Here is a 238,223-nt window from a genome sequence, read left to right on the forward strand (position 1 = left end):
TGCCTCCGTCAGAGCTTTTACTGGGGGCAGCACAAGAGGGATGTGGAGGACTTTTGCCGCCACTGTGACAACTGCACAGCGAGTAAGGGCCCTTCAGGCCGCTCTCATGCTTTAGATAGCCCTCATGTTTCCCCGGGGCCGGAGTATGCCCGGTGACTCCAGGACTTCCTGGAGACAGCCCACACCTTCGGCAGAGAGCAGCTGGTGAATGCAGGTGTGCGGCAGAAGAGAACCTATGATGTGCACACCCGGGGAAGGCACTTTGTGGCTGGGGAGCTGGTCTGGGTCTACAGCCCCCTAAGAAAGAAAGGCAGATGCCCGATGTTGGACAGCTGCTGGGTGGGGCCCTGCAGCGTTCTGGAGAGGGTAGGGTTGGTTGTTTACCTGGTGCAGCTTCCTCCCAAGGGAAGAAAAGTGGCACTGCACCGGGACAGGTTAACCCCATACAGATGGGCCTCTTCTCCCCAAATCCCAGGGACCCCCACAATTCCCCTCTCTAGCAATGCCATTCTCCAGGCACCCACCCCCGGGTCCTGCAGACAAGGCTCCAGACAGCCCACTCCCCCAGCCCCTCCCTGTGTCACTGTGTGGTTCCCCGGAGCCACGGACTGTAATTCCCCATTCTCGCATCCTTGTCCCCCATATCCATGACTTTATACCCTGAGCCCCAGAGGGGCAGCCCTCTGCCACGGACTGAGCGCCCTGATTCATATCTGGTCACTCTGCCACCATCACGGCCACGCAGGCAAAGGAGACCTCCGGGTTGCTTCAGAGACTATGTTTGTTCCCTTTGTGGTGGGAGGGCTGTGTGTTATGTGTTATGCTATTAGTTGGTTGTGTTGTACTTACCAGTACCCAGTGTTCGCGGGGTCCAACATGCCAATCAACCTGCTATCTGCCAATCACGGGAATGCCTGGAATGTTCTGATGCCGGGCGTCATGGTGGTTGGTGGAGTGGCATATGTGGGGTGGAGCATTGCAAGTTAAGACAATGTTTATCCATTGTTCTGTCTCTTACATCCGGTCTCCACAAGACAAGGTCACAGTTGTTTTATAGGGTGTCTTTCATTTATTTGGCGTGGGCTACGGCCAAACCGTAGCCTGTGTGGAGTTGGGTTAGAACTTCCCATCCCGGATCCGGGAGAATTGTCATTAACTACACTAATTAGCATAGCGCAACGGTCAAAAAATATTACTAGAAAATATTAATATTCATGAAATCACAAGTGAAATATAGTGAAACACAGCTTAGCCTTTTGTTAATCACCCTGTCATCTCAGATTTTGAAATGATGCTTTACAGCCAGAGCAAGACAAGCGTTTGTGTAAGTTTATCGATAGCCTAGCATAGCATTATGTCCAGCTAGCAGCAGGAAGCTTGGTCACGAAAATCAGAAAAGCAATCAAATGAACCGGTTACCTTTGATGATCTTAGGATGTTTTCACTGATGAGACTTCCAGTTAGACAGAAAAGGTTCCTTTTATTCCATAAAGATTATTTTTATACCCAAAATTCCTCCGTTTGTTTGTCAAGTTGTGTTGAGAAATCCACCGGAAATAGCGGTCACGACAACGCCCCCCAGAAATTCAAATTATATCCATAATATCGACAGAAACATAGCAAACGTTTTTTATAATCAATCCTCAAGGTGTTTTTCAAATATCTATTCGATAATATATCAACCGGGACAATTAGCTTTTCAGTAGGAGCGAGAGGAAAAATGACTACCTCTGTCTTTTACGCAAGAATCTCTCTGAGAGCCCTCAGCTGGCCACTTACGCAATGTAGTCGTCTACGCTCATTCTTCAAAATAAAGGCATGAAACTACTCACAATGCTGTAGACACCTTAGGGAATAGTAGAAAAAGGAATCTGGTTGATATCCCTTTCAGTGGCCAATAGGGGTGCAAATGAATCATCAATTCAGAGGGCTCGAACAGTTCTCACCGTTACCTGGTGCATGCTTGTCACCAATTGGCATGAATCCTTTTACATCTGTATTCACTTCCTCATACACATCACACCAACATACACCTTATACAAAAAGTCCTGAGAACATTTTGTATAAGTATGATCTCTTATAAATGACTTTGGACCCAAACTTCAGCTTTCCTTGATATTGCCACATTGTTATGGTCACTACAGCCAATGGGAATTGATATTGTTTCAGAGAAAGGCTCTATAGTATTCTTTACCTTTATTTATTTAACTAGGCAAGTCAGTTAAGAACAAATTCTTATTTTCAATGACAGCCTAGGAACAGTGGGTTAACTGCCTGTTCAGGGGCAGAACGACAGGTTGTACCTTGTCAGCTCGGGGATTTGAATATGAAACCTTTCAGTTACTAGTCCAACGCTCTAACCACTAGGCTACCCTGCCGCCCATATGAGTGATCAATACAAGTAGATGGCACAAATCCAACACTATTGGAATCCACTCTAGTTGGTTGAGAGATAATCTGGGTCATATTACAGCCATTAGTCACAGTTAGAAGCTTCATCTTCAGACGACAGTTGCTAATCAGTCAATGTTCAGGTCACCCAGAAAATAGACCTTTCTGTTAACATCACACACTATTAAGCATTTCACACACATTATCTAGATACTGACTTGTTAGCACTTGCTGGCCTATAGCAACACCCTAAAATAATAGGCTTAGATGAGGCAGGTGTACAGTCGTGGCCAAAAGTTTTGAGAATGACACAAATATTAATTTTCACAAAGTCTGCTGCCTCAGTTTGTATGATGGCAATTTGCATATACTCCAGAATGTTATGAAGCGTGATCAGATGAATTGCAATTAATTGCAAAGTCCCTCTTTGCCATGCAAATTAACTGAATCCCCAAAAAACATTTCCACTACATTTCAGCCCTGCCACAAAAGGACCAGCTGACATCATGTCAGATATTCCCTCATTAACACAGGTGTGAGTGTTGAGGAGGACAAGGCTGGAGATCACTCTGTCATGCTGATTGAGGGTGGGGCTTGGAATCATTGTTCTTCCTCTGTCAATCATGGTTACCTGCATGGAAACACGTGCCGTCACCATTGCTTTGCACAAAAAGGGCTTCACAGGCAAGGATATTGCTGCCCGTATGATTTGACCTAAATCAACCATTTATCGGATCATCAAGAACTTCAAGGAGAGCGGTTCAATTGTTGTGAAGAAGGCTTCAAGGCGCCCAAGAAAGTCCAGCAAGCGCCAGGACCTGCTGCGGGATCGGGGCACCACCAGTACAGAGCTTGCTCAGGAATGGCAGCAGGCAAGTGTGAGTGCATCTGCACGCACAGTGAGGCAAAGACTTTTGGAGGATGGCCTGGTGTCAAGAAGGGCAGCAAGAAGCCACTTCTCTCCAGGAAAAAAATCAGGGGCAGACTGATATTCTGCAAAAGTTACAGGGATTGGACTGCTAAGGACGGGGGTAAAGTCATTTTCTATGATGAATCCCCTTTCTGTTTGTTATTACATCTGGAAAAAGCTTGTCCAGAGAAGACACGATGAGCGCTACCATCAGTCCTGTGTCATGCCAACAGTAAAGCATCCTGAGACCATTCATGTCTGGGGTTGCTTCTCAGCCAAGGGAGTGGGCTCACTCTCAATTTTGCCCAAGAACACAGCCATGAATAAAGAATGGTGCCAACACATCCTCTGAGAGCAACTTCTCCCAACCATCCAGGAAAAGTTTGGTGACGAACAATGCCTTTTCCAGCATAATGGAGCACCTTGCCATAAGGCAAAAGTGATAACTAAGTGGCTCGGGCAACAAAACATTGATATTTTGGGTCCATGGCCAGGAAACTCCCCAGACCTTAATCCCATTGAGAACTTGTTGTCAATCCTGAAGAGGCAATTCATCAGGTGTCAAAAGCGTTTCACAGGGATACTGGCCCATGTTGACTACAATGCTTCCCACAGTTGTGCAGTAGTGGTGCAGTGGGTAAAATCACTGGAGAAGCTGAGCCTGGGAAAAAAGGCCATATTACAACCTACACTATATACAGTGCATTCAGAAAGTATTCAGATACCTTGACTTTTTCCACATTTTGTTACATTACAGCCTTATTCTAAAACTGATTAAATCGGTTTTACACATTACCACATAATGACAAAGCAAAAGCATATTTTTTTTGCATTATTATTTAAAACGAAAATATCATATTTACATAAGTATTCAGACCCTTAACTCTGTACTTTGTTGAAGCACCTTTGGCAACGATTACAGCCTTGAGTCTTCTTGGGTACGACGCTACAAGCTTGGCACACCTGTATTTGGGGAGTTTCTCCTATTATTCTCTGCAGATCCTCTCAAGCTCCGTTAAGTTGGATGGGCAGCGTTGCTGCGGCTCTGGCTGGCAACTCAAGGACATTCAGAGACCACTCCTGCATTGTCTTTGCTGTGTGCTTAGGGTCTTTGTCCTGTTGGAAGGTGAACTTTTGTCTGAGGTCCTGAGCGCTCTGGAGCAGGTTTTTATAAAGGATCTCTCAGTACTTTGCTCCATTCATCTTTCCCTCGATCCTGACTAGTCTCCCAGTCACTGCTGCTGAAAAACATCCCTACAGTATGATGCTGCCACCACCATCCTTCACCGTAGGGATGGTGCCAGGTTTCCTCCAGATGTGACGCTTGGCATTCATGCCAAATAGTTCAATCTTGGTTTCATCAGACCAGAGAATCTTGTTTCTCATGGTCAGAGTCCTTTAGGTGCATTTTGGCAAACTCCAAACAGGCTGTCATGTGCCTTTTATTGAGGAGTAGCTTCCATCTGGCCACTACCATAAAGGCCTGATTGGTGGAGTGCTGCAGAGATGGTTGTCTTTCTGGAAGGTTCTCCCATCTCCACAGAGGAACTTTGGAGCTCTGTCAGAGTGGCCTTCAGGTTCTTGGTCACCTTCCTGAGTGTGCAAAGCTGTCATCAAGGCGAAGGGTGGCTACTTTAAAGAATCTCAAATATAAAATATATTTGTATTTCTTTAACACTTTTTTGGTTACTACATGATTCCATATGTTATTTCGTAATTTTGAAGTCTTCACTATTATTCTACAATGTAGAAAATAGTAAAAATAAAGAAAAACCATGGAATGAGTAGGTGTGTTCAAACTTTTGACTGGTACTGTACATTTGCAAAAATCTCTAAAAACCTGTTTTTGCTTTGTCATTATGGGGTGTTGTGTGTAGATTGATGAGGATTATTTTTGTAATCCATTTTAGAATAAGGCTGTAACGTAACAAAATGTGTAAAAGGTCAAGGGGTCTGAATACTTTTCAAATGCACTGTATACAAAAGCATGTGGACACCCCTTCAAATTAGTGGATTTGTCTATTTCAGCCACACACGTTGCTGACAGGTGTATAAAATTGAGCACACTGACATGCAATCTCCATAGACAAACATTGGTTGTAGAATGGCCTTACTGAAGAGCTCAGTGACTTTCAAAGTGGCACCGTTATAGAATGGCACCTTTCTAACAACTGTTTGTCAAATGTATGCCCTGCTAGTAAGTGCTATTATTGTGAAGTGGAAACATCTAGGAGCAACAGTGGCTCGGCCGTGAAGTGGTAGGCCACACAAGCTCACAGAATGGGACTGCGGTCCTCGGTTGCAACACTCACTGCCAAGTTCTGGAAGCAACATCAGCACAAGAACCGTTCGTCGGGAGCTTCATGAAATGGGTTTCCATGGCCGAGCAGACGCACACAAGACTAAGATCACCATGTGCAACACCAAGCATCATAAGATGCTGGAGTGGTGTAAAGCTTGGCGCCATTGGACTCTGGAGCAGTGGAAACGCATTCTCTGGAGTGATGAATACGCTTCAATATCTGGCAGTCTGACAGACGAATCTGGGTTTGTTGGATGCCAGGAGATGCATAGTGCCAATTGTAAAGTTTGGTGGAGGAGGAATAATGGTCTGGGGCTGTTTTCCATGGTTCAGGCTCCTTAGTTCCAGTGAAGGGAAATCTTAACGCTACAGCATACAATGACATTCCAGACGATTCTGAGCTTCCAACTTTGTGGCAACAGTTTCAGCATGACAATGCCTTCGTGCACAATGCAATGTCCATACAGAAATGGTTTGTCGAGATCGGGGTGGAAGAATTTGACTGGCCTAAACAGAGCCCTGACCATAACCCCATTGAACACCTTTGGGAGGAATTGGAACGCCGACTGTGAGCGAGGCCTAATCGTCCAACACCAGTGGCCTCACCTCACTAATACTATTGTGGCTAAATGGAAGCAAGTCCCGCAGCAATGTTAGAGGGGGGGGGGTATGTGTTGTATGTGTTGTGATAATTGCATTGTTTGCTCTGCTCTATAACCTGTTATTTCATATGCCTACCGACCATGGTATATAAGCCTGAGGCCGGGACAATAAGAAGACACAGTGGCAGAATATATTCCACCACACCTTGGTTTTATCACAAAACCCTGAGAGCAACCTCCGTCCGGTGGAGTCCACAAAACATATTGAATGTAGCAAACAGTTACATGACCTACAGCATGGTCAAGCAAGTTAATGTTTCATACATTTTTGGACTACTAAATAAATATTGATTTAGAACAGTAGAGAGTCGTAAAGAAAACAGGAGCTGCCTCCACCATTCCTGCACCATTTCAACTTCAACATCATCAAATCACCGATGCTTACTTTTTTTGCCTTTACCTCCCTTATCTCACCTCATTTGCTCACATCGTATATAGACTTGTTTATACTGTATTATTGACTGTATGTTTGTTTTACTCCATGTGTAACTCTGTGTCGTTGTATGTGTCGAACTGCTTTGCTTTATCTTGGCCAGGTCGCAATTGTAAATGAGAACTGCAAGGGAAGCCATTCTCACTGGCTTCCCTTGCATTCAATGCTACGGGCGGCAACAGTGTCATTCTCTTTTTGAGCAGACAACACCAGGCTTACACATACAGAGACAGAGGGGTACTGTTTTGCTCGTTCGGATGCTTTCTCCAGTGAGATACGTTCAGCCTCTTGCAAATTGTAGGGAAATTATGAAACACAGAGAAACAAAAGATACATTATTTTTATGTTTTTTAAATATTTTTTATTGGTAAATATTTTGGGGAAGCCTGGCTTCCCTCGGCATCCATGAATACACGCCACTGCAGTTGTGTCAAGTTGCCTGGATGTCCTTTGGGTGGTGGACCGTTCTTGATACACACGGAAAACTGTTGAGCGTGGAAAAACCCAGCAGCGTTGCAGTTCTTCACACAAACCGGTGCGCCTGGCACCTTCTACCATACCGCGTTCAAAGGCACTTAAATCTTTTGACTTGCCCATTCAACCTTTGAATGGCACACATACACTATCCACGTCTCAATTGTCTCAAGACTTTAATTTTTTTGACCTGTCTCCTCCCCTCTACACTGATTGAAGTGGATATAACAAGTGCCATCAATAAGGAATCATAGCTTTTACCTGGATTCGTCAGTCTATGTCATGGAAAGAGCTAGTGTTTTTATTGTTTTGTACACTCAGTGAAGTATTATGGGCTATGTTTTAGCCCTTTCCTGAGTAGCTTTAGCTTATCAGAGATAGACATAACATGAAAAAGAACAAACAAAGCAAGAGAGAAAAAAAACATTCATCAGTCCATCAACCAGTTGGTGCGGATATGCCCCAGTATCTGAGACTTCTCTTGACAGATGAAAATAGATAATGATTATGGCATTGAATCAAAGTCACGTGGCATCTTTCCTCACTACCACACACTGTTTGATGTATTTGGAGTAAACCGTCTCATCCACCTTGCGTTTGGTTGCTGGACGATAGAAAGGCTCATTGTTGTTGTTGAGAGCTTCACATACAGAGTCCAGCTTCAGTGGCATTTTACAGACCAACCCTCCATGTCCTTTATGGCCTCTGTGGTACTTATAGGATATTACAATAGATCCATCCTGCAGCAGAACCTCCCCCCAGCAGATAGAGAAGAGAGAGAATTTTAAAAACGCAGCATAGCTTAGGTAGCTCTTAGGTAGCTGACACAACATACAGGGCTGGGGGAAATGGAGGACATCTGATGGTAAATTCAAAGGGTTGTACAGAGAAGAAGCTGAATTGTGTGTTTTGAAGAGGTTTGCAGGGGGTGTTGAGACAGGATTAAAGGAGGCAGAGGGGAATAGAGAGTGACACACCTGAAAGGGTGTCCTTGGGAGATAGGCCTACTTAATCCCTGCGGCTCCCCTGGGTTGGTGGGATAGCAATGAATTAACACACACACACACACACACACACACACACACACACACACACACACACACACAGTCTCCTTTAAAGGGAATAGGGTGCCATTTTGGATGCAACTCAAGTTATGCATCTCAAGTACACATGTAACTCACCCATCAACCTGCAATCTGAAATGTCATCTCCCCAAGCTCCTCAAAAGGCTTCAAAATCAGACCTCAAATCTCTTCCTAAAGATGGAGAAAGACAGATGTCTAACATGAAGAAATGTCTTTATCAGTTTGGTTGATTGAATATGACTTGAAAGCGGGGGAGGGAAAGGTTTCAAATAGAAAAAACATGTTTCAAGCAAAAAAGCTTCAAGCAAAACCTTTTTTCCCCCCAAGGATTTTAAAAACGTGTCAATCTTTCCGTCTCGAACCTTTCCACAGATCAGCTTGTAACACGGCCGGTGTTACAAGCTGCCACATTCTAAACATCCATCTGTAGCCTGTCAGCTTTCTTCTTAAAGATGAAAGACCCATCCCTCTTTTTTTCTTTTCTTTTTTATTCACAACCCTCTCCTTTTCTTGTCTTTCTTCACTCATCACTTTCTTTGATCTGAACCAACAGGGCTCGGAGGGATGGGGCCACCGTCATGTTCATTTTGGGGTCCTTGGCCTGTCAAGTCAGTAACCTTACGTTTCACAGCTATAAAAGGGAATCTAAAATGTCACTATCTGGAACAAGAGCGGTCAATAAAATGTTCAGAAATGTCACCACGACAAAAAAAGCAATTGTTTTATTTCTGCAGAGCTTTGTCTTCAAAAGCGAAATATGTTTTATTTAATTGCATAGCTTGAAGTCCTTAATAAAGATGCTCTTCTCTTTAACCAGGACTGTAAGTAACAACAGTGAACTTTTTTTCTTTAAATGTTTTCAATTTTTCTTTTAAATGGAATATACCATTTTTTGTTGTTCATTGAATGTGAATTTTCTTTGATTATGGTACAAAAGTGTCTTGAACCAAAATGGATTCCAATCAGCACACCCTAGCGGAACACTAATTGCAGTCCAATCAGAGTTCTCGATGGGGGTGAGGCAGGAAACTCTCCTCTGCTGTTACCTAGCAACAAAGAGGGCCTCCCAGATTGTTGATAGGTGTGGTGGTGATTGTGGTGTAGGCTACCTTTGGCTACTGCCTCCCTATGAGAGAAAATATCATCAGCTTACCGTCTTTCTCTTTTATAATCACTAATTTTAGAGAACATGATGGGTGAAAGCAATATGGTGGAGACCTATCCAAGTTAGTAGCCTAGGTGAGATACAGCCTTCGTCTATATTTGTTTAGCTCAAAGACACAAAGGATTTTCAAACTGACTGTACTCTATGAGTGTGCTTTTACTAGAAAACCTTTCACTACTACAAAACAAAAGTTGCAAACCATTTAACAAACGATCATTTATTTTTCCTATAATGTGCTCTTTTCTCTTGCTCTCTCTCTCTTCCACTCTCTCCCTCTTTCTCTCTCCCTCGCTCTCTCTCGATCTTTCTCCCTCTCCACTCTCTTCCTCTCTCTCTCCCTCTCTCTTCCACTCTCTCCCTCTTTTTTCTCCACTCTCTCACCCTCTCTCTCCCTCTCTCCCTCTTCCACTCTCTCCCTCTCTCTCCCTTTCTGCTCCATCTCTCTCTCCTCCCCAGTGTATTATAGTGAAAGCCTGCTGAATCCCCTACTTTTATTCTTATTTATGGTGGAGGGTTTATAATGAATTACTAATTAATAGCTTCAGAGCCGGGTTGCAGTGCGCTCTTTTACACGTCTCTCCAGTTCCATGATTAATGATCCCCATTGATGATGTAACCTAACGAGCCTATAGGCACCTCACCTCCACGATTAACAGATCACCGTAAGACCCCCTCTCCTCTCCGTTCGGCCTGACCGCTCGGTAAAACACATCCCCTGTAAGATTTATGACAGATGGGGGGGAAGACATTAATACATTGATAAGTTCATTTTAAAGCCTTAGTTAAAGCAGAGGCGTTTCACCAGAGGGGAGCCATTAACATTTGATTGTATCTTAAGGAGAGATAATGAATGTCTCTGGACCAGATTAGACCACCACTAAACTATCCTGACAGAATGAGCTGATTAGAAACATGGAAGTAATAATGTCTAATGGATTGTGGTTTGGTCTTTAGTTAAAACAGCAAATGTTTGGAAGACGTGGAGGAACAGTTCTTCAGAAGTAAATACACACTATTCTCTCTCTCTCTCTCTCTCTCTTCCCCCTGTCCTTTCTCTGATGGGCCATCTACTTTCTCCACATTATTACTTTGAATCACTTGGGACTCCAGACCTTAATCCCCTTTCCATCTCCAGCAGGTCTGGTAACAATATACACACACACACACACACACACACACACACACACACACACACACACACACACACACACACACACACACACACACACACACACACACACACACACACACACATACACACATACACACATAGACTTCGTCCCCACAATGACCGTACGTACATACCCCAACCAGAAACCATGGATTACAGGCAGCATCCGCACTGAGCTAAAGGCTAGAGCTGCCGCTTTCAAGGAGCGGGACTCTTAACCCAGAAGCTTATAAGAAATCCCGCTATGCCCTCCGACGAACCATTAAACAGGCAAAGCGTCAATTCAGGACTGAGATCGAGTCGTACTACACCGGCTATGACGCTCTCAGATGTGGCAGGGCTTGCAAACCATTACAGACTACAAAGGGAAGCACAGTCGAGAGCTACCCAGTGACACAAGCCTACCGGACGAGCTAAACTACTTCTTTGCTCGCTTCGAGGCAAATATGAAAACATGCATGAGAGCACCAGCTGTACCGGAAGACTGTGTGATCACGCTCTCCGTAGCCAATGTGGTGGCGGATGGTCTCCTGAGGGATCTCCTCCCAGACCTGGACTAAAGCATCCGCCAACTCCTGGACAGTCTGTGGTGCAATGGAGCGAGACATGATGTCCCAGATGTGCTCAATTGGATTCAGGTCTGGGGAACGGGCGGGCCAGTCCATAGCATCAATGCCTTCCTCTTGCAGGAACTGCTGACACACTCCAGCCACATGAGGTCTAGCATTGTCTTGCATTAGGAGGAACCCAGGGCCAACCGCACCAGCATATGGTCTCACAAGGTGTCTGAGGATCTCATCTCGGTACCTAATGGCAGTCAGGCTACCTCTGGCGAGCACATGGAGGGCTGTGCGGCCCCCCAAAGAAATGCCACCCCACACCATGACTGACCCACCGCCAAACCGGTCATGCTGGAGGATGTTGCAGGCAGCAGAACGTTCTCCACGGCGTCTCCAGACTGTCAAGTCTGTCACATGTGCTCAGTGTGAACCTGCTTTCATCTGTGAAGAGCACAGGGCGCCAGTGGCGAATTTGCCAATCTTGGTGTTCTCTGGCAAATGCCAAACATCCTGCACGGTGTTGGGCTGTAAGCACAACCCCCACCTGTGGACGTCGGGCCCTCATACCACCCTCATGGAGTCTGTTTCTGACCGTTTGAGCAGACACATGCACATTTGTGGCCTGCTGGAGGTGATTTTGCAGGGCTCTGGCAGTGCTCCTCCTGCTCCTCCTTGCACAAAGGCGGAAGTAGCGGTCCTGCTGCTGGGTTGTTGCCCTCCTACGGCCTCCTCCACGTCTCCTGATGTACTGGCCTGTCTCCTGGTAGCGCATCCATGCTCTGGACACTACGCTGACAGACACAGCAAACCTTCTTGCCACAGCTCGCATTGATGTGCCATCCTGCACTACCTGAGCCACTCTGTCTGTCTGTCTGTCTGTATATTATTTTGCTGCTCTATGGATATAATTAATAATAATAATATTCAGCACCATGATATACACACACAGTGCTATATTCAGTACTGTGATATACACACACAGTGATATATTCAGTACCGTGATATACACACACAGTGACACTGTGCACACAGAGATATACACACACAGTGATATATTCAGAACTGTGATTTTTACACACAGTGATATATTCAGTACCATGATATACACACACAGTGACACTGTGCACACAGAGATATACACACACAGTAATATATTCAGCACTGTGATATACACACACAGTGATATATTCAGCACTGTGATATACACACACAGTGACACTGTGCACACAGAGATATACAGAGCCACTGTCACACTGACTGGTGTAAATTCACTCTAATCCTTGTGACCTCTTTACCTTGTCCTTTAGAATAGATCAATCCCGGACTTTCTCTTTGTGGGTGTCTCTCTCACTTTCTCTCTCTCTCTCTTTCTCTTTCTTTATCTCTGTCTCACTCACTCACTCACTCACTCACTCACTCACTCACTCACTCACTCACTCACTCACTCACTCACTCACTCACACACACACACACACACACACACACACACACACACAAACCTAAGGCTTAATGTCTCAGCTTTTACTTTTCATTCTGCAAAACAAGCTCTCTCCTCTCTCCTCTCTCCTCTCTCCTCTCCTTTATCCTCTCCTCCCTTTCTTTCCTCGCTTCCTCTCCTCCGCTATTCAAAGTCACTGAGCCACCTCCAGCCAAGTCATTATAATATACTATATACACATTTACCAAAGATTGCTTTTATCTCAGCTGAAAATGGCTTCTGCGAGACAGAGGAATGTGTGTGTGTGTGTGTGTACAGCGGCCACAGCTCGACAACGCCATCCCACAGAATCCAATTTGTGAAGTCAATGAGGGGTGTGACACATAATGTATACTAATTCAGCGCCAGGCAAGGCACTGTAGGGTTCAGGCATCCGTCATGTACATATCATGCATATGTTAATGTCTCCTGCATACCAGACAACAGGAATGAACCACACACGCATGTAGCTACTGTATGAGGTTCAGTCTGGCTAATGATCTCTTGTATATGTATGTTCTCGCAGCTTGAATATGAATGGGTCGTTCTTGAGTGCGTCCCTTGCCTTTGCAACCATGAAAAACACTTTAAAATGACAAAATAGCTGCACATCGTATATGTTTTTCTTTATATTGAACTGTTTATCAATGATTAAACATAATGCAAAAAGTTTATTCTGCAACACTTTATGTTTATGCATGGTTTAAAGCACGTAGGGTATGCAAATTGGCTTGTCTCGGTAGTAATGTGTAGAGTTGTAGTGACATGTTTTGGGGATTTTTTGAATGCTAGAAAGTGAACAAAAATAATTAATTTGTATGGATTATTAAACAAAAAGAAGGATATTAAAACACCTATTTTTTTGCGAGTATAATGTATGTCCCTCAGTTTTATGGAATTGGTGTTACCTCCTTAAATCCTTCAGTACAAAGATATCAAATTTTATTTTGTGTTATTGACTGTACTTTTGTTTATGTGTAACTCTGTGTTGTTGTTTTTGTCACACTGCTTTGCTTTATCTTGGCCAGGTCGCAGTTGTAAATGAGAACTTGTTCTCAACTTGCCGACCTGGTTAAATAAAGGTGAAATAAATCAACTTTTTTATTTTTATTTAAAGGACCTTGAGCATTCTCTCCAGTGGCAAACTGTCCTCGTGGGAGGTGTGTATATTAAAATAAATGATTAGGTAATCCCACCCTTTTTAGTATGTCATGCATTTTAGGATTCTATTGATACTTTGGTGTGTCTCAATCCAATGTGTCAATTGGTGTCACACAATTTAAATGAAGGGAAATAACACTGTGAGCAAAATAATGAATCATATCACTTTAGTAAATTATTTTAAAGGATGGATGACCTTAGCATTTGTGGCCTCCATTTCAGTAAAATCCTAATTTACCTAACATGTCTCATTCGTTATACCATTGCTGGTGTTACTAGTCCTAGTGATGTCAAAATGTATTGGTATATTGGTAAAAAATGATTAAAGTCATTAAGCTACCATATTAGTTGATTTGGAATGGAAAGATGTACCCAGATACATTTATAATTATTTTTTATCTACAAAAATGAAGTTCTTTTTTTTTCAAAAGGCCATGCCCAAATGCCACCAGAATTCAAGAATGACCCAAATATCTGTTTCTCGCCCTCTTGTACACACAAACGTTGGCTCGTGCTTCATGCACACCCGCACACACACAAGGATGAAGGGTGGAGAGAGAGGAACAGATTGAGAGAGAGAGAGGGAGAGAAGTAGCGACCGAGGGAAAAGAGAGTGAAAACGAGAGAGAGTGAGAAGTTATACAGTGTAAAGAAAGAGAGTGATCGTTTAAGACCATTGTGTACTGTGCATGTCCAGATGGGGAACATGCATGAGTCACCTGCAACCAGAAATAATTACACTCATTTAGCAGAGGCATTTATAGGCTGCATCTGACCCAGTCACCAGCCAACAACCACACACACACACACACACACACACACACACACACACACACACACACACACACACACACACACACACACACACACACACACACACACACACACACACACACACACACACACACACACACACACACACTTTGCATTCCAATGAACTCACAAGACTGACACAATGACCCACCAGCAAACCTTGAGTAAAGCCAGTGTCTAGGTACCCTGATGAATCAACACTATACACGTCAGCTACCACAGCGAGGGAAATCACTGCAATGCTTAACAAAGAGCTGCAGTCAGTTTTAGAATGGGTGGCTAGAAATAAGCTAGTCCTAAATATATATATATATATATATATATATATATATATATATATATAATATATATATATATATATATATATAAACTGTAAGCTTTGTATTTGGGACAAATCATTCGCCAAAGGAAGAAAGGGAGGAAGTTGAAGAGACTAAACTGCTTGGTGGAACCCTGGATTGTAAACTGAAATGGTCAAGACATACTGATGCAACGGTAGCTAAGACGGAAAGAGGTCTGTCCGTGATAAAGCGCTGCTCTGCTTTCTTGACACACAAATCGACCGAACAAGTCCTCCAGGTTTTATTACACCTGGACTACTGCCCAGTTATATGGTCAAGTGCCATAAAGAAGGACATAGGCAAATTACAGTTGGCCCAGAACAGAGCAGCACAGCTGGCCTTTAAGTCCCATCTCTCCTGGCTCAAAGTAGCGAAGAGATTGACTGCATCACTACTTGTCTTTGTGAGAGGGATTAAACGGGTTGAAAGCGCCAAACTGTCTGTACAAACAGCTCATATACAGGTCAAACGCCCGCACATACCCCACTAGACATGACACCGCTGTGTGTTTTTCCAGAACATACTCTGGGGAAACACACAGTGCTACATAGAGCCATGACTACATGAAACTCGCTTCCACGTCAAGTAACTCGAGCGAGCAGTAAAATCAGATTTCAAAAACAGGTAAAGCAACACCTCAAGGCACAACGCGGACTGTGAAGAGACACTCACACACACTGTAACACACACACACACACACACACACACACACACACACACACACACACACACACACACACACACACACACACACACACACACACACACACACACACACACACACACACATTGTAATATTGTAAATGTAAATAATAATGTAATAATGTCTTGTGTGGTGTATTGTGTATTGTTTTATTTATGATGTAGGCTGCTGTTTTATTGTGATGTACTAGTTTTAATCCTGTTTGAACCCCAGGAAGGGTAGCGGCTGTCTTAGCAGAGGGATCCTTAAAAATACTCTACTGAACAAAGATATAAACACAACATGTAAAGTGCTGGCTCCATGTGTTATGAGCTGAAATAAAATAACCTCTAAATGTTCTTTCAAATTTTGTGCACACATTTCTTTACATCCCTGTTGGTGAGCATTTCTCCTTTGCCAAGATAATCCATCCACCTCCACAGTTGTGGCATATCAAGTAGCTGATTAAACAGCATGGCCATTACACAGGTGCACCTTGTGCTGGGGGACAATTAAAGGCCCCTCTAAAATGTGCAGTTTTGTCACACAACACAATGCAATAGATGTCTCAAATTTTGAGGGAGTGTGCAAATGGCATGCTGACTGCAGGAATGTCAACCAGAGTTGTTGCCAGATAATTGAATGTTAATTTCTCTACCATAAGTCACCTCCAACGTCGTTTAGAAAATTTGCCAGCACCTCAGACCACGTGTAACCATGCCAGACCAAGACCTCCACATCCGGCTTCTTCACCTGCGGGATTGTCTGAGACTAGCCACCTGGGCAGCTAATGAAACAGGAGTATTTTTGTCTGTAATAAAACCCTTTTGTGGGGAAAAACTAATTATGTTTAGCTGGGCCTGGCTCCCAAGTGGGTGGGCCTATGCCCTTCCAGGCCAACCCATTGCTGCGCCCCTGCCAGTCATGTGAAATCCATAGATTAGGTCCTAATGAATTTATTTCAATTGACTGATTTCCTTATATGAACTGTAACTCAGTAAAATCATTGAAATTGTTACATGTCGCATTTATATTTTTGTTCAGTTCAAATGCTAAAGGCCCTAAAACGACCCTCTTACTGCCTGCTTATTAAATCTGCCTGCCTAGGCAACTCTTACCCTGTACCACATAGAGAGGGAGGGTGGGAGAGAGAGAGAGTGAGAGTGATGCAGAGATAGGCGCTGTGGCATTGTGACTAATAAAAGAGATGGGATTGCTTTTTCAAAATCTCTCTCTCGTTCTCTCTCCCACTCACTCACTCCGTCCCTCGAACAATATCTCTGGGTGTTGATGGATGTGTTCTGTAAGGGTCCATTTCTTAACAGCTATAACTGACTTCTACCTGCTGGGCTAGCCAATTAAAGGAAAACTCCACCCAAAAACGATGTTTTGGTAATTGTTTAATTTGTCCCAAAAGGTTTTGCTTGTCAGCAATCCCGTTTTATATATTGCAAAGGGGGATGATTTCTGTATTTTGAAAGCTACATATCTTGAAAACTTGATTGCTGACAAGCAAAACCTTTTGGGAGTAAGTACCAGGGAGAGACAGAAACCAGCAGGACTGCAGAACTAGAGGGTCTGAGGTCTATAACTCTTCTTCATATGAATATCCACCGGTCGAGAGGAACAAAATGTATTGATGAAATCCATCACGACAATAGAACAATCCCAGAAGAACAGATGTAGTATTGACTAAATGATAAGTCTCCATTTTGGCCCTGTCACTGCCTTTGCAGGCCTACTGGATGTTCGTTTCCTGTTATAACCACTGGTGTTGTAACCTGGGTCTGTGTGGGATTTAGATTAGTCCTCTGATTATTGTTGCCTTTGACAATATGCAGAGAGTCGTCTGTAGATCGTCCGTCGCTCACTAACCTTTAGAAGCATCTTGAGAAGCCCACGTAAATATCACTGTAGGACTTCCTAACATCAACATCGAGTGTGAACCATAAGGACACAACAACATGAACAGGATTGTGTACATAGGATCCTGCCAGTCCTCCACTTCCTCTCAAATGTCATTGTGTGGGTGGGGAATGAGAAAAGGTGAATGCACGCACACTCGCACACACACACTCAGTGTTAAAAATGTATGGGGTTACTCCTGTGCTGGCTGTACGTGTCTGCGTGGCATTTCTCAGCCTCCCTCAGAGACGCGGCAGTAAACACACGCCCCCCCCCACACACACACACACACACGCACACACACACACAGACAGCGTCCTCAGAGAGGTGGCATTGACAAACCTCCAGACGGTAATTGGGTCATTATGAGTCCCTGGGATGGTATTGATCGTGTGTTTTAGGCCCTGGCTGGTAATAGACATCTAGACACACTACGGTTCATACTGTAGCAATGGCCAGTATGTTGTTATGTTGTGTGTGTGTGTGTGTGTGTGTGTGTGTGTGTGTGTGTGTGTGTGTGTGTGTGTGTGTGTGTGTGTGTGTGTGTGTGTGTGTGTGTGTGTGTGTGTGTGTGTGTGTGTGTGTGTGTGTGTGTGTGTGTGTGTGTGTGTGTACACTCTTGATGCTGTTATTGTAATTGAGGTTTGTTGCATCTCAGCCTATTTCAAGACTGGACCCCTCTTTGTCCTCATTTAACACCACTTCACCACTTAGAGCAGCCACAGTGCCAAAAATATGGGGGAAAGAAAGGAGAAAAGAGAGGAGAGGAAGCTAATCACAACCTTGGCTTCAATCCAAATCAAAGATGGCGGATGGGTGCTGGGTTTCCATGACAACCGCGCTGCCTGCCCCAGCCAGCGATTACATTTCGGGGGGGTTTGCTGAGCTGAGCCTGGGCCCAAACGTGACCAGAATAGATGAACACAGAGTGAACAGCACGTCACACACCTTTTCACCTACAGAGTGGATCCCCCGGGAGACTGGAGACTGAGAGGAGGTTGTGCTGTGGCAACACATACAGTACATATGGAAGACAATAGCACATTGATTTTCTCTAAGATCATCGGTTTCTGCATGAAGTAGCATATTGTGGCAATTTCTCCAACAGGATTTATATGAACGCCTACGTAATACCTGGTAACATACTGTTGCTTTTGTTTACCTAGTGAATCACCAGAAAACTCTAAATGGTAGATACCTCTGGTAGCCTTTCTGTATTAAAAAGAAAACTTTGAATCATTTAAAAACGCTGGCAGTTAGCAATATCTTAAAGCTGTCCTCTTACAACCCTTCCCATGCCAAGCTGTCATTTAGAATAAAAGCCAGAACATTCTCTGTGTCCTGTAAACTTAACTTTAACAGGTCTCTTCCTTCCACTTAAAATGATAAATCATTTAGAAGGGGAAACTTTCATGCCAACTGTGGAGTCTATTTGGTTCAAAGACATTTGTTCAGTCAGAGATTCCTTATATTTTCTCAATCGAGATCCTCAGTAGAATAAAATCCATCTCTCCTCCCTATCTCTAATATCCATATTGGGTAGTGCTGTCAGGGTGAAACACACATGTTAATTCCTACTAGCACACTGCCCTTGGCTCTATTCACTGTGTCAGTCTTCTGCCATCTTATCAACCATGGAGCTCCGTGTGTGGTGAATTCGAGAATAAGTGGGACACTTTTGTCCTTTCCGTCTTCTGTAACCTCTTTCAACATCTATCCAACATATTAGCCCAACACAGGATACATTTCTGAAAACCTTAAATATGTTTCCTAATCCAAAATAATAATGAAAAATTAATCATATTCATAGGAGGCATGACACATCCATTTCTGCACACTGTGTCAAAACCATATTTTCAGTTTGAATTTGGTGGACTGGGGCAGCAGGTTAGATAAACAGGGACACCATTATTACAGTCCTAATTGTACCCAGTGACAATTGAATTCAAATGTGTGGGATTAGGAAACATCTGAGGATTTCAGAAAAGGATCACCTGCCAGGCTAAGATGTTGGATAGATGTCTGAAGAGGTTACAGAAGACGGAGATGCTAAAAGTGTCCCACTCTTTCCGAGTTCACTCTAATAACAGTACTAATAACAGTACAACAATAAATAATGAACACAAGAACCAGAGACCTGTATAACCTAAGTACAGGATGTCTTTCCTCCATTGAAAATCCTATAAGACTGACCCACTATAGCTACTCCATGCCGTCCTACTTTAGCTAGCTATGGTTGATAAAGCGAGACAACAAAAAATGACTGAATTTCAACATTTCAGCATAATATTGGGGACGTTGTTTAATTTATTTTGATGCACCAGCATATAGTATGCACATTTACATGAGAATTTGGCACAGTGCATTATTTCTGACAGTTTTATAACCTTATAAGCTTTGCGAGGTGAGCTTCCTGTCTGAAGCTTGCTCTGCCCCCCTCTATGATGTTGCCCCATTGACTTGTTGTGATTTTGTGGCTTCTCTGCAAGAGCTTTGTAACAATACTTTTGATTTTCTCTTGTCAGAACAAGAAATAAACACTTCAGGATTAAGCTGTCACAGTTTATATGATGTTCCACCGTTTTCCGAATTTACCTTACATGTAAAATCAAATAGCCAAATACAACAGGTGTAGACCTTACAGTGAAATGCTTACTTACAAAGCCCTTAACCAACAATGCTTTAAGAAGTTTTAAGAAAAAAAAGTGTTAAGTACAAAATTTACTTTCAGGGCCTTCCTCTGACACCGAGGTCTTGAATGGCAGGAAGCTTGACCCCAAGTGATGTACTGGGCCGTACACTACCCTCTGTAGTGCCTTGCGGTCGGAGGCCGAGCAGTTGTCATACCAGGCAGTGATGCAACCATGCTCTCGATGGTGCAGCTGTAGAACCTTTTGAGGATCTGAGGACCCATGACAAATCTTTTCAGTCTCTTGAGGGGGAATAGGCTTTGTCGTGCCCTCTTCATGACAGTCTTAGTGTGTTTGGGCCATGATTGTTTTTTGGTGATGTGGACACCAAGGAACTTGAAGCTCTCAACCTCGTCGATGAGAATGGGAACGTCCTCCTTTTCCTGTAGTCCACAATCATCTCCTTTGTCTTGATTACATTGAGTGAGAGGTTGTTGTCCTGGCATAACACGGCCAGGTCTCTGACCTCCTCCCTATATGCTATCTTGTCTTTGTTGGTGATCAGGCCTACCACTGTTGTGTCATCGGCAAACTTGATGATGGTGTTGGAGTCGTGCCTGGCCATGCAGTCATTAGTGCACAGGGAGTACAGGAGGGGTCTAAGCACACACCCCTCTGGGGCCCCTGTGTTAAGGGTCAGCGTGGCGGAGGTGATGTTGCCTATCCTTACCACCTGGGGTCAGCCCGTCAGGAAGTCCAGGATCCAGTTGCAGAGGGAGGTGTTTAGTCCCAGGGTCCTTGGCTTAGTGATGAGCTTTGAGGGCACTATGGTGTTGAACACTGAGCTGTAGTCAATGAATAGTATACTCACATGTTTATTTTGTCCAGGTGGGAAAGGGCAGTGTTGAGTGCAGTAAAGATTGCATCATCTGTGGATCTGTTGGGGAGGTATGCAAATTGGAGTGGGTCTAGGGTTTCTGGGATAATGGTGTTGATATGAGCCATGACCAGCCTTTCAAAGCACTTCATGGCTACGGACGTGAGTGCTACTGGTTGGTAGTCATTTGGGCAGGTTACCTTAGTGTTCATGGGCACAGGGACTATGGTGGTCTGCTTGAAACATGCTGGTATTACATATGGGAGAGATTCCCTGAATTTCCATACAAACTAGCACATAATTAGAATGATATTTTTCGGCATTCTACACAGTTGGGAAGAGATGGGTGGATTCATAGAATTAGGGTGGTCAGGGTAGATTGGTATTCCGCTCTCTTTACTCTGCTGAGGAGATGAATGGGGGGACGGCTGTATGACAGGAGATAGATGGATCTCATTTAATATCTGTGCATATTCACAGCGGACTGGGCAAGAGTTAGACAGATGGGGTAGGCAGAGAGGGCAGGAGGGAGGGAATGAGGGAGAGAGAGACAGAGAGACACTGAAAATAAACTTGAGTTAAAATAGCTTGTCTATAGCCTACCCGAGGAAAGGAGGGTTTTCTGTTGTGCAACCATATCTAGTCTAGCGTTGCCTGGAATTGAACATTTCAGTGCCAACTGACAAGCCATTGGCAGCAGATTGAAAACCCTGATCACTTGGCGCACAATTAAATTCAACTGTTTTCTCACCATATGGTGATGCGTATACATCTGTGGTCAGCACTTTATCAGATGGCATAAAGTGCCCTTCTCTAGTGTAGAAACCCTTTGAGGAGCTATGTGCATGTCTGTATGTGTGCGTGAGTGAGTGTGTGCATGGGGGGAATGAGTGCATCAGTGTTGTTCAGTCAGTGTGGTTAGGAGCATCCTCTATAGGTCATGCACTGCAACTGCAGGAAGCCAGTAGCACCCTATGGTTGAGTGCCCTTCTTCAATTCCTGGTCGTGCTGAGAGGAGAGGAGCTGGTTGGTTATTAATTACAGTAGGCAGCCATCTTTAATCTGGGTATAGGTGATTCATGGGTAAATATTTTCTGACTCCGAGGACAAGGCCCTGAGAAGCCCATCAGTCATAAAAAAATCCACATACCTCAAAGAAAGAGACAGACAGGACATGGGTTAAAGGCTCTCTGTGTCTGGACATACTTTCGAAGATCATCGTTTAACAAGTGCAGGCGTATCATTTTTTTCATCAACACCTCCCATAGACCTCATTTTGGATACGCTGTTGTCTCTCTTCTCCCCACATCATTATTTTATTCATGTATTTTCATACCCAGCGCAATAGTTTTTTAGTTCAGTGTTTTTTTAAATCATGACTTGTCTTAGGAGTGTAACTTTATTTGAGTCCTGATTCTTATGCTGCGCACAGAGCTGTGGGACGTGTGCGAAGTTGTTTATGCAAGCACAGGTTCTTCCACACTCCAGTAGGGAGGCTTCTCTCAGTGTTGTGTAGGTTTGTGGCGACCAACCGCACTTGAAAAGAGAATTAATTATTCCTCAGTGACTGATCTGCACTTTGATTTCTTCTTAATCGGTCTGACGTTTGCTGTGCTAAAGTTTCCGAACACAACAACAACATAAATCTTTCATAACGGCAGATCATGCGAATGCTGTTTGGAGTAAGATGGTGGTGACATTTTTTGCGCTTAATACACCATGCATATTTCATCAAGAAAGCCGTCATCTCCCCAGCAGCTTTGTCGACGCATGTTCTCAGAGGATCCAGGAGAGATCAAGAAATGTTCTCCCACTGTAAGCTGTGAGCTTGCTCATCTGCGGAGACCATTTACTACAGCACGGTATACTTTGGCCCACTTGTTATGTAGGCCTGCTGCGTCGCAAAAAAAAGAGAGGAAAGTAGTGTTTCCCAAGAGAAAAGTATCCTTTAGTTAAACAGTCCCTAGACCAATAGACCAAAAGGTCAAATCTGAAACCTGGTTGGAAACCCTTTCATAGGCTGACTGAACACAATATAATTTCTTCATCCCACTTATACTTTCATAAGCTGTTTGTGGTGGTATAGAATGAATTTTTTATAATTACCTTAATACATGTTCCTGTATCTATTAAATGTTGATTCGTGTGGCAATATCTCTGAATGACAAAGCCTATCTAATAATAATAGCATTCACACTACGGACATAATTTCATTCCTCCTCCTCTTTTCCCTGTCATCCACAGCAGGTTGTCCGCATCACATCATTGATTTCTATTGTGACAGCTCTGTGCTCCACTGATAGAGAATCAGATGGATTCTGAGCGTGGCCCCACGTGACAAACTGAATGGCACCCCCGTTTGGTGAGATATACATTTTCAAGTAAAATTGACAAAGAAATGTAATCTGGGTCCAGGGGATGGCTCACGCGTCGTCAGAGGAGAAAATGAATTGCTACCCTCATGTTGAGAGTGTGTGACAGATCTCGAAGAGTTCAGATAATTATCATGGAAACATGAAGCGGCCATACTGAAATAAATGACAAGAAGCAGCTATGCAGAGCGAGCATGATGAACACAGAAGCCCACTGGATGAAAGATAAAGGATGTTTGCGAAAGTATTCACCCCCTTTGGCATTTTTCCTATTTTGTTGCCTTACAACCTGGAATTTAAATTATTTTTAGGGGGTTTGAATCATTTGAGTTACACAACATGCCTACCACTTTGAAGATGCCAAATATTTTTTCATTGTGAAACAAACAAGAAATAACAAAACAAAAAACAGAAAACTTGAGCGTGCATAACTATTCACCACCCCAAAGTCAATACTGTAACGGCTTTCATCGAAGAAGAGGAATCGTCAGACTAAAATGCAGCGGGATACGTGTTCATTTTTATTTTAAGGAACTGAAAACTGAATGCAAAAATAACAAAAGGAAAAACCGAAACAGTCCTGCTAGGTGAAACAAACACTAAACAGAAATACAACTACCCACCTCTAAAAGTGAACAGGCTACCTAAGTATGATTCCCAATCAGAGACAACGATAGACAGCTGCCCCTGATTAAGAACCATACCCGGCCGAAACAAAGAAATACAAAAACATAGAATGCCCACCCAAATCACACCCTGACCAAACAAAAATAGAAACATACAAAGCAATCTACGGTCAGGGTTTGACAAATACTTTGTAGAGCCACATTTTGCAGCAATTACTGCTGCAAGTCTCTTGGGGTAGGTCTCTATAAGCTTGGCACATTTAGCCATTGGGATTTTTGACCATTCTTCAAGGCAAAACTGCTCCAGCTCCTTCAAGTTGGATGGGTTCCGCTTGTGTACAGCAACCTTTAAGTCATACCACAGATTCTCAATTGGATTGAGGTCTGGGATTTGACTAGGCCATTCCAAGACATTTAAATGTTTCCCCTTAAACCACTTGAGTGTTGCTTTAGCAGTATGCTTAGGGTCAATGTCCTGCTGGAAGGTGAACCTCCGTCCCAGTTTCAAATCTCTGGAAGACTGAAACAGGTTTCCCTCTAGAATTTCCCTGTATTTAGCGCCATCCATCGATCCTTCAATTCTGACCAGTTTCCCAGTCCCTGCCGATGAAAAACATCACCAACAGCATGATGCTGCCACCACCATGCTTCACTGGGGATGGTGTTCTCAGGGTGATGTGAGGTTTGCGCCATACATAACTTTTGGCCAAAAAGCTCAATTTTAGACTCATCTGACCAGAGTACCTTCTTCCATATGTTTAGGGAGTCTCCCTCATGCCTTTTGGCAAACACCAAATGTGTTTGATAATTTTTTTCTTTAAGCAATGGCTTTTTTTCTGGCCATTCTTCCATAAAGCCCAGCTCTGTGGAGTGTATGGCTTAAAGTGGTCCTATGGACAGATACTCCAATCTTCGCTGTGGAGCTTTGCAGCTCCTTCAGGGTTATCTTTGGTCTCTTTGTTTCCTCTCTGATTAATACCCTCCTTGCCTGGTCCGTGAGTTTTGGTGGGCGGCCCTCTCTTGGCAGGTTTGTTGTGGTGCCATATTCTTTCCATTTTTTAATAATGGATTTAATGGTGCGCCGTGGGATGTTCAAAGCTTCTGATTTTTTTTATAACCCAACCCTGATTGGTACTTCTCCACAACTTTGTCCCTGACATGTTTGTTGGTGGTGGTGTTGCAGACTCTGTGGCCTTTCAGAACAGGTGTATATATACTGAGATCATGTGACACTTAGATTGCATACAGGTGAACTTTATTTAACTAATTATGTGGCTTCTGAAGGTAAATGGTTGCACCAGATCTTATTTAGGGGCTTCATAGCAAAGGGGGTGAATACATATGCACGCACCAGTTTATCGTTTTATATATATATATTTTTTTTTAAACAAGTAATTTTTTTCATTTCACCTCACCAATTTGGACTATTTTGCGTATGTCCATTACATGAAATCCAAATAAAAATCTATTTTAAATTACAGGTTGTAATGCAACAAAATAGGAAAAACGCCAAGGTGGATGAGTACTTTTGCAAGGTACTGTATGTTGCCTCAGAAAGAAATCTATGGAAACACATCGAAAAACACAAGTAACTTCAACTGACAAGATATACATTTTCCATTGATAGAAGTCACTTTTGTGGCAGAGAGAGATAGAGAGAGAGAGAATGAGAGAGATGGAGACCACTGTTTATAATCTATGTAGTTGATAGGGGATATGTGGAAGGTCTGGCTGCGCGCACAACTCAAAGAGGGGGATAAAGGGGGCTTTGCCCCCTAAGTTAATACTTGTGCCCTGCTAGTTTTAAGTCCCTATATACAAATAAGAAATAAGTCCAAATGTTTGAGGGACAGGTTGGCGCAAAATCTGTATCTGCGCTGCATCAGCACAATGGACACAGCGCTCCAAGGTGTGTGTAGGGGGGCTATGGTAATCACCCCAGTGGCTTTCTCTCTCTCACGCCTTTGGGTTCCCATAAAAAGTGGGAAAAAACGCTTCTCATCAGTAGTAGACTAAGTGAATAACACGATACGCCTCAGCCTATAATATTTTATTTCGATTTACAAATGTGTCATTGAAGCTGTTTCACTCAACTCTTCCTTACGCCCCACCACTAAAGAGTTTCGTTAGTTTCTTACCTAGCTGTAAAAAGCGTTATCGTTATTAGCCTTAGCCTACTTAGGTAGGTCGAAGCAGGTAATCTGCCCATGCCATGATGGATATCAGAAATTGGCTTCGCCAAAGTACCCAAACAAAGCCAAAGAGAAGGAGAGCGATGACCAGCAGCATCAAACCACAGAGGCCACCGCCAAGCCCAGCAGCGATGATGCTGTCGAGTTCCAGCTATTTCCACGTGTGGAGCCTACCCACCCTTCCACCAAGATAATGGCTTCACAGCCCCCTCCACCTCCTACTGTTCCTGACGATCTTGGAACAGAGGAGCGAGGCAAGGTTAGCCTAGAATCCTACCAGGTTTCATGTCAAAAACGTTATTTTAATAGCAACTAGTTCATAGAAAGAGAGTGGCTGGAATACTAGGTTACTGTAGATGCAGCATTTTGTTTCCCATGTCAAAAGTTCTGTGTTGGATCCAATACTGACGCAGACAAGGCTTTCACCCAAGCAGGGTATAGCTTGATATAAGCAGAATTCAATATACAGTGCATTCGGAAAGTATTCAGGACCCTTGATTTTTTCCACATTTTGTTACGTTACAGCCTTTTTCTAAAATTGATTAAATAAATGTGTTTCTTCATCAATCTACACACATTACCCCATAATGACAAAGCAAAAACAGTTATTTTTTAATTTTTTAGAAAATGTATATATAAAAAAACAGAAATACCTTCTTTACATACAAGATCAGTCAAAAGTGTGGACACACCAACTCATTCCAAGGATTTTCCTTATTTGTACTATTTTCTACATTGTAGAATAATATTGAAGACATCACAACTATGAATTAACAGATATGGAATCATGTAGTAACCAAGAAAGTGTTAAACAAATCTAAATATGTAATATTTGAGATTCTTCAAAGTAGCCACCCTTTGCCATGAGGACAGCTTTGCTGAACTCTTTGGCCAGAATGCTAAGCGCCACATCTGGAGAAAACCTGGCACCATCCCTACAGTTAAGCATGGTGGTGGCAGCATAATGCTGTGGGGATGTTTTTCAGCGGCAGGGACTGGGAGACTAGTCAGCATCGAGGGAAAGATGAATGGCGCAAATTACAGAGAGACGCTTGATGAAAACCTGCTCCAGAGCGCTCAGGATCTCAGACGGGGGCGAAAGTTCACCTTCAAATAAGACAGCGACCCTAAGCACACAGGCAAGACAATGCAGGAGTGGCTTTGGGACAAGTCTCTGAATGTCCTGAGATGGCCCAGCCAGAGCCTGGACTTGAACCCGATTGAACATCTCTGGAGAGACCTGAAAATAGCTGTGCAGCGACGCTCCCCATCCAACCAGACACAGCTTGAGAGGATATGCAGAGAAGAATGGGAAAAACTCCTCAAATACAGCTGTGACAAGCTTGTAGCGTCATACCCAAGAAGACTCAAGGCTGTAATTGCTGCCCCAAAAGGGGCTTCAACAAAGTACTGAGTAAAGGGTCTGAATACTTATGTAAATGTTTAACAATTTTATCAATTTTAGAATAAGGCTGTAACGTAACAAAACGTGGAAAAGGTCAAGGCGTCTGAATAATATCCGAATGTAATTCCAATGCAAAAACCCAAATGATGTATTGCTACATATCGGTATGTTTCATCATAGACACATTGCTTTGTGCATGTCATGTAGAAACGGGAAAGGGCCATCCCCAAACTGTTGCCACAAAGTTGGAAGCTCAGAATCATCTAGAATGTCATTGTATGCTGCTGCGTTAATATTTACTTTCACTAGAACTAATAGAGCTAGCCCGAACCATGAAAAATATCCCCAGACCATTATTTCTCCTCCACCAAACTTTACAGTTGACAATATGCATTGTGCCAGGTAGCTTTTTCCTGGCATCCGCTAAACCCAGATTTGTCCGTCGGACTGCCAGATGGCGAAGTGTGATTCATCACTCCAGAGAATGCATTACCACTGCTCCAGAGTTCAATGGTGGCGAGCTTTACACCACTCCAGCCGAAGCTTGGCATTGTGCATGGTGATCTTAGGCTTGTGTGTGGCTGGTTGGCCATCTTAACCCATTTCATGAAGCTCCTGACAAAACAATTATTGTGCTGACATTACTACTGAGTTCCAAACTGCCTCTGGAAGCGAGTGTTGCAACCGAGGACAGATGAAATATCCCAGAAATGGTCCATGTGTAAAAAAGCTTATCCCTCTCAAATGTTGTGCACACATTTGTTTACATCTGTGTTAGTGACCATTTCTCCTTTGCCAGGATAATCTATCCACCGAACAGGTGGAATATCAAGAAGCTGATTAAACAGCATGGCCACTCTAAAATGTGCAGTTTTGTCACACAACACAATGCCACAGATGTCTCAAGTTTTGAGGGAGCTTGCAATTGGCATGTTGACTGCAGGAATGTCCATCAGAGCTGTTGCCGTAGAATTGAATGTTAATTTCTCTACCAAAAGCTGCCTCCAACATTGTTCTAGAGAATTTGTCAGTATGTCCAACTGGCCTCACAACCGCAGACCACGTCTAACCACGCCAGGCCAGGACCTCCACATCCAGCTTCTTCACCTGCTGGATCGTCTGAGAACAGCCTCCCGGACAGCTGATGAAACTGTGGGTTTGCACAACCAAAGTATTTCTGCCCAAACTGTCAGAAACCGTCTCAGGGAAGCTCATCTGCATACTCGTCTTCCTCACCAGAGTCTCACTTTCAATGGCCACTGGCACGCTTGAGAAGTGTGCTCTTCACAGATGAATCCCTGTTTCAACTGTACCGGGGCAGATGGCGTTGTGTGGGCATGCAGTTTGCTGATGTCAACGTTGTGAACAGAGTGCCTCATATGGTGGCAGTGGGGTTATGGTATGGGCAGGCATAATCTACAGACAACGAACACAGTTGCATTTTATCAATGGCAATTTGAATGCACAGAGATACCCTGAAGAGATCCTGAGGCCCATTGTCATGCCAATCATCCACTGTTACTACTGACTACTAGGCAGGTAGCCTAGTGGTTAGAGCATTGGACTAGTAACTGAAAGGTTACTAGATCGAATCCCTGAGCTGACAAGGTAAAAATCTGTCATTCTGTTCAGTTAACCCACTGTTCCTAGCCCATCATTGAAAATAAGAATTTGGAGGATCTGTAAATAAGGATCTGTAAACAATTCCTGGAAGATCAAAATGGCCTAGTCCTTCCATGGCCTGCATACTCCCCAGACATGTCACCAATTGAGCATGTTTGGGATGCTCTGGATCAATGTGTACAACAGTGTGTTCCAGTTCCCGTCAATATCCAGCAACTTCACAGAGCCATTTAAGAGGGGTGGAACAACATTCCACAGGCCATATTCAACAGCCTGATCAACTCTATGCGAAGGAGATGTGTTGCGCTGCATGAGGCAAATGGTGGTCACACCAGATACTGACTGGTTTTCTGATCCACGCCCCTACCTTTTTTTAAAAGGTATCTGTGACAAACAGATGCATGTCTGTATTCCCAGTCATGTGAAATCCATAGATTAGGGCCTAATGAATTTATTTCAATTTACTGATTTCCTCATATGAACTGTAACTCAGTAAGATTTTCGAAATTGTCACATGTTGCGTTCATATTTTTGTTCTGTGTAGATTGTGTCATACCTTTATTGATCTGATATTTTGTTTACGTTGCTTACCTGGTACCGCTGTTTTGTTCTGTTCACATTCATTTGTTCGCATTCACAGTTGTGTCAGTATTCTAAGTCATATTGCTATTCAGTATTTTTTCCCCCATTCATGAATAACTAGGCTACTACTTTCAGCATTTAGTTTGCATTATTTTGGTAAGACAGCTGTTTGTAATAGGTGAATTACCCTATCTATCTTGTAGCCTATATTCATTACCAAAACGGCCTTGCTTTAGTGTGTAGGCCACTGTCCATTCTGCTGATACAAGCATATCAGAGACAGGCTACAGATTTCATGCTAACCTGTCACTTCAAAAGCACTCAATCAGTGGTCTCAGAATCTCAACATTTAAACTTTATGTTTATTGTGGTATAGCATGATATAAGCATAATTCAATATAATTCCAATGCAAGAACCCTCCAAAATTGTTTCCCCTCGCCGATTTCAACAGCCCCCTTAGTCACTTTATCCTGGCGCCGGGGTCTGTCTGGCTGTATTGGATTTCTGTTCCACTCCTATCTTGAGAGCTAGTTTAGATACAGTAGCTTCTGTTTGAGGTCATGTATTGGATCATTATAGAGCTCAAGGAGATAATCTAAAATGTAGTTCATGTCGGGCATACCGATCCCGAGCTAACTTGAATGATTCTCATTTCTCTACTGACTATATTCAAAATAAGGAGAGCACCATAACCATAGACAGCCTCTCTGACTGACACAACTAGGCCTCATACAGTCATTATGAGGCAAAGGAGCATCTGCTTATTGTCATTATAAAGAGTTAGAATTGCATTTGCCATAAATTTGAGGAAAATGTAACAAGCGTCTTCTCATCTTCACAACCGTAAACAAACCCTCGGACTGACACAACTAGGCCTCACACGGTCGTTAGGAAGCCAAGGATTATCTGCTTATTATCATTATAAAGAGTTTGACTTAAAATACATCTTTATTGCCATTAACATGAGGAAATCATGACGAGCGTGAAAATAATTCAAGAAATAGGGAAGTGTCGTCTGTCAAACCCAATTCATAGACATATGTTTGGATGGACAGGGAGAAGAAGCATACATAAATCTCAGGCTATAAGGTCATTCATGGATTGAATAGGCAATATGTTATTGTCCTTAATGACTAGTAAACTTAGTCAAGAGTATCAGTATAACAACAATATCAAACCCTATTAAAGAGTGGATTTGATAATGGTAGCTCCAATCTGAAAAAAAAACTGTAGACAAGAAAAGTCTATTTCTGCCACTCTCCTATAGTATCCCCTTTAGATTGGATTCTCCTGGACCTTTAGATTTCACACAGGCCTCAGGAAGGACAGCCTATGAAAACATAATGAGAAAACATCATAGTGGTGGGAGAAGCTCTCCTAGAATGCACTTCAAAGTCATGCACCCTGTCTCGAGAGGTCTCCTCACCCGTCTCCCCTTTCATCCACCACCTCCTTTCCTCTTCCCCTCCTCCTCTCTCCTCCTCCCTCTCACGTTTCACTCTTATTCCTCCTTTTCCCATCCTCTTTATGCCTCGGGAGCGTTCTAATAGACTCCTAACCCTAAACTTAGCTTCATGTCCACACCCCAGCTCAACCCTAACCCTTGCCAAAACCCTAGCCCTAGCTTCATGTCAACACCCCAACACAGCCCTAACCCTATCAAAAACCCTTACCCTAAACTTTGCCCAAGGCAAGACATGAATACTGAAAACATACAGTACCAGTCAAAAGTTTAGACACACCTACTCATTCAAGGGTTTTTTCTTTATTTGAACTATTTTGTACACTGTAGAATAATAGTGAAGTCATCAAAACTATGAAATAACAAATATGGAATCATGTAGTAACCAAATAATTGTTAAATAAATCAAAATATATGTTATGTTTCAGATTCTCTCTTGGCATTTCACTCATCCAGCATAATGAGGAATGCTTTACCAACAGTCTCGAAATTTTTCCCACATATGCTGAGCACTTGTTGGCTGCTTTTCCTTCATTCTGCAGTCCAACTCATCTCAAACCATTTTAATTGGGTTGAGGTCAGGTGATTTTGGATGCATCATCTGATGCAGCACTCCATCACTCTCCTTAGTCAAATATCCCTTACACAGCCTGAAGGTGTGTTTTGGGTCATTGTCCTGTTGAAAGATCATCCTTTCAACTACTCTGCGTCTCACAAAGACACAGCGGTTAAAAGGCAGATTTCCACTTGTCTAATGCCTATTGCTTGTGTTTCTTGGCCCAAGCAAGTCTCTTCTTATTATTGGCATCCTTTAGTAGTGGTTTCTTTGCAGCAATTTGACCATGTAGGCCTGATTCACACAGTCTCCTCTGAATGGTTGATGTTGACATGTGTCTGTTACTTGAACTCTGTGAAACATTTATTTGGGCTGCAATTTCTGAGGTGTTGTTAACTCTAATGAACTTATCCTCTGCAGCATAGGTAACTCTGTGTATTCCTTTCTTGTGGCGGTCCTCATGAGAGCCAGTTTCATCATAGTGCTTGATGCTTTTTGCGACTGCACTTGAAGAAACTTTCAAAGTTGTTGACATTTTCCGGATTGACTGACCTACATGTCTTAAAGTAATGATGGACTGTCGTTTCTCTTTGCTTATTTGAGCTGTTCTTGCCATAATATGGACTTGGTCTTTCACCAAATAGGGCTATGTTCTGTATACCACCCCTACCTTGTCACAACACAAGTGATTGGCTCAAACACCATTAAGCAAAGAAATTCCGCAAATTAACTTTTAACAAGGCACACCTGTTAATTGAAACGCATTCCAGGTGACTTCCTCATGAAGCTGGTTGAGAGAATGCCAAGAGTGTGCAAAGTTGTCATCAAAGCAAAGGGTGACTACTTTGAAAAATCTCATATATGAAATGTAGAAAAGAGTAAAAATAAAGAAAAACCCTGGAATTAGTAAGTGTGTCCAAACTTTTAACTGGTACTGTATAAATACCCATTTAGAACCTCAGATTACTAACCATTATCTACCATCTATTCTGAAAAGTTGACTCTACACAGTATAAATTGTTTGGTTGAAAAGACATTTCCTTTTAAAAAGATGGATGCGTATAGGATATGTGGGGATATAGAGGATATGTAGCCTAGATTTAAGAGTACATGAGATAACGACATGCATAAATAAATGTCTTTAATGACATGTATAACAAAGGGAGAGGAGGGATAGAGTGATATAAAATAGAGGACAGATAGCACTAACAGCCAGTGTATCCCTAGGGGGGATGTTGCAGCTCCAGTGAACAGTACTAAGGGCACATCTCTGCCAGAAACCATTAGACACCGAATCTGTTCCCCTGCCTCTGCTCCCCACATAGAACTACAATTACCAGAATGGACATTCCCATTATAATCAAGGTTCTGTGGTGTGTACGTACATGCATTCTAGTTATTATATTTCTATGGCTCCCACTGTCCACTAAGAACAAAATGGAACTCTGGTCAGAATGCTCCTCCCTCCTGACTATTCTGTCCAGCTCAGATCTACAGTCATGACAATTGTAATTAGCACGGGATGTCTGCCATGTCACAGCACACACACACCGAGGAAGCCATTCTCGGGTCATCTTGGTGCCAGTTAACTGCATGTCCAGACAGTGGAATGGTACGTATGGCAGGTCTCTCTACAGTAACAACCGGGTTGAAAAGCAGGCTCTAAGGAAACTAACAATGAGGTATCATTCGTGCTATGCAGGCCTGATATACCTTAATTTAGATGGGCCTTCTGGGAGAGCATTGCTGAGACTTGTGTGAGAGAGTACACACTCAGTCCTGGATGCACAGTGGAAAAGTCTATTGTCACTTGTGTACATTTCATATACATGCCAGAGTTACTGACCATACATTTACATAATTTAGCAGATGCTAAACCCACAACCTTGCTGTTAGAAGCACCATGCTCTACCAACAGAGCCACTTGGGACCTGACTTAGACTAAGACATGACTGCAGCCCTGGATGGAGCCTAAGAGCAAGGCAGTTAACCCACTGTTCCTAGGCCGTCATTGAAAAAAAAAGTGTTCTTAACTGACTTGCCTAGTATAAAGGTAAAATAAAAAAATAAAAATAAAAATAAAGAGCGAGGCTATTACAGCCTGAGAGTGAGGCTTGTGCTGTTCAAGTGGAGAGTAGAGAGGAGGCTGGTTGAGGGGGAATTGAGCAATCTCCAAATCCTTCTCAGACCCCCTTCAAGGGATCTCCATATGCACTGTCTGCTTGCATCACAAATGATCCATGACTGCAAAATAGAGACTCCCAGCGATCCCTCCCTGCAGTACATGAAATATTGGTATGTACAATAATGTGAATGATCTCCAAATTACCTATGCATGGCAGGATGCTGTGAGCTGATGGGCTTACAGCTTACAGATGGGTCTTACAGCCCAACTGACGAATCAACTTGGGGAACAGTGATGATAATGTCATGAATATGACTTGGTACCAATGGTGTATTTGTTAAGTACTTCCTTTGATCATAAGGAAATTCATGTCCATTTATGATATTGTACACCCACTCACTTTACACACACACACACACACACACACACACACACACACACACACACACACACACACACACACACACACACACACACACACACACACACACACACACACACACACACACACACACACATCCCTCCTATAAACACACAAAGAACAATCATCAAACACCATTAAGCTGTACTGTGTCCTCATTGGTCCTATGGGATCCAAAGCAAACAGACAGAAAGTAGTCCCTCACTGCTGACAGCGAGGGACCTGGTTGCTGGGGAAACAGATAGGCCAGACCACGTTGGCCGACACCTTGGGGAATGGATGTGCCCTCTGGACTGACGGGCAGAGGGAGAGAGAGAGGCAGGGTGTGTGTGTGTATTTGAGAGAGAGAGAGAGAGAGAGAGAGAGAGAGAGAGAGAGAGAGAGAGAGAGAGGGGAGAGAGAGAGAGAGACAGAGAGAGGGGGGCAGCTTAATTAATCTTTTGGAAAGGATGGTGGTTCTGTCCGTGTAGAAGTGACAGCTGCCGCTCAGGGCTGGTTATAGGAGGGACTGTGTTACTGCTGCTTGCTTCCCTAACAGATGTCTTATTTATATATATAAAATATATTGTCACATACACCAGATAAATGTTTTGTTTTACAGGGTCAGGAGCAAATTAGGGTTAAGTGCCTTGCTCAAGCGTACATACTGTAGACAGATGTGTTCATCTGGTTGGCTCAGGTATTTGAACCAGACCCATTCAGTTACTGTCCCAACACTCTAACCGCTAGGCTGGGAGTCACTGTAAATGCACCATCATCATCCACAGAGTGACTAACAGTGTGTTCGGTTGTGGCTGTTTGGCCTATATTAATGAGTGGTATTAGATTTACAACAGCTCAAAACTATCCAGCAACTCACCAAACTATAGTTTTCTTCAGCAACAAAAAGTGAAACGTGAAATACAACATGTGAAATACAAGTAATGGACCTGTTTATATACTTTCAAAATGCATCCCCCTGTTCTCACTTTCTGGGCGGAATCTCCCAATCAGATACAGTGTATGTGAGAATAGGATGCATTTGTAAACTATTTAAACATGACCCAGGAGAGAGATGGCTCCTAGATGGCCCTCTGCTGCTGTGGTGTGGTCCAACGTGGGAATGACATGATCTGACTGCACTGCTCACAAAAACCCTGCACATACTTTATAGTAGCCCCATTCAACTTTCTCTTTTGTTGATCTTAACTTGATGAAAATAAGTATAGGTAATTATCCATTCCAACAGTCAATGTGAAAAGAGTTTAACTGTCGGTGGAAAACAACTTGATCTAGAAAAAATAGCTGTTTTTACGAAAATGTTGACTAGCCTGTGCAGCCGCTAGTGGCCGCTATGGATCTCCACTATCGTCAGGGCTTAAATTACCCTGCCGGTAACATACTCATGTCCCCCGATGACCGGTTTGTAATAAAAACATCCTCCATTCAGGCTTCAAAGGCATGGTGGCTAATGCTATTTCCTAATGCTACTTCCCGATGTTGCGCCCCATGTTTAGCCAGGGGTAAACAACCTGCTGATGTAACCTGATTGGCTGGACGCGGTGTGCAACATCCGGAAGTTGTGTGAAAATCCGAGAATGTCGTTGGAAAATTGTTTTTATTAAAACAGTACGCATATTTCCCCTGTTTTATTTTCGGCGGCACGCCATTAAAGCTAGATATGGAGGACACCGATGTCTTTGCAGCCTGAATTGAGGATGTGTTTGTACAGACCGGTCGAATGTAACGTTATATTACCAGCTGGTCACATTATGCCCAGATGATAGTGGAGATTCATTGCGTCCACTATAGCGGCTGAGCAGGCTACTTAATAACGACAGTTGTGGTATTGTTTTTTGTTGCTTACGCTACAATGTGATTCTTTGTAGCCCCTCATACGGAAAAACAATGGTGCATTCTGAGACCATGTGTGTAATGATGACTGCATCACTGATTGAGATGCAGACACATTGTTCCTCCCATGCAGCTGTTGCGAGGCACACAATATGGATCTAAAATACATATTTTCCAGACATTGACGTTAGATTCATTGTAGGTTCTGAATGAAAGGTGAAAAGACATCATTTATACAGGTGTTGAAAATACGTCTTGTTTTGGTAATTGATTCTATGGCCAAATTTCAACTGCACATACATTCTCAATGAAGTACGCATTGTGTCACACTAATATATATATATTTTTATCCATTTAATATAGGAAAGAGGGGCCAAGTAAAGATTGCAAAATATAATATTTATTATTGCTGTTATCTGTCACATACACTTATGTTAGCTTTTTCAAAAGAGCTTCAAAACTAGCAGCGATGATGTTCAAAGTAGTCCAACCCACAGAATAAACCAACAGACCACTTCAACTACAATAATGTTCTCAGTAACGGTTACAGAAATGTTTCACAAGTTTGAGCAGCACAGTACGGCACAGTTCAGTACAGTACAGTACGGTACAGGACAGTAGAGTTTTATTCACTAGAGTAGAGTACAGTAGTGTACATTACAGTACAGTTTAATTCAGTACTATACAGTATAGTTTAATTCAGTAGGGTACAGTACAATTTAGTTCAGTAGAGTACATTATACTGTACTGAACTATACTTTACTTTTGTCTACTGTGCTCTACTGCATTGTGCTGTACTATAGTATATTTGTGTATTCTTTACTGGACTGTAATGTAATCTACTATACTGCGATGACTAGCCTGGGCAGCCGGCTAGCCTGTACTGTGCTGTCAAAACTTGTGAAACATAGATGTCTATGATTGGTTCCTGTCTGGACCAATAATCAACATCCATGGATGTTGAAATCAAGGCCGATCCGGACTGCACCAAAAAAATACGTTGTGTCGGTCCGTGTTCAGTGGGTTTTCTGGATTTGGTTTTCAGAACAATAAAGTGCTGGTGAACAGAAGAGGAGATTAAAGGCCCAGTGCAGTAAAAAATATGTTTCCTGTGTTTTATATCATATTGTACAACAGCTGATGAAACGAACACTGTAAACGTGTGAACATGTTTTATCAATGCCCTTTCCTGACAGTTGCTGCTTGAAAATACAATCTACAATCTTGATGGTTAAAAATACAATTTTCTAATCAGCAGGCTTGCATGGGTGGGAGTTTCGGCTTTCTATGGTGACATCACCAGGCGGTAAATTGGTTAATAGACCAATACAAAGAGAGTTCTAAACCTCTCTGCCAATAACAGCTAGTTTTCAGTTTTACCCTCCCAACTCAGACTACTCCCAGACAGTCTTAGCAAAAGTCTTGCTTAATGGAAATATATTACAGTAAGGTACTTAATTATCACCTAGAAATGATTTGATACAGATTTTTTTTTTAAACGGCTGCATTGGGCCTTTAACATTTAAATCAAAACAGAGCATTCAACCATGTGTTAACATTTCTTTTTTTATGTATGAATTATTATCATATTTATGAATACATATAATAATTATTCGAATTATAAACATTTATAATAAAACATGTTATACTTATCGACTATTACTCAATCATTGGTTACACATCGTGAATTAAACACATTTATAGAATTAGTCCCGATAAGCCTCTTATTTTGCAATGAACACATTTAAGCATGCTGCTTTTTCACCCAATGGCACATCAGCAGAAAATCGCATAAATATAGCAAGTGTAGCTAGCTAGAAGACTAAGCAAAAATAAAATCCAACTCGCTTCTTGGATGCGTCTCCACTCTGATGGAGCGAGGTAGTCTATGCGCATGCGCACTGCTTCCTTCTATCCTCCTGACCTCCTCCCGGTTTCTCTTTTCTGCGGCGCGACTTGGTCCCCCTCCAATTAAACAAATACACACCCCATACTACAGCCATACACACACATGAGGGATGGCTGTCGCTGTCTTCGGAAAGATCCTCATCGGCATTTACGTGGAAATCAAAAGGAGTGATGGTAAGACAGAGAGATATCTCTCTCCTGCTCGTCCGCTAGCTAGCTAGATAAAGATGCATTTTTCATTGAGGCGCTGTCGCGTTAGCTACATCATCTTTGTTGCTTCAAGGCAGCGCCTAGCCAGTCAGGCAGGGTGCTGAGTTGGATACCTAGCCTATCAATGGCATAGAGATCTGTGCTCGGTACTAGACCCATTCTCATCCTACTGTCATGCTCCCTGTCTGACACAGCGGCAGTCAGTCAAATCGGTTATTATTACCTTGAATGGCGTAGCTATAGCCAGCTAGTTGTAGCCTTTACTCAATTACTGGGTGAAGCTAGCCGGCTGGCTAACAGGGATTAATGATTTATATTGGCAGGGATGCATCCACCTGTTCGGTTAAAGGCCGTGCTGGTTGCCTGGTAATGATACTGGATTCAGCCGTATATATCGTTTAGCGAACTGTCTGTGGGAATAGTCACAGAAGACCGTTTCTGAATCTGGGTTTACAGGAAACGTTGAATATGGCGATTCTCCTTTAAGCCTAGTCCTTAATCATGGCTCTGAGTTACATTATGTTACACGTACTACAGTGCCTTCAGAAAGTATTCATACTCCTTCATTTTTCCACATTTTGAAGCATTACAAAGTGGGATTAAAATTGATTTAATTAAGATTTTTTTGTCAACAATCTACAAAGGATACTCTGTAATGTCAACGTGGAATAAAAATTCTAACATTTGTGAAAAAATATGAAAACAATTGGTTGTTGATCATTGCTAGACAACCATTTTCAGTTCTTAGACTTTCAGGCCATAGATTTTAAGCTGATTTAAGTGAAGACTGTAACTCTGCCACTCAGGAACATTTACTGTCTTCATGGTAAGCAACTCCAGTTCAGATTTGGCCTTGAGTTTTTGTTTATTGTCCTGTTGAAAGATCTCCCAGTGTCTGGTGGAAAGCAGACTGAACCAGGGTTTCCTCTAGAATTTTCCATGTGCTTAGCTACATTCTGTTTGTTTTTTTAATCCTGAAAAACTCCCCAGTCCTTAACAATTTCAAGCATACCCATAACATGTTGCAGCCACCACTATGCTTGAAAATATGGAGAGTGGTACTCAGTAATGTGTTGTATTGGATTTGCCCAAAATATAACACTTTGTCTTCAGGACAAAAAGTGTATTGCTTTGCCACATTTCCTGCAGTAATTACTTTGGTGCTTTGTTGCAAACAGGATGCATGTTTTGGAATATTTTTATTCTGTACAGGGTTCCTTCTTTTCACTCTGTCAATTACGTTAGTATTGTTGAGTAACTACAATGTTGTTAATCCGTTATCAGTTTTCCCCCATTTCCTGTCATGTGTAATTGCGGGCTATTCTTTGGGTGCTGAAATCCATAGTTTTGGATAAAAACATATTTTTATGTGACATCGGAAGTCCAGTTCTCCCACACTAGTCGCCGCTTAACCCCATCGTAAATTGTTGAGTTTTAGTCGGCTAGCCACTGACTAACAATAGCCTACTAGCTACTTCTTTACATAGTAGTCCTTGCTAGTCTAAAGTGAGTAGTGTTCAGTTGCTATTTATTTAATCTCGTCTGCTCTATCTCCAGGGAAGGACTAGCAAAAGACACACGCTTAGTGATTCTGTAGCAATGAAACTGTCTTGTTTGATTTAATTAAATTATCTGCTCAACCAACTGTGTGACTGTATTTTTTTAATGTTTGTAGTAATTTGGGCTCATCCATAAGAGAAGAGCTTTAGCTATTTAGAATGAGACCCGACACATGACACTAGAAACATTATGGAAACAAACCATTTTGCATGTACGGTAACATAACAAAATGCCCTGAAGCAGTCAAATGTTGACATGCATGTGAAGCTTTTTTAAATGTCAACCAATCAGATCCAGGGTTATTGACACATCTGTTACTGAAGGCCTCTGCCCATACTGGCCGATTTTGCCTGGTCTCATCACCACCCTCTTTGGTCAGTGTGATGTAGTGAGTCGTGGTCATTGGCTGAATTTCAATAGCCAGAGTGTATGACCGTTATATTGAGGGACTAATATGGAGGGTTTGAGTCTATAACAGTCTACAACTGTTTTCTCCCATCTATGGCAGCCAGGACAAATCCATCATGTCATGTGGTCACAAATCCATCATGTCATGGTTCTCTAACCTGCAGGAGTCTACACTGAAGCTGGTATATGTTTATAACATGTTTCTTGCAGGTCGAATCCACCAGGCAATGGTCACATCACTGAATGAAGACAACGAGAGTGTCACGGTGGAATGGATAGAGAATGGAGATACGAAAGGGAAAGAGGTACTGTGTGTGTGTGTGTTTATGTGTGTTAATCAGTCATGTCTGACCCCCTATCAGCTTGTACCAGATGGAGCGGTGAAAGTTTTAGGACACAAAGCAAATCAGCTTGACTACGGATGCCTTTAAGTAGTTTGTGTGTGTGTGTGTGTGTGTTTGTTTGTGCGTGCGTGCCCTCCTTTCGGATTACACGTTTTAACATGGTAGCCTATTTCACTCTTAAATGTCACTGGTAAATTGTTAATCAATCTCACTGCACATGTGTGACATTCTTGTCTTTTCCTGAGTTAAGAGATTACTTTATTATTCCATATGAGATGTTCATTTGTCTTTGTTTTTTTTTTTCACCCAACCCCTCCGATATACACTGAGCGGACAAATCATTAGGAACACCTGCACTTTCGATGACATAGACTGACCAGGTGAATCCAGGGGAACGCTATGATCCCTTATTGATGTTACCTGTTAAATCCACTTGATCCGGTGTAGATGAAGGGGAGGAGACCGGTTAAAGGGGGGGTGAATGGCACACCTTTGAACATGTTATGGTAGTAGGTGCCAGGCACATTGGTTTGAGTGTGGGAAGAACTGCAACGCTGCTGGGTTTTTCACATTCAACAGTTTCCTGAGTGTAATAAGAATGGTCCACCATTCAAAGTACATCCAGCCAACTTGACACAAATGTGGGAAGCATTGGAGTCAACATGGGCCAGCATCTCTGTGGAACTCTTTCGACACCTTGTAGAGTCCTTGCCCCGAAGAATTTAGGCTGTTCTGAGGGTAAAAGGGGATGTAAACTCAATATTAGGAAGGTGTTCCTAATGTTTTGTACACTCAGTGTATATACATACACACATTAGGTTGGAGAGGCTGGAACAGAGTTTTAACATGTATGTTGCACCCTCTTCCCATGCAGATTGACCTGGAGAGCATATTTGCTCTGAACCCAGATGTGGCCCCTGAAGAGGAGGCAGTACAGAGTCCTGAGACCCCCCCTCCTGCCACCTCTATCGCCTCTGCTGCCAAACAAATCAAGCCACCCAAGGTCATTCTCTTATGGTGTACTGTGCTGTGGCCAAAAGCCATACGTCTGTACAGTATACTTTAATCATAGGAAAGTGTTGGCTATTTTCATGTGTCCCATTTGCTTCTTTACGTTCATATGGTATTCTTTTGTCTCTTGTAGAACCGACGAACAATAGCACCCCCCAAGACTGAAACCCCAGCAAGAGAAAACAGAGGCAAGGCAGCTTCAACAGAACTTTGATCTCCAAGTCTCCTCACGTTCCTGAGCAAAGACAAGACTTTTGAAGTCTGTCAACGCGAGACTACATCAGTGTCCCAAATGGCACCCTATTCCCTTTATGGTGCACTGCATTTCAACAGGGCCCATAGGGCTATGGTCAACTGCAGTGCACTATGCATGGAATAGGGTGCCATGTTGGGTGTACACTTGGTTTAACCAGGCTTGCTACATAACATCCTACTGACCCACTGTACCACGAGAGTAATAGATCTCTATTTCTGTTTCAATAGAAGCAACAGGTGTGCCATCTGTGAATACGTGGTGAAAATACCCCTCGGACACTGATATCTGGAGGGAGAGAGACAGAGAGATCAGTAGAGAGATAAAGAGAGACGAGAGAGGAAGAGCGAGACCTTGGTATCTGTAGAGAGAGAGAGAGAGATCTGTAGCAACAGTCGAAAATAGATAAATACACAGGTGGAAAGGAGAGAGAGGGTCTGGGGAGAGATAGCATATTCATGTCAAGATCATTTACTGACAAATCACCTGAGGGTGACCGATATGGGACTGTCATTACTCCTGTTCTGAATTTAAAAAGCCATCAATAAGAAGATGAGATGCCCAAAGACAATATGTCATGTACTAAATGTAAATGTACTAAACAAAATGTACATGTGTGACTAAAATGTCCTGTATGTTGTGTCTTTCCAGCTGCAGCGGTGGGGACTACGCGGGCCAGACCCAGTCAGATACAGCACCAGCAGAGCCAACCAGAACCACCCCCACCTGCAGCACTCACAGTCCTACAGACACAGCAAATGACACTACAACAGCAGCAGAACGGTAATACACACAGACACACTGCAGCTTTGTGTGGCTAAATAGTCCTGGTTATTGTGAAATACATGTGCCATGTTAACAACTAGTCGTTTTTGTTTGTTTGTTGTTGTTGTAAATCTCCGATTGGAGCTCTCTGCCGCGATGAGATGTGATGTTGAGTCTGGTGGGTTATGATGATGTGACACATGACCAGTGATCTAATGCGCCCAGGCAGACAGACAGGCCTATTAGCCCAGCTGTACTGCTGAGAGAACAGAGAGGCAGCCGGAGAATAGCTCTTTCACTGAGCTGCGCTCTATTCCGGCCGGCCGGGGGGATTTATTATGAGCTTATTGAATGTGTAGCTTAGCGCTCATGGTTTTTATCTTTTTGTGTGTATTTGCCTCTGAAGAGCTTTGAAGTATATTGAAATAGGGACAGTAGAAATGAAAATGGACCACTATTATACATTTATGCTAGATTCTTTTTTGATAATTGTGTTTTCCTACCCTGTACGGGTTCAGCGCGGCGGAAATCCAACTGTGTGAAGGAGGTGGAGAAACTGCAGGAGAAGCGAGAGAGAAGAAGGCTGCAACAACAGGAGCTGAGAGAGAAGAAGGCACAGGTAGGGTCACAGTTTTCTCACCCACAACCGCCCGACTACTGAATATGTGATAAAGTATAAATCTGATGCCTGCACCCAACCCTAACCCGCTAATATAGAAAATGCCTGTAGGCTACAGTCAGCAGAGACAGTGGAACAATCTTTTGACATGGGGTGAAGGATTTTCTTTTGCCTGATTGACAGTGTCTTGCAAAAGTATTCATCCCCCTTGGCGTTTTTCCTATTTTGTTGAAAAAATTATACAAAACGCCCCCCGGAAAAGTGATGCGTGCATATGTATTCACCCCCTTTCCTATGAAGCCCCTAAATAAGATCTGGTGCAACCAATTACCTTCAAAAGTCACATAATTAGTTAGATTGCACACAGGTAGACTTTATTTAAGTGTCATATGATCTGTCACATGATCTCAGTATATATACGCCTGTTCTGAAAGGCCCCAGAGTCTGCAACACCACTAAGCAAGGGGCACCACCAAGCAAGTGGCACCATGAAGACCAAGGAGCTCTCCAAACAGGTCAGGGACAAAGTAGTGGAGAAGTACAGATCAGGGTTGGGTTATAAAAAAATATCTGAAACTTTGAACATCCCACGGAGCACCATTAAATTCGTTATTCAAAAATGGAAAGAATATGGCACCACAACAAACCTGCCAAGAGAGGGCCGCTCACCAAAATTCACGGACCAGACAAGGAGAGCATTAATCAGAGAGGCAACAAAGAGACCAAAGATAACCCTGAATGAGCTGCAAAGCTCCACAGCGGAGATTGGAGTATCTGTTCATATGACCACTTTAAGCCGTACACTCCACAGAGCTGGCCTTTATGGAAGAATGGCCAGAAAAAAGCCATTGCTTAAAGAGAAAAATAAGCAAACACGTTTGGTGTTCGCCAAAAGGCATGAGGGAGACTTCCCAAACATATGGAAGAAGGTACTCTGGTCAGATGAGACTAAAATTGAGCTTTTTGACCATCAAGGAAAACGCAATGTCTAGCGCAAACTCAAAACCCCTCATCAACCTGAGAACATCATCCCCACAGTGAAGCATGGTGGTGGCAGCATCATGCCGTGGGGATGTTTTTCATCGGTAGGGACTGGGAAACTGGTCAGAATTGAAGGAACGATGGATGGTGCTAAATACAGGGAACTTCCAGGGGGAAACCTGTTTCAGTCTTCCAGAGATTTGAGACTGGGACAGAGGTTCACGTTCCAGCAGGACAATGACCCTAAGCATACTGCTAAAGCAACACTCAAGTGGTTTAAGGGGAAACATTTAAATGTCTTGGAATGGCCTAGTCAAAGCCCAGACTTCAATCCAATTGAGAATCTGTGGTATGACTTAAAGATTGCTGTACACAAGCGGAACCCATCCAATTTGAAGGAGCTGGAGCAGTTTTGCCTTGAAGAATGAGCAAAAATCCCAGTGGCTAGATGTGCCAAGCTTATTGAGACATACCCCAAGAGACTTACAGCTGTAATTGCTGTAAAAGGTGGCTCTACAAAGTATTGCCTTTGGGGGGATGAATAGTTATGCATGCTGAAGTTTTCTGTTTTTTTGTGTTATCGTTTGTTTCACAATAAAAAATATTTTGCATCTTCAAAGTAGTATGCATGTTGTGTAAATCAAATGATACAAACCCCCTCAAAATCCATTTTAATTCCAGGTTGTAAGACATCAAATTAGGAAAAATGCCAAGGGGGTGAATACTCGATTTTAAACACCTATCAGCAACAGGTGTGGTTTTGTAAATATTGTGTATGTTTCTGCTTATAATTTCTGACAATTTGGTAGGTTATTTGTTAGTTGACTCTTCTGTCAATATGTGTTGCCCTAGAAGACTAAATTTACCCTTGCTCACTAGAATAATGTCATAGATCGATAGAATGAATGCTTCAATCTAGTTGACACCGGTAACATTTTCTGTCTTTTCGGATTCTTTCGTGGAGCAAAGACGTTTAGGGACCGGGATAAAATGCAAAAAAAATAAAAACCGGTTTCCAAATGACATGTTTCATGTTTCTGATAAGATTTCAGTTTGACTTGGATGCATATTTTATGTGGTTGAAATACAATTATTATGTTATGCTAATAAAGATAGATACCGCCTGTAGAGGTGCTAACTGCACATTTGCATTCTCTCAAAATTTGTCTTACATTTGGTGTATCATTTTACTGCAAGAAATGCTTGATTCTGAAGGAGTTGATATTAAGGCTATGTGAGAGGTTATAGACCTACAGTCAGTGTCCAGATTTCACTTTCCATTTAACCCATCTGAACAGTAGGCTAAGTTCCCTTGACGTGCCACAGGCCCATTTTGAAGACCCCGTCTTGTGACTCTGGCGCCTCACAATCATCACTGCTGTCATCCTCTGTTACCACGTCACCAAATCTTTCCCAAACATGACTTTTCTGGCCCTCCCTTCGCTTTATTTTCATCTCTCCATTTCATAGCCTTTCTCTTATTGAATTAAAGTCCTACAGTGTCCTTTCTCCTCCGTAGATGACGTTAACTTTTTCTGTGCGTTCCCAAAAGCATTTTGTTTTTGGAGTGTAGTCTATTTGGCGCCTGTACAGTTAGGCCCTAAAGCTAAGGCTTGTGCACCAATGCCAGATAGCCTAAAATAATTCAAGAAAATCCTCAATGTAGCTTATAAGGTATAAATTGCACAAGAATGATACATTTATGGATTTTTTTATGCATTGTTTTTTCTTTATTCAACCTGCCCTTCCTCCACACAATATATCCGCGGGGACTGCGGTAACCCACGCATCATTAACACACACACACACACACACATACACACTGTTGACTGTGCCGTTCTCTCCCAGGAGGTAGATGTCACTGTGCCTAACTATGAGATCATGTGTATGATCAGAGACTTCAGAGCCAGTCTGGACTACAGGCCTCTAACCACCGCTGATCTGGTACGTTTTATATCTATATCTGTCTGCTAAAACTGCTTAGGCGCAGGTCTATTTTCATAGAGTGGTGACACGTCTTTGTTGGCCACTAACTAAATCATGTCTTGTATGACATTGTTTCAACTTTCAGATCGATGAGGAGCACAGGATATGTGTGTGTGTACGAGCACGGCCCCTCAATAAAAAAGGTACACATTTCATCAATCTAACGCAGGCACACCAACTTTCGGGTTACATGGTCTTTTACATGCAGAGGTTTAGCAGCAGCATAAGCATCGCACTCCTCACACATTCTCGTGGAAACATGATTCCCCCCCCCTCCAGAGTTGACTATGAAGGACCTGGATGTGATCACCATCCCCAGTAAGGACGTGGTGATGGTCCATGAGCCCAAGCAGAAGGTGGACTTGACCAGGTACCTGGAAAACCAGACCTTCCGCTTCGATTACACCTTTGACGACAGCGCAGACAACGACATGGTCTACCGGTAAGTTTCCCTTCTCAACTCCCAAGAGGTGATAGCGTCTGGTGCTGAGGTACGTTTTTCAAGAACACAAATGATCACGTGTACTGGGACGAATTCTAACTGGAGATGTGTGTCTGTGTCAACACTCCCGTTGACATAACACAGTTTATTTGAAAGTGTGAGTTGAAAGTATAATATTGTAATTTAGAGTATCTTTACTGTGATTTTGGGTGAACTATCTTTTCAAGTCAACCGTTCATTCCCCATGTCCCCAGGTTCACCGCCCGACCACTGGTGGAGACCATCTTTGAGAGGGGAATGGCCACCTGCTTCGCCTATGGACAGACAGGAAGTGGGAAAACGCATGTGAGTGGCACCGATGATGATCACTTCCCGCGCGTGTCGGCTAACACTTGACCGCTAACTTGATAATGCTGTAACCTAGCAACCTGTATCTAGCAATCCTAGATAAGCTCACTGCTTTCCCTTTCAGACAATGGGAGGAGACTTCTCTGGGAAGAACCAAGACTGTTCTAAAGGGATCTACGCACTGGCTGGTACGAACACTACACCGTATCTCTCTTTCTCTCTTTAGTTCAAAACATGCTCCTTCTGCGTGTTTGCGTGAAGCTGTGTCTCTTCAGTGAAACCCTTTCTCTCTTTGCAGCGAGAGACGTGTTTCTCATGCTGAAGAAGCCAAACTACAAGAAGTTGGACCTCAATGTCTATGCCACCTTCTTTGAGATCTACAGTGGGAAGGCAAGTGGAGTCACCACAATAAATGCATCTTCAAACCCCCTATATTGAACCGTGAAGCCTGGAGGGTGGCGACTGTGTTTATGTGACCGTGGTTGTGGTTGTGGCTCTGTACGTGTTTGTGTTGCGCTTCTCTAGGTGTTTGACCTGCTGAACCGGAAAGCCAAGCTGAGGGTTCTGGAGGATGGGAAGCAGCAGGTGCAGGTGGTGGGGCTGCAGGAGAGAGATGTCAAATGTACTGAAGACGTCCTCAAACTCATAGAGGTTGGAAACAGCTGCAGGTAAAACCACAGAGGGCGAGTAGGAGGGAGGGGTGAAGTGGGATGGTTTAATTGACTGGCGTTAACTTATTTTAAAGATCTGATATGGATGTTAATCCTGCCAGTCATTTCCTGCTGCTTTACTCTCCCTCCCTCCCCTCTCTATCATCTCTCGCTCATCCTCCTCTTCCACCCACCATCTCTCGCTCTTTCCCAGGACGTCAGGTCAGACCTCGGCCAACGCCCACTCGTCCCGTAGCCACGCTGTGTTCCAGATCATTCTGAGGCGGCGAGGGAAGATGCATGGCAAGTTCTCGCTGATCGACCTGGCGGGGAACGAGAGGGGGGCCGACACGTCCAGCGCTGACCGCCAGACTCGCCTGGAGGGAGCCGAGATCAACAAGAGCCTGCTGGCGCTCAAGGAGTGTATCAGAGCCCTGGGTCGGAACAAGCCCCACACCCCGTTCAGAGCCAGCAAGCTGACCCAGGTTCTCAGAGACTCCTTCATCGGGGAGAATTCCAGGACCTGCATGGTGAGATAATACTGTACATACATCTCCTTTAAAGTGACGATCAGCAGTTGAAACAATAACAATGGCGTTTTCTCCGCCCCGTTTCGCTAAAAAGCTGAGGGGTGGGGCTGGAGAAATGTAACCATTCTCAAATTCATAGACAGATCTGTGGATGCAAGGACTGACCATCCATGATATCAAAATGAGAGTTTAAACCATGTTTTGAGGTTATACAGTGTTTGTTTACATTTACTTTGTTTAGAGTAAAACAAGCTTATATTTTGGGTTCTGATGGGGTACTAAACTTGTGAAGTTATATTATTCATAATTATATATATAATTAATGTATAAGTCCAAAAATGGATGTAGCTACAGCAGATTGTCCCTTCAACACTTCCTGGTCTTCAGAACTGCCTGGTTCAATGTTTATTTATCAAGCACCAACGATTATGATGATTTTCTAACGATGTAGTAACTGTTATTTCCCCCCACAGATTGCCACTATATCTCCTGGAATGGCTTCCTGTGAAAACACTCTAAACACTCTGAGATACGCCAACAGGTGAGACCACGCTGACTGACTGTCTACATCTCACCAACAACTAATTACTAAGACTGTTGGTTGATAAGGGAGAAGTTTAATTCAAGTTGTCATTGCAGAATAACCTTCCCCCCCCTCTATCACGTCTCACTCCCTTTTCTTGATACGAGACAAATCATTTACCCTCTAATGTATGATCAGACCTTATCCTGACGGGATCTTCTCGGTCGCTTTGTGTGTGTGTCTCTCTCTCCCCCTCTCCAGAGTGAAGGAGTTTGGGATCAGCCCATCAGACATCCCCTTCTCCCAGCAGCAGGGTGGTGGAGGGGGGAGTCGTGCTGAGCTCTCCCCCACTAATACCTACGAGTACGATGATTTTCCCACCTCTCCCACCAGGTCTCTCCTCTCTACTAATCTCTTACCTACCGTACTTACTTCATCTTCTTTCGTTCCTATGTTTGTGATCTCCACTAGCTCACATACAAACCCATCCTCTGCCTGTCATTTGACTCCAGTGAGAGGTTACTCCTAACCGCAGATCTACGATCGGATGAACTGTAACCTTATAATAACTATAAGGCCAGTCAGGCCATAAAGAAAATATCGCTCTGATCCTGGACCAGGGGTTAGGGGTAACTTTTACCTACGCCTTTATTTTTTACTCCTAAGTACCCCTTTCATTGACTTAAGTGTTGCTGGCTACAAACCTGCACGGCCAAAGAGTTTTTCAGCTTGTTTCCGGTTTTTTCTTCTTCATTTATATAATTTATTTAAAAGGTCCCGAACAGTCATTCTGATTCCCATGTAAAATAGCCTTTTGAGTGACTAAAATATCACCCATAATATTTGTTTTGAATAGAAATGCTTCAAATTGTAGAACATTTTATTTTTTTCTCGTGGCTAACTACCAGGAAGTTTGAAAAGACAGGCTAAGTGGACGGGGAGCTAATATTCATGAGCTCGCCTTGACTGACAGCTCTTTGAAGCACCTCTGTTAAGCAACTTGGATGCAGTGAGCAGTTTAGCAGTAAAATCATCTCAAGAATATTTGGTGATACACAAAGCAGCTCAAACGACATTGAATTTGCATCAATTATTTAATCATTGCATCAATGATTTTTATACATCTCCTGTTTGGCATGTATCTTGTGATATGGTTCACAGCAGCACTGACGGATGTGTTAAAATGACAACTGCGTCAGCGTTTTGAACGACCCCCCTTTTGTTCCATGCTGGCCGAATACCTAGCTAGCCAGTAACTAGCTAACACCAGACATATAAGTATCTTTGCCATAGATTAATAGGTTAAACTCTTAATTATGTTTGCTGACAACCTACAGATTTTGACACCAGTTGAGTAGTTATCTAGCTATATAAATCACGCCTCTCTTAAAATACGCCTTCTCCGATGTTGGTTACAAGGCAGTACTTATTTAAATTAAATAAGAGAATATCATGTTACCATTGGTGTATTAAAATGAGAGAGTAAGGGTGATGTCACCCTAAACCCTTATTAATCCCGCCGCCTGAATCCAAGTGTTTGACATGGTGGAGGGGACCAGTAACTTTATGATCAAACTTTATCAATGTAGAAGCGACAGTCATTTTTCACACTTTGATCTGATTTTATTCAAATATCATGCATTTCATGAAAAACATGATTTTGACTGTTCATGACCTTTAACCTTCAGTTTCAGTGTCATTGCTGAATTGTGGCATGCTTATATGTTTAACTCTTTCATACATTAATTTCAGAAGCAGTTTTTTGGTTTTTCATGTTTTTCTTTCCCAGCTTGTCCTTCACACTCCTGCCTAAGAATGACTCCATTCGTTCCCATTGTTTCATTGACTGTTTTAACCAATCAAAAGGTCAGATCATGCGGTCAGGGAAAACTACTAATGTGTGTGCTTGCGTTTGTGTGCGCGTACATGTGTGCTCTTGTGTGTCTGTGTGTGGTGTTTGTGTGCATCGACAGGGTGAAGGAGCTGACGGTGGACCCAGGGGTGATGATGGAGGGGCGGGGAGGACACAGCGTCACCCAGCTAGAGGTCCTGGAGGCTCAGTGGGGGGTCGGCAGCTCCCCTCAGAGGGATGACCTCAAACTGCTCTGTGAACAAAACGTAAGAAAACACACACACATACACCTACTGTCCAGTTACCCCTGTATAGTGCCCTCCACTAATATTGGCACCCTTGGCAAATATTAGCAAAACGGCCTGTGAAAAAAAAGGTATTTGCTGTTTATCCTCTTGGTCTTTCATTTTAAATATTTTTCTCAGAAACATATGTGCCACAATTATTGGCACCCCTAGAAATTCTCATGAGTAAAATCTAACTGAAGTATATTCCCATTCAAATGTTATGTTTTTAAGTTCACCTGAGTGATTAGGAACACGTAAGTGGTAAGCCATGACTTCCTGTTTCAATGGGGTATAAATATGAGGTGACACACAGGCCAAGTTCCCATAGTCATCCATCACTATGGGAAAGACCTGAGAATACAGTAATGATGTGCGACAAAAGGTTGTTAGCTGCACAAATCAGGAAATGGCTATAAGAAAATACCTTAAAACGGTTGAAACGCCCATTTCCACGATCAGGGCAATAATTAAGACGTTTAAAGCAGCTGGAGATGTTAACAATCGGCCTGGAAGAGGACGTGTGTCTATATTGACCCCACACACATTGAGGAGGATGGTTAAAGTGGCCCAAAAAAACTCCCAAGCATCACAGCTGGAGAATTTTTTTCATAGCCCGTTTTGCTCATATTTACCAAGGTTTAGTGGAGGGCACTACATACTGGCTTATACACTGATTTGACTGTCAAATAAAAAGGGTGTGGTTCTTCAGAGTATTCTTTTCTCTGTTCTCTTTTTTTTCTCTCCATCTCTCTTTCTTCTCTTTCTTTCTCTTTATCCTTCTCTCTCACCCCTCCCTCCATTGGCGTCTCTCTCTCTCCCCCTCTCCTCTCCAGGAAGAGGAGGTGTCCCCCCAGCTCTTTACCTTTCATGAGGCTGTGTCTCAGCTGGTGGAGATGGAGGAACAGGTGCTGGAAGACCACCGAGCTGTGTTTCAGGTACACACACACACATATAGTTCAGAGTAGGGCTGCACAATTAATCAAATTGCCATCGAAATTGCAATTTTAACATGTGCAAAATCCATATGGCAAGGGATCCATATTGCATACAATATGTTGAAATGCCATTCAGCTGCGTAATGTCCGTGTTTATAGTTTATTCCGTTTGTTGTCTCCTTTCTGCTCTTGTGGCTGCTTACCACACACAACAAGCCTTGCAACATGTCACTTGATCAGCACAGTTCCTTCTCCTTGCTGTTAGATTCACTAAGTTTTCATGCTGTTTTAGGTCAAATGCAGACAACAGATTGTTCCAAACAAGAACAATGCTTCTTTGCACTTTGCTTCTTAATAAACTCAGCAAAAAAAGAAACGTCCTCTCACTGTCAACTGCGTTTATTTTCAGCAAACTTAACATGTGCAAATATTTGAATGAACATAACAAGATTCAACAACTGGGACATAAACTGAACAAGTTCCACAGACATGTGACTAACAGAAATTGAATAATGTGTCCCTGAACAAAGGGGGGGTCAAAAGTAACAGTATCTGCTGTGGCCACCAGCTGCGTTAGGTACTGCAGTGCATCTCCTCCTCATGGACTGCAGCAGATTTGCCAGTTCTTGCTGTGAGATGTTAGCCCACTCTTCCACCAAGGCACCTGCAAGTTACCGAACATTTCTGGGGGGAATGGCCCTAGCCCTCACCCACAGATCCAACAGGTCCCAGACATGCTCAATGGGATTGAGATCCGGGCTCTTCGCTGGCCATGACAGAACACTGACATTCCTGTCTTGCAGGAAATCACGCACAGAACGAGCAGTATGGCTGTTGGCATTGTCATGCTGGAGGGTCATGTTAGGATGAGCCTGCAGGAAGGTTACCACATGAGGGGGGAGGATGTCTTCCCTGTAAAGCACAGCATTGAGATTGCAATGACGACAAGCTCAGTCCGATGATGCTGTGACCCTCCAAATCGATCCCGCTCCAGAGTACAGGCCTCGGTGTAACGATCATTCCTTTGACGATAAACGCAAATCCGACCATCACCCCTGGTGAGACAAAACCGCAACTTGTCAGTGAAGAGCACTTTTTGCCAGTCTTGCCTGGTCCAGCGACGCTGGGTTTGTGCCCATAGGCAACGTTGTTTCTGGTGAGGACCTACCTTACAACAGGCCTTACAAGCCCTCAGTCCAGCCTCTCTCAGCCTATTGCGGACAGTCTGAGCGCTGATGGAGGGATTGTGCTGTTCCTGGTGTAACTCAAGCAGTTGTTGTTGCCATCCTGTACCTATCCCGCAGGTGTGATATTCGGATGTACCGATCCTGTGCAGGTGTTGTTACACGTGGTCTGCCACTGCGAGGACGATCAGCTGTCCGTCCTATCTCCCTGTAGCGCTGTCTTAGGCGTCTCACAGTACGGACATTGCAATTTATTACCCTGGCCACATCTGCAGTCCACATGCCTCCTTGCAGCATGCCTAAGGCACATCCACGCAGATGAGCAGGGACCCTGGTCATCTCTCTTTGGTGTTTTTCAGAGTCAGTAGAAAGGCCTCTTTAGTGTGCTACGTTTTCATAACTGGGACCTTAATTGCCTATCGTTTGTAAGCTGTTTGTGTCTTAAGGACCGTTCCACAGGTGCATGTTCATTAATTGTTTATGGTTCATTGAACAAGCATGGGAAACAGTGTTTAAACCCTTTACAATGAAGATCTGTGAAGTTATTTGGATTTTCACAAATTATCTTTGAAAGACAGGGTCCTGAAAAAGGGACGTTTTCTTTTTTTGCTGAGTTTATAAATTAGTTCAGAGTAGGAGTTTCATTCTCTGTGTGTGTTCCCGTCTGTGTCCGGTGCAGGAGTCTATCCGCTGGCTGGAGGATGAGAAGGTTCTGTTGGAGATGACAGAGGAAGTGGACTATGACGTAGACTCCTACGCCACGCAGCTAGAACAGATCCTGGATCAGAAGATAGACATCCTCATTGAGCTCAGAGGTAATGTGGGATTCTAATAACCGATTCTAGATCAGAACTAAGCAATCATTAAATGAATTGTGATTCATGTCATGTTATTTGGAAGTAAGAAACAAGATGACATTTCATAGCATATGTTACTGATTATATCTAAGCCTCTACCTTCTCTTCCTTTCCATCCTCCCTCCTTTCCTCCCATCTCCCCTATTTCCCCCTCCTTTCCTCCCCTCTCTCCCCCTCCTTTCCTCCCCCTCCCTCTCCTCCACTCTCTCCCCCTCCTCTCTTCCCTCCTTTACGCCCCTCTCTCCTCCCATCTCTCTTCCCTTCTTTCTTTCCCTCTCCCTTCCTCTCTCAGACAAAGTGAAGGGTTTCCGTTCTACGCTCCAGGAAGAGGAGCAGGCGAGCAAACAGATCAACCCCAAGAGGCCTCGCGCTCTTTAGACACACACATTCAAACACACACGTGTACGTACACACGTCACTAATCTCAACACTTAACTGGAACCCTCTGACATTAAGGCTACTTGAGACTGTCATAAGCATGACATAACTGATGTCCTTAGCCATGGTCTCTAAAAGATGGTCGGGGCCCATTGCGGTACTGGGTTTTGGATATCTAAATGTGGGTTGTGGCCTAAAGCATTGTTTCATTTGTCCAGAGAGGCATATTGACATTTAAAGGCATTAAAAGAAATAGGAGGTCACAGCACAAAACATCTGGAAACAACTGTACAAGCAAATTATTTAGTAATTTGTTTAGACCTAAATAAGATCCATGCTATGATGTATTTTATGATTGAAGGATCATGAGGTGTTGCCCTATTCTCTATGTACAGGCTCTCATTGCTGCTTGTAAATATCCTCCATCCATCCATTTATCCATCTGTTAAACCGAGGACAGATTCTCTCTTATTTCCATGTATGTACATGGGTAATGTATCTATGTGGTGAAACAACTATTGACAGATTTTCATTTAAACAAAGATGCACCTTTTTATAAGACAAACTGTAAGATATGATCGATTTTACCTCCAGCCAATTTTAAGAATCAAAACAACGTATTTATTTAGTAACTTAACTACCGTCCGTATTCAATCATGCTCCTGGAGAGCTTTAGTGTGTGCAGGCTTTCTTTCCAGCACGAACACACCTGACTCAACAAATCAACAAGACCGTGATCAGCTGAATTAGATGTGTTAGTGCTAGGTTGGGGCAAAAGCCTGCACACACTGTATTCAACTCTCCAGGACCAAGAGCAACAAACACTGATTTAGTAGGAAATATATTTCTGACCACCTGTTCTGATCATGTAGCCTATATAGGTTGAGGAAGTGATAATGTGTTGGTCTGGGAGCCAACCAGATGCATGCATGCACAAACCAGCTGTGATTGTACTTTATTGGAGTTGTTGAATACTCATTTCTGTTTGGCTTGAAGGGCATTCTAGAGCGTGCATTATTTCCCCATAACACACGGTGTATCTGCACGGTAAAATTCAATGGCTATAGTTCATTCTTACGTGTTCTATGTTTGAGCTGCTTTTGGAAGCAAAAGTCGAATTGAAAACATTATTGGCATTGTTGAATTGGATTTTCATAACTGTAAGCTAGGACTGATGGTTTGTTGTGCTAAACTAGCGAGTATGTTTGTTTGGTTACCAAGGCAACTACTGCAGCTCTCTAGTAAAACTTGCTAGCTACTTCAGTGGATGTTGAACACATTTCCAGCGTCAAATTTGTTAAATTATAACCATTGTATGAAAGGGATAATAAACTCGAGCTCTATGCGTTCTCTGGAAAATAATGCAACTCCGTGGAAGGTCAGTTCCACTCCGCTAGCGCGTTATTTTCCACAGAACGCATAGCCCCTTGTTGATTATCTCTTACATAAACCTACTGCACACTCGTGTGCTACTGTACATAAATGCACTACTCTTTACGACCTTCTCCAACAGTGTTTTCCCAACCATTTCTTAGGCAAGGTGTGCCACCCTTCACGTCTAAAAAGACTGGTTGAAATGTTCAGTGGCTTCAACCTTCTGATGTTTTTGAGGGACATTGTGCCCCTCCTAAGAATATTGGGGAAACACTGTCGTACAAATGCTTCTAATGACTAGCTTGTATAAAACTGCTCTGTGTTACTTGCTAGGATAAATATTTATATGTACCAACCTGCCTCTTAACAAGCCCAGTCGCAGTTGTATCTGTCCGTTCTGTTTACAAGGCAATCAATGTGCTATTAACTGAAGAAATACCCTCGTACTATGAATCTTGTAAAAAAGTATCTTTTCTCCCCCCATCCCATTTTAAAGTTGTTTATAAAAGGGAATATAGAGGTGCAGATGTATAGTGATGAAAAGGACTGAGTTTGGACCTAGCTGCTGCAGTGTAACTAGAACTTGACTACGGTACCTTAAGATAATTGATGTGTGCATCAGATGTAACTGCCTGGCTTAAAGAATAAAGAACCACCTGACTGACTGCACCTTCTGCTGTATGTGTTCTGACAAGAATTATTCAGACGTTGACATCCTTACAGACCACAATCTCCAGTCACAACAATTGTATGTATTTTTTTTGGGGTGGTAGGCTAACTTTATTTTAACATATACAGTGCCTATAGAATGTCTACACCTTGGAACTTTTTTCACATTTTGGTGGTTTACAAAGTGGGATTGAAATTAATTTAATTGCATTTTTTTCCCATTGATCTACATAATACTCCATAATGTCAAAGGAACATAAAAAAAAACAGTTTTACAAATGAAATAACTAAAATATAGTGGTTGCATTAAGTATTCACCCCCTTTGTTTAGACAAGCCTAAATTAGTTCAGAAGTAAAATAACAACAAAAAGTTATATGGTCTCACTCTGTAAAATAATAGGGGTTGACATGATTTCTGAATGACTTCATCTGTCCCCCATACATAAACTCAGCAAAAAAACAAATGTCCTCTCACTGTCAACTGCGTTTATTTTCAGCAAACTTAACGTGTAAATATTTGTATGAACATAACAAGATTCAACAACTGAGACAAGTTCCACAGACATGTGACTAACAGCAATTGAATGTGTCCTTGAACAAAGGGACGTTTCTTTTTTTTGCTAAGTTGACAATATAAACTCAGCAAAAAAAGAAACGTCCCTTTGTCAGGACCCTGTCTTTCAAAGATAATTCGTAAAAATCCAAATAACTTCACAGATCTTCATTGTAAAGGGTAGAAACACCAAAAGAAAGATGCCCAGTGTCCCTGATCATTTGCGTGAATGTGCCTTAGGCATGCTGCAAAGAAGCATGAGGACTGCAGATGTGGCCAGGGCAATAAATTGCAATGTCCATACTGTGAGACGCCTAAGAAAGCAGCGCTACAGGGAAACAGGACGGACAGCCCTTGCAGTGGCAGACCACGTGTAACAACACATGCACAGAATTGGTACATCCAAAACATCACACCTGTGGGACAGGTACAGGATGGCAACAACAACTGGAATGCACAATCCCTCCATCAGCGCTCAGACTGTCCGCAATAGGCTGAGAGAGGCTGGACTGAGGGCTTGTAGGCCTGTTGTAAGGCAGGTCCTCACCAGAAACAACGTTGCCTATGGGCACAAACCCAGCGCCGCTGGACCAGACCGTACTGGCAAAAAGTGCTTTTCTGGCAAAAAGTGCTTTTCACTGACGAGTCGCGGTTTTGCCTCAACAGGGGTGATAGTCGGATTCCTGTTTATCGTCGAAGGAATGAGCGTTACACAGAGGCCTGTATTCTGGAGTGGGATCGATTTGGAGGTGGAGGGTCCATCATGGTCTGGGGCAGTGTGTCACAGCATCATCGGACTGAGCTTGTTGTCATTGCAGGCAATTTCAACGCTGTGCGTTACAGGGAAGACATCCTCCTCCCTCATGTGGTACCCTTCCTGCAGGCTCATCCTGACATGACCCTCCAGCATGACAATGCCACCAGCCATACTGCTCGTTCTGTGTGTGATTTCCTGCAAGACAGGAATGTCAGTGTTCTGCCATGGCCAGCGAAGAGTCCAGATCTCAATCCCATTGAGCATGTCTGGGACCTGTTGGATCGGAGGGTGAGGGCTAGGGCCATTCCCCCCAGAAATGTCCGGGAACTTGCAGGTGCCTTGGTGGAAGAGTGGGGTAACATCTCACAGAAAGAACTGGCAAATCTGGTGCAGTCCATGAGGAGGAGATGCACTGCAGTACTTAATGCAGCTGGTGGCCACACCAGATACTGACTGTTACTTTTGATTTTGACCCCCCCTTTGTTCAGGGACACATTATTCCATTGATTTTAGTCACGTCTGTGGAACTTGTTCAGTTTATGTCTCAGTTGTTGAATCTTGTTTTGTTCATACAAATATTTACATGTTAAATTTGCTGAAAATAAACACAGTTGACAGTGAGAGAACGTTTCCTGAGTTTGTGTCATGACAGTGTTATGCCAAATTGTTAACTGTTGCGACATATTATGACATAGTTACAGTATAACTTTAGACCATCCCCTCGCCCCGAGCGCGAACCAGGGACCCTCTGCACACATCAACAACAGTCACCCACGAAGCATCGTTACCCATCGCTCCACAAAAGCTGCGGCCCTTGCAGAGCAGGGGGAACTACTACTTCAAAGGTCTCAGAGCAAGTGACGTCACCGATTGAAACGCTATTTAGCGCGCACCGCTAACTAAACTAGCCGTTTCACATCCGTTACAGTTACAACCATGGGTGGGTTGCACCAACATGGTTTAAATTAATCTAGGATTAGAGCTAATCTCGGTTTTGTAATTCAAGGTTTATAATTCAGATGTGTTGCCCCACTTAATTTAAAATCTGGATCAGTAAATCTATGATTAACGGTTTAAAACGATTAGTTACATGTTACCAATATATGAGGTATTTCGTGAGTTGAAACGAAGTAGCTTGCCTACTTGACAAATGAGGCAACAAAGTTGCTGTTCCTTGATAAAATATTAACAATGTAATGTTAGAACTACTGCAACTCCATCGTGAAAGGTTCTCATGGGTTGGCTGATTTGAAATCAAATCTGTTATTTACCAGTACTATACTAGACAGAAAACGAATTCGTTAGCTAATGTTAGCTACTGTAGCTAGCTAGTTTATAAAGTAAGATAGCTCACATAGAATATTATGTATTATTGGCATTACTTAATGCTATTTAGCCATGTATTATTTGTCCGCTAGCCACCTGATCATGGCACGTCAAAGAAGTTCAAATTTCTCAGTTTATGAAAAAAAAACAATTGTCGGAGCTGATGGAGGAATTTGGTAACGTACTGAAGGATAAAAAGACAGACAACACCACTGTCAAAAAGAAGACACCTGGGCCATTTTATGCGACAAGTGTAATGGATCGACACGGATTAAAGAGAAGAGGGACCCACATCGAATGAAAGTGTGCTGGAAAAAAATTAAAACCAAAAAGGATGCTGCAGATGAGAGGCGGGTGCTATTTCAGACCGGAGCCGGAGGGGGGCCTCCGTCCAAGGGAATTGATCCTACAGTATGACCCAGAAGATATGCGAGATGATTCCTCAGCAGTTTGCCCCTCTCCATAACCCCTATGTTGACAAAGGACAACTTGACTCACCGATATTTAGTAAGCATAAATAACTGGTAAATATCAATGCCTATAATGCAAGTTAAAACGAACGTTAGTGCTACTTCACGACAGTGTTTCCGTTATCAGGCCCCTTACAGCATGTTGCATTACATTATCATTCGTACCAAGGCTGAGCATATCATAAACCCCAATTCAATTGTTGTACAAAATGGGCACGTAAATAGCCTACTAAATAATGAGTTAAAACTCAACAGGATTCAACCGGTCTCTAATTATTCTCTGAGGAACTCGTTCTGGTCTCTCCACAGTAGATATGCTACCATTTTATCAGTTAAACCACCTAAAGTGTCAGTTTAGAATTCATCTTTAATCTAAGTTTATATTTTTTAATTCATTGAGCTACAGGCTTAACATTTATCTAGGTTTAAAGTGAAAACTACTTATATTAGAGGAAGGATTTAATTTAACTAGATTTAATTTCAAACTAGGTTTAAAATTTGGTGCAACAAGATTAATAGATACACCTTGATTTAACCCAGTTTAAGAGTTAATGCATGTTGGTCCAACCCAAAGGTACTAGGTGTCAAGTAAAGTGTTACCCGTTTTTCAAGCTTTGCATCCCATATGCAACAATAATTGTCATTACAGAAATGTTTATGGAAGTACATACTAACACTTTGCAAAATAATGTTTTAAATGGTTCAAAAAAGTATTTATAGTCAGCCACCAATTGTGCAAGTTCTCCCACTTAAAAAGATGAGAGAGGCCTGTAATTTTCATCATAGGTACACTTCAACTATGACAGACAAAATAAGAAAAAAAATCCAGAAAATCACATTGTAGGATTTTTAATGAATTTATTTGCAAATTATGGTAGAAAATATGTATTTGGTCAATACTTTGTTATATACCCTTTGTTGGCAATGACAGAGGTCAAACGTTTTCTGTAAGTCTTCACAAGGTTTTCACACACTGTTGCTGGTATTTTGGACCATTCCTCCATGCAGATCTCCTCTAGAGCAGTGATGTTTGGGGGCTGTTGCTGGGCAACCCAGACTTTCTACTCCCTCCAAAGATTTTCTATGGGGTTGAGATCTGGAGACTGGCTAGGCCACTCCAGGACCTTGAAATGCTTCTTACGAAGCCACTCCTTCATTGCCCGGGCGGTGTGTTTGGGATCATTGTCATGCTGAAAGACCCAGCCACATTTCATCTTCAATGCCCTTGCTGATGGAAGGAGGTTTTCACTCAAAATCTCACGATACATGGCCCCATTCATTCTTTCCTTTACATGGATCAGTCGTCCTGGTCCCTTTGCAGAAAAACAGCCCCAAAGCATGATGTTTCCACCCCCATTCTTCACAGTAGATATGGTGTTCTTTGGATGCAACTCAGCATTCTTTGTCCTCCAAACACGACGAGTTGAGTTTTTACCAAAAAGTTATATTTTGGTTTCATCTGACCATATGACATTCTCCCAATCTTCTGGATCATCCAAATGCTCTCTAGCAAACTTCAGACGGGCCTGGACATGTACTGGCTTAAGCAGCAGGATTTCAGGATTTCAGGATTTCAGTCCCTGGCGGGGTAGTGTGTTACTGATGGTAGGCTTTGTTACTTTGGTCCCAGCTCTCTGCAGGTCATTCACTAGGTCCCCCCGTGTGGTTCTGGGATTTTTGCTCACCGTTCTTGTGATCATTTTGACCCCACAGGGTGAGATCTTGCGTGGAGCCCCAGATCGAGGGAGATTATCAGTGGTCTTGTATGTCTTCCATTTCCTAATAATTGCTCCCACAGATGATTTCTTCAATCCAAGCTGCTTACCTATTGCAGATTCAGTCTTCCCATTTCTGCAGGTCTACAATTTTGTTTCTGGTGTCCTTTGACAGCTCTTTGGTCTTGGCCATAGTGGAGTTTGGAGTGTGACTGTTTGAGGTTGTGGACAGGTGTCTTTTATACTGATAACAAGTTCAAACAGGTGCCATTAATACAGGTAACGAGTGGAGGACAGAGGAGCCTCTTAAAGAAGAAGTTACAGGTCTGTGAGAGCCAGAAATCTTGCTTGTTTGTAGGTGACCAAATACTTATTTTCCACCATAACTTGCAAATAAATTCATAAAAAATCCTACAAGGTGATTTTCTGGATTTTTTTTCTCATTTTGTCTGTCATGGTTAAAGTGTACCTATGATGAAAATTACAGGCCTCTCTCATCTTTTTAAGTGTGAGAACTTGCACAATTGGTGGCTGACTAAATACATTTTTGCCCCACTGTATACATATATATGTATTGTTGTAAGTGTTACATTGTAGATAAACAACAAAAACACAGACGTACTGAAAATTGATCAAGGCTTTATTTATTAGAATGTCTTGCTTTGTTTACTTTCTAACTTTTCAAAAGCTTCTCTTCAGATTTATAGCTCATGCCTACCTACAGTATGTACATATAGACCTATAGATTATGCCATAAACTGAAACAATCTGAAAAAAGTATCATTGTATTTTAAGAAGCCAACAAAAGTCTCAATCCCCTGGGTGGAAATAAGGAATATTGACTTTGTGACTCATAACTTCAACACAGAAGGTGTCTAAACAATGTAATTATCTTAGGCAGCCGTTTGCCTGCAGATACAAGGCCGGGATTCGATCCAATCAGCGGTAGATCTGCGTTATAGCTCGCTTGACATTTAAAGGTAATTTCCAATTGAGGTGACATATGCAGTGATGACCATGAATGTGTTATACTCTCTATGAGCACAGGAACATTGCTTTTAATGTGCATAACCAATGAAGTGTGATCAGACTGAATATAGGCCTTGAAGATGTAACAGAGACACTACTAGCTAGTTTAGCCTACTCAAACACCCTGCTCAAACAGAGGGATGCTATGTTAGCTAGCTGGGTATGACTATTCAACACACCACTGGAACTCTTTGAAGTCAAGGTAAGATTTTGGTTTTACTCATTTATAGGAACCGGGGCACATTGATGTAACTGCTAAACTGCTTACTGACTGTACACTGTAATGTTACCGCATGATTGTAGCAGGTTTACTAACACATTAGTTATATTAGCTATGTTGACTATGACTTTACTTTAGCTAATATGGTGACACCGATGTAGGCAGTGTGTAGTGTTTATGATATGGTTTGGCTTGGAAAGGTTCTCGCCTGGTCTTCTACAGCTGATGTGTTGTGCATTGAAGTCCACAAACGAAGGGAAAAGGTGAGAGGAGGAGAGCGCATAGATGCGAGAAGGAATACAACGTGGCTGCTATGAAAGTGAACTGTGTTTACGCGATTCACCTCATCATATTGAGGAGTCTGGAGCCCTGGATGCTTTTTTTGACTGAAGACAGGCACTCCTCCACCGCCTTTTTTCTTTGAGTAGATATATTTTTTTAATAGCCTGGATGTTTTTAAAGCTGTCATAATCTGATATTGCAGAGTTAGTTTCTTTATAATTCTCTTTTTTGACAGAGTCGCAGCACAGCTGCAGGCACACTATTGTTTTCATAGGTATCACTTTACATAAATGTTGCTCTTATTACCATTACTATACACTGGATAACAGTATAAACATGTTACATATTAATTATTAATTCAATAATTAATTAAAAGTGTTTATTACATTCTTAGAGAAAAAAGTGCTCTCTGGAACCTAAAAGGGTTCTTCCCTGTCCATAGGAGAACCCTTTGAAGAACCTTTTTAGTTCCAGGTCAGACCCCAGTGTACTGGAACACAGACTGATCTTTACCTTATTCCACATTATGATTTCAAATCAAATGTTATTTGTCACATGCACCGAACACAACATGTGTAGACATTATCGTGAAATGCTTACATACGAGCCCTTAACCAACAGTGCAGAGTTAAACAAACAAACAAAAAATTGCTAAATAAACTAATGGAAAAATAGTAACACAATAAAATAACGACGCTATATACAAGAGGTACCGGTACAGAGTCACTGTGCAGGGGTACGGTTAGTCGAGGTAATATGTACATGTAGGTAGAGGTAAAGTGACTATGCATAGATAATAGACAGAGTAGCAGCAGCGTATGTGAAGAGTGTGAAGGAATGTGAATGTATATATATGTGTGTGTGTGTGTGTGTGTTAGACTGTCAGTGTAGTATGTATGAGTGTGTGATTAGAGTCCAGTGAGTGTACATCCAGATCGTGCAAGAGACTCAGTACAAAACATAAGAATAAATAATAATAAAATAAAAGGGGGTCAATGTAAATATTCAGGGTAGCAATTTTATTAACTGTTCAGCAGTATTATGACTTGGGGGTGGAAGCTGTTAAGGAGCCTTTTGGTCCCAAACATGGCGATTCAGTACTGGAGTGGCTGGAGTCTTTGACCATTTTTAGGGCCTTCCTCTGACACCTCCTGGTATTGAAGTCCTGGATGGCAGGAAGCTTGACCCCAGTGATGTACTGAGCAGTACGCACTACTCTCTGTAGCGGCTTGCGGTCAGATGCCGAGCAGTTGCTATACCAAGCAGTGATGCTACCAGTCAGGATGCTCTCGATGGTGCAGCAGTAGAACTTTTTGAGGATCTGAGGTCCCGTGCCAAATATTTTCAGCCTACTAAGGGCTTTGTATAGCCCTCTTCACGTCTGTCTTGGTCTGTTTGGTACATGATAGGTCCTTAGTAATGTGGACACCAAGGAACTTGAAGCTCTCGAACCGCTCAACTACAGTCCCGTCGATGTGAATGGAGGCATGCTTGGCCCTCCTTTTCCTGTAGTTCACGATCATCTCCTTTGTATTTCCCACGTTGATGGAGAGGTTGTTGTCCTGGCAGTGTCTCTGACCTCCTCCCTATAGGCGGTCTCATCGTAGTCGGTGATCAGGCCTATCACCCATCGTGTCATCTGCAAACTTAATGATTGTCTTGGAGTTGTGCATGACCACGCAGTCGTGGGTGAACAGGGAGTACTGAAGGGGACTAAACACGCTGTTTCCAGTTTCAGAGATTGTTGTAGTTCACGACTGTCTTGGTCTGTTTGGTACATCGAAAAGCATGTAAAATTCATGGCCATTTAGCTAGCTTGCTAGCTAGTTGTTGCTAGCTAATTTGTCCTGTGAGATAAACATTGGGTTGTTATTTTACCTGAAATGCACAAGGTCCTCTACTCCGTCAATTAATCCGCATATTCTTGTAATCTCTCCTCCTTCAGTCTTCTTTTTTGTCTTCTTCTTCGGACTTTATATGATGTGTAACGATCTGAGTGTAGTGGGTGAGGAGTCAAGCGCAGGAAGCAGAGAGTTCAGGTGAGTGCTATTTTAATGCACCGACAAACGGCGAACATAAGCCAACCCTCACGAACACACAGGGCGTAATGAACAAACAAATGCCCCCAAACAGGGGGACTTAAAACGGTCCAGGGAAAACCCTCAAAATGGGAAAAACACAAAACCCATAGACGTGCACACAAGTACACTAAACAGATGGTCACAATAATTAATCCCGCACAAGGAACTCTGCGGGCCGACTGACTAATAAAGCCTACTACCTAATTCAAAACAGGTGCACTCAATCAACACATAAGGAGGGGGAGGAAATAATCAGTAGCAGCTAGTAGGCCGGCGACGACGACCGCCGAGCGCCACCCGAACGGGAAGGGGAGTGTCCTTCGGTCGGAGTCGTGACAGTACCCCCCCCCTGACGCGTGGCTCCCACAGCGCGCCGACACCGGCCTCGAGGTCGACCCGGAGGACGAGGCGCAGGGCGATCTGGATGGAGGCGATGGAAATCCCTCAACATTGACGGATCCAAAATGTCCCTGGTGGGTACCCAGCACCTCTCCTCCGGACCGTACCCCTCCCAGTCCACGAGGTACTGCAGGCCCCTCACCCGGCGTCTCGAGTCCAGAATGGCCCGTATCGTATACGCCGGGGACCCCTCGATGTCCAGAGGGGGAGGAGGGACCTCCAGTACCTCACCGTCCTGTAGGGGACCAGCTACCACCGGCCTGAGGAGAGACACATGAAACGAGGGGTTAATACGATAATAGGAAGGGAGTTGTTATCGATAACACACCTCGTTTATTCTCCTCAGGACTTTGAACGGCCCTACACACTGCGGCCCAAGCTTCCGGCAGGGCACGCGGAGGGGTAGGTTTCGGGTCGAGAGCCAGACCCTGTCCCCTGGTACAAACACGGGGGCCTCACTGCGGTGGCGGTCAGCACTCCTTTTCTGCCATCCACTAGCCTGTTGAAGGGATTCCCGGACGGCCCTCCAGGTCTCTTTGGAGCGCTGCACCCATTCCTCCACCGCAGGAGCCTCGGTCTGGCTCGGATGCCACGGTGCCAAGACCGGCTGGTACCCCAACACACACTGAAAGGGGGACACATTAGTAGAGGAGTGGCGTAGTGAGTTCTGGGCCATTTCAGCCCAGGGGATGTATCTCGCCCACTCCCCTGGCCGATCCTGGCAGTACGACCGCAGAAACCTACCCACCTCCTGGTTTACTCTCTCCACCTGCCCATTACTTTCTGGGTGATAACCGGAGGTCAGGCTGACCGAGACCCCCAGACGCTCCATGAACGCCCTCCATACTCGGGACGTGAACTGGGGGCCCCGATCAGAAACGATGTCCTCCGGCACCCCGTAGTGCCGGAAGACGTGGGTGAATAATGCCTCCGCAGTCTGTAGGGCTGTTGGGATACCGGGCAACGGGAGGAGACGGCAGGACTTAGAGAACCGATCCACAATCACCAGAACTGTGGTGTTGCCCTGAGACGGGGGAAGGTCGGTCAGGAAATCTACGGATAGATGTGACCATGGCCGTTGTGGTACGGGGAGGGGTTGTAACTTCCCTCTAGGAAGGTGCCTAGGAGCCTTACTCTGGGCGCATACCGAACAGGAGGAGACATAAACCTTAACGTCCCTAGCCAAGGCGGACCTATCCTCTGTGTCGTAAAGGCGGGACAGTGCGTCTGCCTTCACGTTCTGGGAGCCCGGTCTATATGATAAAGTGAACCGGAATCGAGTGAAAAACATGGCCCACCTTGCCTGCCGCGGGTTCAGTCTCCTAGCTGCCCGAATATACTCCAGATTTTGGTGGTCGGTCCAGATGAGAAAGGGGTGCTTAGCCCCCTCAAGCCAGTGTCTCCACACCTTCAGAGCCCTGATCACCGCTAACAACTCCCGGTCCCCCACATCATAGTTACGTTCCGCTGGGCTGAGCTTACTCGAGAAGAAAGCGCAGGGGCGGAGTTTTGGTGGCGTACCCGAGCGCTGTGATAGCACGGCACCCACCCCAGCCTCGGACGCGTCCACCTCCACTATGAATGCTAGAGAGGGGTCCGGATGCACCAACACGGGTGCATCCGCGAACAGCGCCCTCAACCTGTTGAAAGCTCTGTCCGCCTCTGCTGACCATCGCAACCGCACCGGGCCCCCCTTTAGCAGTGAGGTAATTGGAGCCGCTACCTGGCCAAAACCCCGGATAAACCTCCGGTAGTAGTTGGCAAAACCCAAAAACCGCTGCACCTCTTTTACCGTGGTTGGAGTCGGCCAATTACGCACGGCCTTACTGCGGTCACCCTCCATCTCCACCCCCGAGGTGGAAATGCGATAACCCAGAAAGGAGACGGCTCGTTTGGAGGACACACACTTCTCAGCCTTGACCTATAGGTCATGCTCCAGCAGTCTACCAAGCACCTTGCGTACCAGAGACACATGCGTGGCGTGAGTGGCTGAGTAGATCAGAATGTCATCGATATAAACAACCACTCCCTGCCCGTGCAGGTCCCTGAGAATATCGTCTACAAAGGATTGAAAAATGGCTGGAGCATTTTTTAACCCATACGGCATGACGCAGTACTCATAGTGGCCCGATGTGGTACTAAATGTGGTTTTCCACTAGTCTCCCTTCCGAATACGCACCAGGCTATACGCGCTCCTGAGATCCAATTTTGTGAAGAACTGCGCTCCCTGAAAGGATTCCACTGCCGTAGCAATGAGAGGTAGTGGGTAGCTGAACCCCACTGTGATGGCATTTAGACCTCTATAATCAATACACGGACGCAATCCTCCCTCCTTCTTCTTCACAAAAAATAAACTCGAGGAGACGGGTGAAATGGAGGACCGAATGTACCCCTGTCCCAGAGACTCCGTGATATATGTCTCCATAGCCAACGTCTCCTCTTGGGACAATGGGTACACGTGACTCTTGGGAAGCGCAGCGTTACCCTGGAGATCTATCGCACAATCCCTTCCCGGTCGATGTGGTGGTAATTTAGTCGCCTTCTTTTTACTAAAAGCGATTGCCAAATCGGCATACTCGGGGGGGGAATGCACACTGTGGGACCCTGGTCTGGACTTTCCACCGAGGTGGCACCGACGGAAACTCCCAGACACCTTCCAGAACACTCCTCTGACCACCCCTGGAGAACCCCCTGTCTCCACAAAATTTTAGGATTGTGCCGGGCCAGCCAGGGAATCCCTAACACCACTGGAAACGCAGGCGAATCAATAATATAGAGACTGATACGCTCCCTATGATTCCCCTGCGTTACCATGTCCAGTGGGATCGTGGTCTCCCTGACCCTAATGGCCGGCTATCTAGGGAGTGCACGGGAAAGGGAGAATCTATCGGCACAAGCGGAACACCTAATTTAATAGCAAGTCCGCGATCCATAAAGTTCCCAGCTGCGCCTGAATCGACTAGCGCCCTATGCTGGGAAGAGGGAAAAAATTTAAGAAAAAAAATCAAGACAAACATGTGACCAACAGGGGGTTCTGGGTGAGTTTGGTGCTGACTCACCTGGGGTGATCGAGAAATGTTCCGCCTGCCATCTCGACTCCCAGACGGACCCCCCTAGCACCGATCGGCCGTGTGTCCTCTCCGACCACAGTTGGTGCAGAGGGAGCCTCCTCCTCCGGTACCCCTCGGCAAAGCCCCTCCCAACTCCATCGGAACAGGAGTGGAGGTGCTGGGTGGTGGAACACACAGGACCCTCTCCGAACGCCCGCGGGCAGCCAGCAGATTGTCCAGTCGGATGGACATGTCAATTAGCTCATCCAAGGAAAGAGCGGTGTCCCGACACGCTAGCTCCCTGCGGACGTCCTCCCGGAGACTACACCTGTAGTGGTTGATAAGGGCCCTGTCGTTCCACCCGGATCCTGCTGCCAAGGTACGGAACTCCAACGCGTAATCCTGGGCGCTCTCCTCTTCTCCTGCCGGAGATGGAATAGTCGTTCTCCCGCCGCTCGGCCATCTGGAGGATGGTCAAACACGGCGCGGAAGCGGCGAGAAAACTCGGGGTAGTGCTCCTTAGCTGAGTCTGGGCCATTCCAAACTGCATTTGCCCACTCCAGAGCACGACCCGTGAGGCAGGAGATGAGGACATTCACCCTCTCCGCTCCCGAGGGAGTAGGTCTGACGGTGGCCAGGTACAGTTCTAACTGGAGTAAGAACCCCTGGCACCCTGCTGCCGCTCCATCATAGACCCTCGGGAGCGTAAGACGGAGGGTGCTGGAGTCGGGAGATGGGGAGTCCTGAGGAGGGGGGGCCGAAGGTGGAGAGGGGAGACCGCTTCTCTCCCATCGGTCCATTCTCTCCATCACCAGATCCATCGCCGTTCCGATCCGATGGAGAACGGTGGTGTGATGTAGAACCCTCTCTTCCATCGATGGGAGGGGAGTGGCTGTTGCTCCTGCTGACTCCATTCCTCAGTGGTGCGGGATTCTGTAACGATCTGAGTGTAGTGGGTGAGGAGTCAAGCGCAGGAAGCAGAGAGTTCAGGTGAGTGCTATTTTAATGCACCGACAAATGGCGAACATAAGCCGACCCTCACGAACACACAGGGCGTAATGAACAAACAAATGCCCCCAAACAGGGGGACTTAAAACGGTCCAGGGAAAACCCTCAAAATGGGAAAAACACAAAACCCATAGACGTGCACACAAGTACACTAAACAGATGGTCACAATAATTAATCCCGCACAAGGAACGCTGCGGGCCGACTGACTAATAAAGCCTACTACCTAATTCAAAACAGGTGCACTCAATCAACACATAAGGAGGGGGAGGAAATAATCAGTAGCAGCTAGTAGGCCGGCGACGACGACCGCCGAGCGCCACCCGAACGGGAAGGGGAGTGTCCTTCGGTCGGAGTCGTGACATGATGGTTGGCAACCAACTTTAAGGTGCATTACCACCACCAACTGGACTGTGGACCTCTGTTTAGCTTTCAATCACCCACATGGGTATATGCTCCTAAAAACCAATGAGGAGATTGGAAGCGGGACTTGCAGAGAGTCAAGTGTCAAATATAGAACCAAGTTCTATTTTAGAGTTTTGCTATGTAGACGTTCGCAGTTTGAATGAAGTGATTGAATAACATGTATGCTTTGCTTTATCTTGGCCAGGTTGCAGTTGTAAATGAGAACTTGTTCTCAACTAGCTTAACAGGTTAAATAAAGGTGAAAAAATGTGTAAATGTATTTAGCAACGCTCGCACAGGCAATGTGGGCGGTGTGGTCAGCATGTTAGCGATCAACGCACCAGCTGTTGTTGACAAGGAGTCTTGCCGATAAACAGAAAACCCAGCTAACTGTACAATGTATGATCCAGCAACAACTCGTGAAACAGGATATTACAGTTTTTAATGTCCCGTTGATAGGATAGTCTCGAACAGAGCTCATCCAGCTTATTCTAACTTTGAACCTTGATCTTTGAACTTTATTAACCCTTAAATTAAATAAAGGATTATCTTCAATGTCATTATCTTTACAGTTTGTACACTTAACATTTTCCAATATTAAATTGAAATAGTAGGTTCAAAGTCAAACTAATAATCTGTCATATAATCTGATGATATAGTATTTATCTCCTTGAAGAAAAACACTTACCTATGAAGAAAATATTGCAGACTTTAGTAGCGAGCTTTCACGGTTGCATGAATAATTCACTTGACTGTCATCTAGAAAACAATTAAATAGGTATTACCAAACGACTTATATAGGAGAGATGCGGAAGAAAACTTAAGAGACAGATCACAATCGAAGGGTGGTGTCGTTTGCGATGATGATGATGACCATATTGTTATTTGGAGGACCTATGGAAGGTGTGCGTTTGTTCACATCTAGGTCCCTATTAAATCAAATCCGGTTTATACACTTAATTTTTGGCAAGCATGTTAAACATTGTTGTTCAATGTGAGCAAAGCATTCAACTCTTAACTGCCTAGATGTTACAGGTTAAAAAGTGGTTCTACAAAAGGACTACAATAATCCCATTCAATTTCACCCAATTTCATCATATAATCTACTATTGCTATGTAATTTAAAATGTATTGAAAACACAAAGTACAAGTGCAGATATGTTATTGTCCAATTGTATTTATTCCACAGTACAGACAATAATACATTGAGCGCTCACCCAGGAAGGGTAAAATGACCTATGAACCAGAGAGAGAGCGAGAGCGAGAGAGATAGAGATGAGTGAGGGAACTACAGTGCCTTCAGAAAGTATTCACACCCTTTGACTTTTTCCACATTTTGTTGTGTTACAACCTGAATTTAAAATGGATTAAATTGAGATGTTTTGGAGCTGGCCTGCACACAATACCCCATAATGCCAAAGTGGAATGATGTTTTTCAATTTTTTTTTTTTACAAATTCATAAAAAATTGAAAGCTGAAATGTCTTGAGTCAATAAGTATTCAAAACCTTTGTTATGGCAAGCCTAAATAAGTTCAGGAGTAAACATTTACTTAACAAGTCACCCTGTGTGCAATAATAGTCTTTAACATGATTGTTGAATGACTACCTCATCTCTGTACCTCACACATTCAATTATCTGTCAAGTCAAGCAGTGAATTTAAAACACAGGTTCAACCACAAAGACCAGGGAGGTTTTCCAATGTCTCTCAAAGAAAGGCACCTATTGGTAGATGGGGGAAAAATAAACCGACATTGAACATTCCTTTGCGCATGGTGAAGTTATTAACTATACCTTGGATGGTGTATCAATACACCCAATCACTACAAAGATACAGGTGTCCTTCCTAACTCAGTTGCCGGAGAGAAAGGAAACCGCTCAGGGGGCCAATGGTGACTTTAAAAAAGTTAGAGTTTAACGGCTATGATAGGAGACAACTGAGGATGAATCAACAACCTTGTAGTTACTCCACAATACTTACCTAATTGACAGACTGAAAAAAAGGAAGCCTGTACAGAATAATCCAAAACATGCATCCTGTTTGCAACAAGGCACTAAAGTAATAATGCAAAAAAATTTAGCAAAGCAATTCACTTTTTGTCCTGAATACAAAAGTGTTATGTTTAGGGCAAATCCAATACAACACATTACTGAGTACCACTTTACATATTTCCAAGAATAGTGGTGGCTGCATCATGTTATGGTTATGCTTGTAATCATTAAGGACTGGGGAGTTTTTCAGGATAAAAAAATTTATGGAATGGAGCTAAGCACCAGGAAAATCCTAGAGGAAAACCTGGTTCAGTCTGCTTTCCAACAGACACGGGGAAATGAATTCACCTTTCAGTAAGACAATAACCTAAAACACAAGGCCAAATCTACACTTGAGTTGCTTACCAAGAAGACAGTGAATGTTCCTGAGCGGCTGAGTTACAGTTGGACTTAAAGCCACTTGAAAATATTATGGCAAGACCTGAAAATGGTGGTCGAGCAACGATCAACAACCAATTTGACAGTGCTTAAAGAATAATGGGCAAATGTTGCACAATCCAGGTGTGTAAATCTCTTAGAGACTTAACCAGCATGACTGTAATCACTGCCAAAGGTGATTCAAACATGTATTGACTCAGGAGGGTGAATACTTATCTAATTGAGAAATATTAGTGTTTTTCTTTTTTACAAGTTTGAATTTTTCTTTCACTTTGACAGAGTATTTTGTGTAGATCGTTGACAAAAAAAAGACATTTAAATCAATTTTAATATCACTTTGTAACACAGCAACATTTTGAAAAAGTCAAAAGGAACTGTTCATACATAACTAAACATTGTACCCACTCCTTGTTTTGAAAACTAAACTTGGTATCAAAACCACCCAAAGAAGCAATTCTGATGTTGGTGGTGTTTTGAATAAGAGTGCCACATCAATTACATAACTATACTTCCTACAGACTTCTTTAATAATGCCTATTTGAAATCCAGACCTGCTACAAACTACAAAGGGAAATGGGTGAGATTGTAAGAGGTACAAAACACTATTTAATTTATGTACATGCCTGCAAATTCAAATATTCATTATATGATTATGCACTTATGTCAAATAAACTGCATATACTCAAAATGTACTTAAATTATTGCCACCTCGAACAATATATGTTACCATATATATATATACACATACATACATACCACACACACAGTGCATTTGGAAAGTATTCAGACCCCTTGACTTTTTTCACATTTTGCAAATTTATGAAAAATAACAAACATAAATACCTTCGCTATGAGACTTGAAATTGAGCTCAGGTGCATCCTGTTTCCATTGATCACCCTTGAGATGTTTCTACAACTTGATTGGAGTCCAACTGTGGTAAATTCAATTGATTGGACATTATTTTGAAAAGCACACACCTGTTTATATAAGGTCCCACAGTTGAAAGTGCATGTCAGAGCAAAAAAAAAAACATGAGGCATGAGGTCAAACGAATTGTCCGAGAAATTGTCAGAGACAGGATTGGGTTGAAGGGAAGGGTACCAAACAGTTTCTGCAGCATTGAAAGTCCCCAAGAACACAGTGGCCTCCATCATTCTTAAATGGAAGAAGTTTGGAAGCACCAAGACTGTTCCTAGAGCTGGCTGCCCAGGCAAACTGAGCAATCGGGGGAGAAGGGCCTTGGTCAGGGAGGTGACCAAGAACCCGATGGTCACTCTGACAGAGCTCCAGAGTTCCTCTGTGGAGATGGGAGAACCTTCCAGAAGGACAACCTTCTCTGCAGCACTCCATAAATCAGGCCTTTATGGTAGAGTGGCCAGACGGAAGCCACTCCTCAGTAAAAGGCACAAGACAGCCCACTTGGAATTTGCCAAAAGGCACCTAAAGACTCTCAAGACGATGAGAAACAAGATTCTCTGGTCTGATTAAACCAAGATTGAACTCTTTGGCTTGAATGCCAAGAGTCACGTCTGGAGGAAACCAGGCACCGCTCATCACCTGGTCGATACCATCCCTACGTTTAAGCATGGTGGTGGCAGCATCATGCTGTGGGGATGTTTTTCAGCGGCAGGGACTGGGAGACTAGTCAGGATCGAGGGAAAGATGAACGAAGCAAAGTACAGAGAGATCTTTAATTAAAACCTACTCCAGAGTGCTCAGGACCTCAGACAACGACCCTAAGCACACCCTAAGCACACAGCCAAGTCAACGCAGGAGAGGCTTTGGGACAAGTCTCTGATGTCCTTGAGTGGTCCAACCAGAGCCCAGACTTGAACCCGATCAAACATCTCTGGAGAGATCTGAAAATAGCTGTGCAGTGACGCTCCCCATCCAACCTGACAGAGCTTAAGAGGATCTCCAGAGAAGAATGGGAGAAACTCCCCAAATACAGTTGTGTACCCAATGAAGACTCGAGCTGTTATCGCTCTCAAAGGTGCTTCAACAAAGTACTGCGTAAAGGGTCTGAATACTTTTGTACATTTTATATTTCAGTTGTTTTTAAAAATGTTAATACATTTGCAACAATTTCTATTGTGTGTAGACTGATTTTAGATCCTTTTTAGAACAAGGCTGTAACATAACAAAATGTGGAAAAAAATACTTCCCGAATGCGCTGTATATGTATATTTACAGTGCTATGATAATCATAACGGCATTGTACTAATACAAAACATTTCCAATCTGTTCATGGAAATAATCAAGTAAAGCTTGTGTACATTTTATATTACTAATGCTTGAGTAAATGACATACATTTTATGTATACTGTATGTAGCTAAATATATTGGTCCCACTTTACAGTATATTAACAAAATGTTCAGAAATCTATGTATTTACATGGCAGCTACATAAGCAGGTACAGTGTTAATTACACCGTGGGTACACATTGTCAGCCTGAAATGCAGTCTGTTTGTGCATTACACTCGTTGCCACATCCATGGCATTTCAAACATAAAAAAATGGTTGGCATGACAAGGAGTTAGCACAGAACCGACTGAACACATTGTTATATAGTTCTCGTTATACCTGTTTATACTCCTAGTCGGTATTAGATAGAACGTCGCGGCCCCGACCGCCTAGGGGGAAACTAATCCAACCATCACCTTGGTTACGCCATTGGCTCAAAGCAAAAACGTGACCTTTTTCGAACACAATTTTGTCTTTGTCTACTTGTTTTTGTCAATTACAAAACTACAGTTAAGAAAAGTACAGCATGCCTAAAGATTACTTTTCAAAAATGAATGCTCCCAAGTATTTTCACTACTTAGAAAAGTGTAATATTGTAGGGCTTCCCTCATGCCCCTTTTCATAACAGCGCTAACAGCCACACGAGTAGTGTGCTAGCTAGCTAGATACCGACCGGAACATTAAGCTAGCGAAGACCAACAACACAAACAAACGGACTATACAGCTATAAGTAGTGAGTGGAGTTACAAACGGACTGTACTAAATGTCTTACCTGTGATTAAATGTTTTCCGTTTGTTTATGTTGTTGGTCTTGGCTAGCTTAATGTTCCGGTCGGTAGCTAGCTAGCACTCAGTCATCGCCTCCTAGCACCGTCATGAAAAGGCGCATGAGGGAAGCCTTACAATATTACGTATTTCTAAGTAGAGAATGCTAGGGAGCAGGCGATGTTGAAAAGCAATCTATAGGCATGTTGTACTTTTCTCAAATGTAGTTTTATAATCGACTTAACAAGCAGCCAACAATAATTGAATACGACTTAATACCGACTGGGACTTATCCATGGCGTTGTTGAATACTTGTTTCTGAATGGCTTGAAGGGCATTCTAGAGCATGCATTATTTCCCTATAACACAGGGTATATCAGCACAGTAGAATTCATTGGCTATAGTTCATTCTTACATGCTCTATGTTTGAGCTGCTTTTGAAAGCAAAAGTCGAATTGAAAACATTATTGGCATTGTTGAATTACATTTTCATAATAGCAAGCTAGGACTGATGGTTTGGTTAGCTAAACTAGCGAGTCTGTTTGTTTACCAAGGCAACTGTTGTAGCTATCCAGTAAACAAATTAACACATTCTTAGTGCCAAATGTGTTCAGTTATAGCCATGGTATGAAAAGGATAATCAACTCGGGGCTCTATGCGTTCTCTGGAAACATCTTCAATATTTTCCATAGAACACATAGCCCTTTGTTGATTATTTATCCTTGACATATCTACAAGGCATTGAACTATAATAACTATTCAGTCACACACGTGGCCCCATAAAGTAGAACATGTTCTGTACCGAGTGTAAAACTGGCATCTAATAGTACAGTACATGCAAGACTGCTACTAAAGTGGCAATAATTCTAATATTCTCAAATATAAACAATAGTTCTTTCTGGAATACATTTCAATTTCAAGACATACTATAAGGGTTAGTGGTTAACATAATTTATATATAACTACTGTATACAATATTGATGGCTAACCCAGTCTGAATTATTTTGAACACCACATATTACAGGTAAAATAGAAGGTTCATCAGGATGGAATTTCACATGACAAGTTCACAATCAAACATTTCTTCATTCTGAAGGGGGGAAAAAACTGCCTTCACAGAAGATAGGAAGCAATACAGTATTTTGTCAAGGCTTTGTAAAATGGTCCAGTTTGAAAAATAGTTTTGTTTTCACTATAAAATAATTGAACCTTTAACGGTTAACCTTTGTAAAGGGACAGCAGAAGTGTGAAGGGGTGGGACAGTGGATAAGTGGATGTTGTTAATGTTGTCTATACTCGTGCATGTTCGATAGATTGTCTCTGTCTGTGCCTTGTTGTGGTCATGCTACCCTGCGACTGAAACAATAATATTGGCAAAGAAAATACACACCTTCCACTGATTGTTGGTCCTCATCATAAACAAAACGCTACATATTCAAATATTGTTCACCTGAAAGATCCATAATAGAAATTAAACTCATGTTGCGTAAATAAATACCTCTCAACCATTATATTCTTACATATACAGTATCCTTTTTTACAGTATCTACACTGACAGACAGACAGACATATCCATGGATCATGTAGTCTGGGCTCTCCAAGCCTATAGCAGGAAGACATTCAGCTCATCATCACCAGACCACAGGGCAGAGGGGAAACAGTATGGCTGTATCCAATACCTTCCCTAGTGCCTTCCAGATCGTCACCTACAGCTCCAGTCTACATCCTTCATTAAAGTCGTAGTTCACTGAAAGATCAAAGTTTGTACGACTTGGTCAAACCTCAAAAGGGACCTTATGCAGCTGGATCTACACAACCAATGGTGTGGGACAGAGACTTGAAGTTACAACCTTTTTTATTTTATTTTTTAAATATATATAGGTCTGATCAATGTCTGACAAAAAAGAAGTTTATTTTGAAGTGAACTATTGCTTTAACTAACAATCATCACCTATGCTACTGCGCTTTAGCGGTGTCATAACAGGTTGCAATAAATGCAAGTTGGCAATAGTAGCATGTCCCTAGAATCAAAACAATATGCTAGAGCTTCCAAGCTCTCAAGTTATAAGTAAAAGTACAACCATAACCACATCCTATACAGCTAGCCATTATGTCCCTTAGATGTGGACAACATATTGGATTAAAAAAGATCTGCAAATCAGAAGTAATCTGATTGACATAGTTAAAATACAGTATAGAACACGTGCCTTTTCAACTAAAGCCACGCCGTCATGCTCTCAATGCAAGCCCCGACTCTTCTCACTCTACAAAGAAACGGTGGGGTACAGCCTGGCACATTAGCTTCCCACACCCAACAACTGTTTCGTTTTTTTGGCACGTTATTCTACATTATTCAGTAATCCTGACATTGAATAAATGTACACGAGTGTGTGTACTACTGCAGCACATATACCCTGCAATAATGAATCGTTTTTATGTCATGCACTACAAAAAGGTAACAATATGTAGCGACATGAGACGGTAACACGATTCTCCAACATAAACGAGTGCAAAAAACAACAACAACGAGGTTGAACAGGTTGAGATACTACAGCCGCTAGAAAGAGAGATTGTTGGCTTTGTGTGATTAGTAATGGGGATATAATTGAAGACGATGATAATACCTAACCATACAGTAGGGGCCAGGTATTAGATAACAGGTAGTATGAGAGTTAGGTGTTCATCTAAAATTCTCTGTACAGGTTGCCATAGCTTTAGTGAAAGCATTAGTAACCCTTTATTTTATAGTCCGATACCAGCTGGTATTTGCTAAGTAATAACATGGTATATTCTCTGGTACTTCAGATAACGAATCACAATTGGAAACAACTTGGTATCTGGTGGTGGTTATTATTAGGTAAAAAACAGGTAAAAAAGAAAACAGGATAGGGGAACTGTGAAATAAAGTGGAATCAAAGCATGTCTTCCTGCCTCTGAGGATGTCTGGCCATCCTGTCTGCTCTCAGAATGTTTACAACCCTTCTTCCTGTGACCTCATCGCCTGTCCTCGTCTGTTTGTTAGGAATCATGAAACGTCCCGCTTCTGTCCTTTGAATAGTGAGGGTTCGCTGAAAAGCTTAAATCACTGTGAAAAGCCTAGATCACTTTTAGTATCCAGACTGAAATGTAGTCATGTCCAATGAATAGCATTCATCACATCACTCAAGGAGGAAAGAGCTCTGAGCATCATAGGGAAGTCCACTGGAGTGTCACTGAATGGTGTGTAATGACAAAGGTTGATAGCTAAGAGGCACCGCAGGATGAACTGAAATGAATACCAACAGCATCATGCTTTTGGAAAACAGAGAGAGACACTGCTCCCCCACTGGTGGCTCAGAGGTATTGCAAGCAGATGGTCTGGTAAAGGGATTGCTGCTGTGTTCCGTTTGTTCAGCGTTTAAAAAGTGTCACTAATGTCTACTGTTATGACAAGCCTTGTCTAGCTCAGTCCTGGGATCCTTAGAGTCTGACGTTATAAATGTGTCATTGGGGTTTAAGGCCTGGAATGGCCCACAGGCCATGCTGAAAGACGTGGTACAGTACAGTAGCTACTCTGTTACGGAGTGAAAAGGACTGGAGCTGAGGTCAACGGTAGAAATCGCTGTGTAGTACCACACTGATAAAAGTAGAGAAATGACCCAGGAATAGACTAGAGGAAATTGTACATGTCATCCATAACCTTTCCCCTCCCTCCCTTTTGTCTTGCATCTCTCTCTGTATCCACCCTCTTTCCTTCCAGCCCTCTTCCTCTTGCTTTTCCTCTTCCCTCTCTCTTTCTATAGGGTAGTGGTGCTTCTCTCCTGGCAGTGTGAGGGGACTCGTTTTCTTATTGCCAGACACAACGGGGTTAGCGGGAAGGAAGGAAGGAGGTGTATCTCAGCGGATAGAGGGATAAAAACACATGAAGTTGTTGACTTGTTGCCATGGCTACAGACTGACCTCCAGATCACCATTTGAGTCTTATTTTTGTGGCTCCACTGTCCGGGCCTGTCCTGAGCTGGGGTGTTTGTATGTGTGCGAATTCCCATTGTCCTCTAGGTAGAGAGAGTACATTCAACCATTACTCAGACAAGGGTAGGCACTCCAGGCCCTCAGGGGGTGACGATTAAGGCTTACGATCGTTTGTTTTTAGTTTTAATTTATTTTATTTTCCAGTTATTCTCTTTTAGTGGCCAAGGTAGGTAATATAAAAGTCTTGACTGAGACTCTAATGCTACAGTATAAATGTAATTTGATCTTTACAGCAAAGTCAGAGCACCTCCCATGTTTCTGGCTTTACTTTTCACTCAACCAATCTCTTCTCTCTCTATTCCTTTCGTATCTATTTCCCAAGAGACCCTGCTTCTTCCTCTTGCTCACCCTCTTTGTCCCTTTTCCCTCCCTCTCCTTTCACTTCCTCCCTCTCACTTTCCGCCCCTCAGTAAACCTTATCCCACTTTCATCCCATTCTTTCCTTTCGCTCTCTCTCTTAAACATACTTCTTCCTATCTCCATCCATCCTCTCTCCTTGTCTCTCTCGGGGCCAGTCCAAAGATCATGGTGCTCCAGGTAGAGTCAGGCAGGGTCCCCTCCCCCCTGTAGCCCAGTCTGGTGAGTCCTATTTTGGGCTGAGTAATCCTCCTGACCCCTCCTTGGTGCTCCCGGTGCGGCCCCAACACCCAGCGGCTATACTCATACTCCTCTGGGTCCCCGCTCCTGCTCTCTCCCTCTCTACCTCGCATTGGCTCAGCGTGCGTTCCGTGCGTCCTGGTTGGCCAGGGGAGCAAGAGCCCGCCCCCCCAGTTGAGTTGATGGAGCGCAGGATGTGGTTGCGCTTGCGAAGGTAGTCCCCCCCGGCGGCACCCAGTCCAAAGCTTCCCTTACGGAGAACAATACGGGCGCTGGCGGTCTTGGCAGGACGAGACCTCTGACTGTACTCCAGCTGGGACAGATGGGACGCATAGCCGTCTGGGATGAACTGACAGAGAGGAGGGGGAGATCGAGAGAGGGAGAAAGAGGAAAAAGAGAGGGGGTAGGAATGGAGACGAGATCAGCTCAACCCCTCATCTACTAAACTATTCATCTATAGGAACACATTTGCGCATTCTATCTATTTATGAGTTGAAGTTGGAAGTTAAGCATTTCAACACTTTAATTGCTAACTTTTTGTTGGCGACAGTGCACTTTCTACCAGCTAGTTTGGTACCTGACACTGGCTGGACATCTTCTTGGTGGGCCGTCCCACTATGTAGATGTGTGATGGGGGCAGGCCTAAGGAGGAGTACACTGTGATATCCTTAGTAGAGCCGTACGCGGCAAATATCTTCATATGGGCCTGCACACACACACACAGAGAGAGGAATGGACTGTTAGAAACATTGTTGTTGTTACACTATATATATATATATATGACGGTGCCACGTTGAGTCACTGAGGGGTGTCCACATACTTTTGTGTGTGTGTATATATATATATATATATATATATATATATATATATATACACACACAAAAGTATGTGGACACCCCTCAGTGACTCAACGTGGCACCGTCATAGGATGGCACCTTTCCAACAAGTCAGTTCGTCAAATTTCTGCCCTGCTAAAGCTGCACCGGTCAACTGTAAGTGCTGTTATTGTGACGTGAAAACGTCCAGGAGCAACAATGGCTCAGCCGCGAAGTGGTAGGTCACAGCGTGTACAAATCGTCTGCGTTGCGAGTACAAATCGTCTGTCCTCGGTTGCAACATTCATTACCGAGATCTAAACTGCCTCTGGAAGCAACATCAGCACAAGAACTGTTCGCCGGGAGCTTCATGAAATGGGTTTCCATGGCAGAGCAGCCGCAAAGAAGCCTAAGATCACCATGCGCAATGCCAAGCGACAGCTGGAGTGGTGTAAATCTTGCCGCCATTGTACTCTGGAGCAGTGAAAAGCATTCTCTGGAGTGATGAATCACTCTTCACCATCTGGAAGTTCGACGGACGAATCTGGGTTTGGGGGATGCCAGGAGAACACTACCTGAACCAATGCATAGTGCCAATTGTAAAGTTTGGTGGAACAGGAATAATGGTCTGGGGCTGTTTTTCATAGTTCAGACTCCTTAGTTCTAGTGAAGGGAAATCTTCAAGCTACAGCATACAATGACATTCTAGACGATTATGTTCTTCCAACTTTTTGGCAACAGTTTGGGAATGCCCCCGTGCACAAAGCGAGGTCCATCCAGAAATGGTTTGTCGAGATCGGTGTGGAAGAACTTGACTGGCCTGCACAGAGCCCTGACTTCAACCCCATCGAACACCTTGGTATGAATTTGGAACGCCGACTGCAACCAGGCCTAATCGCCCAACATCAGTGCCCGACCTCACTAATGCTCGTGGCTGAATAGATGCAAGTCCCGCAGAAATGTTCCAACATCTAGTGGAAAGCCTTCCCAGAAGAGTGGAGGCTGTTATAGCAGAAAAGGGGGGTCCAACTCCATATTAATGCCCATGATTTTAGAATGAGATGTTCGACGAGCAATGTAGTGTATTTGTGACAGTAGAAACCTAACTTAAAAACACTAAGTCCCCTTACCCCAACCCACCCCGAACAACACACTTACCCGACCACAACCCAACCCAAGCCATACCCTAACCCCTACACCCTCATCTCTACCCCCCCCCCCTCCCTGCCCCTCTTACCTCACAGATGAGGGACTTGAGGAAGTTGGCCTTGTGTCTGAGGGGGTCGTGGACCAGGCCATCACAGAAGGACACGATTCCATGGGGGAAGTTATGCTGAGACAGCCAGGCCACCACACGCTGCTTCTGCATGTCTGGACGACCCGTCACATACACTATCAGATAGCCCAGGTCCTGCCAGTGTCTGAAGGGAGAGAGAGAGAGTTAGAACAGGCTGTGGGTGAGCAGGTGACATCCCAAAGAGTCTGGTGTATTATCTATCTATTAAGTTATTCATTTGCTGATTCACAACTTGTACTCCACATTAGGTAGTGTGACTCCTGGTCAGGAACATAACAGTACATCAAATACAAATCATGATAGAATAAGACCCATCGTGTTCCTACCTGACCACGTCCACAGCTCCAGCCCTGACCTTGGGGTCGCTGCCCATGATGGACACGCTGGCAGCAAACGAGCCGTCGATACTGAACACTACAAAGTCTGTTCCCCGCGGCAACACCGTCAGGTAGCTGTCCGCAAACGTATGGTCACCCCTGAGAGAGGGAGGAGAAACGGGGGAGGGGAAGGGAGAATGTGTGGCAAGGTGGGAACACATAATTCAACACTTGTTCTCACACTCAAAAACACCCACCGAAAACAAGCAAATCAGGTATTTCAAGGGTTTCAACCCATAACCTACCTGACGACCAGCTTGACAGGATAAACTCCAATGCCCAGCCTTTTGCTCTCTGGGATGACATAAGAGATGCGTCCGCTGCTATTGGTCAGCTCGGTGTCAAAGTACACCCACTCTCCTGAGGGGGGCTGGGTCATGATGTGGATGTCAATCTGGGGGGCAACAAGAGGAGGTTACACATAACAGTAATCACACCACGTCTGTATATTACATCAAATAATGACTGACTTGTCCATGTGTTCCATTGACAAACAATACATTATGCTCAAATATTGAGTTGGATGCAAGTGTCTCTCAGTTGCAGAACTGACGTTTGTTCCACAAGACAAGTTGGCATCAATGAGTACGGCTTTACCTTCTCCCCAGTGAGGGTGACCATGTCCAGAGGTCCGTACATGAAGCGTCCCATCACCAGCTGTGTTCCGTCCTCAGAGAACACCGCATCGTTCACGCGGTGGTTGGCCGTCACGTTCTACACACACACACACACACACACACACACACACACACACACACACACAGACGTTTACCGCGGTCAATACCTCTGCAACTTGTCGACAGAAAGCCTAAAAAAAGGGGGGTTAAGGAAGTGGTCTGTCCTCACCCTGATCTTGACGTGGGTCCTCTTGCGGATCCACTTCTCTCTGGGTTTAGAGGGCTTGAACTCGGTCACCTCTTTACCGTCCAGCTCCAGAATACTCGAGTTCTCATGCCTCATCACCTGGAGGAACAGACAGGGATGATTACATAGGCATTCATATAGCGTTCACCAGCCCAATAGGAGGCTATGCCATGATATTTGGCGACCTATATTCATATGGTCTTACCTCTCTGAGTAGGAAGGAGACATTGTGAGTGTACTTCCAATATGATGTATGGAAGAGGTCTATGAACATTCATAAGCATTCGCATGAAATTCATAAGCAGTTCTCTAGTTCTCTCTCTGTCTCATCCTATATTCAGGAAGGGCCTTTTCCCCTTTATTCAGATCACACCTGCTCACTTTCGGTTGTTTGAAAAGGAAATCATCTCCAAAATATCTTTATTTTTTAAACAAGCCTTAGAAAGTTGGTTGCAATTTCAGTTTAATTCACCTGAAAGGACGGAACAAATAGTACAACAAATATTGTGGTTAAATTCAAATATACTAATTGATTAAAAAAACTGTATTTATCGAAGAAATGTTTAAAAAAGGTATAAATTTAGTGAATGACATCATAAATAGGACTGGTGGAGTTGTCACACATGTAGCTAACACAGACATATGGAAATGTCTGCTCTGCCCAAAATTACAACCAATTATTTGCAGCTTTACCACAAAAATGGAAGAGGCAAGTAGAAGGGGAAAAAAGTAAGGAACTTGTATGTCAGCCCTGTATTAAAGAACATAAATGGTTAAAGAAAAGTGTGATAAATAAAAACATATACCAATTTCATTTAAGGACCAAAGAACTGACCGCTGTGACATATAAATTGCAAAATAGTTGGGAAGAGATTTTCGATGTACCCATTCTATGGCACATGGTTTATGAATTGATACGCAAAACAACGCCGGTTTCAAAACTTCAAATTTTTCAATATAAATTACTATACAAAATTCTTGCAACTAATAGAATGTTATATATATGGGGGATACGATCTTCCCAGCTCTGCAGATTCTGCTGTGAGGAGGCAGAGTCATTAGATCATTTATTTTGGTATTGTCCATATGTAGCTCATTTTTGGTCACAGGTCCAGGAATGGCTGAAGAATTGCAACATTTGCCTAGAACTAACACTACAGATAGCAATACTGGGTGATTTGAAAAGCCATAGTCAATCAATCAATAATATAATAATTGTTTATTTTTAATTTACAATCTGTAGAAGCTATGAGAATAGGAAGGTTCAATTATTTTGTGAAGCATCACAGCACAGTGATATATGGCAAGTAGAAATCTGAAATGGATGATGTTGAGAGACCAATGGGAGGGGTTGAGTGGAGCTGAAGGGTGGGACTAATAACAAGATAAACAATGTAGGGCATAAGGGATCTGTAGAATGTATGTATATAGGTTCGGAGCTTTTGTGAAATAGCATAGTTACAAATAGAAATCAAACTGGATGGACATCAGAAACAGAGGAAGGACTAAGAACAAACAAGCGAGAACTATTGTAAAGTTGACTGTGTCTGTAGAGTGTGTATAAGATGTATGGATTGAAGGTAGAAGCAGAAGTGTTTATTAGTTTACTCCAATTGGGGGATCGGCGGAAGGGTTTGCGGGGAATAATAATAAAGGTATATTCTTTTAAAAAGTATGTATGTCTATATAGGTATGTGTATGTATATATGTGTATATATTTGCATGCGTGTATGGATATATATATTTACCCAAAAAATATGGGGGATTGGAAATGATGCAGACAATTACATTGGAAGCAACATTCTTTCCGCAATATTAAGCTGATCCACCCTCAGAAAAAAAAAAAAAAATTCATAAGCAGTCATACCTGTCTGAGTAGGAAGGAGACGACGTCAGTGGACTCCCAGTACGACGCATGGAAGAGGTGAGGCAGGGCTACAGTGGGGAAGGCTGTGAGGGCATCAGGACAGTACAAGGCAAAGTCCATCCTCTTACTGCCCCACCACCGAGATGCAACTGAAGAGAAGGAGCGAGAGAGAGAGAGAGACAGAAAGAGAGAGAGAAGTCTGACACATAATCACAGTAGAGAAAAGACGACAGGGTTTGTAAAAGACGTCGATGTGTATTTCTGGTCAATGACAGTTCCAGACAAAAAGGGGTTCCACAGTAGAGGGAAGTGTGCTCATCCAGAGATTTACAGTCCAAGAGAGAGGCTCTATAGTACAGACGGAAAGTCACAGGTCCACACTGGAGTAGAATGGGGTGTCAGGGGCAGATTGAACTGGAGCAGAGGGCCAGTTTTGATTTGAGGAGGGAGAGGGTAACATACACAAGATCAGTGGTCCCTCTTTTCAATCCCGGCTAAAGACTGGGTCCTTGATTGAGGACTTTGGCATAACTCCTGTTTGGGAAGCACTGCAGTACATTTAGGGTACAAGCTGTAGAGGAGAAGAGAAGGGAGAGGAGCTGTAGCACTGCAGTGGTTCAGCTGTAGCTTGAAGGAGACCAACGACAAGGCACACAGATGGGAGTCCTGGGGGAGGGGGGGTCACACAGGATTCAAACCACAGTACCCAGACTACCTTGCTCGACGTCCATCAGCGTGTCTGGCGACGGGGGGTCAGAGTTCGTATCGGTGATGTCAGACGGCAAGTCTGAGGAGACATCAGAGGCAGTGACGTCAGCGGTGACGTCGTCGTCACCCTGGTCTGAGTCCGTGCGTCCGTGAGTGAGGAAGGGTCGGATCTTCTTCCTGGCCCGCGGAGAGGGGCTTCTCGAGGGGAGTTTAGGAAGCGCTAGCTGGGAAAGGAGACCCAGCTTCTTAGACGGGCTGCTTTGGTATTTAGTAGCTACGGAGGAATCAAGGGTTGAAGAACGACAAAACAGTGTGTGAAAAATGTCAGAGAATTTATGTTGTCATCTCCCTGAGCCACAGACACTGCTGTTAAATGCAAAAAAGACAGATATATCAAACAGTATAAAGTCCAGTACTGACTGTTGGTGATGTTGGAGGCGGTGTATGAGTCGGCCATGCCTGACACCTGGCTGGCGATGCTGGCCTCGCTGGACCTACGGAGGCCCCTGGGGTGGGGGGGTCCGGTCAGCGGGGAGGACGGGTACTGGCTGTCCACAAACACACCACAGTGGGAGTGGAGCACGTCAGCTACGGAGGGAGGGAGACACGGGAGAGAAAGTGTGTGTGTGACAGAGAGAGGGAGGAAGGAGAGAGAAGTGGATTGATCAAACAATCAATCAATTTAATTGTATTTGTATAAAACTTTTTTACAAATACAAATGAAGTGCAAAGAGAGAGAGAGAGAGAGAGAGACAGAAAGTGATACAGACAGACAGATAAACAGAGAGCGGACAGGGCAGCAGACAGACAGAGACAGAGAAAGGGTACACACTGTCGTTGAGCTGTGCGGCCTGTTGGGGCCAGTTGAGTACAGGGACGGGGATGGAGGTCTCACTGACGCCCCCCTCCTGGTAACGCAGGGGTACTGACTCCAACAGGAGCTGGGGGTTACTCTGCATCGTCTCCACTGGGGGGGAGGAACATGTGGGGGAGAGAGATAGGAAGGGAGGAGGCAGGAGAGACACGGGGGGTGGACAGAGAGGCAGAAATAAACGGACGTAACTACAGAACAGACATGGACTAACTGACATACAACAGTATGCTCCCATAGTACATTATACCTGATAATACCTGGACACAGGTATCGCACTATGAGAGCATATGGACAAAGCACACAGCGAATTGAGTGCATCCTTTTTGGAGGAGAGATATCCCGGAGGCATAAAGGAATAGTTTAGTGGGCGTGCATGTGTATCGAGCCTCACCCAGCAGAGCCGAGTGCCCGTCCCCCAGAGGGAAGCGTTGGTATCGGGGGACACAGAAGGGGGGCAGCTGGTGAAACCTCTTCTCTAGGAGGGGCTCCAGGCGGGAGGCAGAGGGGTCCGCTGGATGAAACAGGTTATACACCTGCTGACAAGCTGGACGCAACGCTGAGACTGGAGAGAGACAGAGAAATAGAAAGAGGAAAAGAGAACACGGTTATTTACATACAGGAACAGCTATCGGAGTTCCTTCCAAAGCTCACATATTGAAAACCATTGGACCAAACTATGGAGGATACTATGAACAACTTCCATCAAAGCTGCTGGTCTCGAGGGTCCAGAAGTGACAACTGCTGACGAACACGTCTCTGGAACTCCATGGAACCCCTGGAGACTCCATGTCACAAACCCCTCGGTTTCCTCTGCTGCCTCTCAGCTCTTTTTCTAAACCTCCTATTTATCCCCTGTCTCATCATCTTAGTTCTTAGTTTACTTTGGAACATGTGTCTTGAATGTCATCCCTTGATGTCACAGCCAATGGACTTCTGGCGTCAGAGATCTAAAACATGACTTCTAACCTCTGAACTCCCATGTTAACTCACTAAGGGATGTCCTGGCAGAGCCCGAACCCCACAGCTGCAGGAAAAGACACTGTCACCGCACAGATGCCGAGTAGCTTAGTTTACAGCTTCTCACTAAATGTGAGACTTTCTGTACACATATACAGTAAATACAATTCTGAAAAGTGGCAACTTTGCTTATAGTCTATTTCTGCTTTAGCCAACTCCTTAAAAGGCCAACTCCATGCATGGCAAAGACTGTTGGCTGCAGTTGGAATGTAGCCTATAATCTACAGTATATAGTCTAGTATAGTCTACTGGATACTGATTTCAATCTCTGATGAAGGTGTTCCTCACCATCTATAGACGGCACAACAGTCTTCCTCAGTGCCAGCACCAGACCCAGAGGAGAACCAAAGAGGAAGAAGTCTGCCACCTCGAAGTCCAGCCTCCCTAGCGCCCCCCCTCCCTCTAGCATGGTACTGCTGCTGGAGCGCCTCGAACCCGGGTCTGTTCTCAACACACTGCTGTGGAGACTGGAGAAACAGAGGGAAGGAAGGGGGGTAGAGATGGAGAGAGAGAAAGGAGGTTACAAAAAAGAGGGGGAAGAGTCAGCCGACAGGTGTAAACAATAAAACATTTACATGGGCAAAGTGAACATTTGATAACAATGACGGTCATTGTCGCTATACTGTCTGTCTGTCTGTCTCTCTCTGACCTGGACAGGAAGGCCTGGTGCTGTTTGATGGTGTCTAGTTCGTAGGTGGAGGAGTCACTGCGTTTGCGTGGCAGCATAGTCTTGGGGTCGTCAGGACCTAAGCTGCGAGGGATATCGATGTTACTGCGACTAAGATGGCGACTGCCCTCCAGAGACGGAGAAGATGGAGAGGACGGAGAGACACTGTTTATTATGATGCCTGGGGAGAGGAGGTCTGTGTCCTGGAGAGATGGAGGGCAAGGCGGGGGAGGAGAGAGAGAGGGGGGAGGCACATATAGTTAGTAGCAGTCCGATTTACAGCACAGATAAAGGAGGGAATTTGGGTGCAACTTAAAGGACTAGAGGAAGGTACCTGTACGCTGACAGTGCTGCCTCGTCTGCTGCTGTTCTGGCTCTCTGAGACGGTGACGTTACTGCTGCACAGAGCATCAAACCCTAGGATACCACCTACACAGTCCCCGATCACACACACCTACAGGAGGAGAGAACGCATGCCTTTAAGTTCAACATAGAGAAAATAATCCGCAATAGCTGTCAGAAACATCTGGGACCTCGAAACTTTGACTCTGGTCCTCTGCACTGACCTGTCCGGAGAAGGATGTCCCTTCCAAGGACCTTAAGAAGTCCCCATACACCTGATTGGCTCGTTGGATGACGGTAGCCACGGCATCCTGGTACTGGGGAGCGGAGGTGGCCAATAGAGGCAGTGCAGCTAGAGGGATGTGGTCCTGACTGTTGGAGAGGCAGCCCTCATCATAACTATAAGGACTGAGACTGGTCAGGAGAGATAGAGGGTTAGGGTATGTGTGTGTGTATATGTGTGTGTGCGTGCGTGTGCATGTACTCACTTGGACACCAGGGAAAAGGCGTCGGCACACACCGCAGGGCAAGGGACCACACGGATGGCGATGCGTCCTAGGGCTGCTGGGTAATGGACCCTCATCACTGTCTCAAACGCTCCGGTCAGAGTGTTGACGTCCGCCTGCTTACTATTTGGCTCACCTGGGAGTAATTACGAGTAAATAGTCATACAATATTGTTACATTGTCTATCCAAGAACAAGCAAAGTGATGATGACTGTAAGTGTTTGTGTTGGGATGTTGTATACCTGCTCCAGTGTCTAGGATGTTACCCCCGTGAAGCACCAGGAGGAGAACGTGGATCTTTGAGGGCGCCAGACACTGCCGAGATGACCCATCCTACGGGAGAAAGAAGGGCGGTCGTTGATTAGTTACCAATACGCAGTGACTGTGAAGGGGTGAAATCATGGGAATTAAAGTAGAATAGAGAAAGAGACCATTCCAATTGGAGTTCTATCAGAACTGAAACAACATCTTTTCACAGCCTACAGTAACACAACATCCGACTGAAGGCTACAACACCACCTCTGAACCACAGTGCACTGTGGGGCTGGGACTAGGGGGTCAGACTTAACAGCTGGTCGTCTGCGGGACCCGGCAGTGGAGCGACGTCTCCGTTTACTAGAGACGTGACGCTGGACACAGAGAGGATAACACACTGAGATGCTGCCTGTGTGTGTGTGTGCGTGTGTGTGTGCGTCAGAGAGACGTGCTGCTGCATACAACGAGCAACAACAAACACTGATATAGTATTTACACGTGATCTACTATCCCCGATAGACGTTACTCTGTGATGTTCTCCCTCCACCTCTGGCTGTCATTAGGACCAGATGGGATCAAAGCATTCTCAAACTGACACACAACTTCAATAAGCCAACTGCTACAGTACTGGTTTGACTGCAAACATTGCTGTTAATGTATTGTTAAGAAATGTTGTTAAGAAATGATGAAGCTATAGTCAGTAAACTTTACTTGGCTACTCTCATACATTCTTCCTACTGCTATTTGTCGATTTGGATCCCCATTAGCTTCTGCAGAAGCAGCGGCTACTCCTCCTGGGGTCTAGATGAGGAGGTGTTACATTGGAAGCGTACCTCAAGGAGTCTCTCGTCACTACTGGTTGCGGCATACTCTTCACCCGACTGATAAAGATTCTCTGTAAACACACACACAATTGTTTTTCATGAAACAAATTAACTTCCTGAAGGACGATATAGGACATGAAGATCTGAAATCTTAATGACGAACGGAGCTTGTGTGCGTGTAAAGTATGTGTTTTGATTTTGATTTGACTGGGATCCCCATTAGCCGGCGCCAAAGGTGACAGCTAATCTTCCTGGGGTCCGACACATTACAAAAAATATATTATAGACAGAAATACTTTACAATTGAGATACATTTAAAAAATATTAACCTAGACATTACAGACTTACTACATATACATTTGCCTTAACTAGGTGTGTGTGTTGTCCTACCCTGGCCCTCGTCCGTCTCTGTAGTCTCCATCTTGTCCATTAGGTCGTTGGAACTCCACTTGGTCATCTCCTTGGCATGTAACAGCATCTCCTCATCCCCAGAGAAGTCCTCTGAGGAGACAGACATCAGTAACAGTTGTAATAACATGTAATAACAGTCACAGAACCCCAGTAAGTAACAGCTGATGTAGTAACTGTAATAGCGGTCTGGAAATAAAATGTCATAGCAAACCGTGAGCGTCAAAGAACTCGTCGTCCGTGCTGTCCTCGGAGTCACGAGCGATACTCTGCATCCGCCACTCTGAGATGTTCTGGTGGACGGGGCTTCCTGTGTGGACAGGAAATAGGAAATAGAGTGAGGGCACTATTCTCTGATGCTCTGGGTTGATTTGAGACTTTGGGACTTGGTAATTATTGAACAGAGAAATGCATCGCCCCACTCACCTCCTCTCTTCGAGGATCTATTAGACGACTTGGACGAAGTCGACCACTGCTTGGTGAGCTCTCCACGCGTCTGTAATGCATCTCCCAGCCCTGTCCGTCCTGCCTCCACCTCTCCCCCCTCCCCCAGGGCCTTCACTCCCTCCTGGTCCTGGTCGGGGGTGGCAGAGGTCCCGTTGGTCACTTCCGCCCCCTCCTCGGTGTCACTGAGACTGTACTGGGCCATCGTCCTGGCCAGGGCTAGCTGGGTCTCCAGCTCCAGCTGTCTGATGTCCTCTATGGTCAGACCATACCACTCATCTTGCCAGCACCATGCCTGCCGGTGGGCTCGCACCATCACCTTGCGCAGGCCTGGGGAGGAGGGGGAGGAGGGGAGAGGGAAGAGCAGGAGATGAATAACATTATCACAGCGTTCTCGCTCTCAATTCCAATCAATATAATTATTTTCCTCTCCATACCCATCAATCGTGCATACATTCATTAGAAATAAACTAATGAACCTGTCAGTCATAATGTACTGAACAAGCACCACACAGCAGCAACACCACAGAGCAGTCGCACACACAACACACACACATACTAGAAACACAGGTACAACACACACACGCACACACACCTAGCTGGTGATTCAACATTCAACTCAGCCAAAACATGAGAGGATTAAATGAGCTGTGTGTATAAATTAAGAGAGTGTATATGAACAAACAGCAGTAGGTTAGTGTGTGTTAGTGATGTGCGGGTCGACTCATAACCTGCAGTCCCTGCAGTTACATCCGTGGAGCGGGCAGGTTTAGGTTCATTAAATATTATGTGGATGAACAGCGAGTGGATGGTGAATTAAGAGAAAAAAATGCATACCAAAATAATCAATAATAATTACTGTGCAATTCATATTTACACATTGAGTTTTTTTCTTTCATTATTTTTAAAAATCGGGCATTAGTGCGTAGGCCTTTTCATAGAAGCATGCGGAAGGTGTGATTTATTACTTGACTTTGTCTATTGTTTGAAATGTGTTGTTTCAGAAACAGAACTGCTGACACACTCCAGCCACATGAGGTCTAGCATTGTTTTTGCATTAGGAGGAACCCAGGGCCAACCGCACCAGCATATGGTCTCACAAGGGGTCTGAGGATCTCATCTCGGTACCTAATGGCAGTCAGGTTACCTCTGGCGAGCACATGGAGGGCTGTGCGGCCCCCCAAAGAAATGCCATCCCACACCATGACTGACCCACCGCCAAACCGGTCATGCTGGAGGATGTTGCAGGCAGCAGAACGTTCTCCACGGCGTCTCCAGACTGTCACGTCTGTCACATGTGCTCAGTGTGAACCTGCTTTCATCTGTGAAGAGCACAGGGCACCAGTGGCGAATTTGCCAATCTTGGTGTTCTCTGGCAAATACCAAACGTCCTGCACGGTGTTGGGCTGTAAGCACAACCACCACCTGTGGACGTTGGGCCCTCATACCACCCTCATGGAGTCTGTTTCTGACCATTTGAGCAGACACATGCACATTTGTGGCCTGCTGGAGGTCATTTTGCAGGGCTCTGGCAGTGCTCCTCCTGCTCCTCCTTGCACAAAGGCGGAGGTAGCGGTCCTGCTGCTGGGTTGTTGCCCTCCTACGGCCTCCTCCACGTCTCCTGATGTACTGGCCTGTGTCCTGGTAGCGCCTCCATGCTCTGGACACTGCGCTGACAGACACAGCAAACCTTCTTGCCACAGCTCGCATTGATGTGCCATCCTGGATGAGCTGCACTACCTGAGCCACTTGTGTGGGTTGTAGACTCCGTCTCATGCTACCACTAGAGTAAAAGCACCGCCAGCATTCAAGTGACCAAAACATCAGCCATGAAGCATAGGAACTGAGAAGTGGTCTGTGGTCACCACCTGCAGAACCACTCCTTTATTGGGGGTGTCTTGCTAATTGCCTATCCTTTCCACCTGTTGTCTATTCCATTTGCACAACAGCATGTGAAATTTATTGTCAATCAGTGTTGCTTCCTAAGTGGACAGTTTGATTTCACAGAAGTGTGATTGACTTGGAGTTACATTGTGTTGTTTAAGTGTTCCCTTTATTTTATATATATATATATATATATATATATATATATATATATATATATATATATATATATATATATATATATATATATATATATATATATATATATATATATATATATATAAAAATAATATACATATATACACACTACTGTTCAAAAGTTTGGGGTCACTTAGAAATGTCCTTGTTTTTGAAAGACAGCAAATTTCTTGTTAATTAAAATAACATAAAATTGACCCGCAAAACACCAGTCTCAACGTCAACAGTGAAGAGGAGACTCCGGGATGCTGGCCTTCTAGGCAGAGTTCCTCTGTCCAGTGGCTGTGTTCTTATGCCCATCTTAATCTTTTCCTTTTATTGGCCAGTCTGAGATATGGCTTTTTCTTTGCAAATCTGTCTAGAAGGCCAGAATCGCGGAGTCGCCTCTTCACTGTTGACGTTGAGACTGGTGTTTTGCAGGTACTATTTAATGAAGCAGCCAGTTGAGGATTTGTGAGGTGTCTGTTTCTCAAACTAGACACTCTAATGTACTTGTCCTCTTGCTCAGTTGTGCACCCGGGCCTCCCACTCCTCTTTCTATTCTGGTTAGAGCCAGGTTGCGCTATTCTGTGAAGGGAGTAGTGCACAGTGTTGTAGGAGATCTTCAGTTTCTTGGCAAGTTCTCGCATGGAATAGCCTTCATTTCCCAGAACAAGAATAGACTGACGAGTTTCAGAAGAAAGATCTTTGTTTTTGGCCATTTTGAGCCTGTAATCAAACCCACAAATGCTGATGCTCCAGATACTCAACTAGTCTAAAGATGGCCAGTTTTATTGTTTCTTTAAATCAGAACAGTTTTCAGCTGTGCTAACATAATTACAAAAGGGTTTTCTAATGATCAATTTGCCTTTTAAAATGATAAACTTGGAATAGCTAACACAACATGCCATTGGAAAACAGGAGTGATGGTTGCTGATAATGGGCCTCTGTATGCCTACGTAGATATTCTCCCCAAAAATCTGCTGTTTCCAGCTACAATATGTCAATGTCATTTACAACATTAACAATGTCTACTCTGATCAATTTGATGATATTTTAAATGGACAAAAAAAAGGCTTTTCTTTCAAAAACAAGGACATTTAAGAATGACCCCAAACTTTTGAACAGTAGTGTATATATAATGACAGATTTCTTGAGTTATCTTAGATTAATTCTGACTATTTTGAGGAAATACTGGCAACGGCGTTTATACATTGGACAAATAGTACTATTTACGTTTTTTTTTGCATTTTTCAAGCAAAGGGCTTTTAAAGGAGAATGCAAGCACACTCCTTCGGTTCGGCTAGCCGAGATTGGCTGGTGTGGCTAGTCGCCAGCAGAACGTCAAACTGAAGCATGCTGACTCCTTAAGCAGTAGTAAATCACTGTCATGATGCAGACTGATGAGCTGACATAAGAACACTGGCAGGAAATTAATCCTGCTGCCTTTCTTATCTTCTGTCTCACTCCTTCTCCCTGTTTTTCTTTTCATCATTCTTCTCTTATTACCACCATGGTTCTCTATACCTCTCCCTCCAACTGTCACTCACTCACTCTCTCATTCACTAAATCAAATCAAATTTTATTGGTCACATACAGTGAGGGAAAAAAGTATTTGATCCCCTGCTAATTTTGTACATTTCCCACTGACAAAGAAATGATCAGTCTATAATTTTAATGGTAGGTTTATTTGAACAGTGAGAAACAGAATAACAGAATAACAACAAAAAAATCCAGAAAAAATGCTAAATATTATAAATTGATTTGCATTTCAATGAGGGAAATTACAAGAACACCATCCCCACTGTCAGAGGGGTTAATCTGTAAAAGTTTGTGAGGGTTTTAGGTGACAAGCCAAATTTCTTCAGCCTCGTGAGGTTGAAGAGGCGTTGTTGCGCCTTAAATTATGTAATATAGGCCTACTGATTATTTCTCAGTATACATGTGAGCTACTCATTGACAGCCCGTGAGCTACCGGCCGTGCAGTTTTCCACCATAGCTGGATCCATCATAAATGTTTGCACTATACAAACTTTTATGAGAACAGTCAGCCCTTGAAGGCTATCTACCTAACGTTAGCTAGCAAATCAGTGTTGAAACAAGCTAGCTAACGTGAGCTAGCAGTCATTTTAGCTGGCCAGGTCATATTGAAAGCTAGCTAGCTACATTATATCAAACCTGTCGTCTAGTTTGCTTGATTAGCTAGCCATCTAATAGCCAATGCCATGGCAAGCAAGGTAGTATTTAAGCTAGCTAGCTAGCTAGCAAGATAAATACATGGCTCTGAGTCTGGCGGGAACTGGCAGAGTATGGGGTAACGTTAGTTGCACCATGTTAAGGGTGACTTAAATAATTTTGCTAGCAACTTATCTCGCAACATTAGCGAAACCAGCTGCAGTAAAATATTGGCCACCTAGCAACATGACATCTAATTTCTGAGGCAGTGGAAACGCAATTTGAGCTAGCCCACCAAGGCCAGCCCAACCTGCATGCGCCACTCAAATGAAATAACGATACAAATTTAAATAGCACATAAAAATTGCAGTGGTGGAAAAAGTACCCAAATGTTATACTTGAGTAAAAGTAAAGTTACCTTCATAGAAAATGACTCAAGTCTAAAGTTTAAAATATACTTAACATATTTTTTGTTTTTTTGTTATATATTTAAGGAATGCCAGGGGCACACTCCAACACTCACACATAATTTACAAACAAAGCATGTGTGTTTAGTGAGTCTGCCAGATCAGAGGCAGTAGGGATGACCAGGGATGTTCGGTTGATAAGTGTGTGAATTTGACTAATTTCCTGTCCTGCTAAGAATTCAAAATGTATCGAGTACTTTTGGGTGTAAAAAAAAACTATGTTTTCTTACGGAATGTAGTGAAGTAAAAGTAGTCAAAAAATATAAAAATAGTAAAGTAAAGTACAGGTACCCCCAAAAACAACTAAAGTAGTTATTTTACACACCTGCAAAATAGATAAACAATGTTATTTTGCAGGTGTCTATTCATTTTGTAACACCAGTGGTGGAATTAGTGCTTTCTAACTGCACTGAACCAACACAGTGGCATGCAGGAGCAAAACAAAACCTTTGAGTGGTCAAAACCATTCACCTTGAGGCGACAGGGGAGGGGGTGCAAAATGCAATCTGTTCATTACTATATCATATAGAAATGGACACATCTTAATACAGACTAGCTCAAAACATCACTAATTATTGAAAATGACAATTTACCCAAATGGATTGAGAACTTTCTGGCAAAAAAAAAGTACATTTATATTTATTTTGAGAGTGGGGGTACAGCTGCTCTGTTTGTGCCATTACTCAGGTGACTATGTGCACACACACACACACACACACACACACACACACACACACACACACACACACACACACACACACACACACACACACACACACACACACACACACACACACACACACACACACACACACACACACACACACAACCTACCAACATCGTGAATGAAGCGTTCTATCTTGGACTGCATGCCCCAGTATCTGAACTCCACCTTGCAGAGCTTGTAGGCACACATGACCGTGTTCTGGGTCGGGTTCTGGTTGATGAGCTCGATCCAGTCGTCAGTCAGTGGTCCTCGCTTGGTTCTCTCTGATAAGTACAGCTTAGGGTCCTCCTCAACCAGGTACTCATGAGGTGCAATGTAGTCCTTCACAATGTCAATGGGGTCTGGAGGAAGAACATAAACACAGTCAGTACACAGACCAAAATGAGCCACGTAGTGAATTTTGAGACGATTACTTATTGACATTCCTTGACTATGTCTAATTTTGGAGTGAATGAGGGCAGAGGGAACCAGAATAGAACTGAGAAAAAGGAGGAACAATAGTACTGCTGGCTAGAAGCCACTAGAGGTCTCCACTGCTCTGCTCTACGACCTGTGTGTTGCTACGTGTGTGTGTGTGTGTGTTGTGTGTGCGCTTGCGTGCTTGAGTGTCTGTGTCAGAGAGATGTGCTGCAGCACACAAAGAGCAACAACAAACACTGATCTACTATCCCCATACACGTTACTCTGTGTATGTGTGTACGTGTGTGTGTGTGTGTGTGTGTGTGTGTGTGTGCGCGCGTGTGTGGTTATGTAATCGTCCCCCGCAGAGTCAGTCTGGGCCAGACAACACACCTATCACACACTGCACTGTGGGAGTGGCGCTGCAGTATTAAGCCAGCCAGCAGCTCACACTCACACACACTAGCAGCAGCATAAGACGGAACACACGCTGTCTGCATCTTAAAGACTACAGTGTGTGTGAAATAGCGAATTGCTGACTGCTCTCTGAAATCCATGAAGACCAGACAGACAGACTGAGAACAGTTAGGCTTGAGAAGGCGTGTAGGCTTGTTTGTGTGTCTGTGTGTGTACCATACCTATAGTCCTTGTTCTTTTTTCTGCTGAAGACAGATTGAAGCACTCTTGGGTCCCTGTGTCAGGTTTATAATACGTCTCAATGTCTATGGAGAACTTCTCTACGAATGGACAGGTATACCTGGAGAGAGAGAGGAGGGGGAGAGAGAGAGAATGAGAGAGAGTGGGGGAGTGGGAGAGAGAGAGAGAGAGAGAGAGTGGGATGCGTGATGTGGAAAGAGGGGAGAAGGCTTTAGGAGAATGTCTCTATTACATTTTGTCTTCGTGTAGGCGTGTAAGGTAGGGGGTCTAGGGTAGAGATGCACAACTCCGGGCCTCAGGGACACACATTTATGTGTGTAATGATGTAAGTCTGTGTACATATAGCTGCAAGAAAAAGTATGTGAATTGGTCATAAAATTTGATCTGATCTTCATCTAGGTCACAACAATAGACAAACACAGTCTGCTTAAACTAATAACACACAAAGAATTCTAGGTTTTCATGTCTTATTGAACACAGCGTGTAAACATTCACAGTGCAGGGTGGAACAAATCAAATCAAATTTTATTTGTCACATACACATGGTTTGCAGATGTTAATGCGAGTGTAGCGAAATGCTTGTGCTTCTAGTTCCGACAATGCAGTACTAACCAACAAGTAATCGAACTAACAATTCCAAAACTACTGTCTTATACACAGTGTAAGGGGATAAAGAATATGTACATAAGGATATATGAATGAGTGATGGTACAGAGCAGCATAGGCAAGATACAGTAGATGGTATCGAGTACAGTATATACATATGAGATGAGTATGTAAACAAAGTGGCATAGTTAAAGTGGCTAGTGATACATGTATTACATAAGGATGCAGTCGATGATATAGAGTACAGTATATACGTATGCATATGAGATGAATAATGTAGGGTAAGTAACATTATATAAGGTAGCATTGTTTAAAGTGGCTAGTGATATATCTACATCGTTTCCCATCAATTCCCATTATTAAAGTGGCTGGAGTTGAGTCAGTGTCAGTGTCAGTGTGTTGGCAGCAGCCACTCAATGTTAGTGGTGGCTGTTTAACAGTCTGATGGCCTTGAGATAGAAGCTGTTTTTCAGTCTCTCGGTCCCAGCTTTGATGCACCTGTACTGACCTCGCCTTCTGGATGATAGCGGGGTGAACAGGCAGTGGCTCGGGTGGTTGATGTCCTTGATGATCTTTATGGCCTTCCTGTAACATCGGGTGGTGTAGGTGTCCTGGAGGGCAGGTAGTTTGCCCCCGGTGATGCGTTGTGCAGACCTTACTACCCTCTGGAGAGCCTTACGGTTGTGGGCGGAGCAGTTGCTGTACCAGGCGGTGATACAGCCCGCCAGGATGCTCTCGATTGTGCATCTGTAGAAGTTTGTGAGTGCTTTTGGTGACAAGCCGAATTTCTTCAGCCTCCTGAGGTTGAAGAGGCGCTGCTGTGCCTTCTTCACGATGCTGTCTGTGTGAGTGGACCAATTCAGTTTGTCTGTGATGTGTATGCCGAGGAACTTAAAACTTGCTACCCTCTCCACTACTGTTCCATCGATGTGGATAGGGGGGTGTTCCCTCTGCTGTTTCCTGAAGTCCACAATCATCTCCTTAGTTTTGTTGACGTCGAGTGTGAGGTTATTTTCCTGACACCACACTCCGAGGGCCCTCACCTCCTCCCTGTAGGCCGTCTCGTCGTTGTTGGTAATCGTTGTTGCCTATCCTCACCACCTGGGGGCGGCCCGTCAGGAAGTCCAGTACCCAGTTGCACAGGGCGGGGTCGAGACCCAGGGTCTCGAGCTTGATGACGAGCTTGGAGGGTACTATGGTGTTGAATGCCGAGCTGTAGTCGATGAACAGCATTCTCACATAGGTATTCCTCCTGTCCAGATGGGTTAGGGCAGTGTGCAGTGTGGTTGAGATTGCATCGTCTGTGGACCTATTTGGGCGGTAAGCAAATTGGAGTGGGTCTAGGGTGTCAGGTAGGGTGGAGGTGATATGGTCCTTGACTAGTCTCTCAAAGCACTTCATGATGACTGAATGAGTGCTACGGGGCGGTAGTCGTTTAGCTCAGTTACCTTAGCTTTCTTGGGAACAGGAACAATGGTGGCCCTCTTGAAGCATGTGGGAACAGCAGACTGGTATAGGGATTGATTGAATATGTCCGTAAACACACCGGCCAGCTGGTCTGCGCATGCTCTGAGGGCGCGGCTGGGGATGCCGTCTGGGCCTGCAGCCTTGCGAGGGTTAACACGTTTAAATGTCTTACTCACCTCGGCTGCAGTGAAGGAGAGTCCGCATGTTTTCGTTGCAGGCCGTGTCAGTGGCACTGTATTGTCCTCAAAGCGGGCAAATTAGTTATTTAGTCTGCCTGGGAGCAAGACATCCTGGTCCGTGACTGGGCTGGATTTCTTCTTGTAGTCCGTGATTGACTGTAGACCCTGCCACATGCCTCTTGTGTCTGAGCCGTTGAATTGAAATTCTACTTTGTCTCTGTACTGACGCTTAGCTTGTTTGATAGCCTTGCGGAGAGAATAGCTGCACTGTTTGTGTTCGGTCATGTTACCAGTCACCTTGCCCTGATTAAAAGCAGTGGTTCGCGCTTTCAGTTTCACGCGAATGCTGCCATTTCTGGTTAGGGAATGTTTTAATTGTTGCTATGGGAACGACATCTTCAACGCATGTTCTAATGAACTCGCACACCGAATCAGCGTATTCGTCAGTATTGTTTTCTGACGCAATACGAAACATATCCCAGTCCACGTGATGGAAGCAGTCTTGGAGTGTGGAGTCAGCTTGGTCGGACCAGCGTTGGACAGACCTCAGCGTGGGAGTATGTGAACAAGTATGTGAACCCTTGGATTTAATAACTGGTTGACCCTCCTTTGGCAGCAATAACCTCAACCAAACGTTTTCTGTAGTTGCGGATCAGACCTACACAACGGTCAGGAGGAATTTTGGACCATTCCTCTTTACAGATCAGATCAGCAATATTCTTGGGATGTCTGGTGTGAACTGCTCTCTTGAGGTCATGCCACAGCATCTCAAATCGGGTTGAGGTCAGGATTATGACTGGGCCACTCCAGAAGGTGTATTTTCTTCTGTTGAAGCCATTTTGTTGTTGATTTACTTCTGTGTTTTGGGTCGTTGTACTGTTGCATCACCCAACTTCTGTTGAGCTTCAATTGGGAGAACAGATAGCCTAACATTCTCCTGCAAAATGTCTTGATGAACTTGGGAATTCATTTTTCCGCCAATGATAGCAAGCTGTCCAGGCCCTAAGGCAGCAAAGCAGCCCCAAACCATGATGCTCCCTCCACCATACTTTACAGTTGGTATGAGGTTTTGATGTTGGTGTGCTGTGCTTTTTTTCTCCACACATAGTGTTGTGTGTTTCTTCCAAACAACTCAACTGTAGTTTCAGCTGTCCACAGAATATTTTGCCAGTAGCGCTGTGGAACATCCAGGTGCACTTTTACAAACTTCAGACGTGCAGCAATGGTTTCTTTTGGACAACAGTGGCTTCTTCCGTGGTGTCCTCCCATGAACACCGTTCTTGTTTAGTGTTTTACGTTTCGTAGACTCGTCAACAGAGATGTTAGCATGTTCCAGAGATTTCTGTAAGTCTTTAGCTGACACTCTAGGATTCTTCTTGATTAACATCATTGAGCGTTCTGTGCTGTGCACTTGCAGTCATCTTTGCAGGACAGCCACTCCTAGGGAGAGTAGCAACAGTGCTGAACTTTCTCCATTCATAGACAATTTGTCTTGCCGTGGACTGATGAACATCAAGGCTTTCAGAGATACTTTTGTAACTCTTTCCAGCTTTGTGCAAGTCAACAATTCAATCTTCTGAGGTCTATTTTGTTTGAGGAATGGTTCACATCAGCCAATGCTTCTTGTGAATAGCAAACTCAAATTTTGTGAGTGTTTTTTATAGGGCAAGGTAACGCTAACCAACATCTCCAATCTCGTCTCATTGATTGGACTCCAGGTTAGCTGACTCCTGACTTCAATTAGCCTTTGGAGAAGTCATTAGCCTAGGGGTTCATACTTTTTCCAACCTACACTGTGAATGTTTAAATGATGTATTCAATATAGACAAGAACAATACAATACTTTGTGTGTCATTAGTTTAAGCACACTATTTTCATCTATTGTTGTGACTTAGATGAAGATCAGATTGAATTTGATGACCAATTTATGCAGCAAACCAGGTAATTCCAAAGGGTTCACAGACTTTTTCTTGCCACTGTACATACTGTACATGTGTACATACGAGAACCCTTTGAAGACCCCTTTTTGGTTCCAAAGACTGTAGGGTGTGTGTGCATACTATACATGCGTGTGTTCCCTCTCACCGTGTGCTTGTGTATGGGTAAGGTGTGTGTACATACTACATACAGGTGTATGATATTAATTTGATCACCCTGTTGCAGGAGAACTTTCCTTCAATGCAGGAAATGTAAAACTTGTAGTGTATTTGAGGTCGAAAAAGGCTTCTGTATCAACCCCTTACAAAAATTGTCCACCAGTTATAATCAACATAATAATTCACATTTCCTGTTGCTGCAGGATTATTTTCCTGCTGTAGCAAACTGGCTCAAATTAAGATCCTACATCTGTATGTGTGTGTTGTCTCTCACCGTGTGCGTGTGTATGGGTAGGCGTTCCAGGACTCCTCTTCCACGCGTAGAGCAGCCTGAGGCAGGATGGAGCAGAACCATGAGGGGATGTGTTTCCCGATGTGGTACACCTTGTGTGTGTACTGTCCCGACCCGCCTGGACCATCCTCATATGGCTTGTTCTCTAGGATCTCCACCCCACTGCCCTCACCACAACTCTCCTCTCGGCTCTTCTTCTGCAATAGGAGTGGGAAGAAGAACGGGGGAGTCAGGGCCTGCTTTTCAGTGGAACTGGTTGCAGCGCACGTGCACACGCACACACACACACACACACACACACACACACACACACACACACACACACACACACACACACACACACACACACACACACACACACACACACACACACACACACACACACACACACACACACACACACACACACACACACACACACCTTCATCCTCATCTCAAAGCTGAATGTATTCTAATCATAATGATGACCAAAGTGGTGATTTAGGAGAAAAATGGCTGCCATGTCAAATACTCCACTCCCCCAAATAAAACCTCTCCCTGTCACTCCTCCTTTCTCCAGTCCTTTTTTCCTTCCTCCCTCCTGCTCTCTCTCCTCCTCTTCCTCTCCTGGCAGTCTGGTGGTGTATTAGCTTTCATCTTTCCTCATAGAGGAAGAGGAGAGAGAAAGCGAGTAAGAGAGAGAGAGAGAGAGAGAGAGAGAGAGAGAGAGAGAGAGACAGAGAGAAAAAAATAGAGTCAGATGGAGAGGAGAGAAAGAGAGACAAAGTGAGACAGAATGAATGAGGGAGGGAGTTCTAATCAGTTGCTGCACTGTACTGACTGCTTCTGCAGTAATCAATACGCTGCATATTGACTATCATGCAACTTTCTCTTCCCCTCCCCACTAGCACTGGTACATGTCACATCTGCTACCAGTGTGTGTGTGTGTGTGTGCACATGCGTCTGTCTGCTTATGTGTGTGTGAAGAGATTGCTCCTCTCAATTCCTAAGGCACCCTTACACCCCTCTGTGGAAAAGGGTCCTACATGGAACCTAAACGGTTTCTACCTGGAAGCAAAAAGGGTTCTTCAAAGGGTTCTCCTATGGGGACAGCCAAAGAAACATTTTAGGTTCTAGATAGCACCCTTTTTTCTAAGAGCGTACTGTCTACCCTGGCACTGGTAGACTAGGAGACTGATGGCAGACCCTGTAAGTTAGCCAGTGTATTATTCTACTCATGTGGGGAGGTACACAGTAACACACCACTCTGACTTAGAAACTGTCCCTGAGACCACAAGTGTGTGTCTGAAATGGCACCCTATTCCCAAAAGTGCACTACTTTCGATGGGCCCTGGTCAAAAGTAGTGCACTAAATAGGGAACAAGGTGCCATTTGGGCCAGATCCAGGTCTGAAGAAGCATCAGACCTAACAGGGCATAATACGGCAGTCAAGCTGGGAAACTGTAGCAGATTGATCTCACAGGGTCTGGTTAATCCAACAGAAGCTAGGTCACCCATCACACCAGCAGAATTCCCATTATTCCAACGTAGCCTCCAGGCCTCACTAAGGCTGCTTCCTAAATGGAGCCCTATGCGCCATGGTCAGAAGTAGTGCTCTATATAGGGAATAGGATGCCATTTGGGACGCGCACTCTCTCTCGCATTCTGTAGATGTGAGATGGGGTTTTAGGGAGTGGTGAGGAGTGAAGGTCATAAGAGGCGGTGGAACAGCTCGGAAATTGCAGTCATTTAGTATGTAATCTAATATAGGAGCAGAACTGAGGGCCTTACATTACCCTCCCCACCCCTCTGAAGGCCTCTACCACAGGGAATGGAGTATTAGCTGGTTAATGTGAGTGGAAACTCTCCATAATATGAGTGGAAGCTCAGAGAGTGTCTGGTTTGGGACTCAGTCAGTGTACTGTGCAGCAGTGGTTCCCAACCCTGGTCCTCAAGTACCCCCAAAAGAACACATTTTATTGTAACCCTGGACAAGCACACCTGATTCAACTTGTCAACTAATCATCAAGTCCTCAATGAGTTGGATGTGGTGTGTTTGTCCAGGGCTACACCAAACATGTGTACCGTTGAGGGTACTAGAAGACCAGGGTCTGGCAACATTGCTTTGGTGCAAAGACTCTAATAAGGAAATGTGACATTAGTTTTGAGACAGCCCCAAGGGAGATATCTAATGCTGGATCACGCACGCACACACAGGCACGTGGCTGTGTCTGCTCACCCTGCCGGAGCAGCAGACCAGCACTTCATTACAGCGCTGACAGGTCACATCACGCCAGCCCTGACACACACAAACACACCCACCCGCCCAAACACACATGCATGCACAGAGTCCATGGTTGAGCTGCCCATCATCAATCGTGTTCCTCCACAGCAGAAAGGGAGAGGGGGGAGAGATATGGAGAGAGAGAGGGAGAGATATGGAGAGAGGGGGAGAGAGAGGGGGAGAGAGGGGGGGGGAGATATCTGTGCCTGAGGATAGTTGACTCGGGGGTAAAACAGAAGGTGTCAGTTAAAGAAAGAAAGGAAGTAAGAGAGTGTCTAGGTGGGGATCATCTCAATGGTCTAAAGTGATTTCCTCTCTAGAAATTCAAATACTATTTAGGGTATTTATTTCAATTACTTTCAAAGAGATTTCAAAGTAAGAATATTTTTTATTTTCAAAATACAACTAGTTGCCTTTAAAAAAAAACTTTGTCTTATAATACCTTTGTATTTTTTTTAAACTATTGGATTATATTACTCATTGTATATCATGTCTGCTTTAAGTCTGGTTTTGGGGGTTGATTTGGTAGGGGATCCGTGTGTGTTCTGCCCTCTACCTGTTCGGTCTGTTATCTGTGTTCGAGCCGCGTTGGACATATTTGTATAAAAAAGAGAAAACATACAGAGCTCCATGTACGTTTCTGTAAATATGTTAAATATTAATGTATATGATGAAATATTAGGTACATACCTTTATGATTTATATTTACCTGATTGAGATGTATTCTCTCTTTTGACGAACATATCAAGACTGTTTCAAGGAAAGCTTTTTTCCATATCTAGGTAACATTGCAAAAATCAGAAACTTTCTGTCAAAGATGATGCAGAAAAATGTATCCATGCTTTTGTTACTTCTAGGTAAGACTACTGCAATGCTCTACTTTCCGGCTACCCGGATAAAGCACTAAATAAACTTCAGTTAGTGCTAAATACAGCTGCTAGAATCCTGCCTAGAACCACATTTTTTTTATCATATTACTCCAGTGCTAGCCTCCCTACACTGGCTTCCTGTTAAGGGAAGCGCTGATTTCAAGGTTTTACTGCTAACCTACAAAGCATTACATGGGCTTGCTCGTACCTCTCTTTCCGATTTGGTCCTGTCATACATACCTACACGTATGCTACGGTCACAAGACGCAGGCCTCCTAATTGTCCCTAGAATTTCTAAGCAAACAGCTGGAGTCAGGGCTTTCTCCTACAGAGCTCCATTTTTTATGGAATGGTCTGCCTACCCATGTGAGAGACGCAGACTCAGTCTCAACCTTTAAGTCTTTACTGAAGACTCATCTCTTCAGTGGGTCGTATGATTGAGTGTAGTCTGGCCCAGGAGTGTGAAGGTGAACGGAAAGGCTCTGGAGCAACGAACCGCCCTTGCTGTCTCTGCCTGGCCGGCTCCCCTCTCTCCACTGGGATTCTCTGCCTCTAACCCTTTTACAGGGGCTGAGTCACTGGCTTACTGGCGCTCTGTCATGCCATCCCTAGGAGGGTTGTGTCACTTGAGTGGGTTGAGTCACTGACGTGATCTTCCTGTCTGGGTTGGCGCACCCCCTTGGGTTGTGCCGTGGCGGAAATCTTTGTGGGCTATACTCTGCCTTGTCTCAGGATGGTAAGTTGGTGGTTGAAGATATCCCTCTAGTGGTGTGGGGGCTGTGCTTTAGTAAAGTGAGTGGGGTTATATCCTTCCTGTTTGGCCCTGTCCGGGGGTATCATCGGATGGGGCCACAGTGTCTCCTGACCCCTCGTGTCTCAGCCTCCAGTATTTATGCTACAGTAGTTTATGTGTCGGGGGGCTAGGGTCAGTTTGTTATATCTGGAGTACTTCTCCTGTGTCCTGTGTGAATTTAAGTATGCTCTCTCTAATTCTCTTTCTCTCTCTCGGAGGACCTGAGCCCTAGGACCATGCCTCAGGACTACCTAGCATGATGACTCCTTGCTGTCCCCAGTCCACCAGGCTGTGCTGCTGCTCCAGTTTCAACTGTTCTGCCTGCGGCTATGGAACCTGTTCACCGGACGTGCTACCTGTCCCAGACCTGCTGTTTTCAACTCTCTAGAGACAGCAGGAGCGGTAGAGATACTCTTAATGATCGGCTATGACAAGCCAACTGACATTTACTCCTGAGGTGCTGACTTGCTGCACCCTTGACAACTACTATGATTATTATTATTTGACCATGCTGGTTATTTATGAACACTTGAACATCTTGGCCATGTTCTGTTATAATCTCCACCCGGCACAGCCAGAAGAGGACTGGCCACCCCTCATAGCCTGGTTCCTCTCTAGGTTTCTTCCTAGGTTTTGGCCTTTCTAGGGAGTTTTTCCTAGCCACCGTGCTTCTACACCTGCATTGCTTGCTGTTTGGGGTTTTAGGCGGGGTTTCTGTACAGCACATTTGAGATATCAGCTGATGTAAGAAGGGCTATATAAATACATTTGATTTGATTCATTTGTTGTTAGTGTCACTTAGTTTTTGACCCCCCTTGCCCATTCATTGTACTGTGGTAAGTGTGTTAGGATAAAGGCAGGAAGTTGGGCCTTCGGGGGGAGAAGTCCTAGCTAGACGCAGGAGCAGTATAGTTTTTTGACCATACAGACAGGTCATATTATGTATTTTCCATGTCAAGTAATCTGTACTTTAAGTTGATTGGAGAATAGTTTTGTTGTTGCACCATATCCCTGGATCTCATTGAATGTTTTGGCCGTTTGGAAACCTTGAGTGTGGACTGTATGCGTACGAAACAACCCTGCTTTCAGGCTAGCGCAGTGGCTATGGTAAAGAGGAAAGGAAGCCACTACAATCAAGTCAAAAGACTCCAAGATCCCAGTGACGAGAGAACATTCCCACTCAGAAAGATCTCAAAAGGTGGCCATACCTGAAAGAGGTTAGTTGAAGGAGATTGATGCTGACTTCAAACTCCTGATTGGCGTAAATGCTCCAAAGGCAATGGAACCCTGGCAAATCATAAATAGCCAAGGCAATGCAGTGAAATGCAGTGAAAATCCTCTTTGGGAGGGTGATGAACGGTCCTCTTAACAATTGTACCAATTGTACCAATTGTACCAGGATCTGGGTGTCCTACGGTGATGGCCAATCGTATCTCAATGGCTGACCTGGGGGTTCTTTTTGTAAATCAGTACAACCATGACTTCCCTGAGAGAGAGTTTGAAGAGAAAAGTGAGATGTCAGCTTAGGATCGTAAGCTCCATAACCCTCAAAGACCGTCACTACTACTTACCGTTGCCCTTTATCAATGTAGTCCTGCCAAACAATTATGACATGGCAGAGCAGCAGGCTCTAAATATTGTCAGGAAGTTCAAGAAGGACGAAGGTTACGCTGCAGAGAACAAAGGCTTCATGGAAGAGGTGATAACAAAAGGTTACGCCGAGAAGGTACCTCAGAGAGAAAGGCAAGGTATGGTACATACCACACCATGGCGTTCACCATAAGCACAAAGGAACAATATGAGTGGTGTTTGACTGTTCACCATCCTATAAAAGCACATCTCTCAACAGTGAACTCCTTCAAGGCCATGGCCTGGCAAAGACGCTTATAGGAGTCTTGCTAAGATTTCGGTAAGAGCACATTGCCATGATGGCAGACACCGAAGGAATGTTCCTTCAAGTACGTGTCCATGAAGATGGCTTAGACTTTCTGCGATTCCTATGGTAGCCGGATGGTGATACAAACAAAAGATTGGAGGAGTACAGAATGACGGTACATCTTTTTGTGCTATATCCTCTCTAAGTTGTGCAAACTTTGCACTGCGAAAGACAACTGTGAGAGGTACGATGAAGAGGTGATTCAAACAGTCAAGTCCAACTTCTATGTTGATGACGGCCTCAAGTCAGTGGCCACAGAAGAACAAGCCATAGCTCTCACAAAAAAACTCAGGGATGTGTGCTATCAGGGTGGATTCAAATTGACCAAGTGGGTCAGCAACAGCCGCACTGTGCTGGATTCTATCCCTGATGAACACAAAGCCAGGCAGATAAAAGAACTGGACCTGGACAGAGAAAAGCTGCCTGTTGAAAGAGCACTTGGAATCCGATGGAAAGTGATGAACATTGAAAGTGATGCGTTTACCATCCGAGTCACTGTCAAGAACAGCCCCCTTACAAGAAGAGGTATTCTCTCAACTGTCAGCTCTGTTTATTATCCATTAGGTTTCCTTGCCCCATTCGTATTGAAGGCAAAGCAAATTCTCCAAGCGCTCTGCAAGCTAAAGTGTGGCTGGGACGAAGTCATCCCAGAAGAACACTATTTCATGGAAGAGATGGCTCTCAGAGCTGGACCAGCTGTCCAGATTGACAGGTGTATGATGCTTGAGAACTTTGGTCAAGTCAAGACGGTACATGTGCATTACTTCGGTGACGCAAGTGAACAAGGTTATGGCACGGCAAGCTACCTTAGGTTCACAAACGGTATGGAAAAGATCCACATCGCATTCATACTGGGGGAATCAAGGGTGACTCCACTCAAGCAGATCCCCAGACTGGAAATTGCCGCAGCAACATTGGCAGTGCGAGTGGACCGGATGTTAAGGTTGGAGCTCCAGATTGAACTTGAGGGGTCAACTTTCTGGACAGACATCCAGTCTGTGCTAAAATACATCCGCAACGATACCAAGAGATTCCATACCTTCGTGGCTAATAGGGTTGCTATGATCCGTGACCTATCGAAAGCAAAACAGTGGAGGTATTTGAATTCCAAACACAACCCAGCCTATGATGCCTCAAGAGGATTACATGTTGAAACTTTCCTGAACTCAAAGAGATGGCACAAAGGACCAGAGTTCCAGGAGAAAGCAGAAACACAGTGTCCAAAAGTCCCAGAGGAGCTTGGCTCCATCCCTCTGGATGATCCAGAGGTGAGAAACGACGTCATCGTAAACAGTACAAGTGTGGAAGAAAAGAGTCCGACCAGCAAACTAATTGAGTACTATTCCACATGGAACAGCTTGAAGAAAGCAGTTGCCTGGGTGCTGAAACTGAAGAGACTGCTTCTACAGTTAAGCCAGAAAAGGAAAGTTCTCACACAAACTGATCCAGGATCAGATCAGAGTCTAACAAACTCACTGAAGGAACAACTTCACAAGTTCAAACTGACGTTTGGAAAAGAAAGTCTGTCTGTGTATGACCTAGATGAAGCAGAAAAGGTCATCATTCCATTTGAGCAATGACAGCACTTTAAACAAGAAATTGCACTAGTTGTGAAAGTAAAACAAATGTGCCAAGAGAAGCGGCTCAATCTGTAAGCTTGATCCAATTGTTGACAATGGCATTCTGAGAGTGGGAGGAAGATTAAGCAAACGGAACTAAAGAATCCTGTGATCCTGCCCAAAGACTCCTACATCTCCAGACTGATCTTACTCCACATCCATGAGCAGATTGGCCACTCTGGGAGAGGTCACATGCTTTCTAGACTTCGCCAGCGACATTGGAAACCCTGTGCCAACTCCTTAGCAAGGAAGATCCTTACGAGCTGTGTCTTCTGCAGGCGGATGCAAGCTAGAGCTGGAGAACAGAAGATGGCCGACCTTCCACAAGATCGGGTGTCACCTGATTTGCCGCCTTTCACCCATGTGGGCATAGATTACTTCGGCCCCATAGAGGTGAAGCGAGGCCGCGTTCATATGAAGCAGTATGATGTGATCTTTACTTGCCTTGTGAGTCGAGCTGTCCATCTAGAAGTTGCTAGTTATCTGGATACTGATTCCTGCATCAATGCCCTGCGCAGGTTCATCTGTCAAAGGGGCCCAGTAACAAGTATCAGAACAGACAATGGCACCAACTTTTTTGGAACACAGAGAGCTAGGATAAGCTCTGAAAGAGCTGGATCACAACAAGATTCAAAATGAATTACTGAAGGAAGGAGGGACATGGTCATTCAACCCTCCCTCTGGAGTCCACCATGGGGGGTATGGGAGAGGTTGATCCGACTGGTGAAAAATATCCTCTATTCAGTCCTTAAAGAGCAAGTACTGGATGATAAGGTTTTGCAGACAGCCTTGTGTGAAGTTGAGGCGATTATGAATGACAGACCAATCACAACTGTAACAAATGACCCTAATGATCTAAAACCCCTGACTCCGAACCATCTGCTTCATCTGAAAGCAAAGCCAGTCCTGCCACCAGGACTATTCCAGAGATGCGACCTATAATCACGAAGGAGATGGAAGCAAGTACAAAATATCACTGACCTCTTCTGGAAGAGATGCATCAGGGAGTATCTTCCACTTATGCAGGAGCGGAACAAGTTAAACAAAACTAAGATAAACTTCAGTCCTGGTGACCTTGTGGTCATTGTCAATGACACCGCCCTAAGGAACTCTTGGCTAATGGAGCGTGTGGTGGAGGCTTTGTCAGGGGCCAATGGTCTTGTCCGGAGAGTCATGGTTAAGACCAAGACCAATATCTTACAGAGACCTATCAATAAACTCTGTCTGCTCCTTGAGGTGGCTGAGTGAGACACACACACACACACTTCTCCATCTTTGAATCACGTGCACCTCTAATTCTTCGATGTCGCACTCTTACATTCTTTGATGTTTTGGCCATTTGGAAACCTTGAGTGTGGACTGTATGCGTACCAAACAACCCCGCTTTCAAGCTAGGGCAGTGGCTATGGTAAAGAGGAAAGGAAGCCACTATAATCTGTATAAATCATAAAAAATGCCAAATAAAAAAAAAATACTTTTAAAATAAAAAATACAACTAGTTGAATATTGGAATGTATTTGGAAATGGAAATAGACTTGGAAAGTCTTGGCATGTATTGGAAAATACTCAAATACACAGACAAGTGTATTTTCAAATACAAATATTTAAATACCCAGGTCTGGTCCTAGCCTCGCATGCCACCCTGATCTGTCAAGCTTACATGACTGGTTCGCTGCACGGATAGCGAACCATTCATGTAAGCTCGAGAGAGGTGACATGCGAGGCTAGTTTGTTGCTATGGGTATCTGAAATAATGTATTTGGAAATAAGTATTTTTTGAAAATAGTTTCGGCTTTTATTCGGAAGTTATTTGGAAATACTTTCAAATACTTCAAATCAAAGTTTCTGATTTGTCCACATTATTTGCACTAAATGTAAATTGCTCTGGATGAGACCCACTGGGAACAAACCGGTTGAATCAATTCTGATTTCAACGTAATTTGCCATTGTATTGTGACGTGGAATCTACCTGAAAAATCTATGTATCCAATCCAGTGTGATTTTTTAAAAGTATTGTTTTGAGGGTGAAATTTCAACCACAGGATAATGTCATCATTGTAACCCATTTTCAACAAGGTTTCACTATGTTGAATTTGTACCATAGAAACAACGTCAGATCTTCAGCGTTTATATCCACTATCAGAAAAAAACTATAGGCTGTGCAGCACCTCCTACTGGAGAGTTGATCCATCTATAGTTATTCTTTAGGTCTCCCATTCACGTCTTCATCTCAACCAAAAATCTAAGTTAAAGAATAGTACTAAATCAAATCATTCTTTATTTAAAGTGCATTTAAAGCTGCAATATGTAACTTTTTGGCCAACACGGCCAAATTCACATAGAAATGTGAGTTATAGATATGTAATTCTCATTGAAAGCAAGTAGAGAGAAGTGGTAGAGCTGTTCCATTTTTGCATCTTTTACTTTCGGTTTTGTACAACAGCTGAAACTACAATATTTTTGGTTAAGAAAAATATATTTCACAGCGGTTTAGATGGTACACTAATTCTCTACACTAAATTAGGCAAACTATTAGAATTTTAGCAACCAGGAAATGGCAGAGCGATTTCTGCACAGTGCACCTTTAAAAGTTTGATTAGATTAGAGTTAGTCCTATTCCTTAACACCGATTTTTGGTTGAGATGGAGACATGAATCCAACATATGAATTATTCATTTGTAGACAAACTGGAAATTGTGTTTGGTTGTCAGCACAACCAAATATCAACCTTTGAAGGAGATGTATCTTCTACTTGGATGGTTAGTGCTATCATGGACCCTTGGGATGTCCCTACCCTAAACCCAAACCCCTACCCTAACCTTAATCCCAACTGTAAGCCATTTCTCCCCCCGTTATTATTTTACACTAACCCTACCATCCCTCCCCTAATTGAAACCAACACTTAAACTTCCACTTCGAGCTTATACATACAATATACATTTTACAAACAGTATATTTTACAATAGTTCTCTTTTGTTCGTTTTTAGTCCCATCCTTCAGCTACCTTCAACACCTCCCATCTATCTCTGAAGACCATCTATTTCTATTTGCCATATATTTTTCAACTGTGATGTTTCAACCTTAACCATTTTCAATTTCAACTTCAATGGGGAACGTCAAAGTTGGGACATCCTAATGATTCTGGATAACATGGAACCTGCTTGGATAGTTCCTCTGGCAATAATTCCAGTTTGTCTACAAATTAATCATTGATATTTTGGATTCACGTCTCCATCTCAATCCAAAATCTAATCAAATCAATCTTTAAAAGCACTTTACATGTTAATATTTGGTTGCATTTACAACCAAACACAATTCAATATCACTTTAGCAATACAGTAAATAGCTTACTAACATGTCAACAAGTTACAAATTCTGTTGGTTTCACGTCTCCAACTAAACCAAAAATAAAGGTTAAAAGAATAGGATTAAGCCAGTGAGACATCCTTTAAATGTTATTTGGTTGCGTTTTCAACCAAACACAATTCAATAATACTTTTGTAATACAATAAATAGCCTAAAGTTAAGGCTCTTACAAACTAATGTAACACTATTTATTGAACCGTAAAATTAGTAACATTTTTCACCAGCCGCGATTTTGGGCAGCTCCATATTAAGACATGTGACTGTTCCTAGTGCAAAAACAATGTCCTATCCCGGGGCTTGAGCAAATGACATTACTAAGTTGCTCCCGAATGTACTACGTCAGGACATGGAAATCGATTCTATCGTAGTCCATGTGGGTTTTAATGACATTATGAAGGCAGCTCTGAACAGTTGAAACTGGATTTTAAAGAGCTGATTGATTGATTCCCTGCTAGACACTAATAAAAGACCCATCATATCTGGCCCTGTGCCCTCTCTGAATCGTGGCATTGAGCGCTTTAGCAGGACTCTCTCTCTTCACAACTTGCTAAGTGATTATTGCAGTTCAATGGGTGTAACTTTTGTTGACAATTCCGACACCTTTTGGAAACAAAACACGTTTTATAAGGAGGATGGGATCCACCCAAATCATTTCGGTTCCTGGATCATTTCACAGCATTATAAGGCTACGTTATGACAATGACTTATCAATGACCCAAGCCCAGCTCAGTTAATCCCTGACGCAGAGTTGTCATAATGCTTAGGCAAATGTACATTATACCAGGGGTGTTGGTAGACACAATGTAAGTAACCTAATTTATGTCCCTCTAACTACCCTGAATGCCTCTGCTGATCCTACCGCTATTGTATGCAGTAATCACGTGCCTACAGACCAGCGTTAGGCTGTTAGCACTGAGGTGGTGTGCCCAAGCAGGGAGTCCACTGTGTGCAGCTCACCCTGCACTAACATAAATAACATGAGCATGTCTACTTCTGCTAAGCTTCCCAGTAAATCAATGAAATCCACCAAGCATCCCAGAAAAGTGCTAAAAATAGCCCACAGTAAAATATGTAGCTTCATGAAACAAGGTTCATGAAATTAATCACAAATAAGTCTAGCTGAACAGCCGATTGGCAAATGTACTGCAAATTGAAAAATCATGTGACTAAACTGAATAAAAACAACAAACTATACTATGAAACAAAGATAAATTATATGAAGAATTACAATAAAAAACACTCTAGAGCACCTTAAATTACATTTTGTGCAAAAAGGCAAACTCAGCACCACCATTCACTGACTCAGATGGCTCATGATCACAAAACCCACTGATATTGCCAATTACTCTAATGATTTTTTTAATTGGCAAGAACTTAGGCATGACATGCCAGCAACAAACGCTGACACTGCACATCCAAGTATAACTTATCAAATAATGAAAGACAAGCATTGTAATTTCTAATTCTGTAAAGTGAGTGTGGAAGAGGTGAAATAATTGTTGTTGTCGATCAACAATGACAAGCCACCAGGGTCTGACAACTTGGCTGGAAAATTACTGAGAATAATAGCGGACGATATTGCCACTCCTACTTGCCATATCTTCAATTTAAGCTTACTAGAAAGTGTGTGCCCTCAAGTCTGGAGGGAAGCAAAAGTCATTCCGCTACCTAAAGAATAGTAAAGCCCCCTTTACTGGCTCAAATAGCCGACCAATCAGCCTGTTACCAACCCTTAGTAAACCGTTTGGAGTAACCCTAGATTGTAAACTGTCATGGTCAAAACATGTCGATACAACAGGAGCTAAGATAGGGAGAAGACTGTCCATAATAAAACGCTGCTCTGCCTTCTCAACAGCACTATCAACAAGTCTGGTCCTACAGGCCCTAGTTTTGTCAAACCTGGACTACAGTTCAGTCGAGTGGTCAGGTGCTACAAAGAGAAAAGTACAATTGGCTCAGAAAAGGGCAGCACAGCTGGCTCTTAAATGTAGACGGAGAGCTAACATTAATGACATGCATGTCAATCTCTCATGGCTCAAAGTGGAAGAGAGATTGACTTCATCACTACTTGTTTTTTATAAGAAGTGTTGACAAGCTGAATGCACCGAGCTGCCCGTTTAAACTACTAGCACACAGCTCAGACACCCCATGCATACCCCACAAGATATGCCACCAGAGGTCTCTTCACAATCCCCAAGTCCAGACCAGACTATGGGAGGCACACAGTACTACATAGAGCCATGGCTACATGGAACTCTATCCCACATCAGGTAACTGATGCAAGCAGTAGAATCAGATTAGGTAAAAACAGATAAAAAGACACCTTATGGAACAGCGGGAACTGTGAAGAGACACACACACACACGGGTACAGACACACACATACGCAGACTGTCGCTAGCACACCCAATCTACAGACACGTACATTGTAATATTGTTGTATAGTGGTATCACTCATTTTGTATTGTAGATATGTAGTGGTGTAACAATATTACACGATACACTGTTTTATCTTTTGTTTTATGTGTGATCCAAGTGCCTTAATGTGTTTGGAACCCAGCAAGAGTAGCTGCTGCCACGGCAGCATCTAATTGGGATTCTTAATAAATACAAATACATCCATGGCCACATTTTGATGTTAGCTTGATATAACTATAAAAAATATTTTAAAAAACAATGTCATGGACAGAAAAGTAGGAAAAGAGTGTTTCCAGGAATCTGCCTGAAGATTGAAAGTTTTGTGCTGAGAAAAACAGTAAAGCCCAGGCACCAAGGACAAATAGATAAGAAGTTGTTTTTTAAGAAAAAAAGAAAAAAAATATCCCAGGAGCCAAAAGAGAGTTCCTTGGTTACAGTATCTGAGCCTGAAGACATGCATGGAGGGACAGGGAGCCTGGGAAAGATAGAAAGAGAGAAATATGGAGAGAAATGAGTGTTAGTAAGTAATGGTGGCATGCTGTGCTGGGCTGGAAGCTGAGAGGGCAGCAGAGACCGAGAGTACCACAGGAATAGTAATGTCTTGGCTTTGCTGAGGTCTGATTTCTGCTGGGCCCCAGTTACCGCTGAATATTTTATATGATACCGCAAGGTTAGCAAAAAAGACACACAAACACACACACAAAGTTAGCATGAAACAGGTCCTCAAGGTCTACACTGCAGAGTCTCTTCCAGCCATACAAATGATTACTTCAGCCAAAGGAAACCAGGTGTGTGTCGGCCTAGTATGTGACCAATAAGGGACAGTAATGTATCAATAAGTACCAATTATATACAGCTTATGAAGCACAGTCCACATTGCAGCTCTCCAGTCTTTCACATGGACATACTGAATAGGACCAACCTAAGGTGGCTCTCCATCCTACTGTCTGTTGTCCTCGTTACTCCCTGTGTTTAGTCTCTAATTTGGCACACACATATACATATATATATACATATATACACACACACACACACACACACTCCAATCGAGGAGATAACCAAATCACACTGGTGTAAAGTACTGAAGTAAAAATACTTGAAAGTACTACTACAAGTTTTTTGGGGGTATTTTTACTATTTATATTTACTTTACTAAATTCCTAAAGAAAAGTATGTACTTTTTACTCCATACATTTTCCCCGACACCCAAAAGTACTCGTTACATTTTGAATGCTTAGCAGGACAGAAAAATATTTTAATTCACACATTTATCAAGAGAACATCTCTGGTCATCCCTACTGCCTCTGAACTGGCAGACTCACTAAAGACATGCTTAGTTTCTAAATTATGTCTGAGAGTTGTAGCATCCCCTGGCTATCTGTAAATACATTTTAAAAAACAAGAAAATGGTGCCATCTGGTTTTCTTAATATAAGGAATTTGAAATTATTTAAACTTTTACTTTTGATACTTAAGTATATTTGAGTAATTACATTTACCTTTGGTACTTAAGTGTATTTAAAACCATTTTTTAAAAACTTTTTCTCAAGTAGGATTTTATTGGGTGACTTTCACTTAAGTCATTTTCTATTAAGGCATCTTTACTTTTACTCAAGTATGACAAATCAGGTACCTTTTCCACCACTGCAAAATCAGCAGTGCAACATTGTCATGGAAACACTGGCTGGATCATTTGGACTTTTCTTTCTCCATTTCCCTCCATCTCAATCTCTGCCTCTCTCTTTCTCTTTTTGACTCTTTCCATCAGTCTCTGCCCGTTCCTCTGTAAGTCTCCCTCTTTCTGTTTCCCTTCCGTGCCCCCTTTCTCTATCTGCTTCCCCCAATCACCTTCCCTCTCTGTCTTTTATTCTCATTGCAAACAAATGACGGCAGCCACTGCCACGCTGCTGCTGATGTCACTGGTTACCATGGCTACCAACCGCTCAGCTGTGACGCTGCCCCAGAGGAGAGATGTGTTTGTGGGTAAGGTTTACAACGTTTACATTAACATTAAAACAGGCAGCACATGGAGCTCCATCAAGTGTTGGTCTAACAGACCGTATTCCGTCAGGGGTCACCAGGTGACCTAATCACCCATAATCCTCTAGGATAATGTCCTGAAGTCACATCACTGGTTGGCTGCGACTGTCCTAGAAAAGATCTGCTCTTCAAAAGTAGCTACTGTACCGTGGGTTCGTATCCACAAAACCAACTAATATTTTCCTCCTCTAGAGAGAGAACAGAGACTGTGCGCAAAACATTGGAGACAAGCATATGGAGAGCCAGCTGGCCTTAGAAAGCTCCCATTAAATTGGTGACCTGAACCATGAAGACAACCAGACACCATGTTACACACACAAACACATGCGCAAGCAAGAACACACACAGCTCACATCACCACCTAACACCTGATCTAGGGTCAGTAGGGCTTCTGGGTCACAGCAACAATCTGATGACTCTCTGACCTAGACCACTGTTTTAGGATGATGGTATATTCCGTAAATGCTTTGTGAACATGTTGTATTCTGCCTCTATTGTATCCTAATTGATGCATGTTAGCCATGCAATACTATGCTACATGATACAGTGGAAGTCGGAAGTTTACATACACTTAGGTAAACATTTTTTGATAACAAAACTATAGTTTTGGCAAGTCGGTTCGGACATCTACTTTGTGCATGACACAAGTAATCTTTCCAACAATTGTTTACAGACATATTATTTCACTGTATCACAATTCCAGTGGGTCAGACGTTTACATACACTAAGTTGACTGTGCCTTTAAACAGCTTGGAAAATTCCAAATGCTTCTGATAGGCTAATTGACATAATTTGAGTCAATTGGAGGTGTACTTGTGGATGTATTTCAAGGCCTACCTTCAAACTCAGTGCCTCTTTGCTTGACATCATGGGAAAATCAAATGAAATCAGCCAAGACCTCAGGGGGAAAAAAGGGAAGCATGGGGGTGGCAGCCTCATGTTGTGGAGGTGCTTTGCTGCAGGAGGGACTGGTGCACTTCACAAAATACAGTGGGGCAAAAAAGTATTTAGTCAGCCACCAATTGTGCAAGTTCTCCCACTTAAAAAGATGAGAGAGGCCTGTAATTTTCATCATAGGTACACTTCAACTATGACAGAGAAAATTAGAAAAAAAGTCCAGAAAATCACATTGTAGGATTTTTAATGAATTTATTATTTGCAAATTATGGTGGAAAATAAGTATTTGGTCACCTACAAACAAGCAAGATTTCTGGCTCTCACAGACCTGTAACTTCTTCTCTAAGAGACTCCACTCGTTACCTGTATTAATGGCACCTGTTTGAACTTGTTATCAGTATAAAAGACACCTGTCCACAACCTCAAACAGTCGCACTCCAAACTCGACTATGGCCAAGACCAAAGAGCTGTCAAAGGACACCAGAAAGAAAATTGTAGACCTGCACCAGGCTGGGAAGACTGAATCTGCAATAGGGTCTTCCAAATGAACAATGACCCTAAACATATTTGCAAAGTTGTGGCAAAATGGCTTAAGGACAACAAAGTCAAGGTATTGGAGTGGCCATCACGCCCTGACCTCAATCCCATAGAAAATTTGTGGGCAGAACTGAAAAAGCGTGTGCGAACAAGGAGGCCTACAATCCTGACTCAGTTACACCAGCTATGTCAGGAGGAATGGGCCAAAATTCACCCAACTTATTGTGGGAAGCTTGTGGAAGGCTACCCGAAACATTTGACCCAAGTTAAACAATTTAAAGGCAATGCTACCAAATACTGATTGAGTGTATGTAAACTTCTGACCCACTGGGAATGTGAAAGAAAGAAATAAAAGCTGAAATAAATCATTCTCTCTACTATTATTCTGATGTTTCACGTTCTTAAAATAAAGTGGTGATCCTAACTGACCTAAGAAAGATAATTTTTAGTAGGATTTAATGTCAGGAATTGTGAAAAATGAAATTGAAATGTATTTGGCTAAGGTGTATGTAAACCTCCGACTTCAACTGTATATGTATTCTGTGTGCTGTATTTTCTATGCTAGCCAGTAACCACCCACCTGGATCATGTAGAGCTGGGCGATGCGGTACTCCTCCACGCTCATGGGCATGGGGATCCGGTACTCCTTGATCAACATGGTGGCTGGTGGGTGGTGGTAACAGGGGGCTGGGGGGCAGAGAGTCGTCTCAATGAGCCGCTCTACCCAAGCAGCAGCAGCATCAAACAGCCGCGATGGAAAGCATCATGGTTCAGACCTGTAGGAGGAGGGAAAAGAGTTACACTGGGTGAGAGGAAACCTTGTAGTATTTGATTTGGTCAAGTCTATGTGGTGAGAACTATCAGTAGTCTCAGATGTCTGTGTGATGACACACACACGCAAAGGTAAAAGAGAATACTTGACACTGAATAACATAATCACATATAAATCCTTAATCCAATCAAGACAAAACTTCCTCTCCACATCTTGTGTGTGTATATGTCCTCAGTCACCATTCAGCCCTGAATCAGATATCAAAACATTTACCTACTAATCAAATATTGATATTTTTTTTTACAAGTCCACATTATATCCAATGTTCTAGCCACTTCCCAGTAACGTCCATACTAAATGCCAAAAGTTATTCCTGAAAGTCAATGTCCCTATTCACTGTAGAGGTGCAGTAACAGCAGTCTGCTAACAATGCAATTCCAACAATCGGCAAGGCCCAGGCATCAGCATCCAATCAGTGTCCAAGTAATGACAAAACAAAATATAAACAACGTTTCCGTCAGTAGAGGTCTGCCCAAGCCTCCCAAGAGACAAGGCAGCATGGCAACACACACAGACAGACAGGAACGAGTTAAGGGAGTCACATGACTGAGGTGGCTTTAGTGTAAGGCAGATTAAACACACAGCACCGCACTTCGTTACACAACTCTGTCTAACAGCAGAGGAGAGAGAGAATGGAGGGAGGGAGAGAGGGGAAAAGGGTAGAGTGAGAAAGAGAGGGGCGGTTGAGTGAGGAAAGTAGAGATGGGAGAGAGGAGTTGGAAGGCTGCTCGAGGGGTAGAGCATGTGTGGGAGGGAGGGAGAGAGAGAGAGGGAGGGGGCATAATCACTCCAACAGATTAATAGATTGATAGAGACAGAGGCTAGTGGAGTGTCACAGGGAAGCCAGAGGGGACGCAGAGAGAGAGAGGCAGAGAGAGAGGCAGAGAGAGGCAAGCCAGAGGGGACGCAGAGGCAGAGAGGCAGAGAGAGAGAGAGAGGCAGAGAGAGAGAGAGAGGCAGAGAGAGAGAGAGAAACAGGTGGTCTTGGATTAAGATTGGGTTAGAGCATACTGGACACTAACAATGTGATACAGTATGTCAATGGCTTAAAGTTATTGCTGCCCAAATAACGCAACAATCTACATCATTGGCTTAACAGGATTCCCCCTCCCCAAAATTGCTACATGTCATTGGCTTGAAACCATTCCGCACTAACGTCATTGGCTTAAAATGATTTCCATTATAGTTAACTACATTAATGTGAGCTGCTGTTCTAATGGAGGTTTAATATGATAAAAACATGTAGCACACACACGAAATCTGACCACAGCAGAAAAGTATTAGTCATATTATAACCAAGTGTCTCTTTGAAGTTTCACTATCTCCTCTATATGAGAGCACTGAAAATACTGAATGTATTGTATTTGCACTGCGGTAGGGTATTGTATTTGCACTATAGGTATTGTATTGCTGGACCAGAGACAGGACAAGCCAAGCTGTGATGTATCGTATTCAGTCTTCAGTAATATGCTGGAGCACTTAGGCTGGACACAAACACATTAAAACTGCTAGGGTCTGCCTTGGCAGTGAGCAGGCCACTTCCAATACATCTTATACCACAGCCAGTGTGTGTGTGTGTTTGTGCACTCTTGTGTGTCCCTGCGTGTGCCGATGTGCATGTCTCTGTGTGTGTGTGTGTGTGTGTGTGTGTGTGTGTGTGTGTGTGTGTGTGTGTGTGTGTATTGTTTTGGGGTCTGTTCCGGGCCAATTCCATTCCATCCTTCATGCCAACCAATGCAGGAGGGATTTTACTGTCAGCTGGTGAGGTAGCCTAATGCTTTTCTCCTCAGCGTCCGTCTGTCATATCCTCTCCCTATGGGGTCTGAGGTGGCTGAGCTCCAGAATGGTGATTACTTTGGGGGATGTCCACTGCTGGGTCCAGCTGAGATTGTTGCAGTGCTGCCCAGTCTAAAAACCAAAACCTTATCCTTAGGGGACTCACTGGGAGTCTGGTTTTCACACTGGGGCAAGCCATATCAGCTCAATGTACTGGACATCTCATACATCTTTTACTCAGTCAATGGGTCTAATATAATATATTAGAATGACTCTTGTGAGGTCAAAACACCATTTCACAAGGCCATGGGTCTATTATTCTGTCCTGTGGAACCTTGCTAGGATGGCAGTACTGTTGGTCGCAGAATCATACTACCATAATGAACTATATACTGTGTATATATATATATATATATACAGTGTATATATATATACAGTTGAAGTCGAAAGTTTACATACACTTAGGTTGGAGTCATTAAAACTCGTTTTTCAACCACTCCACAAATAACTTGTTAACAAACTATAGTTTTGGCAAGTCGGTTAGGACATCTACTTTGGTTATTTTTCCAACAACTGTTGACAGAGAGATTATTTCACTAATCACTGTATCACAATTCCAGTGGGTCAGAAGTTTACATACACTAAGTTGACTGTGCCTTTAAACAGCTTGGAAAATTCCAGAAAATTATGTCATGGCTTTAGAAGCTTCTGATAGGCTAATTGACATCATTTGAGTCAATTGGAGGTGTACCTGTGGATGTATTTCAAGGCCTACCTTCAAACTCAGTGCTTCTTTGCTTGACATCATAGCAAAATCTAAAGAAATCAGCCCCCAAAAATTGTAGACCTCCACAAGTCTGGTTCATCCTTGGGAGCAATTTCCACGTCCATGAAGGCACCACTTCATCTGTACGAACATTAGAACGCAAGTATAAACACCGTGGGTCCACGCAGCCGTCATACCGTTCAGGAAGGAGACGCGTTCTGTCTCCTAGAGATGAACTTATTTTGGTGCGAAAAGTGCAAATCAATCCCAGAACAACAGCAAAGGACCTTGTGAACATGCTGGAGGAAACGGGTATCTATATCCACAGTAAAATGAGTCCTATATCAACATAACCTGTAAGGCCGTTCAGCAAGGATGAAGCCATTGCTCCAAAACCGACAAAAAAGGCCAGAATACGGTTTGAAACTGCACATGGGGACAAAGATCGTACTTTTTGGAGAAATGTCCTCTGGTCTGACGAAACAAAAATAGAACTGTTTGGCCATAATGACCATCGTTATGTTGGGAGGGAAGAGGGGGAAGCTTGCAAGCCGAAGAACACCATCCCAACCGTGAAGCACTGGGGTGGCAGTATCATGTTGTGGGGGTGCATTGCTACAAGAGGAGCAAGGTGCACTTCACAAAATAGATGGCTTCATGAGGATGGAACTTATGTGGATATATTGAATCAACATCTCAAGACATCAGTCAGGAAGTTAAAGCTTGGTCGCAAATGGGTCTTTCAAATGGACAATGACCCTAAGCAAACTTCCAAAGTTGTGTCAAAATGGCTTAAGGACAACAAAGTCAAGGTATTGGAGTGACCCTCACAAAGTCCTGACGTCAATCCCATAGAAAATTTGTGGTTAGAATTGAAAAAGTGTGTGCGAGCAAGGGGGCCTCCAAACCTGACTCAGTTACACCCGCTCTGTCAGGAGGAATGGGCCAAAATTCACCCAACTTATTGTGGGAAGCTTGTGGAAGGCTACCCGAAACATTTGACCCAAGTTAAACAAAGGCAATGCTATTAACTACTAATTGAGTGTATGTAAACTTCTGACCCATTGGGAATGTGATGAAAGAAATAAAAGCTGAAATAAATTATTCTCTCTACTATTATTCTGACATTTCATTCTTAAAATAAAGTGGTGATCCTAACTGACCTAAAACAGGGAATTTGTACTAGAATTAAATGTCAGGAATTGTGAAAAACTGGCAATTAAGGTCACAGTTATGAAAACTTAGGACACTGAAGAAGCCTTTCTACTGACTCTGGAAAAAACCTAAACGAAAGATGCCCATGGTCCCTGCTCATCTGCGTGAATGTGCCTTAGGCATGCTGCAAAGAGGCATGAGGACTGCAGATGTAGCCAGGGCAATAAATTGCAATGTCCTTACTGTGAGACGCCTAAGACAGAGTTACAGGGAGACAGGACGGACAGCTGATCGTCCTCGCAGTGGCAGATCACCTGTAACACCTGCACAGGATCGGTACGTCCGAACATCACACCATCACACACAGTGGGACAGGTACAGGTGAAACTGAAAACATAAAATCTCGTACAATGCTGTGTACTACTCCCTTCACAGAACAGCACAAAGTGGCTCTAACCAGAATAGAAAGAGGAGTGGGAGGCCCCGGTGCACAACTGAGCAAAAGGACATTAGAGTGTCTAGTTTGAGAAACAGACGCCTCACAAGTCCTGAACTGGCAGCTTCATTAAATAGTACCCGCAAAACACCAGTCTCAATGTCAACAGTGAAGAGGCGACTCTGGGATGCTGGCCTTCTAGGCAGAGTTGCAAAGAAAAAGCTATATCTCAGACTGGCCAATAAAAGGAAAATATGAAGATGGGCAAAAGAACACAGACACTGACTGGACAGAGGAACTCTGCCTAGAAGGCCAGCATCCCGGAGTCTCCTCTTCACTGTTGATGTTGAGACTGGTGTTTTGCGGGTAGTGTTTCAAATCAAATCAAATCAAATTTTATTTGTCACATACACATGGTTAGCAGATGTTAATGCGAGTGTAGCGAAATGCTTGTGCTTCTAGTTCCGACAATGCAGTAATAACAAACAAGTAATCTAACTAACAATTCCAAAAAACTACTGTCTTATACACAGTGTAAGGGGATAAAGAATATGTACATAAGGATATATGAATGAGTGATGGTACAGAGCAGCATAGGCAAGATACAGTAGATGATATCGAGTACAGTATATACATATGAGATGAGTATGTAAACCAAGTGGCATAGTTAAAGTGGCTAGTGATACATGTATTACATAAGGATGCAGTCGATGATATAGAGTACAGTATCTACGTATGCATATGAGATGAATAATGTAGGGTAAGTAACATTATATAAGGTAGCATTGTTTAAAGTGGCTAGTGATATATTTACATCATTTCCCATCAATTCCCATTATTAAAGTGGCTGGAGTAGAGTCAGTGTCATTGACAGTGTGTTGGCAGTAGCCACTCAATGTTAGTGGTGGCTGTTTAACAGTCTGATGGCCTTGAGATAGAAGCTGTTTTTCAGTCTCTCGGTCCCAGCTTTGATGCACCTGTACTGACCTCGCCTTCTGGATGACAGCGGGGTGAACAGGCAGTGGCTCGGGTGGTTGATGTCCTTGATGATCTTTATGGCCTTCCTGTAGCATCGGGTGGTGTAGGTGTCCTGGAGGGCAGGTAGTTTGCCCCCGGTGATGCGTTGTGCAGACCTCACTACCCTCTGGAGAGCCTTACGGTTGAGGGCGGTGCAGTTGCCATACCAGGCGGTGATACAGCCCGCCAGGATGCTCTCGATTGTGCATCTGTAGAAGTTTGTGAGTGCTTTTGGTGACAAGCCAAATTTCTTCAGCCTCCTGAGGTTGAAGAGGCGCTGCTGTGCCTTCCTCACGATGCTGTCTGTGTGAGTGGACCAATTCAGTTTGTCTGTGATGTGTATGCCGAGGAACTTAAAACTTGCTACCCTCTCCACTACTGTTCCATCGATGTGGATGGGGGGGTGTTCCCTCTGCTGTTTCCTGAAGTCCACAATCATCTCCTTAGTTTTGTTGACGTTGAGTGTGAGGTTATTTTCCTGACACCACACTCCGAGGGCCCTCACCTCCTCCCTGTAGGCCGTCTCGTTGTTGTTGGTAATCAAGCCTACCACTGTTGTGTCGTCCGCAAACTTGATGATTGAGTTGGAGGCGTGTGTGGCCACGCAGTCGTGGGTGAACAGGGAGTACAGGAGAGGGCTCAGAACGCACCCTTGTGGGGCCCCAGTGTTGAGGATCAGCGGGGAGGAGATGTTGTTGCCTACCCTCACCACCTGGGGGCGGCCCGTCAGGAAGTCCAGTACCCAGTTGCACAGGGCGGGGTCGAGACCCAGGGTCTCGAGCTTGATGACAAGCTTGGAGGGTACTATGGTGTTGAATGCCGAGCTGTAGTCGATGAACAGCATTCTCACATAGGTATTCCTCTTGTCCAGATGGGTTAGGGCAGTGTGCAGTGTGGTTGAGATTGCATCGTCTGTGGACCTATTTGGGCGGTAAGCAAATTGGAGTGGGTCTAGGGTGTCAGGTAGGGTGGAGGTGATATGGTCCTTGACTAGTCTCTCAAAGCACTTCATGATGACGGATGTGAGTGCTACGGGGCGGTAGTCGTTTAGCTCAGTTACCTTAGCTTTCTTGGGAACAGGAACAATGGTGGCCCTCTTGAAGCATGTGGGAACAGCAGACTGGTATAGGGATTGATTGAATATGTCCGTAAACACACCGGCCAGCTGGTCTGCGCATGCTCTGAGGGCGCGGCTGGGGATGCCGTCTGGGCCTGCAGCCTTGCGAGGGTTAACACGTTTAAATGTCTTACTCACTTCGGCTGCAGTGAAGGAGAGACCGCATGTTTTCGTTGCAGGCCGTGTCAGTGGCACTGTATTGTCCTCAAAGCGGGCAAAAAAGTTATTTAGTCTGCCTGGGAGCAAGACATCGTGGTCCGTGACTGGGCTGGGTTTCTTCCTGTAGTCCGTGATTGACTGTAGACCCTGCCATATGCCTCTTGTGTCTGAGCCGTTGAATTGAGATTCTACTTTGTCTCTGTACTGGCGCTTAGCTTGTTTGATAGCCTTGCGGAGGGAATAGCTGCACTGTTTGTATTCAGTCATGTTACCAGACACCTTGCCCTGATTAAAAGCAGTGGTTCGCGCCTTCAGTTTCACACGAATGCTGCCATCAATCCACGGTTTCTGGTTAGGGAATGTTTTAATCGTTGCTATGGGAACGACATCTTCAACGCACGTTCTAATGAACTCGCACACCGAATCAGCGTATTCGTCAATGTTGTTGTCTGACGCAATACGAAACATCTCCCAGTCCACGTAATGGAAGCAGTCTTGGAGTGTGGAGTCAGTTTGGTCGGACCAGCGTTGGACAGACCTCAGCGTGGGAGCCTCTTGTTTTAGTTTCTGTCTGTAGGCAGGGATCAACAAAATGGAGTCGTGGTCAGCTTTTCCGAAAGGGGGGCGGGGCAGGGCCTTATATGCGTCGCGGAAGTTAGAGTAACAATGATCCAGGGTCTTTCCACCCCTGGTTGCGCAATCGATATGCTGATAAAATTTAGGGAGTCTTGTTTTCAGATTAGCCTTGTTAAAATCCCCAGCTACAATGAATGCAGCCTCCGGATAAATCGTTTCCAGTTTGCAGAGTTAAATAAAGTTCGTTCAGAGCCATCGATGTGTCTGCTTGGGGGATATATACGGCTGTGATTATAATCGAAGAGAATTCTCTTGGTAGATAATGCGGTCTACATTTGATTGTGAGGAATTCTAAATCAGGTGAACAGAAGGATTTGAGTTCCTGTATGTTTCTTTCATCACACCATGTCACGTTAGTCATAAAGCATACGCCCCCGCCCCTCTTCTTACCAGAAAGATGTTTGTTTCTGTCGGCGCGATGCGTGGAGAAACCCGCTGGCTGCACCGCTTCGGATAGCGTCTCTCCAGTTAGCCATGTTTCCGTGAAGCAGAGAACGTTACAGTCTCTGATGTCCCTCTGGAATGCTACCCTTGCTCGGATTTCATCAACCTTGTTGTCAAGAGACTGGACATTGGCAAGAAGAATGCTAGGGAGTGGTGCACGGTGTGCCCGTCTCCGGAGTCTGACCAGAAGACCGCTTCGTTTCCCTCTTTTTCTGAGTCGTTTTTTGGGTCGCTGCATGTAATCCACCCGTTGCACTGGTTGTAAGGCAGAACACAGGATCCGCATCGCGAAAAACATATTCTTGGTCGTACTGATGGTGGGTTGACGCTGATCTTATATTCAGTAGTTCTCCTCGGCTGTATGTAATGAAACCTAAGATGACCTGGGGTACTAGTGTAAGAAATAACACGTAAAAAAACAAAAAACTGCATAGTTTCCTAGGAACGCGAAGCGAGGCGGCCATCTCTGTCGGCGCCGGAAGTACAAAAGCGCGCCGGAAGTACAAAAGCCTTGAAGCTGCCAGTTTTCTCCCCAATTTTGTGGTATCCAATTGGTAGTTACAGTCTTGTCTCGTACGGAGACGAAGATCGAGATCCATGCGTCCTCCGAAACCAAGCCACACTGCTTCTTGACACAATGCCTACTGAACCCAGAAGCCAGCCGCACCAATGTGTCGGAGGAAACACTGTACACCTGGTGACCGTGTCAGCGTGCACCATCCCTGGCCAACCACAGGAGTCGCTAGTGCGCGATGGGACAAGAACATACCTGCCGGCCAAACCCTCCCCTTACCCGGCGACGCTGGGCCAATTGTGCACCGCCCCGTGGGTCTCCCGGTCGCGGCCGGCTGCGACAGAGCCTGGAATCGAACCAAGAATCTCTAGTGGCACAGCTAGCACTGCAATGCAGTGCCTTCGACCACTGCGCCATTTGGGAGGCCTTGGGGAAAATCTATTTAATCAATTTTAGAATAAGGCTGTAACGTAACAAAATGTGGAAAAAGTCAAGGAGTCTGAAAACTTTCCGAATGCACCATACATTAATTAATCTTCAATCTTTCTATTCTGTGAATATGAACAAAATCTAATCTATTACATAAAAAATGTCACCTTTGACTGCAATATCTCTGCCGCAGAATGTCAGATCCTCACAAGGTAAAGTGCGTATTGTTCAGAAGTGTCTATCTGAATAGAGAGGATCTACACTGTCTGAGAAAGATATTTGGTCACTGATGTCCAAGTTTGACTGTCTGAGAAAAGGTATTTGTTCATGAATGCCCATGTTTGACATGTTTTTTTTTCTGTGTATATGCATGACTTAAAGCATAATATTTATGACAAAAGTAAAGTTTATTCTATACTCCAAGTACGTGTGCATGATTCATTAGTCAGTTTATATTGATATGTTCAGGACATTTGGTTAAAATCTGTGACTGTCCTTTTTGGCTGCTTGTACATTTTACCTCTTAAAAGTTACATTACAGTTTTAATATCTCTGGCCCAGAAAGTCCGATTTTTACTAGATAAAGTTCTGGTTCAGTGGGGTCTCAGTTTTCTCAGGGGTTCTATGTATTAATAGACTAGTACTTGGTGGTGCTATCGACCACAACTGTAGCAGAAAACACATTTTTATGTGAAAAAAATTAAAAAAGAAGGAATCCAGCCTAACTTTGTGTATAACACATACTTTTTGATCTAGCATGGATAACAGCCTGTAACAAGCCAAACAAATGTAAACCCCTACTAATAATTTTAAAAAACAGGAGAGTATACAGTACAGTAGAGATCAGTGATGGCTCCCACCACATCACAAGCCTCCATTCCACTGAAACGCATCACTGCTGCCCCTGAAGCCAGCCAGACAGACAGACATGCCAGACTTTTATCAATGTTTAACAGCATGTGATCAATACAGGCTTCAGTGGCAGAATCACCAACAACAACAGGATCAACAACAACACAACTCCGGCAGCACACACATTCAGGCTCGGCTAAAACGTACAGTAGCTAACCTAAAGCGGATGTCCAGCCTCCACCTACAGCCTCACAAGTCAAGGTTCTAGCCTGAAGAATGAATGTTATAATATGGTGTATGGCAACGCACTACGACTAGTACGCCACACACTCCACTTGTTTCCCCCTAAAACAGCCATACTCCAGGGCTGCATGTATCAACAGTCTATAGTGGCATCCTCTCCTCAGTCTGCATCTGACATAGAAGAACACACACAGACATTGACACGGACCAAACCAAAAACAGGTCAAACTGATACAGAAGAGCAGTCTCAGAGCAATGCGTTTTACCTTTCAGAAGCAGGAAGACAGCTCGACAGCTTGTCATAACCAGCAGATCCAATCAACAGTGACTGAAGGGCCATCTCATCTCCCGCACTCAGCCCCATCAGCCAAACAGCCTGACATCCCTACAGTATCACCACCCCCGACTGGCCTTAGTCTGGTTCTCCTACGTTGTTGTTATTGTTATTGTCTCTGCTGTTGTTGTGTTGGTCTGTGGTCTCGTCAGCTGTGATGTGGCTAACGCAGCAGGACAGGAGCGCTTGGTGTGAAACCAGTCATCAGAGTAGGGAAAAAAACCCAGAAGACATCGATTTGCTCGCTCTTCCTCTTTTCCCCTTCCACACTTTAGTTTTTTTATTTCCTCCCCGTCTCCACCTCCTCTGGAGCTAGGAAGCCCAGTTACCATGGAGATGCATGAGGCTGTGATGTGATTGGTCAGTGTTGTTATGATGCCTCGAGTCAGGGATGGCCCACTGGTTATTCAGTGCGAATGCACTCCTTCATTCCTCAAACTCTCGCACACACTTCTCTCTCTCTCATTCATCCTCTCTTCCCTTGTGAATGTCTACCTCTCGCCTGCTCTCCATACATCTCCTGCGATCTCTTGTGACTTGGTAATGGTATTCATAGGACTAGGAATTGGTGTTGTTAGCTGATCTAAACAGATTCAAGTCCTTTCCTGGAGAATGTGCCACACTGACACACACACACACACACACACACAGAGTATGGATTCCTCATAAACAGAGGTACGCTGTCCAGCATCTCAAAAACCGAGGTCAGTTTTGAATAGGGTAAAGGCATGCAAACATACTGTAGCCTAAGTAGAAAGTACCCCTTTGATCAGTGGACCCAGAGGAAAATGACTTCACACATGCCGGGTGTCATAAATCATGTTCCTGGAATATTCGGCCTCCCTAGCCTGGTGTTGTATTGCATCATTTGAATGAGCCTCTGCCTTGAATGCCCACGTGTCTCTCACTTTGACTACCAAATCTCTGAACCATGCATTACTTTTCACATTACCCATCAATCACCCCCCAGTGATCTCACTCCAAATATTGTATGTAAATGCTCATAGGCCATCATTGAAAATAAGAATTTGTTCTTAACCGACTTGCCTAGTTAAATAAAGGTTCAATCAAAAAATATATATATTGTAGAATTGTTTATTATAATGCTTTCAAATGCGTATAGATTATTATACAGTTGAAGTAGGAAGTTTACATACACATTAGCCAAATACAGTTTTTTACAATTCCTGACATTCAATCCTAGTAAAAAAGTCTTAAGTCAGTTAGGATCACCACTTTATTTTGTGAAATGTCAGAATAATAGGAGAGAGAATGATTTTTTTCAACTATTATTTCTTTCATCACATTCCCAGTGGATCAGAAGTTTACATACACTCAATTAGATTTTTGGTAGCATTGCCTTTAAATTGTTTAACTTGGGTCAAACGTGTTGGGTAGCATTCCACAAGCTTCCCACAATAAGTTGGGTGAATTTTGTCCCATTCCTCCTGACAGAGCTGGTGTAACTGAGTCAGGTTTGTAGGCCTCCTTGCTCGCACACGCTTTTACAGTTCTGCCCACAAATCATCTATAGGATTGAGGTCAGGGCTTTGTGATGGCCACTCCAATACCTTGACTTTGTTGTCCTTAAGCCATTTTGCCACAACTTTGGAAGTATGCTTGGGGTCATTGTCCATTTGGAAGACCCATTTGCGACCAAGCTTTTAACTTCCTGACTGATGTCTTGAGATGTTGCGTCAAAATATCCACACATTTTCCCGCCTCATGATGCCATCTATTTTGTGAAGTGCCTCCAGCAAAGCACTCCCACAACATGATGCTGCCACCCCCGTGCTTCACAGTTGGGATGGTGCTCTTCGGCTTGCAAGCCTCCCCCTTTTTCCTCCTAACATAACGATGGTCATTATGGCCAAACAGTTCTATTTTTGTTTCATCAGACCAGAGGACATTCCTCCAAAAAGTACAATCTTTGTCCCCATATGAGGTTGCAGTCTGGCTTTTTTAATGGCGGTTTTGGAGCAGTGGCTTCTTCTTTGCTGAGCGGCCTTTCAGCTTATGTCGATATAGGACGAATTTTACTGTGGATATAGATGCTTTTGTACCTGTGTCCTCTAGCATCTTCATAAGGTAATTTTTTGTTATTTTGGGATTGATTTGCACTTTTCGCACCAGAGACAGAATGCGTCTCTTTCCTGAGCGGTATGACGACTGCATGGTCCCATGGTGTTTATACTTGCATTCGATTGTTTGTACAGATGAACGTGGTACCATCAGGGGTTTTGAAATTACACCTCCAATTGACTCAAATGATTTCAATTAGCCTATCAGAAGCTTCTAAAGCCATGACATCATTTTCTGGAATTTTCCAAGCTGTTTAAAGGCACAGTCAACTTAGTGTATGTAAACTTCTGACCCACTGGAATTGTGATACAGTGAATTATAAGTGAAATCATCTGTGTGTAAACAATTGTTGGAAAACTTACTTGTGTCATGCACAAAGTAGATGTCCTAACCGACTTGCCAAAACTATAGTTTGTTAACAAGAAATTTGTGGAGTGGTTGAAAAACGAGTTTTAATGACTCCAACCTAAGTGTATGTAAACTTCCGACTTCAACTGTAAAGCAGCTAGCTAGCTGCTATCCGTGTGACTATTGGCTTAAGTTGATCGCGGAGCAAACATCAATTATTCCAGAGCTATTACTATTACCAGCCTGTTCAACCTCTCTTTCGTGTCATCTGAGATTCCCAAAGATTGGAAAGCAGCTGCGGTCATCCCCCTCTTCAAAGGGGGGGACACTCTTGACCCAAACTGCTACAGACCTATATCTATCCTACCCTGCCTTTCTAAGGTCTTCGAAAGCCAAGTCAACAGACAGATTACCGACCATTCCGAATCCCACCATACCTTCTCCGCTATGCAATCTGGTTTCAGAGCTGGTCATGGGTGCACCTCAGCCACGCTCAAGGTCCTAAACGATATCTTAACCACCATCGATAATAAACAATACTGTGCAGCTGTATTCATTGACCTGGTCAAGGCTTTTGACTCTGTCAATCAACACATCCTCGTCGGTAGACTCAATAGCCTTGGTTTCTCAAATGATTGCCTCGCCTGGTTCACCAACTACTTCACTGATAGAGTTCAGTGTGTCAAATCGGAGGGCCTGTTGTCCGGGGCTCTGGCAGTCTCTATGGGGGTGCCACAAGGGTTCAATTCTTGGACCGACTCTCTTCTCTGTATACATCAATGATGTCGCTCTTGCTGCTGGTGAGTCTCTGATCTACCTCTACGCAGACGACACCATTCTGAATACTTCTGGCCCTTCTTTGGACACTGTGTTAACAACCCTCCAGACGAGCTTCAATGCCATACAACTCTCCTTCCGTGGCCTCCAATTGCTCTTAAATACAAGTCAAACTAAATGCATGCTCTTCAACCGATCGCTGCCTGCACCTGCTAGCCCGTCCAACATCACTACTCTGGACGGTTCTGACTTAGAATATGTGGACAACTACAAATACCTAGGTGTCTGGTTAGACTGTAAACTCTCCTTCCAGACTCACATAAAACATCTCCAATCCAAAGTTTAATCTAGAATTGGCTTCCTATTTCGCAACAAAGCATCCTTCACTCATGCTGCCAAACATACAGTGCCTTGCGAAAGTATTCGGCCCCCTTGAACTTTGCGACCTTTTGCCACATTTCAGGCTTCAAACATAAAGATATAAAACTGTATTTTTTTGTGAAGAATCAACAACAAGTGGGACACAATCATGAAGTGGAACGACATTTATTGGATATTTCAAACTTTTTTAACAAATCAAAAACGGAAAAATTGGGCGTGCAAAATTATTCAGCCCCCTTAAGTTAATACTTTGTAGCGGCACCTTTTCCTGCGATTACAGCTGTAAGTCGCTTGGGGTATGTCTCTATCAGTATTGCACATCGAGAGACTGAAATTTTTTCCCATTCCTCCTTGCAAAACAGCTCGAGCTCAGTGAGGTTGGATGGAGAGCATTTGTGACTTGGCCATTCTAACACCTGGATATGTTTATTTTTGAACCATTCCATTGTAGATTTTGCTTTATGTTTTGGATCATTGTCTTGTTGGAAGACAAATCTCCGTCCCAGTCTCAGGTCTTTTGCAGACTCCATCAGGTTTTCTTCCAGAATGGTCCTGTATTTGGCTCCATCCATCTTCCCATCAATTTTAACCATCTTCCCTGTCCCTGCTGAAGAAAAGCAGGCCCAAACCATGATGCTGCCACCACCATGTTTGACAGTGGGGATGGTGTATTCAGGGTGATGAGCTGTGTTGCTTTTACACCAAACATAACGTTTTGCATTGTTGCCAAAAAGTTCAATTTTGGTTTCATCTGACCAGAGCACCTTCTTCCACATGTTTGGTGTGTCTCCCAGGTGGCTTGTGGCAAAACTTTAAACAACACTTTTTATGGATATCTTTAAGAAATGGCTTTCTTCTTGCCACTCTTCCATAAAGGCCAGATTTGTGCAATATACGACTGATTGTTGTCCTATGGACAGAGTCTCCCACCTCAGCTGTAGATCTCTGCAGTTCATCCAGAGTGATCATGGGCCTCTTGGCTGCATCTCTGATCAGTCTTCTCCTTGTATGAGCTGAAAGTTTAGAGGGACAGCCAGGTCTTGGTAGATTTGCAGTGGTCTGATACTCCTTCCATTTCAATATTATCGCTTGCACAGTGCTCCTTGGGATGTTTAAAGCTTGGGAAATCTTTTTGTATCCAAATCCGGCTTTAAACTTCTTCACAACAGTATCCCGGACCTGCCTGGTGTGTTCCTTGTTCTTCATGATGCTCTCTGCGCTTTTAACGGACCTCTGAGACTATCACAGTGCAGGTGCATTTATACGGAGACTTGATTACATACAGGTGGATTGTATTTATCATCATTGGTCATTTAGGTCAACATTGGATCATTCAGAGATCCTCACTGAACTTCTGGAGAGAGTTTGCTGCACTGAAAGTAAAGGGGCTGAATAATTTTGCACGCCCAATTTTTCAGTTTTTGATTTGTTAAAAAGTTTGAAATATCCAATAAATGTCATTCCACTTCATGATTGTGTCCCACTTGTTGTTGATTCTTCACAAAAAAATACAGTTTTATATCTTTATGTTTGAAGCCTGAAATGTGGCAAAAAGTCGCAAGTTCAAGGGGGCCGAATACTTTCGCAAGGCACTGTACCTTTGTAAAACTGACCATCCTACCGATCCTCGACTTCGGCGATGTCATTTACAAAATAGCCTCCAATACCCTACTCAATAAATTGGATGCAGTCTATCACAGTGCCATCCGTTTTGTCACCAAAGCCCCATATACTACCCACCACTGCGACCTGTAAGCTCTCCTTGGCTGGCCCTCGCTTCATACTCGTCGACAAACCCACTGGCTCCAGGTCATCTACAAGACCCTGCTAGGTTCGCGCCCAGGCTTTGTCATAACCGGCCGCGACCGGGAGGTCCGTGGGGCGACACACAATTGACCTAACGTCGTCCGGGTTAGGGAGGGGTTGGCCGGTAGGGATATCCTTGTCTCATCGAGCACCAGCGACTCCTGTGGCGGGCCGGACACAGTGCGCGCTAACCAAGGTTACCAGGTGCACGGTGTTTCCTCCAACACATTGGTGCGGTTGGCTTCCGGGTTGGATGCGCGCTGTGTTAAGAAGCAGTGCGGCTTGGTTGGGTTGTGTATCGGAGGACGCATGACTTTCAACCTTCGTCTCTCCCGAGCCCGTACGGGAGTTGTAGCGATGAGACAAGATAGTAGCTACTAAACAATTGGACACCACGAAATTGGGGAGAAAACGGGGCAAAAAAACAACAACAAAAAAGACCCTGCTAGGTAAAGTCCCCCCTTATCTCAGCTCGCTGGTCACCATAGCAGCACCCACCTGTAGCACGCGCTCCAGCAGGTATATCTCTCTGGTGACCCCCAAAACTAATTCTTCCTTTGGCTGCCTCTCCTTCCCGTTCTCTGCTGCCAATGACTGGAACGAACTACAAAAATCTCTGAAACTGGAAACACTTATCTCCCTCACTAGCTTTAAGCACCAGCTGTCAGAGCAGCTCACAGATTACTGCACCTGTACATAGCCCATCTATAATTTAGCCCAAAATACCTCTCCCCCTACTGTATTAATTTATTTATTTTCCCCCTTTGCACCCCATTATTTCTATCTCTACCTTGCACATTCTTCCCCTGTATATCTACCATTCCATTGTTTTACTTGCTATATTGTATTTACTTCGCCACCATGGCTTTTTTTTTTTTTTTTTTTTTTGCCTTCACCTCCCTTATCTCACCTCATTTGCTCACATTGTACATAGTCAATAATAGAGTAGAAAAATAAGTCTTTGTTTGTTTTACTCCATGTGTAACTCTGTGTTGTTGTATGTGTCGAACCGCTTTGCTTTATCTTGGCCAGGTCGCAATTGTAAATGAGAACTTGTTCTCAACTTGCCTACCTGGTTAAATAAAGGTGAAATAAATCAATAAAATAAAATGCTAGAATTCACACGTGTCAATCAATCACGTTTGAATGCGTCCCTCTGTTACTTGCCTGACATGTCAAGGAGGGCCTGAGATGAGTGGGCTAAATCACAACCAGATCTGGCAACCTGGCTAGAAAGGAAGGGGACATTAGAGATTGGAGAAGTGATTTCTCATTCATAGCAGCAGCCAACCTTAGTCACAGTCTCTCACAGTTTCTCTCTCTCTCTCACAGTCTGTCTCTCTCTCTCACAGTCTGTCTCTCTCTCTCACAGTCTGTCTCTCTCTCACTCTCTGTCTCTCTCTCACTCTCTGTCTCTCTCTCACTCTCTCTCACTCTCTCTCTCTCTCTCTCTCACTCTCTCTCTCTCTCTCTCTCTCTCTCTCTCTCTCTCTCTCTCTCTCTCTCTCTCTCTCTCTCTCTCTCTCTCTCTCTCTCTCTCTCTCTCTCTCTCTCTCTCTCTCTCTCTCTCTCTCTCTCTCTCTCTCTCTCTCTCTCTCTCACAGTCTCTCTCTCTCTCTCTCTCTCTCTCTCTCTCTCTCTCTCTCTCTCTCTCTCTCTCTCTCTCTCTCTCTCTCTCTCTCTCTCTCTCTCTCTCTCTCTCTCTCTCTCTCTCTCTCTCTCTCTCTCTCTCTCTCTCTCTCTCTCTCTCTCTCTCTCTCTCTCTCTCTCTCTCTCTCTCTCTCTCTCTCTCTCTCTCTCTCTCTCTCTCTCTCTCCCCTTGCTGACAGGTCTCCACCCAGCACACACAACCACAGTCTATCCAGCCACCGGCAATGTCTGGTTAACCCAATCAGCCAGCCAGCTTGGACAGTCTACTGCAATATCCAGAGCTCAGATCCAGATCACAAAGGCTGTGATGTTCTAGGCCCGTCTCTGTCACCTTGTGACATACCTATGAATCACTCTGCACTTGCACTACTCTCCCAATGCAATGTCACCACCATCCGCTTGTTGACAAGGCAAAAGGTTTAAAGGTTCTCAATAAAAGGAATCTGTGGATAATGACACATCCATTATGTTTGAGTAAACAGATAGTAGACAGACACATACCGATAACTACAGTGTAATCTACTTGCTTAGGCACCTTAGTCAGCAGCCACCATTGAAAACATGCCAGGAAGGAGACAGTTGACAAGTGAACTAGTAGACAGTGGGCGGCGGTTCTCTTGTACACAGTTAGTTACAAAACACAGAAACCTAAAGGCACAAAGAGTAGTTCTGACACACGTCACATCTACATGATCTCAATCTCTTTTGACAAAACCTAGTATCAGCTCTGCCCAGATGCTAAAAGACACCTTCCTCTTTCTCAGTTTTGCAACACCCATGTTGAGGCTAAAGACGTAGTGTAGTATAGAGGGCTTCCTTCCTTCTCTATTTAGTAGAGAGAGGAGTCCAAATAAAAACAGTCCAACTAGAATAAAATAGAACACCTTAAATTTACCATTTCCTTCTCACGCACAGACAGCCAAGAAATGGATCCCAATTCGGCATACAATTCCGCAACAGTCCTCTCTCCTCTAGGAATTCTACCTTTTCCTCTCAGCCTGGCCTGAGTAATGAGCCTGGACCCACATAGCTCTGATGTCATCGTCATACAAGCCCAACGTCACTATATCAGAGGGGGTGGGGTGGGGAGACACAGGGAGGTGAATGAGAAGGAACGTGCCCCTGGCGTGCGGTGTGTGTGTGTGTGAGTAACTGTATGTGTGAGGAGGGGTGGGAATAGATGATGAGTGAAGGCAGTCTATTTTTAGCTCAGGAGGAGGATGTGGTTCAGTTGTGACGCGACATGCTCTGATGCGTCTGATCTCTCTCCCTCTCCCTTCCTCTCCACCGTTTATTTGAATGAGGCAATAAATCACTCTCTCTCTCTGGAAGGAGGGGAGCTGAGATAATCGTCAGACGCTCACTGTTCAGCCAACCATCCATTTGCCTCCCTTCACCCCTCTCTCCCTCCCTGCCTGCTATTGCTCAGAGCTATTAAAAACGCTCCATTTGGGTCTCTGGTGGAGAGAGAGAGAGAAGCCAGTGAAAACTAAGGCATTCGATTTCCCATCCTGATGCAGTTTTTCATATCACCTCCGCTGCTGGAGCGGGATTGGAAAAGCTTCTATTTCTTGGTGGCTATGGGGGAAGTGGTAGGTATTGTGCAAACACACCCACACACACAGAAACACACACACAAAGCTGTATTAGAACAGACTGTGTCAGTAGGCACATTGATGGCCAGTCAAACATATCAGCTGTGATCATGGAGTTTCTCATCTCCTGCCAGGCTGTCACTCTAGTCTGGTCTATCACCTTTACTGGGAAATATGCTTTCATCAACAAAGATTGGTGATTTCATCAACACCCTTCTCTCTACTGAACTCCCCTCTGGCTCGTCACACCTTTGCTTCTGAAATCGTTTATGGAAACTAAGTGCAAATATTTGGAGCTGGTGGGAGAGAGTCAATCAATCAAATGTATTTTACATCAGCTGATGTCACCAAGTGCTATACAGTAACCCAGCCTAAAGCCCAGAGTGTGGGGGTGTGAAGAGACTGTCACAAGACCTCTGTCTGTGTTGTATATATTCTATAATCCCAAAATGAAGACAAGAAAATGATGCAATCAACTCTGGACCAAATGACTTAGTCTGTACGTAGCAACCACCAGACAGACTTTTAAACATTCAACCTTTTAACGGAGTTAGACTAGGTGTTGTGTCAAGCCACCGAAGAGAACTAGTACATGGCTTACAGTCCTGACGTTAGCCAGTTTCTCCTGTCTACCATATAAGGGCATTCAGAGACCTTTCGTCTGAATTTCAGAACTGCTGTGTGTTTCTGACAGTTTTTAAACAGCGGCCATTTAAGGAACTTTAATAAGCACAAAACACTAGAAACATCGGAGGTAAATTACTGTTGTGTTTGTATGGTAGAAAGTGGAGAAAGAAAGTATGTGGCGTATTCATGCTAGCATCCCCCTCACACCGTCCTAGATGCCATACTGGTTCTCTGTTAACCAAGTTGTCATGAGAGAAAGAGAGAGAGCAGTGGGGGGGGAGGTCAGAGTTTGTGTGTATATGTGAGAAAAAGAAATGGAGAGAGAAAGAGCGATAGAAAAAGAGAGCGAAATGAAGGCAGAGAGAGATGAATCAACCACAGAGAGTGGGAGCAACGCACGCACGCGCACACGCACTATTAGCATTACTGTCTGGCCAGGGTCCAATGGTCTGAGCCTGGGTAATATACAACCTGGCCTGGCCGTAGCGTATGTGTGGATGTGTGTGTGTGTGTGTGGCTGATGAAGCTTCTACTAAGACCAACGGCCCGTATCCTATTAAAGCGACCATTAATAACAACAGACAGGGAGAGAGTGTAGCCCGTGCCCGGTCACACACACACACACACACACACACACACACACACACACACTGCTACAGATACCACCACACATTGGCCTACACATCATCACACACACACACACAGGCCTACACATCGTCACACACAAAGGGAGAGGACAGGGGAAGATGACACCCTGGACTAACTTTTAACTAACGGACGGACGCTTCAACTGGGTATCCGGTATAAGAGTGTACGATAGGAGGCTGTACATATGTGTGCAGGTGTGCGTGTGGTGTGGTTGTACTATCCTTGTTAGGACCAGGAGGCTATTTTAGGCTTATGGATTAGGGTTAGAATTAAGGTTAAGGGTAGGCCTAGGGGAAATAGGATTTTGATTGTGAATAAATGTGTTGGTCCCCACAAGGATAGTAAAACATATGTGTGTGTGTGGACGTGCATACAGGAGGAGGGGGTTGGTTCTTGAGGGGACCTAAAATCCCCCAAAGTCCCCACAAGGGTAGTAAAAGAAGGAAAATTCTCCCTCGTGGGGACATTTCACACATCCCCATGAGGACAAAGGCTATTTTAAGCTTAGGGGTTAGGGTTACAATTAGGGTTAGGGTAAGGGGTTAGTTGTTAAGTTTAGGATTAGTGGTTAATGTTATGGTAAGGGTTAGGTTTAGGGTTAGGGAGAATTGGATTTTGAATGGAAATTAATTTTAGGTGCCCATGAGGATAGAAGAACATAACATGTGTGTGTGTGCATGCAGTGTGTGTGCGTGCGTGAATGTTTGATGAGGGTGTGACACGCCTGGCTGGGTTTGAACAAAGTGAAGAGATTGGTAATTAGAGTGAGTGCTCAACAGAAGGTAGGCAACACACACACAGGTAGGTAATGAGAATGAGGGCTTTAGATGCGACCTACAGTTAATGTTACACTCCCATAACCTGCAAAATGGAGGCCAGGCAAACATCAGAAGAACACAAAGGGTTCCTAAGTCATACCCTCACAATGATATGTAAGCCAGCAACAGCATTGTATTATTACAGACACATTATTCAGTACTCCAAAATGGCTGCATGATTGACATACAGGGCCTCCCGAGTGGCGCAGTGGTCTAAGGCACTGCATCGTAATGCTAGCTATGCCACTAGAGATTCTGGGTTCGAGTCCAGGCTCTGTTGCAGCCGGCCGTGACAGGAGGCCTATGGGGAAGCGCACTATTGGCCCAGCGTCGTCTGGGTTAGGGGAGGGTTTGGCCAGGCAGGGATGGCCTTGTCCCATCGCTCACTAGCGACTCCTGTGGCGGGCTGGGCGCAGTGCACGCTGACACGGTCGCCAGGTGCACGGTGTTTCCTCCGACACATTGGTGCGGCTGGCTTCCGGGTTAAGTAGGCATTGTGTCAAGAAGCAGTGCGGCTTGGCTTGGTTGGGTTGTGTTTTGTAGGACACACGGCTCTCAACCGTCGCCTCTCCCATGTTGCAGTGATGAGACAAGACTGTAACTACCAATTGGAGACCACAAAATTGGGGTATCATTACAAAACCGGAGGATATTGTCAAATACTTTAATGATTTTTTAATTGGCAAGATTAAAAAATGTAGACATGACATGCCATCAACAAACACTGACACTACACATCCAAGTATATCTGACCAAATTCTGAAAGACACAAATTGTAATTTTGAATTCTGTAAAGTGAGTGTGGAAGAGGTGAAAAATGTTTTGTCGTCTATCAACAATGACAAGCCACCAGGGTCTGACAACTTGGACGGAAAGTTACTGAGGATAATAGCGGACGATATTGCCACTCCTATTTGTCAAATCTTAAATTTAGCCTACTAGAAAGTGTGTGCCCTCAAGCCTGGAGGGAAGCAAAAGTCATTCCGCTACCTAAGAATAGTAAAGCCTCCTTTACTGGCTCAAATAGCCAACCAATCAGCCTGTTACCAACCCTTAGTAAACATTTTTCCTTTGACATTATCAGTCATAGTCTGCTGTTGGAAAAACGTATGCATTATGGCTTTACACCCCATGCTACATTGTGGATAAAGAGTTACCTGTCTAACAGAACGCAGAGGGTGTTCTTCAATGGAAGCCTCTCCAACATAATCCAGGTAGAATCAGGAATTCCCCAGAGCAGCTCTAGGCCCCTTACAATTTTCAATCTTTACTAACGCCATGCCACTGGCTTTCAGTAAAGCCAGAGTGTCTATGTATGTGGATGAATCAACACGTCAGCTACTACAGCAACTGAAATGACTGCAACACTTAACAAAGAGCTGCAGTTAGTTTCAGAATGGGTGGCAAGGAATAAGTTAGTCCTAAATATTTCAAAAACTAAAAGCATTGTATTTGGGACCTCAACTAAATCTTGTAATAAGTCATGTGGAAATTGAGCAAGTTGAGGTGACTAAACTGCTTGGAGCAGCCCTGGATTGTAAAGTGTCATGGTCAAAACATATTGATACAACAGTAGCTAAGATGGGGTGAAGTCTGTCCATAATAAAGCGCTGCTCTACCTTCTTACCAGCACGATCAACAAGGCAGGTCCTACAGGCCCTTGTTTTGTCACACCTGGACTACTGTTTAGTCGTGTGGTCAGGTGCCACAAAGTGGGACTGAGGAAAATTGACTCAGAACAGGGCTCAAAGTCGAGAAGAGATTGACTTCATCCATACTTGTATTTGTGAGAGGTATTGACATGTTGAAAGCACTGAGCTGTCTGTTTAAATGACTAGCACACAGCTCAGACACCCATGTATGCCCCACAAGACATGCCACCAGAGGTCTCTTCACAGTCCCCAAGTCCAGGACAGACTATGGGAGGTGCACAGTACTACATAGAGTCATGACTACATGGAACTCTATTCCATATCAAGTAACTGATGTAAGCAGTAGAATCAGATATTTCAAGACATAAAAATACACATTATGGAGCAGCTGGGACTGTGAAGCAACACAAACATAGGCACAGACACATGCATACACACACACACACGATACCATTCGCACTATACACACACGTACATGTGGATTTTGTGTTGTAGATATGTGGTAGTAGCTAATGGGGATTCATAATAAATAAATAATAGATTTTTTAAAATGCTCTGGCGTGAAGTTTCCCCTAGACATAAAAAAAGCACGTCAATTTGGGTGGTGCACGCGGTGGTAAAACAGTTACAGGATGTTGTCAATGCCATCTTACTGAAAACGAGGCATTTTGGAGATGAGACATGTGTTAAGCCAGTAAGCTGGTTGTGACATAAAAGACAGGCGTATTTCAGGAATAATACCATTTATTTTATCTTCTCCAAAATAGTTCCCAGGAATAGCAGTTGTCAGAGTAGATTTTTATTTATTGACATTTTTTACAGTCGCTCCTGATGACAAAACTATTAAAGCCTCTGTCATATACTTTTCCCACACATTCTAACCCATTTTGCTTCAGGACATGAGAGTCTAAAAGAAAGACATTTGTGGGGGGGGGGAGATGCATTTATGGAGAGAGAAATGCACAGGGTCTGATTAACAAATAGGTATAATTGTGTCACTTGGTAGGACAATGATGTGCTTTGACTAAGAGGAGAGGGTGTATTTTTGCACAAACACTCATGGGGTAGTGCAAATAGGGAACCAATGACTATTGAGTAAGTACACCGTTATATGAAACCTAGTTACGAAAGGGAAGCCCTGCATCATCTCATAAGGCATTCACACACACACACACACATCCACCCTCCCACAAACACACACACACCCCACTTGTGTCTCTGTAACTAGCGCGGTCATTGTTGACTCGACTATACAATAACAAATAACTTACTTTTGGTTGACTATGCAATAAATCAAAAAATCTATTTTGTGATGGCTCCGGTAGAGAGCGGCTGCCACAGCTCTGTAATAAAAACAACCTAATGAGTGTGACTTAGAACCAGACAAGCTGAATGGAATAGTCATTCATTGGCTGGGAAGCCATGTTCAATGGTCTGGAATCCCTGTGTTTATCCAGCTATAAATAGCCTCTTGGTGGGGATGACATGGCATCCTGTGACAGCTTCTCTCTCCCTCTCCTCCCCCTCTGGCCTGGCTACAGCAATGGAGCTCCTGCTGCCGCTGATGGAGTCCACAGTCTTATCGAAAGAGGGGAGGGATGGCAAGCGGGAGGGGGAGAGAGAGACGAAAGGCGGCAATCAATAGTATGACTCATTGTTTCTGCGCTGGCTGCTTCCTAACAGTATTCATAATACAAACCTAATTATTCTGCCTTGATAATCACACACAGCAGAGCTCTCTGTTCATCCAGACTCCGCATACATAATGCCAGTCATTCTGTCTGAGAGAGGAAGGAATAAGGGCCATTTCATAGAGCAGGAAGGCATTTCTATGTATTGAAATAGGCCTGGGTTAACTGTAATTAGGTGTGTTAGGTGAAGGGGGTGTAGAGGGGACTGGAGCGGAGAGGCGCCAGGTTCCCTTGAGCCCAAGATACAAATTAACACACCCCTCAAGGCTGAAACAGGCAGTGTTCTCCTATGGGAAGGCTGCTCCCCACTGTCTGTAGAGTAATTACCTTAAAGGGGAAATCTGCAGTTGCCACATTCATTTTTCGATTGATAAGATTCATGATATGCACCCATTGATTCTTGAAGAATATAACTTACAAATGCCTATCATTTTGATATCATGGATGGTCAGTCCTTGCACACATAGCTCTGTCTGTCAATTTGAGAGTGGTTAGATTTCTCCTGCCCCATCTTTACAGAAACATTGGTGGGGAGAACGCATTGACTATTATTGACTCAACTGCAGATTGCCCCATTAAACTACCAGAGGAAGCAGGCCCCTGATCAATGTTCCCTCAAATGTTTGGGGGCACTGAGTAAATTTCAGGTCTGCTGAGCGCAAATTCTGTGCAACTTCCAGCGATGTTCACTCTGAACACTGAGGCTGTACCCGCTTGAAGTTACAGTTTTAACAGTGGCCAAGTAGGCTACTGTGGCAATTTGATCATAATGTAGGCCTACCGGAGTGACCTACCATGAAGAAAACAATGGAGAAAACACATCCCATAACATTTGAACACAGAAATAGCTGTTCTATCATATCACTTATTCAAGCCTTTTTCAAAATACAACACTGCCCCTTTAAGACATGAAAAAAAATACTCTACCTGACTAGCTTCTCAAAGATGTCTAGAAATGTACATGTTTTGTGCTCTTGTAGGAAGCAATCACTCCCCCATTGCTAACTACAAACGATCTATAACTGGGATAATAACTCACTAACTAGCAAAGGATATGAACAAAATGTGCACAAGTGGCATATGCTTTTTCTTTGATCTCAAAACAATCACATCTACTCATGACCATGACCTGCTGTAAACACAGTCCAGTTGAAAGTAAACAGCACAGATCCATATATGGCAATGTTCTACTTGCATATAGGCCTACTGCAGTTCTGATTGGTTATGCCGCACCGGTCTGTGAAGAGTACGGGCTGAGTCTTGCTTGTCAATGCAATAGAATCCTATTCCGATGCGTTCTGCCTACAACAAAATCTCTTGCATAGTGCGTTTTGTTTCAGTATGTTTTATTGAAAGTGGCTAATATTGCGTTGATTCGAGGGACACGTTAACTAACAGGGAAAACTCTAGAAAGTTGAGTGAAGCTGCGCGGCAGTCTCCGGGCTACAGCGTGAAGCTTAGAGGGAACATTGCCCCTGACACACAGCTACTATGTACCCTGCACACACACACACACACACACACACACACTAACAGGATACAAATAGGCTAATACACACACAGACCCTCCTAAGAACGGTAACAAACATACGCTGATGCACGCACGTAGGTGCACAAATCTAACAACCCCATATTGTGTGACCTATAAGAAGTAGGTGGGGTAGAAAGGTGGGTCCCCACTGTCGATGCAGAAAAAGCTCAGTGTGTCTCTCAGTGATGTAGTGGTGTATTTGGTCAAATGGTGAGAGACAGAAAAAGAACACTATTCCAAAGTGTTCTTTTTCTGTATCTGGTCCTGCTGTGATGTGTGTATATCATAGGAGATAGATAGAGGACTCTAGTGCACAAAAGCCTGCTTCAGAATGGGCAGTGCCGTTGATGATTGTCAACATGTTGAAGTAGTCAACTGGATGAGACTTCCTATGGGTTAAGGAAGGATCACATAATTCCCATCTAGGTCATCAGGAGGGATCAGTTAATGAATTATACTATTGAGCAAACCTTCCATAACTGCAGGTGGCAGTATGCACCCTTTCAGTTTGTTTACCAACTCATAGAAGTAGTGGAAGAAGAAAATGTACTACTTCAATTTGGAGATGGCCTCAATGGCGCTGCCCAAGCAGATGCCATAACGGGACAGATACAATGTTGCGTCCTCTAACTATCTCTATGGTGAACATTCAGTTCCTCATTGAAAGCAGTGACCACACCAAAAGAGAAATAATACATTGTCATGCCTTTTTTGGAGAAATGCACCATTTATGCTACAGAGACTGAGGATAAAGCTGTTAAGCTGCCCTGACATAAAAAAAAACTATTACTGCACAGGCATGCACATACAATAAGCCTCTAACAGAATACCTTGTTATAGCTGACCGTGAGTGTTATCAAAGTTGCTTTAGTGTGAATATGTATAGAAACTGCTTCGCCAATGGAAATCTTAAGGTTAATTGCCTAACCTCAGTTATCTGATATTATGAGTATCATAATCATTATATCATATATCATTCGCTAAGGATCGCCTACTCTCGGAATTAGCCATCAAAAGCGTCTGTCAGAGACAGACAGGTAGAGTGGCAAATTAGGGGAGACCCTCACCTTGCTTAAAAAGAGCCACTCTCCCACCCTCTGGTTATTCTCAAGCATGGTTCACTTCCTCACGCTCTTGCGAGCAGGGGAATGAGGTGAGATATATCACTTATAATATCAGAGAACCGAGGTTATGCAAATTCTCTTTCAATTATTTGTTTACGATATCTCAGATGTGGGGATACGGCCAACTCCCATAATGCAAAACATGCTCTCCAAAGCCAGGGTGGCCCCAACATCAGCAACACCCTGAGTTCCCGAAACTAAGGGAGTACGCACTGAGAAGGAGACTGGGCATAAGGGACGTGCCCCCCCCTTAGAGATGACACAACAGTGAAGGGTAAACTATATCACTATCTGGGCCTTGGCAGCCCGAGAAAAACGGCTATTGGACCTTAACAATGATTAACCTTCTCTCTGTCCCAAAAAAATCATGCAAGGAGCATTGAACCATTGAAAACAGAGCAGGAAGGAACAATCTGTTGACGCCTCGATTACCCCGACATTGCATTTTGGTACACCAGAAGTCCATTCATTTCAAATGGAGCGCTGTGTTTTCCGTCCAGCACTGTGTTGCAGAGGCAGTTGCAGTGCGTTCTGTGTGGTGCATATGTTGGATTTATCGAAAGTATGTGTCAATCTATATGCGTAGATGACTTGACAAAAATGGTAGCAGAAGGTGAATGTTGAACTTTTGTTGCGCACATATCCAGATGATGCTGCGTAACATTTTGCGCAATGACACTGACCGTGTGATCAAGGCGTAAGTCATACCACTTCTCCAAGAAAAACGCAACAACTGTTAGACAGAGAACGTGCATAAATGGCTGGCACTCCTTTCCAAGAGTCGCGGGCCTGTCTCTTTGCTCGAAGATGAGGGGAAGGCCCTATTCCCGTGCTCCGTGTAGCTAGAAGAGGGAAGGATATGCAACATATAGGAGAGAAAGAAAACATCATCACCACATTTTTCCTGGATGTGTCAGCTCTTCCACCCCAAACGGTGTGGTCTCCGTTTTTGGGATGCGGTCTCCTAGGGCCCTCAGAAGGTCATCGATTCTACCTGGCTGCAGCAAGTCAGTCTGGATAGTTGCGGGCGGCAGGCTCTATCAGGACACTGTCACTGACTCACCCAATGATAAAGACAGGGATATGGGCGATACTCTCTGCTAGAGCCAATAAGATATGCTATAGGCCTAGACTACTGTTGAGTTGAGAGTTCTGATAACTAAAGACAGTTTAGAGTTGTTTCTTTGTCTTTTCTCCTTTGTGTTGTTCCCGCGATTGTATTTTGGAATATTGCGATAGGCCTTATTGAGATAGGACTATTTTAAATGTGTTTCACTGACATTCCACACCTCAACAATCAGCTAGACCAGGGACAGGCAAAAATCTGAACACTATCTTCAGGGGCCACAGTGGCTCCTGTTTTTAGTTTTCACATACAAATGGTATATATCCAAACTCAGAATAAAATAGGCTGCACAAAACTAACATGGTAGAACGTTTATTTTGATTGCCGATTTTCTGCATTTATCAGAGTCCCATCACATGAATTGATTTGATATGTGTCCATGTAAAAAAAATGACTAGGGAAATTGTTATTCTTGCAAAGCATGCAAACCCGACATGGGTGAAAACACCATCAAATTAAAGCTGACAGTCTGCACTTTAACCTCATAGTTATTGTATCATTTTACATCCAAAGTGTTGGAGTACAGAGCCAAAACAATAACAAATGTGTCACTGTCCCAACACTTTTGGAGTTCACTGTATTTCCAATACATGTGAGAGAAATACTGCCCATATCTGTTGATATACACTGAGTGTACAAAACATTAGGAATACCTTCCTAATATTGAGTTACATCCCCTTTTGCCCTCAGAACAGCCTCAATTCGTCAGGGCACGGACTCTAGGTGTCGAAAGCGTTCCACAGGGATGCTGGCCCTTTGAGACTCCAATGCTTTCCAAAGTTGTGTCAAGTTGGCTGGATGTCCTTTGGAAGGTAGACCATTCTTGACAGACACGGGAAACTGTTGAGCGTGAAAAACCCAGCAGCGTTGCAGTTCTTGACACACTCAAACCGGGGCGCCTGGCACCTACTACCATACCCCGTAAAAAGGCACTGAAATCTTTTGTCTTGCTCAATTACCCTCTGAATGGCACACATACACAATCCATGTCTCAACTGTCTCAAGGCTTAAAAATCATTTGTTAACCTGTCTCCTCCCCTTCATCTACAGTGATTGAAGTGGATTTAACAGGTGACATTAATAAGGGATCATAGCTTTCCTGAACAGCTTCTATTCCCAAGACATAATACTGCTAAATGGCTAACAAAATGGCTATACGGACTATGTGAGTTGACCCTTGTATTTTATTTTTGCAATCTCTATGCACAATCACAGGACTCTACACACTCACTGACACTCCAATACACTTAATTTACTCACACACAACATGTACACACATTTATACTGACGCTACACACATGCGCACACACACTCACATACACTACATTACCAAAAGTATGTGGACACTTGCTCGTCAAACATCTAATTCCAAAATGATGGGCATTAATATGGAGTTGGTCCCCCCCTTTGCTGCTATAACAGCCTTCACTCTTCTGGTAATGCTTTCCACTAGACATTGTTGGAACATTACTGTGGGGCCTTGCTTCCATTCAGCCACAAGAGCATTAGTGAGGTTGGCCACTGATGTTGGGAGATTAGGCCTGGCTCGCAGTCAGTGTTCCAATTCATCCCAAAGGTGTTCGATGGGGTTGAGGTCAGGGCTCTGTTTAGGCCAGTCAAGTTCTTCCACACCGATCTCGACAAACCATTTCTGTATGGACATCGCTTTGTGCACAAGGGTATTGTCATGTTGGAACAGGAAAGGGCCTTCCCCAAACAAAGTTGGAAGCACAAAATCATCTAGTATGCCGTAGCATTAAGATTTCCCTTCACTGGAACTAAGGGGCCTAGTCTGAACCATGAAATACAGCCCGAGACTATTATTCATCCTCCACCAAACTTTACAGTTTGCACTGTGCATTGGGGCAGGTAGCGTTCCCCTAGCATCTGCCAAACCCAGATTCGTCCGTCGGACTGCCAGATGGTGAAGCGTGATTCACCACTCCAGAGAACGTGTTTCCCTTGCTCCTGAGTACAATGGTGGCAAGCTTTACACCAGTCCAGCTGACGCTTGGCATTGCGCATGGTGATCTTAGGCTTGTCTGCGGCTGCTCGGCCAGAGAAACCCATTTCATGAAGCTCCCGACAAACAGTTATTATGCTGACATTGCTTCCAGAGGCAGTTTGGAACTCGGTTGTGAGTGTTGCAACAGAGGACAGACGAACACTACGCGCTTCAGCACTCGGCGGTCCCGTTCTGTGAGCTTGTGTGGCCTCCACTTTGCAGTTGAGCCGTTGTTGCTTCTAGACGTTTCCACTTCACAATAACAGTTGACCTGGGCAACTCTAGCAGGGCAGAAAATTGACAAACTGACTTGTTGAAAAGGTGGCATCCTATGATGATGCCACGTTGAAAGTCACTGAGCTCTTCAGTAAGGCCATTATACTGCCAATAATTGTATATGGAGATTGCATGGCTGTGTATCCCTTGCACATTGTAAATATGGTATTGAAACTGACCCTGTATATAGTATGCTACTTACTTCTCATGTTCTCATTTCTATTTCTTGTTTGTTATTGTTCTACCTTATGTTATTTTTAGCACTACATTGATATTGATTACTGCATTGTTAGGTTTAGAGCTTGCAAAAAACACATTTCACTGTAGGCCTACTTGTGCATGTGACATTAAAACTTAACTTTAACCTAATTCTCCTAAACCTGCTACGAAAAGTCAATTCTGGAAAAAGCTGGATCTCTGCTAGCCATGACCCTATAACTCTGATTAAGGGGAAAGATTGCTCAGAAAATCGGCGTACGTTTACTTCGATTATGACCTTACGCTAATTATGACAAACAGAGTAAGTGTTTACTTGACTAAATGTCATAACCGGCCTACTGCCATAATCAGTTTAATATCGAATTATTATTTCAAAGTTTAAATCATGCTCTCTGTTGTAGTAATTTAATTATTTCTGTAGACAAGAGTAATTATATAATTTGAATATTCAATTCAATGTACTTTTAAGTAGCCTAATGCACGCGCCTCCTACACTTTATGCTATTGTTTCAAGTCAGCACCCACCCAGCCAGTGAAGGTAACAATGTAAACCGGTTTCCTAGCAACATCTGTCGCTACCTGGCCATTTTTCATCCTCACCATTCCATGCCTTACTGTTCGAGCGGCTGTACTCAACCAAACACCAAATCAAGATGATAAGAACACTCACCTGCAATATGATAGAAATTCGTTACTGCAATTCTCTCAACGCGCTGTTGGATTTCCTGGAATTTGTCAAAATACACGCAACACGGTCTATTGGCTATGAAATTGCTTTACTATAACCAATAACACCTACATCAAATGACAGGCTACCCCAGTAAATGTGCAAATAATTCTGCATCTATCAACGTATTTTCCTCCCATAGCGGCAGTGCTGTCAAATCATCGAGTGTCCTGTCGGTTCACTGTCTTGCCTGATCACGACTCGCACCGAAAAGAGGAACACAATTATATATCCCCAAGACCTATCTGCATCATGTTCGGTTGACATAGCCTATTTGTCCGGCCATTCTAGTCTGAAACCCGCGAATAAAGCCAGATTAACCTAGCTACATACTTCAACGGACACCACGATGCTTTCATGACATTCCACTTATTTGGATGTGCACCTGCTGTTTCCCCTTTGAGAATAAAGCTGACAGCGAATGTTCATTCTGTCTCTCTGTGCTTTTCAATGACAAAGACATCGGACTCGAAACATTCTCCTTCTGGAAAATTACGTAACAAATTACCAGTTGTGGTCGTAGGCTACAGGTTATGTTCCTAGCCCATCCACATCATATGTCCTGTAGTAGGCTAGACAGAAAGCGCCCCACAGTGGCTATATACTGTAATCGCAGACCTGGACTGTGCCTCTACAACGTAGTGTGCAATTATGTGTACAATCAAAGATTATGGATATACTGACAAAATACATGTCTCTCCGCCCTAACAATGGGAGTCGTTGTCCCCAAAGCGACACAGTGGGATGTCTAGCTCCCGCCTATCCTTTCTTTGGTGGACACATCTCATTATTTACAAATTTGATGGAAGGTTGTTGATGTCAAGCGCCTGTATTCAATGGAGTGCGATGCTATGCTACTAGCCTCATGCCATGAATAGGCTTTGCATAGCGATTTCGAGAAAACTCCGGTATAAAGTGTTATCAAAGTTGCCGGGATGTCACTTTTCTTACTTATATCAGTACACTCTTAACTTAAACATTACGAAACTTCTAAATAAGCCAATATTTTTTTGTTGTTGACCAAATTAGACTCTGTCATTGACCTCCGCCGAGTTGGGCCTCTATCTTCCTCTTCCTCTCTGAAATAAAAATCTGTATTGCTGGTGCTATGTATTGGCCATTGAGAGTCTTTAAGGCCACCGGTAGGACATATTGGCAGTCCGCAATATAGGAATGAATGGAATTCTACAGTATTTCAATGAAAGGACAAAATTACAACAATTATTGTTGTTGAAGTGGGGACAGCAAACATTAATAATTATAAAAAAACTATACTATAGGGATTTAATTTGTATTTATTTATATATTTGTATGTTTAGCTCACATAATATAATTGAAAATGATGCATCAAGGTGTCTGTAATAGAGTAAACGTAGCAGAAAGGAATGTAGACATTAATAAAAAAACATTTATATAGCTTCCACCGGTGAGGGAGGCTTGGTGGCTACAACACAGCACCACCTATCAGTCATTTAGTCTAAGAGTGAAATCCCTACTACAGCCCTTCCCAACAATCCAACAGACTTTGCAGGAATCTTACTAGAATCCCCCCCAGAAGCAGCCCAGTGCAAATATTTATAAATGTATACAAAATTACCCAATTTAGTCATTTTAAATATTACACATACAAATTATACCCATCCACAAAAAAAATTTTAAATTATATTTGGAGGAAACACCATAGACCTGGTGACCGTGTCAGCGTGCATGCGCCTGGCCTGCCACAGGAGTCGCTACAGCGCGATGGGACAAGGACATCCGGCCAGCCAAACCCTCCACTCACTCGGACACGCTCATGGGTCTCTCCCTCCACTAACCCATGTGCGTCGCCTCATGGGTCTCCCGGTCGCGGCCGGCCTGGGTATCGAACCAGCATCTGAAGCAACGCAGTTCTCACTGCTATACAGTGTCTTAGAGCGCTGCGCCACTCGGGAGGCTCCATCCTGTTTTTAAATGCTTATCAATTGCCTTGCACAAAGTATCAAAATACAAAAATTTAAATTCTACTTAAACAGGACTCTTAAAGAATTGAATTGAAATGTTAATTGTATTTTTTGATCACAGAATCAATGAGAAAAAAATGGTAAAATAATGTTAAGTGTTAATTATATAAAGCAGCCCATGTAATCATCTGCCAGAGAGTAGCTACAATCGGCCAGAGCCCCAAGTAATACATTTGGGCCAGATAACTCACACCGGAATCAGCCTGCGCTCAATCCCCGCATCCTAGCCATAAGTAATAGTGCCGAAGGCGGCCCAGACTCGAGCCACATGACGTCGGCCAAGTCTGACTTTCAGCTGGCAGAGTCTGACTGTGCTAGCTGGGCAGATGGAAGCCACTCCTCACTAAAAGGCACAAGACAGCTTGCTTGGAGTTTGCCAAAAGGCAACTAACCAGAAACAAGAGTCTCTGGTCTGACGAAACCAAGATTGAACTCTTGAATGCCAAGCGTCTCATGTCGTGGAATATTCTAATCAAGTGAGAGACTGTCATTTCTTCAAACAATCATCTTTATTCAATATCGATCAATTATTGCAATAATGAGGCTGGTTGACCCCACACCCTTGGGTGTTGGACCGAGAAACCCAACCTTAACACAATTGCAAAGTACTATAAAGCTGACACTAAAAATTCTTAGTCATGATTGGGTCCAACCATCCCATGCAGATTGGGGCATCATAAGCAACTCTAGGTTAATCCGGTCATTATCTGCATAGGGTTGTTGTCGTCATAACCCAATCCTGGTTTAGTTTCCAGATGCAAGGATGATTTTGAGACAATGAGGGATTGTTCTACTCCTAAGCTAGCCCTAGTAAACACATGATTGTCTATGTAATGCAGTCTTTAACTCATTTGTCAGCTCAAGCCATCTCTGGTGCCAATACGCCAAGATTAGCTGCAGGGCTCTAGAGCGACCATAAAAACACAGACATTAGCATTAGCATAGAAAACACATACATTAGCATAAGAAATGTCTTACTGTTAGTGAAATATGAATTGTTAACCATTAATATCAAATAAATTAGGTAAATACATAATCTTTCCCTCACACAAGTCTGGAGGAAACCTGGCACCATCCCTACGGTGAAGCATGGTGGCAGCATCACGCTACGGGGATGTTTTTCAGCGGCAGGGACTGGGAGACTAGTCAGGATCGAGGGAAAGGAGATTCTTGAAGAAAACCTGCTCCAGAGTTTTTATTTTGTCATTATGGGTTAATGTGTGTAGATTGATTTAGGAGAGCGAAAATAATCATTTAAATCCATTTTAGAATAAGGCTGCAATGTAACAAAATGTGGAAAAAGTCAAAGGGTCTGAATACTTTCTGAATGCACTGTATATAGTCTTGATAACCCACAGAGACCCAGGTGTTGTAATAAAGTAAGCGTTATTTATTGAAAGAACAGTACATTTTAGTTCCAGTGAAGTTCATGTCAAGTCATTCATCGCCAACTGCCAAAAAACACTACATGGCCAAAAAAACTGAAACAGTGTAAATACTGTAGAAATTCCATGCATTACATACAATAAGACGTTGCTTCAAGCAATGTCCATTTGTGGAGCAGTGTACTTGTGTGTAATATTTCAAATGTGTGCTGGTTTCAATTTTTGCAGGAAGTCCATAGTATACTAGGAAGAGAGGGGGGTTAGGTACTGATGTAATCCTTCCCTTCACAACAGAATTAACACAAAATAATGTTCAAAGGAGATAAAATATATAAAAATGGAAAAAGGCAAGCAACTTCAAATTTGCTAATATACAAGGTTTTTGTAAAAGATTTTCAAGTAATGATGGAACTGGGAAAAACAATGGCTTGGGCAAACATGATTTTTTTTATTGAACGTTGTAGGCTATCAAGATTATTATATTTTTAATGCACCAGGAATAAACATTGTAATGAACACAATTAAATGTAATAAATACAATTTTATGCAGTGTACGAGGAATAAAAACATATCAAAACGATGCATAAAAATGTATACCTAGACGGAGATGGCAGTGGACCATTCCAGATGGGTAAATGTCTCTGCTGGATATTAGGATGTTCTGCCATTCATATTGATCCATAGATGGCTGATAAAAATAAAAAATAAAATAAAACAAATAAAATCGACATAATTTACCTGAATATGGAAAGTAAAGCATATATTATCTCTTTATAACGTCTAAAAAATTTAACGACTTTACAAATCTGTGCATTTCTAAAAATATACTCCTCAAAATTGTGAGCTCTTCCAAACATATAGAAAAATATCCCAGAGTTTTATGTGTAAAAAAGACTGTGGGTCATGTACAAGTGATCTGTGATACAGAGTTAAGAGCAGGTTGACCTTTATTGTCATGAGTTTTGCCCCGGAGGCAGAACTGAACAGTTTCCGCTAGATGTTCCAGCTGCAAAGTCAAATTTGGCAAAATAATAAAAATGTATGAAAACAAAAATGTGCTTTTTGGTCTTCATTTTTAAAAAAAATTCAACTTCATAATCATCATCTCCAGCACCACCTCAACATCAAACATATGTGAAAATGGCACATTTCTATGTTTTGTATTAAAAAACCTAGAGGAAGATGTTTCCAATGACATCATCAACCAATTAGTAGACAATTGGTAGGCAACGCCTACTCACAATTGGTTAAAGTCCCACGATGCACACTGATGTCGTCATCGGAAACACTTATCTTCCTCTATATTTTTTACTACAAAACATAGAAACGCATACATTTCATATATGTTGATGTTGGGGTAGTGCAGACGATGAATACGAAGTTGAAAAATGTTGAAATGTCCCTTTAACGTTAGGCTTTAGGGTGAGCAGTATGGTTAAGGTTTTAAATCAGATTTTATGACATTGTGACTGTGCCAGCTAGTGTGACCACTGCAGAGCTGCTCGAGTCATCTCAATAAATGCCAACCGACGAGTTAAGAGAGAACAATCAGGGTTCTTTATCCAACGACATCACAGAAAACGGTGATATTTATTAATCTATAACTAGGAACAGGAGTTTTTCCTGACCATGCGATCTGACCAGGAAAAGCCCTAGACCCTACCTATGGCGTCATCTAATAAAAACATTGCTATATGTTGGCAGAGGAGCGTAGAACGTGGAACCTCTTCAGGGTCATGCGAATGGAACCCAGGTCACGGTTTACGCTCTCTAGACGCTTCTCTAAGGCCACCTGAGGAGTAGGGGAAACAGTCATTTAGCTGGAATAGCATAAACATTCACACATAGGGTACACAAAGATCTTTGTTTTAAAGTAATATCCCCATCTATACTATTCAATTACCTCACACGAGTCCATTTCATCAAACAAACACGTTCATGACAAAAGAAAAGATCACATTTAGTCTAGGGATGCACAATCTATCGGTAAGCATATCGGAATCGGACGATATTAGCGAAAAATGTAAACATCGGCATCGGCTTGATGTCTAGTTTAACGCCGATGTGAAAAACCGAAGTCAAAGCTGACGTGCACACCTATATATACAGTTGAAGTCGGAAGTTTACATACACCTTAGCCAACTACATTTAAACTCAGTTCTATTTAACCAGACCAGAGGACATTTCTCCAAAAAGTACAATCTTTGTCCCCATGTGAAGTTGCAAACCGTAGTCTGGCTTTTTTATGGCGGTTTTGGAGCAGTGGCTTCTTCTTTGCTGAGCGGCCTTTCAGGTTATGTCGACATAGGACTCATTTCACTGTGGATATAGATACTTTTGTACCTGTTTCCTCCAGAATCTTCAGAAGGTCCTTTGCTGTTGTTCTGGGATTGATATGCACTTTTCGCACCAAAGTACATTCATCTCTAGGAGACCCAAACACGTCTCCTTCCTGTGCGGTATAACAGCTGCGTGGTCACATGGTGTTTATGCTTGTGTGCTATTGTTTGTACAGATGAACATGGTACCAACAGGCATTTGGAAATTGCTCCCAAGGATGAACCAGACTTGCAGAGGTCTACAATTTCATTTTGAGGTCTTGGTTGATTTCTTTTGATTTTCCCATGATGTAAAGCAAAGAGGCACTGAGTTTGAAGGTAGGCCTTGAAAAACATCCACAGGTACACCTCCAATTGACTCAAATTATGTCAATTTGCCTATTTTCTGGAATTTTCCACGCCGTTTAAAGGCACAGTCAACTTAGTGTCTATAAACAATTGTTGGAAAAATGACTTGTGTCATGCACAAAGTAGATGTCCTAACCAACTTGCCAAAACTATAGTTTGTTAACAAGAAATGTGTGAAGTGGTTGAAAAACGAGTTTTAATGACGCCAACCTAAGTGTATGTAAACTTCCGACTTCAACTGTAGGTAGATGATGTAATGACGCCACGAAAAATACAGTGCTACACAGAACAAAAACAGAAAAATACTAAGCGCGCACTTCCAACAACTAAACAAGTTCAAGTCGAGCAGTCAGAAAATTTCAGCGAGACAACTCAAAAGGCAAAATCCATTAACGTCAAGATAATGGAATTCATTACCCTTGACAATCAACCGTTCTCTGTCATGGATGATGTTGGCTTTCGCCGACTGATCGAGCACCTTGAGCCCCGGTACACACTACCAAGTAGGCGCTATTTTTTGGATGTTGCCCTACTGGAGTTACACAGTATTGTTGAAATGCACATCTATGAACTACTGCTATTAGCTTCACGACTGACATTTGGACCAGCGATGTCAGCCCCATGAGCATGCTGAGTCTGTCAGTATGCTCAAGAATGTGCTGGTTCTCATACCGCTGCTGCCATTTCAATGGCATTTGAGAACATCTTGGAAACGTGAACACACTCCTAGCGCCATTCTAACAACTGACTGGAGAAATAAGCTCATCAACTGCGTCTGCAGCAGATGTGATACCCTCTGTCCTGGCATTGAAACGCCTGCTCAACAAAACTGCCGACACAGACCGTGGGGTTAACTTGGAAAAGTACTCTACTAGAGGCTGTGAACAAGCAATTCGGTGGCATTCTCTCTGAGCCTCTTTACTGTGTCACCACCATGCTCGATGCTAGGTACTAGGACCGCTACTTTGATGCAGACAAGAAACAGGGTTTACGTGAAATGTTACAGACACAGCTGGACAAGATGAAAATGGACAGAGTGACAGTGCGCACCGAGGAAGAGGAGCCATGACAGAAGAGGCCACGGACAGACAGAGCTGAAACTTCACTGCTTGACATGTATGATAAAATCCTGATTGAGACTGAACAAATTAACAACGAAACAGCACAGCAAGTAAAATAAATAGGTTTTGAATATGTTTTACTGGTAATGGGGACATACGTAAATGCCAACAAAATAACTTTGTTGTCAGTGTTTCAACTATTTAACTGTACTAGAATGCTTAAAAGGCCGCTACCATTTTAAATATCTGTATCGTTTCTTTTTTTGGCATATCGGATGTCGGCCAAAAGTTTCATATCAGTGCCCTAATTTAGACCCAATCACGCCTCACTAATATGTAACGAGGCCCTGCATGGTTTGGTGTGTGTGACTGTGACCTTACCTCATCTAACCTGGTCTGCAGGCTCACCCTACCACCAGATCCAGGCATCCGGCTCAACGCTGACTCAATCTGCACAAAACACACCCAAATGAATGAATTACATAAATAAATAAATATATAAACTAACCAACAATTTCACAGCACTAAGATTAAATCAGATGAACCAAGCAGGCAGGCCGCGCTGCGCTGTGTGTGTTGCCCTAGGCAGAGGCGGGAGGATACTTAAGGCTGCTGCAGGGTAAAGGGAAGGAGAAAGGAGTTAGCACCCCTCAGTCATAACAGAGCAGGAGAGGCAGGATCGTGGACTTCAGGAGACAGCAGAGGGAGCACGCCCCCATCCACAAGAGATTGAAAAACAGCTTCTATCTCAAGGCTATCAGACTGTTAAATAGCCATCACTAGCCGGCCTCCTACTCATTTCATTTGTACATATCATATTCTAGTCAAATCAATCCTATTCAACTATTGCTGTAATTATACACTGTACTATCCTAAAGATATACTAAATATTCTATCCACATACTCTCCATATATCCCACCACATACACATATATATACAGTACCAGTAAAACGTTGACACACCTACTCATTCCAGGGTTTCTCTTTATTTGTACTATTTTCTACATTGTAGAACAATAGTGAAGACATCAAAACTATGAAATAACACATGAAATTATGTCGTAACCAAAGAAGGGTTCAACAAACTTTATATTTTATATTTGGAGATTCTTCAAAGTAGCCACCCTTTGCCTTGACGACAGCTTTGCACTTCGCGTCATACCCAAGACGGCTGCAATCGCTGCCAAAGGTGTTCCAACAAAGTACTGAGGAAAGGGTCTGAATACTTACGTTTTTTAAGTTTATCCGTTTTATTTTCAATATAAACTCGCAACCATTTCTAAAAATCTGTTTTTGCTTTGTCATTATGGAGGTATTGTGTGTATATTGATTAGAGAAAAAAACAATTGAATACATTTTAGAATAAGGCTGTAACATAACAAAATGTGGAATAAGTCAAGGGGTCTGAATACTTTCCGAATGCACTATAATTATACTCTGGACTCTGACATTGATTGTCCTAATATTATATATTTCTTTATTCCATAGTTGTACTTTTAGATTTGTGTGTATTGTTGTGAATTGTTAGATATAACTGCACTGTTGGAGCTAGGAACACAATCATTTCGCTACACCTGCAGGGCAGCAGGTAGCCTAGTGGTTAGAGCTTTGGGCCAGTAACTGAAAGGTTGCAGGTTGCTGGATCGAATCCCTGAGCTGACAAGGTAAAAAGCTGTCGTTCTGCCCCAGTTAACCCACTGTTCCCCGGGCGCCGAAGACGTTGATGTCGATTACGGCAGCCCCACGCACCCCTCTGATTCAGAGGGGTTGGGTTAAATGGGGAAGACACATTTCAGTTGAATGCATTCAGTAACGTCATGCTAAATGTGTGTATGCAACCAATAAAATATGATTTGATTTAAAGCAGTGCAAATAAAAACACAAACTCATCTCTTAGCCCCAGTCCCTTGGAACTCCCAGTAGATTTGAAAGGGTTTGGATGGATATGCTAATAATGGTCTGGTAGGCCAATTCCATTACATTGCTTATGGTCATGCAATCTTTACAGATCGACTGGCTGTCTCTGGCTAGGGGTTTAGGTATGGGTAAAAAGGCATTTTATGCTTGGTCTTGTTGATATTGTACATCGCTAGTGAGCGGAATGTCCTCTCTATTGTGAGGGTCTAGATTAATAACAAAAGCCTTGTAACAGTCTGTCTCACCTGTTGTTTCTCCATAGTGAGCTCGTCAAACAGCCTCTCAGCGTCGGCCAGAGAGTGGAGGTCTGTCCCGGGGTCCTGGAGGTCTGAGCCTAACCCCCCAGCCCCCTGCTCCTCCCAGCCCAGCCCACACACCCCCTCCTGGGGCTCAACACTGCCCGATGACTCAACTGAACCACCAGATGACCGCTGAGTGGCTGGAGGAGAGAGAGGGCAAGAGAGAGACGGTAGTAGTGTCCCCCTTGGCATTTTTCCTATTTTGTTGCATTACAACGTGTAATTTAAATGGATTTTTATTTGGATTAGTGAAGTGAAGTTTAAAAATTACTTGTTTCAAATAAATAAATAAATAAAATACAAAACGGAAAAGTGGTGCATGCATATGTATTCACCCCCTTTGCTATGAAGCCCTTAAATAAGATCTGGTGCAACCAATTACCTTCAGAAGTCACATAATTAGTTAAATCAAGTCCACTTGTGTGCAATCTAAGTGTCACATGATCTGTCACATGATCTCAGTAGATATATGCCTGTTCTGAAAGGCCCCAGAGTCTGCAACACAACTAAGCAAGGGGCACCACCAAGCAAGCAGCACCATGAAGACCAAGGAGCTCTCCAAACAGGTCAGGGACAAAGTTGTGGAGAAGTACAGATCAGGGTTGGATTATAAAAAATATCAGAAACTTTGAACATCCCACGGAGCACCATTAAATTCATTATTCAAAAATGGAAAGAATATGGCACCACAACAAACCTGCCAAGAGGGCTACCCACCAAAACTTACAGACCAGGCAAGGAGGGCATTAATCAGAGAGGCAAGAAAGAGACCAAAGATAACCCTGAAGGAGCTGCAAAGCTTCACAGCGGAGATTGGAGTATCTGTCCATAGAACCACTCTAAGCCGTACACTCCACAGAGCTGGGCTTTACGGAAGAATAGACCGGAAAAAGCCCTTGCTTAAAGAAAAAAATAAGCAAACACGTTTGGTGTTTGCCAAAAGGCATGAGGGAGACTTCCCAAACATATGGAAGGAGGTACTCTGGTCAGATGAGACTAAAATTGAGCTTTTTGGCCATCAAGGAAAACTATGTCTGGTGCAAACCCAACACCTATCACCACCCCGAGAATATCATCCCCACAGTGAAGCATGGTGGTGGCAGCATCATGCTGTCGGGATGCTTTAACCGGCAGGGACTGAGAAACTGTTCAGAATTGAAGGAATGATGGATGGCGTTAAATACAGGGAAAGTCTTGAGGGAAACCTGTTTCAGTCTTCAAGAGATTTGAGACTGGGACAGAGGTTCATCTTCCAGCAGGACAATGAGTCTAAGCATACTGCTAAAACAACATTTGAGTGGTTTAAGGGGAAACATTTAAATTAGAGGTCGGCCGATTTCAAGTTGTCATAACAATCAGCACATCAGCATGTGTGGACGCCGATTACATTGCACTCCACGAGGAGGCTGACCACCTGTTACACGTCAGTGCAGCAAGGAACCAAGGTAAGTTGCTAGCTAGCATTAAATGTATCTTATAAAAAACAATCAATCTTAACATAATCACTAGTTAACTACACATGATTGATAATATTACTAGTTTAACTAGCTTGTCCTGCATTGCAAATAATCAAATGTGGTGCCTTTTAATTTATCATCAAATCACAGCCTACTTCGCCAAACAAATGATTATTTAACAAACGCATTCGCGAAAAAAGCTCTGTAGTTGCACCAATGTACCTAACCATAATCATCAATGCCTTTCTTAAAATCAATACACAAGCATTTTTTTTTTTTTTTAAACCTGCATATTTAGTTAAAAGAAATTCACGTTAGCAGGCAATATTAACTAGGGAAATTGTCGCTTCTCTGGCGTTCTATGCAAGCAGAGTCAGGGTATATGCAGCAGTTTGGGCCGCCTGGCTCGTTGCGAACTGTGTGAAGACTATTTCTTCCGAACAAAGACCGTAATTAATTTGCCAGAATTTTACATAACATTGAAGGTTGTACAATGTAACCGCAACATTTAGACTTATGGATGCCACCCCTTCGATAAAATACAAAACGGCTCCGTATTTCACTGAAAGAATAAACGTTTTGTTTTCGAAATGATAGGTAATTAATATGGTAAAATCCGGAAACTAAGGCCCGTATGTCTGTGTGTTTATTATAACTAACTGAGTGGTGGTAGGCAGCAACAGGCTCGTAAGCATTCATTCAAACAGCAGCTCTTAGCAATGCTGGGATGCACAGCGCTGTTTACGACCTCAAGCCTATTATCAACTCCCGAGATTAGGCTGGCAATACTATCGTGCCTATAAGAACATCCAATAGTCAAAGGTATATGAAACAAATGGTATAGAGAGAAATAGTCCTATAATAACTACAACCTAAAACTTCTTAACTGGGAATATTGAACACTCATGTTAAAAGGAACCACCAGCTTTCATATGTTCTCATGTTCCGAGCAAGGAACTTAAACGTTAGCTTTTTTACATGGCACATATTGCACTTTTACTTTCTTCTCCAACACTGTGTTTTTGCATTATTTAAACCCAATTGAACATGTTTCATTATTTATTTGAGAATAAATAGATTTTTATTTATGTATTATAGAAGTTAAAATAAGTGTTCATTTGGTATTGTTGTAATTGCCATTATTACAAATATATATATATAAAAAAGAAACAAAATTACAATAAAAAAAGAATAAGAAATAAACAAATCAGCATCGTCTTTTTTTGGTCCTCCAATAATTGGTTTCGGTGTTGAAAATCATAATCAGTCTACCTCTAATTTAAATGTCTTGGAATGGCCTAGTCAAAGCCCAGACCTCAATCCAACTGAGAATTTGTAGTATGACTTAAAGATCGCTGTACACTAGCGGAACCCATCCAATTTGAAGGAGCTGGAGCAGTTTTGACTTGAAGAATGGGCAAAAATCCCAGTGGCTAGATGTGCCAAGCTTATTGAGACATACCCCAAGAGACTTACTGCTGCAAAAGGTGGCTCTACAAAGTATTGACTTTGGGGGGGGGGAGTGAATTGTTATGCACGCTCAAGTTACTTCTTGTTTGTTTCACACAAAAATATTTTGTATCTTCAAAAAATCTATTCTAATTCCAGGTTGTAAAGCAACAAAATAGGAAAAATGCCAAGGGGGGTGAATACTTTCGCAAGCCACTGTATTCCACTGAACACACTAACCAGGTGTCAAGAGTGTAAAACATTGCTTCTTTTACCTTCTGAAAACAGTCTCTTCTTGGGGCTGGAGTTGTGGAAGGAGTGGTGTCTCTGGTCTGATGCCACGTCAAACCTGAAACGGACAATCACAAACCTTAACTCTGAGGCTAAAACATATCAAACACGGTAGGGAAAATGTGTCAGGAATAATGAGACAATAGCTGGAGAAGACACACCTGTAAGGAACAGGATGAAAACAAATCAAGGGTGCACAGATTCAGCTTAGGACCGGTCCTGTCGTCCAGGGGTACTTAACCCGTACCTGTTGTGTAGCTGCTGTTGTCGTGGTGGTGGGTTGCCAAAGGCAGTGGAGTAGTTCTCTGTAGGACAGCGTTTGGGGCTGGATTTAGCCGACTGAGGCGTCATCAGGGTCTCTCTCTTAGCTAGAACATAACACTAGATAAGTTCAAAAACCCTACACAATGAACTACACAAGGAAATAGCAGTGAAAATGACATGACGCACTGGGTGTGGTAGGGGGGAAGGTGGCCCTCTGGGCGCGGGGGGGCAGAGAGGAGGACCTGTGGCCTTCTGGAGACAGACTTCTCTGGGCTCTCAGCAGACACACTCCCCTGAATGTCCCAGACGCAGCCCTTCCAGGAGAATCCACACCCTGGGGAGGTCCATCCCTGCCTCCATTCAGACAGACCATGCCTCTTTCAGATCCGGACACACCACTCTCCTGTCCAGTCCCGCCCCTGTCCTGTGTTGGTGGTTCTCTGTGGTTTCTCTCTACGAAGCCAACAGTGGGCCTCCGGCTGCCCAGCCCTGCAACACAGACAGATACATAGAGACAGCTAGTTAATAATAATCGTGTCCCCTTCGGGGAAATCTGTCTTGCATCTCAACAAACACCACCACAGCATCATCACATAAGTTAAAGTATATAGCTCAAAAACAGACTAACAATCAAAAGACTTCAGAGTAGACTAGAGAATCAAACACGTCCTCTAGCTTTTAGAGAACTTTCTTAGAACTGACAAGATCATGTTAGTTTGCAAAAATCACTCAATTTTCACACGACAGAAAAGCTTAAAATGCTGGTTTCAGATGAACTAAAAAAAACATATCCAAAAGGCTGAGGGGAGAATACAACCTCCAACTTTATGACTGGAGCCAATGACTGAGTTATGCTATACTGTTCCAGCACCGTGCTGAGGACGGAGTGAAGAGAATGAGTTGGTGAGTAAGCGGAGGGCCTACTGTGGGATGAGGAGTGTGTCTTACTGGAGGCCAGTGAGAGTGAGTCAGAGGTACTGTGGCTGGTCTTACAGGGGGCCCGGTCCTCAGTGGTTCTGGTCTCATCCAGCTCTATCAGGGCCCTCATCAGTGGGGTCAGAGGCCCCCGAGTCTCCCTCACAACCTCACCCCTTTCCTGCTCATGCTCTGGAGGGGACAAACACCTACAGGACAAAACAGGACCCGGGTGAGTTAAACTGGTCCGATTTTTAATCAGGGTTAAATCAAGGGGATTAAAAGGAGGTATTCCAAAGTTAACACTGCAACCATACCTCCTGCTGCCAGTGTGGTCTGTAAAGTGGCCCGAGCTGCCTGATTGGTCAGTTTGAGGGCAAGGGGACATCCTGTAACTCTGCGATTGGTCAGTTTGAGGACCGGGAGACTTCCTGGTGCTGTGTGATTGGTCGGTTTGAGGGCAAGGAGAAATTCTATAGGTGGATTCTGGTTGCCAAGGGTGTTTGCTGGGCGAAAGCAACAGGTCCGGATGGTGGTACAGACTGGAGAGGGATAACAGTAACAACAGCTACAGTCAGTCAGAGAGACAGGAGAGGGTTAAAAAATAATAACGGCTATAGGTCAGACCTGCTTTGGGACCTAACGGAAGCACAACATGTATGCATACGTGGAGGAGAGGAGACCATACCCAGCTCCAGAAGGCTGTGTGTGGTTGTGGACAGCCTGGCGACTCCTGGTCTGGTTCTCATGCTCCAGCTGATTCACCTGGCTCTCCAGCTTACAGACCACCCTGAGGAGGCGGGCCACAGACAGATACAGGAAAGAGAGTGTGGGTGATCGAGACATGTCAATTACAGGATTGCCACCGGTGCTGGGACAAAACACACGGATAAAGAAAAGCTGGCACATGATACATCTATTCTTTGTTTGCCAAAATAGATAGTCACACCAAAAGAGAATAACTCCTCTCTCAGTCAAAAGGGATTCTTCAATCTGTCACTCTTGGCCCGTATCCACAAAACATCAGGGAAAATGTCCTAGGAATCATGTTAAAAGCTGTTTTAAGACGACAACAAAAGCTCCCAGCTCAGAGGTTTTAGGATCATTTTAAGACTGTCACACAGGGTTATCGTCTGTAGATGGCTGTGCAAAGAAAATCTATTAAATCCTTTTAAATCTCAGGCTGTAACAACAAACTGTGGAATTAAGTCAAGGGGTTCGAATACTTTCTGAAGGCACTGTAGGTAATTCAATAATCAAAAAGAACAACATGTTTATTTATTAGCCTCGTGGTTCTAAGTATTTAGGCATGTCATATAAAATATAGGCTACATGTGAAATCATTTTGAAAAGCGCAAGAGATACTGTTGCATGTAGGTCCAGATTATTTATGGAGTGATCATATAAAAATATCAAAACATTTTAACACCACCAAAGCAATTGCTTGTGGCATGGGAACCACTGACTCACTGCATTTCTCCATTGTTAAAAACCCTTTCTGGTAACTTAACAGGTTAAGACAGCTCATGAGCTCTCCTAAATATCTGTCGACTAGGTGGAACTGGAATTTAAGACTAAAGAGGCTTCATGCATAGCTTTTATTTTGAGCCATAAGAGTAGGAGTGAAGTCTCTATTCTCAGCACTTACGACACATTTTCTACTCTGATGTACATTGTGGATACGGCCTTTCTTCTCCTCCTGCTCCTCCTTTTGACCATCTTTGCTGTTTGAGAGGATGGCTACGGGCTGCTGGTGGGAGATGGGTAGGAGGCTTGACCAAATCCGTACATTCAATTATATTTTCTTTTTTAAAATCATGGGCTGGAGCTCCTTGTGTGGTGTTGACTGTGTTTGTTGTGACTGTCCTGTTTGTGGATGTTCTGACAATTCTAAATATAAAATCACCCCAAAAAATGTGGTCACTCTGGTAACACTGGAGGTGTCAAAAACACTCAACAACTGGATGTCCGATTTGGACAAATTACATAACTCTGAAAGTAATTGAAATACCCCAAATAGTATTTGAACCCAGGTCTGATCATGACAAAGACATTTCGAAGTAAATATCTTCACATTTTCTCTTTGAAAATACAAGTAGTTGAATATTGGAATGTGTTTGGAAATACACTTGGAAAGTATTGGCATCTATTTGAAAATACTCAAATACACAAGACGCTTGTATTTGAAAACACCTTCAAATAGAACTAGATTTTCGACCACGTTATTTGAAAATACTCAAATAGGGCTATTTTTTAACCCAGGTCTAGTTATGATTTATCTAGCATATCTACCTTGTAGATGTTGGTTTTCAGGTCTTGGTGTTGGATGCTTGATGTTACCTTTTTAGTTCAGAAACCTGCTCGTTGGCATCAAACAGCTTGTTCTCTGTAGACACCAGGTTGTCCTGTTGATAGAGAACAAAAGGTTAGAACCAGAACAATGTGTCACCTGTTATTCTTGAGGTGGAATAACACCGAAAAGGACAATAGATTATACTAATAGAATAGTTCCGTTACCTTAACCCCCCCGTGGTCTTTCTTCAGAGAGTCATACTCTCCCAGAAGCTAGGGAGACAAAAACACACAACCCCTGAGTCATCATGACCACACACACCGGAGTGTGTCTATTAAACCTTTGTGCTACAGCCAACTAGCTTATTACAAGGTCCCTTGCACACATCCAGCGGGTACTGAAAGAGCTGCTCAAATAAGAGACTGGTGTAAGAGACGTAGAGGTACTGTTCTCCAGATGTTCTGTAGGACATCTCCCAAACTACAACACCTAGAAAGTAGTCTTTCCCAGAGGGTCAGAGACCAGAGATTTCAGTTGGTTTACTTAGCTAGTCTGGTATAACATCAGAACTCACGTCCTGCAGCATCTTGTACTCCCTCTCCCTCCTGGCCTCCTTATCTTGCGTTTCTCTGCAGGCGTTCTCCAAAGCCTCCTCTAGCTGCCGGACCCGGGTCCTGAGGCGGCCGGCCGAGGAGTCCTTCTCCCTGCCTGACTGCCTGCTTTCGTCCAATCGCTGCTGCAGGGACGTTGCCGTGGAGCAGGCTGTGTTGTAGCGCTCTGGCCAGTCAGCCTGAAAGAGACAGCAGAGCTCGTCACACACAAACACACACACAGACACACCTCTAAGGGTATAACAGTATCCTACCAGTTGTTTCTCTAGGATGGTGTTCTTGTTCTCCAGCTCCTGGATACGGCTGCTTGCTTCAGATAGAGCTCGCTCTAGCTGAGCACACCTGGTAATACAACATCCACGACTTAGATCTCACACACACACCAACCTTCCACCAAACACACCCACCCACACTCTCCACCACTACCTCTGTCTGAGTGTGTGGTTGCTCTGCTCCAGGTCGTGAGGCAAGTCTCTCAGGTCCAGTTTGTCCCGGAGGACTTTGATCTCTGCCTCGTAGTAAGCCTTCAGATCAGCAACATGACGAGTGTGTTTCTCCCTCAGCTTCTCTCTCAGCCTGGAGAAAGAGGGGAGAATAGAAAGAAGGAAAAAGAGGAGGAATGGGAGGAGAAAGAAGATTAGTAGTACTCATTATGTATCAATTACCTTAGTTATTCTACTACTTGTTCCTCTGATTTATGCCCTAAATAATATTAGTGTGGCCCCAGAGGTGTCATGCCCATAGGGGGCACAGGGGCATGTGCCCCCTCTGATTTCCCAGAATTAAAAAAAAGGGTTTAATTTGTTGGTTCTATGTAATACTACAGTGGTCTACAGTAATATATAGCAATTTTATGAAGTTGGCTTTAGCTAGCCCAGATAGGTTCCCAATCACATCACCAGCTGCCAAGAAGCCATTTCAGGCAATCAAGTTAGTTAGACAAGCTAGCTACTATATCTTAGCTAGCATGCCTGCTGGCAAGGTTGGTAGACTTTAGAAAAGCGAGCAATTACTAAATGTACTGAAAAAGACACACTCCTTTCAATCTTTTACCCAGATTTTAGTCATAAAAAATAACCACCAATACACACAGCTCAAGAAGTATGCTTAGATATGCAGAAAACGAAACTTTTTTTTAAACGTAGAAGTAAGTATAATTATGGCTCTAGATTGCAGAACAAAAATTTTCAAATTTATGAAAAATACAATTTGTCGACCTCTCAGCTATCCTCAGGGACTTTGTGCCCCTCAGATGTGTGGACTGCATGACGCCCCTGTGTGACCCAATCTATAAAAACATAACCAGCCATCTGGCCACTCACAGAGAGACGATCACAGGGTCTTCCAGTGACGCCGCTTTCTCCATACGAGGGCCGCTCCGGGAGTGTGTGTGAGAGTGCGTCTGCCTCCCAGACACAGCCAGTTGCTTCAGGGTGCTGGTGTGTGTGTGACTCCCCTCCTCCTCGCTGGCCTGAGTGACTAAGGCCTTGCGTTGCTGGCTGCTGGGGAGCATCAAGGGCTTGGAGGTAGAGGGGTGCGACGGGGCTGGTTTTATCCGAGGAGAGGCCACTCTGGCTAGGGTAGGTGCAATGGCGGAGAGGCTGGAGGCGCAGTCTGTGTCCCCGGGGTTGGCACTGCCCTCGGCCATGCTGTCTGGGCTGACGGGGGTGTCAACGCGGGGGTAGAGCTGCGGCTGGGTGGGGTAGGAGGGGCTGCTGAAGTGGGAGGGCGAGGTGAACCCGGAGGTTCGATCTGATTGACGGAGCTGAATAGTGGGATCTAGAGTTAACACCTAGAACAAAGAGAAGGGTTAGAACAGGTGTCTGTGTGTGTTAGACAATATATTGTTTATATTGTATACCGGGGTATTTTGAAATACCGACAGTATGAATTTCAATACTGTGAGTTGGGGACACCCCCACCTTGTGGGGGCTGCCAGGGCACGTGCTATGTCACTGCTTATAACTGCAAGTATAACTATAAGAAAAGTAAGATATGTCAAATTAATTATATCCAGCTCAGGGCTCCAGCTATGAATTTGGTTTACTAAATGTCAAGATCAAGCTTCTTGGGTACAGAAGAGACATTCAAATCTACTCCTGGATCAAGATCCCTGTTAACTAAATTGTTTTGTGAAACAAAAAAACTAAAATAATTATACAATTCTGGAAAAAATGTAAAAGACCACTGCAAAATTATGAGTTTCTCTGGTTTTACTATTTATAGGTATGTGTTTGGGTAAAATTAACATTTTTGTTTTATTCTATAAACTAAACTACTGACAACATTTCTCCCAAATTCCAAATAAAAATATTGTCAATAAGAGCATTTATTTGCAGAAAATGACAACTGGTCAAAATAACAAAAAAAGATGCAGACCTCGAAGAAAACAAGTTCATATTCTTTTTTAGACAACACAATACTAATGTTTTAACTTAGGAAGAATTCAGAAATCAATATCTGGAGGAATAACCCTGATTTTCAATCACAGCTTTCATGTGTCTTGGCATGCTCTCCACCAGTCTTTCACATTGATGTTGGGTGACTTCATGCCACTGCTGGCGCAAACATTCAAGCAGCTCGGCTTTGTTTGATGGCTTGTGACCATCAATCTTCCCTCTTGATCACATTCCAGAGGTTTTCAATGGGGTTCAGGTCTGGAGATTGGGCTGGTCATGACAGGGTCTTGATCTGGTGGTCCTCCATCCACACCTTGATTGACCTGGCTGTGTGGCATTGGAGCATTGTCCTGCTGGAAAAAACAATCCTCAGAGTTGGGGAACATTGTCAGAGCAGAAGGAAGCAAGTTTTCTTCCAGGACAACCTTGTACGTGGCTTGATTCATGCATCCTTCACAAAGAGAAATCTTCCCGATTCCAGCCTTGCTGAAGCACCCCCAGATCATCACCCATCCTCCACCAAATTGCACAGTGGGTGCAAGACCTGGAGTGGCCTACAAGCCACAGTGTCTCGCACCCACTGAAATGTTACATTTTTCCGGAAATGAAGTCCTGGAATTTTGCTTAATTTTTTATTTATTTTTAAGTTAGCTTATAACAGTGAACCTTTTTGTGGGATACACAAGGCAATTTTAGGTCTTGTGGCATACTTGGTTAAACTATTCCCAAATCAATGGAATTACAACCCTCTGCATGCACAGTGCATTCTTCTATCACATGTACAGCTGAATCTCAAGATCTTGCACACTAATGAGATGCTATTGAGCTCACACTACTACACTGTCTGGGCCAAGGACTTCATGATTTCTGGTAAGTTTTGATTACAATACTGGGTGGGGTGAATATATGTTATTTGACATTCATGATCTTTGGTTAACTAGCCTACAGGAAAGTGTGTTTAAATCATTTCTAACTTGTTAACAATTTCTGCTAGTTTGTTTTTGCTACCATGTGGGTTTTAGCTTGCTTGAGCCTGTTGACTTCTTTGGGGTATGGGGCAATATTTTCACATCCAGATGAAAAGCATGCCCAGAGTAAACTGCCTGCTATTCAGGCCCAGATGCTAGGATATGCATATTATTAGTAGATTTGGATAGAAAACACTGAAGTATCTAAAACTGTTTGAATGATGTCTAAGTATAAAGGAACCCATATGGCAGGCAAGAGCCTGAGAAAATATCCAACCAGGAAGTGGGAAATCTGAGGTTTGTAGGTTTTCAAGTCTTAGCCTATCCAATATACAGTGTCTGTGGGGTCATATTGCACTTCCTAAGGCTTCCACTAGATGTCAACAGTATTTAGAACCTTGTTTCATGCTTCTACTGTGAGGTAGGAGAGAATGAAAGCTGATTGAGTCATGTCTGCCAGAAGGCCATGTGCCCAGTCAGGCGCGCGCCCGTGAGTTAGCTCCGTTCCCTTTCATTTCTAAAGACAAAGGAGTTCTCCGGTTGAAACATTATTGAAGATTTATGATTAAAACATTCTAAAGACTGATTATATACATCGTTTGACATGTTTCTACAAACTGTAATATAACTTTTTTGACTTTGTCTGGACCTAGTGCCTGCGCATTTGAATTACTGTACTAAATGCGAACAAAAAGGAGGTATTTGGACAAAAATGATGGACTTTATCTAACAAAACTAACATTTATTGTGGAACTGGGATTCCTGGGAGTGCATTCTGATGTAGATCATCAAAGGTTAGTGATTCATTTTCTCTCTATTTCTACTTTTTGTGACTCCTTTCTTTGGCTGGAAAAATGGCTGTTTGTTTGTGTCGTAAAGCCTTTTTGAAATCAGACACTGTGGTGGGATTAACAACAAGTTTATCTTTAAAATAGTGTATAATACATGTCTGTTTGAGGAATTTTAATTATGAGATTTCTGTTGTTTGAATTTGGCGCCCTGCACTGTCACTGGATGTTGGTCAGGTGGGACGTCAGCGTCCCACATACCCTAGAGAGGTTAACTGAGGAGTGTTAATTCACCTGTGTCCATACATGTCACTTTAAAGCATTTATCTTACAAAGGAGATGTTTAATCTAACTGCTTAACTATTTATCTGTACATCGAATTGTATTTTATTTTTCCCTCATCTTTACAGGAAAATGCCACCGGCAGCATCAGATGTGTGGAGACATTTAACTGCAGCTAATGTAGAAGGAAAAGCTGTGTACATTTGCAAATACTGTGCCAAATCATATGTGAAGAATGCAACAAAGAGGCAGAATCGTCTGGCCAAGTGCATAAAGTTCCCTCAGCGCTCACAACAAGCAACCTCTGACAAAAGTCCCTCAACTTCTATTTGAGATAAAAAATGATGCACATTGGTGCGGCTGGCTTCCGGGTTGGATTCGCGCTGTGTTAAGAAGCAGTGCGGATTGGTTGGTTGTGACAACAGCTCATGGTCCTCCTGGAATCAGAAGTTGATTTTTATTTGATTTTTTTACCACCTTTTTCTCCCCAATTTCTTAGTATCCAATTGTTAGTAGTTACTGTCTTGTCTCATCGCGACAACTCCCGTACGGGCTCGGGAGAGAAAAAGGTCGAGAGCCATGCATCACAACCCAACCAAGTCGGAGGAAACACCGTACACCTAGCGACCTGGTCAGCGTGCACTGCGCCCGGCCCGCCACAGGAGTCACTAGTGCGCGATGAGACAAAGATATCCGTACCGGCCAAACCCTCCCTAACCCGGACGACGCTAGGCCAATTGTGCGTCGCCCCATGGACCTCCCGGTCGCGGACGGCTGTAGCCTGGGCTCGAACCCAGAGTCTCTGGTGGCACAGCTAGCACTGCGATGCAGTGCCTTAAGAGCACTGTGCCACCCGGGAGGCCCCGGGACCAGAAGTTTTTTGACTCAATGGAGGAACGTAGTCAGAGAAATGCTGATGAATGTCTTGCTCGAGTTGTGTATGCAACTGGTTCACCTCTGATTCTCACAGGCAATGTGTATTGTATTGGAAGATATTTCTGAATGTTCTTCACCCAGCATACACCCCTCCAACCAGACATGCTTTATCTACTCATTTGCTGGATGCAGAGTTCAAGTGAAGGTCAAGCAAACCATAGAGAAATCAGACTGTATTGCAATCATCTCTGGTGGGTGGTCGAATGTTCGTGGGCAAGGAATAATTAACTACATCATCTCCACCCCTCAACCAGTAACAAGTGCACAGACACAAGGGACAACAGACACACCGGTCTCTACAATGCAGATGAGCTGAAGGCAGTCATGAATGACCTTGGACCACAGAAGATAATTGCACTGGTAACAGACAATGCTGCGAACATGAAGGCTGCTTGGTCTCAAGTGGAGGAGTCCTACCCTCACATCACACCCATTGGCTGTGCTGCTTATGCATTGAATCTGCTCCTCGAGAACATCATGGCACTGAAAACAATGGATACACTCTACAAGAGAGCCAAGTAAATGGTTAGGTATGTGAAGTATCATCAAGTTGTAGCAGCAATCTACCTCACCAAGCAAAGTGAGAAGAGCACCACATTGAAGCTGCCCAGCAACACCCGTTGGGGTGGTGTTGTCATCATGTTTGACAGTGTCCTGGAGGGGTAGGAGTCTCTCCAAGAAATGGCCATATCACAGTCTGCCGATATGGACAGCCCCATCAAGAGGATCCTCCTGGATGACGAGTGGTAAGCAGCCCGAAACCTATAGTAGTTGCCATTGCACGGATTGAGGGAGACCATGCCATCCTGTCTGATGTTCAGACTGCTTACAGAAGTAAGAGAAAAAATCCATACTGCCCTGCCCACTTCACAATTTTTCTCCAGGCAGAGGTAACTGCAGTTCTGAAATACATACAAAGCATGAAGACTTCTACCTGAAACCCATACACGCCGCAGCGTACATGTTGGACACCAAGTATGCTAGCAAGAGCATCCTGTCTGGTGCAGAGATCAACAAGGCCTATTGTGTCATCACTACCGTGCCTCACCACTTTGGCCTGGATGAGGGCAAGGTTCTTGGAAGTGCACTTCGCCAGACTGCCAAGCAAGGGCTTTAGGATGGAGATGCAACATGGTAGTCGTGCAAACATATCTCATCAGCCACCTGGTGGAAGGGACTTTGTGGATCTGTGGCTCTTTCCCCTGTTGCCTCATACATCCTCCAAATCCCACCAACATCAGCCGCCTCAGAGCGCAACTGGTCCTTGTTTGGGAACACACACACACACCAAAGCACACAACAGGGTGACCAATACAAGGGTTGAAAAATTGGTGGCTATCCGGGCAAATTTGAGGCTTTTTGAGCCTGACAATAAGCCATCCTCAGTAAGGTTGGAAAGTGAAGATGAGGCCTCAGAATCAGATGTTCAAGAGGTGAACATTGAGGTCGTCCAGGGAGAAGACATGGAAGCCTGTGAGGAAGTTTTGGTTATCATTTAACAGATGTATGTTGAAAAGTTTTTTGGGGAGATGCGATTGGATCATTGGGAATCATTCGGGATCATTCAAAATGGCCTTTTTGTTGTTCAGTGAAATCATCCCATATGAAAAGTCAATTAATTTAATTAAAGTTAAATTCGTAAATAAATAGTTATTTTTATATTTCTATTGGAAGGACTTAATCATTTGCAAATATGTCTACTTATGATAGATAAGGTAAAATGTTTGTTTCTGTCACCAGCTAAATATATCCAATGCAAAGAACATTACATTTAAATGGTATTAATTTGCAAATCAATCCCACAACAGCAGCAAAGGACGTTGTGAAGACGCTGCAGGAAACAGGTACAAAATTATCTATATCCATAGTAAAAACAAGTCCTATATCGACATAACCTGAAAGGCCGCTCAGCAAGGAAGAAGCCACTGCTCAAAAACGGCCAGAAAAAAGCCAGACTACAGTTTGCAACTGCACATGGGGACAAAGATCGTACTTTTTGGAGTAATGTCCTCCGGTCTGATGAAACAAAAATAGAACTGTCTGGACATAATGACCATCGTTATGTTTGGAGGAAAAAGGGGGAGGCTTGCAAGCTGAAGAACACCATCACAACTGTGAAGCACAGGGGTGGCAGCATCACGTTGTGGGGGTACTATGCTGCAAGAGGAACTGGTGCACTTCACAAAATAGATGGCATCATGAGGCGGGAAAATTATGTGGATATATTGAAGCAATATCTCAAGACATCAGTCAGGAAGTTAAAGCTTGGTCGCAAATGGGTCTTTCAAATGGACAATGACCCCAAGCATACTTCCAAAGTTGTGGCAAATTGGCAAAGTCAAGGTATTGGAGTGGCCATCACAAAGCCAATCCAATAGAAAAGTAGTGGGCAGAACTGAAAAAGTGTGCGCGAACAAGTAGGCCTACAAACCTGACTCAGTTACACCAGCTCTGTCAGGAGGAATGGGCCAAAATTCACATAACTTATTGTGGGAAGTTTGTGGAAGGCTACCTGATACGTTTGACCCAAGTTAAACAATTTAAAGGCAAAGCTATCAAATATTAATTGAGTGTATGTAAACTTCTGACCCACTGGGAATGTGATGAAAGAAATAAAAGCTGAAATAAAATCACTACTGTTATTCTGACATTTCACATTCTTAAAATAAAGTGGTGATCATAACTGACCTAAAACAGGGAATTTTTACTTGGATTAAATGTCAGAAATGGTGAAAAACTGAGTTTAAATCTATTTGGCTAAGGTGTAAGTAAACTTCCTACTTTACCAGTATGTATATAAATGTATGTGTATACACACACACACACACACACACACACACACACACACACACACACCAAAACTAGAAACACAACATGTATGCCAAGAAGCTGATTAAACAGCATAATCATTACACAGGTGCACCTTGTGCTGGGGACAATAAAAGGCCACTAAAATGTACAGTTTTGTCACACAACACAATGCCACAGATGTCTCAAGTTTTGAGGGAGTGTGCAATTGTCATGATGACTGCAGGAATGTCCACCACAGCTGTTGCCAGAGAATTCAATGTTCATTGATGTACCATAAAAACACTGTTTTAGAGAATTTGGCAGTACGTCCAACCGGCCATACGTGTAACCACGCCAGCTCACATCCGAGTATTTCTGTCTGTAATAAAGCCCTTTTGTAGGGAAAAACAAATTATCATTGGCTGGGCCTGGCTCCCAAGTGGGTCAGTCTATGCCTACCCATGGCTACGCCCCTGCCTAGTCATGTAAAATCCATAGAATAGGGCCTAATGAATTTATTTCAATTGACTGATTTCCTTATATGAACTGTAACTCAGCAAAAAAAAAAAAAAATATATATATATATATATACTTATTTATTAAATGTTTTTAATTAGAAGCACAAAACCCTTTAGGCAACAGGGATCTTGATCCAGGATGGGCTTGAACGTCTCTGCTGTAACCAAGAAGATAGCTCAATTCTTTTTTTATAGCACCCCTTGTGTGCACTTCTGGTAATACAGTATACCTCGGTATGGTACAGAAACGGTATGAACATTTGGATACCGCCCAACCTTAGTGTGTGTGTGTATACCTGTGGTGACGTGGGGCTGCAGGTGAGAGAGCGGTCCCAGTCAGTGTGTTTAGACTCAGTAGTTCTCTGCTTGGTGTGGTAGATCTCTCTGAGAGACCACTTCTGGTCCTCTGGAGAGGTCTGGGAGACACAGAGAGAGACGCACAACAAACTAATACAACGGAGGGAGGTGGTGTCATTTGTTTTCATTTACTTGGGATTGAGGTCTGAAAATGAGACAAGAGACTAACTTTTTCAGCACAATGAAAACAAACACTGTATTTAAGGTGGAACAAGTTTGGGTTGTCCTTTTGACCTTCACCTACCAGACTGATAGAGGCCTCCTGCAGCAGCAGGTAGGCTCCACTGTCGAAGCTGTCAGGTAGAGGGTGGTAGAGCTCACTCTCATCCAGGCGCCAGTACGTCAGACCTGAAGGACAAGAAGCAGACACGTATCACTACATTTTTACAACCTCTATACTAGACTGCTTTATAACTATGTTACTACAAGCACTTAGCATTTATTGCTTTGACCGCATTTCAGAACTGCTGCTCAAGCAAAGGCAACAGTGTTATTCAACAAGGTGACAAGACCGCGCAGGATATAGGCCAATGTTTAGAGCGGATACAAAAAGAGGCCTGTGTCTGTGTGTGTGTGTGTGTGTGTGTGTGTGTGGTTACCTGAGGCCTCAGACATGAGGCTGTCACTTCTCCTCAGAGGGAAGGAGTTGGTGAAGGTAGCAGCCGACCCATGCTGAAAACAGAGAGAAGAGAAATGAACATAGGAGAAGGAGAGAGAATGAGACCCAAAGCTAACTCCAGTGTTTTACTGTTTCCTTTTCAAAATGCTTCCCCACAAGGAATCCTGTTTCAACTGACTGTGACGCATATAAAGCAGGGCAGACACAGTGACAAACAGACAAAATACAAGGTGATATAACAAAACACCAGCGCATTTTACTGACTCCAGTAATCCAAATAGTTTTACATAATTTTATCCAGCTACTAGAAATTCAAAAGGAACCGGGTGCGTCGGCTGGAGTTAGGTGTACCTTGTCCTGGAGGTCAGTGTTCTCCAGGGGGCTGTCTCTAGGGCTCTGCCTGGGGCTGGGCTGCTGATCATGGGAGGAAGAGGTCTGAGGGCCGCTCTGGCCCGGGAATGGGGCCTGGAGGGGTGGGGGGGAAGCCAGGGGAGGTTGGGCCTGCCCCGCTGTGCTCTTCTTGGGTTTGCTGCGTCTCTGTCTTTGAGCCCAGGAGGTCAGCGATTGGCTGGAGGTTCTCTGCTGTTCAGGTGGACTAGGATTGTCTCTAGGAGCCACCTCATTGGCCGAGGCACTCCTCTTCTGACCCTCCTGGCCAATCAGAATGGTCTCTGTGTAGTCCTGGAGGTGAAGGGACCAACCAGACTCCTCTTTCCCCCGGCCTCGCTCCTCTACTCCCCCCGGAGTCTTTGTCCCCTCGAGCCCTGACCCCCAGGCTGACAGGGTCCCATACCCACTGCTCAGCACCGTCCCTGCCCCCTCAGCCCACCTCTCTCTTGGGGTGACAGGCCCTGGCCGAGGGGATGGGGGTAGAGGGAAGGTGGAGCTCAGAAGGGGTTGTGGGACAGAGAGGGAGGTGGGGAGAGCAGAGAGAGGCGGGTTCCCATTGGGAAGGTCCGTGGAGGGTGAGGGGTGGATGGTGGCAACAGCAGGGGAAGAGGAGTAGTCTGGGTGTGTCTGTGTGACAGTAAACAGCGTAGATTGGTAATCGTGATGTGTCTGTGTGTTGGTGGTAGCAGTATATGGGTAATTGTTGTGGGTCTGTGTGCTGGTCTGGCGGTTCTGGAGCTGAACCAAGGCTTTGATCTCATCCTGAATCAGCTGGAAGAGGAAAATAATCACAGTGTAAACAGGCATCAGAACATGCATCTTTATGGATTCTAGAACAGGCCATGTATAGTTCAGAGCTGTACTTGGCAATAGTCAAATCAATTTTTTTTGGTCACATACACATATTTAGCAAATGTTATTACGGGTGTAGCGAAATGCTTGTGTTCCTAGCTCCAACAGTCCAGTAGTATCTAACAATTCACAACAATACACACCAATATAAAAGTAAACAAATAAAATTAAGAAATACTAAAATATTAGATTGAGCAATGTCGGAGTGGCATTGACTAAAATACAGTAGAATAGAATACAGTATGTAAATATGACATTTGTAAAGCAGTAGGTAAACATTGAAGTGACTAGTGTTCCACTATTAAAGTGGCCAGCGATTCCAAGTCTATGTATACAGGGCAGCAGCCTCCAAGGTGCAGGGTTGCGTAACCGGGTGGAAGCCGGCTAGTGATGGCTATTTAACAGTCTGATCAAATCAAATCAAATTTATTTATATAGCCCTTCGTACATCAGCTGATATCTCAAAGTGCTGTACAGAAACCCAGCCTAAAACCCCAAACAGCAAGCAATGCAGGTGTAGAAGCACGGTGGCTAGGAAAAACTCCCTAGAAAGGCCAAAACCTAGGAAGAAACCTAGAGAGGAACCAGGCTATGTGGGATGGCCAAGTCCTCTTCTGGCTGTGCCGGGTGGAGATTATAACAGAACATGGCCAAGATGTTCAAATGTTCATAAATGACCAGCATGGTCGAATAATAATAAGGCAGAACAGTTGAAACTGGAGCAGCACAGTCAGGTGGAAGTTGAAACTAGAGCAGCAGCATGGCCAGGTGGACTGGGGACAGCAAGGAGTCATCATGTCAGGTAGTCCTGGGGCATGGTCCTAGGGCTCAGGTCAGTTGAAACTGGAACAGCAGCATGGCCAGGTGGACTGGGGACAGCAAGGAGGCCATGAGATGGCCATGAGTTAGAAGCTGTTATTCAGTCTCTCGGTCCCAGCTTTGATGCATCTGTATTGACCTCGCCTTCTGGATGATAGCGGGGTGAACAGGCAGTGGCTCAGGTGGTTGATGTCCTTGATGATCTTTTTGGCCTTCCTGTGTCATCGGGTGCTGTAGGTGTCCTGGAGGGCAGGTAGTTTGCCTCCGGTGATGCGTTGGGCAGCCTCTGATGCACCACCCTCTGAAGAGCCCTGCGGTTGCGGGCGGTGCAGTTGCCGTACCATACAGCCCGACAGGATGCTCTGAATTGTGCATCTGTAAAAGTTGAGGGTTTGAGGGACCAAGCCACACTGTCTGTCGCGCCTTCTTCACCACACTGTCTGTGGCCCGTCAGGAAGTCCAGGACCCAGTTGCACAGGGCGGGGTTCAGGCCAGGGCCGCGAGCTTACTGATAAGCTTGGAGGGTACTATGGTGTTGAATGCTGAGCTATAGTCATAGAACAGCATTTTTACACTGGTATTCCTCTTGACCAGGTGGGATAGGGCAGTGTGAAGTGCGATGGCGATTGCATCGTCTGTGGATCTATTGAGGCGGTAAGCAAATTGAAGTCAGTCTAGGGTGTCAGGTTAAGCCATCTATCCACGGTTTCTGTTTTGGGTAGGTTTTAATAGTCACAGTGGGTAAAACATATCCTATACACTTCCTGATGAACTCAGTCACCCTATCCGTGTATTCGATGATGTTACTCTCAGAGGCTACCTGAAACATATCCCAGTCCGCGCGATCCTAATAATCTTGAAGCATGCATTCCGATTGGTCAGACCATCGTTGAATAGACCTTAGCACGGGTACTTCCTGTTTGAGTTTCTGCCTATAGGAAGGGAGGGGCAAAATGAGGTAGTGATCAGATTTGTCGAAACAAGAGCGGGGGAGGGCCTTGTAGGCATTTCAAAAAGTTGAGTAGCAGCGGTCCAATGATTTTCCAGAACAAGTACTACAGTCAATGTGTTGGTAGAACTATGGTTGCATTTTCCTCAAATTCTCTTTGTTAAAATCCCCAGATACAATAAATGCAGTCTCAAGATATGTGGTTTTCAGTTGCATAAAGTCCAGTGTAATTCTTTGACGGTCGTCCTGGTATCGGCTTGAGGAGAAATATACTCGGCTGTGACTATAACCGAAGATAATTATTTTGAGGTAATACAGTTGGCATTTGATTGTGAAGTATTCTAGGACAGCTGAACAAAAGGACTTGAGTTTGTATGTTATCACAATCACCCGATGAGCAGTTAATCGTGAAACATACACCCCCGCCTTTCTTCTTCCCGGAGAGTTCTTTATTCCCGTCTGCGCGATGTACTGAGAACCCAGCTGGCTGTATGGACAGGGACAGTATATTCCGAGACAGCCAGAGTATGTTACAATGCCTGATGTCTCTCTGGAAGGAGATCCTTGCCCTGAGCTCATCTACTTTATTGTCCAGAGACTGAACATTAGCAAGTAATATACTCTGAAGCGGTGGATGGTGGGCACACCTCCAGAGTCGGACTAGAAGTCCACTCCGAATACCTCTTCTCCGCCGGCGGTGTTTCGGAGCAGCCTCTGGAATAAGTTCAATTGCCCTGGGAGGTACGAACAAAGGACCCAATTCCAGAAAGTCGTATTCCTGGTCATAATGTTAGTAAGTTACCACCGCTCTGATATACAAAAGTTATTTCCAGGCTGTATGTAATACCAACAACAAAAATCTGGGCTAATAATGTAAGAAATAACACAAAAAAACAAAATACTGCAAAGTTTCTTAAGAGCTAGAAGTGGAGCTGCCATACCCGTCGGTGGCATCTTCCGTGAAAATCATACACACTTAAATAGTAGTACAAACCTGTATTTGGCACTGGTACTGTTCTTGCTGAGCCAGGATCTGCTCTTGGTACTGTTTCTCCACTAGCTGGAACAGATGCAGCCATCGACCCTGTTGAACAAACACATGTACACATCTTCAACATTAAGTCTGTACAGTACCATCCAGAAAGTATTGGAAAAGATTTCCTCTTAAAGTTATGGGCATGTTTCCAGTGTGAATATGAATATGGCAAATAGTCAAATGTTCTGATTGGGTGGAAGAAGTGTGACAGCTGTGAGTTAGGCTCGCAGAAGGGGTCTGTGTGTGTATGTGTGTGTGTGGGGGGGGTGCATCCGGAAGCAGCTGTGCTCTAGTTATGATGTGAGAAAAGTGAATTAGTGGTACTATGCCATGCACCCAGGGAGGTGAGGTGGCGGGGGAGGGGGTATGGCACCTGATATTACAGTCCATAAGAAACTCACTGATTCCCTTTTAGCGACTCAGTTATTTGCACATTTTCAAACATAGGTTAAATGTTAATCTTTTCTGGGCACAATAACAGCCTTGGATATGGGTTGCATCTCAAAAGTAATCGAGCCTGTGTTTTCAGATCAGGAAAGTGGTATGAGAGGAGAGGGCAGGAGGTCATTAAGACAATTGGGATAGATCCCATGTAGAGCTGGGAAGCAGGCATTTTGCTGACATCGTTCATTACGACAAGTTGCCTATACAAGTGAAATGTGGAGTTAGACATGAAATAAGTTTGTTAATATTGGTGATTGTTCATGGAACAATTGATGGCATACAACAATCAAACTAGACGTAGTAGTTTATAGGATAATAAAACTAAACAAAGTGGTGCACATTAATGTTATAAACTTATCATTGGATTTATTGTTATCAGATCAGTTCAGGCAATTTATCACAATATGGATTTTTGTCCATATCACCCAGCTCTAGATCCTTGTATTTAAAGCTGGGGAATACAGTACTCTAGCCAGTGTGTTTTCTTCTGTGTGAGATGAGGTGGCACTGCTGCCAGCATCACAGTTGTCTATTCTCCACAAATCATGTCCTGTCTGAAGAGATCAGCTGCAGTTGCGTGATGTGTGCAGTCTAGGGACCAAGTGTGTGTGTGCCGTCAGCTAAGATCCACAGGGACAGCAGAAGCGACAGAGGAGGGATAAGACTGCCGGCTGCCCAACGTGCTGCAGGAGAATAATGACCACACCAGCTAACAGTATCACCCTTTCCAGGGAGAAGTTTAGAGAACACACACAATCACACTTCCCTGACATACTAACTGCCACAGACATTTCTCTATCAGTGGCTGTATTACTACTTGGCAGTCGTTCCACACTAAATATATGGTATCCTATATATCGGTTTGTCTGTTGTCCATCCTACCCTTGCAGTTACACAAGAGCCCAGACTCTTTCCTACCTCACAGTCCTTCCACATCTCTGGGTCAGTCTCCCCACTACTCTGGATCTCTTGGACCAGAGCTCTGAGGGTCTCCAGGGAGGAGGGGTTGATGAAGGGGAGACTCTTGCCAGGCCCAAAGGCCTCCTCCGTACTAAGACACAGGCTCCTGGGGAACACAGTACACAGGAGTCAGGAAAAGGGACTAGGTTGGATTACTCAATGTAGCACACTTATTTCAAAACCTCCTACTCCACTGCCACCTCCAGTCAGAATCCACAGTCTCCACACACCTGATCTTGTGGGGGAGGCTGCATGCTGGTGTGACGTCTTCAGCTCTCCCATCTACGGTTCCCCCTTCAGTCTTGGAGTTGGCGTTGGGTTCCTCTGTCCCGGACAGCCCCAACCCAAGTCCAAGTCCCAGGCCAGAGGCTGCTGAGGTTCCCTCTGAAGACTCGCTTTCCTTGTCCCCTTCCCCGGCATGGCAGTGGCTCAGGGCCCCCAGGCTGGACACATCCTCAGAGATACTGTCATCTGTGGACATGCTTATGGGCCCACAACCTGGGGGAGAGTCTGATACCTACAAGGGAGATAGAGGGAGACAGCTCTCCCTTAACCTACATGCTGGCTGGCTGGCTGGCTGGGGTGGGGTGGGGGGGTGGGGGTGGGGGGTTAACACTTGCAGGAGATCGAGGGGAAAGGTCTGAAGTTACGTATGACAAACTAACTTTTCATTGTGAACAGTCCCTTTAAACTCCAGAGTACAGACATGGACCAGGACTGTGATGTGAGATGAAATACAAGCAGGTGGCTAGGCCCTTTGGTGATGGTGACCGTAATCAAACTTTCACTTTAACTGGGGCAGTTTCATTCAAATAGTAACTTGCATACACTTGCTGGATAAGATTATAGCAGAAGCCTTGCAAGATATACCTGACAGGGGCATGAACCAGCAGTAAACATATGAGATCATCAAGCAGACGTATCTAACTACATTGCAAGCTAAATATAACTACCTGGATATCGTAGCTAGTCTCCTTCTGCTGTATTAATCTTGCTATTGATTGACTGGCCAGTTGTTCGCTGGCTGTATCCTGCTGGCTAGCTAGCCATGCTAACTGACAGGTTTGCAAGCATCAACGTTTACGGTTAGCTAGCTAAGAGTAATGTTACATCTTGAAAATGATTGAAACTAGCGCCTTCGTTAGGCTCAATAAGCACACAGTCGATTCATAGTTAATATGTAAAGTAGATTAATAAGATTTTTTAATAAAGCTCGCTTTAACTTACCAGTTAACTTGTAAAGTAACTTCACCCATATTTTACCTTCAACAATACTAGCCAGCTAGCTAGTCTACTGCAGCTAACGCTAGCTAGCTAGCAGTGCTGCAGCATAACGTTCAACGGCAAAACATTACGCAATATCTAATTGGCCGAATGAAATCGAAAACGAGTTATCTGATTGGCTGTCTCTCTCATTCAGCCATTATGATTTGCTGTGATACACAGTGCAGTGTACATGATTGGTAGAACTTGTAGGAAATTATTCATTCGCTGCAGGAGTAGAGCAATTCAATTTAACACGCGGGAGACAAAATTGTTGTTACAACCTAACAAAATGCGATTGCTAAATTGTTATCTGCAATCAGGTTTGGGGTAAGTTACTTTCTAAATGTAATCCGTTACAGTTACCTGTCCAAATGATAATCAGTAACGTGATTTTGAGATTATCCAAACTCGTGAAATCGGTATGTTACTAGATCCAACAGTGCAGTAGAATATCACATAAACACAATACAAATACACAAATAATTTACAAATGAGAGAACGAGTCCAATTAACAATCCAATGAAGATAGGAGGGAGCACATGTTCGAATATAAATACGTGGTGTGTACAGACAGTATATAATTTGGAAAGAAAATAATTATATGTACAGTAGTAGCTATATTAGCTATTTCGAGAATACAGTATATACATACACAGCAGGGAGGGTGTGAGAGAGACATCCACATAAAGAAACGCACGTGCAATTATTTAACATTTTCTTGTCGTGAGGAAAATCCACAACATGGAGTCACAATCATAACGATTGGGAGCTATTTCACGCTGGGACGATTTTTACAAGACATGTACACCCCGCACATTCAGACTAATGCCCCATAAGTAAGTCATTGAACGTCACCGCATAGGCTATTTTATGTAGTGGTTTCCCCTCCCCTTGATTTAGCTAGCTAGCATAATTAGCTGTCAGGTGGTTTAGATAGCTTGCTCTCAGAGGTGTGCAGTTTTAACTTGCTTGTATAGCTAAATAAACGAATATAAAAGCTAGGTTTTAGCCAAAGTATAAACAACTTTCACATCTCCACTAGTTACTTTGACATTGTTCCAAGATGTTACAGGGCAGGTGAACTGGCAAGTAGCCAGCTAGTGATGGCTGTTCAACAGTCTGAATGCCTGGAGATAGAAACGGTTTCTGTCTGCTAGATGGTAGCAGAGTGAACAGACAGTTGTTTGGGGCCTTGCCAAATTTCTTCAGCCACCTGAGGTTGAAGTGGTGCTGTTGTGCCTTCTTCACCACAATGTGGGTGTGGTGGGACCATTTCAGGTCATCAGTGATGTGCATGCCAAGGAACTTTAAGCTTTTGACCTTCTCCACTGTGCCCGCTGATGGGGATGTGCTCCCTCTTCTGTCCCTTGTTGTCCACGATCAACTCCTTTGCGTTTTTTAGGTTGAGTGAGAGGTTATTTTCCTGGCACCAGTCCGCCAGCGTTATAACCTCCTCCCAGTAGGCTGTCTTATCGTTGTTGGTAAACAGGCTGTCATCAGTACATTTGAAAATCGAGATGGTGTCGTGCGTAGCCACGCATTCATGGGTGAACAGGGAGTACAGGAGAGGGCTGATCATACAGCCCTGGGTCACTCCCTTGTTGAGGGTCAGTGTGATGGATGTGTTGTTTCCTACTCTCACCACCTGGGTTTGACCTTCAGGAAATCTGGGACCCAGTTACACAGGGAGCAAGCATTCTCACATAGGTATTCCTCTTGTCCAGGTGTGATAGGGCGGTGTGCAGTGCAACAGCGATTGCATCGTCCGTGGATCTGTTGGTAAGGTATGCAAATTGTAGTGTGTCTTTGGTGTTGGGCAAGGTGGAGGTAATATGGTCCTTGACTACCCTCTCAAAGCACTTTATGATGACAGAGGTGAGTGCTACGGGGCGATAGTCATTTAGTTCCGATACCTTAGCTTGCTTGGGTACAGGAAAAATGGTGGACATTTTGAAGCAAGTAGGGACAACAGACTGGGATAGGGAGAGGTTGAATATGTCCATAAACACCCCAGACAGCTGGTCTGCACATGCCAAAAGGCTCAATACAGCTGTTTTTATATAATTTCTGGGTAACAATTAAGTACATAACAGATTTTCATTAAAATGGACAAATAACTTTTTAGCAAAAAACTATTTCTCAAGCAAGAATTATGTTGAGACTGTCTGGGAGTGGTCTGAGTGGGGAGGGAAAAACAGAAAACGAGTTATTGGTTTAGGTTTGTAACTCTCTTTGTTATTTGTTGATTAACCAATTTACTGCACGGTGATGTCACCATGGAACGCTGAAACTCCCGCCCATGCAAACCGGCTGATTACAAGGTCCTGCATAGATTGTATTTCCCTATATTATCAGGAAATAACACTGATCAATTTTCACACTTTTACAGTGTTACTTTCATCAGCTGTTGTACCATATGATATATAACAAAATAAAAATATTTTTTAAAGAGGCATTAGAAGATGCAAATGCATTTGGTGTGTCATCATAGTGGTCTCTGACTTGTGGCCATATAATTGCTTAAATGGAACAAACTTAAACTTGGCCTTTTTTCAATGATAAATTGAATGTCATTGAGAAAACGGAAAGGTGTCAATGTATTTTTTTCCCGACAAACATCCTTTCTGAATTTAAAAGTAATCCAATAAGCAATCATCTAGTTTTTCAAAAGTATCTAATGTGATTACAATATTTTTGCTGGTAACGTAACTGATTATGTAACCGATGTGAAATGGCTAGCTAGTTAGCGGTTGTGCGCGCTAATAGCGTTTCAATCCGTGACGTTACTTGCTCTGAGACCTTGAAGTAGTGGTTCACCGTACTCGGCAAGGGCCACGGCTTTTGTGGAGCGATGGGTAACGATGCTTCGTGGGTGTCCCTGGTTTGAGCCCGGGTAGGGGCGAGGGTGACGGACTAAAGTTAAACTGTTACAATTAGTTAGTAAAAAATAAAATATCAGATGACATGTAACCAGTTACTCCCCAACCCAGTCTGCGATTGTAACATTGATAGCTATTATGGTAAATACTCAAATGTCTCTCGGACCCAATATCCTAGACTACATCATGTATTTGTTCGTCAACAGTTCAAATAGTGATTGTTTTAGTCTTGCTGTAGGGGTTACGCAATGTTCAAGGAATGAATCACTAGATACGACTAAATCAGTGGGTCTGCTGTACTACTATTGCCCAGATATCTCCATCATATTCCCTCTTTTCAACCAAGACTAGCTTTAACCTTAACCTAAATCTATTCAACTGGGGACATAGAACCTTAACTCTCAGGAGAAAAATATTGATTATGAGACCACTTGGATGATTTTAACACATTTTCACATTAATTTCAAAACAATATCATTTGTATTGAAAATTCATTTTATTACACTGAGTAATAAATACATACAAAGATGCAAGTGTAACAGAGGTCAGTGTGCTGCTAACAGCTTAGCTTCCTCCACTGTCCGATTGCCCCGTACTGGGCTAGAACCAGTGATCATCTGCTTCTCAACGCACGTGACTGCCCTCCTTGTAAACGTGCAAACCGATTATTGAGCCATTACAAAAAGGTACACCTTGGATGGCTCCCATCCGCGACAATTCCAGCTAGCTGTGGAGTGAGTTTACGGTATGTTCTTAACTCCTACATAAGTAAGAGCATTTATCATTAATATAAAAAAAAGAACCTCAACATGAATGAACCATCGTATTTGGCACTTTTCTGTCCTTCACTTGCTCACCCATGTGTTAAAAGGGTCTAGAATTCAGACCAAAGTCTATCAAAAAAAGAGTTAATCTCCTAGTCTAACCCTGTACAAGCCATGCAATGTCTACAATTAAACAAAGGCCATGGTTGACCTGTACATTTGCATGCAAAAATCACTATTTGTTATAAATATGAAGACAGGAAACTGTGACCCCAAAATGGGGCATAAGAAAAAAACAAATCCTTCTAATTCTGAATTCTATTCTGGTGTCCCCTCTCTCTCCCTTTCTCTAATTTTAACCTTTCAGAAACATTTTCTTGACCTTTTTAACCATCCCTCGTTTTTAATTTGTATTCCTATTTTTAGAGGATGTGCCATGCAGCAGTCTTTTACATGGTGAGTGCGAGTGTTGGTTCTTCTGCAGGAGAGGGTAATATTTCTGTAGCTAGGACCTGGCATTTCTCTCAGTCTCTGCCAAGCACTCCCGCACCAGTCCCCTGGCATGGATGATACCTTTGGCGAAGAGGACACACCAAAATTAACAGTCATTCACTGACTGATAACTCTAACTAATTTAGGAAGCGGACTATTGTAAGTCTAGAATATGCAGTTTGTTTCAACACACAATATAAGTATTGTATTAGTACAGAGGTTACCACATTACCTCGTTTTAGTCTCTCCATGGCGCTCTTGCTGCCGGCGTAGGTGGGACGGATCTCCTTCCCCAGCTCCTCGATGATGGCCAGCAGCTCTGAATACTTACTCTGGGGCACCTGGTTGCCGCTGGATCCCTGCACACGGGGACAGGAGAGAGACAGATTACCAAAGGGAGATACATATGATGTAACAATTCATTTCTAATAACATGGCAATTTTATTTCCTGCATTGTAGAAGTAGCAGACGCAATGTGGGTGTCTTTCGGTCTGTGAATTCCTGTACCTGTGAGAAGCCCAAGGAGGGCGGTGCGTAAACGTCATTCACCAGCGGCCTGTAGGACTGCAAAGTGGCCAAGTTGGCTGCAGACGGAGACTGGATGTTTCCTAGGATGTTTCCAACTGTTTGGAGACAAATACAAACACATCTAGGGTCAAATATGATATTACAGATAAGCAGATAGTATAAAACAGGAGGAAAATAAGTTAATACAAATTCTACATATTGCATGTTCACATCCCCAACAATGCCCACAGTTGTCGTGGGCATGTTCTTCCCAATGCAATAAGCGTGGTCAAACACTAGATGTCCTCGAAGGGTCATAAAATAATACCCTAGCAGATCAATCAACAGCTCCGCGAGAGAATATCATGGAGGAAGCGGAAAAGGGCTGACTTAAGAAGCCAAAGTGCTACATTTTTGTCACGATACCCTCCAGGACAGAATAGGACACAGAACGGGTATTATTTTTCGAAACAAGGAATTTCACACCTCTGCCCTTGTTTAGCCGATGCATATGAGGATGTTTTTTTTTTTTTACATTAGTAATAATGGCGGATATGAATTAGCCTAGCGCTCAGGATCTGACCCTATATATATAACTGGACAAAAACTACAGTCTTTCTGCAGGTATTCTCCGAAACCCCGGTTTTAACACTCGATTTAGCGGTTGGATGGTTGGATTTTAACCGATATTTTTCCCTTACCCTGGTTCCCGGAAGTTCCTGGAATGTGCTGGTGGACATTGGGTTTGTAAGACATTCCGAGAGACATAGTAAATTAAAGAAATAAATTTGACCCGAAATTCGGTGAAGCGTCTGTCTCACTTTTTGTTTACAGCAACGGCACCCGGCAAATATGGCCGTCACTTTATATTGACACCCACAATGCACATATTCTATCACCACAATAATCAATTTGGGATAATCTGCCCTTAAAATGTTTCAACCAGATTTCAGTACATTTTAAAATATTCCTAAATTTTATATTTAAAATTTCTTTATGTAAATATTCACGTTGATTTCCCCCCCTCCCTTTTTATTGAAATGCACTGTAAATCCTCCTGCTCCACAGAACACGAGCAACTTTGTTGCCATATCTCTGGACCACGTGGAACTTACATTTTAGTCGAATTTCAAGCGTAATGGATGGACCATGCAACTATTTCATGAACTTCTTGAACATTTATTAATTCGTCTCAATTCCATTACTCCGAAAAACCAAATAGTCAAAGGTTTGAAACAATATAATTTGCCTGTAAAAGCTCCTACATGTGATACTAGTGTGTGTAAAGTCTAGCCTATATAGACGCAGCCAGTTAAACTTTTCCTCAGACGGTGACTCATGCAACAGTATTGCTTTTGCTCGGCAACACCAATTGGTAGTAGACCACCACAGCAGAACGGAAGAGGATATGAAACAGAAAACAAACTACATTTAGTAACCCGTCTTTGTCTGGGGAATGCATCCATTGTTCACACTTTCCCCTCCCAGAATGCCCCTCTGCTCTAATTATTAACAGCAGACATCTCCACTACATGGCATGTGCGCACTGGAAGCCCCCCTTCTGAACTTTCTCCCGTCCTCTTGACCACGCTGTTATTTGGCCCGTGCTGACACGATGTAACGCCTCTCCAATTCGAGATGACGCGGTCAGGCTTGACCATTGGTGGACCAGCAGCGGCCAAGTTCTATGCCCCAATTATAACTTTCAGCCTCATTAAGTTGTGGGAAAGTACAGACACCAAGTGATGGCCTGAGCTCTAAACACAAAAAAAGTAGTGGTGACATCATTGGCACAGAGTGATGATGCTTTAACAAACATGTCTTAGGCATTTATAATATGCTTCTTTCATTAATAGCTCAAAATCCTGTTATGACTAGAATACATACAGCACATAACATTTAACAATAAGTATATACAAATCAGGAATAAAAAAAATTAAAAAGTGGAACTGGATTCAAACTTTCTCCTTGGATTTATTGGTCATATGCAAGAGGTAGAAATCTTGCACTCAGTTAAATCATTTAATACAGATTATTTGTACAAATCAGTCCGAAGTGCAACTCGTGCAAGGATGAAACACTGTCCAAGTGTTTAACAAACGACTATGTAAGCAAAAAACGTCTTATTTCCAGATATGACAATATACACATTGGTATACCAAAAGGAGTATCCTAAACTCAACAGGCTGACCGTCATAACTTCTTACAGCACGCCAAACCAAGAAAAGCTTTTAGAAATTCTTCAGCCCCCCCCTGTGCATCATGTCTCAAGTGATGAAAAAACTGAAATCAGATGTAAAATTACCAGGGGCCAAGCAGTAATGTTACTGACTGGTGGAGAATGGAGGTTAGGTTCCAGTTCAGAATCAGTGAGGGAACAAGTGCCCAACCCCCAAAAACTCAATACCGCTGACTTCTAGGTACTTCATAGATATCTAAAGGATCAGATAGATATGAGTGAATATGCTAATGAGATCCACCTCACCCTCCAAGGTGCTATCGTTACCACATTGGATACACCTATCCAATCCACACCAGCACATACAGGAGGTAGAAAGAAGCAAGTGGTCGGTTTGGAATTCAGCAACAAACTCTTTCTTGAATACTAACTTTTACTGTAGCAGTATTAAACAGCTTGTATCGACAAACAAGATCTATGACCTTCACAGTACAGTTATATAATACCACTCCAGGATTGTTATCTGCTGTAGTTTGCCGTAGAGTTTGACAGTGCAAGATGTTGAATCTGACGCCACATATTAAAACAGCCGTGCCCAGAAATCTTTTGAATGCAGAGGAATTAATTTAGGAAAATAAACAGGTATTTTAAACCATACACGGTCACAGTTCTTAATAGTCAAGCTGTAAAAACAACTGCAGGTTTACGGGATACACCCATGTTTGATACACTTGTTAGTCAATGAAATAACACCCTATTAGCTATATGGTGCACAACGTACAGGTAGTGCGCTATCTAGGGAATAGGGTGGCATTTTAAGACTTGAGTCATGAGGAATTACTAAAATGATGCAAGAAAGCAGTTGATGTGTCATGCATCTCAGGTAGACCGATTAGAAAATGTCAGTTGGCTTGAAAAAGAAAAAGGTCACTAAAGCTTAACGAACCCCTGACCGGTCACCAGAAGAAAACAAAAACATAGGTGACACCCACCCCAGCTTTCAGTACAGAAGGCAGTGGTAGGAACAAGTCACCAACAGAAAGCACAGGGCACATTTACACAGAGCTTAGAGGGGGAGGAAAGAAAACAGAAACACAGTCAGGCGTTATAATTATGCCTCTTCTCCACTGACATGCGTCCTCTCCCCCCTTTATCACCACAGCCTCTTCTAAATCTTCAGCTCTGAATCTCAGAGGAATAATAGTAGTCAAGCCAACTCCTCAAGCGAGACAGTCTCTTCTTTGGACATAAACCCTGAAATCTTAACACTGCCACCGCGGTTAAGCTACAGGGAGAACCACAACTCAACGCTCGCAGCACCTCAGGTTCCTCAGGAGGAACGGAGAAGAAGCTAGGGAGAAGGGGGGTGGGGGTGGTGCTGCTGCTGTCACGCCACAGTGCGGAGGTGGAGATCCAGATAGAAATATGGTCGTATCCCATCAGGTCGGGTCAAGAACCCAGGGCTTAGAGGCAGAGATGGGGTCGGAGCCCATCAGGTCGGACTGGGTGATGAACCCATGCTATGTGTTGTGTACGTGGCTGAGGCTCTGAGGGTGCAGCTGCTGCCACTTCTGCTGCTGCTGAACAGCCAGTTGCTGAGACTGGTCAGATGACGACAGGATGTTGGTCAGAGGAGAGACGCAGTTCGCTGGAATGATCAGGCCTGGACACAAGAGACGGAAAGATATAACCACATTCGCTAGCGTCCACATAGTTCAACCTCATTTGAACTGTTCATTTTAAATTTCACTTGTTGGGGAGGAGAGGGAGCAGCTTATACTTTGGTAGATCACATTAAAGGGAACATTTTCAAAAGCGCAAAAGAAAATATTCTGCCCAAAACTCTTCAAAGACTTCCAGCATCAACTTACCCACGATCCTCTGCCCGTCCTCTGTTCTGAGGCGGACGATTTGCATCTTGACATTAGTTCCGCTGACGGAGGCCAGGACCCCCTCCACCTTGGTCCACACGCTGAGCACAGAGCCACACAGCACATAGTACGTCCTGCAGCGCAGACCCACCTCACACTGCAGACCCACTGACGCCTTCTTACAGTTACCACGCCTGGAGGGAGGAGAAAGGATTTATAAACACACGATTCACCCCTTTCTTGACTAGTTCATCAAACTATACTAGTAAAAGCTTAAAGCCGGATAGTGAACTTGACTCTGCCAAAACCACCACTACAACTCGTCATTGGAGAAACAGCACCTACCAGTATGCATGAGCGCAGATCTCAGCTGAAGACTTGTACTGGTCAATCCAGTGCTGTTTGGCATCATCTGAGAGCACCTTTTTACACTTCTTCTTGATGTCAGCATAGGCTTCCAGTTTAAGCTGTTTTCCCGTATTAGGTCTATAGACCAGGAACAGCCTCTTCTTACTGTTCACCTCCTGCACCAAGATGGCCGTCTTCTTGTTGTTCCTTATCTAGGAAACAACCAAATACAGCAGTGTTACAACTAGAGTTTTTATGTTTTACAATGTTCTTAGATACATTTTATGGCACAAAACAAATATACAAACGTAAGCAAGGTTTGAAATGATTATGCGTTCGTCAAATATTATATTAGTTTGGGCTTCTTGCGTCCAATTCGCAGTCTACAATTTGTATTTATTTTTTGTAAAAATTACCCCCTTTTTTCTCTCCAATTTCGTGATTACGATCTTGTCTCATCGCTGCAATGCCCCAACATGCTCGAGAAAGGCGAAGGTCGAGTCATGCGTCCTCCGCAACATGACCCGCCAAGCTGCGCTTCTTAACACCCGCTCGCTTAACCCAGAAGCAAGCTGCACCAATGTGTCGGAGGAAACACCATTCACCTGACGACCGATGTTAGCCTGCAGGCGCGTGGCACGCCACAAGGAGTTGCTAGAGCACAATGAGCCAAGTAAAGCGCACCCCCCCCAAACCCTTACCTAACCCGTGCGCCGCCCTATGGGACTCGCAGTCACAGCCGGTTGTGTGGGATCGGACCCTAGTCTGTAGTGCCACCGCAACACTGCGATGCAGTGCTTTAGACTGCTGAGGCACTCAGGAAGCCCTACAAATTTCAAATTACGTTCCGGCCACCTGACCAGCAGTTCAAGAAAAAAAAATCTTCCCGTGGCGGAATCTAGTTGATGATCCCCGATGTATGTAGAGTTCGCCAAACTCAGTTGAGAAGACATGAAAGTCTTGGTCTTTTGGTACCTGTACATAGAAGCCATCATCTGGTCCACTCTGCTCGGCCCAGGCATGGGTGGCATCCTCCCAGGACATGCCTCTCTCCACACTCACCTGACAGACAATAGAGACAATATTTACAACATGGAAAATGGCTACCAGTCCATTGGTGATATAAGAATTCCAGGTTAAACCAGTTTCTGTTGTCGCCTAGTGGGAAAAACACCAGTCAGTCGTACCGTGTAGAGCTCCACATGTCCTGAGGTGGAGTAGCCTGGGGTCAGGAACTTCTTGGCTTCAATCTTCTTCACCTTCTCATCCCCAGAACCCAGGTCTACAAGACAAGATAAACACCATTCTAATCAGTTGTATAATACTGCAGGCGTCATTCCCAGTAGAGTCCCTCATTCCCAGTAGAGTCCATCATTCATCTGATTTAACAGAAAAAAAAGGGGAAAAAAAGTTCCTCTCCAGTCTTACCCAGGATGCCCATGTCGTAGCGTCCGTTCTTCTTGGCGTTCTGTATGACAGCTGCCAGAGTGTCAGAGAAGTACTGGAACAGGGCATTCTGCTCCTGCACTGCCATCCCTAGGATACGGTTCAGGAACTTCCCTATGTTGTTGTAGTCTAGGAATAAGAGGAAAAGTGTTATGTACAGCAAGAAGCATACAATCTTAGACTTCCTATTGTAATCTGACAAGGCTTAAAGTTTGAGCCAGTCTCACCTTTGTCCAGAGACAGAATCCCTGATCGGTCCTCCACATTGATCAGACCCACTCCGATCAACCCATGACGGATCTCTGCCAGAGAACAGGATGAAGACCAGATCACGTCAGATGAAAGTAAGACCACAGCCACACACCAGAAAGGTTAAGTCAGTTTTTGGGCTGAGTCATTCAAGTGTGGATAATAGACACTAAGAAAGAATCCCCAGTATCAAGCAGGAGAATGCAAATTCCCCTGGCTCAAAATAGGGATGGGCAATTCCACAATAACAGAATGATGCAGACTCAGCATCAAGGACTACCTTTACCAATTTCCACTGGAAAAATGTACAAAAAGAAATGCACTTTAAGTAGTGTTGTCACGATACGAACGTTTGACTATTGATATGATACCAGGCCAAGTAACACAATACCCGAGTTGTATCGCGATTCCCCGGACGCTTGTTCCCAATCTTTCAACGTTATGTGCATTTGCCACACAAAAATCCTGTCACTGATAGTCACACAATACAACACATATTGAATTAACTTCACACTGTATAATAGAATACTGCAAAGAACCGCTGATTTGCTCATATTTGCAAAGGCCTAACTGTGATTTGGCTGGAGGATTATACATAATGATCTGCATGTCACTGTGGCAATAAGGGGAAAACACTGCATGAGCCCTTCTTCACTCTTCAGTTGACAGACACTCAGTCTCCCTCTCTCACAAACGCACTGCTCTCGCCCAAATGTCAAAAGTCACCAAAACAGAATTTAAGGCGCACCAGAAATACACAGAACAAAAACGCAACAATTTCAAAGATTTTAGTGAGTTACAGCGCATATTCGGAAAATCAGTCAATTGAAATAAATTCATTAGAACCTAAATCTATGGATTTCACATGACTGGGAATACAGATATGCATCTGTGAGCAACAGATGCATAAAAGTAGTGGCGTGGATCAGAAAAATCAAGTCAGTATCTGGTGTGACCACCATCTGCCTCATGCAGCACGACATTTCCTTCGCATAGTTGATTAGGGTGTTGATTGTGGCCTATGGAATGTTGTCCCACTCTTCAATAGCTGTGCGAAGTTGCTGGATATTGGTGGAAACTGGAACACGCAGTCGTAGACATTGACCCAGAGCATCCAAAACATGCTCAACTGATGACATATTTGGTGAGTATGCAGGCCACGGAAGAACTGGTACATTTCCAGCTTCCAGGAATTGTGTACAGATCCTTTGCAACATGGGGCCGTGCATTATGTGCCAACATGGTGATTGCAACGGCACGACAATGGGCCTCAAGATCTCGTCATGGTATCTCTGTGCAATAAAATTGCCATCAATAAAATGCAATTGTGTTCATTGTCTGTAGCTTATGCCTTGCCCCATGGTGGCAGTGGGGCTCTGTTCACAACGTTGACGTCAGCAAACCACTCGCCCACACGACGCAGTACATGCTGTCTGCCATCTGCCCGGTATAGTTTAAACTGGGACACATCCTCAAAGAGCACAAACTGGAGAAGGTGAGAATTTTCCCTCTGAAGTCGGTTACGATGCCGAACTGCAGTCAGACGAGCACGCAGATGAGCTTCCCTGATTTGGTTTGACAGTTTTTGCATAAATTATTTTGGTTGTGCAAACTGACAGTTTCATCATCTGTCCGGGTGGCTGGTCTCAGAAAATCCAGCAGGTGAAGAAGCCAGATGTGAAGCTCCTGGGCTGGTGTGGTTACATGTGGTCTACAGTTGAGGCCGGTTGGACGCACTGCCAAATTCTCTAAAATGACGTTGGGAGGCGGCTGATGATAGAGAAATTAGCATTAAATTATCTGGCAACAGCTCCGGTGGACATTCCTGCCAATTGTACGCTCCCTCAACTGGAGACCTCTGTAGCATTGCGTTGTATGACAAAACCGCACATTTTAGAGTGGCTTTTTATTGTCCCCAACACAGGTGCACCTGTGTAATGACCATACTGTTTAATCAGCTTCTTGGATGGATTATTTTGGTAAAGGAAAAATCCTCACTAAACAAAATTGGGATCTTTTAATTCAGTTGATGGAGAAGAAAAAAAAATAAATAAATAAATAAATAAAAAATAAAAAACTTTACATGGTGCGCTTATATTTTTGGTCAGTATAGTTTAGGCTTACATTAGGCCTATACTAATCCTACCTTTGAAACACATCTCATGACTAGCAGACCCTTCTTTATTCCTGTGCAAATCAAATTTGCCTAGACCTACCTGTCAAGTAAGCAGATTGTTTGCTAGCTAGCCAACATGACTGAATTGTCTATCAAACCAGTAATTAACGACCTGGGATTAGTTGAACTGCCCGCGATTTAAAATGCAGGCGAAATAACGCAGGAAGAACAAAAAAAGGTAGGTGCGGTAATATGGGTAATATTTCTTCTACAGACATGCTTGTAACTTTCACTATAAAGCTGCAAGCATGTCTATCGCGAACCTGTGCTATATTTTTCCTCTCGGTCACTCAGGCTGCGTGACAGAAAACTTGCAAAGCATATTCAGACTGGCCTATGCGATTGGTTATACCAGGTGATGAAATTATACAAATGTATCAACTTAAGATAACTCTGCATGCTGCACCAATCTATCAAATGCACATGTATCCCCACCCGCCATCACAGCCAAATTACAGTACCAGTCAAAAGTTGACACCTACTCATTCAAGGGTTTTTCTTTATTTGACTATTTTCTACATTGTAGAATAATAAAGACATCAAAACTTTGAAATAAGACATGGAATACAGAAGCGCAAACCAGAAGGGATAGCATATCGCTGCAGAATGCTGTGGTCGCCAAACTGGTTAAGTGTGCCTTGAATAATAAATAAATTCAGACTGTCACCAGTATAGCACTTCCACAGCATCATACCTCCTCCATGCTTCACGGTGGGAAACACACATGTGGAGATCATCCGTTCACCTTCTCTGGGTCTCACAAAGACATGGCGGTTGGAACCAAAAATCTCAAATTTGGACTCATCAGTCCAAAAGGCCAGATTTACACTGGTCTAATGTCCATTGTTCGTGTTTCTTAGCCCAAGCAAGTCTTCTTATTGGCATCCTTTAGTGGTTTCTTCGCAGCAAGTCGACCATGAAGGCCTGATTCACAGTCTCCTCTGAACAGTTGATGTTGAGATGTGTCTTGTTACTTGAACTCTGTGAAACATTTATTTGGGCTGCAATCTGAGGTGCAGTTTACTCTAATGAACTTATCCTCTGCTGCAGAGGTAACTCTGGGTCTTTCTTACTTGTGGCGGTCCTCATGAGAGCCAGTTTCATCATAGTGCTTGATGCTTTTTGCGACTGCACTTGAAGAAACTTTCAAAGTTGTTGACATTTCCAGATTGACTGACCTTCATGTCTTATAGTAATGGACTGTCATTTCTCTATGCTTATTTGAGCTGTTCTTGCCACAATATGGACTTGGTCTTTTACCAAATAGGGCTATCTTCCGTATACCACCCCTACCTTATCACAACACAAGTGATTGTCTCAAATGCATTAAGGAAAGAAATTCCACAAATTTAACAAGGCATACTTGTTAATCGAAATGCATTCAAGGTAACTACCTCATGAAGCTGGTTGAGAGAATGCCAAGAGTGTGCAAAGCTGTCATCAAGGCCAAGGGTGGCTACTTTGAAGATACTTAAGTATAAAATATAAAGTTCGTTGAACACTTCTTTGGTTACTACATGATTTCATGTGTTATTTCATAGTTTTGTTGTCTTCACTATTATTCTACAATGTAGAACAGAAAAAAACCTAGAATGAGTAGGTGTCCAAACTTTTGACTGGTACTGTATATTTTAAAGACTGATGGAGGAATAGATGCACAAGAAGTGCAGACAAAGAGAAACAGGTGAGTGATGGCTGGTAGGGGATGTGGCTGGCTCATTACACAGGAGATGTGCATGAACTTGAAATACATTATTGGACTTGCGCATACAAGAGACTGGATGCTGTTGCTTAAAATGTATAAACAAAAAAATAGACTACATAAACCTTAATATAACCGGCGCTAGTCAGTTCTTTAGATCAGTAGGGCTGAAAAATGTGGTAGTATCATATGAAACTGTACTACGGTATTCTAAAATGTTGTTATCATAACGTTTCGGTACCGTGATATGTGGCATCTGTAGACAAAGGTCTCTCAATGCAATATTTTCCAGACTAGGTAGCTATTGTCCAATAAACATTCACGTGGGCGTGTTCTGACAAATAAATGCATATAAAACAGTCAGGGATATTCGTATTGTAACAAAACTTGGTAAACATGTTGCAAACACTGTCAAGACTACATATGCAAGAACATTCATATCGACCAGAGTGGCGCTATAACGGGCACGTGTTTATGTCTCGTGATCTGTTTGACTCAGTGATATAATTTGGCACACATGCTCAGGGATATGAGTCTAGCTAACCCATGCAATCTCAGACAACATTGGCCTGACTGACTAAAACTTGGGTGAATGACTCATCTTGCCATAGAGATCCTTCAATTACAAAAATTTTCTGATTGCCCCAAGGCTGCATCATTAGTGAGGGACAGCATTTTTACTGTTGCCTTGTTCAACTTGGCAATTATTGGGTTTTGTTTGGTAAACATTTTAAAGTTAACATCTGAGCCTTAGCATCATTCTGTTACCAAGGAATTGCCCGGACATAAATCCTATGACTGTATTACAAGATCTGTCCAGACACACCTTTGTAGAAATCCCCTTCGAAGTCCGAAGGAGGATTCACTAACGGAGAGTCCAGGTTGACAATAGACTTCATCACGATCTCCAGTGCATTTCTGCCATACTGTGGAGTGGAGCAGAAAGTTAGAAACTGAACCCTACACACACACACAGCATGTTCCTTTGTGGTGTATCTACTTACTTTGTTGTCAAAGTTGAACCTGCTGAGATCCCTTGTCTCTGTTGCTCTTCTGTCTCCATGCGTGAGGGCACCCTGTGGAATACACAGATCACATGTAACGTCAGCAGCCAAACTTCAAGAATTCAAACAAGGGGGATAATATCCATATTTTCAACTGGTCAGCTCAATTGAACCACTGACAGGTTCTTACCAGGCTCTCCAGTCTCTTGGCCACAATGGAGGCAAACCTCTGTTCCCCAGCCAGCTCAGAGATGAGGAACACATACTCTGGAGCTGTCACCTGGTTAGACCTGTGGGTCCTCCCTGAGAGAGAGAGGGAACGAGATATCAGACAATGGTAGCATTGAGCAGAACACACGTTTAATTAATTCTAAATACCTACTAGTCCCATAGTAACAGAGTGGAAACCCCCAGACATGCCAGGTAAATTAAGTAAAATAAGCAACATTATTGAGAGGCAAGTAAATCCCACAAGACTAGAGTGAAGACAGATTTTTATTTCTATAGCATTTTTCACAAAAAAAGTCTCAGTGCTTCAGATTGTATGTGAGTAATGAAACTACAGCAAGAGAAAGATTTCTCACCAAACTGCTGTATGGCTCTGTCTGCACTCCAGGGCAGCTCCAGGGTCATGTGGACCCTCCTCCTCTGGTTCTTCACCCGCCGGTCAGCCTGCAGGGAGATACCGGAGCTAGCCGCCTCCGAGATGATGGCTATGTTCTGGAGAGAACAAGGTTAGGAATGGTTCTGTGCTAATTGTTTGTGAACAATATATTCAACTGATGTTTGAGTCACAAATGTATAGCAAGGAGACTGCGCCACAACCTACATTTCTCAAGTCATTGTGCTTGTACCCCTCGCCTAAGACAGAATCATGGTGTATTACTTTTCCCTCCTCTCAGGTAGCCAAACATATAGAGAAGTTGGCTCTGGGCTCTACCTCTTATAGTAGTACGGCGTCCCTGGAGCAAATTAGGGTTAAGTGCCTTGCCCAAGGGCACAGAGATTGTTCACCAGTAATTGAAAGGTGAATGGTTAAAAAAACCCAGAGCAAACAAGGTAAAAAAATATTTAAAAAAATATGCCAATGTGCCCTTGAGCAAGGCACTTAAACCTAATTTGCTACAGGGGCGCCATACTACTATGGCTGACCCTGTAAAACACCACATTTCACTGCACCTACACGTTGTGACAATTAAACATTTGTTTCTCCCATTTCTCTCCCAGTCCTCCCTTACTTTCTCTCCGTCCATGAACCTCTGTTTCTCTGTGAGGTTGAGGATCTCCACAGGAACATCCAATTCAGAGCGGGACTCGTAAGAGATGCTGCCGTCGTCGTTACTGACCACCCGTCCTTTACGGCCTGTCATCTGGAATACAGCAGAGACAATGTGGGAACAAAACAAAAAAGGATAAAAAGAGACGTAAACATAGTGAAAAAGGTCCAAATGTTGCTACCTACATTCTGGTTAGCGTTGTGAAGCATAAACAAAATAAAAATGGAACACGTTGACACACACCAAAAGCTGGGACTCAGATCTTGAGGATATATTATTTGCCTGCCTGTGACCTACTGTTATTCATCACCAGCCCCAAGCGTCAACATTTCTATTTTACACAACGTTTACACCAAACATCTTACAAGGTAAGCTTCTATTTGGACTGTGATGGAGCTAATGCTACATGGGGCATATCAAATTAATCCTTACTAGCCTATTGCCAATGTCATCTGATGATGTAGGACTTAATGGCAACATCGATTGACTATCTTTGCGCATCAAAAATATGACATCTGCTTTCGCGCTGTAGGCATCTATTACACAGGGGATTGGCTACTATGGCACCTTGACAGTCTTGTAGCCAATGATAAACTTGCCAGGGATATTCCGTTGACCTGGGTGGGACAAAGCAAGGACTAGAACCTTTTACGCGCAATGCAAACTATTGCTACCTGGCTCAGAGACGAGACCCACCCAGCACGCTACATTGTAAACTGATTTCATCCTTTAGCATACTGGATTCACTGTAAGACTTATAGCCAATTTACTATACGCATTTATTTTTTAGAAGTAGTCTGCTTTTTGTGCTTTGGATTTAGTTTACATAGGCCCATGTAACAAGTCATTTCAATGTTAGACAACTACTTAGGAATTATATATTTGTCATAGTAGTTCACCGTTTGCTGTTCTAACTTTAATCCTTGTAACTTGAGGGCCACTTAACTCACGGCCATTTGTGGTTCGCACCTCTGCCTTGGTCTCCAAAGTGTTTCTGTTTGCATCGTTTGTGTGCTTCACACCTATGTGAGTCGCTTGGGGTTTGTTTTTTTAGTTTAAAGTAGTCGTTTTGTAAATTTAGTCAACTGTAATTCTGTGTGTCTTACAACAATACAGCCCTTTATTTTATTCACCACAGAGCGGAGGATGCAGAGGATTTGGATGACGTTTGGGAGCCACCCCTTCCCATCGAGCGCCCCTTGCCGGTCAAGGTCTTCATCCCCCCACTGCCATGTCAATCACCCTGTCTGATGGTTCTACAGCCACTTTTCATAGACCTCTTGAAAAAGGAAATAGGGGCTTGTGGCACCATTCATCCTAACAGAATCGATTTCCCAAAGACCAAGGTAAACGACATGACAAAGACAGTGGAGAGGGGGACCACACGTTGGTTCAAGACTAACAAATGGCTTTTTGTGAAATGGAAGGACACTAGGGAAGTAACCATGCTCACCTCACAGCATAAGGCATTCAATAACGACCATGTCTCAAGGAGGGTGAAAATTGCCAATGGGGCACGGGTGAGGACGAATGTCCCTATTCCTGTTTCTGTGAAGGACTACAATGCCAACATGGGGGGGTGTCAACCTATCTGATGCTCTGATAGAGGACCTGGTAGTAGCCTTCAAGACCAGAAAGTGGGTTAAAACTTTATTTTTACCACAAGAGTGTACAAAGCTGTCATGAAGGCAAAGGCGGGCTACTTGGAATAATCTAAATCTAATTTTGATTTGTTTAACACTTTTTTGGTGAATACATGATTACGTGTGTGTTATTTCATAGTTGACATCTTCACTATTATTCCACAATGTAGAAAATAGTACAAATAAAGAAACACTTGAATGAGTAAGTGTATCCAAACTTTTGATTGGTACTGTCCATCTGTTGCTTTTATATTGTTCATTCAGTTCATTTGTATGTGGGACTAATACATTGGATATGCCTAGGCTAAACGTTCAGGTACTTGAGGAACTTTTTTTTCTTTCTTTACACACATGGATATCCCTTGTATGGCCCCGACACCACCACACTGTTTGAGGTTGGTGTTGTAGAAATTACACTGTTCATAGTAAACAATAACGTTTAGGCACATCCAGTGTGCAAAAACGGTGCAATTACCACATTCGGAACACTTTGGAGAGGTTGAAAGGACACTTGAATGTACCCTGGATACCCCATAACACCACCACGTTTGAATGAGGTTGATACGGTAGAGATTGTGTTTTTATAGTAAACAAATACCATTTAGGGATTGCAAATGTGTAATAACACTGAAATTATCTAATTTACAGACATATGCCACTTTGGAGAGGTTTAGGGACACTTGGAAATGTCCCGTGACCACACCTGACTTACTAAAACATCTGCCCATTTCTAGTTAGGTTTATCAATCCCATTTTTTCTCCCTGCCATTGTTCACATGTTGTGGAAGCCATCCGATATGTATCCAGCTCTATAATTCACTTATAGCTTGTCAATGAAAGATGAAATATAAAGTTTGTGTGCTTCATCTTGTGTATTCTGAACTATAACCACTATCTATCTTCTGATCATTTACTCAATCTCCCAGATGTCTTCCTTCCAAATACACCATGTTTTTGCATGTCAGAATCATGTAATTACACAGGAATAGCAGTTAGTTTTGGGTATGTCAATTGAGGCGAAAATCTACATCTTGCCATTACATCTAAGAGGTCAACCCGTTACCTCAGCCACATTGTCCGGTCCTCCCAGCTCGTCTATGAGTTCATCCAGAGTGTTGGGGGGTAGATCCTGAGCCAGCTTCTCCAGCTGGTCCAACAGATCTCTCTTCATCTGCTGAGCATCTTCCACAGCATCCTGACTGGTCATACAGCTGTCATCTGCCTCTACCTTGGCTGATGGAGGGATTAGAGGGAGAAGGTAAAAATGTTTTTTATTTTTTTAAAGTGTTGAATATCTTCATCTGCTCATCCTGGACTGGTTATACAATCCTAACTCATGCTTTGGAAAATACATAGATGGCAAAAGGGGATTTGCACAGAAGTTTGACGCGACACTCACCTATGGCAGGTGCGCTGGAGGTCTTGACTATGGGGGTGGTAAAAGCAGGCCTGATGGAGCCCAGACCAGAGGCTAACAAGGCACTGTGGATAGAGTCTGGGTCAATGCTCTTCTTCTTCTTTTTCTTCTTTTTATTCATCTTCTCCTTGCCTTTCTTCACCTCTTTCCTCTTTCCAGACAGCCAGGGGTCTAAAAGAGGCAGAAAGTATTAGACAATGTTCGGTAGCAGTCAAACGTCTTCAATATCATCAATCTCCCTCGCTCACCATCCTCCTCATTCTCGCTGGAATCATCCTTGAAGGGGTTGAAGTCATCATCATCTTCTCCTGAGCTGACCGACTTGAAGCTGTCGTCACTCTCCGCATCATCCTTATCAGACTCCTCCGATTCGCTGTCGTCAGAGCTGCTCCCTGACAGACCACCAGACTTTCTCTTCCGCTTCTCTGGTTTCTTTATCTCAGCACCCGCTGGGAGAGAGGGAACATTACAATTGGTAAACAGCCAAAACACTTAGTCTCCCACAATAAGGCCTTTTTAAAGATTCACTTCTCATCTGTGGAACAATAAACCAGAACATTACATAACACCTAGGATGAGTCACAGGTTCACACAAAAACACTACTAGATAGGCGGGCCTCTCCCGAGTCCGTACAGGACAAGACTAACTACCAATTGGATATCACAAAATTGGGGAGAAGGGGGAATAAAAAAAATACAAAAGAAGAATGTCAAAAGAACACCGGATAGGCAAGTAGAGATCTGCTGAAGTAACCAACTGAACAAAACTAAGATCAAACTCTTCGCTGTCCCATCAGACCCATCGCCTGCTAGGGATGGGCATCTTTCCCTTTCAAGACGATTCGATACGCATCTAGATAGATGGACTCAGATACATTTAGTTTGAAGTGATTCGATTTGATTGGAGGAGCGAAACTGATGCAATTCGGTGCTATACACTAACATTTGTTGCATAAAAACATGAAATTAAAATCTGCTGCTGATGGAGCTCATGAGCTGGGCCTCCGAGTTGGATTGGTCTGAGCTGACTTCTGTGAGTGTAAATTATGTACATGTCTATGGTAAGAGGTCGACCGATTATGATTTTTCCACGTCGATACCTTTGAAGACCAAAAAAAATAATAAAAAAACAATTAAAATATATATATGTAATGAAGACAATTACAACAATACTGAACGAACACTTAATATGATACATCAATAAAATCAATTTAGTCTCAAATAATGAAACATGTTCAATTTGGTTTAAATAATGCAAAAACAGTGTTGGAGAAGTAAAGGTGTATAAAAGTAAAATGTAAAGTTTAAGTTCCTTGCTCAGAACATGAGAACATATGAAAGCTGGTGGTTCCTTTTAACATGAGTCTTCAATATTCCCAGTTAAGAAGTTTTAGGTTGTAGTTATTATAGGACTATTTCACTCTATACCATTTGTATTTCATACTTTTGACTATTGGATGTTCTTACAGGCACTATCGTATTGCCAGCCTAATCTCGGGAGTTGATAGGCTTGAAGTTAAACAGCGCTGTGCTTCAAGCATTGCTTTTTTTCTATACGTATGTATTGATTTTCAGAAAGGCATTGATGTTTATGGTTAGGTTCATTGGTGCAACGACAGAGCTTTTTTCACAAATGTGCTTGTTAAATCATCACCCGTTGGCAAAGTAGGCTGTAATTCGATGATAAATTATCAGGCACCGCATTGATTATATGCAACACGGAACAAGCTAGATAATCACTAGTTAACTACACATGGTGGTTTATGTTAAGATTGATTGTTTTTTATAAGATCAATTTAAATGCTAGCTAGCAACTTACCGTGGCTCCTTGCTGCACTCGCGTAACAGGTGGTCAGCCTGACACGCAGTCTCTTCATGGAGTGCAATGTAATCGGCGTCAATTACCGATTGTTAGAAAAACTTGAAATCGGCCCTTCCAATTAAATCGGTCGACCTCTAGTGTATGTAGGCATCTGAGCTGAGCCATAAGGGAAACTGGACAGCTACCACCCCACACACACTTTTGATCTGAAAACACTCCAAATTAGCTTATTTTCTCCCGCGTCGACCATGCAATGTGGGTAGCAAAAGTGATTGATGTCCTCGTTATGAAATTATCAACTTTACCCTGTATATCTAAAAATGACCATATACAATGATTGTTTCAAGCAAAAAACTTCCAAAACTATTGCAGATGAACTTAAACAATTGAAGTCTCATGTAAGACCTGATCAGCATGTCACCCACCTACAGCCAGATGAGAGTTGACTTGGGCGGTATCTTAGGCGAGTTATATTCTAGTAAAACGCAATTTTTCAACAGCGCATTTCACAAAAATAACCTAGTGAATTACTTTGGTTGTCACTTAACTAATAAAGCCTTCTATTGCGCAAGCCATATTGCAAATATTTGAATGCTGAAGGTGACACGCAGATGTGCCAGATCTGGAATAGGCCTACCTCTCGTTGGACAGCGCACAACTGCGCAGTTTGACAAGGCTACTGGTGTTGTTCGGCATGCAAAATGACTTGAAGATCAATGACTGTCGACCTAATTCCAGTGCCTTCAGAAAGTATTCACACCCCTTGACTATTTCAACATTTAGTTTTGTTGAACGGAATTTTAAATGGTTCACATTTGGATTTTGTCGTCACTGGCCTACACAGAATAACCCATAATGTCAAAGTGGAATCACGTTTTTGGAAATGTTCACTCATAAAAAAAATGTAAAGCTGAAATGTCTTAAGTCAATAAGTATTCAACCCCTTTATTATGGCAAGCCTAAATAAGGAGTAAAAATGTGCTTCACAAGTCACACGGACTCAGTGTCTGCATTAATGGTGTTTAACAGGATTTTTGAATGACCTTCTCTGTACCCCACACAATTATCTAAGGTCCCTCAGCTGAGCAGTGAATTCAAACAGATTCACCTACAAAGACCAGGGAGGTTTTCCAATGCCTCAGAGAAGAGCACCTATTGGTTGATTAAAAAAAAAATTAAAAAAATACATACATTGGATATCCAAGCAGTGGTGGCTGAATCATGTTATGGGTATGCTTGTAATCGCTAGGGACTGGGGAGCTTTTCCAGGATAATGTTTTTTAACGAAACGGAGCTAAGCACAAGCAAAATCGTAGAGGAAAACCGGGTTCAGTCTGCTTTCCACCAGACACTGGGCGACAATAACCTAAAACAAATCTACACTGCAGTTACTTACCAAGAAGACATTCAAAGTTCCTGAGTGGCCGAGATACAGTTGACTTAAATTTACAGCAAGACCTGAAAATGGGTGTCGAGCAAAGATCAACAACCAATTTGACAGAGCTTGAAGTATTTAAAAAAATAATAAAGATGGGCAAATGCTGCACAACCCAGGTGAGTTATTGACTCAAGGGGGTGTGTATACTTACCTAAATAAGATATGTGCATTTCATTTAATACATCTGCAACAAACAAAAAAATCTAAAAATATGTTTTCACTTAGTCATTATGGGCTATTGTGAATAGATGGGTAAGGCGGCATTTTGAATTCAGGCTGTAACTCAAGGGGTATGAATACTTTCTGAAGGCATGGTACAAAGTTTGTGAACCTGCGATTCGTAACGCTTGAATCGATTTTGGGTCCCGCGGACCAATGCAGTCATATCTTAAACATTTGAAACCAGGACCAATGAGTATCGAGTGAATCATTACAACCCTACTGCCTTCCCTCCAGTACCTTTCCTCTTCTTGCCCTTTTGCTCTGCGGCGGCCTCGCTGGGCGATGGCGTCTTCTTGACCGACAGGTCGATGCCCAGCAGACTGAACAGCTTTTGTCTGTCTGGAGCAGGGAAGTGCTTCTCTATCAAGGACTGCAGAACACCTCTGGGAGGGGAGAGGGCAAACAACTTGTTAGAGATAGTACTAGCATACAGCTAGCTAGCTAGCATTACAGATGTACAATACTAGCCTCAATGTCACCAATAAGAAAAGTATCACAATAACAATCCACAATACATGTTAAATATAATGTCCTAATAGATTCCAAGTTGTTTCTCAGTATGTTCTCTTCATACAGGGTATCTGCAGGTTGCATGAAGTTTAACTTGGACTGCAATTTAATACAAATGTCAGCGCACATCACACAGACGATAATATTCCCCATCAGAAACTAGCTGAGGAGCGGTCAACGCCGTTCTCATATATTAGTCAGAGTTAAGTATTGATAACTGGTCGTGCGATTTGCTCGCAACATTGAGGAGCCATCAGTTGATACTTGTAAAAATGTCAATTCAAAAAAACACTTTCATGTACCTCTTTGGCCTGTACAACTGCGCTCCTTCCGTGGGGTGATGACATTTTATTGAATACAGACTTTTTCCGAATTAGTGTTGCTCAACTGGAGACGTAGTGGCCTTGACGTACTACGTAATCTGAGATTCAATTGACACAAGCGCATTCGTGCTGAGTGAGCATCACAAATGAGGAAACGGTCTGTGGTTATATTCGATAAAAGTTTATTTAAAAGTATGAATTTCAGCACTGCAGTTAAGCAAACAGTTACAGGTAAGCGTTTCCAGAATAGACATTTGTGCAAGTATCGAATGATGTTGACTTGATGGTGCTGCTAGGAAATCATGCAACCAGTTATCAATAGCAGATAATGATACCACTGGAAAGAAGTGCCTTTAAGTCAAACATAACCCTGTTTTACACAGTAAAATTGGGGTAACTCTCCATCTGGAGGTCTAGGCCACTGGGTGTGCAGGCTTTTGAACCAACACTGCTCAAACACACAGTCAGCTTAAGTTCTTCGTGACAGGGGGGCAGTATTGAGTAGCTTGGATGAATAAGGTGCCCAGAGTAAACTGCCTGCTACTCTGTCCCAGATGCTAATATATGCATATTATTAGTAGTATTGGATAGAAAACACTGAAGTTTCTAAAACTGTTTCAATGATGTCTGTGAGTATAACAGAACTCATATGGCAGGCAAAAACCTCAGAAAAATCCAACCGGGAAGTGGGAAATCTGAGGTTTGTAGTTTTTCAACTCTTTGCCATTCCAATATAGTGTAAATTGGGTCATTTTGCACTTCCTAAGGCTTCCACTAGATGTCAACAGTCTTTAGAACCTTGTTTCAGGCTTCTGTGAGGTGGGGGCAAATGAGAGCTGATTGAGCCAGGTGTCTGGCAGAGTGCCACAGGCTCTGAGGTGCGGTCACGAGAGAGTTAGCTCTCGTTCCACTGCTTTCTACAGACATAGGAATTCTCCGGTTGGAACACTATTGAACATTTATGATAAAAACATCCTAAAGATTGATTCTTTACTTAGAAACTTTTTGAACTTTGTCCGACTGGACCTGAACGCGCGTTTGGATTTGTTTACCAAACGTGCTAACAAAAGAAGCTATTTGGACATAAATGGACATTATCGAACAAATCAAACATTTATCGTGGAACTGGGATTCCTGGGAGTGCATTCTGATGAAGATCAAAGGTAAGTGAATATTTATATTGCTATTTCTGACTAATGTCGACTACACAATATGGCAGATATCTTTTTGGCTGCTTTGTTGTCTGAACGCTGTACTCCGAATATTGCATGGTTTGCTTTTTCCGTAAAGTAAAAAAAAAAAAAATTTGACACAGCGGTTGCATTAAGGAGAAGTGTATCTATATTTCCATGTCTAACAATTGTATTTTCATCGACATTTATAATGAGTATTTCTGAAAAATGTGTGGCTCTGCAATATCACCGGATGTTTTTGGAACTAGTGAACGTAACGCACCAATGTATACTGAGATTTCTTTATATAAATATGCACTTTATCGAACAAAACATATGTATTGTGTAACATGAAGTCCTATGGTCATCTGATGAAAAACATGAAAGTTTAGTGATTAATTTTATCTCCATTTGTGCTTTTTGTGACCCCTCTCTTTGGCTGGAAAAATGGCTGAATTTTTCTGTGACCTAACATAATAATTTGTGTTGCTCTCGCTGTAACGCCTATTTGAAATCAGACACGGTGGTGGGATTAACAACAAGATGACCTTTAAAATGGTATATGATACATGTATGTTTGAGGAATTTTATTTATGAGACTTCTGTTTGAATTTGGCGCTCTGCACTTTCACTAGCTGTTGTCATATCAATCCCGTTAACGGGATTGCAGCCCTAAGAATTAAGGAGAAGTATCTCTAATTCCATGTATAGCACTTGTAATTTCATCAACATTTATGATGAGTATTTCTGTAAGTTGATGTGGCTCTCTGCACAATCACTGCATGTTTTAGAACTACTGAACGTATCTCACCAATGTAAAAATTAGATTTTGATATAAATATGCACTTTATCGAACAAAACACACATGTATTGTGTAACATGAAGTCCTATGAGTGTCATCTGATGAAGATCAAAGGTTAGTGATTAGTTCTCTGCTTTTTGTGACTCCTCTCTTTGGCTGGAAAAATGGCTGTGTTTTTCTGTGAGTTGGTGGTGACCTAACAATTGTTTGTGGTGCTTTCGCTGTAAAGCATTTTTTAAATCAGATTGTGGCTGGATTAACGAGAATTTTATCTTTAAAATGGTGTAAAATACTTGTATGCTTGAGGAATTTTAATTATGAGATTTATTTTGAATTTGGCGCCCTGCACTTTCACTGGCTGTTGGTGAGGTGGGACGCTACCGTCCCACATATCCCAGAGAGGTTATTAACATGGTCAAAGTCTACACACCCTGTAGCTGTCCTGGCAGTATTATGCAATAAGATTATTACATTAGCTTACAACCAAAAAGTCTAATAAAATAATTCACTCATTCAGTGAATCGGGTATCAAACAGCTACCTTTTTGAAGTATAGCTAAGTTGGAGGGCTCTAGACAGACCTTTTCTAGCACAAAGTAAGACATGAAAGAAGTTAGATGAAATAGCTAACATGTTCAGGGAATGTATAATGGCACACACACATTTGGATAGCTCACTAACATCTTGAAAGCACACCTTCAGTATTATTTTATGTTTCTTTTTGTTTAAGGGAAACACTGCAGTCCTCTCCGTTCGCAAAAAAGGACTCCTAAAAGCCTTTATATCAGATGAATTCATTTAAGACATTAAGGACCAGCGGACTCCCTGCCTGGGTGAAAACTTACTTTGCGGTGGAAACAAAGTCGTTCAGCTCTCCTCCCCCTTCCTCCAGGGCCTCCAGTGTTCTGGCCTCTCCTGTCGACTGAAGACCAATCACGACACACTACAGAGAGAGACATAGGCCTCTAGTCACACAGTCTGGGTTCACAGAAAAACATACGGGAGAACACCAGTCACCACCTCTCAAACCAACCACAATACACTAAAACCAATATACATGTGGCAGTTTTCCTAAAATTCTTAAATCTGATGTAAAAAAATCTATCTAGATTACTGCAATGACACAATCTCGTCTTTTTATCTTCTGAAACATCCCACCCACCTTTCCATTTTTGACCTCCTCCCTGGCAAGCTGCACCACCCTGCGGACCTTGGAGGCAATGCAGAGGTACTTGAAGAACCTCTGGTGGGCCGACCAGAACTGACCCCACATGGACTTCTTCATCCGCTGCTCTGCCTCCATCAGGTTAGCAGCCGCCTGGAACTTCTCCCGCGCAGCCACCCACTGAAAGACAAGACAGGGTTAAAACAGAGTTTCTGTTTCTGAAAAGATCCTAGGGAAAATGGTTAAGGTTAGGATTAGGTCAAGGCTCCTTACCAGGCGTACAGACTTGTTGTACATCTTGATGTAGTGGGTTGTCAAGGGAACCTCCTCAATCTTGAACGTGACACCTGTGAAACTCAGCTGCCTGGCAATGTACATCCCCCTCAGCTTCATATCCATGGCAACTATCTCCATGGCACCAACACCTCTGAGGAAAAGGGAATGCAAGGGAGGAAAAGGTTTATTTGGAATAGATATTTCTTCAAGTAGAAAGTATTTTGTGATACACTAGACACCATATCAGTAGACATAGACAAGGGGAAGTATAACAAGACTTCAGCAGGAGAAGTTTTTCTACAAAACAGATTTATCTGCATATTCATGTTTTGTATCAGTTTAAGGGTTGAAGACTTTCTGCCTCTACAGATTCCACCTGCCAAGAGTCATAACTTCAAGATCCCTTGCCTCCATTCTGTGGCCGTTTTTAAACCACAAATACACTGCACCACTATGACGAGTTACTAGTGTGTCCGTCTCCCTCACCTGCGCTCCACAGCCTGGATAAAGTTGCTGAACTCCCTGAAAGGTGTCCCCTCTCCCCAGATTCCCAGCCGGTTCATGTAGGCCATGTTACGGGGCTCAGACGCACCTGAAAGAAACATATCAAATAATGTTAAAATACCACACACACAGATGGAGAACACTTCTGTTCATTTAGGTTATCATATCTTGTCCTATATTTCCCACCATCTTTTCTATATAGCGCACTTAGAAGCTACACGACAGATGGTTCAGGTAGAATAATGACTCTGCTCATCATTTGAAGCATGAAAACGCCAGCAGACTCCTCTCTAGTTGGTTAGTATCTTACCAGTGGCACTAGCGTACACCACCCGTGCCTTGGGCAGTTTGTTCTGCAGCTCCAGGACTGCCAGTCCAGTCTTGGTGGGTTTGGATGACCCGATCGGACAGACATTTTTGGCTTTGTGACACTCGTCATATACAATCTAAAAGGGGCTTGGATTAAGGAAAGGTGTTATCGTCACTAAACAACTGACACTTCCATCTACCGGTTACAACAACTCCTACTAAGGGCAGTTACAGATTACAAACTCAGTATAAATGTGGACAAGTTGTATTAAGGGCAATTATGTTTTCTATGATTTGTTTTTACAGTAGTCATCTGTTGGTCAATGAAAGGATACAACTCCGTCGAAGTCCTCTCCACACCAGTGGAGCAGCTGTTTGAAGCGGGTCTTGTACTTCCCTCCAGACTGGCTCTCTCCGATCAGAGAAGAGTACGTAGCGAAGATCACCCCCTTCTTCACACTGCCATTGTGTTTGGACGAGATCTTACCATACTTAAACTGGGACAGACAAAATAGAATGGGTTTTGAGTGAAGGCGAACAACTCCTTGACATGTATGTGAACACGTCATTTTGGAAGGCAGATATGAAAAGCATATCCAGTGTGAAGGATCCTCTTCAATTTATTACCATGTAAGAAAAAAGCATGGAAAAGTACATCTGCACACAGCAGGCAACCTCTTACCTTGTTTAGTGAATGGACCTGAATGTTCTTGGCTCCTATGTCTTTCAGATCCCTCTCCGCATCATACTTCAGGTCATTAGAAACACTGAACCTGTGAAGACGGAATAGCCTTTAAGAAATGGGTGTGTGTGAATGTGTGTGTGTAGTTTCATCTCGTTTCATTGATGGGATGTATCAGGTAACCCTAGTTACAGTTTTACCAGAGTGACCTCTTTCTACCGAGGAGGTAGTTCTCGTAGATGATCCCAGCGATGGTCCGGCCCTTGCCTACTCCGGCCCCGTCTCCTATCAGATAGGACGCTCGGTCGCCATTAGGGAGGAATGTCTCATGTTGCTATGGAGACAAGAAACATTTCAGTATGTGAATGCTCATCTACACTAGTACATAAAGCAGTGCCAAGCTGTAGTAGGGTCTTTATCTGGCCAAGTGGGCAGTGGCGTAAATGTGTAGGCTCTTTACCTGGGCAGCGTATGTGATGGCCTCCAGCTGCAGAGCAGACAGCCAGCCGCGGTCGACAGTCTCCTCTGGTATGGACATTCTGTACCAAACGTTTGGAGGCTTCACACTGGACAGGGAGCTGGTCTCCACCACTGGGTCTGGGTGACGCAGCCCGATCCTCACTGGAACCATCAATCAACAAATCAGCCAACTGACCAATCAAATCTTTGTTTTCCATTAAGCCCTCTGCACCCTCAAAGCAAACACTCAGTGTGCACCTCTGCATGAGCTCCACCCATCTTTCATCAGTCAATATTATTTGATTCTCATTCACACTTCAGGATTCAAAAGTGCAAAATCAGGTTTGTTTTTAAAATCCATTTTGGAATACTGACTGTCCAAACAGCAAGTGACCACATCAGATGTGTGCTTGCTCAGACTGTAGTCATTTTTTGACCTGGCTATGCTAGTTGCCATGGCAATGGCAGGTTTGTGTGCAGAGGCGTAGGCTGATTAGTGGTGCTCGTGCTCCCTCAATCCATCAGAAGTCGTTGTATAGCAAGCTAAGGTGACAACGATGGAAGTCTCCGATTTGCATTGAATCTTTGAAATCATAGTGGAAGAACACTTATAGCCTCAAAGGATAAACAAGATTATTTTTGGCTAGCCACCTAAGCTAGCTAGACATTTAGTTTGCTGGCACATTCACTAATTTGCTGGTAAACAATTAAGTTAATTAGCTACCACATACTTGTCAAACACTCAGAGTAGCTACCAAACAACAAGATATGGCAAATAACCGACTAAAAATCACATGAGGGGAAATTCAATTTGACCATTCAGACAAGTTCCATGGAACAGGAATCAGATTTGTCTCCGATTTTAAACCACCTATGAAGGTGACTTGAAATATGGGATTCAATGTGATTGACTGTTCAGGTTACAGGAAAAATATCAGATTCAAAAACGGATATGTCCACCCCCCCCAAAAAAGTGGTTTGAGTCCCTTCAAACTGCCAGTGTGAACAAGGCTTAACAGCTTCAGTAAACATGAAAGGAAACTAAATAGTTGTGAGTACTCAGCCAGTAAAGCTTACATTTCATAGGCATGTACTCAGCGTATGTCTCAGCATGACCCAACTCTTCATCCTCCTCTTCCTCAGCCTCCTCCTCCATTCCTGGGAGTTTCTACACAAAGACATAATCACTTGTTACTAAGCTGTCTGAAGCATTTCACAGAAACTCAGCAGGCTATTAAATTCTCAGAAGTCTCTGTTGAATCCTAAAGAAAATAGTAATTATTAGGGAATCATTGTGTTGTTGCCATTTATCGATAAGGGGGCTTCCACACCAAATTGGTTTGGAGATTTTTAATTTACCAAACTCTGGTGCTTTTTCCACCTTAGTTTGGACTGTTATGAACACTACCCGCGGTTGTGAGCAAACAAAACAGAGCACAGTGGTTCGCTCAAAAAGGGTGGTTTTTCGTCCGATTCCATTAGTACCATGGTACAGTTCTCTGCAGGTGAGAATGCAGTCCGAACCAAACACAGAAAAAGAACCAGAGGAGTATTATTGCTTGTTTGACTGCAAGCCTTTGATGAAACACATGCAATACCATAACTTGATATCTCTGAAACATTCTGTGAGTAGCAGGGCATTTATTAGCGCATCTGAGGGAGACAGGGGTTTATACCAGCGATGTGGCTACTGAATATAGCCTATTCGTATCGCAGTTATAGCAGCTATTGCGCTGTTTACTCCCACATGTTGTTGGAAGACCAAAGCGAAAGTAATATGAAGTTTGGGGATGCGCAAGTTACACTTAATCGACAATCAAAAACGGATTTAAAGCAAGCATTTTTCTCCAATAAACAAATTACTTGCATGAACACATGGTTTTGTTAAGGCATTTTAGCTTGTTAGACATTTGGCAATGTGAAACCAACTCGAACAAATGAAGAAAAACAGGGAGAACGTATTTTACTAGGACTGCTACGCTGTTCGCCTTTTTGGTCAAGAGTCAGCGATTGGACGACACCACTCACTAGTGTAGGTGAGAAGCTCCGCACTTTCATGTCGTCGTTCACCCAGATCCGAGCGACATCTTTACTTGACACCTCCTTCTTTATCCCGTTGTTCAGTTCCGCTGTGAGAAGAGATACAGAAAGAATACAGAAATCATTAGTGGAAGTAGAGTAATGTCTTCTGACCACGTCCATTAGAAACAAAGACTTTCAGACATGTAGGCATGATTCACTTGAACAGCTCTTGCGCAAGGTCACTTCTAAAGACACCGGACTGCTTTCAGTTTCACACACTATAGAAGTCTAAACCAACTGCATACAACTGAAATCAAGTGGTTGGAAGATGTGAAAACTGGACTTGTTTATAACAACCCTTTTCAACGCTGTTACACGATAACACTAGAATCAGATGACGCCTGATCTTGATCTTGTCCATACCTGGTTTATGGATCATCTTTGTTGAGACCAGTATAATTTCTGCGAGGATGAAAGCATTGAACACTGATTGAGCATGGACATGGTTGGTACACATTAATGATCCTGTGAGTGAAGTTAATCTGTACAGGGAAGGGTTTTGAAATGGCCGTTAGATCCTGATCAGCGCTTTCCAAGCTTAAAGAGCAACCAATTTGACAAAAACCGATACGGATAGGAAAGAGGTGAATGGATTGCACCCTGGTGCTCAAAATAACATGGCCTGAAAATGTCTTCGACCAATGCGGTTGAACGTTCCGAGAGTGCCACTTCTCCCTCCATAGCAATTGCTAAGTAATAAATTTAACACTTATGAGTAGTGCTGTTCGTATTTTAAAACCACGAAAAATGTCCGGTGAAAGCAGATATGCAGTTAGCTGACACTAATATACAGTCTTGGACACACATTACCCCAAATGCTAATCAGTAAAAACAGCTGAAATTCACTGCTCCGTTTTGCTTTGTTTAAAGCCGGTCATTTCACAGGGAAATGTCAGAGCGTCTCTCGTATTGTTACGTCGCCAATATTTCAAGAATAAAGTTCTATATGGGAGCTAACATGGCGACTCTTCTAAAAACCTGGCCTAACTCTCTATATATATGGCTCTGGCCTCTACCCCAAGATTTGCACCTCTAAATATGAGCAGTTTTTCCCCTCCACGGGGTCACCTCTGATCTTAGAAAATGGTACAGAATAGGTGAGAAACAAATGGTAGTGAAGTGTTCATGTTCTCTCAGACACCAAAAGACAAATGGGAAAATAAAAACCATTTGAGTCATTGGAACCCAGTCAGGGTTCCATGAGTACCATGACTCACTGGTGCCTGTGGCTGTTGCCGTGGCGACCGGCTGGGCGATGTCTGGCGGTGGCTTGAGCCTCATGAGTTCCACCAGACTACTGCTCTTCATGGTGCTGCCGGTCCTCAACAGGTCCTTCAGCTGGATCTGACACAGAAGGAAATATACATGTTATTTCAAGGAAAGTTCTAACTCGAGTTTTCCCTCTTTTTGTTGCTATTTTGCAGATGGCAGCACTGGAACTGAAAGGCATCTTAGCCTTCATGACACCTACTAAAATCAGAGCATGCACACACACTTGTTTATTTCATATTTTCAGCTGCATTTTTGTACCCAATGCCACTCCCAGGGTAAAAGTGCTTCCTCCACTGACCTGCTCTCTGTTGGAAGGAACCACTGTGGAGACTGGGGAGGGGAGAGCAGTGGAGTAGGTAAGTGTGGAAGAGGATCCCCGCAGGGCTGAGGGAGCTGAATGGACCACCTTAGTGACTGTGATGGTGTGTCTGGCCGTGCCTCCAGTTGAGGGCTTGGTCACAACAATTGTTCCCAGTGATGGCAACTGATTCAGTTGATTTAAGACAAATGTGGTAGTTGAGGGCTGAGGCTTGTGCTGGTGGACCAGTGAGGAGGGACAGGGAGGAGAGGTTGAGATATTACCACACAGAAATTATACTGCAGTACAACACGCTAGATATTCCAATTCATTATGCAACTGGGTAGTTTAACACAAGGCATATGTTTTTTACGAAATGTGTAGACGCAGCACAAATATTCTGTGTCCTTTTTAAGTGGAAACAAACAGGATAAAACATTTTCAAACTGTTGACTGACTAGGTTTCTTGGTAAAAGCACACTGTAACCCATATTTTGTTGAAGAGAGTTCCTACCCTGATTGAGACTGCAGGTGTGGGTGGAGCCATTGCCTCCACCCCTGAGCCAACACCCAGGGCACTGATGGAGATGGACTGGAGGAGAGAAACAAAACTCACATCAGCACCAGAGAACACTAAACATCTGAAGCAGCAGCACCAGGGCTGACCCTTTTTTTTGTACAAGGAGCATGTGTGCGCCTAAGTTGAAAAATGAGGGCGCACAAAGAAATATATTTGAGATTACAGGCCATTTTCTTTGTAGTAATGGCGCAAGTGTGACAGTCATGAATCGGCACTCAGTGTATTCTCCATGGCACTCAGGGGCTGCAGTACAGTGAGGTAATCATTGCAAAAATGATCTGGGTGATTTTGTTTTTTTACACAGCAAACTATTTAGGCGCATACACAAGTAAAACTGTCACTGTAGAGCCCTGCCCAGGCTGTCCTTCAGTTTTGTATTTATACAGATCAGAGGAGAGAATGCCACTGAGATGCTGGGAGGTCACTAAACTACTGAGAAACTATATTAGTTAGATGCTTTTCCATTCATTAAACTCAAGATGCAGAAGAGCTAGAAGCCACTTTGGACAATTGGGAAGATGCCTCCCTGTGTTTTACTTACCTGTGGGGTGGGAGAGGGAAGAGCAGCATCCTGAGGGTCAAAGTCGAACAGGTCGTTAGGGCAGATTCCGCTCTCGCTCAGGGCTGCCAAGAGCAAATCCTGTCCAGGATCCATCATCTGCAAAACAAATTGGTAAGTGACATCAGCAGGGGCCGAATAGGAAAACACAATCCACTGTTTGTGATCTAACCAAAATTGTTTGTGTCTGTAGTTAACTGTATTTTTCAACACTACTTGGCCTGTTATGTCTACAGAGAGTGGGCTGTCTGGCAGCTTTTATTTAACAGTAAGCTGTCTAACACACCCTGATACAGCACACAATTTCACACCAACAAATACAAGCATAAAAGCTCAAAGAACATTAAAAACTACACTATGAAAAAAAAAAATACAAATAGTTACGAGTTTTGAATCAACTGCTTTCATGTAAAATAAGTAGCAACAGATATTTCTAAAACATACAACAGGACCTAATGCACAGCTCCATGTGGCAGACACGTGACCACTGAGTGACTGTTTACCTTGGTAAGCTAACAGTTCATCCAATCATCAGACCAGATATCTTCAGTCAGCTGTGCACTAATAAAGTATGATGTTGGTTGCTGCTGCAACTAGTAATTAAAATAAAAACTTCCCACCCAGAGCAGATGATAGCAACAGAATGTTGACTGGCATGTGGCACCGGCCAGGAAGCGCCAAGGATATTTAGAAATGTTCGACAGTGGGTCCCAACTCTTAAAACAAATCGGTCAAGGTAGACTGCAAGAATATTCAGCAGTTACACACTTAAATACAATGTGTACATCCAGGTGTGTGATATTGAGAATTTGTCTGGTTACAATGTGACCCGGACCCTGGCACGTGTTTGCACTTGACTTGCTCCCTACTCCGTAGTCTCAATTTCCTGGAGTGACGTCGTCGTTCGCAAGACTAGCTAAAAGTAGCTAGCTAATGTCAAATCTAACATGTTCTATATATGCTTGCTGTTTAGGTCAGGCTAAGACATTTAGAAGATTCATGTGGCTTGTACACATACATAGCTAGGAAACCACACACCCTCTAAAGTCAATAGCACTGCAGTATATTAGCTAGCTACCGTTAGCTACTTGAAACTCAACTGACCATTAGCTAGCAAACGTTAACTTGGCTGAGCTGTCCACTTATTTGATAAATCAAGTTACTAACTAACTATGGTATCAATTTACATCGATATGCAACTGTTATGTGTGTGAAAAGCAACCTTACGATTCACGCGACAGCGGCGTAAACAAGTCCCATTCACCTTGGCATTTAAGCTAGTTAGCTTGCTGGATAACTTAACTATGTAGCTATGCCATTAGCTACTGCATTATAACGTTACTGAAACTGGCTAACCCCTACTGCCCGTTCTGAATTTTACTGCACTAAGAAAACAATGTACTAAAATACAACCCAAATAACACATTCGCTAACTAGCATCACTACCATTAGTAAGGTAATTATATCTACAGTAATAGTTAATGTTACAAAAGTAATTTCGCTAACGTTACTCTAGTTCGCTTTAAGTTATCTGGCTAGTTAGCTAATAGCGTACTAAGCCGTGTTGGTGTTATGCTCTGTCACGCCGTTAGCTAACAGCTAACGTTAACGTTGCCGCGTTAGTTGCAATGCGAAGAGGACAATAAAATACAATTTCACGAAAACAACATGTCGCAGCCTCACTATAAACACTTCACCGTGATCCTGGGGAAATCACCAACCATTTACAAATATTTGTGCCAGGCAACAACACTCACTTGGCAGTCAACGGGTGTCCAGTTTATCGCGGCGGTTACAAGGGCTGTTACCCTCTTCGCTCCGCTGTTTTCTAACCACCTTTCGCCATCTTTACCAAACGACCAGAGTCGCGTATTGGTCACGTGACGTTTAGCCCGAGAGCTGGAATTTTCAGGCGCGAATTCCTAGCACTCCGTCGATAAAAAATGATATCCAAGTGGTCGCGGGGCGTCCGTTGGCGATCAGCAATCGATAAAGAAAAGAATGTTGACATTTCAAGCATAATTTTAAACCTTACAGATTCCAGAAACAGAGTGCTAAACCCTCGTCACGTGACCGCGTGAAGTCTTTGAAGGAAGTGACGTCCAGTCGACGTTTCCTCATTATGCAAAATATGTCATTGGGAACCCCCATTTTGGTAAGGTCAGGGTAAAACATTTGCTACGTTATTAGAGGTCTGTGTAACATGATTTCAAATCATGACGGCGTTGAGGTCTAATCCTTTGTGCTGCATGTTTATATATTGCACAAATCAATCAATCAGTAGTAACCCAATCTAAATCATAAAGAGACCCGAAAAGCAAACAGCAGCATAGAGGCAAGGAAAATCTCCCTGGAAAGTCGAAACCTTGAGAAGGACAACTCAGATGGTGACCTCCCAGGGTGCCTTACTTCATGCTCTTAATAGCATCAATAATAAACAGAAAATATATATGATATATAATAAAATAACATTTTACACAATCATTCAATGGTATACCGTGCAGTGTCAAAAATATTGTAAAAATAATACAGAGAAACGATGAGGAAGACATACATTTTTGCAAAATCATGAGGACAAAATATAAAACAGCCACAAACGAAACCTGACACACCAATACCAAAGTACAGAGAGAGAGTTTAGACTGTTTTTCAATTTGTTGTTTACTCAGACTCTGTAAAATACTTATTTTCAGAAGGTAATTCTTTAATGAGGATGATGATAATGATTCATGTTGATTAATTAACTCCCTAAAACAATGTAGACAGCGCCGCCTTCTGGCTCTGCTTTAGAACTACCGTCCCTTTAAATGTTACATGGCTCCCTCCCTTGAATGAGTTACATTAAAACATGGCGGAGGGGAGGAACTGTGGAAACTGCCTGGGCTGAATAATTTCAAAGGAAAACATACAAAAGTGACCTTTGTGGAGACGGAGGAGAGTGTACGAAGGCAGCAGAGAGGTGGGATGACTGTTGTATGACGCTGGGGACATACGGCTTTTGGATATTGTTTTACTTGCAACAGAAGAGTGGACCCGAAGCCTTTTTCGCATAAATACAAAAAACAAAACAATCCAGAAATGAACGGGGTAAGTTGGCTGTAACAATTCGTCTAATGTGTACTTTGTTATTTGACAAAAAAAATAGGTTACATTAATGTAGGACAATAGAGGGGAGTGGATTGTTATTTCTATGCTAGTTAGGTATTTGTTTTTAACGTTACTTGATCAATGTCCAACATTGTTGCATGATGTTAGCTAGCATGGTTAGCTAGCTAACTATACGTTATTCTCCCTACTCCAGCTAGCTACTCCTATCGGTTGAATAAGCGAATGGTCGAAATAAAAAGTTAGTCGCTTTTAGTGGGCGAGGCATTTGTAACTCAAATATACAGCCACGTTTGCATGTTCTCGAAAACAACATGTTTGTCACAAATAATGTGAATAAGCGAACGGTCGAGCTAACAACCAGGAGGCCCATATGTTGTGCGGGTGTATTTAGTCATAGTTAGCCAAATTAGGTTGCTGGCTGGCGTCACTGCTAGTGTATTGACACAGGTCTCCTCTTTTTCATGAGACCAGGTCAGGTGACTGCCAGACATTACTCAACAGTTGTTATGGTCGAATGTCCTCGACATTAACCTTTTGGAAAATGAATTTCAACGTTATGTCATTTACATTGTTGACGTCTCCACACACACAGCAACAGCAAATGATTGATGGTTTCCACCTCTTCCTTTGACAGGACATGGTACTAAACAGCCACTCGATCACTCTCCTGGGCCACAGCAAGTCCAAATCACCTGTCCGTGATGAGATGACCATCAAACTCATTCAGGAGGGAAAGTACGCTGGATGCTGCTCTATACAGAATGAAACACAGAGGCAAGCGGATGGTATGTAGTGTATTCATTGAACTACTGCAGTGCATGTCCTGTTCTTTCTATTTGCCTCTTTCCTGCAAGTCTACACATTCTGCCATCGGGTGGAGAGAAATGTTTGCAGTTTTTAATATGATATCTGAGTGAGAGTGACTAACAAAATCAATGGGGCCATGTGGGTGGTAATTTGACCATGATTAGGCATTGCATGCTGCCAGTTGCCCATACCTGGCCTAGATCAATGTGTATAGACATTATGTGGCTTAGTGAATACTGAGTAAAATGTGTGTTTACATGAAACCTTAAACATGGCTGCATGATAAGGTTGGCTTCATGGTCCATCACTTCACCCCTCATTCAAAAATAACATTCTCATCACATCTGAGGCGCTGTGGGTTTAGTCTGTGGCATCTCGATAGTCTAACGTTACTTATTCTTGTTTCCTCAGTTTTTGATAGCCCATTTTACATGAAATGTACAAAAGCAATGTGAATGCGATGAAGCCATTGACATGAACGCTGTTATATCCTCACCTGACTTCCTCTTTGCTTGCCCCACCCAGCAGCCAGGAGACTGAACTCTGAGGCGGCATGCGTCCTGAAGCTGGCAGACATGGAAGAGAGCCACAGCCAGTGGCCCTGCAGGACAGATGAGAACCAGCATCAGTCCTCCCAGCAGCTTCTCCACTTCTCCCCAGTCTCCTGCCTCCGTTCCCCAGCTGATGTCTCCTCCCCTCCTGCCCCCAGTAACAACATCACCCACACCCTACTCGCCAACAACACCGCTGCTCACCTCGCCAACCAGAGGAGGGACATCCGACGCAAGGCCAAAGGGAAGAAGTCAGCACTAAGAATGTAAGCTCTCACTGGATGTCACACACAATCACATTTTGTCAGGTGTTTTTATAGCTAAAAAACGATAGCTAGGGACTGTCAAATGCATGCACTAAACTGGAGCATGTGAATAATTATGTAAAAAGGTTGTATTATAATTGGAATTGGTGAACTGCAGAGTTTGTGCGTCTCCCATGTGCACATATTCGGAGTGAACTGAACTTGAGGTAGTGGTGGCTTTGTGAGAATTGTTATTTCAATCAAAATACTACTCATTACAGAGTAAGCCATAAAGCTTCATATGATGCCAATTTTTTTCCCCCCCCCTTTTTGTTTCATCACAAAACCATATTGCATGTAACAAACAGTTACATGGTCAAGCAAGTTAATGTTTCCTACATTTTCGGACCGCTAAACAGCTATTGACTTAGAACCAAAGAGTTACCGCAAGTCACAAAGAGAACCGGAGCTGCCTCCACTATTCCAGCACCATTTCAACATCAAATCACCTATGCTTACAGTGACAACTAAAAGATAGCAAAAACAATAGTCTAATCAACGTAAAATTGTGATATGATGTGGCTGTCCATGCTTCTGATTTCTGTGTGCGTGCACGTTTGTGCAAGTAGAAAAAACATGTTGCCTCTCGCCAATGCCATCCTCCTCTTTCATGTTGACCAAACGGTCTATCACTCACATTACACAATTAAAATTTGTGTTGTCGTAGGCTAGCGAGCAATCATTTTTAGCCCAGTTACCTAACTTCCTTTCATGAGCAACGTTAGTTAGTTAACGTTAGCCTTCTACATCTAGCTACATATTGAACTTGTATTCTCTCAGGCCAGGGGTAGGGCTGTGGCGGTCACGAGATTTCATCAGCTGGTGATTGTCAAGCAAATAACTGTCTCGCGGTAATTGACAGTTAACATAAACACAACGTTAGCATCTCCTGGCTTCCACACATTGCCTACAAGCCATTTTAAAAGTATAATAAAGCCATGTAATATATCCTACACATCACAATAAACATTATTTATTTTAGACTGGTCCAAAGAAGCATGATATGAAGAAATTGTAGTCTATTTCAGAAGAACATAAAAGCATACTCTTGAGTTGTCCTGATCTGGCTATGCCAAATGGCTGTGGGCTACACGAGTTCATTTAGGAGACAAGATTTGCATAAAATTGCGTGGCATTATTTTCTAATATGAATTAAACAAAGCTGAATAAAATATAAATAATTTCTCCAAACGACTTGAGTGAGTGTGCACATGTGGCGATTCTGTGGTCAGTTAACAAATAAATAGTTACTCGTATATGGTTAATTTTGAGTTATTAATATAACTTCAGTTGTTTTACAAAAGTTGGGCTGTATGTTTTGATGTTTGATACATTGTAAGGCTGCATGATGAGAGACTAATAATAATGATGATTTGAAAAAAAGTCTCTTGAAAGGCTTGAGCTCTGCTTTGTTTTTTGCGCAGGCTGTACACACCATCAGTCTCTCATTCACAATTTGACAAGCACTTGATGATGAATTTCACGGCGGCATAATTGCACCTAAAAAAATCCATGCCTTTTGTGGCCCGGAGTGCTGCGTTTTAAAGTGCCCTTAAACCCTTAAAAATAGTAAGATAAATTGGCACTCCAAATGGAAAATATGGTTGCTGACCCCAGATGGTGAAATAGTAAGATAAATTGCCTGGAAAAGGTTACCTGACCCCTGGCAACTTCAGGAGCATAACTGCCTAATCTGCCAAGGCCAGCAGCAGCGGGGAGGAAGAGGGTCAGGAACATTTTATTTTCATTTTTGAAGAAAAAAAAAACAATTCTCGTCCTGGTTAGGCGGTCTTAGTTTCTGGATCCTTCTTCAGTCATTTGTGTGTCTTAATTATTTAATCTGTGTGCTTAAAGCATCAAGCAAGCTCAGTAGCCTACATGTATAAAATAGTTTTTTGTTTTTTTTAACATCAATTTCTAAAGAACAGACCACTGTAGGTCGGGGACAGATATATAATTGATGTACCACAAAGGGCTGCAATGTCTGTCTGTTGGACACTTTGATAAGAACATGGCTCCTATGTGCCCGTACATTTTTTTTTTTTTTTTTTTTTTTTTTTAACAGAGCAGTGAGCAGGAATTCCCAAAACCGCAAAGTAACCGACTACTATCCCATAAGGAGAAGCTCCAGGAAAAGCAAAGCGGAGTTGAAGGTGAGCGCAAAGTGCATTTATTACTTTGTAATATTTAAAGCATTGACCACTTCCATGCTGTTATATACCAAATATTTTGTGGTGTACTGTGCAGATTATTGAGAGATAAACAGACCTAGTGTGAAATGAGGGCCATGTGTGGAATGGGTGCAACTCAATATTAAGAGGTGTCCTAACGTTTGTTTTACCCAGTGTATTTCCCCTGTCTGATTCCCAGTTCATCCAATAGATCAGGGTTCCCCTCCCCCCGGGTGCACGTTTTGGGTTTTGCCCTAGCACTACACAGCTGGTTCAAATAACCAACTCGTAAAGCTTTGATTGATTGTTTGATTCAGCTGTGTAGTGCTAGGGCAAAAGCCAAAACGTGCACCTGGGGGGGACACTTGAAACCAGTTGTGTTTGGGTAGTGATGGACTGTGCCAAAATTGCTGAATGTTTTTTGTTTGCAATAAGGCTAGACCTCTATGATTGGTTCAGATGAGGTCTGTTTCACAAGTTTGGCCAGTAGAGCAGAGTGTTCCCAAACCCTCTCACTCGGGGTGGGGGGCTGCTGCTTCCTGCATTATCCCACGCCCCCATGCACACGCCATGTATATTTCTATGGGCTCAAGCACTGTTCATGACAAACTATTCACACCCTTTTTGTTGGTGGAGAGAATTTTGCAAGTTTTAATGCTTACTTCCTGCAATTCTGTACATTTTTCCATGTCTAATGTGTATTAATGTAATATTTGAGTGACAAATTACAACAATATCTATGGGCTAAAAAATAAATAAAAAAACATTTAGCTGACATGGGCTAGTTGATATGGACATTTGACAAGTTCTAATAGAGCTGGGATGATAAACCAGAAATGACAGACACTGACATTGCATTCCTCTTACGTTGGTGATTTTGCTACACAACGTTCCTGTAGATTTGTTCTAAAACCATTATTTGGTCGACAGTAAATGGCCCATGCATTATGTTGATTCCTGCTATGGAAGTGTCTGCCTGTCCCTGTTTTGCTGTCGGCTGCTGACTCAATCGCTCTCCCCACTGCACACGGAGGAGGGAGCGATGCATTCTGAGAAGCACCGTCGCATAAAATACTACTGCGACGAAAATACATTTTCAAAGCAACTAATGTTTTAGTTACAGAGGAGAGTCACAGCTTTCTGTGAGTGTATATAATGTGTTTCTCACCACTTAATATTGGGTTCATGGCACCACTTTACAACTGGAGTAGGCTATGCAGTATGGGTTTTGAAGATTACATTTACTGGCTATCTATCAACAATATCATATTCAGAGTTAGCAATCTAGCTAAGTGTTTTGAGTTCCCACTTCCTCAAGTGGTAAATAATATAGCCTAAATTCCAATATGCACGAGTTCTCTTAAGAGCCCAAAATGAATCTGATCGTATTTGGATAGGTTACACATCAAAATACAATCATGCATTTTTCCTATATATATTATCATAGGCTACCATCTTTCTTACTTGGCACTGGAAATAATTGTCTAGAGCCCTGCCACCATTTAAAAAATAAATTAAAAAATGTTTTGTCGTATGTTGTTATTGAGCAAAATAGTTAATTTATCACTGACTTTTTGTCCATATCCCCCAGCTCTAGCACCTCCCCGGAAAAAAATATTTATCTGAAGTTATCGATTTATCATTGCACATTTTTTTCCCCCCTTCAATTTATGGATTTTTGTCCATATGGCCCAACTCTAGTACAGTAAATAATAGTGTAGTTCAGAGAAGAGTACAGTACAAGAGCACACGAGTTGAGTACATTATACTGTACTCAACTATACTCTAATTTACTGAACTGTACTGAGCTCTACTATGTTGTACTTTGTTGTCCAAACTTGTGAAACATGGACGTCTATGATTGGTTCAGATTTGGTCTGGACCAACCAAAATTGGTCTTGTTTGGTGATTTTTGCATTTCTGTGTAGTACAGATCAGGGACCTATGATGAAATTCTGTTACCGGGTGTAAATCCACTTCACTTAATGCGGTTAAATAACCAAAATATGTTTTTCAAAGTTGAGGCGTCATGTCTACAGAAATAATTGTGTCAGTTATCTTTTGAATCTTAATTTGGAGCAGATATTTAATTGTTTTAAACTGAGGGAGATTTTACCTGAATTCTGTTACCAAACTTTGCATCTGCACAGTTCTTCTAGTAAGGGTTTGTGAAAAGTTCAGTGTAAATTGTTAAAAGTAGTCCTTGTACAGAGTTGTATGATTTTGTTCAACTTTTTAAATCAATGGTTTTAGTTTGGTCATACATTTTATGCGAAAAATTTGTGGAATTGACCCAATACAGTATGGGGAGCATATACTGTTAACTGGTTCTCTGGCTGACTGCTATTGCCTGAGCAGAGATTAGATGATGACTTTAAGGAATGAAGAATAATGGTCATCAAATAAATACTAAGTCATGACTGAAATAATGTATTATTTCATATCAATAGAAAAAGAGGAAATAACTGTTTACCCAATGTGGATCTGACAGTGTTCATTGTTTTTGGCTTTGGAATTTACATTTAAAAAGCTCATTTTAATGTAATTTCATAATGCATTTAAAGGTTTTCAAAAATATTATCGAACGGAAATAACCGACACTGAACCAACCTCCAAGCACTAATCGCTCAGCACTAGTAACTTTGCAGTTTAACTTTTTTATTTAGAAAGGCGAAAGGTTCATAACATTTGAGATTAGCTATACTGCCATTAGCGACTGTGAATAAGGACTTGTGTTCCTTCAAATGTGGAGCCAAATTTTACATTTCTTATTACATGTCCTCTCTGCTTGGATTCTCTTACAGTGTGAACAAAAGAAACACATCGACGATCTGATCATAAATGGGATCGAGGAAGGAATGGAGGTACTCATTGATCACAGCGCTTAGCCAATCTGACTGAGAGGCCCTGTATTTGAAAACCTTGTTGCTATGTTCATACTGACATATCATGAAATGCATCTCTCACAGTTTTCAGAGAAATAGTGTGTGATACTAAGTTAATTTTATTATTTCAATAGACTATATTGTATTCCATGTGTGAAAATACAGTACATTTGGAAAATATTCAGACCAAATGGTTGTTACATTACAACAGTTATTCTAAAATGGATTAAATCATTGTTTTGCCTCAATCTATACACAATGCCACAATAACAAAGCAATACTGGGTTTTTTTTGTATTAAATAAATTGCAGATGTATTAAAGTATTCAGACCCTTTGCTATGAGACTCTAAATTGAGCTCAAGTGCATCTTGTTTCCATTGATCATCCTTGATGTTTCTACAACTTGATTTACCACATGATTAGGAAAGGCACACACCTGTCTCTAAGGTCCCAAAGTTGACAGTGCATGTCAGAGCAAAAGCCAAGCCATGAGGTTGAAGGAATTGACCATAGAGCTCCGAGACAAGATTGTGTCGAGGCACAGATCTGGGGAAGGGTACCCCAAAATGTCTGCAATCGGGGGAGAAGGGCCTTGGTCAGGAAGGTGATCAAGAACTTGATGGGCACTCTGACAGAGCTCAAGAGTTCCTCTGTTTAGATGGGAGAACCTTCCAGAAGGACAACCATCTCTGCAGCACTCCACAAATCAGGCCTTTAGTAGAGTGGCCAGATGGAAGCCGCTCCTCAGGAAAGGCCCATGAGAGCCCACTTGGAGTTTGCCAAAAGGCACCTAAAGGACTTCCAGACCATGAGAAACAAGATTCTCTGGTCTGACAAAACCAAGATTGAGTGGCAGGAATGGGGAGACTAGTCAGTATTGAGGGAATGATCAACAGAACAAAGTACAAAGAGATCCTTGATGAAAACCTACTCCAGAGCACTCAGGACTTCAGACTGGGGAGAAGGTTCACCTTCCAGCAGGACAATGACCCTAAGCACACAGCAAAGGCAATGTGTGAGTGGTCTCTGAATGTCCTTGAGTTCCCAGCCAGAGCTGAGACTTGAACCTGATCGAGACATCTCTGGAGAGACCTGAAAATAGCTGTGCAGTGACACTCCCCATCCAACCTGACAGAGCTTAAGAGGATCTGCAGAGAAGAATGGGAGAAACTCTCCAAATACAGGTGTGCCAAGCTTGTAGTGTCATACCCAAGAAGACTCTAGGCTGTAATTGCTGCCTAAGGTGCTTCAACAAAGTACTGAGCAAAGGGTATGAATACCTATATAAATGTGGTGATTTAAGAACCTGTTTTTGCTTCGTCATTATGGGCTATTGTGTGTAGATTGGAAGGGGCATTTTAATCCATTTTAGAATACGTCTAACGTAACAATGTGGAAAAAGTCTAGGGGTCTGAATACTTTCCTAATGCGCTGTATATTTATTACCCAAATGGTACAGGTGCAGCATATAGAGGGGAAGGGTCGAGGAGTGTTTGCCACCCAGTGTTTCGATAAGGGCCAGTATGTGGTGGAGTACCATGGCGACCTGCTGCAGGTCACTGATGCCAAAATGAGGGAGGCCGAGTATGCTCTTAACCCTGCCACCGGCTGCTACATGTACTACTTTCAGTATCTCTGCAAAACATACTGGTATGTCAAACCACTCTCTCTTATGTGTGTGGCATCTTTGGTATAGCCGCAAAACTATTTCAGCGTTCTCACTGTTGGCTGCTCACTAATGCAGTATTTGTTTTAAGTTTCATGATGTAATAACTTTTCAACCATAACAAACTGTTCGATTAACCTAATATCAGCGGCGGGGGGGTTTTCTCAACTGCATCTCCCTCTAGTGTGGACGCCACGAAAGAAACTGGGCGCATGGGTCGTCTGATCAACCACAGTAAGAACGGCAACTGTCAAACCAAACTCCATGACATCAACGGGATGCCTCACCTCATCCTGGTGGCATCGCGAGACGTCGATGAGGGCGAGGAGCTGCTCTATGACTACGGCGACCGCAGCAAAGCTTCCATCGCAGCCCACCCCTGGCTCAAACATTGATGGAGACATGATCCAGCTCAAAGAAAAGGGAAAATGCTAACAACACCTTGGTTTCTTAATAGATCGTTTTTTTAAATGTAAAAAATTGCCTTAGCAACAGAATGTGTCATCACATTTTTCTTTTCTTTTTTTTTGAAAGGGAGGGGGTAGTTTGTGTGCTTAGTGGGGAGGGAGTTTTTGAGGAGGGTGGGTTAGGTTACAGTGACTTAAACACACATTTAGATTGAGGTACACCTTCTAAATGTCTGGCGACATCAATACTTTTAATATATTTATCAGTCTATGAAACATGCTAGTTTTTTCCAGCACATTTCTTTTTGTATATTTTGTATTACCGGTAGACCAGTGCTTCCACGGCATGCAGGTTGTAGTTCAGTGTTCTGCATTTTTATACAAAGTTTTTCTTAATTGGTTGTATGGTAGTTAGTTGCTAAGCAATAATTATATTTATGGTACCAGAACCCTTTCTGGTTGATGCAGAAAACAGAACTATTAGATGCAAACTTACGAGCCGTCTTTAAAAGGTTCCAAAAACTGGAATAGGATTCCAACCATTGAAACTCACACTTTATTTGAAATGTCAACTTTATGCTATGTTATGTATAGTTGTTTTATGAACTTGAACAAATCTGTACCTCTAACACACAAAGCTGTCAATGTCCACAAACAAATGCTCCATGAGGAAGTATTTAAATATGTATGCTGGGGTGGAGGCATCATTGAATAAACAGGTTTTATGCAAATTATACCCCAGCTTGCTTTTGTCATGACGTCGGACTCTTCTTTTTGCATTTAAACACCTTGCTGAATTTGAGGACAATGGATTGATGATTTGTATAACTACTGTTCAGAGGGCATCAGATCCCCTCTAATATTTAATGTTGATTGCATGAGGTTGGCTTAGTGAGCTGCATTTCCAAACGGAACGTTCTAAATTAAACATTTCCCATGCGGACTGTTTTTAGTGATGAAAAAAACAGTTCCATTAGATGTGGCCATCCAAGAAGGCTCAAGGTCATTGGCCACAGATAAAATGACATCAAATCACACATCTACAGTAGCTTTAATTAGACTGATCATGACATCATACTTTCACAATTAAAAATCAAGAGAAAAATCTACTAGGCAAATCCTTTTTAATCATTGTCATATGAAGAGAAATAATGAGGAATTCTAGATAACGTAGCAGTGCTCATCGGCCATTGGACATAGACATTACACAAGTTGGAATTTGCAAATTCAACAATGAGTTGTTTGGAAGGAGTCAGTGGCTAACTGCAAGCACTGCAAAGCAATCACTAGCCTACTTATTCAGTGGAGTGGGTGTGTGGTCCCATGTCTGGGTTTAAGGGTCTCTTTTCCAAGTTTAAAAAGGTAAACATTCAACATTGGCCATGCTGTCAATCCAGCATGACTTCTACCACGCTCAACACAACTGGAAACTCGGAACTGGGGAATCTGACTCTTGGGAGTTCAAGACCACTGGGAACTCTGGAAAAAATTTGCTCTGACTGGGAAAATATTTTTGAACGGTAATCCAACTCTGAATTGTAAATCGGGAACTTGGACCTGAAGATCACTGACATTATTCGACCCTGTTTTTTTTTCAGTGTTCCCAGTTGTCTTGAAAACACCATAAATCCAGAGAATTCCAGACTTTGATGACAAAATTTGCCCACAAAAGGACTGCCGCGCCACCTTCCTGTTCAAGTAAGCACAGCACAAGGTGACTCCAAAAATGTATTGTATGCTGCGGCATAAATGATGTAATATGCCAGGGAGATATGTTACTGTAGCTAAGAAAGTAATACTAAGTGTATGTTGTGAAGTAAGCTGTTAGTAGCCCATGTGCCTCACCCTAATAATTTGTTCCCTTTTCCCCTCATAATTTTGCCTACTGTTCTGACTTGATGGTGCACATGTAGCCTATAACCTGTTTTAGAGCAACGTAATCATTGAATATTGTAAGAGCTACATCCGTCTTAGCTCGCTCATGAATGTCTTAATCAAAATCACGGAATGCCTCTTGTCCGCTCGTCGTCCCCTTATACCATAGTTTGTACATCTCAATTGTCAGTAGAAAACACATTTGTTTAAGCAAGTCAGCCATATCAGCTATATATTTTTAAAAGGCAGTAAATGAGGCTGAATGAACTGTTTCGCTGCCAGACAAGGCTCCGCTGATAGCCAGGTGTAGCAGTGGTAAGGTGTTGGGACTGCTGTTGGGACAGTTTTATGTAGGCCCTAACAGTTTGTGGGCACTGTTATAGTGTAATTAATGTATTGTTTAGTGTTGTTTTTTGGCATAACAACCCCCCAAAAAATTGAGTTTGCCCCACCAAGATTTACATCCTAAAATCGCCACTTTCAGCGTGACGCTTTATGGATGACTCCCAATGTTAGGGTGGAGAGACAAGTATCTTGTTAGTACATCCATCATTTTTGCTTGCAACAATGACTTATGAGTAATGACCATGGCCCACTTCAAAATAATATGCACCTCTAACGAATATAAATTGTCAGATACGTGACTACATTCTGTGAGCTGTTTTTTTAATACATTTTTTTTACTAACACTTTGTTTCTGCCACCACATTGCTTTGTGTCAGGGAGAGTAATGAATGACTGGAGTCCAGTGGCAAAAGTCTACAACCGTCACCCCCGCAAGGCGGGCAGCATCAATGGCACCGACGAGTCGCATGACCAGGCCTTCTGGAGGGTCTTGGTCTCCCGCTACAAACCCAACAAAGCCTTGGTGTGGGACCTGCTCTATTCATGGCCTGCTTGAACCCTCAAACAACGGAGGACAAGCTGATTTAAGTGTTCTCCAAATACGGGGACATCCGCCGGCTGCGCCTGGTGAGGAACCGAGTGACTAGGACTAGCTGCAGTTCAGTGGGAAGGACAGACTCTTCCACAAACCCATCAACCTTCCTGCCTCCATGAACCAGGAATTGGGTGGGAGAGAGAAGGAAAAGAGAGGGAGGAGCGCTATACAGAGAGAGGGACAGAGATAGGTCCTTGAGCTGTGAGAGAGATCACCGGAACTGGACAAGAAGCCGACATTCTCAGCTCACAGGGGGACAAACATCTACCTGGAGGTGAAAACGTTCCCTACCAAATATGCCCCCTTAGGCACAACTATGACAAAACAACCAACAAAAATTGGTCACAACTCTTGCAAGGCTTCGAGGGGACTCCTACTGTAGATACACCTACTGCTCATCCCTTACAGTAGTGCTGTAGATTACATTATCACAAACCTCAACCCAGAGTCTCTCAGAATGTTCACAGTCAGCCCACTGACACCCTTATTAGATCACAGCAAAATCACAGCCTACTTGAACGGAGCAATACTCAATCATGAGTCATCAAAGCTGAACAAACTGCATACTACTGGGAAATGCTATAGACGGAAGGAAAGTAGTTCAGAAACATACCAACAACAAATCCAATCCCTTTTAGACAACTTCCTGGACAAAACATTTCACTGCAATAGCGAGGGTGTAAGCTTTATATTTGACCTTTCAACTTCCCTATCAAATCCTAGAAATGTCAAGCAGACAACCTAAACAAATTAACAACAATGACATGGTTTGATAAAAAATGCAATACCCTAAGAAGGAAATTGAGAAACATATCCAACCAAAAACACAGAGACCCAGAAAACCTGAGTCTTCGCTATGGTGGAACAATACAGAAATACAATAAGAAAAAAGAACAAACAGCACGTCAGAAATCAGCTCAATGTAATTGAAGAATCCATAGAATCTAACCACTTCTGGGAAAATTAGAACACACGAAACAAACAACACAAATAGCTACAGTTGAAGTCTGAAGTTTACATACACTCAGGTAAGAGTAATTAAAACTAGTTTTTCAACCACTCCACAAATTTCTTGTTAACAAAAATAGTTTTGGCTAGTCGGTTAGGACATCTACTTTGTGCATGACAAGTCATTTTTCCAACAATTGTTTACAGACAGATTATTTCATTTATAATTCACTGTATCACAATTACAGTGGTTTCAGAAGTTCACGAACACTAAGTTGACTGTGCCTTTAAACAGCTTGGAAAATTACAGAAAACTATGTCATGGCTTTAGAAGGTTCTGATAGGCTAATTGACATCATTTGAGTCAATTGGAGGTGTACCTGTGGATGTATTTCAAGGCCTACCTTCAAACTCAGTGCCTCTTTGCTTGACATCATGGGAAAATCAAAAGAAATCAGCCAAGACCTGAGAAAACAATTGTAGATTTCCACAAGTCTTTAAGCATCAGCTACCAGAGCAGCTTACAGATCATTGCACCTGTACATAGCCCATCTGTAAATAGCCCATCCAACTACCTCATCCCCATATTGTTTTTTTTCTCCTTTGCACCCCAGTATCTCTACTTGCACATTCATCTTCTGCACATCTATCACTCCAGTGTTTATTTGCTAAATTGTAATTATTTCGCCATTACGGCCTATTTATTGCCTTACCTCCCTAATCTTACTTCATTTGCACACACTGTATATAGACTTTCTATTGTGTTATTGACTGTACGTTTGTTTATTCCATGTGTAACTCTGTGTTGTTGTTTGTGTCACACTGCTTTGCTTTATCTTGGCCAGGTCGCAGTTGTAAATGAGAACTTGTTCTCAACTGGCCTACCTGGTTAAATAAAGGTAAAATAAAAAAATTAATTGGGTTTTTGTCCAATTTTCTGAATTGTTGAGTGGAACCCAGGACTCACAACCATAGAGGGCAATGTGTTCTATAACCAATTGAAGTACTTTTAGCCAGATCCTAATTGGGATGTTGAGTTTTATGTTCCTTTTGATGCCATAGAAGGCCCTTCTTGTCATGTCTCTTAGATCGTTCACAGCCTTGTGGAAGTTACCTGTGGTGTTGTTTAGGCCGAGGTAGGTATAGTTCTTTGTGTGCTCTAGGGCAATGGTGTCTAGATATCATTTTATTTGATGTCCTGGCTACTGGACCTGTTTTTGGAACACCATTATTTTTTGTCTTACTGAGATTCACTGCCAGGCCCCAAGTCTGACAGAATCTGTGTAGAAGATCTAGGTGCTGCTGTAGGTCCTCCTTGTTTGTGGACAGAAGCACCAGATCTCCTGCAAAGAGTAGACATTTGATTTCCAAGTCCGGTAGGGTAAGGTCAGGTGATGCAGACTGTTCTAGTGCCCTCGCCAATTCATTGATATATATGTTGAAGAGGGTGGGGCTCAAGCTGCATCCCTCTCTCATTGGAATTTGTGGTCTGTATGTTTTCATTTAGCATACCATCAACACCACAGGCCTTTTTGGGTTGGAGGGTTTGTATTTTGTCCTGTAGTTCATTGAACGTAATTGGAGAATCTAGTGGGTTCTGGTAATCGTCAATAGCTGATTCTAATATTTGTAGTTAATCATGTATGTGTTTTAGCTGTTTGTTCTTTGTTATAGAGCTGAACAGATTTGAGAAGTGGTTTATCCATACATCTTCATTGTGGATAGGTACAGTTGAAGTTGGAAGTTTACATACACCTTAGACAAATACATTTGAACTCAGTTTTCCACAATTCCTGACATTTAATCCTAGTAAAAAATGTAAATACGCTCAATTAGTATTTGGTAGCATTGCCTTTAAATTGTTAAACTTGGGTCAAATGTTTTGGATAGCCTTCCACAAGCTTCCCACAATACGTTGGGTGAATTTTGATCATCACAGTATGCACCAAAGTATGTTCATCTCTAGGAGACAGAACACGTCTCCTTCCTGAGTGTTATGACGGCTGCGTGGTCCTATGGTGTTTATACTTGCGTACTATTGTTTGTACAGATGAACATGGTGTGTGGAAATTTCTCCCAAGGATGAACCAGACTGTTTTTTTAAATTTCACCTTTATTTAACCAGGCAAGTCAGTTAAGAACAAATTCTTATTTTCAATGACGGCCTAGGAACAGTGGGTTAACTGCCTGTTCAGGGGCAGAACGACAGATTTGTACCTTGTCAGCTCGGGGGTTTGATCTTGCAACCTTCCGGTTACTAGTCCAACGCTCTAACCACTAGGCTACCCTAGTAGCAAAACCTCAAACAATGCATGCAGAGCAGAATTAAGACTATACCCACTAGTTTCAAAGTCCAGAAAAAAAGCTGTTAAATTCTACAACCACCTAAAAGTAAGTGATGCCTACACATTCCACCATACAGCCCTCACACACAGAGAGATGCTGGTTCAGGGGATCTGTTAACTAACACGAACAGACCCCACAGAGCCCCAGGACAGCAACACAATTAGACCCAAACAAATTATGTGAAAGCAAAAGAGAACTATTTGACACACTAGAAATAATCAACCAATAAATAGAGTTTGAATGCTATCTGTGCCTAAACAGAGAGTAGACACTGTGGCAGAATACCTGACCACTGTGACTTACCCAAAATCAAGAAAATCCTTGACAATGTACAGACTCAGTGAGCATAACATTGCTATAGAGAGAGGCCGCCATAGGCAGACCTTGCTCTCGAGAGAATACAGGATATGTGCCCACTGCCCACAAAATGAGGTGGAAACTGAGCTGCACTTCCTAACCTCCTGCCAAATGTATGACCACATTAGAGATACATATTTCCCACAGATCACACAGACCCAAAAATAATTAGAAAATTGCTAAAACACTTTACATAGCTGATAATATAACATTTTCAATGTATTTATCTGTTTTAAACCTTTTTGAGTCCAATATTTACAGGTAATTTCTAAAATTATTTTGTTGACGTTGATTTTTGTCCTCTCACTTTTATTTATTATTTATTTCACTTGCTTTGGCAATGTTAACACGTTTCCCATGCCAATAAAGCCCCTTGGAATTTAATTGAGAGACTAAGTGGGGGAGCAGAGGGAGGAGAGATGACCGAGAGAGATGTGGAGAAAGGGATTACGACCAAGAGAGGAAGGATCGGAGTTACGAGAGGGAGTCGGCGAGAGACAGGGAGTCGGCGAGAGAGAGGATCTTGACGAGAGAGAGGATCTTGACGAGAGAGAGTCAGCGAGAGAGAGGGAGTCGGCGAGAGAGAGAGAGTCGGCGAGAGAGAGAGAGTCGGCGAGAGAGAGGGAGTTGGCAAGAGAGAGAGGATCTTGATGAGAGAGAGTCGGCGAGAGAGAGGGAGTCGGCGAGAGAGAGGGAGTTGGCGAGAGAGAGTGAGTCGGCGAGAGAGAGGGAGTTGGCGAGAGAGAGAGAGTCGGCGAGAGAGAGGGAGTCGGCGAGAGAGAGGGATGACAGGAGAAAAGTACAGAGAAAGAAGATGAGACTTAATGGACCCCCAATGGTCCTTCTGACATCTCTGGAATCTAAAAGGATCACATGGGTGGAGAGCGAGGTGGAGCAAGTGATAAAAGAAAAAGGTTTAACTAGACTGGTCTTTGCCATCACATCAAATTCTCCACTGCACCCTTTTGCTTGCCTGGCAAAAAGGGTCTGAATGTGACAACGGCCCTTCTTTCATCTCATTTTAGTCCTGCAAAGTACCCTGTACAGTAGGTGGCGTAAATACACCTTATTAATTGTAGTCTGCCAATAAAACTCAAAGAAGAAAAAAAACGCCATATCTGTTTCAGAGCCTTTGAAAGTCTTTGTGCTAAGCACACCTACCACCTGACTCCAGCAAAAAAAAAAAGATCTAGTGCTCTGACATAATCAGAGGTAAAGTTTGGTTAGATAATCGATAAGATGCGCCATGTCTTACTCTTCGCATAATCATTCAGTATTGCAGAAGTTTGCAGAGTATCTAACCGACTGAATACATACTGAATAGAGCCCCATAATGGAGGTGTCATAATACCCATGAAACCTAGCGGTCAAACAGGGAAATTGTTCCAATCGTTTTTCCCATAGGGGATTTGAGAAACACTTAAAATAAGGGCTGTGTTTTGTGTAGGCTTACCCTCGCGTGAGGTTTTGATAACCGTGTAAATCTCTCTAGGACAAAGTGACTTCTATCAATATATTTGGCTCCACTCACTCTCAGATTTGAAAATGCTAATTAGGATCAAAGAAGACCATGCAAAACTACAAATCCCTGCAAGCTCCTGCACGTCATCTCTATCTGACACCTAACAGGCATTGCATCAATTTAAAACTTGCAAAAGACAGTTCACAGAATTGCCCATTTAAAGAAATTTTGCCAATTTATTAATTACTATGTTTAGCTAACATTAGATAGTTAACCCAGAGATTCTTACCGTTGCCTCGAGTCTCGTCCAGATCATCCATGGCATTTGTAGTTATTTATGTCCTAGAGAGATTTACACGGTTGTCAAATGTCACGCAATCGTAACCC

At 43.3% G+C, this 238,223-nt stretch overlaps 6 protein-coding genes across 17 annotated transcripts; 2 read left to right on the forward strand and 4 right to left on the reverse strand.

Moving 5' to 3' along the window:
* The first annotated feature begins 38,136 nt into the window (after positions 1-38,136).
* Positions 38,137-56,311, forward strand: LOC112219635 (kinesin-like protein KIF2A). 2 transcript variants are annotated; one of them, XM_024381076.2, is made up of 20 exons: positions 38,137-38,319; positions 40,534-40,628; positions 41,542-41,670; positions 41,812-41,866; positions 42,583-42,714; positions 43,215-43,315; positions 46,145-46,240; positions 46,368-46,425; positions 46,562-46,724; positions 46,979-47,069; positions 47,197-47,260; positions 47,371-47,462; positions 47,598-47,740; positions 47,937-48,252; positions 48,726-48,793; positions 49,037-49,168; positions 50,749-50,893; positions 51,748-51,849; positions 53,713-53,848; positions 54,183-56,311. In XM_024381076.2, exons 1-20 carry the CDS (start codon positions 38,256-38,258, stop codon positions 54,266-54,268), a joined length of 2,268 nt encoding a protein of 755 aa, XP_024236844.1. In that variant the 5' UTR covers positions 38,137-38,255; the 3' UTR covers positions 54,269-56,311. The 2 variants fall into 2 exon arrangements, with proteins under 2 accessions (XP_024236844.1, XP_024236845.1); XM_024381077.2 differs by having other exon boundaries at positions 49,037-49,138.
* A 17,555-nt stretch (positions 56,312-73,866) lies between these two features.
* LOC112219634 (membrane-associated phosphatidylinositol transfer protein 2) lies at positions 73,867-150,997 on the reverse strand. Of its 6 annotated transcripts, none has more exons than XM_024381066.2 (27): positions 150,517-150,997; positions 119,361-119,556; positions 102,027-102,241; positions 97,386-97,504; positions 96,456-96,689; positions 90,901-91,248; positions 90,689-90,784; positions 90,457-90,567; positions 90,076-90,137; positions 89,230-89,320; positions 88,970-89,123; positions 88,706-88,895; positions 88,474-88,593; positions 88,122-88,342; positions 87,761-87,939; positions 86,847-87,017; positions 86,414-86,548; positions 86,002-86,169; positions 85,589-85,855; positions 84,874-85,022; positions 82,989-83,105; positions 82,740-82,856; positions 82,388-82,536; positions 82,092-82,241; positions 81,706-81,889; positions 80,231-80,359; positions 73,867-80,002 (listed from the first exon to the last, which is right to left on the reverse strand). In XM_024381066.2, exons 2-27 carry the CDS (start codon positions 119,436-119,438, stop codon positions 79,643-79,645), a joined length of 4,314 nt encoding a protein of 1,437 aa, XP_024236834.1. In that variant the 5' UTR covers positions 119,439-119,556; positions 150,517-150,997; the 3' UTR covers positions 73,867-79,642. The 6 variants fall into 6 exon arrangements, with proteins under 6 accessions (XP_024236834.1, XP_024236835.1, XP_024236836.1 ...); XM_024381067.2 differs by lacking the exon at positions 150,517-150,997 and adding an exon at positions 137,430-137,813; XM_024381068.2 differs by lacking the exon at positions 150,517-150,997 and adding an exon at positions 129,423-130,088.
* Positions 150,998-153,943: 2,946 nt separating this feature from the next.
* LOC112219633 (M-phase phosphoprotein 9) lies at positions 153,944-183,673 on the reverse strand. Of its 2 annotated transcripts, none has more exons than XM_024381064.2 (23): positions 183,540-183,673; positions 182,543-182,829; positions 182,271-182,418; positions 180,867-180,956; positions 177,214-178,023; positions 176,843-176,915; positions 176,488-176,591; positions 176,183-176,302; positions 168,528-168,997; positions 167,632-167,781; positions 167,460-167,547; positions 167,169-167,384; positions 166,819-166,866; positions 166,642-166,706; positions 164,990-165,091; positions 164,619-164,843; positions 164,380-164,510; positions 163,573-163,875; positions 163,370-163,490; positions 163,107-163,180; positions 159,872-160,065; positions 158,091-158,159; positions 153,944-155,753 (listed from the first exon to the last, which is right to left on the reverse strand). In XM_024381064.2, the coding sequence occupies exons 2-23, from the start codon at positions 182,791-182,793 to the stop codon at positions 155,652-155,654; spliced, it is 3,954 nt and encodes a 1,317-aa protein (XP_024236832.1). In that variant the 5' UTR covers positions 182,794-182,829; positions 183,540-183,673; the 3' UTR covers positions 153,944-155,651. The 2 variants fall into 2 exon arrangements, with proteins under 2 accessions (XP_024236832.1, XP_024236831.1); XM_024381063.2 differs by having other exon boundaries at positions 164,335-164,510.
* A 3,261-nt stretch (positions 183,674-186,934) lies between these two features.
* Positions 186,935-189,080, reverse strand: LOC112219632 (cyclin-dependent kinase 2-associated protein 1). Its single transcript, XM_024381062.2, has 4 exons — positions 188,923-189,080; positions 188,222-188,337; positions 187,946-188,072; positions 186,935-187,794 (listed from the first exon to the last, which is right to left on the reverse strand). The coding sequence occupies exons 1-4, from the start codon at positions 188,987-188,989 to the stop codon at positions 187,727-187,729; spliced, it is 378 nt and encodes a 125-aa protein (XP_024236830.1). The 5' UTR covers positions 188,990-189,080; the 3' UTR covers positions 186,935-187,726.
* Positions 189,081-190,175: 1,095 nt separating this feature from the next.
* On the reverse strand, positions 190,176-220,096 carry sbno1 (strawberry notch homolog 1 (Drosophila)). Of its 3 annotated transcripts, none has more exons than XM_024381056.2 (32): positions 219,765-220,096; positions 217,990-218,106; positions 217,383-217,460; positions 216,869-217,105; positions 216,516-216,642; positions 215,245-215,345; positions 214,294-214,384; positions 213,218-213,378; positions 212,958-213,091; positions 212,758-212,848; positions 212,411-212,572; positions 212,077-212,212; positions 211,749-211,854; positions 211,260-211,413; positions 210,984-211,166; positions 210,667-210,764; positions 207,253-207,398; positions 203,782-203,982; positions 203,516-203,704; positions 203,180-203,349; positions 200,435-200,566; positions 199,781-199,916; positions 199,387-199,499; positions 199,197-199,268; positions 199,019-199,118; positions 194,293-194,367; positions 194,048-194,194; positions 193,807-193,901; positions 193,595-193,681; positions 192,617-192,831; positions 192,272-192,465; positions 190,176-192,063 (listed from the first exon to the last, which is right to left on the reverse strand). In XM_024381056.2, exons 2-32 carry the CDS (start codon positions 218,104-218,106, stop codon positions 191,921-191,923), a joined length of 4,191 nt encoding a protein of 1,396 aa, XP_024236824.1. In that variant the 5' UTR covers positions 219,765-220,096; the 3' UTR covers positions 190,176-191,920. The 3 variants fall into 3 exon arrangements, with proteins under 3 accessions (XP_024236824.1, XP_024236825.1, XP_042158068.1); XM_024381057.2 differs by lacking the exon at positions 219,765-220,096 and adding an exon at positions 218,511-219,060; XM_042302134.1 differs by lacking the exons at positions 216,516-216,642; positions 216,869-217,105; positions 217,383-217,460; positions 217,990-218,106; positions 219,765-220,096 and adding an exon at positions 215,662-215,692.
* Positions 220,097-220,826: 730 nt separating this feature from the next.
* Positions 220,827-230,642, forward strand: kmt5aa (lysine methyltransferase 5Aa). Of its 3 annotated transcripts, none has more exons than XM_024381058.2 (7): positions 220,827-221,094; positions 221,750-221,900; positions 222,448-222,739; positions 224,844-224,931; positions 227,754-227,813; positions 229,295-229,485; positions 229,650-230,642. In XM_024381058.2, the coding sequence occupies exons 1-7, from the start codon at positions 221,086-221,088 to the stop codon at positions 229,894-229,896; spliced, it is 1,038 nt and encodes a 345-aa protein (XP_024236826.1). In that variant the 5' UTR covers positions 220,827-221,085; the 3' UTR covers positions 229,897-230,642. The 3 variants fall into 3 exon arrangements, with proteins under 3 accessions (XP_024236826.1, XP_024236827.1, XP_024236829.1); XM_024381059.2 differs by having other exon boundaries at positions 222,451-222,739; XM_024381061.2 differs by having other exon boundaries at positions 220,829-221,094; positions 229,686-230,642.
* Positions 230,643-238,223: the final 7,581 nt, after the last annotated feature.

Source organism: Oncorhynchus tshawytscha, linkage group LG20 (genome assembly GCF_018296145.1).
Source record: "Oncorhynchus tshawytscha isolate Ot180627B linkage group LG20, Otsh_v2.0, whole genome shotgun sequence".
Lineage (NCBI taxonomy): Eukaryota > Metazoa > Chordata > Actinopteri > Salmoniformes > Salmonidae > Oncorhynchus > Oncorhynchus tshawytscha.

Coding starts and splice junctions, on each gene's coding strand:
- LOC112219635 (XM_024381076.2), top strand. CDS start 38,256: ATGGCTGTCGCTGTCTTCGGAAAGATCCTCATCGGCATTTACGTGGAA. Junction 47,463..47,597: donor TTGAGATCTACAGTGGGAAG/GCAAGTGGAGTC, acceptor GCGCTTCTCTAG/GTGTTTGACCTGCTGAACCG. Junction 47,741..47,936: donor GAGGTTGGAAACAGCTGCAG/GTAAAACCACAG, acceptor GCTCTTTCCCAG/GACGTCAGGTCAGACCTCGG.
- LOC112219634 (XM_024381066.2), bottom strand. CDS start 119,438: ATGTTGATCAAGGAGTACCGGATCCCCATGCCCATGAGCGTGGAGGAG. Junction 88,343..88,473: donor GCAGCACTGTCAGCGTACAG/GTACCTTCCTCT, acceptor CCATCTCTCCAG/GACACAGACCTCCTCTCCCC. Junction 80,360..81,705: donor TCAAGTCCCTCATCTGTGAG/GTAAGAGGGGCA, acceptor GTGTGTGTGCAG/GCCCATATGAAGATATTTGC.
- LOC112219633 (XM_024381063.2), bottom strand. CDS start 182,793: ATGTCCACAGATGACAGTATCTCTGAGGATGTGTCCAGCCTGGGGGCC. Junction 176,916..177,213: donor ACACTGACCTCCAGGACAAG/GTACACCTAACT, acceptor CTCTGTTTTCAG/CATGGGTCGGCTGCTACCTT. Junction 166,867..167,168: donor AGTACAAGATGCTGCAGGAC/GTGAGTTCTGAT, acceptor TTGTCTCCCTAG/CTTCTGGGAGAGTATGACTC.
- LOC112219632 (XM_024381062.2), bottom strand. CDS start 188,989: ATGTCTCTCGGAATGTCTTACAAACCCAATGTCCACCAGCACATTCCA. Junction 188,338..188,922: donor AGGAACTTCCGGGAACCAGG/GTAAGGGAAAAA, acceptor GTCTCCAAACAG/TTGGAAACATCCTAGGAAAC. Junction 187,795..187,945: donor CATGGAGAGACTAAAACGAG/GTAATGTGGTAA, acceptor TCTTCGCCAAAG/GTATCATCCATGCCAGGGGA.
- sbno1 (XM_024381056.2), bottom strand. CDS start 218,106: ATGATGGATCCTGGACAGGATTTGCTCTTGGCAGCCCTGAGCGAGAGC. Junction 217,106..217,382: donor CACCTGCAGTCTCAATCAGG/GTAGGAACTCTC, acceptor CTGGTCCACCAG/CACAAGCCTCAGCCCTCAAC. Junction 215,346..216,515: donor GGCAACAGCCACAGGCACCA/GTGAGTCATGGT, acceptor CTCTTCTCACAG/CGGAACTGAACAACGGGATA.
- kmt5aa (XM_024381058.2), top strand. Junction 227,814..229,294: donor GGATCGAGGAAGGAATGGAG/GTACTCATTGAT, acceptor CAAATGGTACAG/GTGCAGCATATAGAGGGGAA. Junction 229,486..229,649: donor TATCTCTGCAAAACATACTG/GTATGTCAAACC, acceptor ACCTAATATCAG/CGGCGGGGGGGTTTTCTCAA.